The sequence below is a fragment of the Rhinoderma darwinii genome, chromosome 8 (assembly GCF_050947455.1).
Source record: "Rhinoderma darwinii isolate aRhiDar2 chromosome 8, aRhiDar2.hap1, whole genome shotgun sequence".
Classification (NCBI taxonomy): domain Eukaryota; kingdom Metazoa; phylum Chordata; class Amphibia; order Anura; family Rhinodermatidae; genus Rhinoderma; species Rhinoderma darwinii.
Window position 1 is genome coordinate 115,238,465 of NC_134694.1, and position 251,845 is coordinate 115,490,309.

Below are 251,845 nucleotides of genomic sequence, written 5' to 3' on the forward strand. Positions count from 1 at the left end.
ACATTTACATAACAACAGTACAAAGATCCAAAGGAAAGACATAGTAGTAACAACGTAAGGCTCTGTTCGCATCTGCGTTGGGGTCCCGTTCTGACTTTCCACCGGAGCTTTCCGTCAGAACAGGACCCTGAACAGACACAGACGGAAACGTTTCCATCACCATTGATTTCAATGGTGACGGATCCGGTGCCCATGGTTTCCGATTGTCTCTGTCGTGCACCGGACCCTTCGTTTTGCCGGAAGCAATAGCTTAGTTGACTACGCTATTGCTTCTGGCAAAACGACAGGTCCGGTGCACAACAGAGACAATCGGAAACCATGGGCACCGGATCCGTCACCATTGAAATCAATGGTGATGGAAACAGTTCAGGGTCCCGTTCTGACGGAGAGCACCAACGGAACATCAGAACGGGACCCCAACGCAGATGTGCACAGAGCCTAAAATATCTACATGAAGAGTAAACATATAAAAAAAGAATCATATCATTACAAATATAAATAAAACACTGCACTGGTCCAGGCATAAATTAGGATGCAGAAAAAGAATATTATGGAATCAATCTGCATGACTATATCTGAAACTTTGTAACATTCGAACATTTGCATATATTTTAGACATAGTCTGAACCCTTTAAAGGTAATGGGAAGAGATCAGAAAGAACCAGAAATGTGGAAGAGTTAGGCCCTGTTCACACAGAATCTTTTGGCGCTGATTTTGATGCAGAAACCGTGTTGGAATCAGCGCCAAAAAGCGTCCGAAAACACCCCCATTGATTTCAATGGGAGGCAGAGGCGTTTTTTTGGCCGCTTAGAGGGAAAAAAAGCTGCACGTTCCGCCTCTGATCTCCCATTGAAATCAATGGGAGGCAGAAAAAAACAGCGGCAAGCGTTTTTGGCAGCGTTTTTTGCCCGCGGTCCTTGCATTAAAAAACCGTGAGTGGCTGGTATATACAGGGATGATGGTGGTTATATACGGGGATGATGGGGGTTATATACATGGATGATGCCTGGTCCAGCCATCATCACTGTATATAACCCCCATAATCCCGTATATATCTCCCATCATCCCTGTATATACCAGCCATTATTTCTGTATATACCAGCCATCATCCCTGTATATGGCCTGGGGCCATCGCCACTGCCCCCCACTAGCTATGCCACTGTACCTGACACCGCACAGTTCTACAGATCCCCATAGGGGTTCGATAGAGATCTATAGGGTTTTATAGTGATCCCTATAGTACTACACTAAGATATTTGTACTGTATGGGTGTGCTAATCGCTCAATTTATATGACTGCTGGCTGTTAGGGCATGCTGGGAGTTGTAGTTTCACGACAGCTGGAGAGCCGCCGGTTGGTAACTTCTGATGTAGATCTTGTATATTAAGAGGTTACACGTCTGCAGTACAAAAATCTTCGTGAAGTTCTGAAGGAATGATGAAATGTGGCGTCGTGCAGCAACCACTGTGGGACAGAGGGTAAGATGACTCAGTGTCAGAAGTCAGAAACGAGAAGGAAGAGTTTTGTTTGTTTAGAAAAACGAGTTTGGCAACAAGAATCTTGTGTCACGGAGAAGGAAGTTAAAATGAGAAGAATTCTGCTGCCTAAGATGGATTGTTCATCGCTACACGATAGTTTGGGGCACTAAATACATTTTTTCGGTTATTTTTAGAGTAGCAATTGCGTTAGCACGTCCTCCACGTTTATGAAGTTCTAAGCCGCCATTTTTTAAAGTTTTCACATGCTGGTCCTCATTTGAGTATAAGTGTACACTCATTTGTAAGTACAGGGGTGCAGTATAATCACCAAATTCAGACTCATCCGTGCAACAATTGAATAAATGTTCATGTCAAAAATAAATTGCAGCATTTTTGCTGATAAAAAATCTCTCTCTCTCTTTAAAGAGGATCGGTCACTAGTTTAGTAAGGTCCAATCTCCTGGCTAATCTGATTGGCGCTGTGATAATACTACTGAAAAATTGCGTCCCAAAAGGTTTATTATTTTAAGTTATGAGCTTTTTTTCTTAATATGAAAAAAAGTCTATACTTGACAAGTGGGCGTCAACAGCAGTGATTCCCCGGAGGTGGAGCCTCCTCCCAGCCTCTGACGCTGTCCTATCAGCATGAAGCTGCTTCACACAGTGTGGGAGGCTGAGGCTGGAGGGAAGGGGGGGATCATTTCAAAACAGCCATATCTCGAGCTGTGGACCACCTAGAACAGCGGTTCTTGCGGCATATGAAAGAGGCGATTCTAAGATCGCAGTTCTAGCTGTAAAACAACCGGAGATATGACCTGTTGAAAACACAGTCAGGAATGGCAGCTGTATACTATATGATCATGCTGTGTTGCTGGAGGAGAAGCTGTATGCCGATTGGACAGTGTCATACAGAAAACATTACACCACCCAGAGTGAAAAGAAAGAGTCGCTACCTATTTGGCTATTATAGCCAAATTAGCATATTTAGAAAAATGCTCATAACTTTGCAAATAATAAAAGTTTTTTGAAAAAAAAATTACACTGTAGTCATCAGCATCATAGCGCCTATTAGATTAGTTAGGAGATAGGGAATTAATAAACTAGTGACAAATCCTCTTTAAGTCACATTTAATTTCCAGAGACCACAATGGATGCCTAGTGCCAACTGGAGAGTGTGCTGGAGCAGGAGTAGTGGTCTGGGGCTGTTACTCACGGTCTTGCCTGGTCTTCTTAGTTAGAGTGATGGGTGATGGGAAATCCTAATATTCAAGGATAAAATAACATTCTAGAGCAGTGGGAGGCAGCTGGGTGGGCACCGCATGTGGCACTCAGTGCTTCCCCTGTGGCCCCCAGCTTCTCTCACCAAGTCTGTGTAGCAAACTGTATCTTCTTCACACCCTAGACTTCCAAACTCCAGAGGGTAAACTTTGTAATGATTCTGCTCTAGCTGTCCTTTGGAGTGTGTGGGGACAGTGTCAGCACTATTACATGAGATTTTCCACGACATACATTTATGGAATATATTTTTCTGGTAGAAATATATTTTTAAAAGATGACAATGGTTATTTGATAAAACTGTAATGAGAAATATTAACCCAAAGCCACGAAGAATATGAACTATTCAAATGCGTGTGAAGCAGCGCCATCTGGAGGCCACGATGAGGAAGTCTTCACTCAGAGTAGATGAATGACACGACGGTACAGCTAATTATCATGTCAATGGGACTGACTCATTAATGAACTAATTGTTTTGTCTGTTAAAATGCGATTATGTCACAACTTCCATGGGGTTATCTTGTTCATCAGGGAATTTTGGGAGATTTCAGCTCTAAAGCCAACAGAATTCTGAATGCAGCTCTGCACTCCAATATTACACAACTAATAAAGGATGAGGAGGATTTCATGTCCTTGGAATAGTTTCCCTTTCATTGCGGAGCAGGATTTGTATGGACGGAGACAATCTGAACACAATGATGCCACGAAAAAGAGGAAAAATTAACTTGACATTTTATTTTTGTAAAACCGATTACAAGACACTACAATATATCTAAAAGCACAGAACAAAAAGTGAACAACTTTTATTTTTCCTGACACTGGGGTCATTTACAAATGTAGGGATATAATGGTGTACAGCACATAGGAGTGATTTATATGTAGCCGTGTATGTATGTATATATAGCACATGTATTACCGCACATTCCCGCCTCACACTGCCGCTGTTCAGACTGCTTACATCTGATTTAGTGCATTGTTTTAATTCGTCTAATACAGCATAATACAGTATAATATACACTATCCAGATTAGACCGCCGTATATTAAACTTCTCCACTGTATAACACCATCTTGAAAAGCGCCATCTCCACCTTCATCCTCAACATAATGTGTGGGTCTGTAAAGTATAATTGTAATGTTCGTACCTGTGGGTATTCACCGCAAAGTCTATGGGGGTCATTTACAAAAAAAGGAAGAGAAGATGGTATTTCGGAGAAGTGGTGTAGAAAATGGTGAACAGCGGCGCTCCATCCGTCAGTACAGATGTCAGGCTTTTATACCTGGATGCAGAAGTCAGTTTTGTAGACCAAATAAACTACCTAGTGCTGCTCTGCTGTACATAGTGAAGTGGTATTTTTAAGGGGTGTTGTAGGAAGTAACATTTATTATGCACTAAATAAGTGAACTCCGCATAGGACTGGTCTGTGTGAATAAAACGCACTTGTCATACTCGGAGCAATAACAAAAAGGCGAGATCCTGTGCTGGCAGAGTAGGAGAGTCAAGTGGCCGGAGGTATCAGTGGTTTTATTGTAGATAGTTAAGACAACCCCAAAACGCATTGTGTGGCATATTGTCTAAAATAAAAACCATTGGCCGCCTCTAAAATTTGTTGTGTTCCATTTCATCTATAGTTAAAACCACTGATGCCTTCATTCACTACACTATTCTTTGGCTGACCCCGAAACGCAAATCCATTGCTGCCTCCAGCCACTCGAGTATTCTTTGGGTGACTCCGAAACGCGTTGTATGCAATTTAATCTACAAAAAAACAAAACATTCATGCCTCCAGCCACTTAAAGTGTAACTAAACGTTCGACAAACTTCTGACATGTCATAGCGACATGTCAGAAGTTTTGATTGGTGGGGGTCATAGCACTGAGACCCCCACCAATCGCTAGAACGAAGTGGCAGAAGCACTCGTGTGAGCGCTCAGACGCTTTGTTTCTGTTCGGGTTTGTCCGGAAATCAATGTAGTGGTGTACGGGCTCAATAGAAAGTCTATGAGCCCGTACTTCGAATTTCCTGAAAAAGCTGAACAGAAACAAAGCGTCTGATCGCTCACACGAACACTTCTGTCGCTTCGTTCTAGTGATTGGTGGGGGTCTCAGTGCTCGGACCCCCACCAATCAAAACTTCTGACATGTCACTATGACATGTCAGAAGTTTGTCGAACGTTTAGTTACCCGTTAACTATTCTTTTGCCAACCCTGAAATCCATTTTGTTTCATTTCATCTACAATAAAATCCATTGACCTTTTTTTTCTCTCTTTCCTCTCCTCCTCTCTTTTCTGTCTTTTTCTCTCTTTCCCTCTTTTCTTGGATCTTTCCACCTTTCTTGATGTACTTATTTTGGTTACATTTTTTTGACTTTACAACTGTTACACTGTATGGAATAGCACATCTGTTGTTACTCATTTAGCCAACGTTTAATCTCCGTTACTTCTTTTTTTTCATTGTTTTTACAATGCAAAAGCTTCTGTTCTGGCTCTTGCCCGTATGTTCACTTATTGTGAAAATGCAATAAAAATTTTTGACAGTAATAGCCGTTGATGCCTCCATCTAATTGACTAGGATTTGGCCAACTTTAAAGAGGTTTTCCCACGAGGGACATTTAGGACATATCCACAGGATATGTTGTAAATGTAAGACAGATGCGGGTCCCACCTCTGGGACCTGCACCTATCTCTAGAATGGGGCCCCCTAAACCCTGTTCTAGCTTTTTGTGCTCACGCTGACACCTGGCCACCTCCTGATTACTTGGTGGTTTCCGTAACTCCCATAGTGGTGAATGGCGGTTACGGAAGAAGTGTAGCAGGCGAGCTATGCTGTTTCCGTAACTACCATTCATTTCTATGGGACTTACGGAAACAGCGTAGCTCAGCAAGTTACGCGGTTTTCTTTTTCATGGTCGGAAATCAGCAGGAACACAAAGAGGTAAAATGGGGTTTAGAGGGCTCCGTTCTAGAGATAGGTGCCGGACCCAGAGGTGGGACTCACATCTATCTGACATTTATGACATATCCTGTGGATATGTCATAAATATCCCTCGTGGGAAATCCCGTTTAAATCACATTGCATGCCATTTAATCTACAATAAAAACCATGGATGTCCTCATTCACTCGACTATCCCTATGGCAGACCCTGCAGTGCAGCGTATGCCGCTTTATCTACGATAAAAAACTCTGGTGCCTCTGGACTAACCTTTGATAGATCCCGAAAACACATTACCATTTCACTGGACTATCCGTCGCCAGCATTGTCGGACAGGATCTCACCTTTTGGTTCTTGTTTTACTATAATTTTCTATATGGATTCTGAGCGGAGTTCTGTTACGGAGATGGATGTCCTGATCGTACGGCTCTTCTAAAACAACTTTTCATTTTTGATAATTGGGCCCCATTATCACCACCCTGGATTATAGAATGGTGGAGCAGCACAGTGAGAAACGCCAGAATCGTCCGGTGCTTCTGAAAAGGGGTGACCTCTCCGCACTCGGTACAGAATCACAAAAAATAGCAGTGAGGCAAAACTCAAAAATAAAGCGATTTATTCACCAGACACGATCTGCAGAACAAGTCTGGTGCTTATTTTTGAGTGCTACTTGGCTGCTATTTTTGTGATTCCGCACCCTGGATTATATATGTAAGTCCTTAATTATTTAATGGGAACCCTTGCTTATCTGTCAGTCAGTATCACGGAGCCGTACAACGCCGGGTACATGTGCAATATCAGCAGGCGGATGAATAAATACATAGGATTATGTTGTTTTCTGTGCCGTTCTAACAGGTTTCGACGGTTGTAAACGGCCCCAAGTATCCTCGTAACAAAACTAAACTGAACACTTAAGACGCTGAGCTCATTTAGTCACTGAATAGAAAGAAAAAAAAAAAAAAGAGAGAACATCTTGACTACATTAAAGATATTACGGGAAGAGGAGGGAAAACGTAAAACTCTACCTCGTTACAGTTCACATTGGTAGAAATGATATTTCGGCAGCAAATTACAATAAAGCAATGTTAACAAAAGAATATTTGAGGCTGCCCAGTCCGGCTTCACACAACTTAAAGAAAAAACATCACTACACATCAAAATGTACATCCTTATACTGCCCTGTCACTACAAAAGACATCGCCCGCCGCTCTCTTCTAATGTCACGCTGCTGTGTCCTGGTCACCAAAATGTTTTCCTACAGAAAAAGAAGGAGGTTTATTACGTGAATAGCATCAAGCGCAGAAGACGGTGATGATAAAGAGAATGATTCAAGGATTTGTACACTCAAATTAAAGGAGACTTTACATAGCAAAATAAAAAAATGAAAATATATTTTATTCCGAGATCTGATCACTAAAAGTTATAGGCCGAAAGCCTGAGGCTGCACTACTAAGAGATTCTGATGACACATGTCCTGGTCCGATTTATGTCAGGTGCAGTGTTCCCGTCCCCCCCTCATATACAGACATAGCTGCCACTCTTCAGGCCAGATAGTATGGAGATATTGATGTATTTGGTTATTTCAATACATGCTAGGTGTCCATAAAACAGCACCTGAAAGAGCAGCCTCAGGCTTTTGGCCTGTAATGTCACTTACAGGCTTGGTGAAAATCAAAAATAAAACATCTTTGTAAATCATCTTAAAAAAAAATATCCTACTGTTCTGTGTTTACAGGAACTATGCAGATGTATACATCTCCATGGTAACAGACAACAAACTGACCCGGTGTAGTCTGATGCAGAAGTCATACTTAGTCTATCGAAACCCTTCTTCTTGCCTAATTATTTTGGTTTGTCTTCTTTAAAAAGAATGAGTCACGGCAGGAAAGTTTATTTAAAAATAAAACACTGTCTCTTGGTCACAATAAAGGCAGGACATGAAGCTCTTTATGTGCACTATATTATAGTATACAATATATACCCGTCACTGCGCACTGTACAGGAAAATTATCAACATCTTACACAAATGGCATAGAAAGGACGTCATCTGCCTATAGCGAGATTAAAGGTTATGAGATCGGAATCCCCAATCTACATTCTTTAGCAGTCCTTGGACCTATAAGCCCCCATGTTACAGTGGGGGGGGGGGGTATATGATTTTTAATTGTAGTTCCTGCCTCGATGGATCCACCTTTTCGCACACGTTAATTAACTGTCTTCATTGTGACTAAAGGCATCTGTCCATAGTCTTCAGAATGGCTGGCTATGGTTACAAATACACAGGTGGCTGCTCTAACATGGGAAAGAACGCAGCTTTCTCCTGTGGTGAATTTATTGGTGTTCATGTATTAAGGAAAGATTTTGTAGATTTAGAGATCAGCACTTTATGAAAGAATAATACGCTGCAAAAACACAAAAAAAGATGATTCAGATGAGGACATGTAGAGAACACTCAGAGTGAAGCAGGTGAGTCACAGACAGGAGGTCCACAGAGGAGTATGCCGTGGTGCGGGCAGGTAGCGTCTCAAAACTAAGGAGTGCAAGAGGGAAATCTGCATTTCTACCGTCTTGGTTCGAAACCTTAAACATGTTGTAATTTTCTAGCTGCTCGCTTCTACCTGATCTCATACCTAATCGTAGGCGTTTACGTGCCGGGGTCACCCCAACTTGTCTCGTCAGGAAGAAGTAGGAACGGACAGGTTGGATCTTTCGCCACAAAGAGATAAGTGGCACCGGAGGTGTCTGACAGCCGCTTATACCCTCTTGAAATAAATATGCAGACACAGGCCAAGCCTAGCATGCGTGCTTATGGGGAGAGTCAGACAATATAGCTGTCAGTCTAGCTATTAAATGTGTATGAGCAGCTTTAGGCGCCACGCACAAGACTGTGGAATAAAGAAAATTACTGTTACCAGTTCTTTGAAAAATTAATCCCACAGCTGCTGTTTTATTCATCAGAGTCGTTGTCCTCATCATCATCCTCCTCCTCATCATCATCATCCTCATCATCCCCCTCAACTTGTGCGCAGTATTCTAAACGTTTCAGCTGCAAAAGACGGACACAACAATAGAGTCAGAAAACGCCTCATCCTCTACATCTATAACCCAATCCCCAGGTCATTATTCAGTTATCATAGACGCCATGCTGATTACATTATCGCCTGTCCTTTTGATCTTCTTTACCTCCCCTCCGTCAGTTCCTCTATTGGCATACGTTTTTTCAGAAATTGTGCCTTTCTTGTCTATAGGCTATGTCTGGTATTCACTTGGAATGGGCCAAAGCTGCAATACCTGACACGGCCTATAGACAAGAGTGGTGCTGTTTCCGGGGAAAAAAGGCGAGGGGAGAAAGTAGTGAGCAGTGCAGGACATGATAGCACTCATCAGCCACATCACCAGCGCTAAATTAAACCACTTATGCTTTGGATTTGTAGGGGGCTAACTTTAAAAAGGACCTGTTACCTCTCCTGACATGTCTGTTTTTGTAAATGCTTGTATTTTCCATGAAGCAACAATTCTGAAGCAACTTTTATTATAACTCTGTGTTGTGCCGTTCCTCTGTTGCTCCTCCTTGAAATGCATGAATAAATTGACAACTGGGTATTACCATTCTCCTTGTCAAAGGGGTGTGTCTCTACATAGTCTGGCACTGTGAGCACTGATTGGACAGTGTCAGTCAGTGTAGAGACCCAGCCCTAATTGGTAACACCCAGTTGTCAATTTATTCATACATTTCTAGGAGGAATAACAGAGTAGCAGTATAACGTAGAGTTCTAAGAAAAGATGCTCCAGAAATGTTATTTCATGTGAAATACAATTATATACTAAAACAGAAGTGTCAGGAGAGGTGACAGCTCCTCTCTAAGATATTTTTTAATAATAAGGCCCTGTTCACACAGGATTTTTTGAAGGCTGAAAAATCTGCCTGCACTCTCTTTGTTGCATTTTTTGCGGCGTTTTTTTGGCCGTGGCCATTGAGCACTGCAGGCAAAAAACACCACGAATACTGCTTTCTCTGCCTCTCATTGATGTCAATGGGAGGTCAGAGACGGGAACGGCCAAAGTAAGGGCATGTCAATTCTTTTTCCCGCAAGCGCAAATCAATGGGAGGCGATTTCAGGCGTTTTTAATGCTGTTTCCGACACGGTTTCTGCTTAAAAAAAAGGCGCCAAAATACTCTGTGTGAACAGGGCTTAACACTGAGCCATTGAACTTGAAATAATAGTTTTCTAGTGTCATATAAAATGAAGACATGTTTGCAGCAATGAAGAATATATAACTGCTATGAATGTAAGATATATTCTAACCAGTAGAATTCCCCCTGCTGCAATCAGGTACTATCACAGCTTTTTGTGACAGTGTGTCGTCTGAGTCACAGGCAAATTATTGATCGCCTTCATAATAGTCTCTTACCAAATTGCTCGGTACCGGTACATGGCCGCCAGCACTCTTTGGTCTTCCTCTTGGACGCTTTGGGGTCAGGGGTGAAACAGCGGTATGGTGCAAAACCATCTTCTTAGGACGCCCCGGTTTCTTTTTTTCATGGGTCCCGGATATAACAGTTAGCTGAAAAAGAATGCTGGAACCAGTGAGAATTTGTGAGATTTCATGGTTTAAGATTCTTCATCTAATCATGGAAAACCATCCCACACTAGACCCTGCGGCTTGTTTCACGTGTAATTCATGTTCTCATGTGGACCGGACTCTATAGAGATGTGTCGCTCCCAGTCATTACACGGGGAAGGTACAAATAAAGAACTATACAAAGATGGCTGAAAAGAAGAGCAGAGACAATATGTGGAAGGTAGAGGGGGATTCTTTTTAGTTCAGCTGCTGTGATCCCCACAAACCCCGAGAACAAGTGATCATAGGTCACTCTCCAAAGAAGTGAGATACATGGGACCCCTCGTTCTCAGATTTGGTGAGGGTTCCCACTGTTGGACCCCTACTAATCATTTTTATTGCATCTCTAATTGATTCATCAGAAAACCACTTTAATAATTAGGAGGAAATAAGAAGTTATTATGGAGGGGCAGAAGACGTGGAGAGCGAGGACTTGGAGTAACACACTGTATGAGCACCCTCACCTTTTTGGCAGAAGTACTTTTATTCAAACTTCCCTTTGGTCGCCCCCTTCCTCTTTTTGGGGTCTCTCCTTCATTTGATGGCAGTTTACGTGGTCTCCCTCTTCCCACCTTTTGGGGTCCAGGTATTATTTTCTGTGATCAATATGACATGGGGAAAGTATGAGAATAAAGACACTCGGAGCAATGCTATGGAGAGAGAATCCTCGCATCAGGGTAAAGAGAGGCTTCCTGACAGAGGATAGATCCGGCATTACGTTATATTACAACGCTGATCTCACCAGCAGAGCAGCCTTGGATGGCTTTTTGTTTTTGCTTCCTTTTGGCCTTCCCCTTGATCTCTTTGGGATATCCTGCCCACTGGATCTTACCTATAGAAAAAGACACAATACTACAGTAGTGGACTTACATTATGCAGATGTATAGTGAGGCTGAGTTCATGCTAAGCGGATTTTCATTGTGGATTTAAATCTTTGCAATGCAAACAGGTGAGATCTGCATCAAATCCGTGACGTGTGAACTCAGCCTAAATTTCCATCATCTACCAAAAAATTGTAAGACTCAAATTTTTAAGTTCCGGAAATTCAAGTAGCAAAATTGTCTATTTGAACCAGTGTGTATATGACATATTCCTTACACTGACTCACCTTTGTGCTTCCCTTTGGTCTCCCTCTACCTCTGTGTGGGGTCTCTGCATCATCTTGATGCTTCATATCACCCTCTTTTTTTAGTGAATATATTGGTGATTTTCCCTCACGGACTGAGTAGACCTATGAAGGAACAAGGGACTTTATTAGGAAATTCAGATCACAAAGGCAACATTAGGACATGTCCGGCCAGACAAGATGATAGATAGATAGATAGATAGATAGATAGATAGATAGATAGATAGATAGATAGATAGATAGATAGATAGATAGATAGATAGATAGATAGATAGATATGAGATAGATAGATAGATAGATAGATATGAGATAGATAGATAGATAGATATGAGATAGATAGATAGATAGAACATCGGTGCCAACCTCCGCCATAATGTGGTTGCAGCAACCTAGAAATGTAGATGTAATGACGGAGGAACGTGTAGAAATATCTCACCCTAGTCGCGGATACAGGGAAGGTCTTGTTTTTGCTTCCTTTCGGTCGCCCTCTTCCCCTGTGTGCCGTCGCTGAGACGCTGGAATATTTTCCAGGCATGTTTTCTTTGTTCTGTGGTTTTTCAGTCAGGCTTTCCTTCTTTGACGGCGTTTGATGGAGGGATTTCGGCACGTTTTCTCGGTTGTGCAGAGTTTCGGGAAATTGTGACAGGCACAGTTGGCTGTCCTGATTTTCTCCATCTCTTGCCTTGGAGAAGTGAGGTGACTGCGGATAATAAGGAAAAGACAAACACAAAAATAACTGAGCTGCGGTGCTTTGCCGCTTATCTTTTTAACTTATTTAATTACTAACGGTCAGCAATCAAATTGTATATTAATAACCTGTTCAGTGGAGAAACAATGCGATTGTATGCTGGATTCATCTAAAATGCATGGACCTATGATTAGAACAGGAACTGTAATGATAGTTGTATAATCATCACATTTTGGTGTCAGAACCTGAGGATTATATAGAGATCAGCGGTGCTATAGAGACACCGCTTATCTCCTGTCTGTCACAGGTCACTTTGCAAGAAGTTCCTTCTGCTGTGCCAACAACTGACGAAAATCAACACACGCCACAACTGCTGCAGAACATCACAATATACACCACAGCTGCTGCAATACCTTATAGTACACACCTCAGTTGCTGCAGAACATCATAATACATACCTCAGCTGCTGCAGCACCCCATAACACACCTCAGCTGCTGCAGAACATCATAATACACACCTCAGTTGCTGCAGAACATCATAATACATACCTCAGCTGCTGCGGCACCCCATTATACACACCTCAGCTTCTGCAGAACATCATAATACACACCTCAGCTGCTGCAGAACATCATAATACAGACCTCAGCTGCTGCAGAACATCATAATACAGACCTCAGCTGCTGCAGAACATCATAATGCAGACCTCAGCTGCTGCGGCACCCCATAATACAGACCTCAGCTGCTACGGCACCCCATTATACACACCTCAGCTGCTGCAGAACATCATAATACAGACCTCAGCTGCTGTGGCACCCCATTATACACACCTCAGCTGCTGCAGAACATCATAATACATACCTCAGCTGCTGCAGCACCCCATAATACACACCTCAGCGGCACCCCATTATACACACATTGTAAACCCCACTAGGGGCCGTGAGTGATAACTTCTGTCCAGCGCTACGATAACTTATGTTGGCGCTACATAGGCAAAAAAATAAATGAAAGGTGGACAGAAATCTCCCTTTTACTCCTCAAAAAAAAAAGGTTCTGCAGCAGCTGAGGTGCATAATAAAAAATAAAAAAACCTGTACCCTCTGCTGTAACCTAATGAGAATAATGGATGTTACCTTGGGGTTCTGTGACCTGTATAAATCCGCTCGTCCTGCAGCTTTGTGCTTTTATATAGTTACTTATAAATGGTTTTGAGCTCCTGTAAGTGTGCGCTGTATACGCTGTATACTCTACCTCTATTAAGTCATTTTCAGAGACAGCAAAGAGTTTTCTGTTTTTCAGCTTTTGTGGTGTTGTCCTCTTCCGCTTAGAACTTGTGTCCGATCTGCGAGCGCTCATAATTACCTGCAGGGAAAAAAAACACGATCCCATAATTATACAGGGAAATACATTCACATGGAGGGTGAGATCACCAGCAAATTACAAGTAAACCCTGGACTAAAACAGCGCATTGTTCCTCCAGGGCAGGACGGCAGACGCCTTATTGCACATTCATGAAATATTACCAGGTTTTAAAAAAGACGTTACTCCATGTTGAGTACTTAGGCCGGTTTCAGACGGTGGTAATGTGGCCATGTTTTAGCTTCCAACCAATCCGGTTGCTGCTTTCATTATCCAAAGGACCTTTGAAAAATGAAAGGTTGAATCTGATTGGTTGCTATGGGCAACTGCTTTACTTTTGCCTTGCACTAGCTCTGAGGAATCTACTTGCTGTCAGTGAATAGGAGCATTCATATTTCCTTACAGAGACTGAACTTGTCTTGATCATGTACAGCCGACGCAGGTACAGGGCACGTTACAAGAGAGAGCGCTAAACGCAAGCAGAGGTCTTAAAAATGAAGAGAAATTGAAACGGAGTATAATAAAAAGTTGCAGAACTTTTCATTATTCAGTGAATATTTTTATGTATAGCTTTAAACGTTTCTCTAGCGTCCTAGATATCAATATGGGATCGTCTTGATGTAACGCAGGAGAACAAATTCCCACTAGGTACCTGTATAGAAAAAAATGTGACAAAAACAAACCACTTATGTATTAATATTTCCCATCTGTGTCTGTCAGGTTGTCCGGCCGCAGCTAGATAAGACTGTGGCGCAGCAGATTCCGTTTCTTCGTAGGGTCATGGAGATGCTGCCACTAAACACGGAGCTATGGATAATATAATCTACTTATTTACCCATTCACATCGCATATACTTTTTTTTAATATAAACGTAGACCATTGAAAACGTATACCATTTTCTGTTTACGTCTGTGTTTTTTATAGCGTGTACGATTAGCGTATACTCATACGTCGGTATACGTTTCTGTCCGTTTTTTACCTAAAAAAAAGTATACTTTTTTTTAAAGTGAACAATGATACAAAAAAAATACGGATAGATTTATCGTATGTAAACAGATACAAACATATAGCATTACGTTTGCATACGTCGTCCATTGAGATCAATGCTAAAAAAACAACATTACGTCACGTATACCTTTTTTTGAAGTACAGATTAGCGCAGCAGACTACGCTTTTCAGTACTTTCAAAAAAATAGTATCCCAACGTAAACCATGACAAACATAGACCAAACGGATGATATTTTGGTCTACATTTGACCCATTATAGTCTGTGAATACGCTGAGCTATACGACTCAATACTTTTTTAGTGTTTAAAAAAGTATACGCTCGGCGGATAGCACAAACGCCATGTGAACGGGGCCTTACACTGTAAAACTCTGATCAGTATTAACCATGTTCCTGAGGTGTGAGGCCTCCCGTGCCTCATCCCACATTTATTACACAGTATATTAGTAAACTGCTTATAGGTTTGGCTCATGAAGCCGCTTCCTCTGCTGTGACCGGGTGACACATATCTTTCTTTTTTATAGGCTAGAAAATAACATTCGGGGTAATCATGAGTCTACGGTAATGAACTCAGCAGCCGATCATGTCAAACTTTATGACTAATTGCTGAACCTCCATCTTCCAGGCCACCTACTACCGATAAACCGCATCATCCGCCGAATCTGCACCGTAAATGCAAACATGCACATCTTTCATATTGTAACGCTTATCACGCCTCTTATCTTTTCAGCATTAATCAGCAGTCTGGCAAGAATAGAAAACATCACATTCAACTCCTGCGACCAACACAAAGTAGGATGCTACAGATGGAAGTTATTGGAAGAGATGCTCAGTATAATCGGGGTATAAAGGAGTCCGCCTGCTGTCTATGGGAACCCTAAGATTCTGCAAACATCTATCTGCGCTGCGTCCATCTACTCACTCCCTCCTGCTGGAGCTGTCACTCAGAGGAAGCGTCAGTGTAGCTGGGATCTGCTGGACCGTTTCTCAGAGCTGGGCACAAAGCTTGTGAGCCTCTGCCCGCCTCGTCCTGTCTCCTCCTCGTCACTTCCTCCTTCCACCCTCTTCCTCCCCCTGCAGCAGTCTGCACACCCCATACAGGAGGGGAGGGGTTGGCAAGTCACACTGGAGTAACCAAAGGACAAAGATTGCGACCATAAGTAGTCACTTCTGGGGGGTATAATCCCCAAATAATATCCTTTAATCAAACCAAGTAATGGGATGCTATACTGATTAACCCCTTAAGGACCGAGCCATTTTCATCTTTTTAGTTTTTCGTTCCAAGAGCCATAACTTTAAAAAAAAAATTGTCAATAGTGCGGGGCTTATTGTTTGCGGGAGGAGTTTCTAACGCCACCATTTAAAGTAGCATATAATCTACTGCGAAACGGAAAAATAATTATTTGCGGGCTGAAATTGGAAAAAGAAAATGCGATTCCTACATAGTTTTTTGGTTTTCGTTTTTACGGCTTTCCCCGTACAGTGAAAATGACGACTTAACTTTATTCTGCGGCTCAATACGATCACGGTGATAGCAAATTTATATCGTTTTTTTTTTATATTTGATTACTTTTACAAAAAACAAAAACCTTTGTTAAAAAGGAAATTTTTTGTTTCGCCACATTCTGAGAGCCATAATATTTTTTCCGTGGATTGAGCGGTGTGGGGCCTTCTTTTTTGCAGGACGAGCTGTAGTTTTCCTTGGTACCATTTTTTGCTATATACAACTTTTTGATCACTTTTTATTAAAAAATTTTTGCGAGCTAAGATGACCAAAAAACCTGCGATTTTGGCGTATTCATTTTTTCGTTTTTTACGGCGTTCACCGTGCAAGTTAAATAATGGTATATTGTAATAGTACAGACTTTTACAGATGCAGCGATACCAATTTTGTTTATTTTTTACATTACTTTAGAGGAAAAGTGGGAAAAGGTTTTTTTTTAATTTTTTTATATTTTCTTTTATTTCTTTTTTCACTACTAATAACTTTATTAAACTTTTTTTTTACACATTTTAGTAGTCCCCCTAGGGGTCTTGTCGCTGGTACAATATACTGTACTGCAATACTAATGTATTGCAGTATAGTGTCATTTTCACAGGCTTCAGTTAAGCCATGCCAGAGAGACGGCATATGTTCACACGTGCACGTCCGTTACGGCTGAAATTACGGAGCTGTTTTCAGGCAAAAACAGCTCCTGAATTTCAGACGTAATGGCACGTGCAGGCGTTTTTCGGACGTAATTGGAGCTGTTTTTCTATGGAGTCAATGGAAAACGGCTCCAATTACGTCCCAAGAAGTGACAGGCACTTCTTTGACACGGGCATCTTTTTTACGCGCCGTCTTTTGACAGCAGCGCGTAAAAAAAATGACCGTCTGCACAGTACATCGTAAAACCCATTCAAATGAATGGGCAGATGTTTGCCAACGCTTTCAAGCAGTATTTTCGGCCGTAAGTCCAGGCGTAAAACGGCTGAATTACGTCCGTAAATAGTGCGTGTGAACATACCCTTACAGATGCAGACCTGGGGGCCTTCATTAGGCCCCTAGTCTGCCATGACAACCACCGGCACCCCCCAATCATGGTGTGGGGGCGCCGATGAGCTGTCGTAGGGGGTTGCACACCTCTTTTCAACGTTTCAGATGCTGCGGTCGCGATTGACTGCAGCATTTAAAGAGTCTCTGTCACCACATTATAAGTGGTCTATCTCGTACATGATGTGATCGGCGCTGTAATGTAGATTACAGCAGTGTTTTTTATTTAGAAAAACACTTATTTTTCACGGAGTTATGACCTATTTTAGCTTTATGCTAATGACTTTCTTAATAGACAACTGGGCGTGTTTTACTTTTTGACCAAGTGGGCGTTGTACAGAGGAGTGTATGACGCTGACCAATCAGTGACCAATCAGCGTCATACACTTCTCTCCATTCATTTACACATCACATAGTGATCTTACTAGATCATGATGTGCAGCCACATACACACACACTAACGTTACTCAAGTGTCCTGACAGTGAATAGACATTACCTCCAGCCAGGACGCGATGTCTATTCACAATCCCGATACTTCAGTAACGTTTGTGTGTGACTTACAGCACATCGAGATCACGCTGGGCTGTCATTTACAGCGCAATCTCGCGAGATTACGCTTGCTGTGCTGTAAATCAGTAGATTCACTGAAGTGATATATAAGTAAAATATAACTTTATTTTATAGCTCTCTAAAAACAGGGATACAATCACCACTGTGAAAAAGCCCCACCGTGTGTATTAAAAATCAGAGAGTGCAAAGGCTGCCATACCCAGATGTAATGTACTATCTAATGAACTGTAAATCACACACAAACGTTACAGGATTGTGAATAGACATCGCGTCCTGGCTGGAGGTGATGTCTATTCACTGTCAGGACACTTGAGTAACGTTAGTGTATGTGGCTACACATAGTGATCTAGTAAGATCACTATGTGCTGTGTAAATAAATGGAGAGAAGTGTATGACTCCGATTGGTCACTGATTGGTCAGCGTCATACACTCCTCTGTACAACGCCCACTTGATCAAAAAGTAAAAAAAAGTAAAACATGCCCAGTTGTCTATTAAGAAAGTCATTAGTATAAAGCTAAAATAGGTCATAACTCCGTAAAAAATGATGGTTTTTCTAAATAAAAAACACTGCTGTAATCTACATTACAGCGCCGATCACATTATGGTGGTGACAGAGTCTCTTTAAGGGGTTAAACTGCCAGCAACAGCACGATCACTGTTCTTGACACCCACAGCGTATGGAGTGCGCTCAGATCGTGAGCACGCTCCATACTTCCCTATGACGATTATCACGTACATGTACGTGATAATGCGTCAAGGGGTTAAATGTGCCGTACACCAGTCTCGCCTGTTACCATATTCTAGTAGACTGTAGTAGTCGAGCGTTGTACTGTGTTAACCATCAATGAAAGTAGAAAGTTTGTAAAGGAAAAAAAAAAGTCATACCTTTAAATGACCAACTAAATAGTTTATAAATCGTCAGAAACATCTAACATAGTATATAAAATAAAGACTACCATGGATACACACCTATATCAGGTGTCCTAATAACTCTAAGATGGTGGATGCCATGGCACCCACTGAACAGTCTCCCAAAAATCGCCAGGCAATTCATCCATCTAGTCCGATTAGCCGAAGGCGGCGCTGCCGTGCATATGCTGGCCAGATCTTATATATGCGGACAGCTTAAAACTAGACCAGGCCGGCAGAAGATGCGCTGAATTTATCACAGTGGGGCGTGTTGTATAATGAAGTTGGTGCATCCGGCTAGATATGGTAGGCTACTAGATTTGTGACGGAAAAAAGAAACAGCATCATGTTTTACACGCGGATTTTAACGCACATTAGTCAAGGATTTCACCCTATGTCTAGAACACATAATAAATCTGACGCAAGGAATGTAGGTCGGTTTTTTGGCACAAATTGAGACAGAATTCTATATATATAAAAAAAAGGTCCATTAGTGTGATTGATGCAACTTTATAATTTTTTTATTAAAAATTTTACTTTTTGAGATACAGCTGCTTTGTATCTTGTATACAGAGCAGCTGTATTGTTCGCTAAATCCCGTTTCTGTCAGGTCTGCGGGACCGACGAGTTCAGTGAAAGCGGGTCCTGTGTGTCTCCGACATGCAGAATCCGCCGGCTATTCATCACGCCTAAGTTCATTAAAAAAAATTGTACATAGCCTTTAACTTTCTATCTATCCGTCTCATATTTATCTATACTCCTCAACATTGAAATTGCCACACCAAGAAGGAAAAGTCTTGGAAGTGTGAAAATCAAAGTATCGATAGACATGCTAATGATATGCAAATTATAAAAAAATGAAAACAAAATATTGCAAACATCTTAATTTATTTAGTATCGAGCATGAGCGCCACGCATAGAAATACACGCACTTACATGTCTTGGCATGCTATAATGAGGTTATTAATGGTTGCCTGAGGAATGTTCTGCCACGCTGAATGCACTTGGGCACGCAAATCATCAAGATTGGCTGCTGGCAGCTCCCTTTGCAATTGCCAACCAATGATGTCCCAGATGTGCTCGATGGGATACAAGTCCGGAGACGCTGCAGGCCATAGTAGCATGTTTAGGCCCTGCAGGCTGCTCACAGTAGCACGAGCAACATGCCGATCATTGTCCTGTTAACAAACGGCTTCTGGGACACTTTGGAGAAATGGCCGTACCACTGGCTCCACGACCAAATCAATGTAATACCGAGCGGTTAGTGTACCTGAAATGAAGAATAGAGGGGTCCGGCTACCGTACATTATGCCACCCCACACCATAATACCAGTAGTAGGACCGGTGTGACGTTCTCTTGTGAAGGTCTGTTCTTGGTGTTGCCCACGTGGTCTCTAGATCAATCTCCGGTTATCATTGCATCCGAGACAAAAGTGGGACTCATCGCTGAAGAGGATAGACCTCCATTTCAGCCTCCATTGCTCTCTTGCTGTGCGCCATGATAGCCTTTGAGAGCGGTGGCGTGCAGGCACTGGAACACCTGTGGCTGGACGTCTGGCTCGTAGCCCAATGCCGTGCAAAAGCCTTCTGATGGTTTGTGTTGACACTGGGCTGCCTCGGCGTGTTACGTTTTAATTACACACTGTTTTTAAAAATCTAGTTTGTGAGTAGAAATAAATACCTTATGCTTTAAGTTACTGGCGGTGCTACTCTACTCGTCGTCTCTTTTGTAGTCGGCTTATTTGAAACATCAGAAGTCAGGAACAGCGGTAGAACTTCAAAGCCCAGCCATTACTGACACGTGCTGCACCAGTACCGTTGTAGTTTTATCTTTCCTCAAGGTGGATTATAGAAAAAAGAGGACACCTTTAGTATTATTGGACTCCGTTTTATGGATTCATTGGGTCTTTAGCGCGACTCAGTATTTATTTATTTGTGTCCACACCGTTTGCCGCCCTAGGCTCGTGATGTGACGTCAAATTTCACTTGCAGTGCAGAATAGATCACCACACAACATTTATTGGACAATAGGATTATTTAAACACACAAGCCGAAAGTCTTTACTTCCACTAGCTGTGTGGCAAAAAAATTCTATAAAAATAAGAAATAAACTTTATTAATGTCACTAATATCATAATATATTTAATGTATTAACCACATTAAAAAAACAGACAATTATGTTCCATGGACTACCATTAATTGACAACAGTCTTGATAAGGGTAAGAGAGGATAGTTATTTGGAGTCGACCCCCTTTCTATTATTGAAAAATAATTTTTTGATGTTTTCACTTTTCTGAAGGGTTTGTTGAGCTACCTGGTGGAGGCATTCCTCGTATTCCTCCCAAATGTACCAGAGAATAATACCAATACTGACGGACAAATGTTTGGATATTGCTCTATAATTATGATCGCTGAAATTGTCACTAAGTCAAAAGGATTTGATTCCTAAATAATTCCAGAGACTAATACTGATATAGCACCATCCGTTAATTGATTGCTAAATAGCAAACGGAGGCATTCCTCCCGATGGCACTATACGCTAACACAGAGCGGCAAGTTCTTTGATGTTACTTTATAATTGTCAATGTTGAAATTTTCACTAAGAAAAATGTGCTACCTAAAAATGGCGGCATTCCCCTCCATGCCAATGAGTAATCAAAAATAATTGTCCTACAATTGTGGATTTACAGACTCTCAGGATAGGTGAATTTCTAACTAGGGAGTTATTCCACTCATTCATACAGCGAGCTCAGCTCAATGCTCGCTTCTGCCTTTGCCCTAAGTACCTATAGATTGTCTGGCTAGTTTACATGGATGTGCCCCCTAATCAGCCTTCCTATATGTTTCACCAGCTATAGTGGCGTCTTCAGGAAAGATGGCTGTTTGTATCATTCCCGTTCGTCGTTGTTCTCCCAACCTCAGGGACACGCAACGTTGAATAGTGCCGACATCTCGGCCAAGGCGCGTAGCGATCTGCCGGAGTGATTCTGTCCCTCTTAGTTTGCTACAAGTGGCGATATCTGTTACCTCGACGAACAGGAGACATCGCACAATCATCGCACACCACTTGATCAGATTTTTCAGGTTTGATGTGGCTAAAAAACGTTGCCTTCAATCCGGCGTTTTTGGCCCTTCGCATGCCACAGATTGGAGCTCGGTGCTTGAAAATTTGATCATTTGCAGATCTCAGCGACACCGGCTACTTCCTCGATTTGCATCACGTTACGGCTCATCCTTCTTGGCGTTGCAATTTCAATGTTGATGAATGTGTCTATCACATTCTTTTTATTTATCTCATTTCTATTTATCTATCTAGATTTGATTCAAAATGGTCGTAAAGGAATTGAAGGTGATTTTTTTCTTTTTATTAAATTTACCACATAAAACAATCCTCTAATTCTCCTGCGTATAATAACACCTAATATATACCCGTTACTTGTCGCAGCTTATCTGGGCCCTTACAGCCCGAAACAAAGGTCCCTATAAGTGAATGTTTACACACGGCAGATTTGTTGCAGAAATGTCTTTGTTCACATCTAAAGTAATTAGAGAACAATGGATTACAGATAGATTTATTTCACAATATTAGAATGAAATGGTTTATATACAGGGTGAAGTTTCCATAATGTAGAAGATGCCTGTTTATAAGAGGGGTTATAACAGCGACAAACTATCATTTTTTAGCTCATCCTAAAAGATTTGATCAATGACAAACGAGTAATTAAGGCTGTGTTCACACCTGCGTCTCCATCAGAGGAGCAGAACAAGGGAAAACCAGAAGCGATGGTTCCGTTCCACCACAGATGGCTGACGAAACCCTTTGACTTTAATGTGTGCCGTCGGAGTGTCCGTGGTTTTACCGGAAACAGTAGCGCAGTATGCCGTAATCTCGGCCGGATCTGCAAAGGAGGCCCTTAACGGAGCCTCCAACGCAGATGTAGTCAAGGCTTTATCACTGATCGTGCAATCACTGAGCATTTATACACTGGTCAATGAGTGCAAACTTTTAGTCGATATTACAAAACTTTACACAATAATCACCCCGTGTAAAGGGCCCCTAAATTTAGTCGGGTTAGTGGCCTTCTTGCTTAGACACACTTTTTCTATAGGATTCAGGTCAGGGCTTTGTGACGGCCACTCCAATACTTTCCCTTAGGCCCCATGCACACGACCGTGCCCGCAATCACGGCCCGTGATTGCGGGCACGGCCGGCCGCCGTCTGACAGCCGCATTTTCGGGCCGTGCTCCCATACAAAGTATGGGAGCACGGCCCGCAAAATGCAAAAGAACGGACATGTTCCATAATTCCCGGAACATTTCCACAGCACGGACACCCTTCCGTAGTGCTACGGAAAGGTGTCCGCGTTCAATGAAAGTGAATGGGTCTGTTTTTGCGGACCGCAAATGCAGTCCGCAAAAACTGAGGTTTTTTTTACGGTCGTGTGCATGGGGCCTTAGTTGTCCATTTTGCTACAGCTTCAGAGGAATGTTTAGGATCATTGTTCTGCTGAAAGAAGGCCCCATGCACACAAACGTGCTTTTGCGGCTGCGATTCCCCCGAAAATCCACGGGAGAATTGCGGCCCCATTCATTTCTATGGGCCCATGCACACGACCGTGGTTTTCACGGTCCGTGCATGGCCCAGGAGCCCGGACCGCAGAAAGAACGGGCATGTCTTATTACGGCCGTGTTCTGCGGTCCAGGTTCATTTTCGGGCGGCTCATGGGTGACACTCCGCCCCCGGCCGACCCGAAAATCACGGCCGTGCACATGAGGCTTAACAGATGTCTTGACATGTTGCTTCAGTATTTTTTTCCCAATAATCCTCCTTTCTCATGATCCTGTTTTCTGTAGTTCACCTGTCCTTTTTCCAGCAAAACACCCCCAGAACATGACACTAGCCCCCCCCCCATGCTTCACAATTGGATTGGGGTCTCTACGTCAGCCCATCAGCGCTCCCCTGATGCTATTGTGGGGTGCCTATGGGTTATAATGGCAGCCCCAGTCTCCCATAGGTATCTACCTATAAAAACATGCCAGGGTAAGGCCGGGTTCACATCTGCGTTCGGGTTTCTGTTGCTCATCTCCATCAATGGAGAACAACAAAAAATACCTTAAAGAGGCTCTGTCACCAGATTTTGCAACCCCTATCTGCTATTGCAGCAGATCGGCGCTGCAATGTAGATTACAGTAACGTTTTTATTTTTAAAAAACTAGCATTTTTGTATTTATGCAAATGAGGCTTGCAAAAGTCCAACTGGGCGTGTATTATGTGCGTACATCGGGGCGTGTTTACTACTTTTACTAGCTGGGCGTTGTGTATAGAAGTATCATCCACTTCTCTTCAGAACGCCCAGCTTCTGGCAGTGCAGACAGTGTGTTCTCGAGAGATCACGCTGTGACGTCACTCACAGGTCCTGCATCGTGTCAGACGAGCGAGGACACCGGCACCAGAGGTTACATTTGATTCTGCAGCAGCATCGGCGTTTGCAGGTAAGTCGATGTAGCTACTTACCTGCAAACGCCGATCCTGCTGCAGAATCAACTGTAGCCTCTGGTGCCGATGTGTCCTCGCTCGTCTGACACGATGCAGGAACTGGGGCAGGAAGTGAGTGACGACACAGCGTGATCTCTCGAGAACACGCTGTGTCTGCACTGCCAGAAGCTGGGCGTTCTGAAGAGAAGTGGATGATACTTCTCATCAGAACGCCCAGCTAGTAAAAGAAGTAAAAACGCCCCGATGTACGCACATAATACACGCCCAGTTGGACTTTTGCAAGCCTCATTTGCATAAATACGAAAATGGCCATAACTTGGCCAAAAATGCTCGTTTTTTTAAAATAAAAACGTTACTGTAATCTACATTGCAGCGCCGATCTGCTGCAATAGCAGATAGGGGTTGCAAAATCTGGTGACAGAGCCTCTTTAAGCTCTGGATTGGTTGCACGGCAATAAACATCGGCATTGACTTTAAAGGGTTCCATCCGGTCGCCGACGTGGTTCCAGCATTTTATCGTACATAATAGAACAGCATAATAAAGTCGTGCCATAATTTGTACCACATGACGTAAGATTAAATTACAAAACTATGGAATTTGCTGTTTTTTCCACAATTTCGCAAAAAAATAAAAAAAAGCCTTAATAAACCTAAGTTGATAAAAAAAAAAAAATACTCTCATATATTGTATATACTGTCATCTTGTGCAGTTTTCTTTTGCAGCATGGAGATGCCGAAGGGTAAGTTCTGCAACAAATCTGCGCCGTGTGAATATACCCTAATAGCAGTAATACAGCCGGGTGCACGCAGCTTACACAGTGATAACGCGTTTTCAAATGTATAAATTAAATTGCGGCTGAATTGAAGTCAATCCGTAAAAGCGGTAGCACAAATCAGACCACGCGGATGGGATGCAGCTTTATGTGTGTCTATCCCTTGCTCTGGCTGAACCTGGAGTGCGGCCTACCTTATGCCACCATAAGATGTCTGTCAGACTAGCAGTGATCTAGCCCCTGTCTTGCAGTGTAGGTTATGTGGCAGAATATATTCAAACCACAATGTATAATTATTGCCCTCACTCCCCACAGCCCCCATGTCATGTGATCAATTCCGTATACGAAAGCGGACCACTGTATTGAAAATTGGCCACCATTTTCCGGAAGACCACTTCCCCTTAACTTCTGAAGCATTCACAAAAACCAAAATGTCTCCTTTATCGGAGACCGAACGCTAGAGCGTCCCCGATTATCCCGCCCAACTTGTCGTTCTTCGCTCTCATTGGGTACCAGGTGAGGTCTTTCTAATCTTGTTTTGGAGACACGTCCAATCGCGTCTCGTCTGCCTTCGGGGCTGAGGTTTCATTGGTCGTTCACACTACGCGGGACATTTAGGTACTAACTGCCGCCCTGTTTGAATTTGAATAGTAGGAATTTTGAATGGTGACGAGAGGAGCGGATTTCTGCAGGTACGTGCTGGCGGAGATCGTGGTTTATCCATGGAGGAGCTATAATTGCGGCGTCTCCGTTATTGGGTGCAGGTCGGAGCAGGTAGCTGCTAGTCGATATGTAATCCTGGTTATCGTCGCCCTCCGGTCTTCTCATTGCCCCGCTGGGTATTTTGAATTATTGGGTTATGTCACTGACCGGTGTTTTGCATGTGGAGGCCGCTGTCTGCAACATGAGATTTTCCTACTGTGGTGAAACTAATCTTCCAGGGCATGCTGGGATTTGTAGTTTCACCACAGGGTGCAGAGGCCATTCCAAACATCTACCATTCGCTGTGCAGTTGATTTCTATCTGTTATCTGCCATTTCGGAGGTGACAGGAAGTCCCAGAAACACAACACACACTAGTTTTCCATATCTCCGGTCCTGAGCGCCTCCAGGAACATTTACATCATTTATAAAAATATATATATATTTAAAGGGTGTTCCGGTTGCCATGAGTTATCACATCCGCTGGAAGGTTTATTGGAAAATTGTATAACTTTTATTTATTAAAAAAAAATAACCATAAAAGGACAGTGACATCGAGCGCTCCGACCACGCGATTCTGCTCCGTCAGGGAGCTACAGCGGCGCTATGTGTAGGATGGGGGGCGCCTTCTACGGTGGGGCTGGTGCGGTGCTGCCTGCGGTTGGGGGGGCTGGTGCGGCGCTGCCTGCGGTTGGGGGGGCTGGTGCGGCGCTGCCTGCGGTTGGGGGGGCTGGTGCGGCGCTGCCTGCGGTTGGTGGGGCTGGTGCGGCACACAGCCCCCTTGTAGGTGGCACCCCCTTTCTTATACATGGCGCCACTGTAGCTCCCTGTGAGGAGCAGAATCTTGCACTACCTACCTGTGTGGCATCTGTGAGTGAGTGGGGGGGGGGGTTGATGGTCCTCAAGTGGTTTTCACCTCTTATTTTCAATTGAAATTAATAGGCACAAAAACCTGCGGCGCTCGTTTGGAGTCCAAAAACACTGTCAATTCAAAATCTGCCTCAAAATTCCTGAAGAAATTGAGACAGATTATTCTGCCTTACAAAAAAACGCTGTGTGAACATTACCCTAAGGCTACATTCATGCGTGTGAATCTGGTCCGTGTGCGTCGCGTTACGCATCAGTGTGCTTTGCGAGTGGCCTGTTATTCACGCACTCGCAAAGTACATAGTTTTTTTTTTCAATCGAATTGCATCGCAACGCACACGGATGTGCCTCTGTGTGGTTTTCACGCACCCATTAACTTCAATGGACTCTCGCTGCGTGAAAACTCACGAATGTGTTCACGGCCCCACTGAAATCAATGGGTCCGCGTGCTGCCCGTCATTTCCATGCTCAGCGCACGGACGTCTTTATCTAAACAATTTTTGATAGGTGTGCCCCGAGGGAATTTTTTCTTCCAGGGGGGCCTAGAGTCCGAAAAGGGTGGGGAAACTGACCTATCTAGTGGACAGGTGATACCTTGTAATATGCTAAAGGTAGGGCTGGGCAATTAATCAAAACCGAAATTCAGCGCAATTAATCTACGTCCTGTTGCGATTTTCAGTTTTGTCAATTATTTTTTTCTTGTTTAAACTGTATCTGCGTCTTCAGGAGGCAGATACAATTGAATCCAATGCTAGAGCAGTGGACCGTAAGGTCCCTGCTCTACCTTTCACTCTGTATCGCTGGACGTCATCGCACCGGTCTGCGCCATGCCGAACGGAGCAGAGGGATCTCCTCCACTCGTCATTGGAGCGGGGTTAGGGCAGTATGTATGTATTTATCAGGCACTATTTGGGGCAGCTGGGGGGCATTATACAGCATAGGGGCAGCAACGGGGGACTATATACTGTGTGGGGGCAGTGTAAGGGGGGTATATATTATATACAGCAGGCTCGGGGGATAAATATTAATTCAATGGCATAGCATGCAAATAGGGGGTGTGGCCTAAATAATCGTAAACTAGGTTACATGTTCAATTAATTGTGATTTTGATTTAGATCATAATTGCCCAGCCCTACTTGAAGGGGTATTCTGGTTGCAACAACATTGTCCTTTTCCGTACAGGGGCCCTTCAAGATAGTGAGAAATAAAATACAACATTTCATAGTCCTGTAGGAAGTTGGTGTCGCTGGAGGTGGGGCTGCTGCATGGCACGTTTTATCAGACAGGTGCATTTTAAATAGTGATGTTGCTGCCAGGGATTTCGCTAGAAGGGGCAAAGCGCCAGTGCTGCGGCCTGTACAGCTGGGGGGTCCGTGCCTATTGGTTTAACCCATCAGGAGGTAACCCTTCTCACCCCCTGTTGATAATGCACCCGTTTCATAACTTGCATTATAATCCCACAGTGAGGTTTTTTTTTTCCTATCAATAGGATATACTGTACATTTTGTTTTATTGGTTAATGGGGACCCTGATCAAATGTCAGCTGTTCTTAAAGGGGTTTTCCAGCCAATAAAAATTTATGGCCTATCCTCTGTTCTTGTCTATCCTCAGGATAGGCCATCTATAGCTGATGGGTCGGGGTCCGACTTCCGGGACCCCTGCCAATCTGCTGTTTTGAAGGGGGTGCATCGTTAGAATTCAGCGGGCGCAGCGCGCCTTTTTTCCCATTGATGTGAATAAGAGAAGGCTGCAATACCTATGTATCGCCGCCAAATGTATTGAAGGTTCACAGTGAGCGTGAAGAAATGAAGAGGAAGCAGCGCTCGTACAAGTGCTGCGGCCCCTTCAAAACTGATCGTCAGGGGTCCCAGGGCTCGGACCCATAAGCTATTGATGGCCTATACTGAGGATAGGCCATCAATTTTTATTGGCTGGAAAACCCCTTTAACTTGACTCACACTAGGTCAGGTCATGCCATTACAATATAGAAAAAATGACAGCCGCTGATCAGGGTCTTGTGGTCGGACCTCCACCAATGCAGCTACTGGAGCTGCTGCCAGACGGTCTTTGGCCAATGTTTCCTTCTCTGCATAGACGCTGGTGACAGATGATCAGGCGCCCCCCATATCCAGTCTCTGTAGTCATCTACATGTCACTGATCAGAATGTGTAATCATCTGATTTTATTCTGTCTCTCTCTCTTTTCAGTGTCTGATTATGGAGGACCCCATAGAAAAGAAGTCTCTGCCGCCATTGAAGACGTCCCGTCTACCTGTCCCTCCAAGCAGAAAGAGGACTCTAAGTGACGATAACAAGCAGCAGTCATCCAGGGTAAAGGCAGAGCTGGTGGTGTGTTACATTACATGTTTGTTTTCTTATTTTCTCTTCTTTTGTATGTCGTCTTCCCCCTGATTTGCGTAGCTTCAGGTCAAGGTGCTGATCCGTCTTCTGTCCTATTTTTTCAGAAACGTCTGAAGTCTTCTCCAGGGGATGACAGACCAAAGATGCGTGTTGCAGCGAGTATTGCCACTTCCAGACCCCGGGTCACCCCGGCTGTTGCACTTCCTAAGCCCCAAGTGATTGGTAAGTAACCTCAGCGTAAGAATGGGATTTACTGTTTCTGTGATACTCCGTAAAAAAAAAAGCTGAGATGTCCAAACTTAGGCTCTGTTAACGCTGGAGCTGGGTTCTGTTTCTTCAGGTATCCGTATCTTCTTAATGGCAATAATAGAGTATGTAACACTAACCTTGCTGTAATAAAAACAAACACTGGAACCTGCCCCACATAACTTCCCTCCACACCGTAAAATGGCCCACATAGCTGCCCTCCACACAGTAAAATGCCAGGTGCGGTGAGGTCACTGCCTCGTGTCCAGCAACACATAGTGAATGGTAGAGCAGGGACTTTACGGCTCCCTGCTCTACCATTTGGCTTCAACTGTATCTGTGTCCTGAAGATGCAGATACCGTTTAAACCGGGGGGGAAAAACCTAATAAAACTGAAATTCGCAAGATGTCTATTAATTGCGCTGAATTTAGAGTTCGATTATTTTTCCATTAATTGCCCAGTCCTACCTGATATTAGAACCCTGTTACATGTTGGTTGATGTGTTTAATTGTTAAGGACCAAGGAAAAATTAAAGGGATTGTCACATAAAGGCAACATCTTTTTAAATTGAATCCGTCCTGGCAATCGGATCGCTGTGGATCTGGCTTCAGAATTACGTGGTGATCAGCCGTTATCACTTGGGCAGCTGCAGCCAGCCATGCTCTTCCCCTGTAGCTACCACTGAAGTAGTGTTACATGTCGAACATTGAAATATAAGGGGCTTTTGAGCTGTGGACCCTTCTCTATGATCTCCATAAGGTCTTATAGGGCAAATGGAGAGTTGCTGTGGTGGGTCCACAATCTACTACGACTAGTGAAACACCGCTCCATCGCTCGGTAACACACAAGTAATAATCGTTGCTGATCATCTCTCAACAAGGACATTTTCTGCTTGTGTTTTGTCAGCCGCAGGAGCCTTGATATTGTCAAGGTATAATAAGTTATTCTCTGATTTGCAGGTCGACAGTCTCTTCAAGTCCTACAATCGAGGAACAGGGTGAACACCACAGGTATACTCTTACTATGTCACACCTGACATTTTTATGATTTACAGTGTTTTCTGTTCAAATTAGGAAAATATTCTAAAATCTATTTTTAATTCCTATTTTTTTCTGCAGTTTCTGCTAAACCCAAAGGCACAGCACCAGGTAAGCTTGCATAAGGGTGGGCACCATCCAATTAAAGAGGCTGTCACCACATTATAAGTGGCCTATATTGTACATGATGTGATCGGCGCTGTAATGTAGATTACAGCAGTGGTTTTTATTTAGAAAAACTATCATTTTTGACGGAGTTATGACCTATATTAGCTTTATGCTAATGAGTTTCTCAATGGACAACTGGGCATGTTTTTTACTTTTTGGCGAAGTCGGCGTTGTGGAGAGAAGTGTATGACGCTGACCAATCAGCATCATACACTTCTCCCCATTCATTTATACTGCAGATAGCGATATAGCTATATCACTATGTGCAACCACATAAACACACTATAACATTACTGTAGTGTCCTGACAGTGAATATACATTACCTTCAGCCCGGATGGGATGTGTATTCAGAATCCTGACCACTTCTATAGCGTCTCTGTGAGTTACAGCACAGCAGGCGTAGTCTCGCGAGATCTCAGGAGACTTCCCTTTTCAGCCTGCAGTCCATGTCATACAGGGTGGTAACGGCAGCATGGCAATGATAAGACTAACGAGGGTAGGGGTGAATTTAATTAGAAATGCAGCACCTTTCTATAATGCTGAATATTTATGTTTGTGTGTATAGATTATGAGATATATATTGTATCAATGTTTTTTGATCCTCATCAAGACCCTGCTCAACCGTCTGCTTCTGCCGCCGGCAAGAAACGTGCTGCCTGGGATCTGAAGGGCCAGGTTAATGACATGAAGGACAAAGTCACAAACTACAAAGGCAAAGTGCAGTCATTGTCTGGGGAAAATGCGCGTCTCCAGACCACCAAGGAGCAGATCTACAAGCAAGCGGAGCTTCTGACCAGTCAGAACTCTGGTCTCCGCCAACAGCTATGGTGAGTGGAGACCTATATCTTGGCTTTTATCTTACTTTTATAGCAACATTCCTATGTGTTCTTGTGTCCGCAAGGTTCCTTTCATATAATATACGTAGATGGCTTTTCTGTTTTGACCCCATATTCTACAACACTATATGCTGTATTTAGTTCAGTGGAATCTAAACTGCAGTCTGAGCAGAAGAAGTTGTCAGACTCTGAGAAAGAGGTGCAGCGTCTTGCTGAGCTTTGCCACAGGCAGGAATCTGAACTGGCTAACGAGAAATGCGCAGTACAGGAGCTGAGGACAACCAATCAGAGCATGACACAGCAGCTGAAAGACCAGGAGGTAAGCGGAAATACTGATGACCATAAGTGAATTATCATTACACATCTCCCTCTAGGATCATTTACTGCAGGTTGTCATGATGTGCACTTTCTATCTGTTTGCCACTAACCATCTAACTAAAAATTTATTTTTTTGTTTAACCCTTTTGTAGGGGCGGTTGATTTGCCTGGACAGCGAGAGCTCCAGATTGAAGACCTTGGTTAAAGAGCAAAGTGAGGAGATAAATGATTTAAAATGTCGTTTGGCAGAAAATGACACGCAAATATACACGCTGGAAACTGAGCGCAGACAGTTACATAACACCGTGCAGGAGTTGAAGGTAAGTCGTCCTGAACGGTCTGTGGGCCGTGGTACTTGTTATAGGTGATCTGTGATGACCTTATCTCATTTTTCCGCTTTTTATGGTTTTGTGTTCTTTCCGCACTAGGGAAACATTCGTGTCTTCTGCAGAGTCCGTCCATCGCTACCATCTGAGAAGGCTTTACCTGTTGGGCATATTATCTTTCCTCCTAATGATGAGAAGGCTATAGTTCTAACTAAACTGGAGGAAGTAAGCCTATTTTCCACGTCCGTCAAAAATACATGGCTTAACCGTCAGTTTGATTTAAAAAAGAAAAAAAAATTAAAAAAAATATATATAAAATTGTAAGTATTTCATTTTTTTGTAATATTTTTTTTTTTTTTTTTTTACCTTCAGTCTCATATTGGTCGAGATAAGAGTCAGTCTGTCAAATATGACTTTAATTTCGACTGCACATTTCCTCCCACCACTAGTCAGGCCGCTATATTTGAAGAGATCTCATTGCTTGTTCAGGTAAGTCACAGCCATATTTTTTACCTGTGGTTTTGGTTCAATGGTTCCACTGCTTACACTGCATTTTCCAATTTAGTCAGCCCTGGATGGGTATCCTGTTTGTATATTTGCATATGGTCAGACAGGCAGCGGTAAGACTTATACCATGGAGGGCCCAGAGAACATCTCGTTGGACACCATGGGAATGATACCCAGAGCTATCCATCAGATCTTTAGCAGTGCGGATGAGCTAAAGTCTAAAGGCTGGCAGGTAAATGTGATATTGTGTGTTCATGTTTTACAGGGTTTTCTTTACCTAATTTGGTGGTGGCCTCGGAGGTTGGATCCCTAGCATCGACTAAAACTAAAAAGCTACTGTGCCTTTTAAAGGCTATGTACACCTTTTGAAAGGCAAGTTTTTTGTTTTTTTATTTTAATAAGGTGCAACTTTACAAATACTTTTTATTAAAAATTATTTTTACTTTTTTAGATGCAGCTGCTCTGTTTTCTCTATACAGTGCAGCTGTATCTAGCGCTATTCACTGAATCAGTCAGTTCCGTGGACCTGACTGGTTCAGTGACAGTGGATCCTGTGTCTCTGACACGCAGGATCCACCAGTGATCTATCACATCTAAGTTATCAACTTAGATGTGATGGTTTACAGGTGGATCCTGCGTGTCACACTCTTAACCTGTCAGGTCCGTGGGACTAAAGGATTCAGTGAATATCACTAGATACAGCTGCTCTGTGTAGAGAGCACAGAGCAGCTGTATCTAAAAAAAAAAAAAAAAAAGTATAAAAAAAATTAAGTATTTGTAAAGTTGCACTAATCACACTGATACACCTTTTTTTTTTATTCAAATAAAACAACTTGCCTTTCAAATATTTACATAGCCTTTAATCATTTTTTTTTATTTTTTTTTTTAATGTATGTATTTCTGAAACTCCACCAGATAGGCGGTGTAAAGATTTGCTAGCCAGTGCAGCTCCTCAGGAGTGGCATTTTATTTTGAGAAAAAACTGAAGGGGCTCCTGTACCTGACCTAATTCTACCAATCACACATTGATATCACGTCCTAGCAATATGCTTATTTTATTTACATTTTTAAAAAAATATATATTATGTTTCCTTTTTTTTATACAGTATAAGTTCACTGCTAGTTTCCTTGAGATTTATAATGAGACCCTGAGAGATCTGCTGGTAAATCGACCAGACAAGAAACAAGAGTATGACATTCGTAAAGTCAGTTCATCCAGTAACGAAGTATATGTCACCAATCTGCGGTATGAAGAAGTTTCCAGTGTTGAAGAGGTAAGGTGGATATCTAACGTAACTCCTGGTAACAAGTCTGCTAGTTGTAGAATTCATTATTTAAACTGAATCTGTTAGGGCCTGTTCACATCACCGTTCGCTTCCGTTCCAGGGTTCCGTCGGAGGTTTCCGTCGGGTGAACCCCGCAACGGAAAGTGACAGCACAGCATCAGTTTGTCACCATTGATCTCAATGGTGACGGAAACATCGCTAAAATGGCTTCCGTTCGTCACCATTCCGGCTGGTTTCCGGTTTTCTGACGGTATCAATAGCGGAGTCGACTACGCTATTGTTTCCGTTGGAAAACTGGAAACCTGCCAGAATGGTGACAAACGGAAGCTGTGCTGTCACTTTCCGTTGCGGGGTTCACCTGACGGAAACCTCAGACAGAACCCCGGAACGGAAGCGAACGGTGATGTGAACAGGCCCTTAGCTCCTTTTTGTCTACTAAACCCGGCAACGGGAATTAAAGTGCTCCCCTAATTATACTGACATTCTTTAGAAAAACAATTCTAGTGCAGGGAAGTGCACAATAATCTCTTTACTAAATTACTTCTATTAGCTTTTTGTTGTTTTCTTCTAACTACAGCAAGGACTGTTTTCTATGTAATGTCCGTATAACTGGAGGTACGCTTTAAACATGTGCAAACTTAGATTTGTTGCCTTTTCACTTCTGGCTCTTTTGTGTAAACCTGGCCTTGATTGACAGGGAGAGCAGCACATATGCGCTGGACAGGGAATGGGCAACGCTTGTGCAAGATTTTACTGCTGAAGCTAGTCACATCGGGAAAGCTGGAGCTGTCCGTTAAGGCGAGGGGGGAAGATTTACACATGACACAGAGCTTGGCACCGCCCTTGGGGTAGTTGTGACCTCGCTCGTATATGATAAAAAGGAAGTAAAAAGTCAATCATGTGTACACACACCTTTTGTTGCTGATAAATTCACCTCCCACACCGTTATTAGTTTAGTAGACAAAAAAAGAACTAACAGACTCCCATCAATGGTTGTTTTCTTTGCGGTTTTGTAGGTGCACGAGCTTCTCAGGACGGCAAAAACAAACCGCTCTGTGGCGAAAACGGTGCTCAACGACCGGTCGTCTCGTAGCCACAGTGTGTTTCAACTGAAAATAGAGGGGGAAAACGGTATCCGAGATGTACGGACATCATGTAAGTCGGTCTTCTGGCCCTTATTTGTTAGTTTTGACTGGTGGACGGGTATTTGGAAGGCTCATCACCCGGACAACAAATCTCCAGTTTCTCCGTAAAGTCCTGCACTTTATGTGGAAAATAAGCAAACCTAAGTTCTTCTTTGTTTATGTACCATAATTGGTCATCAGTATCTCTTATGACTGTAGCCACTTTTTCTATTTTTTATTTTTTTAATTTATAAATGGAAACTCTGGTGCAGTTTCCCATTGTTAATATTGATTAGGGTCTTTTTCAGAAGCCCTAATGAACGCATCCATCCTACAGCGCAGAATTTCTGGTTGTTGCGATTTCTCTCCTAAGCTATTCTGGAAAAAACATTGGCTGAAGCAGTGAGAAGCGTCCGTTTACAGCAAGCAGTTTGGTCAAATCTTGCTTTAGTGTTTGTATTTGGGATGACTTTTACTCTGGTTTAATATAGTTCATTAACTTTGCTGTCTCTTTTTTTTGTTTTCTGCCATCAGCTGTTCTAAGCCTGATTGACCTTGCTGGGAGCGAGCGTCTGGACCGATCTCTGTCCTCAGGAGATCGACTAAAAGAAACGCAGAGCATAAATACTTCACTTTCCACACTGGGCATGGTTATAACGTCATTATGCAACAAGGTAATAACTTGTCTATTTAATGGATAGATTTTAAAAGTTACCTGTATGTTCACTAAGGAGGTTGAAATGTCACAATCTGATGTGAAACATTTGTTCTGTTGGCAGGATGCACATATACCATATCGAAATAGTAAGCTGACGTACCTCCTGCAAAACAGCTTGGGGGGGAACTCCAAAGTGTAAGTCCTATATTATTCATACAGTCCTATATCTAAGGGTATGTGCACACACACTAATTACGTCCGTAATTGACGGACGTATTTCGGCCGCAAGTCCCGGACCGAACACAGTGCATGGAGCCGGGCTCCTAGCATCATAGTTATGTACGATGCTAGGAGTCCCTGCCTCTCCGTGGAACTACTGTCCCGTACTGAAAACATGATTACAGTACGGGACAGTTGTCCGGCAGCGAGGCAGAGACTCCTAGCATCGTACATAAGTATGATGCTAGGAGCCCGGCTCCCTGCACTGTGTTCGGTCCGGGACTTGCGGCCGAAATACGTCCGTCAATTACAGACGTAATTAGTGTGTGTGCACATACCCTTACACTCCTGGTCTCTGCCTTAACTGAATGGCTCCCTGGTGCTCAAGTGTATACAATATGTCAGAATGACTTTTGGACGCCATTGGGGGGGGACCCATTTCTGTTATTCAGAGATGAGACTATTCTACATCCATATTTGAAGTTGTTAGTTCTGGCTGCTTTCCCCAGCTGATCACTCAGGGGGACCCCCCTAAATGGAGGAAACCTTTAAAGTCAAATTTCCCACCCGATTTGACATTGACAGGGAGAGACAGGCGATAGTTTCCAAGGCAACCATACAGTGCCCGGAGAGCATCATGCATATGTCCTATTAGAATATGACCAGTGCACAATACTCCTCTCAAAAGTAAACCAGTACATACCCAGTCCTGCTCTGTGCCGAGCAGTGGATACAATTTTATCCAGTTCAGGCAATGCTCAAACAATCCGCTGCAGCTGTACAAATATATCTGGTGGTTTGCAACAATGTATCAGTTTGCAGAGTTAGGCTATTTAGCTGACAGATAATTGCCTAGACTGGATACAATTGCATGCAGGACTAGCTATGTACAGGATTGTAGCCTCTGAATGTAAACATGTTTTAATTTACTAATGGGAAAATAAAGTTCTTAAAAATGGTGAGGAAGGGCTACACGGTATTGAGCCCCTTAATGACCGGCCACGTACATGTATTTGACTGCCGCTAAGGGGGGGGGGGGAAGTATGGAACGGGCTAAGCTCGCGCCATACTTAGCTGGTGATGGCTGTGTAATACAGCAATCACCTCGCTGCAACTGGCAGAATAAAAGATAACATTGTTTTCACCCGTTTAACCCCATAGTTACAAGAGTGGCATTTAGTTTGAATCCGAGGGGCCATCTTTGTACGCCTTTGAAGCCCTACTTTTCTTTATTTAAAAAAAAAATAAATAAAAAAAACACCACCTTTTTCTTTCCCTAAAACAATGTTAAAAAATAAAATAAAATATATAAGTTAACATAACTGGTATCGCTGTGTCTGTAAAAGTCCAAACTATTATAATATAGCGTTATTTAACCCGCTTGGTGAACTCTGTAAAATATATCTCCAGACTACAGTTTTTTTGGTCAACTTTGCTCTAAAAAAAAAAAATTGAATAAAAAGTCACATGTACCCCAAAATCGTATCCGTAAAAAATTTCGGCTCGCCCTGCAAAAAAAATATATAAAAAAAAATGATGGCTCTTAATATGGCAACACACAATTATTTATTTCTTTTTTTTAAATAAAAGTAGTAAAGCATAAAAAAAATAATTAAAATTTGGTATTGCATCAACCCGTAGAAAAAGGTGAACATGTAATATTTACCGCCTGATGGAAGGCGTAAAAACAAAACCTCCCAAAAAATGGTGTTATCGCAGTTGTTTTTTTTTGCCTGTTTCACACCACAAATAATTTTACAATAAATGGTGCTATTAAAAACGACAACTTGTCCTCCAAAAAAAACAAGGCTATCTAGGTGAAAAAATAAAGTTTATGGCTTGTAAAAATGAAAAACCGCACGATTGGCCGTGTCCTTAAGGGATTAAGAAAGCTGTAGAGATTTTCATTTTATATAGTGATTTAAGCTTTATGTATATAAAAAACTTATTTAACCCCTGAAGGCCCAGCCTATTTTGGGCATTAGAAATGTTATGTACTCTTTAGTGGACTGTAAGACTTTTAATCTGGTCATCCTCGCCTTCTTTTTTAGGTTGATGTTTGTTAACATTTCCCCCTTAGAAGAAAACTTTGCAGAGTCTGTGAATTCCTTACGGTTTGCCAGCAAGGTAAGATATTGATGACGGCACGTTTGCTTTTATGCGATTTACCCTCGCTAACACCCCCCCCCCCCCTCCCATTAGCCAAACATGTCCCCTTAAGGTTTTAAATAAAAAACTACATTTTTAATTAAACTAAATCAAACATTTGCATATCAAAATATAGTTTAACATTTATTAACTAAAATCTACCATGTCATAGTGTTTGATTTATTGTTATTGCTCTTATTCATTTAGTATTCTGTTTTAGGTTAATGAATGTGTGATCGGCACCGCACGTGCAAACCGGAAATGAGCAGCTCTTCAGAAGCAAGTTACATTTCGATGGTTTTATTGATTTTTTTTTTTTTATATATATATATTTTTTTTTTATGAAGCTATCGGTTATAGCATAAACATGCATGTAAACCAGGTGTAGTTAAAGGGCAACTACACTCCATAAATATAAAGAGGTCTAGTCAGACATGAATTTTAAGTGTTAGGGTCTCGTTTAGCGTGCACTTGCGCTGTCGCTTCAGTTATCGATAATTCTAGGCTTGAAAAAGCTCCTTGTATATTACCATTAAGAAAGCAAAAGAAGTCCGAAACCTGTTCTCCGAAATATTTTAGTGTGTGATGACTGAATAATGTACTTCATGTATTCTAAACTTTTATCTAGTGCTGTTTTGAATAATTATCTTTTTTTTTAGAGGTGTCTGTACATATGTAAAAAATCCTGATGTGTTTCTTACTGTAAATAAATTTGCTGTTCTTTGTTTCTGTGGCCTATTAACTTTTACATATCATTGTGACCGCACACCCCGCTAGCTTTCCTACTTGTTGTGGACTTTGCATTGTACAAGTGTCTGTTATATGTGTACACTAGGGGGCAGCCTTATTAATAATGGTTTAAAGATAGAAAACCTAGGGGTTCAAGGCTGAAGATGTGGCAAATTTTTCAATCACTCGAGTGCTGTTTGATAGTTTCGGCACATACTAGACTTTTTATTACTTTCTTTACACCGCCTGATGGGTGGCATATTTGGAAGCAGTATTTTGCACCACAAAAATGGTTAACACCAGTGATTAATCTGGTACATTTCACAACTCTACAAAGCCATGGCCATATCCTAAGTATGAGACCGGATGTGACGAGCATGTCGCTAATCAATGTTCTGGCCAAAATTTAAGGCGCACCTATATTGATAAATCTGCCCCTATGTCCCTTACATTGAATCTGTGTATTGTATATTTCTCGCTTGCAGTAAAACCTTATACATTTCTCAGTGATTAAACATGATTTCACAAACGTGCGTGTGTGTGGGGCCCTATGCTTAATGAGCCATTTTCAGTGGGAAGGCTGCAGCCTGCCTCGGCAGAGCAAGAGTTCCTACCTTGTGCCCGCCTCCTAGTGACACAGGCTGGTCTATGGTGCGTTGTCCCCGAATTATTTCAATAAAAGAGACTTTACGGTGAGTACAATCAACCTATTTTGAGTAAATAAAGCTCGGCACGTCCCCACCACCAAATTTCTATTAAGATCGTCCCTCCCTGTCCGATCAACAATTATTGGAGTATAATTGTCACTTTTTTTTTTTTAAACTCGTTTTATTAAGAACTGTTACAATATACAAGTATAAAATCAATCATACATCTCTAATTACAAAACATGGCACATTGGATCAAGAAAATTTACATACAGCAAATCAAGTAATGATTATACATAGAGCATTCCAATATGATGATATGTCATAAACAATAGCGAGTAGACTGGTTTGCTTGGACATATGTATGACAATGGTAATAGAGAGACAAACCAGAACAGATATAAAAGTACACAAAACAGCCTAGGACCCATGTCACCCATGAGCATCTGATAAGTCCAGCACAGCAAGTTCTTGGAGATACGTACTAAAATTTGGGCCACCTATATTCCTATCTCACATTATCTGGTGAACCAATGGAGGGGTTGACTGTCAGAGGGGAGTTATTCCAAATATCCCAGACCTTAGCAAATTTAGTACTACAACCACGATTCATAAATACAACTTTCTCGAAAGATATGACTGAATTTACCAATCCCTTCCAATGACCAATTGATGGAAGTCGGTATAATTGTCACTTGTTGAACAAATTGTCCACAGATCACTATGATGTGATTTGTATCAGCAAAAAGAGAGAGCAATGTGCAGTGGACTGGAGGTATAGATTAAATATCTTCCCTTTTTATACGGTTCTGTAGATTTTTAATGGGGCTTCTCATGGTTAAGTGTCCATTTTTCTCCGTTTTACAAATTTAAGTACAGATCTGTGTTTCCATGCAATGCAAGTCTATGGCAGCCACATGCCATGGGATAGGCACCCTGTACGACTTGTCTTTTTTTGGTTATTTTTTCCATGATAAAAATAAAAAGACAGTATAACACGCTGCTAAAATGTGGTGTGAACCTGGCCTCAAGCAAGCCGCTAAGTGAGTGTCGGAGCTTGGGAGTCTGCATTAATCTCAACCTGCCCAATCCTTTCGTTGGTTATTAGAGAAGCTATTGTCAACAGCTGAGTACATATCTGTTCAGTATTTTCTGTGTTTTTGTTTTTTCAGATCATAGCAAGTCTATTTCTTTTTAGATATGTATCTATTTATATTATGTTTTCCATAGAGTTTAAACCTATAAAGTGTGTTTTAGTAATATATTGTGGGTCACATTGTTAAAACGTGTGAACATCTTGTTTATTACATAGGTAACTAGTGCCAGTAAACAAGACCTGGGAATATTGGTGGACTGCGAACTTAACTTTCCATTTGGTCCTTCCGCCACACACACGCACACACATGCACACACACGCACACACACACACACACACACCCCCAAAGGGTTAACACACTTTTCCTACCAGGAAATAAGAAAACACGCACATTGATTAACCAATTAACATGCCGATAGCTCCATAAAACACCCCTAGAGACCATAACAAACGCTTTGTCTTTGCTGGGAAGAAGGTTGTTGCGCCTTTCCCTTCTGGTGTACCGAGACTCTGCTCAGTCGTTCCCCTTTCTCTCCCGGGTACATGGCGTTCTGGGTGATCCTGTACTGACACTTCCAATGGGGATGCGTTGTTGTCTGGCTCAGCCTTTAGGTGTCCAAGGCATCCAGTGCCGGCATCATCTTTGGTGTGTGGGTGTGCGCGTGCGTATGCCGTTGGAGGTTGGGCCATGCAAACGAGTGGTAAGTTTGTGTGTGCGCGCGCATGCGTGGGAGCCTGTCTGTATCATGGCACCTGGTAATTTTAAGTGTTTCTATGCAGTCTGCCGGGCAGCAGCTTCTGTTATTGGCGCAGGGTAAATTTGTTGCTCAAGGCAGCGGTCTGAGTTTGTGACATCCGTGTTTATAAGTATCTGTCATTTTTCTCATTTCTGCAGCTGTCCAGTCATAGAGAATCTGGTAAATGGAAGCATAAGAATAATCCTAGAATGTGTTTGTAGTGTGGTCAGCCCCAGCAGGATAATCATACTTCTGATGTAGGGCACGGTGGTGCCCCCTTCCTGAGGACTCTGGGTTCACGAGAGAAGCTCAGGAATTCTTTGGATGGTTCAAAACTCTGCTTACTGAAGCCTTTCAATAGGTCGAATCCTCTCATAAAGGCACCAGGAAACTTAGTTTCCAGGTAGATTCAGAACTGCTGAATCTATTCTTTAGTGGCACCGTGCCGCAGGAGGAAGCGCCGCCTGCCAGCTCCTCCCATGTCTGAGAGGCTGCGTCCCATTTTGTCCGCATCTGCTGCCTGTTCTCGTCCTGCTACCCCACGGCACTGCTGTACTGAACAAAATGATACAGTATGGAACGGCAGTTTCTTGGGGAAGCAGGGAACTACTATATACTATATACTCTTTTCTATGAGATTTCCAGCAAGGGAAACTAAATCTCGTTTACCTCCGTAATCTCGCGAGATTACGTGTGGCTTGCTGGAATCTCACAGAAAAGATTCAGAAGTGTCAGGATTCTGAATACACATGACGTCCAGGCTGGATGATCATGTGTAATCATTATCCGGACACTAGATTAACGTTAATCTCTGTTTATGTGGCTGCACATCGCTGCTGTGTAAATGAATGGAGATGAGTGTATGACGCTGACTGGTCACTGATTCGTCAGCGTCATACATGTAAACACGCCCAGTTAAAAACACAATACACGGCCAGTTGTCCATTTCAAAGCTCATTTGCGCATATATATATATATATATATATATATATATATATATATATATATATATAAAAATAGCTCATAACTTGGCCAAAAATTAACGTTTTAAAAAAAAAAAAAAAAAAAAAGCGTTACTGTTCTCTACATTGCAGCGCCGATCACATGCAATAGGAGATAGGGATTTGAGAATCTGGTGGCAGAGCCTCTTTAAAGTAAACCAAGACTTGCTCACGCTTTGAACGGGCCCTGGTTTCTTGCCTAAAGTTCCTTCCAGCGAAACACATTAACCAGGAGATTATTCTTCCTAGTTTTTTTTTCCCCCCAACCCTGAAGAGGAATATCAGGAAATTACACCTACTGGATGTCAGAAAATCTGTCATAATTAATTTAGGAAGGTCGCCGCAGTTCAAAAAGTCTGATTCACTCTTCCTTCAGTTTTAAGGCCCTAACAAACGGAAGATAGCCTCAAAAGCGTCCCTATCCAGATGGATTAAAAACTTAGTTACAGGGTGTTATACTGGCCAAGGTCTTGTGCCTCCTACTGGAATTAAATCTCATTCCACTCGTTCTACTGGGAAGAGTTGGCCCAGGTCTCATTTGATCGAATATGCAGATCCGGCGACTTGGTCTTCACCTGGTACGTTTGTGAAACACTACAAACTGGACATTTCTGCCAGCCAAGTGGCGGCCTTTGGCAGAATAGTGCTTGAAATGGTGTCTTTGTGATTCCCTCCCCTGTTTGTTTCACAATGCTATCTATATCCCTTGGGTGTGTGCTGCCGAAGGATGAAATTTAAAGTGCCAATTTATTTACCAAAATTAACCTTTCCAGCACAGGCAGCACAACATCCCTCCCTATAGAAAAAATTGCTACATACTTACATGGTTTGTAATGGTCTCTAGGGGTGTGTTATGGAGCTACCGGCATGTTAATTGATGTGTGTGTTTTCTTCTGTCCTAGTAGGAAAAGTGTGTTAAAGAGGCTCTGTCACCAGATTTTGCAACCCCTATCTGCTATTGCAGCAGATAGGCGCTGCAATGTAGATTACAGTAACGTTTTTATTTTTAAAAAACGAGCATTTTTGGCCAAGTTATGACCATTTTTGTAGTTATGCAAATGAGGCTTGCAAAAGTCCAAGTGGGTGTGTTTAAAAGTAAAAGTCCAAGTGGGCGTGTATTATGTGCGTACATCGGGGCGTTTTTAATACTTTTACTAGCTGGGCGCTCTGATGAGAAGTATCATCCACTTATCTTCAGAACGCCCAGCATCTGACAGTGCAGATCTGTGACGTCACTCACATGTCCTGCATCGTGACGGCCACATCGGCACCAGATGCTACAGTTGATTCTGCAGCAGCATCAGCGTTTGCAGGTAAGATCGACTTACCTGCAAACGCTGATGCTGCTGCAGAATCAACTGTAGCCTCTGGTGCCGATGTGGCCGTCACGATGCAGGACCTGTGAGTGACGTCACAGGTCTGCACTGTCAGATGCTGGGCGTTCTGAAGAGAAGAGGATGTTACTTCTCTTCAGAGCGCCCAGCTAGTAAAAGTATTAAAAACGCCCCGATGTACGCACATAATACACGCCCACTTGGACTTTTACTTTTAAACACACCCACTTGGACTTTTGCAAGCCTCATTTGCATAACTACAAAAATGGTCATAACTTGGCCAAAAATGCTCGTTTTTTAAAAATAAAAACGTTACTGTAATCTACATTGCAGCGCCTATCTGCTGCAATAGCAGATAGGGGTTGCAAAATCTGGTGACAGAGCCTCTTTAACCCTTTGGTGTGTGATGCCTCAGGACTCATGGAAAGTAAAATTTTGGTAAGTAAATTTGAACATTAGCAACCAGTGTCAGGAAGCTGCTGCCAAGGCAAAAAAAATTATGGGACGCATCAAAAGAGGCATAATTGCTTATGAAAAGAACAAAGTTTTACCTCTATACTAGGTCGACTGATAAAGTCCACTCTTGGAATGTGGACCGCTAATAGGGCTGGAACTCGACCCAACTGTGAATTCAGAAGGATTTCCACATTGCTGCGAAGCTTCAAGTGCCCACAGGGTGGTTCAGATAGGCAACCGTTATTGAACTCTGTCTAAAACCTGACTGCATGGCCCTTAGGGAGGGAAGTCTGACAACAGAGGGCTTGGAAAATGGCCCTCATCTCCAGGAAATTGATATATGAGGAGGCTTCTTTCCTTGACCACAGGCCCTGATCCGTCCCAAGACTGAAGATCGGCCACCAGCCTGGGAGGCTGGCATTTGTCAAGTTCACCAGCCACTGCATGGACCATCCCTGAAGAGTTGTAGGAGCATTATTGGATCCAAGTGATCCTAAAGCTGGGGAGATTGTCTTGCCTGGAGAAAGCTTTCACCAAAAGTTTGTCCGGGTAAGGGATTACAGTAATGGCACGGAAAACATCATGAGAGCTGCCATGACCCTATTGAAGACTCTGGGGGCAGTGGCGAGCCTAAAAGGAAGGGCGACCTACCGGAAATGTTTAGAGCCTACAGTGAATCAAAGGAAACACTAGTGGTACCTGGGAATAGAATGTGAAAGTAGGCTTCTCGTATGTCGAAGGAGGACAGGATTTCACCCTGTTGAATTGATGCGACCACCGACTGAAAGGGCTCCATATGGTATGTGCGAGCATGCACAAAACAGTTCAGTTTCTTTAGTTCCAGGGTAGGTCTGACTGAACCGGCATTTTAGGAAATTTAGAAGAAATTAGATTATAACACCTGAAAAACATACAGTCTCTGAAACTAAGTCGACCACTTCTTGGAATGAGAAGAAAATGAATTAATTGGAAAAAACGGATCGTGCATGTAGGGGACCAAGAAGATGTAGACAGAAAAAAAACTAACTGCTGAGGAGACTTTGATTGCATCTAAAGAGAAGGACATCCCCTAGAGAGATGCACGCACATGACAGCAAGAGGCTAACAGAAAAGCCCACCACCTGAGGCTGCTATACAGAGAAGAGCACCATGCCCACGCGATAAAGTGGGTGGGATCAAAGTTGCGGCCTAGGCCTTAGTGAAGGCGTGGCCTAAATATATGAGCCCATCCACGGACATGATGCGACGATCGCTGAGGAACCTTGCTGGTGGGGAAAAGAAACAGGAGAGTGTGAGGAGGATAAGGAGAACTGGTGGTAAGCTGAAAAACTAAGTAGGCTGCTCCCATGATATAATTTACCCAGGCTGTCAGTAGCTGGACGGGGAGCCAGCAACACCGCCAGAGAGAAAAGAACCAGTTCGTAAGGGACGGAAGAGGAACCTTTCCAGTAATAGTATGAGGAGACCAGTTATATTCTTGTATATAGGGGGCAGTATTATAGTGGTTATATTCTTGTGTATATAGGAGCAGTATAATGAAAATGTACTCACCGAAATTTTTATTTCCTGGAGTCCGTAGGCAGCACAACACATATGGGTTTTAGTCCCCTAGGTACAATCAAGCAGAGACAGGTTAATTAGCAATAAGCATTAAGCAATTAAGGAATTCCCCTAGAAGTATGTACCGGAAATCGGGCCCCAGCGTATTTTTACGAAGCAACAGTCATAAGTCCTGCCAGGGGGGAAGCTTGTGCTGCCTACGGACTCCAGGGAAGATTCTAGGGGATTTATACAATGGTTTAAGCAACAGCTGTCTGTAGTTTTTGAATATGTAAAATCATCACACCATTCTAGGGACCAGGCGCTCTCCCTCTCCACCTCCTCAATACCAGGAGGATTCCTCCTCTGCAGGGGGTTCAGATTCAGAGGTGGTCTCTGACGACCCCGAGGAATGTTACATCCTGAATAAGGATAAGCTCCATGATCTCCTCAGAGCGGTGAAGGATAAATTGGAGACGGGGAAGGAGGTTGAGCATAAGCCTAAAAAGGACAGACTGTTTTATTTACCCATTACCAAGTGGAAAAATTTTCCCAGCCATCCTGTCCTAATGGAATGGATAAAACAGGATTGGGATAGGCCTGAGAGGAAAAAAACCTCGGTTCAAAAACCTCCACAGACTGGCTAAAACTGGCTCCAAAGATTGGGAGAATATTCCAAAACTGGACTTGCCAGTTGTTAAATTGGCAAAGAAAGCCGTTTTTCGACCCGATGAACCAGCCCTGCTGAAAGACCCCATGGATTGCAAGGCAGATTCCCTTCTGAAGAAGGTGTATACTTCAGCAGTGGGCTCATGCAAAGCCTCCTTGTCTTCAGTACTGGTGGCTAGAGCTCTCCGGGTCTGGCTAAGCCACCTGTCAAGGGATCTAGAAGATGGAGTCTCAAGGGCAGAAATTCTCCAGTCCCTCCCAGTAATGAAGTCAGCTTCGGAGTTCCTCTGTGACTCCCAGCTGGATAACATCAAGTATGCATCCAGGGCCTTGTCCCTATCGAATGCGGCAAGAAGGGCTCATTGGCTTAAGTTATGGCCTGGGGATAATCTCTCCAAAAATAATTTTTGTAGCCTCCCTTTTCAGCCAGAATCTGTTTTGTCCCCAATTAACGGATATTTTGAATTCCTTAGGGGAAGGCAAAGGGGATTGGTTTCCTGAATCTAAAAGTAAGGATACCAGGCGTTACTTTCGGGATCAGAGAAGAAAATCCCCGAAGTTCAAAAGAAGGTTTCCAGACCGTCAGTGCAATTTTAAAACGAAGCGGGAAAACCCTTCCTCCTTTCGGAAGAAAAACCCTGCTCAAAATCCAAACAGTTTATGACGCCCAGCCAATCCTACAAGTAGGAGCAAGGCTTCAAAGATTCTCCTCTCTGTGGTGGGTGACATCATCCGACGACTGGGTGACGGCAACCATCAGGAGAGGATACTCTTTGGAGTTCAGAACTCTCCCCCCAGACCACTTTTTCCTCAACAGGCATCACAACCCGATAGTCAATCAGCTTCTGCAGGTCTTTCTCCAGAAAGCAGCCCTAGAAGATGTCCCAGTCTCAGAAAAAGGGCAAGGAGTTTACTCCAGAGTGTTCCCTGTGCCCAAATCAGACGGCAGTTGGAGGCTGGTAATAGACCTGACTTTCCGCAGTCAATATCTGGTGAGGAAAACCTTCAAGAAGGAGACTATCCGGTCAGTGATGAACCTTCTGGAAAGGAACGACGTGCTGGCTACAATCGACCTCACGGACGCATACTTGCATGTCCAGATTCTGGCCACGCACAAAAGGTTCCTCCGATTGGCGGTCCAGATGCAAGGCGGAGTAGAGCACTTCCAATTTACCTGCCTACCCTTCGGGATTTAATTGGCACCCCATGTGTTCACGAAAATCATGGTGGTCCTAACAGCAGTACTGAGGTTGAAAGGGATATGTGTGGTCCCTTACTTGGACGACTGGCTAATAAAAGCATCATCAGAGTCCCTTCTACAAGAACATCTCCAAACCACATTGGAGTTTCTTCACTTTCACGGGTTCCTGGTGAACTTCAGAAAGTCACAGCTCTCACCATCACAGAATCTGAAATTTTTAGGGTTCATGGTGAATTCCCAGTTGATGACAGTCAAATTGTCTCCAGAGAGGAGTGCTGCAATCCGGGGTTCAATAGAACGCCTTATTTGCTATCAGAATATATTGGTTCGAGGAGCTATGAAAATCCTAGGTCTAATGACCTCATCCATAGATGCGGTCCCCTGGGCCAAAGCCCACATGAGATCATTAGAGCTCGACATCCTCAGAGCCTGGGACAAAAATGTCAGATATCTGGACGCCCTCTTCAAAGTCTCCAACTTGACCCTTCAAGACCTCATTTATGACCAGGGTTTTTAACTCCGTATCTTCCTTGACCCCGTTCATTCCACAAACTCTTGATGGCAACTATCATTGTTATTCCAAAGCCGGGGAAATATCATTCTATTCGAACTTCAATTTCATTGATAAATGTGGATGTTAAATGTTATTCAAAAGCTATAGCTAATAGGTTAGCTCCTCTCGTTTACGCGGGTTATACACTCTGATCAGGCAGGATTTGTTCTACGTAGAGAGGCCCGAGACAACACTAATAAGACCATCTTATTATTATCTTATGTCAGGAAAATGTCGATCTCCACGTGTTTGGTATCAGTAGACGCAGAGAAGGCTTTTGATCGTGTTCACTGGGAGTTCTTGCGGTCTGCCCTTTGTCAGTTAGGGATTGGCCCCAAAATGTTAGAACGAATACTTTCTCTATATCAGAAGCCTACGGCTAGGGTAAGGGTTAATGGTGTGCTCTCTCCCTCCTTATCAATAGCAAACGGTACCAGACAGGGTTGTCCCCCATCTCCGCTGCTTTATGTTATTACGATGGAACATCTAGCAACAGCTATACGTAATTCTTCAGATGTTTCTGGGACTAGAATGGGACAGACACATCATAAACTGGCTCTATACGCTGATGACCTCTTACTCTTTGTTACAAACCCTTCTATTTCCTTTTCGGTTCTCATACGGGAGTTCGAGACGTTTGGTCAAGTGAGCAATTTTAAAGTAAATTATTGAAAAACAGAAGCCCTAAACATCTCTTTACCTATGGCGCTACTAGACAGCCTAAAATCTTCCTTTTCATTTAAATGGCAATCACGATCTATCAAATATTTAGGGGCCCAGATCCCGGGAGACTTGGCGGATTTATATTCCCTAAATTTCCCCCCACTACTTCAACGTACCCTTAAGAACCTACACTCCTATGACCGCAGCCATCTTTCCTGGTTCGGTCGCATGAATGTCATCAAAATGGATATAGTACCACGCTTCTTATTCCTGTACCAGGCGGTTCCTGTACTTATTCCAGGGACATTCTTTAAAGGGAATGTGTTGCCAGAAAAACATGTTGTTTTTTTTTTAATTAAACATTTAGTGTGTAGGTGATTAAACATTGTTCAAATTTTTTTTTTTTTTCACGAGTCAGGAAATATTATAAATTAATTCTAATTTATAATATTTCCCATTGCTGGTCACTAGATGGAGCTATTCCCAAAATTGCAGCATTGCATGTGGTAAAGCAACCACATTGCTTTATGCTGCAAAATTGGGTAAAAAGCCCTCGCTCTAGTGAGCTCTCAGCATCCCCCCCCCTCCTTTATCCTGGCTAGTGCCGGGATAAACGAGGGGTTTGAACGGTCTAACCCCCTACACTGTGTGTCGCCATTTTTTGAGCTAACACACAGTGTAGTAGGTTTACATACAGTAGTAAACGTACACAAACACGAACATACATAGAAATCTCTTACCTGCTCCTGCCGCCGCGGCTCCCTCCGGCCTGTCCGCTCCGTCTGCTGCCGCTGGTCCAAGTGCACAAGTCCGGAAGCCGCGACCGGAAGTAGTAATCTTACTGTCCGGCCGCGACTTCCGGTCCATAGGAAAATGGCGCCGGACGGCGCGCATTTCAAATTGGACTGTGTGGTAGCGGCGCATGCGCAGTTCCCACACAGACGGCGTACATGTTAGTGGATGGAACGGGCCCCGTTCGCAGTCCCTATGGGACTGGAGCTGCCGTATTCCATGTCTGTATGTGTCGTTAATCGACACATACAGAAATGGAAAAAAAAATGGCAGCCCCCATAGGGAAGAAAAAGTGTAAAAATAAGAAAAAGTAAAACACAAACACACAAATAAATAAAAACGTTTTTAATAAAGCACTAACATCTTTAACATATTAAAAAAAAAATTGTGATGACACTGTTCCTTTAAGAGTGTTCAAGGGGCCTTAAGTAAAAACTTTTGGGGCAATATGAGGCCACGCGTCAACAAGAAAGTTTTGTCTCGTCCAAAGTTGAAGGGGGGAGCGGGATTTCCTGATCTCCTTTTATACCATCAGGCCACTATTCTTATGCGAATTGTAGATTGGTTTCACAATAGCTCCAACAAATTGGTCTCGATTGAACGGACCATTACCGCAATTTCTCTTAGGTCCTTACCTTGGATTCTTACCTAACATGTCCTCATTCTTTGGGATAGACTTTTAGCTTGAAAGGGCCTATCGCATAGACCTGGGCTTTTTAGCCCACTCTTCGACAGTCGATTAGGCCAGGTCTTATCGGATGATGGACGTCTACCCTTCTTTTCTGAGATGCGGGGGATCTGCCCTGGGAGGACTCTTTCATGGTTTGAATATGCTCAGTTATCAGCATTCCTCCAATCTGCCCTACCAGGGGGGCTTCAACTGTCCACAAATACCACCTTTGAATCCATATTGCTACAATCGACGGCTCCAGGTCGCGTCATATCTACAATATACTCCCTCCTATTGGAGGCCTCGGCGGATCAAACTCCTGCATATATTAGTGCCTGGGAACGTGAACTAGGGGTTAGTTTGACGACTGCTGACTGGGATCGTATTTTTTTGTTGACACATAAAATGCCTATGGCATGTCATGCTCAGGAAAAGAGTTTCAAGATTCTGACTAGGTGGTATCGATGCCCTCTGATCCTACACAAAATGTATCTTGATGTGTCTGATATTTGCTGGCGTTGTGGCATGGAGACCGGAACGATTCTACATATCCAGTGGTCATGCAAGGTCCTTCAGACTTTCCGGAAAGCTGTATTTGATATTTATGCCTTGGTTGAGAGATCTCCCATGGTGCCCATTCCACAGACTGCACTCTTATCCCTGATTCCTGGTCCCTTACTGGGGATAAAAACGGGATTACTCCGACACTTCTGACGGCAACTCTCATCCCCAGGCATTGGAAGTCCACTGAGCCCCCCACAATCAAAGAATGGGTTGTGGAGATGGATCTTCTACAGAGAATGTAAACATTGATGGTGGAAGATGGAGATCACTCCGCTCTAATTATGCTCCTATTGCAGGCATGGTCTTCCTTTAAATCGGGCCCACATTTAAGAGGATGAAGGAGGACACGACGTTTCCGATCACAGTTCTGATTTACGACTCATCTGTTTTACTAGTAAGCTGGCATCAAAGTGGGCAAATTGTAAATTTTTACAGAAGTAACTGATGTTTTTGTTGGGTTAAATTACTTTAGGCCACCGGTTACTTATTCAAATCTGTAAAAACTTGACAATTTGCCCACTTTGATGCCAGCTTTCATGCCCAGAACCTGTTCGGAGCAAGGCTTCAAAGATTCTCCTCTCTGTGGTGGGTGACATCATCCGACGACTGGGTGACGGCAACCATCAGGAGAGGATACTCTTTGGAGTTCAGAACTCTCCCCCCAGACCACTTTTTCCTCAACAGGCATCACAACCCGATAGTCAATCAGCTTCTGCAGGTCTTTCTCCAGAAAGCAGCCCTAGAAGATGTCCCAGTCTCAGAAAAAGGGCAAGGAGTTTACTCCAGAGTGTTCCCTGTGCCCAAATCAGACGGCAGTTGGAGGCTGGTAATAGACCTGACTTTCCGCAGTCAATATCTGGTGAGGAAAACCTTCAAGAAGGAGACTATCCGGTCAGTGATGAACCTTCTGGAAAGGAACGACGTGCTGGCTACAATCGACCTCACGGACGCATACTTGCATGTCCAGATTCTGGCCACGCACAAAAGGTTCCTCCGATTGGCGGTCCAGATGCAAGGCGGAGTAGAGCACTTCCAATTTACCTGCCTACCCTTCGGGATTTAATTGGCACCCCATGTGTTCACGAAAATCATGGTGGTCCTAACAGCAGTACTGAGGTTGAAAGGGATATGTGTGGTCCCTTACTTGGACGACTGGCTAATAAAAGCATCATCAGAGTCCCTTCTACAAGAACATCTCCAAACCACATTGGAGTTTCTTCACTTTCACGGGTTCCTGGTGAACTTCAGAAAGTCACAGCTCTCACCATCACAGAATCTGAAATTTTTAGGGTTCATGGTGAATTCCCAGTTGATGACAGTCAAATTGTCTCCAGAGAGGAGTGCTGCAATCCGGGGTTCAATAGAACGCCTTATTTGCTATCAGAATATATTGGTTCGAGGAGCTATGAAAATCCTAGGTCTAATGACCTCATCCATAGATGCGGTCCCCTGGGCCAAAGCCCACATGAGATCATTAGAGCTCGACATCCTCAGAGCCTGGGACAAAAATGTCAGATATCTGGACGCCCTCTTCAAAGTCTCCAACTTGACCCTTCAAGACCTCATTTATGACCAGGGTTTTTAACTCCGTATCTTCCTTGACCCCGTTCATTCCACAAACTCTTGATGGCAACTATCATTGTTATTCCAAAGCCGGGGAAATATCATTCTATTCGAACTTCAATTTCATTGATAAATGTGGATGTTAAATGTTATTCAAAAGCTATAGCTAATAGGTTAGCTCCTCTCGTTTACGCGGGTTATACACTCTGATCAGGCAGGATTTGTTCTACGTAGAGAGGCCCGAGACAACACTAATAAGACCATCTTATTATTATCTTATGTCAGGAAAATGTCGATCTCCACGTGTTTGGTATCAGTAGACGCAGAGAAGGCTTTTGATCGTGTTCACTGGGAGTTCTTGCGGTCTGCCCTTTGTCAGTTAGGGATTGGCCCCAAAATGTTAGAACAAATACTTTCTCTATATCAGAAGCCTACGGCTAGGGTAAGGGTTAATGGTGTGCTCTCTCCCTCCTTATCAATAGCAAACGGTACCAGACAGGGTTGTCCCCCATCTCCGCTGCTTTATGTTATTACGATGGAACATCTAGCAACAGCTATACGTAATTCTTCAGATGTTTCTGGGACTAGAATGGGACAGACACATCATAAACTGGCTCTATACGCTGATGACCTCTTACTCTTTGTTACAAACCCTTCTATTTCCTTTTCGGTTCTCATACGGGAGTTCGAGACGTTTGGTCAAGTGAGCAATTTTAAAGTAAATTATTGAAAAACAGAAGCCCTAAACATCTCTTTACCTATGGCGCTACTAGACAGCCTAAAATCTTCCTTTTCATTTAAATGGCAATCACGATCTATCAAATATTTAGGGGCCCAGATCCCGGGAGACTTGGCGGATTTATATTCCCTAAATTTCCCCCCACTACTTCAACGTACCCTTAAGAACCTACACTCCTATGACCGCAGCCATCTTTCCTGGTTCGGTCGCATGAATGTCATCAAAATGGATATAGTACCACGCTTCTTATTCCTGTACCAGGCGGTTCCTGTACTTATTCCAGGGACATTCTTTAAAGGGAATGTGTTGCCAGAAAAACATGTTGTTTTTTTTTTAATTAAACATTTAGTGTGTAGGTGATTAAACATTGTTCAAATTTTTTTATTTTTTTTCACGAGTCAGGAAATATTATAAATTAATTCTAATTTATAATATTTCCCATTGCTGGTCACTAGATGGAGCTATTCCCAAAATTGCAGCATTGCATGTGGTAAAGCAACCACATTGCTTTATGCTGCAAAATTGGGTAAAAAGCCCTCGCTCTAGTGAGCTCTCAGCATCCCCCCCCCTCCTTTATCCTGGCTAGTGCCGGGATAAACGAGGGGTTTGAACGGTCTAACCCCCTACACTGTGTGTCGCCATTTTTTGAGCTAACACACAGTGTAGTAGGTTTACATACAGTAGTAAACGTACACAAACACGAACATACATAGAAATCTCTTACCTGCTCCTGCCGCCGCGGCTCCCTCCGGCCTGTCCGCTCCGTCTGCTGCCGCTGGTCCAAGTGCACAAGTCCGGAAGCCGCGACCGGAAGTAGTAATCTTACTGTCCGGCCGCGACTTCCGGTCCATAGGAAAATGGCGCCGGACGGCGCGCATTTCAAATTGGACTGTGTGGTAGCGGCGCATGCGCAGTTCCCACACAGACGGCGTACATGTTAGTGGATGGAACGGGCCCCGTTCGCAGTCCCTATGGGACTGGAGCTGCCGTATTCCATGTCTGTATGTGTCGTTAATCGACACATACAGAAATGGAAAAAAAAATGGCAGCCCCCATAGGGAAGAAAAAGTGTAAAAATAAGAAAAAGTAAAACACAAACACACAAATAAATAAAAACGTTTTTAATAAAGCACTAACATCTTTAACATATTAAAAAAAAAATTGTGATGACACTGTTCCTTTAAGAGTGTTCAAGGGGCCTTAAGTAAAAACTTTTGGGGCAATATGAGGCCACGCGTCAACAAGAAAGTTTTGTCTCGTCCAAAGTTGAAGGGGGGAGCGGGATTTCCTGATCTCCTTTTATACCATCAGGCCACTATTCTTATGCGAATTGTAGATTGGTTTCACAATAGCTCCAACAAATTGGTCTCGATTGAACGGACCATTACCGCAATTTCTCTTAGGTCCTTACCTTGGATTCTTACCTAACATGTCCTCATTCTTTGGGATAGACTTTTAGCTTGAAAGGGCCTATCGCATAGACCTGGGCTTTTTAGCCCACTCTTCGACAACCCGGAATTTCCACCAGCTGTACACAAAACTAATTTCTTGGTATGGTCCTCCTCTGACGACAGTCGATTAGGCCAGGTCTTATCGGATGATGGACGTCTACCCTTCTTTTCTGAGATGCGGGGGATCTGCCCTGGGAGGACTCTTTCATGGTTTGAATATGCTCAGTTATCAGCATTCCTCCAATCTGCCCTACCAGGGGGGCTTCAACTGTCCACAAATACCACCTTTGAATCCATATTGCTACAATCGACGGCTCCAGGTCGCGTCATATCTACAATATACTCCCTCCTATTGGAGGCCTCGGCGGATCAAACTCCTGCATATATTAGTGCCTGGGAACGTGAACTAGGGGTTAGTTTGACGACTGCTGACTGGGATCGTATTTTTTTGTTGACACATAAAATGCCTATGGCATGTCATGCTCAGGAAAAGAGTTTCAAGATTCTGACTAGGTAGTATCGATGCCCTCTGATCCTACACAAAATGTATCTTGATGTGTCTGATATTTGCTGGCGTTGTGGCATGGAGACCGGAACGATTCTACATATCCAGTGGTCATGCAAGGTCCTTCAGACTTTCCGGAAAGCTGTATTTGATATTTATGCCTTGGTTGAGAGATCTCCCATGGTGCCCATTCCACAGACTGCACTCTTATCCCTGATTCCTGGTCCCTTACTGGGGATAAAAACGGGATTACTCCGACACTTCTGACGGCAACTCTCATCCCCAGGCATTGGAAGTCCACTGAGCCCCCCACAATCAAAGAATGGGTTGTGGAGATGGATCTTCTACAGAGAATGTAAACATTGATGGTGGAAGATGGAGATCACTCCGCTCTAATTATGCTCCTATTGCAGGCATGGTCTTCCTTTAAATCGGGCCCACATTTAAGAGGATGAAGGAGGACACGACGTTTCCGATCACAGTTCTGATTTACGACTCATCTGTTTTACTAGTAAGCTGGCATCAAAGTGGGCAAATTGTAAATTTTTACAGAAGTAACTGATGTTTTTGTTGGGTTAAATTACTTTAGGCCACCAGTTACTTATTCAAATCTGTAAAAACTTGACAATTTGCCCACTTTGATGCCAGCTTTCATGCCCAGAACCTGTTCGGGCCAGGCTAATCTTGACTGATTTTGATGTGGGACATTCCTCTCTGTATGTTGGCAGTGTGAGATAAGTGGCCTAAAGTCATTTAACCCTTCAAAAACACCAGTTACTTATTCAAATCTGGAAAAAGTGTCCGTCTACCAGCTTTAATGCCAGCTTTCTTGCCCAGAACCTGTTCAGGCCAGGCTGAACTCTACTGATTTCGATGCGGGCATTCCCCTCTGTATGTTGGCAGTGTGAGATCAGTGGCCCAAAGTAATTGAACCCTTTAAATCACATTTTGTAGTGCCCACTTTGATGCCCATTTTTGTGTCAGCTCTTTCTGTTTTTAGGTTGTTTTAAAGTGTTTTCACCTCTGGCAGCTCTGTGCAACATATTTTATTATTAATATAAGTTTTCACTTTAACCCCTTTCCCGCAAAATGACGAGTCTGGTACGTCGGTATTGCAAGTAACTTAGTGCAATCCGACGTACTAGGCAGGTCCTGAATATGGAGCGGGCACAGGAGCTGTGCTCGCTTCATCTTCAGCGAGTGTCAGCTGTAATATACAGCTGACATCCCACTGCAATGGCGGCGATCGCAGTTACCGCTGATCGCCGCCGTTTAACCCCTTAAATGCGTCAGTCAATAGCGACTGCCGCATTTAAGTGGTTGACAGAGGGAAGGAGCTCCCTCTGTACCCCCCGCCCCACGAGGGATCGTGGGTGCTGATGGCAACCAGGAAACCTAGCAGCGGCTTCCTGGTCTGCCGGGTATGGACGCCTATTAGTTCCTGCTCAATGCAGGACCTAATAAGCTAACTGTCAGTTGAAGAATGACAGTTACAATACACTGCACTATATGCGTACATACATAAGTAGTGTAGTGTATTTTATCGGGGATCAGAAGATCAGATCTCCAAGTCCCCAGGTAAGTATAAAAAAAAAGAACACATTTTTTAAGAAAAATAAATAAATAAAAAGTTTTAACCCGTTAGTGACCGGCCCATCGTGTTTCTACGTCGGTCACTAACGGGCCTTATTCCGATGCCATAGACTTTTTACGTCGCGGCATCGGAATAAGTTTACAGAGCAGGGAGCTGTCAAATCTCCCTGCTCTCAGCTGCTAGAGGCACCCGTTTAACCCCTCAGATGCGGTGCGCAATAGCGAGCACCGCATCTGAGTGGTTTTGGAGAGAGGGAGGGAGCTCCCTCTCTCTCCCACCGACACCCGGCGATACGATCGCCGAGTGTCTGTGTCTCCAATGGCAGCCGGGGGCCTAATAAAGGCCTCCAGGTCTGCCTGGAGTGAATGCCTGCTAGATCATGCCGCAGGCATGACCTAGCAGATGCCTGTCCGTGTTAAACGGATAGGCAGTAATACACTGCAATACAAAAGTATTGCAGTGTATTATAAATGCGATCGCAGAATCACATATTATAGTCCCCTAATGGGATTAGTAAAAAAGTGAAAAAAAAGTTTAATAAAGTTAATTTAAAAAAAAATGGGAAAAAAAATTAAAAACCCAGCTTTTCCCCTCACAAAATGCTTTACTATTAAAAAAACAAAATAAAGTTAAAAAGTTACACATATTTGGTATCGCCGCGTCCGTAACGACCCCGACTCTAAATCTATTACATTATTTAACCCGCACGGTGAACGCCGTAAAAAATGTAATAAAAAACTATGGAAAAATTGCTGTTTTCTGTGAATACTGACTTTAAAAAAATGTGATAAAAAGTGATCAAAAAGTCGCATCTACTCCAAAATGGTACCAATAAAAACTACAAGTCTTCCCGCAAAAAAAAAGCCCTCATACAACCGCATCGGCGAAAAAATGAAAACGTTACGGCTCTTCAAATATGGAGACACAAAAACAAATAATTTTGAAAAAAAAGCGTTTTTACTGTGTAAAAGTAGTAAAACATACAAAAACGATACAAATTTGGTATCGTTGCAATCGTAACAACCCGCTGAATAAACTTATTGTGTTATTTATATCACAAGGTAAACGGCGTAGATTTAAGACGCAAAAAAGAGTGGCGAAATTTCAGGTTTTTTTCTATTTCCCCCCAAATAAAAGTTAATCAATAAATAATATGTCCCCCAAAATGGTGCTATTGAAAAGTACAACTTGTCCCGCAAAAAACAAGACCTTATACAGCTATGTCGACGCAAAAATAAAAACGTTATAGCTCTTGGAATGCGACGATGGAAAAACGTAAAAAATGGCCTGGTCATTAAGGTCCAAAATAGGCTGGTCATTAAGGGGTTAAGTGATAAAAACAATCATCGCACTGTTTCCCTGATCAAGTCCGTCATAATTGTTTTTTTTTTAAAACTATACATAATATGTGTCGCCTCGTTCGGAACGGCCTGAACTATAAAAATATGTTATTTTTACCGCATAGTGAACACTGTAAAAAAAAATAATAAACAACAATGTCAGTATTTATTTTTTTGTTCACTTTGTCTAAAAAAAAATGTAATAAAAAGTGATCAAAAAAGTCGCAAGTACCCCAAAATGGTACCCAGAAAAACGACAGTGTGTTACGCAAAATAAAAGCCCTCCCATGTCGATATGAACTGAAAAATCTAAAAGTTATGGCTGTCAGAAAACTATAACATAATTATTTTTTTTTGTATGAAAGTAGTAAAATGTAAAAAAGAAACAAAATAAATTTGGTATCGCTGTAATCATATGGACCCGCAGAATGAAGTTGACACTTTGTTTATACTGCACTGTGAACACTGTCAAAAAAGAAGAAACAAAACAGTGCTAGAGTAGCTAATTTTTCGTTTTCTTGTATCCCAAAAAATTGTTTTTAAAAAAAATAACTTGTACTCCAAAATGAAACCAATAAAACGTACAGCTCATTCCACAAAAAAACGCGCCCTCACACAGCTCTGTCAAGGGAAAAATAACACGTTATGACTTTCAGAACTCAATGATGGTAAATGACGGCACAGACTAATTTTTGAGGTCCAGTAGTTTTTCACTAAAAACCCCACATCATCAGGTGGACCCCTCAGGTGGACCCCGTAGATGCAGCAGCGATGAGGACACTTTAGGGGCCTTGTGCTGCTTATAGGGCTAGTGAAGAAGTCAAAGATTAGGCAATACTGGAGCGCAGATATTTTGTATAACACCAAACACCAACGGCCTGTGCATAAAGGATTAATTCCTAGCGTACCCCACCAATCCATGGATTATTAATTTTATTATTTATTCACCCCATTATTACATTATCCTATTATGCCCTGATGTACTCCGCCCAGCTTACATATACCCTGATGTACTCCACTAATGCAAATTTTATTGAACACATCTCCTAATGATAACAGATTTTTTTTAGAAGTAAAAAACTCAAAATGCTTCACATTTTTCTGCACAACAGAGATCAAAACATTTTAAAGGTTGTAAAGAGAAGTAAAATGGTCATTTGTTGAATTTGCAGCATCAGGAGGTCATATTTACAGAAGTCAAAAGCTCTTTCAATAAAAAAAAACTTAGCAGTCCAAGTTACATGTTAACATCGGACCCCTTCTCTGATATCACCTTCACAATTCTTGCATCCATTGAATTTGTGAGTATTTGGACAGTTTCTGCTTGAATATCTTTGCAGGATGTCAGAATAACCTCCCAGAACTTCTGTTTTGATGTGAACTGCCTCCCACCCTCATAGATATTTTGCTTGAGGATGCTCCAAAGGTTCTCAATAGGGTTGAGGTCAGGGGAACATGGGGGCCACACCATGAGTTTCTCTCCTTTTTGCCCATAGCAGCCAATGACACAAAGGTATTCTTTGCAGCATGAGATGGTGCATTGTCATGCATGAAGATAATTTTGCTACGGAAGGCACGATTCTTCTTTTTTGTACCACGGAAGGGTCAGTCATAAACTCTACGTACTTTGCAGTGGTCATTTTCACACAGTCGGGCCCTAAAGGGGCCTACCAGCTCTCTTCCCATGATTCCAGCCCAAAACATGACTCCGCCACCTCCTTGCTGACGTCGCAGCCTTGTTGGGACATGGTGGCCATTCACGAACCATCCACTACTCCATCCATCTGGACCATCCAGGGTTGCACGTCACTCATCAGTAAACAACACGGTGTGAGCATTGGTAAGGGGTGGCCGAATAATAGCTTTATGCAAACTTGCAAACCTCTGGAGGATCCTACACCTTGAGGTTCGCGGGACTCCAGAGGCACCAGCGGCTTCAAATACCTGTTTGCTGCTTTGCAATGGCATTTTAGCAGCTGCTCTCCTAATCCTTTTAGATTGTCTGGCAGAAACCTTCCTCATTATGCCTTTATCTGAACGAACCCATTTGTGCTCTGAATCAGCCACAAATCTTTTCACAGTACGATGATCACGCTTAAGTTTTCTTGAAATATCCAATGTTTTCATACCTTTTCCAGGGTATTGCACTATTTTATGCTTTTCGGCAGCAGAAAGATCCTTTATCTTTCCCATATTGCTTGAAACCTGTGGCCTGCTTAATAATGTGGAACGTCCTTCTTAAGTAGTTTTCCTTTGATTGGGCACACCTGGCAAACTAATTATCACAGGTGTCTGAGATTGATTACAATGATCCAAAGAGCCCTTAGACACAATACCATCCATGAGTTTAATTGAAAAACTAATAATTAAATGTTTATGACACTTAAATCCAATGTGCATAATAATTTGGAACACGGTGTATACCCTGATGTACTCCGCACAGATTACATATACCTTGATATACTCGGCCCAGATTATATATGTCCCACATTATAAGCTGAAATACCAGTAAAACCCCAAACAAAACTGCTACCAAGCAAAATGTACGCTCCAAAAGCAAAATGGCGGTTCTTCTGAGCCTGGCAATGTGCCCAAACAGCAGTTTATGACCACATATGGGGTATTACTGTACTCTGGAGAACCCACATAACAATTTATGGTGTGTGTGTCTCCAGTGGTACAAGCTGGGCACAACACATTGGGCACTAAAATGGCATATCTGTGGAAAAATTGCAATTTTCAATCTGCAACATCCACTGTGCACTAATTTCTGCAAAACACTTGTGGGGTCAAAATGCTCATTACACTTTACTGGTACCTTCGCTCAATGCAACAAGGTGTCAGAAAACTAATCTTGTAAAATCTCCACTCCAAAAACCAAATGGCGCTCCTTCCCTGTGGAGCCCTGCAATGTGTCCAAATAGCAGTTTATGACCACATATGGGGTAATGTCTTACTCGGGAGAAATTGCGTGACAAATTTTGGCGTGTCTTTACTCCTGTAGTCCTTGTAAAAAATGAAAAATGTTGAGCTAAAACGACATATTATTGGAAAAAATGTAGATTTAAATTTTCATGGCCCAAATCTAATAAAAGACCTGTGGGGTGAAAATATTCACTTCAACCCCAATTGAAATCCTTGAGGGGTAAATTATCGAAAATGGGGTCACATCTGGGGTATTTCTACTGTACTTGTACCTCAGGAAGCTTTGCATATGCGACATGGCACCCAGAACCAAATTCAGCAAAATATGTGCTCAAAAAGCCAAACAGCGCTCCTTCCCCTCTGAGTCCTGCCGTGTGTCCAAACAGCAGTAGTGCCATCGCATATGGGATATTGCTGTACTCGGGAGAAAATGCTTTACAAACGATGAGGTGCTTTTCTCCTATAGTCCTTATGAAAATGCAAAATTATTGGAAAAAAATTTATTATTTTATTTCACATCCCAATTCTAATAAATTCAGCAAAAACCTGTGGGGTCAAAATGCTCACTACACCCCTAGATCAGTGGCGTAACTACCGCCGTAGCAGCAGTAGCGGCTGCTACGGGGCCCGCGGCATGAGGGGGCTCGAGTCGCCCGCCGGCACGGGCCCCCACCATGGCCGGAGGCTCCGCTAGCAGCCGCTATGGCTGCTACAGCGGGACGCCACTGAACAGTACGGCAGAGGAGGGAGGTATCTCCCCGCTCTGCCATTAACTGGTTCCTGATCGCTGACTGTATTTTTACGGCCAGTGGTCAGGGTCCTTAAAACCCGAGCCATAGACTTTTTACGGCTCGGGTTTTAACTTGCTGCCCGCGCGATCGGGCAGCTGAATGTCGGGTCTCCGGCTGTCAGTGACTGCCGGGGACCCTGAGGAGAAGATAGGAGCAGCTTTCGCTGCTTCTGTCTTCTCTGATCTCTTTTACACAGCGCTGAATGCGCGCTGTGTACAGGAATAGAGACAGCAGCAGCGCCGCTGTCTCTATTCCTCCCGGTGATCATGTGACTGGTCACATGATCGCCGGGTGCCGTTAGTGGCAGACTGTTGCTGGGTCTTACTAGACCCAGCACAGCCCTATTAGTGACAATCGTCACTATGAGAGGGCTGATTTCCCCCGTAACTGGGGCTGCTGTGCAGCTCCAGTTACAGTGGAAAAACATGGTGTAAAAGAAAGAAAAAATATATATAAAGTTCCCCAAAGGTCTTCTTTGACCTTTGGGGGACAGACCATAGTAATAAAAAAATAATAAAGTAAAGTGCAAAAAAAATGTAAATAATAAATACACATAAAATAGCCACCCCAAAAAAACAGTTCCCCCCCGCCAATCATTGTTGTAACGCTAGCGCTGACCCAATTACCCTAATATAGACATGTAATATATAAAAATTTACGGTAGACAATGACGATCACAAATAAAAGGTCTATTTTAGGGTAAAACTATGTTATTACCAACAAAAAAAATAGCTGAAATGTAAAAAAGCTTATTTTTTTACTATTATTTTCAAACTTTATGAATAAAAATTCTAAAATAGCAAAAAAGGTGTGTATAAAAACGATAAAAAATGAAACCTGCATGGTCTACGGAAAAAACGTCGCAAAAATCACGTCGTTAGCCCAACAAATAAAAAAGTTCTCCACAGGATAGGGGATACATGTGTAATCGCTGGCATTGATAGGGAGAACGGGGGACTGAAAGTCCCCTGAAGTTCTCCATCACAAACCTCGGACTTCCGGGGTCTGTGTCGGCAGCTCCGTAGAAATGAATGGAGCGCCGGTCGTGCTTGTGCGCATGTGTGACCAACGCTCCTTTCATTTTTATTGAGCTGCGCAGACGCCGGAAGTCAGAGGTTAGTCATGGAGAACTTCAGGGGACTTTCAGTCCCCCGTTCTCCCTATCGCTGCCAGCGATCACTCATGTATCCCCTATCCTGTGGAGATCCTGTGGAGAGGGGATACATGTATTTTGTAGGACACACTGTAGGTCGCATTTTTTTGGGAGGGGGGACGCTGTATGGCGTTCCCTACAGGGGGGGGGGGAACGCTGTATGGTGTTCCCTACAGGGGGGTGGCTGTATGGCGTTCCCTACAGGGGGGGTGGCTGTATGGCGTTCCCTGCAGGGGGGGGAGCTGTATGGCGTTCCCTACAGGGGGGGGAGCTGTATGGCGTTCCCTACAGGGGGGGGCTGTATGGCGTTCTCTACAGGGGGGGGGCTGTATGGCGTTCTCTACAGGGGGGGGCTGTATGGCGTTCTCTACAGGGGGGGCTGTATGGCGTTCTCTACAGGGGGGGCTGTATGGCGTTCTCTACAGGGGGGGCTGTATGGCGTTCTCTGCAGGGGGCTGTATGGCGTTATCTACAGGGGGGCTGTATGGCGTTCTCTACAGGGGGGCTGTATGGCGTTATCTACAGGGGGGCTGTATGGCGTTATCTACAGGGGGGCTGTATGGCGTTATCTACAGGGGGCTGTATGCCGTTATCTACAGGGGGGGCTGTATGGCGTTATCTACAGGGGGGTCTGTATGGCGTTATCTACAGGGGGCTGTATGGCGTTATCTACAGGGGGGCTGTATGGCGTTATCTACAGGGGCTGTATGGCGTTATCTACAGGGGGGGTCTGTATGGCGTTATCTACAGGGGGGCTGTATGGCGTTATCTACAGGGGGCTGTATGGCGTTATCTACAGGGGGGCTGTATGGCGTTATCTACAGGGGGCTGTATGGCGTTCTCTACAGGGGGGGGGGCTGTAAAAAAGGCACTATCTAAAAGGGGGGGGTTGTGTGACACCCAGGGGAGGGGGGGGCCCCAGTCAAAAGTTTGCTATGGGGCCCAGTCTTTCCTAGTTACGCCCCTGCCCTAGATTAATTCCTCAAGGGGTGTAGCTTACCAAATCGAGTCACTTTTCAGGGATTTTTACTGTACTGGTACTTCAAGGGCTCTGTAAATGCAACATGGCGCCCAGGAATCAATCCAGAAAAATCTGCTCTCCAAATGCCATATGGCGCTCCTTCCCTTCTGAGTCCTGCCGTGTGCCCAGACAGCAGTTTATGACCACGTGTGGGGTATTTCCCTACTCCAGAGAAGTTGCTTTACAAATGTAGGAGTTCTTTTTCTCCTTTATTTGTTGAGAAAATGAAAAATGTTCACTGCTCATTTCTAATAAAATCTATAAGACACCTCTGGGGTCAAAATGCTCACTACACCCCTAGATGAATTCCTTGTGGGGTGTAGTTTCTAAAATGGGGTCTTTTTTTTTAGGTGTTTCCTTTGTTTTGGCACAAGACCTCTTCCACCCTGACATGGTGCCTAAAATATAATCGAATAAAAAGGAGGCCCTAAAATCCTCTAGGTTCTCCGTTGCTTTTGAGGCCGGTGTTTCAGTCCATTACCTCACTAAGGCCACATATGGGATATTTCTAAAAACTGCAGAATCCGGGCAATAAATATTGAGTTGCGTCTCTCTGGTAAAACTTTCTGTGTTTCAGATTTTTTTTTTATTAAAATAGAATTTCTGCAAGAAAAGAAAGAAAAAGAAACATTTCACCTCTACTTTGCTTCTATTCCTGTGAAACGCCTGAGCGTATGTTGACACGGCTTATTTTCAACCGTTTTTCGGGCTATAAACGCCCCGGAAAGCGGCTGAAAAAAACGGAAGCTGAACACCTCCAAACATCTGCCCATTGATTTCAATGGGAAAAACGGCGTTTCGTTGCAACCAGCGTTTTTCTATGTGGTCGTTTGAAAAGACAGTGCGTAAAAAAAAGCCCCGTAAAAAGAAGCGCATGTCACTTCCTGAGCCGTTTTTCATTGTGTCAATAGAAAAACAGCAAAAAAAAATGGCCGCAAAAAACGCCTGTTTAAAAAAACAGTTGAAAATCAGAGGCTGTTTCCCCTTGAAAACAGCTCCGTGTGTTACAGCCGGGTTTAGTTTTGCGTGTGAACATACCCTAAAGGGTTAAGAAACTTTCTAAGTGCTGTTTTGAATACTTTGAGGGGTGCAGTCAGTTCTTAAAATGGGGTGACTTATGGGGGTTTCCCAAAATATAGGCCCCCCAAAGCTACTTCAGAACTGAACTGGACCCTGGAAATTTTCTTGAAACTGTGAGAAATTGCTGCTAAATTCATAAGGCTTGTAACGTCCTAGAAAAATAAAAAGATGTTCAAAAAACGATGCCAACATAAAGTAGACATATGGGAGATGTAAACTAGTAACTATTTTGTGTGGTATTACGATCTGTATTATAAGCAGATACATTACAATTTAGAAAAATTATAATTTTTGCAATTTTTCTCAAAATTGTGGCGTTTTTCACAAATAAGCAATGTATTTATCGACCAAATTTTACCACTAACGTAAAGTACAATGTGTCACGAGAAAACAGTCTCAGAATCGCATGGCTAGGTGAAAGCATTCCAAAGTTATTACCACATAACGTAACACATGTCAGATTTTAAAAATGGGGCTCTGTCATTTAGTCCAAAAGTGGCTGCGACGGGAAGGGGTTAATATGTTTGTAAAAAAAACAAACTGAAAATGCTAATAAGAAACCAACTTCATCATCATATCTCCCACTGTATTGTCCCCTAGGTGTACTGTTTTCTGTTTCAGATACAGTACCCAAAACGGACAACTCCCGTATGTGTTACGATTCTGCAAGGTGTGAATAAGACCTCAGTCAGAACCACAATTATCACTTAAACCACGCCCACGGTGGGCGTGATATTTACATGTCAATCTAGCAACAGCTACGCCCTCCCGCGCGCTTTTATAGATTCAAGATACATCGGCTCCGCCCCCTGCTGAGTTGCGCGTCATGGCGTCTCTGTCTCTTACCGGAAACGGAAACGAAGCTCATGTCGTCACTGACATTACAGGAGGCCGGAAGTGGTGAAAGAAAGCGCCGAGCGGTAATATGTTGAGCGGAGATATTTCTTTGTTATATTGGCCGGGGTTTGTGTGTTTCGTCGCCGCAGCCGTCATGGACGCGTTATCTACATATTCATGAGGCAGTGCGTGAGGAGCCCGGGGTGTAGCGGAGTCCTGCCTGCTCTCGTTAAACGGCAGTTTGCTGTGCTGAAGCCTCTGTCATAATTCGCCACATAATCCATATACTCGGTGTCTTATTATGAGCGGTTGAAGCCTGCTGCCCGTCCACTGGGGGCGCTGCTGTGTTGTGAGCGTTTCCAGTGGCTTTTACTTCTAATGGGGGAGGTTTTCTACTGCACTGACGAGATTTCTCTCCCGAAATATTTATAAGTCGTCCCGTTACTTAATAACAAAAAAAAATCTCGCCTTTTCGTTCCATTTTTCTTGTTTCTCATTTTTCCAAAAATGACAACCAATATGGCCTCCATCCCTGCTGGCATAGAGGTTGTCACCCAGTTTTGTATAGATTTCTGTATGGAAAACACGATGGGAAAGCGTAGCCTATTTTTATGCCACGGGTTTGATCGCAGTGAATCCGCTGAAAAGATCGACATGTTTTAAGTTTGAATTTATGCGCATTTACTTTGGACTGCTGTGGATTTCATCCTTTGCCGTGTAACGAGTGAAATCCACATACATTTTTTTCTCGTATAACACGCAGATTTTGTGGCAAATTTTCAGCTGCTAAATAGTTGCAAAAGATGGCAAACGTGACTCCTTAAATAGGCTGATCTGCTATTGTGTACGGTATTTTTGGCCGGATCTGTGACCGAGGCTTCGCAGGTGTGAACAGCTCCTTCTCTTAGGGCTCACGTTCTTAGGCCTCATTCACACGAGCGTTAATCACGTCCGTGTGACGGCCGTTAAAACAGCCGTTGTACGGACTCATGCTTTTCAATGATGCCGTTCACACGACCGTTGTCTCAACTGAGTGAACGCTCCGTTGAGAAATAGGACGTCCTATTTTACTGCGTATCACGCATCCCTCCGTGCACTGTAGTCTGTGGGGGATCCGTGACAACGCGTTCCGCACGGGTCCACCTCGGATGTGGAGAACGGCAGTTTTTCACATCCGAGGTGGGCTACGTTCGTGTGAATGAGCCCTTTGTTCACATCTTGTCTTTACACTAGGCTCCGTGTAAACGATGAACGTAGAACCTGCACGTATGTAACTGTATACATTTTATTGTTGGACAATATTACTGAACAGCGTAGTCCGCAATACAGTGGGAAAAAACATGATAAAGGGGTTTTCCGAGACCGTTGTTTACTAGAATGTGGGGTACTTTTCAATGCATTCTGATTTGGCCTCTGAGCCCGGATTCGTAGCTCAGTCACGTAATATTGCTGTCTACTCTTATTAGTGACTGACATTGCGTACATTGGTCACATGGCCATACTCTCGTAATGAGCGCACAGTCATCAATCACGTGGCGTATGTGCGGGAGGGCTATTTTTCAGAGCTACTGCGCTTGTTCAGGAGACTCGTAAAAGAAACAAAACGGTGATGTTGCTGTAAGACCATGTTCACGTCTCGTTTTTTTTTGTTTACGTTTAGCGTATACGGCTGGAAAGCTCCCGACATACATACAAAAAGTGTCCGTAGGCTCGAAATGTATGGAATGGCGTAATAGACTCCCATGTATAGACGACCACGCAATTCCATCCCACAGAATCCAGTAAGAAATGAAATATTTTTTTTTTATAAGTTTGACTTATAATGTGACTGATGCCACTGTATAGCGTTAAACGGATACATCAATAGCTTTTCATGACATATCTGTTAAATGGATGACATTGTAGCCTATGGGTGACAGATGCGTTAAATGGATATTTAACAGTGGCCTCCGCCACTCATAGACTATAATAGTATCTACTTAAATGAGTTGTCCACTATTGAACAACTGATTAGTATACCATCGGTGCGGGTCCGACGCCCGGACCCCGCACTGTTAAAGAGGCTCTGTCACCAGATTTTGCAACCCCTATCTGCTTTTGCAGCAGATCGGCGCTGCAATGTAGATTACAGTAACGTTTTTATTTTTAAAAAACGAGCATTTTTGGCCAAGTTATGACCATTTTTGTGTTTATGCAAATGAGGCTTGCAAAAGTACAACTGGGCGTGTTGAAAAGTAAAAGTACAACTGGGCGTGTATTATGTGCGTACATCGGGGCGTGTTTACTACTTTTACTAGCTGGGCGTTCTGATGAGAAGTATCATCCACTTCTCTTCAGAACGCCCAGCTTCTGGCAGATCACGCTGTGACGTCACTCACAGGTCCTGCATCGTGTCAGACGAGCGAGGACACATCGGCACCAGAGGCTAAAGTTGATTCTGCAGCAGCATCAGCGTTTGCAGGTAAGTCGATGTAGCTACTTACCTGCAAACGCTGATGCTGCTGCAGAATCAACTGTAGCCTCTGGTGCCGATGTGTCCTCGCTCGTCTGACACGATGCAGGACCTGTGAGTGACGTCACAGCGTGATCTGGCAGAAGCTGGGCGTTCTGAAGAGAAGTGGATGATACTTCTCATCAGAACGCCCAGCTAGTAAAAGTAGTAAACACGCCCCGATGTACGCACATAATACACGCCCAGTTGTACTTTTGCAAGCCTCATTTGCATAAATACAAAAATGGTCATAACTTGGCCAAAAATGCTCGTTTTTTAAAAATAACGTTACTGTAATCTACAATGCAGCGCCTATCTGCTGCAATAGCAGATAGGGGTTGCAAAATCTGGTGACAAAGCCTCTTTAAGCTGCTCCCGGCACCGGATGTTATGGCACATTATGCGATGTACGGAGCCGGAAGCAGTTTGCTCTGTACGTAGCATAGCGGCCGTTCTGCTGAACTGCAGCTCTGCTCCTATTCAGTGGCCGGAGCCAACTGCTTCCGACATGTACGTCCAGTGCTCGGAGGCAGCAGGAGTGGCATAACGGTGCGGGGTCCGAGTGTCGGACCCCCACAGGTCAGTGGATAGGTCATCAGTTGTCCAGTAGTGGATAACCCCTTTAACAGATATGTCATGTAAAGCGTCATGAGAGTTCATGACGTATTGATGAAACATACAACATTATAGCCCATGGGTGATGGTTGTCGCTTTTAGGCATCCGTCACAGCCTATGTATACCTGGAGCGCTTTTCCCTGCGTGTATGTCAAACGTACGCAAATAAACGTGATGTGAATGGGACCTAACGTATAGAAACACTGAGCGGAAAATCTATTTCTGGATCTTGGACAACCCCTTTAAAGTTAAGGCTATGTTCACACGCTTAACCAAAAACGTCTGACAATACAGAGCTCTTTTCAAGGGAAAACAGCTCCTGATTTCAGACGTTTTTTAAACCACTTGCGTTTTTTATGGATGTTTTTGGAGCTGTTTTCAATAGTCTATGAAAAACGGCTCCAAAGACGTCTCAAGAAGTGTCCTGCACTTCTTTTTCGCGGACGTTTTTTTACACGGCCGCGTAAAAACAAACAGGCTGTTGGAACAGAACGCAGTTTATCCCATTGCAATCAATGCGCAGATATTTGGAAGCGTTCTGCTCCAGATTTTTCGTCCGTTTACGGCCCGAAAAACGCCCGAAAATAAGCCGTGTGAACATACACCTAAAACTCTGTTGCTAAGGATCTTTACAAACTAAGATGGAGGAGGAGAAAGGGCTAAAAATGTATTGTTCGTTACATTGGGGGACACAGACCCTGAGACTCCACTAGGAGACTTGACACTATGGAATAAAAAGTGATTCCTCCTACAGGATATATCCTGCCCACAGACACTTAGCTATTCAGTCTTTGCTTAGTGTCATAGGAGTCTCTACCATTCTCTTTTTATTTTATTTTATTATTTTCATCGTGAAGAACTAGGATCACAGGGTCTCCCTGTGTTCCCATTTGGCGGGCGGACTGTATCATATGCAAATCCACTGCTGTCCAACCTGCCTATGAATTCAAGTGGGACTAAAGCGCCAGCTCCTCTGTCACCCACCAGCCAGAGGAGCAACTCTAACATCTCTCCCACCAGCGTGTAAAGGTGGTAACACTGAGGGGGTGCGTTTACTGCTGATCAGTACATCTGGGAGATGGAGAGTTGGGTGAGTGTACTAGATCAGTCCCAAAACCGTGCCACCGTTTCTGCACTGTGGCGGTCCGCTGGACCAGCCTATTCGCTGGGTCTTTCCCTTAGCCCTCTCTGTGCTCCCTGACACTTTTGGGCCGATAGCGCTAATTTTTACTGTATGGCCGGTTCTATTATGCCGTCGACGCTTCACTGCACAGGGGGGGGGGGTAGGACCTACTCTATAGTATGTGCCAATAGCGCTCGAGCACACTTTATTCCCCCTATGTCCTTATGGGGAATCATGTGTGTCTCCTGTTTGGCCAGTCTACGCACATGATCGCCAGCAGACAATCATGACGCTCTTGTGTGTGGGGCTTCAGTGTTCCCCTCTGCTCTTCTCCACGTGGGCATCAAGGACTTATATCTACACGTCCCGATCTGTGCTACCCTCAAACGCTTCCTGCTCTTTGCGGCCCTGTCTCGTCATTACCAATTCGTGGTCATTCCGATCTGCCCCGAGAGTGTTTATGAAGGTATTCTCTTGGCACCAGGGGGTATTCGTCACCACGTACCTGGACAACATCCTAATCAACTCCCTCCAAGGAGAACAACTTCATGGCTCTACAGATCACTCTGGACACTGAGTCGGTTTGGTTGGATCATCAACTGGTCCAATTCTTGCCTATCTCCTTCTCGACAGATTGTCTTTTTGGGAGTCGCCTTCGACACTCGCTTGCGGAAGGTTTTCCTTTCTCCGCAATGTCTCTCGATTCTTCAGGAAGGGATTAGTTCCTTACAGACTGCTGTGCCAACTTCACTCCGCCTCTGCATGCGGGTTCTAGGGACCATGGTGGCCTCAATCGAGACCATTCCATTTGGGCAGTTCCACATGCGCCCTCTACAGCAGTTGATACACTCCCAGAGGGATCGACCCTTGCAATCACTAGATCTGAAGTTCATCCTTTCCCGCTCGGTTTGCCACTCGCTTGCTTCGGTGGTGGATCACTTCTCTGGCTGTTTCCCGGGGTTGCCTGTTCCTCCCACTGAACTGGCTGATCCTCTTCACAGATGCCAGCCTCAGGGGCTGGGGGAGCACCTGTCGGAACCTCAATTCTCAGGGACTGTGGTCTGCACAGGAGTCTTCTCTTCCTATCAATCTTCTGAAATTGTGAGCCATTTTTCTGTGTCTCCTGCACTGAACAGTCTCTGTCCGGACACCCGGTGAGGGTTCGGATGGACAATGCCACGGCCATGGCTTATCCATATAACCACTCACAGCACCGCAGTGATAGCAGAGGCTTCCAGTATCCTGGTCTGGACGGTAGCTTATGTTTCGGCTCTAACATAGGTTCACATTCCTGGGGTTGACAATTGGATCGTGGACTTTCTCATTCGCTAAACGGTGGATCCCGGGGAGTGGTCTCTTCATCACGTCTTTGACAAAATTTGTCTCAGGCGGGGTCGTCTCGATGTGGATTTGAAGGCCTCCAGGTTCAATCGACAGGTCCCATGCTTAAAGAGGCTCTATCACCACATTATAAGTGCCCTGTCTCCTACATAAGAAGATGGGCGCTATAATGTAGGTGACAGTAATGCTTTTTATTTAAAAAAATGATCTGTTTTCACCACTTTATTAGCGATTTTAGATTTATGCTAATGAGTTGCTTAATGCCCAAGTGGGCGTGTTTTTACTTTAGACCAAGTGGGCGTTGTACATGGGAGTGTATGACGCTGACCAATCAGTGACCAATCAGCGTTATGCACTCCTCTCCATTCATTTAGGCAGCGCATAGGGATCCTGCTAGATCCTTATGTGCTGTTTTATACTAACATATTAACGATACTGAAGTGCTTAGACAGTGAATAGACATCCCACGGCATGTCTATTCACAACCTCTGCACTTCGTTACTCTGGTAGTTACAGCAGAGGAAGCGTAATCTCGCGAGATTACGCTGTAGATGACAGGTTACAATGAGGTTATGCGTCCTCTGCTGTAACTACCACAGACAGAGTAACGAAGTGCAGAGATTGTGAATAGACATCCCGTAGAATGTATATTCACTGTCTAAACACTTCAGTATTGTTAATGTGTTAGTATAAGACAGCACATAGCGATCTAAAAGGATCCCTGTGCGCTGCCTAAATGAATGGAGGAGTGCATAACGCTGATTGGTCACTGATTGGTCAGCGTCATACACTCCTCTACAACGCCCACTTGGTCTAAAGTAAAAACACGCCCACTTGGGCATTAAGCAACTCATTAGCATAAATCTAAAATCGCTAATAAAGTGGTGAAAACAGATTGTTTTTTTTAAATAATAAGCATTACTGTCACCTACATTACAGCGCCGATCTCCTTATGTAGGAGACAGGGCACTTATAATGTGGTGACAGAGCCTCCTTAATCTCTCGAGCTCGGGTATCCAGAGGCTTGTGCCATGGACGCTGTCGTGGTGTCATGGTTGAACTACAGTCTCCTGTACGTCTTGCCTTTCCTGCAGCGGCTCCTCTGACTGATTCCTGCCATTCTGGTAGCCTCGGATTGGCCGCGCCACTGTGGGTATGCGGACCTTGTGTCCCTGTTGCCCAACGTCCTGTGGCCCTCACCTCTCTGTCACGATGTTCTCTCCCTGGGACCTTTCTTCCACCAGAATTTCAGGTCGCCACGTTTAACGTATGGCTGGTGAAGCCGCCATTCTGAGGGCTCGTGTTTTTTCGGAGAATGTTATCCTCACTATGCTTAAGGCTTCAGCCCCCATTTCCCACGCAAGAGATCGCAAGCTTCCCTCTTTAGTTTTTTCCTTGTACAGGATTCTATTCTCTTTAAAGGGTTTATATCACAGTTTAGCCCTTAGCTCCCTGAAGGGGCAGGTGTCTGTCCCATCCATCTTATTTGGAGGCCCGTTGGCATCTAAAGCTGACATTTAAGGATTTTTTGCAAGGGGTGGGTCTTGTGGCCCCCCCTTTATCGTCCTTCGATCCCCTCGTGGGATCTGAATTTGGTCTTGGATGTCTTACAGTCGACTCCATTTGAACCCTTGAGAGAAGTCCTCTTTGCTTTCTGTCCTGGAAGGTGTTTTTTCTGGTTGCGGTGACCTTCATCCGGAGGGTCTCTTGTCGTACTCTGTTTTTGACTCTACGCTAAGATAGTGCAGTGCTCCGCACTGTGCCTTCTTTTTTGCCTCAAGTGGTTTCAGCCTTCCACATGAATGCGGATATTGATTTGTTGTATTTTTTGTCCTTCCAGTCACCGGAGGGAGAGTTTCCTCCACAACCTGGATGTTTGTCCGTGCTCTGCGGATTCGCCTTTTTATCACCGCTTCCTTCCAGCGGTCGGATTTGCTCTTTATCCTCCCAGAGGGTCCCAGCAAGGGTTTGGTGGCCTCTAAGGATGGATGGATTTGAATGCTTGTTCGTGAGGCTTATTGCGTACAGGGACAGGTTCCCTCTTTCTGGGTCGCGGCTCATTCTACCAGAGCATTTGGGGCTTCCTGGGCTGTGCGTCATCGGCCTCTACCCTTCAATTGTGCAAGGCGGCCGTGTGGTCTTCATTGCACACCTTTGTCAAGTTCTACCAGGTGCATATCTTCACCTCTGCAGACACTTCTCTGGGTCGCAAGGTATTGCAGGCATCTGTGAAAAAACTGACCATGTCCTGTGTTCTGTTCCTGCCCCTGGGGACTGCTCTAGGACGTCCCACGGTCCGTGTCCACCAATGTAACGAACAAGAAAACAGGATTTTTTTGAGTACTCACTGTAAAAATCCTATTCTTGTCCAGTTCATTGGGAGACGCAGCTCCCACCCAATTGTCTTCAAGGTTTTTTTGCATTTATGGTTGTCAGTTTGAGGGATCTTACCTTGTGTCTGCTTCTACTACTGCTTGTGGACAGACTGCGTAGGTTCAGTGTCTGTGGGCAGGTATATCCTGTAGAAGTCACTTTTTTTTATTTCAGTGTCAAGCCTCCTAGTGGCAACAGCGAATACCTACGGTCTGTCCCCCAATAAACTAAATAAGGAAAGGATTTTACTGTGCGCTCCAAAAAAATTAGTTTTCATGTACTTGACGTCCCACCAAATCTTTAGTATTTCCACTATGTGGTGGATAGTCACCGATTGTAATGATCTGTAGGAAGAGTTCTCTTCCCTGCTTATTATATCTTTATATTTATGACAGGTCGCCGTTGGTTCTCACTTGATCAGTCCTGCCATGTTTACCCCGTCCCAACCTTGAGTTCCTGAAAGAGAAAAATGTCACATGTGAATGAAATCATTGTGCTAGGTGACGATGACGACTATGATCAAGAACAACCAAGTCCCACAAAAGCCAAGTCAAGTCTCTGTAATTCACCTAAGCAAACAAATGGAAAGGAGGAAAAAAGCAGCAGCCAACAGCGTAAGGCTGTCACGATAAGTGCCGAAAATAAGACGCTCTTTAAAGAGGTGAGAACATGTTCTATTTTTTCGCTAATACGTCCTCTACCCCTATATTATATTTATTCGTGGTTTTGTTTTTTAATTTTTACTGTTTCACTCCTGTCGTTTTTGATTTTATAATACCATGTTGCAATTTAGAGTCTGAGAGCAGGTCCAGTATTCAGTTCTGAATGATTCTTCCGTCCCCTGCTGCTGCTCTTCATGCATCCTGCAGCTCCGTTGTTACAATAGTAACCGGACAGCAATAGTGTTGTCAGGTCATACAATATCTGTGACCATTTGGTGGCACAGGACGTTTTGTTGCTATTAATAAGGTCATGGTTGGCTTTATAACACCGGAGTGGTGGGACGCATGGAAACGATCACGGGAGACTGAAGAGAGATTGTAAAGATGAGTACATTGCGACATTTATGGGCTTTATGGGGTTATATTTCAGACAATCCCTTTAATGTCTTGTCCCTTATTTTCCTTTATATTCCCTACTTGTTTTCTAGTGTCTCTAGTTCTCCTATTTCTTCCTCCTTTAAACTGATTGTTATGACATTTTCTACATTCGTCTTAAACTGAGATACATCTTTTTGTTTCAGTTTATTGAATACTGCTCAAAATTTACTTCGGAGCACCCAGAGGTTATCTCGTTTCTTCAGGGAAGATACAGCAAGGCCAATCCCTCCTATCTCTCCTCGGTGGAGTTTCGAAACACCCTGGGTCGTTGTCTCACTCGGGTGCAAACCAAGCGTTCGAAAATCTTTGTTTACATAAATGAACTGTGCACCGCCCTTAAAGCAAATTCGCAGAAACGTAAGGTCATCCTGCAATCACAAGCTATCCAGCAGCCTGCCGCAGAAAGAGCTGAAAAGCTAACCGAAAATGATGGGGAAGCAGAGGAAGTGCCAGTAAAGAAAACGGGCTCCAAGCGTCAGATTCGATACTTGGAGAATCTCCTAAGGATCTACTCTGTGGAGATCAAGAAGCTGCAAGAGAAAGAGCTGAGCCTGGATGAGCTTGAAGATGAGGACTCCAGCTACATCCAGGAGTCTAAGCTCAAGCGCAAATTGCTGCGCATCTTTGAGAAACTTTGTGAGATTAAGGACTGCTCTAGCCTTACCGGCCGAGTTATAGAGCAGAGAATACTCTACAGGGGTACCCGTTACCCAGAAGTTAACCGGCGCCTGGAAAAGTTTATTAATAGCACCCGAGACCTCTTCCCTGATTATGGAGACGTCCTTCGGGTGGTGGAGCGAGCAAATGATAAGCATGACTTAGGACTGTCACGCAAGCAGATGCAAAGCATGGCCCAAGATGCCTTCAGAGAACTTGGTAACAAGCTCCAGGACAGGAGACATTTGGATATGATTTATAACTTTGGCTGCCACCTGACGGACTCCTACAAAAGTGGTGAGTGGAAAGTTACAGCTTCGTGTTCAGGCAATATATGGTTGCTTCCTCTAAGGACTGTTTGGCTTAGCTGATTTTATATTTCACATCATTTGTTAACTTGTATGTTATTTAAAAAAAAATATGCAGGACACCTCACCCTTGGTGTGATAATGCTCTAGCTGACATTTAGAAGGGCATCAACTAGGGGTAGGGAGCGTTCAGTGTTAATTTAGTGGGTCCTTTTTTCTGGCGGACACTGTGCGTCTATGCTTTACTGGGGTGGCCTATTGATTTTGATGTGCCCCATGTAAAACGTAAATGTCAGAAATGGAACCTTTTAAACGTTTTCTGACCTGTCCTAAGAGATCTGTCCCCTGTAAATCCCCCAGCGATTGCTAGACAGAAAATGACAACGGTCTGGAGGGTTTGTGCTCTTTATGAGGGTTTTAGGACCGGTTGAGTGGCTGTTACACATGATGACTTTGCTTTAAAAGTATTTAATTTCTAAGACACTTTTTTTTGTTTTTTATAAGTCCACCTTAGCAGCCAGAGAAGATTGAAACCTGCTGTAAAACCCAGTATAATGGAAGATTTGTACCTCTTTATGTTTTGGTCCCACTCCTGGTTTTGTCTTACAAACACTGATGCAATATACTGCTGTGCGAAAGAGGCCTTAAAGCGGGTTGTGCCAAGAAAGACCTATATCCCCTATCCACAGGATAGATCTGTCTGATCGCTGGGGTCCCCACCATTGGGACTCCACCAATCACTAGAACCGGGTTCTAGAGCTCCTTGTTCCTCTTCACTGCATGACTGCAGTGAGAAGGAGCTTCAAAGGAGCTGCTCCATTCAAAGTCTATAGGGCTGATGGAAACAGCAGAGCGCTGTACTTGGCTGTCTCCGTCCGTTCCATAGACTTTAATTGGTGCAGCAATGTGTATGCTCAACCACCTGTGGATAGATGATAAATGTCTGTCTTGGATACAACCCCATTAAAGGCTATGTGCACCTTTTTGAGGCTTTTTTTTTTAGTTTTTTTTTTTAATCAGTGTAACTTTTTCATTAGTTTTTTATTAAAAATTTGTTTTACTTTTGGAGATACAGCTGTCTGTATTCTCTATTCAGAACAGCTGTATCGTTCGATATTCACTGAATTCGTCAGTCCTGTGAACCTGCTGCGTTCAGTGTCGGCGGGTCCGGGGCGTCACACGCAGGATCCACCTGTAATCTGTCACATCTAAGTTCATAACTTTTTCAGTGAAAAACCAACGATACAGCTGTTCTGTATAGAGAATACAGAACAGCTGTATCTCCAAAAGTAAAACAAATTTTTAATAAAAACGAATTAAGAAGTTACACTAATCACACTGATCTATTTATTTAAAAAAAACAAAAAACCCTCAAAGGTGTACATAGCCTTTAAGTCTTCAATTGTTTATAAATGTATGTTAAGGGTGGATTGTGTATTTCAGAATTAACTTTATATTCGTTTTCATCTGGTTCATATTGTTCAGGTTTGAATATGGTGAATGTCTCATTAACTTGTACATTTAAACGTTTTTCAGTTAGTGATCCTGCTCAGCAGGACACAGGTTTGGCGCGATGTCTGCGTGAAAATCGTAATACGGCAGTGTCTCACCTTAACGACATCATCAGAAAGTATGCAGATTTGCAGGATGACGGAGAGGAGGATTATAGAAAGAAAATGAGAAGGGTATGTGTGCCAAACAACTCCATGGACAGGAGGCTCCGTCTTTTACCTCCAGCTTTTTCTGATTATTTGGTATTTGAATCCTTGCATTGTTTGTCTCCGGCAGGAAGAAGGGCTCGGGCGTGTTGAAATCCGACATGTCCAGTCCTTCTGTCCACTGTCATCTGCATCGGGGGGAAGGTCAGGACAACCCAATACACATCGGCCCCAGTTACAGGACAAAGCAATCCTGTATAATGACGTTTATCACAATCAGAGAAGTGACCCAGCAGCTTTATATAGTAAAGGACGCCCGGTGATCACGTGATCAATTGCATAGCCACTGGGAGTAATAGAGGAAACTGCACTATGAATTTATACGTTGTCCACATTTAATGCTGTGTTATAGCATTGAAGAAAGAGGAAGGAAACTTGTATCTCCCTTCTCTCTCTGTTCTGATGTGAAAAGCATCCAACCCTGTAGCTGAATGATCGTTCATGCAGCTGCATTTTGGGTAGTCATTAAAGGGGTTAATATTGTTTACCCTAGTGTGTAAGTTGATGGATTCATTTATGACCCACTTCATGGCTGGCTCATAGACAGCAGACACAGTGCAGCTCCATACCCCTCCTCCCTGTCTTCTATTTACTGTTTCACACTAGACTGCATTTTTTGGGAGACTGAGTAGATTTCTGAACATGCTGCTGGAAGGTGAGGAAGATGCCACTTTCCTGTAATAAGACCGATTACAAAGTAGGATATAGTACAACTACTGATTAAAGTTCTATTTTCTATTAAAGACTTTCCTACTAACTTTCACAATGCTACCTCGCCATTATCCTGTCCAGAGAACAGGATTGATGATATAAGTTAATGCTGTTAGAGAGACTGCTTTGCAGCCAAGTAAAGGTGTGATATAATGAGTTATATATACTGTTTGCACCAATGACTGGGCATTTTGACTCCTATTACTAACTTCTGCAAAACCATAAAAAAAACTGTCCAACTACACTATAAACTGCATATAAAAATAACATGGGGAATTTGTGTGTGATCAGTGTAGACACTTAGGCTATGTTCACACGGGGTATTTTGCCGAGTTTTTTGATGCGGAAACCGCGTCGCAAAACTCGGCAAAAACGGCCCGAAAATGCCTCCCATTGATTTCAATGGGAGGCGTCGGCGTCTTTTTCCCGCGAGCAGTAAAACTGCCTCGCGGGAAAAAGAAGCGACATGCCCTATCTTCGGGCGCTTCCGCCTCTGACCTCCCATTGACTTCAATGGGAGGCAGAGAAAGCGTATTTCGCGCTGTTTTATGCCCGCGGCGCTCAATGGCCGCGGGCGAAAATCGGCGTGCAGGGAGAGGAATATCTGCCTCAAAGTTCCAAACGGAATTTTGAGGCAGATATTCCTCCCCAAAAATACTCCGTGTGAACATAGCCTTACATTGAGTCATATTCTACTTGTAATATTGAAAGTACTTTGCTTATTTTTTATCTTATACTGATCTTGAGTTGCATCATATCTTTTAGTTTCACCCAGAGCGGTCTCTGAATTCGTGAGCACGTCTGGATCAACCCCTTGCTGGTTACTTGTCTATACATTGTAGAGTAAGGCTTCGTTGACATCTGCGTCGGGATTCCGTTCATGGGTTCCGTCGAAGCTTTCCATCAGGGGAACCCATGAACAGAATCTATACTGAAACAAACGGAAACTATAGGTTTCAGTTTGTCACCGTTGTGTAAGGGTTCCGTCGTTTTGACTGAATCAATACTGCGCTATTCATTCGGAACCCTTACACAACGGGGACAAACGGAAACCATTTGCACCTGATCCTTCACCATTGAAATCAGTGGGGATGCAAACTGATTCCGTTCATGGGCTCCGACAGAACCCATGAACGGAGTCCTGACACAGATATGAACGAAACCTAACAGTGCGTGTAGGCAGTGCAAGCAGTGAGAATTGCATCACATTCCTCAGCTAATCTCTCAGGGATGCATCTGTTAGCACAATGGTGACGGATTCTATACGAGAGGTGGTTATATCTAGTGAACCTATCCTTCAAAAGGAAGTTTGCCGTTTGGAGCGATTTAATTAGGTTTAGACATTTGGCGTATCCTCATTTTAGCTAAAAATATAAGAATTTAGGGCTATAGAATATGATTTTGCAAACCATCCATTTCTCAGAGTAACATCTCCCTTTTCACAATTAAAGGTATCTGAAAGGAATAAACCGTTGTCATCTGAGGAATCAGAAGAGGAAGAAGAGTCAGAAGATTCTGAAACTGATATTGAGGAGGAGCTGGAGCACAGTAAAGAAATGCCAGAAAGTGAGGAGGGAGAGCATGAGGAAGGTGAGATGTGTGGATATTAATGTAAAACACGTCCAATCCAAAGTGTTAGAATAAGGCAAACTAAGAAAACCCAAAACCTTGGCATTTCAGAGCCGACATGAGACTCTCTTCACACCTGCCTCATGGCCTCTGCCTTGTAAAGGATCCCATTGACTTATAATGAATCTGTTGAGTTTTTGCTCTGGGTGAAATAGTGCAACAGGCTGGTCTGCCCATCAAGAGCCACAAAAACCTGATGGAACAGAACTGTGAAGAAAGCCTAATGTTTGTAAGGAACAATAAATAAACACAACCGAGTATGACTTTGAAAGGGATTGTCTCTTGAAAACAACCCCTTTTCATTTGTCCTATTAGGGCATATGGATGTCATAGAGGGTAGTCTCCCACTCGGGACCCCCCTTTATTAGCCATAGCAGAGAACCTTTAACAGTGGCTCTGGCACAACCCATCTGTCCATACATTAAATAATTGGCCTTTCTTCTGAATGACTGGCATGTAATACTAATTCACGTATGAGCAGCCACAACTGTGCCACTGCAATAGCCGCATATCGCTTAGGCTTTCTACAGCCAAGCCCTCAGTGATCAGCAAATAAAGGCCTTCTTACATTTAAAACTGGTTGTCATGGTAAGACATCCCCTTTAAGGCTTTGTTCATATCAAATATGAATAATGTGGTCATAAGAACCTAAATGCATATCGTTAAAACAGTTCCCGGATTTTTAATTTATTATACTATAATCGGAAAGTCTTTTTAAAAAATGTTTGATTCGTTATGTAATATATTTTGTATTCCTCTCTTTTTTTTATTTAGAAGAAGTTCCTGCTGACCAAGAAAATGAGGCTGACCAAAAGATGGATATGGCAGCTGGTGCTGAGGACAGGGAAAAAGAAAAGGAAGACGGTGATGACGAAAATGACCATGTAATGGAAGAACAGGACGAAGCAACAGAACAAGAATCGTCTCCAGCATCTACATCTTCATCACATGATAAGGACTCTCCAAATACTACCCTGGAGTCAGAGGTGGAAGCACAACTCTCTGGTTCCCCTGACCTTCCAACAGGAAGTAATGACACCCCTGCTGAAGCCAAGTCTGATGATGAGCACAATGACGAGCAGGAGGCCTGCGAGACCACCACAAACAATGGAGATCAAATGGAAGAGACTCAAGAACACAGTGAATTGCTACAAAGTTCTGTGGAGGAAGAATGGAAGGAAGATAAGGAAACTGCGAATGTGATTTTGAGTTGTAAACTGCCTGTAGATACTGAGAAGCATAAGAACACGGAAAAATTTGTATTGCCTGATATGAGGGTGTCATTGATGGAAAAAGACAAGGAGGACTCTGAGCAGAGTGATGAAGACGTCCCAGAACCTACAGAAGATCCTTTAAGTGAGGAAAGTGATTCAGGTACTGGAGATGAGCTGCCAAAATTTGCTATGGTCAAGGAAGAAAGTTGCTCAAATACAGAAGAACCGTGCGTGAAAAGAAGCCTGAGTATAGACAGTGAGGCTGCGAGTATGGAAGGGGAGCCAGTCTGTACAGATACCATTGAAAATGATGACAATGATCCTGTAGTTGACACTGCAGCCTGTGGAAATCAGAAGAGACCTTTAGATAGTCCTGTGATGGAGCACGAGGCTGCTGCTACCAACGTCGACACAGAGGCAGCTGACTTGGATAGTTGTGATAATAAGACTGGTCGTGACTTGTCACCCTTGGATAGCAGTAATGGAGTAGACATGGCCACGCAAGTGCAAAAAACTTCTTCATATAAACGTCTAAAACTTAACAAGGTCAAGGCGACCCGCAGAGACTTTTGCAAACCTAGAAAAACAGAGGAAGACAGTCCCCCGCCTTACAGGAAAAGGAAAAACATGTCCTCAGAGAACTGGACTAAGAATAATGGGCTAAAAAGACACAATGGAAAAAAATACACTGAAGACCATATAGATCGAAAATGCAAAAGAGCAAAGCTAAACTGGTGAGAAGTGGGAAGGGGTCCAATCATGCAAAAGGGAGCTGTGGTTAGGATAGAGATGTATAAAGACTGAATCATGGGGAAGATGAGCGTTTAAAGAGGATCTGTCACTAGTTTAGTAACGCCCTATCTCCTGGCTGATCTGATAGGCGCTGTAACCCTTATGGTAGTGAAAATTGTGTCCCAAAACAATTATTATTTTAAAAGTTAGGAGATTTTTTCTAAATATGAAAATGAGCCTATACTAGTCAAGTGAGTGTCAACAGCAGCGATTCTCCGGAGGTGGAGCCTCCTCCCAGCCTCTGACACCGTCCTATCAGCATAAAAAACTGCTTCACACAGTGTGAGAGACTGGGACTAGATGGAAGGGGGATTATTTCAAACAGCCATATCTCGGGCTGTGGACCACCTAGAACAGCGGTTCGGGTGGCATATAAAATATGAGCTTCTATTCCTTTCATATGACATTGAAGTTCTAGCTGTAAAACTTCCAGAGATATCACCAGTTGAATACACAGTCAGGAATGGAAGCTGTATACTATATGATCACGCTGTGTTGCTGGGCAGGGAAGGGGGAGACGTATGCTGATTGGACAGCATCATACAGAAAACATTAGGCCGCCCAGAGTGAAAAGAGTCACCTCCCATTTGGCAAGTATAGCCAAATTAGCATATTAGAGAAATGCTCATAACTGCAAATAATAAACGCTTTTGAAACAAATTGTACTGTAGTTATCAGCATCATAGCGCCTATTAGATTAGTTAGGAGATGGGGAATTAATAAACCAGTGACAGATCCTCCTTAAATGTGACCACAGCTTGTAACAGACAGATCGTGTATATGGAAAGTTTTCTGTGTCTCAGCAGCACGCGACACTTATAGATTCATCAGTCATTCCAAGAGAGGTGGTAATTTATACATTTCATATAAGAGACATTAGTCTAGATTACACGCATCCTCCAGGGATATATGTCAGAAATAATGGGTTTATATCTGACATCTATGTCATGTCTCATTGTTTACAGTTTATAGTGTTCCTGCTGTGAAAGTGCGTCTTCGGACTGTGTAGTTAATTATTACACGGCTGATTTTGCAAATGTAGAATGATTCAGAACGTTACATATACCTTGAAAGCCTTTTCAGGCAATCTATATAAAAATGACACTGACCATTTAATAAAGTGTAGGCTTACATATTATAAATAGAATTAAGAAAAACCATCAGATAATGAGATGCGGGGCTGCTGAGGAAATTCAGTTACTTCTAGTATCATCCATGTCTGTTTTATAAGCTTGAAAAATGGCCACAGATGACAGAGAAGAAAATTACTAGTCCATGCATTTTGCTCATTTGAGTCTTGAATTTTGCTGAAAAGGACAGTGATAATTGGGGAATGGTGGCCATTTTTTTTCTACTTAGGACAGATGTGTGACTATTGTCACCTGATACCTGTAACGACTGTTGCAAATTCTCAGCCCAAACCTCTTCAGGCTGCTGCATACCAAACCGTAGGGTCACATTATTAGGAAATCTGGAGGATTCTGTAAATATTAAAGCGGTTGTCTAGGACATATAAAAGACAGGCTGCAGGCAGCGGACGTGATAAAATAAGTAATACCTAGATAATGCCCTCCGGTTTGATTACTTTTAGAGGAAGTGATGACGTCCCGTTTCATCCATGTGACTGCTGCAGCCAATCACTGGCATAAGTGGCGACCCTTTTTGTTTCTTTTTGCCAGCATCCCTGCTGAGGCCAGTGATTGGTTTCAGCGGTCACATGGATAAATAGGGATGTCATCACTTCATGTAAAAGTAAACAGACTGCAGGGACCTCCAGAGCTAGAGCGGTGGGGATTTAAATTGTTTGATCACATCCCTTGCCGGCAGCCACCCTTTTAAATGTCCCGCACAACCCCTTTGAAAATGGGTTCTCTGAACCAGACAACCCCTTTAAACACCCTATTAGGCAGTTCTGATTTCATAGTGGAGAATTGTGACAAAGAGCGTTTCTTTGGAGAATTCAAAATATCCGTGCACATTGTAAAACTTCATTTCTGCTGTGGCGGCGTTCTATAGGAGAATTGAACATTTTCTAAGTTTCCTTGTGTAGAGAGATCCGAACATCCTGGAAAATCCCGGTGTGGGATAAAGATTGCCATTGTTGGCCAGAATTGCTGATCTTCCTCTGGGAAAGCCATTCAATTTTAGGACTGATCGTTCCATCAGTTTAAATGATTGGGTCATGTGTGGCCTACTCAGGAGTTTAGCATAGTAAACATGAAGCACAGTTCCTATGACAGTTTAGGTTAATTCATTGGCGTCTACAACGAGAAGAAAGCGTGACCGCGCGGCTTCTGTCAGGTGTTTGCCTTCATTTCGTAAGTGATAACTGATTGAATAATGAACTCTGATTGTGATTTTGGATAACTCATCCATTCTGCATTGATAACTTGTTCGCCATTTATACAGAAGTGTCTCCCAGTGCGTCTCATCCCATTATGTCAGGACATTCGTTATGCCTCTAAAGGTAATCTAGAGACAAAATGAGGGGAGATGGCGGGGGGGGGGGGGGGGGGTAATGGATCTTACAAAAATAGCAGATGGAAATGCCCCAGTGAATGACTGGTTTGTCTCACTATTGCCTGGTGAATAGATTCGCTATTATCCGTATTCATTAATCAATGAGGCAATGTCAACTTTTTTCCCTGTAAAAGGATAACCATTCCCCCCCCCCCCCCTCCGCGCGCACACAGAATAGACATGGTCCACGTTCAAATTGATTATATTTCAGAGACAATTTAAGAAGGATGATGGGGTTCTTTCTGCTGGAAGCGCACCGCAATCATCTTCTGTACTCCACATAATTCTTGGAATTAGCTTTTATAGCTGGTTTCATATATTTGGTAGCACCTACAGAGTTTAACGGAGGGGGAAAGAGTTTGCGCTATCACTCCGTCGGTGCCCCCGCATCACGATTGACGGGTGCCGATGGTTTGTCTTCACAGGCCCCCAGCTCTGCCATGTGACTGTGCCTATTAGGCGTTTTTCCAGTAAAAATCTTTTTCTAAATTGCGCAGAATACAACATAAAATAAATGGCTATTTTTTTTTTTATCCTCTTTTAAATGTTAATGAAAGTTGAGTTATTTGTACCCCAAAATGGTGCAATTGAAAAATATAATTTGTCCTGGAAAGAAGCGAGACCTCCATACAGGTACGTCGATAGAAGGGGAAAAAAAGCTACGGTTCATGCAATGCGGTGGTGCATTTTTCGATGAGAATTGAGTTTCTTGTTTCAAAGTAGTAAAATATTAAAATGTTATGTATATATATGTGGTATTGGCGTAAACGTAATAGAATAAAGATAAAATGTTTACATACTGTACGATACACAGCGTGAAAAACAAAACAAAAAACACAATGGTGGAATCCCCACACCCCCAAAATAATTAGTTAACGAATGCGTTCCAGTTTATGTTCACCTACATGGTACCTTTAAAAAATACATCCGATAAAGGAGAGAGAAAAATCTGGACCGAACAGCCACTTGTTATATGTTAATCTATTGCAGCTAAGTAGAGCCAAGGTGGCCTATCCTGGCAGCGGGGGCTGTTGGGCCATTGGGTTGCTGTTGAGACAGAATTGGTTGGAATGCGATACTGCAGCTAATAATGTAGGGACCCACTTAAAAAAGGTCACAAGTAAAGTGGCAAGAGGGCTTATAAAGCTGGATCAGAATGTGTACTGAGAACCTAATGTTCATATTTATCAATGTTGCTTAGTCACGATCGCTCAATGTATAACTAGTAGATGTGCGGGCCAGGATTTTTTTTCTCCTTTATTTGACCATTAAATAAAAACTTGTCTCGCAAAACAAGCCGTCATATGGCTGCGTAGACGGAAAAATACAAAAGGTTCGGCTCTCGGAATGCGGTAATGAAAAAATAAATAATGCTATGACCTGAAGGCCAAAATACCAAAATAGTGCACGTCCTTAAAGGGGTTGTCCGGTTCCTGCAAACTGTTATTTTTTTGTATAATTAAAGGTTGTACAATTTTACAATTTAATTTCTGACGTTTTAAAGATCTCTGCTGCGCACACACTGTAAGGTCTTATTCAGACGAACAAGTGTAAACTCTGGCATTAAAAACCAGCAGTTGTTCATGTCTGAGTCGCAACACCGTGGGGGACCTGTTTTCATGATGATCTTGAGTCTATTGAGGGATCTGCGAAAACTGACAAAAGTAGGACGTGTCCTATTTTTTCCCACGGTCCGTTAAAACAACGGCCGCGTGAACAGCCGCATTGAAATACATGCAGCCGTGACGGCCGTTAGAAAAACCCCTATACTTAGGTTCGTCTGTATAAGCCCCAGCTGTAATGAGTCGTGCCTCTGTGTGTGCATCGCATGACCGTGGACAAAAACCATGAATGTTCCTACTGAATAGCAGCAAGCAGAGATCTTTAAATCATGAGAAATTAATACAGAAAGTATATTGGAAAATTGTAGAACCTGTATACAAAAAAAGAACATCACATTAATTTGCTAAAACCAGACAGCTCCTTTAAAGGGGTTATCTGGAGAAGAAACACTTTAGTAGTAAGCCTGTAATAAGATTTAAAATAGCTTACCAATATATTGATATTGTCGTTTTTTCCTAAAACGCCAACCGAAACGACTCACATTTTCACCTACATGACGCGCCGACACAGCCCCACGTGACTTCTTGATGCTTCTTACTGCCATTGGTGTGGGCGCGTTTCCAAACATGTGATCAAAAGGGGCTAGCACTGGGACTCATCTCTTCCTAAACCAGCCCCCTTCTAAGTCCCAGCTCTCCTATTCGAGAGGCCGTACAAGGGCAAGTTGGGGGCGACGAATAGACTGCCGAGAGGCCAGCAATGTATAATGGGATATGTAGTAAAGCAGCACCAGTCCCATCCTGCCTACAAATCGGAGATTTGAGCGTATTGGCTGTGATATCGGGGGTAGGTGACGGCACAAAAATATACTTTTTCTTTAGATAATGAGCTCTTAACATTAGTTAGGCATTTTGTATGTTTGGGAAGTTTTGGTGGTTTGGGGGGGGGGGGGTCGGCAACCCCTTTAAGGATTTAAAGGGATTTTATTTGATTTTTTATTTTTTTTTTTCCCTGATTTGCACCAAGTTGTGATACGAATATATGAATATTTACCTTGTTTTTGTCCCCAGCAGTTCTTACACAACTCTCTCTACCTCCTCTGATAGTGATGATGATGAGGAGGACAACACTCCGGGCCTCATGATGACTTGTAGCCCTCGGGAAACCCCAACTAAGCCAACCAAGTCGTCCAAGAAGGTGAGGAATAGGGGAGCAGCAGAGCAAGCTCTCTGCGCCGGTGAATGATGATTATTACCATTAGGTTTCTGATACATTTTTGCTAATATTCCTTTTTTTTCTCTCCTCCCCTTTCCTATATTTTGTCCCATCTTCGTTTTGTGCTTCTGCTTTTCCTTTTCCTTCTAGTCTCATGTCTACACGCAGTGTGACCCGGATGAAGTGATTGTCCTCTCTGATTGACTCCTTTGTACAGTGAATTGGAGGAGAAGGTGTCTGGGACCATGGGGGACTATGTGGTGTGTTGTGTCTGGTTATTAGGAGAATAGCAACAGCCGAATGTCAATAACATGGAGGTCGGACGTTTTGGGATTTAGGTGTGATTGGCTGGGGTGTACACATCTCCCCATTGTAGGTAGTCATTAGGATTGGGAGTTCAGGGTATGTCCTGTGGAGTCATCCGTATGAGTGTTAGCAGAAGGCTCTCGGGGTAAGATTGTATGAAATCTTTGCTTGTGTTTGAGTCGATACTACACTTGAAAATTTTAATTATCTCCCTGGGGAATTTTGGATTTCTTATCCCATATATACCTTGTTTATTTTTGTTTTGTCAAAACAACTTTGAGAATAAATCTTTGTTTTATTACATGTCTCCTGTGTTTTTCTGCCCGTGGTTTGTCATATCCTTGCCAGACCCCTCTAACCAGCAATGTTCTGCACAAACCCTCACCTACATGTGAACCTATTCCAAAAATGTGCAATATCTAAGGCTATGTTCACACCACGTTTGTGCCCTATATCAGACATATACAGTACATTTGGTTTTTTTTTTTTCTAAAAAAGGAAGATGAAGGGTTTCGGGTTTTTTCTGCCTTCAGACAGATCAAAGTGTACTCTGCAAACATATGCCCATACTATGTTAGAGGGTACAGAAAATCAGACCACATTGTGCAGGAAAGGGGAGAAGCAGTATGACGCTGATTGGACAGCGTCATACAGACAACAAAGACACCGCCCACAGAGAGCAGAGTTACCGCCCCTTTGGCTAGTATAGCCTAATTTCATACTAAGATAGACGTCTAACGTTAAATATAAAAACGTTTTAGGAAACTATTTATACTTACTCCATCAGCATGACCGCGCCTATGAGATTAGGTAGGAGAGTGGCCATTACACATTGCTAGTGAGAGATCCTCTTTAAAGTCTAAAAGGAGTGAGGGCCCTGATCACAAGAGCTTACAATCCTACAAATGGGGGGACGGGGGGACGGGACACAAGGTAAAAGTGCATGCTCTGTACAATGATCCAGCCATCTTTTATACAAAATAGGGTTGTGCAAACAAAGCTACATGAGCCGGTGACCAGCCAGTATCGATCTATATCACTTAGCCGGTATACTATTGGCTTCCGTATAAAGTGTTTTTCTACATGTTGTGCGATTCTGAAAAACTTGGCAGCCTAAAGTATTCAGTACCCTAAATAAAAATCTATGCTAAAAGGACACGCATATGTCTGCACAATAGAACACAATGGGGGGAATTTATTACTGGTTCGGCAACAGTGGTTGGAGTCAAGTGGAAGGGGACCACCTGGGTCCCTACAAATTTACTATAAATGACATCAGAAACTGGCAGAAATGATAGCACAAATCTACGCCAGCCCCTAGCTGCCATACAGCTGACTTTCTGGCGCACAGATGGGCAGAGATGCACTTAATTCATAATGAGGCATGCGCGTCCTAATAAAAAAATGTGTATCTTACGCCAGCGTTTTTTATATAAAGACTAGCGTGCTAAACGCCGGTGTCTTAATTAATTCTTCCCTATAAGTTCTGTACAGTAGATGTATGAAGAAGGCAAAAAAATGGTCAGAATCTTTATTAGTGCAAAAGTTGAATTCCTGGGAAGAAACTGAAAATTGAGAATAATATAGAACTGAACTTGACCCCGGAGTTTGACTTTCCTGAGCAGCGTTGTTCTGGAGATTCCCCCGCTGATGCTTGAACTGGTCATGATAATGGAGTGGCTGTCATGGGAGTCAGCACAGGAAATACTACAACTGTCTACGGCATGGCACAAAGATGAGCTGAGCTTGTCAGTAGCCCCCCAGAAAGTTGTGTAGGGAAAACGCCAACTACTGGTGACCACAGCGGCTATTATATGTATAGACCGTGTGGTCACTGATCTAGGAAGTCATTCACAATTTGAGGGAAGAACATACGAGGGGATCATACAATGTGTTATACATGTTATAACGTGCAGCTGGGTATTTTTTCTTTGATTGGTAAGCGACTAGGATTAGGCCCTCTCCGGCTGAGGTAGTACAATTGTGACGTCCGAGATGCCTCATGAAACATCACTTCATATTTGTATCTCCCTCTCGCCCGTCCTCGAGGTCAGACGATTTAATGCTATTGACAGCTACACCACATAGTACACGGCGTTCTGAACAAACTTTCTTCTGTAGATTGAATGTATCAGAAATACCGCAGAGAAATAACGTACAGAATTTGTTATGGCGGACACTATATACCCAAAGTGCTGGTGTCCTGTAAGTTTACATTTGATGAATGTATTGGAGCTCTGCTCTTCCTTAATGAACGTTAAGAATATAAGTGGAGTAACCTGTCCGGCCGGTCTCTGCGGAGTGATGCGCCCTGAACGCAGGATAACATGGCGGTCACTGGTGAGTCTTCATCTATGTTGTCCCACATTTCATAGTAAAGTCTGAATTGTCTTCTCCATTTACTCACTGTGAGATAAATGATTCCCATATATGCAGGTTCTAGAGGAGGTCGCTGTAAACTGCAGGAACATTACCTGGCAATGAATATATCACAAAGGTTTGTACTCTGCTAAATCCATGTACTTCGCGGTGGCATCACAGGGCGGGGATGGGGTGTAGCTTGTCCGTCGCAGCTGAGCAACACCTTTATAGGAGGGTTCAGAGTGGATGTAGAGTTTGTACCGGTTTCAGAATAGTACTGTAGTGTGAGGCCGGTGTCACAGCCATAAAATGTGCACAATTCAGTTTCCACGTTATTTCTGCTACCCTATGGTAATCGAAGTTTGGCTCCATTTTCTTTTTATCACAATATATTGGTTGATCAGGATTCAGATAGAAAGCCATTAACCCCTTAACGCACCATGACGTAACTGTACGTCAAGGTGAGCAGTAAGTTCGCGCACCTTGACGTACAGTTACGTCAGTGCTTTGACAGTTAACCGCAGCGGCGGTTAACTGCAGGGTGTCAGCCCTGCTCTCCCCGTTGCCGATCAGCGGCCTGTCGCCGCTGATATCGGCAGTTAACCCCTTAATTGCGGCGCTCGATTTTGAACGCCACAATTAAGGTCTTTAGCGCCGATCGGCAGCCCCCATGTGAAATCACGGGGGCTGGCGATGGTACCCATGGCAACCGGACGCCAGACAATGGCTTCCGGGTTGCCATGTACAGAAGCCTATGAGGACCACCCCGAGAGTGGTCGTCGTAGGCTTCCTGTCAGTGTGACTGTCACGTCACAATGACAGTTGGAGTACATTACACTACGTGTGTAGTGTAATGTATTCCAGCAGCGATCAGAGCTGCAAGTCTAAGTGTCCCCTAGTGGGACAAGTGAAAAAAGTACAAAAAAGAATAAAAATGTTTTAAAAAAAGTGTAAAAATAAAAGTTATAAGTGATATAAACAAGAACTGCTTTTTTTCCTATAATAAGTCTTTCATTATAGGAAAAAAAATGAACACGTAAAAAAAAAGTACACATATTTGGTATCACCGCGTTCGTAACGACCCCAACTATAAAACTCTAATATTATTTTTCCCGCACAGTGAACCACGCAAAAAAAATAAACGAAAAACAATGCCAGAATCACTATTTTTTGGTCACCACCCCTCACAAAATATGTAATAAAAAGTGATCAAAAAGTCGCATGTACGCCAAAATAGTACCGATAAAAACTACAACCCGTCCCGCAAAAAACAAGCCCTTACACAGCTTTTTTGACTGAAAAATAAAAAAGTTACGGCTCTCAGAATATGGTGACACAGAAAATACATTATTTTCTAAATAAGTTATTTTATTGCGCAAACGCTGCAAAACATAAAAAAACGTATATACATATGGTATCGCCGTAATCGTACCGACCCGCAGAATAAAGTATAATAGTCATTTATAGCCCAGGGTAAACGCCGTCAAAAATAAATAAAAATCATTGTAAGAATTGATGGTTTTTGGTCACCTGGCTTGCCGAAAAATTGAATAAAAAGTGATCAACAAAATCTCATGTACCCCAAAATGGTACCAATAAAAACTACAGCTCGTGCCGCAAAAAATATGCCCTCACACCACTCTATTGACAGAAAAATAAAAAAGTGGTGGCTCTCGGAAAGCGGGGAGGAAAAACGAAAAAGCAAAACATGAATCAGTTCGTAAAGGGTTAATTACTTTCGAATGAAAAAACTTTTATGACCACACGTGGGGTATAGCCGTACTTGGGAGAAATTGCTTTACAAATGTTGGGGTGTATTTTCTCCTTTATCCTTTGTGAAATTGAAAAAAATCAACATTTTAGTGGAAATAATGTTGATATTAATTTTCACGCCCTAATTCTAATAAATTCTGCAAAAGACGTGTGGGGCCTAAATGCTCACTATACCCCTAGATAGATTCCTTAAGTGGTGTAGTTTCCCAAATGGGGTTACTTTTGGGGGGCTTCCACTGTTTCGGTCTCTCAGGGGCTTTGCAAATTCGACATGACACCCAAAAACTATTCCAGCTAAATTTGAGCTCCAAAAGCCAAATAGCGCTCCTTCCCTTCTAAGCCCCGGTGTGGGTCCAAACAGCAGTTTATTACCACATATGGAGTATTTACGTAATCAGGAGAAATTGTTTTACAAATGTTGGGGTGCTTTTTCTCCTTTATTCCTTGTAAAAATTAAAAATGGCTACCTTTTTTCAGAAAAAAAGTAGATTTTTACCTTTACAGACTAATTCCAATGAATTCATCAAAACAACTGTGGGGTCAAAATGCTAACTTTACCCCCTAGAAAAATGCCCTCAGGGGTGTAGCTTCCAAAATGGGGTCACTATTGGGGGGTTTCCATGGTTTTCATCCCTCCAGTGCATTGCAAACGCGACATGGCACTGAAAACTATTCCAGCAAAATCAGAAATCCAAAATCCAAATGGTGCTCCTTCTCTTCTGAGGCCTGCTGTGGGTCCAAACAGCAGTTTATTACCACATATGGGGTATTGCTATAATCGGAAGAAATTGCTTTACATATGTTGGAGTGTTTTTTCTACTTTATTCCTTGTAAAAATTTAAAATTTCTACGTTTTTTCACAAAAAAAGTAGATTTTCACCTTCACATACTAATTCAAATAAATTTAGCAAAAAAACTGTGGGTTCAAAATGCTAACTATACCCATAGATAAATTAATTGAGGGGTATAGTTTCCAAAATGGGATCACTTTTGGGGGGTTTCCACTGTTTTGGCAGCACAAGACCTCCTCAAACCTGACATGGTGCCTAAAATATATTCTAAAAAAAGGAGGCCCAAAATCCACTAGGTGCTCCTTTGCTTCTGAGGCCTGTGTTTCAGTCCATTAGCATACTAGGGCCACATGTGGGATATTTCTAAAAACTGCAGAATCTGGGCAATAAATATTGAGTTGCATTTCTTGGGTAAAACCTTCTGCGGTACATAAAAAATGTATTAGAAATGAATTTTTGAAGAAAAAAATGAAATTTGTAAATTTCACCTCTACTTTGCTTTAATTCCTGTGAAACGCCTAAAGGGCTAAAACACTTTGTGAATGCTGTTTTGAATACTTTGATGGGTGCAGTTTTCAAAATGGGGTGACTTCTGGGGACTTTCTAATATATAAGGCCCTCAAAGCCATTTCAGAACTGAACTGGTCCCTGAAAAAATAGCCTTTTGAAATTTTCTTAAAAATATGAGAAATTGCTGCTAAAGTTCTAAGCCTCGTAACGTCCTAGAAAAATAAAAGAGTGTTCAAAAAACGATGCAAACATAAAGTAGACATATGGGAAATATAAACTAGTAAGTATTTTGTGTGGTATTACTATCTGTTTTACAAGTAAATACATTAAAATTTAGAAAAATGCTAATTTTTGCTAATTTTCTCTAAATCTTGGCGTTTCTTACAAATAAATATTGAATTTAACGACGAAATTTTTTCAGTATCATAAAGTACAATATGTCACGAGAAAACAATCACAGAATCGCTTGGATAGGTAAAAGCATTCTGGAGTTATTACCACATAAAGTGACACATGTCAGATTTGCAAAAATGGGGCTGGTCCTGAAGGCCAAAACAGGCTTAGACACTAAGGGGTTAATAATATAAATAAATATTGTTAGTAAACACCATGTCCCGTCCCTATCTGACCGGAGTCCGGACTATGCCTCAGTGGCAATGCATCCTTAGTATTGTCACGTTACATGGCCGTATTGACTTATTACTGCGGACTACAGTGATGTTTCATCCTTCGCCATTGGACAGCACAACCATGGCCTCCAGTATACGCAGGGATCTGGTACAAAATTGGTGATAACCAAGGAAGCAATACTCCGAAGGTCCAAAACAATGTCACATTATTTCACCCAACATTACAACATTTCTGCTCAGGTTTTTTTTCCCTGAGAGGATGAAATGTCACAACGTTGGGTAAGGCCTCATGCACACGACCGTGTTCGGTCCGTGATATACGGTCCGCATGTCGGCCGCTTGTCCCGGACCGTACAAAGTACAGGGAGCCGGGCTCCTAGCATCATACTTATCTATGACGCTAGGTGTCACTGCCTATCCACGTAACTACTGTCACACACTAAAACATGATTACAGTACGGGACAGTAGTTCCGCGGACAGGCAGTGACCCCTATCGTCATAGATAAGTGTGATGCTAGGAGCCCGACTCCCTGCACTGTGTTCGGTCCGGGACATGCAGCCGACATGCGGACCGTATATCACGGACCGAACACGGTCGTGTGCATGGGGCCTAAGGGTTTGGAGTTCAGCTACTTTCAGAAATCTGCTGGTCACCCTTGGAGACTGACAGCGGTGTAGCTCCACCCCTGTCAGCTATGTGACCTAACCGCTCAGCGCTAACCCTCTATTCACAAATTTTTTCGCCACACGCTTCCCTCTGTAGATAATGCCACACTACTGTTAAGGGGTTGGGGGGCACAGCCCTTGTCTCAGCTGAGAGATGTGACCAGCGCCAAGAGAAGGTGGTGAAGATGCCGGTCATTCATCCTTCCCTGTATTCAGACACATAGAGAAGAAGCGTCCAGGAGATCATCGGCGGTGTCTGCTCACGTTAGGTGCAGAGAGAACCTCTCTTCTGGCTGATTTGTACATGATTGTGGTGGTGTGCATGACTCGTGATTTGCAGCTTGGACGGCCCGCAGTGTGTCATCCGCTGATCGCCCGCAAATCGTTGGCCGTGCACAGGGCTGTGTGCATTAATTTCAATGGACCTGGACCGCACAATACGGACATAATAAGATGTCCTAACTTTTTGCGGTCCAGGCTCACGGGCAATGCACGGACCGTGGAAACCACGGTCGTGTGAATGGACCCATAGAAATGAATGAGACCGTAATTCACCCATAGATTTGCGGGCGAATTGCGCCTGCAAAAACACGTTCATGTGCATGGGGCCTAATATATTTACTATAATGAAACTGTCAATAGATTGTTGTGATAACTAAGGCATCATTTACACGAGCGTAATATACGTGCGTGCTTTTCACGCGTGTCGTACGCACCTATATTAGGCTATGGGGCAGTGCAGACAGTCCGTTCTTTCAGCGTTTTTCGCGCATCACGCACCCATTGAAGTCAATGGGTGCGTGAAAACCACGCAGGTCGCACGGAAGCACTTCCGTGCAAACTGCGTGGTTCGCGCAACAGCTGTCAAACACTGAATGTAAACAGAAAAGCACCACGTGCTTTTCGGTTTACAAATATTGAAACGGAGTGTCATAATGATGGCGGCTGCGTGAAAATCACGCAGCCGCGCATCATACACTGATGACACACGAAGCTGGTAAGTGCCTTTTGCGCACGCAAAACGCAGCGTTTTTTGCATGCGCTAAACGCACACGCTCGTGTAAATCAGGCCTAAGGAAGTGGTGGGCAATGAGAAGGTGGTCGGGGGTAGCACAGGAGCCCTAAGAAGAGGGAAATGGCCAGAAGATCAAGCTGCCCTTCTCTCCTGCATGGGCTGTTAAGGGGAGAAGGGTGGCATGAGCCAGATGGGGGGGCGGCATTTTAATTTTGGTTATGGGGCCTGCTGTTTATGCCATTTCTGATAATGTTTGCAAATAATCTTAAAGATCTGCTCTAACCTACAAAAAAAATGGCTCACATCCAATCACCTGATGGTAACATGCGCCATATCCAAGTCTGGGGCTGCGGCGGCACTCCTGGTAGTTGTTTACATGCAGGTAGCATGTAATCACTGCAGCCAATCAGAGGGCTCAGCGGTCATGTGTTGTATTTCTGGCATTATGCCGGAAGTACACTTCGTCACCACTGGGCACCGCAGATCCCGCCATGCTACATCCATGTAAACAATCACCAGGAGTGCCGCTGGATCGCTGGCAGTGAGAATAGGTAAGTATTGCTTTTTTGGTTCAGTCATTTCATTTGCAGCCCCAAATAAATTAAAAATGAAGGGGCCGCATCATTCCAGCGAGCGTCACACCCCTTTATTTGTTACCAGGTACAGTGCTGTACATACGGATGTGGCTGCGCTGGGTACTGCAGATTGGTCCTATTTACTTGATGATCCCCACCATCTGATGAAAATGTCCATCTGATATTCGGCCACAATTTTTAAAACCATGTTCACTGATCAGTGTTTGAATGATCATGGTTTGTAAACTTACCTTAGGCCTTTGACACGTTTTTTTCCGCGCAAACCATGGCAAAACCCACACCATAAAACGGCCGAAATTGCCTCCCATTGATCTCAATGGTAGGGGAGGTGTTTTTTTACCGCAAGCGGCAAAAACGCTGGCGTGAAAGAAGCGACATGCCCTATCTACAGGCATTTCCCGCCTCAAAAACCCCATTGAAATCAATGGGAGATGGAAGAAACGCTGCCGTGTTTTTTGACCCGTTTTATGACAAATGCTCGCAGGTTTTTTCTTTGCCTGTTGAAGAAAGGGGTAGAAAAAACGCCTGTGGTGCAAAACCACTTAAAAAAAACGGAGATTTATACAAGCAGAATTTTTCTGCCTGCAAAAAACTCTGTGTGAATATAAAGGGGTTTTCCAGTCCCTAAAACTTGATGGCCTATCATTTTTTAGGGACTGGAAAACCCCTTTAACGGGAATGTCGCTAGAATTTTCTTCTTTTTTTTTTTTAGTTAAACAATTAGTATTTGAGTGATTACACATTGTTTTAATTTGTTTAATTTTTTCACAAGTCAGGAAATATTATAAATTAGATTCTAATTTATAACATTTCCATGTGCTGGCCACTAGGGGGAGCAGTTCTAAAAATTGCAGCATGGTCAATGTGGTAAAGCAACCTCATTGCTTTATGCGGCAAATTTGGGGTGGACACACAAACGCTCTAGTGTCCTCACACAATGCCCCCTCCCTTCTTCTGGCTAGTGCCAGGAGAAGGAGGGGCTTGAATCTTCAAACCTTCTACACTGTGTGCCGCCATTTTCTTAGCGACTGCACAGTATAGGAGGATTAGATACAGTGGTAATCAGACCGTATAACACGAACATAATATACACATCACATACACGAACATAATATACACATCACATATACGAACATAATATACACATCACATACACAAACATAAATTACCTGCTCCTGCTGCCGCCTCCGCTCCTACTCTTTCCGCCTTCGCTTCCTTGAACATATGGATGGAAGCCATGGCCCGAAGTCGTCATCTTACTGACCTGCAGCGGCTTTCGGTCCACATGAAAATGGCGCCGGATTTCGCTCTGCGAACAAGGTTCCTTTTGGTCTGTGTGGGAGCGGCGCATGCGCCGTTCCCACACAGACGGCGTACGCTGCAGAGAATGGAACGGCTCCCGTTCGCATTCTCTATGGGGCTGTATGTGCCGTATTCCATCTCTGTATGTGTCGTTAATCGACACATACAGAGATGAAAAAAAATGGCAGCCTCCATAGAGAAGTAAAAGTAAGAAAAACGTAGAACATGAGAACACAAATAAATAAAATTTATGTTAATATCATATTAAAAACAATTGATAAAAAAATAAAAATTTCAGGACACCTTCCCTTTAAGTTAGTTTAGTTGTAAAAATCGTCAAACTTTATTTTTTTATAGATTGATACAGAACGAGGGAACAAAAAAAATATACGGACAGTCTACCAAAAATTACTACCTGACCTCCATGTGGCGATCAGGACGGATCAATATTCACATAAGGATTTGATGTATTTACATAAAGCGTTGATGTTGGTTTCAGCTACAACCATTTCTTGAGGTGACTATTTCACCGCTCTTACAGTAAAGAATCCTTGTCAATGTTTTTTTTTATTGTAATGATAAAGGATCGGGTGCAGTACATAGGTGGTCATGTGACTATTGTGTACCACACTGATCCCGAGAACAGGATCGGTTTAGTCCCGTTTTTAATATAATCGCAGTTTTTCCACCGCAAAAAAATGCAGCATCTGCTATTTGTTGCGGGTTTTACCTCCCCATTGAGTGCAATAGGGAAAACCCGCAACAAATAAGCAGCGTTTACGTAAATACGCTTGACATGCTGCGGACTAAATAAACGCGCCGCAGGTCAATTTCTGAGCGTCTTTTCTGCTCAGCATTTACGCAGCGTGTGGGTAAGTTGTGTTCAAATCTCATCCGCTTTGCTGCTACTGTATTATGTTGCGATTTTTCGCAACGAATTCCGCAGTATTTAAGCTACGTATGAACTTACCCTTAAAATAAATGTTAGTCATGGAGATCTTAGTATTCAGACCCCTCCAAATCAATCCTTGTTATGGAAAAATCTTTAACATGTCTGTGTGTAAAGAACGCTTCCAACGAAAAATGGCCGTATATTAGTCAAACGTTTTTGGTAATTGATTGTTTTGCGTAGAGATGTTAATATGTTTCTTTCTTGTGGCGTAGACATTGAATACGATTCTCACATGTTACAATTGTCATTTTGTTATTGATACTGAAGAAACGGATGTCGAATATTTCCTTTCTGAAAAGATAATTCAGTGGTGACAACCGATATGGCTGACGCAAAAATGGCGGCTGCTAATACATAGAACAAAGCCAATATGTAAAAGAAATATATATATATATATATTTACTAAACTTTGGCTGTAACTTGATATACTAATACCACACCAATTCTAAGATTTGGATGGAAATGCCCTTTAATTATTTTTGGTACTGCTGGCCTTTTAATTGACATAATGTATTAATGTATTTTTTTTGTTTTTTTTAAATGTTTTATTCTGTGGCCCTTATTACTCGGCTGTAATATATATATATATATATATATATATATATATATATATATATATATATATATATATATATATATATATATATATGTGTGTGTTATAGTGGGGGAGGTGTTGTGTACTGTGACTTTTCCTATTGACCACTCCACGTCTGTGCTATAAAGAGCCTCGTTATTAGAGCGCGGTCGCAGCGAGACATCCATCCACTATACACCTATATTATATGTCTGTAGTCACACAAAGCGCTCTATTTAGCTCTTCAGCCAATCACCATCCAGGATAGACGCCCTGTTCATGACGGACAGACCAACCCACCAATCACGAAGATCTCAATAGCCCCGCAGACAAGGTGGCCTGAAACAAAAAGGGGCGCGTCATACGGCGCCTAGCGACCAATCCGAGGTGAAATTTGTTGTGATTTAGGCATTAAAGGCAAAATAATTTTTGTCGGACAAATACGATAATCCTTTGCGATGGATTATGCGCCTGCGCGCCTTTAACGAAGGGGCGGAGCCTAAGGAGGCCTGAGACACAGAGGGTGTTAAAGAGACAGCAAGACACAATCCTGGGGTGAGATAAACTGTCGTGTGCGATTATTATCGTTGTGTGTGCGCTGGATGTGTCGCTGTGTGGAGGCAGGAAGGTGGCGGAGCTGAGTGGCTACCGCTGTGTGTGAATGTGGTATAGATGACATGGAAGCATCCTCATCCCTTATAGACAGTGCATCTTCTGGACCCTGTGTCTATTGATTACATTGTGGGGGTAGAAGGCTGCTCCCCATCTATAGCTCTACCCGATGATATTACCCCCGTATGCAGATATGCACATATACTATTAATCATATATAAATGTATTCATTGCCGGACAATACATTCTGTACATTTACTTAAATTGCGTTTCGAGTCACATGATACGTTATTAATATCACCGACCCCCCCATAGAAGTCAATGGAAATGTTATGACGTTCGATTACGTAGACTTGTGGGCTATGGCAAGACGGCGACTAAAAGGGAATTTCCATTTTTGAGTAAAGTTTAAAGGGATTGTCATAATTGGAGATCCCCTGTCTATATACCCTATTAGGATATATATAAATGTCATGGGGGGGGGGGGGCCTTGCCTAGTTAAGTGAGACATTGCAAAGTGTGGCGGCTCGGATTATCCTCATGTAGAAGAAGGTTGCCCTTTTATTAGAAGGTTGCCCTTTTATTTGAATGGAGCCATGTAATACTACAAATAGGAATGTTTCCATCCAGTGACAGCAAACTGAGATCTTGAAAATGGTGAGAAACTGAAATTCAAAGGCCCGAATTTATCAAAAGTGGCGTCATTTTAGCTAATTTCTAAGTGAAAGTATTTAAATATGTTACGACAAATTTATGAGTGATTCGCCACTTTCTTTAATCTATCGCAATTTACAACACTGCCGTTAACTTTCACACATGCTGACGTGATGGCATTTTTTTCTAGCCAGGGTCTGTGTGCGGGTGGAGATGCAACTTTTTTCTCATTTTGTAAACGTGGCGTAAATCTGCCACAAAGGCCACTCCTATTCTAAATAGAAATTTTCAAAGTGCGGTACTAGGCGCAAAATGCCTAAAAATGCCAAAATACGCCAAATAAATAGCACAAATAGTGATAAAATAACGACACAAAAACAATGATAAACGTCCCCTATAGTATATTAGAAAGCTGCAGAACTTTTCATTGTATGTAGAAAACTAATTATTTACGTTAACCACCGGCCACTGCGTCCAGGCACAGAATCAATGGAGAGGTGGCCGGGAATAACGGAAACAGCCAAGCTCGCTATGCTCGGCTGTTTCTGTAAATCCCATTTACTTCCATGGGGGTTAAGGAAACATCGCCCTTCTTCGTGCAGTGAATAAACATGCTTATTCTTCGCGCAGATATATATATTTTTTTTTTTGCTCTGGTCAAGAATCTACATGGATATTGTCCAGTGAATGTCAACAGAGTTAGCCTTCGATCACATCTGCGTCAGGGCTTCGTTCTGTCTGAGCTTTCCGTCAGAACGGAAGCAATACCGTAGTCAAGTGCGCTATTCATTTCATCAAAACGATGGAAACCTTTCACAATGGAGACAAACGGAAATAATTTGCACTGGATCCGTCACCATTAAAATCACCATTATAACCTATGGTTTCCGTTTGCTTCAGTCAGGGCTCCGACGGAACTTCAGAACGGAACCCTGACGCAGATGTGAACAAAGCCTTACAGAATCCCCATTCACAGACATTGGATACGTAATGTTGGCGGATTTGCTAAGGATATCCATTTAATCCAGTGTAGGGAGCAGCCTGACCCAACCTTGCAGCAGACCGCTATTGAAATAGAATAATATGTGCAAATAACTGCAATACACCTAGATATTAACCATGACACAATCAGGTGACTTTTTATCAGTCCTTTAATGTTTGCTTTTCACATTCTGTATTCTTTCTGTTATGTTATTATTGTCTATGTCTTTTGTCAGGTGCCCCCCCACTCTTCTTGTTCTATCATGGACACCGCTGGTCCTCTCATCCATGTGGACTTCCCAGATGTGGCCAGCTCTCTCCTAGAGAGTCTCAACCAGCAGAGAGTGGAAGGGAAGCTGTGTGATGTATCCATCCATGCACAAGGCCGCGTATTCCGTGCCCATCGTGCCGTTCTGGCTGCCTCTTCCCCGTACTTCCACGACCAGGTGCTACTCAAAGGCATGAGCTGTGTGGCTTTGCCAGGTGTCGTCGACCCAGGGGCATTTGAAGCCGTTTTATGTGCTGCCTACACGGGCCGCTTGACTATGCTGGCAGATGAGATTGTTAATTACCTGACCGTGGGCAGTGTGCTTCAGATGTGGCACGTTGTGGATAAGTGCTCTGAACTGCTAAAGGAGTCTCGTGCCAACAGCAGCGTCGGAAGCATAGAGGGGGCCGGGAGCAGCAGAGGTCCAACCCCACAGAGACCTCACTCCGGCAGAGCCAGTGAAAACCAGTCCCCCAGCAGCAGCAACTACTTTAGTCCACGCGAGGCACCTCCAGAACCGTGTGCAGAGAGGAGTAGAAGAAGGAGTGATGTCACGAGTGAAGCAGCAGAAGAAGCCGGCGGAGAAGAAGAACCATCTGGAGAAGAAGCATCCGTCGCTAGCTGCTCCAGTTACCGAAGGCCCAGCATTGTTCCTCAGAGACACTGGGTGTATGTAAAAAAGGAACGGCCTCACCAGGGTCTGTTGCTGACCTGTGAAGGTGAGGAGGAAGAGGACGAGGAAGAGCTTGAGGAAGATGAAGAAGAGGAACAACTCAGTATTAGTGATGTCCGCACTCTCAATGCTCCAGAAGAACAGGTGAATTTCTGTGAACCTTCAGATGGAATGCCCTATGAAGAAGCATCTGGCAATGGTCCTGGTTACCCACAGGGACCTCCTCTTCTGCCTCTGGATATGCAAGGAAATCCGTTGCTGGTGTTACCTTCAGGACATGGTGCAGCTGGACAAGGTGGGACAGGGACAAGTCAAGGAGAAGGTGGCAAAATATTCTTATGCCATTGTGGAAAAGCATTCTCCCACAAGAGTATGCGTGATCGCCACGTCAATATGCATCTCAACCTACGCCCATTTGACTGCCCCGTCTGTGGAAAAAAGTTCAAGATGAAGCACCACCTAACTGAACACATGAAGACGCACACCGGGGTCAAACCTTATGAGTGCGAAGTATGTGCCAAGAAGTTTATGTGGAGAGACAGCTTCATGAGACATCGTGGGCACTGCGAGAGGCGGCACCGGGCAGGGGTGGGGGGAGGAGGAGGAGCAGGGCAAGGGATTAGTGAGACGCCATCTGTGTAACACTGGTGGGGGGCAGAGAGTGGTGGTAGAGTGGCTAAATAAGGCAAATACTTTTTTTTTTCTAAAGGGCAAGAACTAATGGAGACCTCAGTAGGATGAATCGTAATACAGACTTAAAATCCCACTGCGAGAAGTGTGGAAACCGTGCCGAAGGCCAGGACTCGTAATCTTCAGAGCCTTCAAAAAGAGAAGATTTACCCAAGGGTCAATGGTAGAGAGTTTAGACCCAATACGGGCCCTGTTTGACTTGAGGACAGAATAACAGACCTATCATGACTTGTCTCCTGCACTTCTATCCAATGTCCCACCCTTCGTCATGGAATCAGCAATATAATCTCCTACCTGCACTACCTGTTGAGTCTTCTTTAGTCCCTCTTACCTACTCAAGCACAAACTGCCCCTTCTCCACAATGACTTTAACCATTGAATGGTGCATCACGCCACAAATAACTGCACGTGGTGAACGCTGGGTCTGTCTGTATTGTTCTACATGACGATAGACACTTCGTCACCTACCTTGTATTTACATGGGAATAGGCATCGGCCCCACGTCCCTTCTCATTTACTCGGAAGGGAGTGTGGTACGTGCCGTATGTTGTGAAGGAATCTTGACAGTTGTACAGTATTTTCAGTTTTTAAGCAAAATGACTGCGATGAGTTACGACTCTCCCTCAGTCCCAAGCGTCTTTTCCAACTGCACATTATTAATAGGGGGATGTTCAGAAAGTGAGCGCCAGGTAAAAGTTGGTAAACCAGTGAACAACCTGTTAATCCATATCACGAAGAACAAGGGTCATATTTACATGTACACTATCTGGCCAAAAGTATGTGGACCCCTGACTATCACACCTATATGAGCTTGCTGGAACAGCAAAGTGCCTTTCCCAAACTGTTACCACAAAGTTGTAATCTACAATTGTGTAAAATGTCTTTGTATGCTGCAGTATTAATATTACCCTTAACTGGAAATAAGGGGTTGAACCCTGAAAAACATCCCCAGACCATTTCCCCTCCTCCACCTAATGTTATAGTAGCACTGTGTATTCCGGTAGGTAGCGTTCTCCTGGCATCCATCAGACTGCCAGATAGTGAACCGTTGTTCATCACTCCACAGAACACACTGCTCCAGTCCAGTGGTAATGGGCTTTACACTAATCCAGCCGCCACTTGGCATTGTGTATGGTGATCTCAGTGCAGCTGCCATGGAAACCCATTACATGAAGCTCCGGACGTATAGTTCTTGTGTTGATGTCCCTTCCAGAGGCAGTTTTGAACAGGCGTCGGTTCTGTGAATTTGGGTGGTCGTCTTCTTCGGGGCTGAGCTGTTGCTACTCCGAGACGCTTCCACTACACAATGATAGCACTTTTAGGTGACGGGCAGATATAGCAGATCATAAATTTATATTAAAAGTCACTGTGCTCTATAGTACTACTAGCACCAATACTACCACCAATAACACCTATTGCACACGACCGAGTTCGGGCCGTGAAAAACGGTTCGAGAGTCGGATGCATTTCTATACCCGACCATGGTACAGGTGAACAGGACTCCTGGCATCATAGACATTTTATAATTAGGAGTCCCTGCCTCCCTACAGAACTGCTGTTCCATACTGAACAAAATGATACAGCACGGAACAGCAGTTCTGTGGGGAGGCAGGGACTCCTAGCATCATAAATGTCTATAATGCCAGGTGTGGCCGAGCCAGGAAATGCGACCGACGCTTGTACGGCTTTTCACGGCCCGAACTCGGTCGTGTGCAATTGCACTAAAGATTGTATGGCTGTGTGCTTGATTTTATGCGCCTGTTTGCAATGGGTGTGGCTGGAACGCCTGAACTCAATAAATAGGAGGAGGGTTCACATACTTTGCCAAATAGTGTAAAATCTATAATCACCACAAAGATAAGAATGACTTGTAACACCTTCTCTATGGTCATATTAATTTCAAATGATATCATCGGATGTTGACCCAGGAAGGGATTGACCGTTGTGTGAGGGAACTGATGGTTGAAGCATCTGGAGATACTCGGGAACATTTTTGTTTTAGGGTTTCTCGTCTTCTCCAGTTAACCTTGAGTGGGAGAAACCCCGTCTTCGTGCTCTTATGGGTTGTTGCTCAGAAAATGTTGGGTAAAGAAGGGGGAACACTACAGTATTTGACACTGACCAATCACCTGATTACATCGGAAACAACCATATTGTGGGCTTAGTTCTTTCGAATTACAACGGCCCAGGGTGGTCACCGAGGGGCATTGTTTGACTGTCCTTCGTGAGGTCCGATATATATTTGTCATGCTGGTTCCTAGTAAATTCATAGTACAACCCCCAACATGGCTGGTTCCTTTGTGTTCAGGTGTCTGGTCTACTTTAAAGTGCACAAGTCTCCTATAGCTGAAGCAGCCACGGAGTCCTTAAAATGCAATGGTCATCGAAGAGGCAGACGGGCCTTCCTCGGGAACTCTGATGTTACCCATTGATTAAAATGGATGTACCTGCAACGTATCCAGTGCATTGAACTGATGTAAAATGTCATAATGTCTGCGGAAAGGCAAAAACACGTACATTGTCGAAATGTATCTAAGTCTAGTGCTGTTGTTGCAGGGATAACCTGCTTTTTTTTGCTAAGGCTTCGTTCACATCTGCGTCAGGGTCCTGTTCTGACGTTCCATTGGAGTATCCCACCAGAACGGGACCCTGACGCAGGTGTGAACGAAGCCTAATAAGGTTGTGTTAATTAACAAAACAGATGGATACATCTACAGATATTGAAACAGGGGAAACTCGCCTTCACTTACTATGTTTCTCTATACATATATTTGTGCAATAAGACTACATTGTGGTTCTAAAATAGTAGCCAGATACTAATATGTATTCTCTCCTCGTATATTATGTATACCATTAGGTACACATTGTTTCTACGTATATTATGTGCGCAATGTAAGCGTAACAGATTGTCATGTATGGAGGTGGTACGCGACTGGTGTCATTTTCAGAAAACTATGTTTAAGGGTATGCATACTTTTGCAACCACTTTTTATTGTTATTTCAATGTATCTAAAATAATAAATGAAGCAACGTTGGCAAATAGTCTTCATTAAAAATGTTTTGTGTATACAGCTCCTATGCAGACGTATGCGTTTCCATGGTTACAGACAAACTTTGTGTGTAGTCTGATCCAGCAGGGAGCAATAGGAGTGAATTAACACATGACTGCAGGATCTGACTACACCAGGTTTGTTTGTAGTCTGTAACCATGAAGACACATACTGTACATCTGCATAGGAGCTGTATACACAAAATGTAATTTTTTTTTTTAATCAAGGCTATTTGCAGAATTGCTTTATTTTGTATTTGAGATGCATTAGAGCGATAAAATATAGTTCCAAAAGTATTCATATCCTTGCAGTATTATATACATAGACATGTAAAGTACATTTGTCTGGATTTGTGAAATCATTTTAAATTAGTTAGTACAGATTATTGGATAGAGATTGAAGGGATTAGGGGTTTTTTTCTGCCACCGGTCCCCAAAATTTTAAATGTTTTATAAATTACACCGAGTACTAAAGTTGTGATCAGGGTGCACTCACAGATAACGGTAGGTTAAATATACTTGGTTTACATCCAGGAGTTTTTTACTGCCACGTTGTTTGTCTAACTTTAATAGCTAATAGGGCACGCTAGTATTAAGAATAGTGCAGCGTCATTTTTGGCAATATCAATGTCAGCAGAATTTTTTTTAAAGTCGTGTTGGCTATAACGTATCAAAAAAAAATAAAAAAATGTGGAAGAAATTTGCAAATGTGAAAGAGGGAATTTGCCAATGGTTAAAACCGTAAAGAGAATCTCCAAGCTGCGCCCTCATTGAAGCCCATTGCCCTCCGTTGGCTTTCAGACTACCTGAAACTCCAGCAGACAATGCAGCTAAGCTACAGTCACAGCTCATAACTGACGTAATAGAGTAAAGCTAAAAAACGCCAACGTTAATATTAAATATCCGATTTTAGACCTCAACTAGAATTCCACTTTTAATGGGAACTGTCCATTTTTATTGAATGAATGAATTTCTTCTAATCCAATAACTGTTTTTGTGAAAGTCATACTTAGGACACATCTTACTTTGTGGATGATTCCTTACACCAGTCGTCCCCAACCTGTGACACTCCAACTGTTGAGGGGGCGACACTGCCTTGTACAGGGGACGGCCTCTGAAATGTCTGGTGAGCGTGTTGTGTATTATTCACCAGGGAGAAGGTTTCTTGAACGTGACACCAGTGCGGTTACACATCTCCTTAATAAACACGTTAGTTACAATACACACAATGTCCTCAATACTAGAGGGCCGGTATATATGTGTACGATGATGGCGCTAAACGTCTCCCTGTACCTTCAGATTGCGAACGTGTTTTATAATTGCACCAAAACCGGGTGGTGTTGTACCTACCTCTGCTGCTTTCTTTGACGGGTAAACCTAATGAGATTGCTGATCACTGTGGAGCATCGAATGAAACAGTAGATCAATGTAAGGGTATGTTCACACGCCCTATTTACGGACGTAATTCAGGCGTTTTTCGCCTGGAATTACGGCCGAAAAAACGGCTCCAAACCGTCGGCAAACATCTGCCCATTGACTTCAATGGGTCTTACGGTGTTCTGTGCAGACGAGCCGCCTCAAAGAAGTGCATGTCACTTCTTGGGACGTAATTGGAGCCGTTTTTCATTGACTCCATTGAAAAACAGCTCCAATTACGTCCGTAATTGACGCCGCGAAAAACTCCTGCACTTGCAAAAACGTCTGAAATTCAGGAGCTGTTTTCGCCTGAAAACAGCTCCGTAATTTCAGACGTATTTTACGTTTGCGTGTGAACATACCCTTAGAGGGAAATGGAGGAAAGTTGGATGTACCCAACCTTCCTAAACCCTTCCCTGACATCCGCCTTCATGTGGACTGTCTTTTCTCTGTATACATTAGTGATCTGCCATCTGGTAGAGATATTTCTTGCAACCCATGATCCTCTTTAGGTGTAAATATTGTGAAGGGCAAAAATAGTGAATGATTGCAACAAACCGCAACGTCTTATAATGAATATATCTCACGACTCTTGCAACGCCATCGAATAGCAGAAGTCTCCATTTACAGACCTAAAAATCCAGAGAGACCTCCACTCCATCATCAATCACATATATTCCAACCTCTCTGTGTGTATCAGTATACACGGCATCCGCACAATGACCGTGTATACACAATACTACAGCTGTATATGATTATAGTATGCGGAGTTCTAGAAGTAGATGTGTGTGACTCTGTATATAGGTTCTCCGTCACACACATATGTGTATATATATAATACTGTGCCTCCCAGAGACACTAAGCTATTTATAAGTGTAAGTAGACCGACATACGGTACACAAAATTCAGAAGTATACGCTGGTTGATTGGAACGTGTGCTGACATCAGATATGCCATATATGTGTTTGTATCCACACATACATGTGCGTGTATAAAATGTCACATGTAGCCCCCACTCATTTGCACAGCACGTAATATGTATACGGAAGTATGACTATAGATGACGTGTATATAGACCGGTCCCACAGTACTAGCCGGAAGTCCATAACACTACTGTGTATACATAATTGTATGAGTGCGCGTGCCTATGCTATATGTACACAAGCACTCTTCCCATCTTTTCTATGCCATAATTTATTGTAGTGGGGGTCATCACCCTCATTTAAGGTGACTAATTACTGTTGGCTTGTAGAATAAAGTGCGTTTACCGGAAATTTGTGTTGTGTTTTCTTGTGACCTGTTTGTCCTGAGTTTCAAAAGCACAAATTTATTTAAAAGGAAACTTCACTTTTGTGACAGAAACGGTATGTACACACGGCTTATTTTTGACCATTTTTGGTCCGTAAACGGTTTAAAAATGGCTGAAATATCGGAACAGAACGCCTCCAAACATCTACCCATTGATTTCAATGGGAAAAACAGTGTTCTGTTCCGACAGGCTGTTTATTTTACGCGGCCGTTTTTTAAAACAGTCGTGTAAAAAAACGCCCCCGAAAAAGAAGTGCAGGTCACTGCTTGAGCAATTTTTCGAGCCGTTTTCCATTGACTCTATAGAAAAACAGCTCCAAAAACGGCCTTAAAAAAAGCTGCGAAAAACGCGTGTTGCTAAATAAAACGTCTGAAAATCAGGAGCTGTTTTCCCTTCAAAACAGCTCCGTATTTTCAGACGTTTTTGTTAAGCGTGTGCACATACCCTGATAAAGGATTAACACAACTATTTTTAAATAAAAGTCAAACATAAAAAAAAAAAACTAAGTTATATTTCCTTAATCGTTACAATCTATACAATAAATTTCAAACACAAGTTAAGGTGTTCAGAGAAAGAAGGGGAAATAAAACAAACAAAATATTTTTTTCGTCTCGGTCCGCTTTAGAAAAAAAATTATATATGAATTCAACGCGTAACTTTATATACCAAAAAATTAGATAAGAAAAAAATAACCCCCCCCCCCCTTGGATAAGAAAAAAATAACCCCCCTCCCCCCAAAAAAAAAATGCACAAGGAAGATCTTATACAGCAACGTCAGATAGAAAAAGTTGTGTTAGGGCTGCAGTGAGGCAAAAATAGTAAAATAAGCTGCACCCTGAGGGGGTTAAATGAACAAAACTTTATGATTGCTTTATTTATATCATTATAGTCTATAGGAGGAATGCAAAAAAAAACAAGTGATCTGTTTCCATATCAAAGTATATAAAGAAATGAACGTTCTGACAGTAATAAAAATATAAGACGCAGACACCCCGTCATTTTTATACATATATTTGTACTAACCCCTTCCCCCCCCCCCCGTTAGTAACTGTATGGCGAAAACAAAAATATGGAGCAGGATAATATGGCCCAGCAGTTAGAGGGTTAATCTGCGTGCTGCTGATGAATCTGATCTACAAGAATACTGGCCGTTTCTGAAAAGTGAAAGTGAAAGAATGAATTAGATATAAAAAGATCAGTGCGCCGAGGTAGAAGAGAACAAGGACGATAACAGAGGGAAGAGTTACACTCGGGGTAACCAGGCAGAGGGGCGTACAGTGCCGTAACAGGTGGTCAGTGATCTCCGCTCTACCCACTTACAGGACGTCCGCCGCCATGATGCCATCCACAATCTACAAGCTGAGCCTAATTCTTTTTGTACACAGTGAGTATCATCAAAGTGTCATTTTGAACCCAGGCCCATATCCCTCCTTACCCCCAACTTCTCTGTACCCCCCCCCCCCTTACTCTCATATTTAACCCTTCAAATTCTCACAATTTATGGTCGTTTCATCATTGAAATTGTCTCGTCGCCCCTCGCCCCATCTTTATTTACTGTGGAACTTTGCACTTTAAAATTCTTGGGGCTTTCCACCCGCCATACTTTTATTTTGCTTTGCATTTTTACGCGCGGCTGTGTGCTGGCTTGTATAGTCAGCTAATGATTAGTATACGTGGTTTGGCACTATACCGAGTTCTTCATCTGACTGAAGGAGCATGACTTTACATACATACGGAGACGCTGTGTACATTAAAGTTTTTGCACCCTGTGTGTCCGATGACTGTGCTGGATGGACGTGTATAAACAAAAATACCCCGAAATCTGCCCTAAAGAATAAATGACCCCTGACTCTACCTAACACTTAATATTGCCTTTTTAATGCGTTTTTAGGTGTTGAAACAGGTTCAGATTTTATGCTGCACATTTATGGAACTTTTTCTTTTTTTTATATATAAACATGTCAGATACAATTCTGAGAAAGAAACTATTAAAGATAGATTGTCATGCTCCAGATTTTAAAATCCGCACTGCAGGTCAATTTACATGGAACATTTCTGCAACGTGAAGATGAGATTACTTGCCACGCAGGAAATCCATGTGGCAAATCCACACGTGATACTCATACGGCCACAAACCTCTGCTCATTCTGGGCTCAGGCGTTCAGTAGGTATCTGGTCCTAATCTCTGATTGACAACGATCTCTGTATTCACACTCATACAGGCCAGGCTGTCAATCCTGGAGTAGGACTGGACTGAAAAAAGTGAGCAGAGGCTTAAATCAATAAATTACAAGTTATACAGAATTTTTTGCTACAAAAATATACATCAACCTACTCATCTCATGCTCTTTACTATGCTGCCCGCACATTTTACTGCATTTTCAATGCGACAGGTTCTCTTTAAGGCCCCATGCACACGACGTAAAAATCATCGGTAATTGCGGACTGCAATTATGGACCCATCCACTTCTATTGACGGCGGACACCTTCCCGTATATTTACGGGAAGGTGTCCGGGCTGTAGAAGTGTACCGCAAAAGATAGGACATGTCCGTTCTTTTGCTTTTTACGGGCCGTGCTCCCACACTTTGTATGGGAACACAACCCGCAAATGCAGGTGGCTGGCCGCGGCCGGCTGTGCCCGCTATCGCAGGCAGTGATTACGGGCACGGCCGTATACATGAGGCCTAAGTGTGAAACGCACTATTATTATTTTCATGACCTAATAAGTTATATTTTAATAAATAATTACTTATAGGTAGCATTAGGGCTCATTTGTCCCAAGGGACATTTTTTGGTGTGTTATAGTTTCATATTTTCTCACATCTTTTAAAAGGGGAATTTTTTGTCTGTGTGTAAATAAACCTTCACCGTCCATACAACCACAAAACCTGAGCACGCCGCTCTGAAACCTGTTATGCACCTTCGTCCCTTTAGGTGTTGACTGAAAGGGGTTCTCTGGGACGATATCAGTAATGGTCTATCCATACACCATCAATGTTTGACTGGTGGGGTCCGACCTCCAGTACCCCCACCGCAGTACAATGAAGGGGTCTTCAATGGGACGAGCTGCAGGACCAGGCACAGCTGCTCGTACGTGCCCATGTAAACAAAGGGGATGCAGCACTCGCAGCAGTGTCACAGCCCGTCCATTATCCTGGTTGGGGCGGTTCTGGAGATCTGACCCAACTGATTAAACATTGACAGCCTCTTAAAAGGATAGACAGTCATTGTTACAGTCCCGGAGAACTCCTATAAATGAGATTTATTAAAAAGAAACCCACCAGAAGAAATTTTACGAGGGCTCCTTAGTGTACATTACAAATGTGAACAATTTTACTTTTATGTCAAGATCTGATCACTTGAAGCTACAGGCCCAAAGCCTGAAGAGATACGGAAGACAACATGTCCCCCTCTGGCTCCTGTCAGGAGTTGTATTGTCATGGAGATCTTGTGTGGATTCAGATCACCATCTACATCAATATATATCGGAATAGTGGCAGTAATGTGTGTAGATGTGGAAACATCCATGTTTCTGATGATTTGGATCCACATAACATCTCCATGACAACACAAATCAGAACAGGAAATGTCCTCCGAACCTGCCACTTCTATGACAGGCTTTGGGCCTGTAACTTCTAGTGATCATATCTCCGCATAGACAGAAGATATTTCAATGTGTATATAAACACAGATCTATGTACATAATGTCAATATTTTATGCACATTATATCTTCTTCTGTTAGGTTCTCTGGGACCGCATTTAGCGCTTCATAAATGAACATATATAAGTCATCCAAAATGATTATGCTCATAGCAACCGATTGCAGTGTAGCCTCCATTTTTTTCCAGCGCAGTTTAGGAAAAGGAAGCTGCACTATGATTGGTTGCTATGGGAAACCAGGCCGGTCCTCCTGGTAGACATCTTTGATAAATAACTGTGTTGATAACGATATTATACAGTGTTGTTTTCGTATATTCTTCATTGCTCTGCTTGATAACGGTTTCTTACAGCTGCTGCGCTCGTGGCAGTGCACCCTGCTCTCGGGACCCAGTCTCTGTCCTGCTGGCTGGTGGAAGAGGTAGCTGCAACAAGTTCTAAACCGCGCTCCATCCTGCAGACGCCGGTATTGGTCCAGTTCACAGACGCCACTGGATTGACGTACAGCCCTCCAGTAACCGCTGACCCTGACACCTTGCTCTTCTATGTTTTTGGTGAGGAAAAAAGATTGTGGTAGAGATTTATAAGACAAGAATAAAGAGAACATCACTGATGTGAGCAGGTATAAAGGAAAAGTGGAATAGGTCCCCATGGGACCTCTGAAAACTAAAGAAGGAATCTGATTGGTTGCTATGAGCATCTACTCTACTTTTTTATTGGACTATTTTTAAAAAATGTTGCCCCATTTGGTGATATTAACTAATAACGGCACACAGTGCGCCAATATCTCTCCTCATCATGTTGATTGTTCTGCCATACTATTACAATAACACCAGTTCGGTCTTAACATTGTCATCTGACTGAAGGCCAACACGCTTTTTACTGACACAATCACATGGAGGGTGGTGCAGGGGCCAATTTTGAGTGGGTTTACATAAGAAAACTGGCATAAATACATTGATAGATCTACAGCACCTCATTATTTCTTAAAATCAAGCTGAACAATTTAGCCCAAAATTGTCTGGATTATGCTTTTCTGTTTAACCCTTTCAGGACCTAATTTTAGTTTTTATGCTTTTGTTTTTTCCTCCCCTTCAAAAAGTCATAACTTTTATTTTTTCGTTAATACAGCCATATGAGGGCTTAATTTTTACAGGACAAGTTGTACTTTCTAATGGAACAGCTGTTCGGCCATTTTCTTATGGGTTTCTTTTTTACGGTGCTCAATGTACGGTGAAAATGACACAACATCTTTATTCTGCGGCTCAGTACTATCACGGTGATACCAAATTTATATAGTTTTTGTTATGTTTTAGTACCTGTAAAAAAATGTCAATGTTTGAAAGAAACTAAAATTAGTTTGCATCGCCATGTTGTGACCACCGTAACTTTTTTTTATATTTCTGTGTACAGAGCTGTGTAAGGCATCTTTTTGTACGTGGAAAGATGTAGTTTTTATTAATACAATTTTGGGTAATGTCGGGCATTTCAATCACTTTTTATTCCATTTTTTGCGGGGTTGAAGTGACAAAAAAAGTGATTTGGCCATATTTACCTTTTTTTCCCCGCTACGACGTTCACCGTATTGGATAAATATTTGTATAGTTCGGGGCATTTTTGGACGTGGGTATACCAAATGTGTTTGTTTATTTTTATATGTGATCTAGGGAAAGGGAGGTGATTTAGATTTTTTTATATTTTTTTTATTTTTGAAGAAACTTTTTTAAAAAAATTGAACTTTTATTTAGCCCCCTAGGGGGCTTGAACCTGCGATCATTAGATCACTTATGCCATAGACTGCAATATCACAATATTGCAGTCTATGGCAAAATTAGTGCATTTCTATTGAGACCTGCCACGGGCAGGTCTCAATAGCAATCTTCCTATAGCAGGGCTGGGAGTGTTCACAAGGCTCCCAGCTGCTAGAAGAGTACACTGGCTAGCCGGTGACCGGCCCGAAGCATAAGGGGCAGAAAAAAACCCACAGATGCCGATGGTCACATCTGACACCAGCATCTGAGGGGATGAATGCTTGCGATCAGAAATTTTTGTGATCGCATGCATTGCCACTGGGTTCCTCTTGTGCAACACAGCGGAGACCCGACGGCTATGATGTCCGATATGCTTTTGAGCGGGCGCCATATTTAAAGACCCTTTCTTGACATGGATCTACAGATCAGCGACGTGAAAAGGTTAACTAAATATGCACAGAGCATTTGCCACTTTGCTGCTGCAAAGCTTTATCGTCCCAAAGGATCGTTTAAAAAAAAAAAAATGTCCTGAAATGCTATACTTATACATTGGTGCGAATTGTATCTATATGTAATAGATCTCTATTTATTCCTCCTGATCTGGTTTTCTCCCCTATATCTAGATCCATCTGGGAAACTTTCTCCTGAGTTTACCTCCTGTGAGCTAACTCATCATTTGACACAAGAAGTCTCTTTGAACTGGGCACGCTCCCTCACAGAGGAGAAATTCAGTCCGTCAGCTCTCGGCAAGGCCTGGTACACCCTGGCGGCCAGCAATCGTAAGGATGGAAGGGCAGTGAGCCTCGTGCTAGGACCCCTGGGTGACAAAAAAGATCATTTGTCAGGTGCGTGCTCCTTGGAGGTAAAATCCCGTCCAACGTAATAGGAGATTCATCTGCAAATGTTCACGTCTTCCAGTTTAATGTGTGCAGGGAGCAGCAGGTTCACCATATTGTATAGCTTTATCATCCCGGTATAACTAGTTTTCAGGGCCACTGCTCTTATTTTACAGCCACTGACATGGGCAGAGTTAATGCTGCTGAAGCCCACGAGCAGAAAACAATTACAATCTACACCCTAATCTCTTTCATTGGTCTCACATTTTGTAGCAGACTTTACTGCAACGTCTTAAAGAGACACAAAACCTGAATATTGCTGAACAATTCTGTAATGCATGGTTCTCTGTTATCTGTCATTTCAGGTTTTGTAGGGGCTGACCCTCCCTGCCCCCATTTATGACACATATCTCCAGTGCTGGACTTTTAGGCCTTATTCACACGAACGTGTTATAGGTCCGTGTGACGGCCGTTAAAACAACGGCCGTCAGACGAACCTATGTATTTCACGCATCCCTCCATAGACTCTAGTGTATGGGGGATGCGTTATAACCACGGATGCACCTCTGACGTGAAAAACTGCACTTTGCGTTGCGCTCGTGTGAATTCGGCCTTATACGTAGGTGTCAATGATGTTGGCTGCTCGTACATTTGTTTAGTCATTTTGGTTTTGTGCAATTTTAAAGAGTTTTGCCATCAGAGACATTTATGGCATTTATGGCCACTGGCAGAGAGGGAGCCGTCCATCCATGGTCAGTGTGAGCAGCCTCAGATGTCCATGATGGAAAAACCTGATGATAAATCTGGCCATGTCTTCAGCTAATATTCTCTTTTCCTTTAGTCTCTCTAGCTGTATATTCTGACTCTTCTATCCAGCATGCCCAGTTGGGTAAGCCTCTGTCTGTACCTTGCGGCATGTGGCGAGGACATCAGCCACGCTTTTCTGTAGAGTGGCGCCATCGTGCTCTGGGGGATGGGAGTCTCCTGTATGCATATGATGGATGGAAGGACAGGGTCGAGGAGCAAGCCCCAAATTGTCACTTGAACTTTTCGGCCTTGCACAATGAAGGGGACGCTTCCTTAATGATTGAAAATGTCGACGTTTCACTCCAGGGCATCTTGTTATGTATAATCTATCTACCCTACCTGAGGGCACAGAGAGAAATCCAGCTGTTGGTCACAGGTAAGAGAACAGAGCAGAGAGCGGGATAAGAGGGTATAGTTACAACAAGCGTTTAAAAAAAAATTGCATATTTAGGATTGGTTTTAAATTTTGGAACTTTTTTTTTTTTTTTTTAAAGGGAACATGGCTGTAGGACAGATCCTGTCACATTAGGGTATTAGATACATCTAGATACTGAAATAGATGACGTAACTGTATTTACTAAAATGTCTCCTAGTGTGCTGACCATAGCTTGTCATATATGCCCCCCTGGCTCTGTGAACCCATTCAGCAGAGCCAAAAGAGGTCACAAGCCTTAAAACAGAAGGTGCCCTGTTTCTAAGCCATGGGGGATGGGGCTCACATCTTCTAGCACATTGGCACTTTAAGGGATGGACCATTTTGTGGATGCAATTGTACATACTAGTGTATATTTTCACTTTTGTTGCCAGACCCCTGGAAATATGGCAAAATGATGCAATCTTTGTCACACAGTGGGTGAAAAAAATTTGTGGGCAACACTCCAACGTTCTATGTTTGATATAAGAACCCCATAAAATAATATAGGGAGACATGCGACTTCTTCGTTTTAAAGAGGGGGCACTTTCTTTAGATCTTTAGTGGAATGAAATGAAATCTATATATTTGATTATCTATATTCTGTTTTTGTTGTTCGTTGTCCTTCCAGCCAAACCGCAGGTTATTCTCCAGCCAGCCCCTCTGTTTGCTCAGCCTGGTGAGGAGGTGACGCTCTCCTGTGACATTTCTCACTTTCACCCTATGGAAATATCTGTTGACTTCTTAGTTCAGCTTCCAGGAGAATCACATCCCTCCCTGCTGACTGGCAATTACCTGTCTGCTCACACCCACCATAAAGATGGCACCTATAGTATCAGCGCATACCAGCGCATTGTTGCCAGCAACGACCTCCATGGAGCACGCTACTTTTGCAGAGTGGGACATGTTAGTGCTACAAGGAGCATCTCAAGTTCCCAGACCCTCAAGGTTGCAGGTAATGTAATTTAAATGATATGACGACATAATATAGCGACCAGTCTGATTCTTGATGCTATTTTGCAGCTTAAAGTTTGATTGTTTGACGCTTTGTTGTGGTAAAAAAAACAGTGACGCAATATGGGACTATATGTAGCTCATCCTCTCTCTCTATATATACAGGAGTATCAGGTCCGTCTCTTGAGGATATAATGTATCTCTTTCTGACTGCGCTGTTTCTCTATGGGACTCTAAGCTACCTACGCAGGAAAGGTACGATTACTAACAGACAAAAGAGACAAAACATTGGTAAACCCAAGAGCATCATGGGAGTGGGTCCTGACATAAGGTCTGGAGGTTCAGTATACGGGATTTTTGCCATAAGAGGGTACACAGTTAGCAGTCCCTACTCCTGAAAGTATCAAATACTCCCCAATACTGTGGAGGCACCATGAGGAATTTACCATTTGACTGTCCTGGAATAGAGTGTTATTATAGTAACGAGTTCACCATATAGTTTTCCAAAATTGAAGTGACCAATGAATAGGACTTTATTAAAAATATTACACTGGGGCTCCTGCCACTCTCATTCCCAAAACCCCCTGAGATCACAATTGGGTGACTAGGTCACATGGCTGCTGAAGGTGACCACATTGGGCTACATATTACCCCTGGACTTGGTCATTTTATACCTTGACTTCAAAAAGTTGTACATCCCATAGAGGCAGCACATGCAGCTTTTTTTTATGGGAAGGAGGAACCCAACTCAGGCCAATCCTATCTCCCTTCCTTACGGCGGTGTACCTGTAGGGGGCTCCTACCAATATACAATCAAAACGACATTACCAAACGGCCAGAGGTAATGCCCCTCCTAACCCCTCTCTAGTCCCTCGTAGGAGAGAATAGTGGCAAGAAGGGTCAGACAATCCTGTCCCGGAAAAGTGGAGAGTGGTAGCAACTTTATAGCCAGTGCTTGATGTCCTCTATAAAGAAAATGATATCTTGAGACTTTAGTAATGGTAACACTCAGCATTATATAATGACTCTTCCTTCTTGCATTATCTATTACAGCTGTGTCTCTCTTTGGAGGTCCTGAGGAGTTGAATGTCCAGAAGGTAAAGGGCACCTGTTCACAGTAAAATATAAGATTAGGGGGCGTAGAAATGTATGTGCTGGGGATTATCCCTTCTGTATGTGGTTGTGATGTTGTTTGGAGACATTTTGCTTTGTAAATTGACAAAACTAGAAGACCCGTCAGTGCTTCAAAATGGTTTATGAGGAGCTTGGATAAAAGCAACACCAGGCATAGAAGATGAATTGACTTTTCACATATGCACTGTCCTATTCTGGGGCAGTTTTGTTTTTTATATATGTGTTATAGGTAATGTAGGGATGCACAAGGGTTGTCTTAAGATAAAATATGACTAAATGTTGTTGTTTTTTTCTTACAGAATAAATCTGAATAAACAAAGATGGAATAACCGAATGCCTGATCTCTAAAAGATGTTTAGGTGTTTCTAGTGCAGCTTTACCTTATCCTTTGTTCCCCTGAGAGAAGAACTGCTACCAGAAGAGTCTGATGCCACCAACCGCCCTCTCCCTCTTGTTGTGTGGGTAGCTGTATTATGCGTTTGGCCGGCTTTCGGACACTTTCACATGGCAGATCTTGCTTCAGTATTTGTAAACCAAAACCATAAAAATAAAAACCTTTTATTGCACTTTTTCTGTGAAGTTTCAACTACTAGTTTTGTCTTTCAAATACTGAAGCAAAATACTGACCAAAATACTGCTGCGCTAGAGTGGCCTTAGGCTACATGCACACGTTGCGTATTTTGCTGCAAATTACGCACCAAAACGGCTGCAAATATCTCAACACACTACACTTTGTTGCGGGTTTAAGCACCCCATTGAATTCAATGGGAAAACCCGCAACAGAAGAGCTGCGATTCCGCATCATTAATTGGCATGCTGCGATTGAAGAAACCGCACCGCAGGTCAATTTATGTGCGTTTTTTTCGGCAGCGTTTTTCCGCAACGTGTGGATGAGATTTGTTGAAATCCCACCCACACTGCTGCTACTGTAATGCGCTGCGGATTTTCCGCAATGAATCTGTTGCGGAAAATACGCCGTGTTTACGCCGTGTGTGTTCATACCCTTTCTGTAGCAATTTCTGCAACAAGTGCACTTACCCTCGGGTGGATTCACACACGGCAGGTTTTGTTGCAGAAATGTCAGCGACCGAAAATCAGTTCCATACATGTGAATGTTTTTTTTTCTGTAGAATGCATGTTTTTCTGCAAACTCCATTCAGATGAATGGGACAGTTGCAGAAATGTCTGCAACAAATATTGTGTGTGTGTGTGTGTGTGTGTGTGTGTGTGTGTGTGTGTGTGTGTGTGCCCAGAAAAACTTGTATAAGGCCTTGGACCACTTCTTTTAATTGCACTATTTTTTAAATACTTGGCACCTGCTATGTTTAGATATATGTTGGTGGAAACCTGTATGACTAGTTGGATATAATTAGCAGGTCCCTTGAGGTCAACAAACGGCTGCATACACTTTTAGGTTCTAAAATGGTCTGACTCAAAGTATAAAACATTTATTTCTGTTCTACTATTTATAATTAAACAAATCAACTCGAAGTATTGCAGTTTTCACACGGGAGTCTGAGTCCTCACAATAGGCTGACGTTCCCTGTCACTTTTCAATTCATGTTGTGTAAACTGGGTAAGTAGTCAATTCATTGTTATCACAGACAGGATTACAATAAAAGGTACAACGTCAATAATAAAGCTGGAGGCAGATAACACAGGATCACACCAGTGACATTGAGTGACGTCACAGCTCACCCCTCCTTCCTGCATAGTGACCCCTGCACATGTCACAGAGCATGCCCACAACACTCTCCCATAGAAGTCATGAAGTTATTTTCTGACTTAGCTTTTTTTTTATGTCTATGTGACTACTATTGCAGCAACCATGATTATAGGGGCAAGGCAAGATGGCTGCCCCATAACTATGTAACGAAAACAGAATAAATATACAATCAAATTATAAGAACAGATTAGACAAAGTATATTTCAGTATAAATTTATAATGAATAAAACAAAAATAAATCAGGTGATACATTTAAATACAATTAGTCTCGATATCTTCTACTCCTGCACTCACACGCGTCTGGGAAACATGAGGAGCCATCAGCTGGATTCACACATGGCGTATATTTTTCCATAACGAATCTACCGCAAATTTCATGTTACATTCGGATTTGGATGCGGAAACGGACAAACAACAAAGTTGTTGTGAATTTCACCCTGAAATTAACTAAAATGTATAAGTATAAAAAAGGATAAAAAAAAAAAACCGTGACCGATGTAAAATAAATAACTTGTAGGTACAGCTCATATGAGGTTTATGGGATATGTTTTGCCTCCACCTGATCTTTCATTCCTTCCCTTTTGGCTTTTTATATTTTTATTTCTGTAATCAGGTTTTGTGTTTTGCTGGTTTTTATTTAGCGCTTCTGAAAATTTTTTCTTTATAAGAAATTTATTGACAGGGCTCCATGGTCTTAACATTCAATGAGATAGATGGAGCCATATTAGCGTCAGTTCACACGTAGATTGAGCTGGACGCTTCTTTTTCCTGCTAAAATGAATGGTAGGCGGAATTTTGCGGCGGAATCCGCAGCGGGTTCTGTTGCAAAAATTTCCATCCTGTGAACAGGGCCTTAGGACTTCTATAGTTGTACATGAAACCTCTACTGTTCGTACGTATGCTTCCGAATTTATACAGAGGTTTTTTTCTTCAGAGTGGATTCATAAAAAATTAAATACAAAAAAAGCCCACAAAAAAACGTAGCGTGCTGTATTGACGCCGTATGTATAGCGGTATAAGGAATCACTGCCTCAAGGGGAGAATATCTCTGAATATACGGAGTCTAATGGAGGCTGTATGACGGTGTACGTAGACTGTGCGGCTCTGTACTCAAGCTCTGTCGTGTGCATATGCCCTAAGCTGTATGGCTGACTTCAGTGTGTATAATAAACATGTTCCCCATGCAGCGCCGATCCCCAAAACCGCAGGTTTTTTTAAAATATGTAAATTGTAAGCCAATAGAAAAACTGTTACCCATAACAACCAATCACAGTGCAGCTTATATTTGAGGAGTTGAAAGTGGAGCTCAGAGTGGTTGCTATTAGCAACAAGGCCAGTAATTCTGTTAAAGAGTGTGAATAAGGCCAAGGCTCCAAGGTGATTAAATGCACACGATAATCGCACATTCACGGGAAAACGCATTGTGATATTGCGTGTAATGTATTCCTATGGGATCGCATGCATGTTTCCTGCATACGTTTAAATGCAGTGGATCTCATGATTGAAAACAGACCCACAATGTTGGATTTTTTGCGATAATTACATAAAACCGCTTAAATATCTTCCCCCACTTACTATAATTAATTGCTGGCAGTTTGCGCTAGATTTCGCATGAGATCACAAGGCAACACATTGCGTGCGATATGCGGACGTGAAGGCTCCAGTCCTAATGAGGCCCTTAGTGTTATTTAACATAAACATTCAATGTTAAGACCGTAGAATACAATTAGTTTATGATTGATTTTCATTAAGAGGTTCTTTATCAGCGTATGTAGTTCGGGTTTATAGATTGTACAGGTTAGGAGGGGGTCCTATATTTAAAAAGGAGAAAGAGTGTGATGTTTTTGTTGTGCTGTGATATCATTGGATGACCAGGATGATGAAGTTTCTTGTCAGTAAATGCGACATAAGAAATCTGTGTTAATAAAATGAATTATGAACCAATGTGAGGCCGGTCTTCATTATTCTTCCGCCATTCGGCCGGTGCTCCCCCGCATCCAACGACTCCTTTTTTGGCCCCTCTCGGCCACCGTAACTCTGCGGTTGCCATGACACCAGGGACGCCACTGCGAGCGCTGTCCGTAGATCGCTACGCACAGTGGGTTTTTGACCACTACGTATGTGGTGAGTTTTTGAATGATTATATCAGCATATTCACTTTTCATGCATATATGTCTTTTGTACACTACCGTAATGAATGTTTTTAACAATTGTGATCGCTGTTCAATTTCTATGAATTTTTTTTAATAATCTTCTTTCACATTTATACTTTAAATTATATTCTGTTTCATTATTTATGTTCTTTATTTAGAATATATATTTTTTTCAACCATCACCCCTTTTTTTGCCCCCCAGTGTAATCCCATTGTCTTTGGGCAGTTGTTGTGTGTCACCTAACCTTTGATCTTTCACCCGCCTTTTTGGTGGTTGTTTTGCCCTCGTTTTTGAAAAAATGGAGTTGTATCATGCTGTGTGTATATATACCCCTGTAATTAGCCTGTTTTTTATTAGCCTGATATAGACGCCGGTCCGGCGTTGAAACGCGTAGCTTGTCTATTTATTTATTTTCACATTAAATCTTGAACATTGTTCATTTTAATTTACATTAACAGCAGCGCCATTGTGGTCCTTTTTTCTACTCTTTTTTTTTCCAACTGTTCCACCAGAGCAACAGAAAGAAAAACGGAAACTAACCGTTTCCAATACCATTGATTGCAATGGTATTATTTTTTTTGTTCAGTTGGCGTCCGTTCCCCTAGTTTTCCGTTTTTCCAACAGGAACAATAGCGTAGTGTACAGCCTAAAAGTGGCATCCATCACCTATAGACTATTATGGGATCTGTTTAACATATACATCATGAACTTTCATGACCTTTCATGATGTATACGCTGAACGGATGCCATTATAGTCTATGTGTGACGGATGCCACTTTTAGGCATCCAACATAGGTATCCGTCACCCAGAAACTATTAGGGTATGTTCACACGACCTGTTTTCAGATGTAATGGAGGCGTTTTACGCCTCAAATTACCCCTGAAAGGACGGCTCCAATACGTCGGCAAACATCTGCCCATTACTTGCAATGGGTCTTACGATGTTCTGTGCAGACGAGCTGTCATTTTACGCGTTGCTGTCAAAATACGGCACGTAAAATGACGGCTCGTCAAAAGAAGTGCAGGACACTTCTTGGGACGTTTTTGGAGCCATTTTCTCATAGACTCTATTGAAAACAGCTCCAAAAACGGCCATGGAAAACGCGAGTTGCTCAAAAAACGTCTGAAAATCAGGAGCTGTTTTCCCTTGAAAACAGGTCTGTATTTTCAGACGTATTTTGTTAATCGTGTGAACATACCCTAAGGGCGGGTTCACACATGGCGGAATTGCACTTAAATTCCGCTGCGGACACTCCGCAGCGTTAATCCGCAGCGGAGCCGTTTCTACATTGACTTTCACTTTAATTTAGCAGTGTTCGTTTACACGATGCGTACAATTCCGCTGCGGAGCATAGGCTGCGGAGCGGAATTTGGTGTCCGCAGCATGCTCTGTCTGTTGCGGAGCAGTGGCGGACTCATGGCGGAATTTCTCCATTGACTTCAATGGAGATTCAAAGTTCCGCAATGAAGTCCGCAGCTGTCATGCACATGTCATGTGTGCTGCGGATGCGTCTTGCTTTTTTTACTTGACATTTCTTCATTCTGGCTGGACCTATGTATTTCTAGGTCTACAGCCAGACTGAGGAAGTCAATGGGGCTCCCGTAATGACGGGAGCGTTGCTAGGAGACGTCAGTAAATAGTCACTGTCCAGGGTGCTGAAAGAGTTAAGCGATCGGCAGTAACTGTTTCTGCACCCGGGACAGTGACTACCGATCCCAATATACATGTATCTGTAAAAAAAAATGAAGTTCGTACTTACCGAGAACTCCCTGTTTCTGTCTCCAGTCCGGCCTCCCAGGATGACGTTTCAGTGTAAGTGACGGCTGCAGCCAATCACAGGCCAAGCACAGGCTGCAGCGGTCACATGGACTGGCGCGTCATCCAGGGAGGTCGGGCTGGATGCCGAAGGAGGGACGCGTCATAAAGACAACGGGCGGTAAGTATGAATTTCTTTTACTTTCACTAGGGAAAGTGCTGTCCCTTCTCTCTATCCTGCACTGATAGGGAGAAGGGAAGCACTTTTCCCGCAGTCCGCAGCAGCTAGTCCGCATCAATTTTCTGCACATTTTGTGCAGATCCGCAGCCGTAATCCGCAACCCGGATTAGGTGCGGCATTGATGCGGACAGTTGCGGAGGAATTCCGCCATGTGTGGTCATGCCCTTATGGTATCAGAATGAGGTATCTTATGTCCTGGTCGCTGCTGCAAGGCTAATGAATTGCTTTTTCACAAGGTTCATCATGATGTACTGCAGCTGATTAACAAGCAAATCTCTGGATTATCTAGGCCCTGATGAAACATGTAATTCAGTTTGTCCCTGATACAATCGATAGCGGTAACATGAAGAGCCTACAGTGCAACAGAACCGGCATCACAGCGTAAAGAGCCATTCAAATGACATATGAAAATTGTGAGGTTATATTCTTGTACATAGGGGGCAGTATTATAGTAGTTATATTCTTGTACATAGGGGGCAGTATTAATAGTAGTTATATTCTTGTACATAGGGGGCAGTATTAATAGTAGTTATATTCTTGTCTATAGGGGGCAGTATTATAGTAGTTATATTCTTGTATATAGGGGGCAGTATTATAGTAGTTATATTCTTGTACATAGGGGGCAGTATTATAGTAGTTATATTCTTGTATATAGGGGCAGTATTATAGTAGTTATATTCTTGTATATATTGGGCAGTATTACAGTAGTTATATTCTTGTCTATAGGGGGCAGTATTATAGTAGTTATATTCTTGTAAATAGGGGGCAGTATTATAGTGGTTATATTCTTGTATATAGTGGGCAGTATTATAGTAGTTATATTCTTGTATATAGGGGGCAGTATAATAGTAGTTATATTCTTGTATATAGGAGCAGTATTATAGTAGTTATATTGTTGTATACAGGGGGCAGTATTATAGTAGTTATATTCTTGTACATAGGGGCAAGTATTATAGTAGTTATATTCTTGTATATAGGAGCAGTATTATAGTAGTTATATTCTTGTATATAGGGGGTAGTATTATAGTAGTTATATTCTTGTATATAGGAGCAGTATTATAGTAGTTATATTCTTGTATATAGGAGCAGTATTATAGTAGTTATATTCTTGTACATAGGAGCAGTATTATAGTAGTTATATTCTTGTACATAGGGGCAGTATTATAGTAGTTATATTCTTGTATATAGGGGGCAGTATTATAGTAGTTATATTCTTGTATATAGGGGGCCGTATAAATAGTAGTTATATTCTTGTACATAGGGGGCAGTATTATAGTAGTTATATTCTTGTATATAGGGGCAGTACTATAGTAGTTATATTCTTGTATATAGGGGACAGTATTATAGTAGTTATACTCTTGTATATAGGAGCAGTATTATAGTAGTTATATTCTTGAACATAGGGGGCAGTATTATAGTAGTTATATTCTTATACATAGGGGCAGTATTATAGTAGTTATATTCTTGTATATAGGAGGCAGTATTATAGTAGATATATTCTTGTATATAGAGGGCAGTATTATAGTCGTTATATTCTTGTATATAGGGAGTAGTATTATAGTAGCTATATTCTGGTATATAGATGGCAGTATTATAGTAGTTATATTCTTGTATATAGATGGCAGTATTATAGTAGTTATATTCTTGTATATAGGGGGCAGTATTATAGTAGTTATATTCTTGTATATAGGGGCAGTATTATAGTAGTTATATTCTTGTATATAGGAGGCAGTATTATAGTAGTTATATTCTTGTATATAGGGGGCAGTATTATAGTAGTTATATTCTTGTAGATAGGGGGCAGGATTATACTGGTTATATTCTTGTATATAGGAGGCAGTATTATAGTAGTTATATTCTTGTATATGGGGGCAGTATTATAGTAGTTATATTCTTGTATATAGGAGGCAGTATTATAGTAGATATATTCTTGTATATAGGGGCAGTATTATAGTCGTTATATTCTTGTATATAGGGAGTAGTATTATAGTAGATATATTCTTGTATATAGAGGGCAGTATTAGGGTATGTGCATACACACTAATTACGTCCGTACTTGACGGACGTATTTCGGCCGCAAGTACCGGACCGAACACAGTGCAGGGAGCCGGGCTCCTAGCATCATACTTATGTACGATGCTAGGAGTCCCTGCCTCGCTGCAGGACAACTGTCCCGTACTGAAAACATGATTACAGTACGGGACAGTTGTCCTGCAGCGAGGCAGGGACTCCTAGCATCGTACATAAGTATGATGCTAGGAGCCCGGCTCCCTGCACTGTGTTCGGTCCGGTACTTGCGGCCGAAATACGTCCGTCAATTACGGACGTAATTAGTGTGTGTGCACATACCCTTATAGTAGTTATATTCTTGTATATAGATGGCAGTATTATAGTAGTTATATTCTTGTATATAGGGGGCAGTATTATAGTAGTTATATTCTTGTATATAGGGAGCAGTATTATAGTAGTTATATTCTTGTATATAGGGGCAGTATTATAGTAGTTATATTCTTGTATATAGGGGGCAGTATTATAGTAGTTATATTCTTGTATATAGGAGGCAGTATTATAGTAGTTATATTCTTGTATATAGGGGCAGTATTATAGTAGTTATATTCTTGTATATAGGGGCAGTATTATAGTAGTTATAGTCTTGTATATAGGGGGCAGTATTATAGTAGTTATATTCTTGTATATAGGGGGCAGTATTATAGTAGTTATATTCTTGTATATAGGGGGCAGGATTATACTGGTTATATTCTTGTATATAGGAGGCAGTATTATAGTAGTTATATTGTATATGGGGGCAGTATTATAGTAGTTATATTCTTGTATATAGCGGCAGTATTATAGTAGTTATATTCTTGTATATAGGAGCAGTATTATAGTAGTTATATTCTTGTATATAGGAGCAGTATTATAGTAGTTATATTCTTGTATATAGGGGGCAGTATTATATTATAGTAGTTATATTCTTGTATATAGGAGCAGTATTATAGTGGTTATATTCTTGTATATAGGGGGCAGTATTATAGTAGTTATATTCTTGTATATAGGAGCAGTATTATAGTAGTTATATTCTTGTATATAGAGGGCAGTATTATAGTAGTTATATTCTTGTATATAGGAGCAGTATTATAGTAGTTATATTCTTGTATATAGGGGGCAGTATTATAGTAGTTATATTCTTGTATATAGAGGGCAGTATTATAGTAGTTATATTCTTGTATATAGAGGGCAGTATTATAGTAGTTATATTCTTGTATATAGAGGGCAGTATTACAGTAGTTATATTCTTGTATATAGGAGCAGTATTATAGTAGTTATATTCTTGTATATAGGAGCAGTATTATAGTAGTTATATTCTTGTATATAGGAGGCAGTATTATAGTAGTTATATTCTTGTATATAGGGGGCAGTATTATAGTAGTTATATTCTTGTAGATAGGGGGCAGGATTAAACTGGTTATATTCTTGTATATAGGAGGTAGTATTATAGTAGATATATTCTTGTATATAGGGAGTAGTATTATAGTAGATATATTCTTGTATATAGAGGGCAGTATTAGGGTATGTGCACACACACTAATTACGTCCGTACTTGACGGACGTATTTCGGCCGCAAGTACCGGACCGAACACAGTGCAGGGAGCCGGGCTCCTAGCATCATACTTATGTACGATGCTAGGAGTCCCTGCCTCGCTGCAGGACAACTGTCCCGTACTGAAAACATGATTACAGTACGGGACAGTTGTCCTGCAGCGAGGCAGGGACTCCTAGCATCGTACATAAGTATGATGCTAGGAGCCGGCTCCCTGCACTGTGTTCGGTCCGGTACTTGCGGCCGAAATACGTCCGTCAATTACGGACGTAATTAGTGTGTGTGCACATACCCTTATAGTAGTTATATTCTTGTATATAGATGGCAGTATTATAGTAGTTATATTCTTGTATATAGGGGGCAGTATTATAGTAGTTATATTCTTGTATATAGGGAGCAGTATTATAGTAGTTATATTCTTGTATATAGGGGCAGTATTATAGTAGTTATATTCTTGTATATAGGGGCAGTATTATAGTAGTTATGTTCTTGTATATAGGGGGCAGTATTATAGTAGTTATATTCTTGTATATAGGGGGCAGTATTATAGTAGTTATATTCTTGTATATAGGGGCAGGATTATACTGTTTATATTCTTGTATATAGGAGGCAGTATTAGGGCGGGTTCACATGTGGCGGAATTTCACTAAAATTCCGCTGCGGACACTCCGCAGCGTTAATCCGCAGCGGTGCCGTTTGTCCATTGACTTACACTTTAATTTAGCAGTGTTCGTTTAGACGAGGCGTAAAATTCCGCTGCGGAGCATAGGCTGCGGAGCGGAATTTGGTGTCCGCAGCATGCTCTGTCTGTTGCGGAGCAGTGGCGGACTCATGGCGGAATTTCTCCATTGACTTCAATGGAGAGTCAAAATTCCGCAATGAAGTCCGCAGATCTTATGTGTGCTGCGGAGCGTATTGATTTTACTACCATGACATTTCTTCATTCTGGCTGGACCTATGTATTTCTAGGTCTACAGCCAGACTGAGGAAGTCAATGGGGCTCCCGTAATGACGGGAGCGTTGCTAGGAGACGTCTGTAAATAGTCACTGTCCAGGGTGCTGAAAGAGTTAAGCGATCGGCAGTAACTGTTTCTGCACCCGGGACAGTGACTACCGATCTCAATATACAGCAACCTGTAAAAAAACATATAAGTTCATACTTACCGAGAACTCCCTGCGTCTGTCTCCAGTCCGGCCTCCCAGGATGACGTTTCAGTGTAAGTGACGGCTGCAGCCAATTACAGGCCAAGCACAGGCTGCAGCGGTCACATGGACTGGCGCGTCATCCAGGGAGGTCGGGCTGGATGCCGAAAGAGGGACGCGTCACCAAGACAACGGCCGGTAAGTATGAAAATCGTTTACTTTCACTAGGGAAAGTGCTGTCCCTTCTCTCTATCCTGCACTGATAGAGAGAAGGGAAGCACTTTTCCCGCAGTCCGCAGCAGCTAGTCCGCATCAATGTACTGCACATTTTGTGCAGATCCGCAGCAGAATCTGCAACGCAGATTCTGTGCGGCATTGATGCGGACAGTTGCGGAGGAAATCCGCCACGTGTGGTCATGCCCTTATAGTAGTTATATTGTATATGGGGGCAGTATTATAGTAGTTATATTCTTGTATATAGCGGCAGTATTATAGTAGTTATATTCTTGTATATAGGAGCAGTATTATAGTAGTTATATTCTTGTATATAGGAGCAGTATTATAGTAGTTATATTCTTGTATATAGGGGGCAGTATTATAGTAGTTATATTCTTGTATATAGGAGCAGTATTATAGTGGTTATATTCTTGTATATAGGGGGCAGTATTATAGTAGTTATATTCTTGTATATAGGAGCAGTATTATAGTAGTTATATTCTTGTATATAGAGGGCAGTATTATAGTACTTATATTCTTGTATATAGGAGCAGTATTATAGTAGTTATATTCTTGTATATAGGGGGCAGTATTATAGTAGTTATATTCTTGTATATAGAGGGCAGTATTATAGTAGTTATATTCTTGTATATAGAGGACAGTATTATAGTAGTTATATTCTTGTATATAGAGGGCAGTATTACAGTAGTTATATTCTTGTATATAGGAGCAGTATTATAGTAGTTATATTCTTGTATATAGGAGCAGTATTATAGTAGTTATATTCTTGTATATAGGGGGCAGTATTATAGTAGTTATATTCTTGTATATAGGGGATAGTATTATAGTAGTTATATTCTTGTATATAGGGGGCAGTATTATAGTAGTTATATTCTTGTATATAGGAGCTGTATTATAGTAGTTATATTCTTGTATATAGGAGCTGTATTATAGTAGTTATATTCTTGTATATAGGAGCTGTATTATAGTAGTTATATTCTTGTATATAGGAGGCAGTATTATAGTAGTTATATTCTTATATATAGGGGCAGTATTATAGTAGTTATATTCTTGTATATAGGAGGCAGTATTATAGTAGTTATATTCTTATATATAGGGGCAGTATTATAGTAGTTATATTCTTGTATATAGGGGCAGTATTATAGTAGTTATATTCTTGTATATAGAGGGCAGTATTATAGTAGTTATATTCTTGTATATAGGGGGCAGTATTATAGTAGTTATATTCTTGTATATACGGGCAGTATTATAGTAGTTATATTCTTGTATATAGGGGGCAGTATTATAGTAGTTATATTCTTGTATATAGGAGCAGTATTATAGTAGTTATATTCTTGTATATAGGGGGCAGTATTATAGTAGTTATATTCTTGTATATAGGAGCAGTATTATAGTAGTTATATTCTTGTATATAGGGGGCAGTATTATAGTAGTTATATTCTTGTATATAGGAGCAGTATTATAGTAGTTATATTCTTGTATATAGGAGAAGTATTATAGTAGTTATATTCTAGTATATAGGAATCAGTATTATAGTAGTTATATTCTTGTTGTTATTTTTCTTGTAAATAAGAGGCAGAAAAGAGGCAAAGATTTTCTTAGAGCAGTTGTCAGTCTTACTTAAAAACCAACACCACTAGATTTAGAATTTATTTAAAATAAAATGACATGAAACAAAAATTCTTGCTGTATCACAATAGAAAAGATAGCATTTCATATTTCTTGAAACCACTTTTATCTTGATCATTCGCCCTCATATCTGTTCAGCCTTCAATGTTACTCTGGTCTCTTGTAAAATTTGCACATCAAAGTTCTCATCAGATAGTCGCTGGTAAATTGGCTCCTGATTTTTATTCTGTCCACATTAGAGGAACAAATCCTTAGGCTCAAGCAGGTCACCTCAATATTGTAAGTTCCTTCCATTTAGTACTGCAGTGTCTCTTGTGCCCCATCTTTTGGAGGACACCAGCACTTCAATGTCTCTTTCCTCATCCTCAGCCTGCTCTTTGAGGTTTGACTCGCACATGTCATCATCGTCATTTCCTAGGACACTGAACCTTTCAGCAGAGATCTCCACCACAGATCATTCTACTGTCTTGATGGTTGTGTTTAGGAGACTCCTGTTCAAATGACACATTTTTCCATTGTACAACTTGGAATCCCTCATCATCGACAGACCCCATAGTTTCTATGATCGTACTGGAGCCTTGATGTTTAGAAGAGGCCTCTTCATCTTCTCCAGATGTCTTATTGGATATCTCTATACTGACAGTAGGTATTTGCTGCGCATTTATTTCCGGATGGTCACTTCTAATATCCACTTGTTGCACAATTTAGACTGTATCTGATCCAGTTGTATCTTGACTCGCAGCACTGTGGTCACCGACTGGATCAGCTCTTGCAGCGACGTCATGGACTTCTTGCACTTCAGTCTCTTCAAATGGCTTTGCACTGGTTTTATCATGCTGGGCTACTGGGAGTTCACGCAAAGTATGTCCATATCATGTACTCAAGTTACAAATAGCAAGTCCAGTGCCAGTGTCTTTTACATGACACTAAGGGCGGGTTCACACGTGGCGGAATTTCACTTAAATTCCGCTGCGGACACTCCGCAGCGTTAATCCGCAGCGGAGCCGTTTCTCCATTGACTTTCACTTTAATTTAGCAGTGTTCGTTTAGACGAGGCGTAAAATTCCGCTGCGGAGCATAGGCTGCGGAGCGGAATTTGGTGTCCGCAGCATGCTCTGTCTGTTGCGGAGCAGTGGCGGACTCATGGCGGAATTTCTCCATTGACTTCAATGGAGAGTCAAAATTCCGCAATGAAGTCCGCAGATCTTATGTGTGCTGCGGAGCGTATTGGTTTTACTACCATGACATTTCTTCATTCTGGCTGGACCTATGTATTTCTAGGTCTACAGCCAGACTGAGGAAGTCAATGGGGCTCCCGTAATGACGGGAGCGTTGCTAGGAGACGTCTGTAAATAGTCACTGTCCAGGGTGCTGAAAGAGTTAAGCGATCGGCAGTAACTGTTTCTGCACCCGGGACAGTGACTACCGATCTCAATATACATGTATCTGTAAAAAAACATATAAGTTCATACTTACCGAGAACTCCCTGCGTCTGTCTCCAGTCCGGCCTCCCAGGATGACGTTTCAGTGTAAGTGACGGCTGCAGCCAATCACAGGCCAAGCACAGGCTGCAGCGGTCACATGGACTGGCGCGTCATCCAGGGAGGTCGGGCTGGATGCCGAAAGAGGGACGCGTCACCAAGACAACGGCCGGTAAGTATGAAATTCTTTTACTTTCACTAGGGAAAGTGCTGTCCCTTCTCTCTATCCTGCACTGATAGGGAGAAGGGAAGCACTTTTCCCGCAGTCCGCAGCAGCTAGTCCGCATCAATTTTCTGCACATTTTGTGCAGATCCGCAGCAGAATCTGCGACGCAGATTCTGTGCGGCATTGATGCGGACAGTTGCGGAGGAAATCCGCCACGTGTGGTCATGCCCTAAGACTCCACACATTGAGCATTTTTACATGTGGGCAAATATACGCCGTGCGTAACCTCCATTCATATCCTTCTTCATCATAGATCTTGGCAGGTGGGTTGAGAACCATACAGTGGGTGAGATTTATTAATACTGGCGTCTCGTACTCCAGTATTAATGCTATGTGCTCTGGAGTCTTAATACTCTTAATAAATTTACTGCATCTTGGGCTGTCCTAACGACAGAAATTGAAACCGTCGCCTGCTATGAGTAGGTCGAAGATTTGTGCTATAAATTTCGCTAATTTCTGTCTTTAGTAATCATAGATCTGGCAGTCCGATGCTGGCCTTACGTTCTCTTGCTTCATGAAGGGCATTGATGCCGTTCTTGAAAAATATAACATTACAAGTTATGAGGACTAGATTCTGGAGATGGGACGTTGATCCAGGGATTAATTCTGATTACAATATTTGGAGTCGGGAGGAATTTTTCCCCTAATGAGGCAATTGGCATCAACCGGATTGGGGTTTTGCTTTCCTTTAGATTAACACAGTCGGATTATAGGTTGGACTTGATGGACCTGTGTCTTTTTTCCACCGCATCAACTATGTAACCTCGCTTACTCTTCTCGCCACTTTTCAAAAATTCTCCCCTATACTCCTACAGGCCGGGTAAAAGAGAACAGTCTCTGTGGTCTCTAAGTATTTCGGTTAATTTTAGGCCTTATTCACACAGTGCAGTTTTGTGATTCAGTTTTTAAAAGCTACAACCAGGAATGGATCGTAAAGTGAGGGTAAGTATATAGGACAGATTATACGTCTTTTTTAATACACTCCTGGTTGTGACTTCAAAAACTGCACCAAAAAAACTGCACTGTGTATATCCACCCTAACAGGTATTACAAGTGTCATGGTTAGGTTGTTACTTACTGTCATTTCTGCACTGGCCTGAGCATCAACCTCAATGACAGCATGTTCACAGGTATCAGATGTGGGGACAATTAACCTTTTCCTCTCTGGATTTGGAAAATATGCAGCATTTTTAGATTTAGGCTGGGGATACGCAGCGATTTTGGCCACGGCACAGGTCGCACAGCCACTGTTTTATCACAGTCATGCTGGCTGCATTTGCTGTAATGAAGGTGAATCTGGCCACGTTGCGACGCGCAGGTTGCTGCGGCTGTGTCACAACAGTCGCAACAAATCCAAACTTGAAGGATTTCTTGCGACTGTAGTGTTCGAGGGTGCGGCAACCTGCGGGTCGCAACCCGGCCACATTCACTTTCATTGCTGCCATTCACGCAGTGCGACACATCAATTTTATGCCCTATAATCTGCGTCGTGGCCAAATTCACAGTGTACCGCTAGCTTTACTTTCATAAGAAGTACCTTCATCAATATTACAATATAGGCGCAACTCCAGACCTTGGGCTTGCCTGGAAGATGCCGCCCAGCTCTTCTCCTGCATATGAATCCATGCCCCCTCCCTAGTAGGAGCTCAGGAACACACAACCTCTCCTCTCGGTAAATCACACCGGACCGATCAGAGCAGTTACTTCCCATCCTCCACTATTATTTGCAGTTTATACAATGGGTATTACTTAGCGGAGGGGCGACAATGCGCACAGAAGAACACTCCTCCTGCATAAAGCAATATGGGACCTGCGCTCCATTCTGAGGCCTGATGAGGGGCACATTCAGAATGAAAAAAAAAAAGTATGCAGTGAAATTTTTTAGAATGTATTTAGAAATGGTAAGTGTATCACTGATGTCCGTAGCAGTTGGGACTGACATTTGCCTTTAAATAAAACAAGTACAAACTTTATGGGTTATTGCTTAAAAGGGCGAAGATTTTTATGTATAAATTGTGGAAATTTACAAAGCTTTAGTTCATCCAAGAAAAGGGAAGTCATAGATTTATATAGAGATATTTACACAATTCTCTACTCAAAAAGCAGAAGAGGAGCTTATAATCACACATCATGTCCAGTCTGGAAACACAATGGTGACCGGGATCACAGCTCTAATATAATCTTATACAGAGACAATGCTTTGTATACACCAGGGCACTTGGCATTTTCTCGATGCAGGAAGCGCTCTCTTGCAGACTTCCTGATTCTCTTCCTGCACCCCAGGAAGTGACGCAAGTCAAAGGACAAGGTGAGGCTGAGCAGAGGATACCCATATCAGCTTTCAGACGTCCCCACCACCATCCAGTGTTGTGAAGACAAGTATCGCCATTCGGATGTCAGAGAGACAACTATAGCAGAGACTGTTCACTTTTCTTTTTTGCAATTAGACATCTCCATGTTAAAGTGACAATCTCGACACCAGAACAGGATCTGCTTCCCAGATGTGTTGTGTATGTAACCCCTGCTAACCCTACGAGTGTGATATGTTCAGTCTGTGTGACACGGTGACGTTGGCTTCCTGAGCAGTGGTAAGTACCATTCCATCACAAAAAAATTCTCACCAAATGCAACAGATGTTGGTGCAGCCTCTTCACCATTTTCTAAGCAGTCATCTGTGTACCAGATTTATCCTGCTGTCTCCTGCAGTCACATTGTTGTCCCCTTTTTTACGTTCAGTCTGTGGTTACACACATGATCCTGCGCACATTGAAGACGACGCTGGAGGAGGAAAGACGAGGACTCCGACCAAGGCAAGAGTCCAAAGATGACCAGGGCGAGGTAAGAAAATTAAACAAATGTGTCTTTTTCTGTTTTACAACATATAAAACTCTGATGAGGCTAAATGTGGCCCTCCAGTGCTGCAAATATGAAGTAGCTTTATGACAGTGACCATTGGCAGACATATTATATCTTATGGGGCTAACTTCTCTGTCACCTGGTCACCCAAACACTCCTCCTCTTCCTTCTCTTAGCTCTCTCTGACAGTCAATCAAAAATCTTTCCACTACCATCCCTCTCACAGATTAGAGACATAGTTGACTGGATCTATGGCTGTAGGATGTGAAACATGATCTGGTCTTAGTGACCAAATGTTTCATTTTACAGCAGTGGATGTGTCAGACAAATCAGAGCCTTTAGGGTATGTTCACACAGCTTATTTTCCGGCCGTAAACGGACGAAATATCACGAGGCAGAACGCCTCCAAACATCTGCCCATTGATTTCAATGGGAAAAATGGCGTTCTGTTCCGACGGGGCCCAGGAAAAAGAAGTGCATGTCACTTCTTCAGCCGTTTTTGGAGCCGTTTTTCATTGACTCTATAGAAAAACAACTCCAAACACGGGCGTAAAAAAACGCTGCGAAAAACATGAGTTGCTAAAAAAAATGGCTGAAAATCAGGAGCTGTTTTCCCTTGAAAACAGCTCCGTATTTTCAGACGTATTTTAATAAGCGTGTGAACATACACTTAGGGTATGTTCCCACACATAGGATACGCTTCAGATTTTCTGCAACAGAAAATTTGCAGTGGAATCTCAAAAAAAACACAGATAAATTGGTCACAGAAATCCACAGAAAATTGTTGCTGTGAAATTGCTGCGAACCAACGCTGAGATTTTTCCCGCATCGGTTTTACCTGCGGATTTAGTGTTAAACATTGATTGTAACAAAGTATATGCGCTTCTATTTGCGCTAATACTTGAGCCTTTTGGCTATAAAACTGTGTAGTTCGACTGAATTTAGGGGTTTTAAATATGGGGGGCAGGAAGAAAAACTATCGCTATATACAGACAATATACTTCTATGTCTCTCAGACAACAAGCTCCATTCCTGAAATATTTCATATGATTAATGAATTTGGGGATTTCTCCGGCTTGAGAATAAATTGGGCAAAATAGTTTCTGATGTCCCTGCACAACTCAACTTACACATTTGTAAGAATTTTTTTAAAAATTTTAGACCCTTTTGATTGTTTTAAATATCTCGGCCTTTATACAAATCGAGATATGAAGGCATTTTATTCCTTAAACTGTGTAGCATTTTTAGAGAATATGAATGAGAACCTTGGCATGGAATTAGCTTCCCTCGTCCATGGCGGATAGGCTAGCTCTTATTAGGATGGTGCTTCTGCCCAAAATTTGCTTTGTTATATCTAACGTGCCGATTTGGATAAAAAAAAATTATAATTTTAATAGCATAAATACCATTTTCTAAAATTTCATTTGGAGGGGCAAACTGTCAAGTATTGCAATTAAAAAACTGCATATGAGCATTTCTGAGGGGGGTCTAGCGGTTCCAAATATTACATTATTCTACCTTGCTGCAAAACAGATCAGAGATTGGGAGGAGGTGCTGGTAAATAGATCTCTTTTGGTTACGTTAGCAAAATTGGGTTACAATTCTATCTATCATATATTGGAGTCGGGGGCATTTGGAGGTTACCCTGATAAAGCTGGTAAAGTATATTTTTATTTTTATAAAGTCTGGAATGACATTAAGAAATTGTTATCCATCCATGAATACTTGGACTTTACCCCTTTATGGCATTCCTCACGCTTTAAGGGGATGCGAAACATTGATAGTAATTTCTGGGTAACTAAAGGAATTAAACAAATTTCTCATATTTTGGGTAATGGAGATATGAGAGACTTTTCTAGTTTTAAAATTAAATATGAGCAAATGGAGATTTTCTTCAATATTTACAATTATGATCTACCCATGACCATTCACAGCGGAGAAGGAGAATCTCTATTGAAAAAAAGGACACATTGCATTTAAATCTAAATATGGTTATTAAGGAAGGAGTAATCGCGAGATTATATAAAATACTGATGAATCATTTTGCCTATCCTAATCCTAATAGCTTTAAGTCACGAAAAAGATGGGACATAGATATAGGCGAACAGCCTGATACCTTTTGGTCCAGTGTATACCAACAAACCCCTAGGGTCTCCTCCAATAGCAATCATAGAATTTACCAATTTATGATCGTTCATAGACTTTATTAAAAAATAGGCTCAAGACAATCTGATGTATGCCCTAAATGTTTGGGCCCTGAAGCGGATTGGATACATCTCACATGGCGGTGTCCAAAATTGGTTAAATATTGGATTGAGGTGATTGCCTATCTGGAGAATATTTTTTATAGTATCATCCCTCTGGATCCTAGAGTTAGTATTTTAGGAGATTTATCTTTGATACGGCAAATAGGAGGTAATTCCCTTCCGATCTGTCAGACATTATGTATGGGTAGGTTAGAACTTGCAGCAAGATTGCTTTCGCCGACTTCCCCGTCTGTAAAGACTTGGGGAACAAAAGTAAATAAATTTATTCTTAATTAAATCAAATTGTCTTGCTCAAGGGGGATAAATATTTATATTTTTTTATTAATTGGGACCTCTGGATTTCGAGGATCCCAATGAAGCTTTAGTACAAATCTATGCCCCCCTTTTAGCAATTAAATATATATATATATTATTATTTTTTTAAATTACGGTAATTTAAATTTTTTTTTATTTATTTCGTGTGGCTCGCAGGGAATTGGGTGGGGAAGGGGGAAAAGAGTGGGAAGGAGGGGAAATGAAAAAGAAGGCAGGAGAAAAGGAGTAATATTAGAGATTTAACTATAAATGACAATAAGATCCTTAGTGGATCTCTGTCAGGTTATGTCTGATAAAGATTATTTGTTTTCTTCTCTTGCCAGTACTGCAAATGTAATATAATTTCACTGTTCTTTGAGCTGTAAATTTCTATTGAAATAAAACCTGACATTTTTTAAAAAGAAAACAAAAACAAAGTGTACGTGCACCTGCGGATTTCCAGCGCTTTTTACTGCAATAACGCATTACAAACCGCAACAAAACAAATCTGTTGCTAAGTTAATTCATTGAAGTCTATGGGCCAAATACGCAGCAACTCCGCACAGAATCGGCTGCATAAATTGACAAGATAAAAAGTTGCACCCCAGAACAATTTCCTCACAACTTTTCTGCTTTTTTGTCCTCAGCGGGTGGCTGAGAATTGCTGGGTCTCATTCACTTTGCTGCTACTGTAATTGTTGCCGGAATTTCTGCACAGATTTCTGTTGCGGAAATTCCACAGTGTTTTACACTATGTGGAAACCTGGCCTTAACCTTGTTATAACAAGAAATTGTAGTGAGTGCGGTTTAATGTTTAGTGAAGTAGAAAGTAGCTTGCTTCTCCTTTTTCCTGAGTTTCAATAGGAGCTTGAGACAAAGCTGCATGAAAGGAGTACGGCTATGTTCACACGCAGTGAGCAAAAACGTCTGAAAATACAGAGCTGTTTTCAGGCGAAAACAGCTCCTGATTTTCAGATGTTTTTTTAACAACTCACGTTTTTCGCTGCATTTTTTACGGCCGTTTTTGGAGCTGTTTTTCGATGGACTCAATTTAAAAACGCCTCCAGAAAAAGTCCCAAGAAGTGTCCTGCACTTCTTTTGACGAGCTGTCATTTTACGCGCCGTATTTTGACAGCGGCGCGTAAAATAAAGGCTCATGGGAACAGAACATCGTAATTCCCATTGAAACATAGGGTATGTTCACACTCTGTGTTTTCACTCATATTTCGGGGCGTAAACGCCTCAAAATACGCCTGAAAAAAACGCCAGTTAAATGCCTACAAGCATCTGCCTATTGAATTCAAAGGGAAAAACTGTGTTTCGTTCAGACGGTTTTTTTATGGTGCCGTATTAAAAAAACGCCCCGTAAAAAGGAGCATGTCACTTCTTGAGCCGTTTTTGAAGCTGCTTTTCATTGTGTCAATGGAAAAACAGCTCCAAAAACACCTAAAAAAAACTTTTTCAGCTTACAAAACGGGTGAAAATGAGAGGCTGTTTCTCTGAAAACAGTTCTGTAATTTTCAGCAGTTTTTGACTCTGCGTGTGAACAAACCCTATGACCTGAAACAAACGTATTTTTCAATGTTTTCCCTGAGATGTTCAAATATCTGGAAATATGTTTTAATATTCCATTTTGTATCTTTACAGTGTGTATACGTGTGTGTGTGTGTATATATATATATGATAGAAAAAAAAGTCTAATAGCTTAAATAGGATAGAAAGAGGTTGGATTGTGTTAGAAGAATGGGGCTAGTCCTCAGGGAGTGTGTGCTCTATTCTAAGGCTCCTTCCGCTCTGCAGTGACTCCGTGAATGACGAATAGTGTCAGCAAGTGTGAGAGGAAGTAACAAGGACAATGCCTGTATAAACACTGAGGGTTGGTTGAATAGTAAACGTCTAGTGCAACACTTGGTCTGAAATCTTCATTTTTATTATTTCTCCAATCTAAACTTCTGAATCGTCTAGTCCAGGGGTTTTTCAATCCTTCTCTACTGGGACCTCACCAGCCTGAACATGGTCCAGCTTGAGCTTTATCATTGGAGACCACACCAAAATTATTCAGAACGACCTCAAGTTTTCTTAAAATTTGCCTCCTAAACCGAGGAGAACATTAAAATAAGCCTAAGAGGATTTAGTTATGTTGCCAAACCTGATATTGAAAAAGACCTTTGTAGCATATAATTATATAATTACTGCGGACAATCACTTTACGCCATTCGATTCCAGTAAATATTTCCCAGAAGTTAGTTCTGTTAATGTAATAATCGGATGCGCTGAAACCTGTGTATGAGCAGGAGTAGAATTCATATGTTTTTTAGGTGGCGAGGACTAATACGTTATAAGCAGGTCGAATATGGAAAGTAAATGACTAAGGCTCTGTTCACATCTGCATTGCAGATTCCATTGCATTTGATGGGAAGAATAGTGCTGCATGGAAACACCATGACGGAACCTGATGAACCACAATAGGGTCTGTCAGGGTTTGGGGGTGCACATTGTATGACGGATCCGGCACTGCGTCGAAGTTTCCGTTATAGATGGAAACCACAACGCAGATGTGAACAAAGCCTTATAATGGTGCGCTATTCATGACCCAAAATTTTTTTTTCAAATCTGAACAGCGTGCTAGCCCAGTTTGGTCCGAATTTGTATACGTAACTCCCCAGTGTTCTGCAATTGGATGATTGTGTGTCATATGTTCAGCTCACAATTATTAGCATTGACGACCACCATGCCGCCCTCTTGTCCTCCGTAGGTCAAGGATTTGTTAAAGGAAATCTCCACTTTGGAGATCTAAATAGAATATTGTCTCAAAAAAGAATAGGCAGCACGCCCAAAAATTTCAAAAGTGAAAATAGGTTTTATTCTCCCATATGCGAATGCGACGTTTCAGCCCCCATGATGCTTGAGAAAGGCCCTAGTATTTTTTGAGCTATTATTGTAGGTCCTGAGGCTCGTGTGCACAGTTGAATCTTTTTCCGTACTTTTGTGCTGCTCTTCTTTACGTTTGTTTTTTACATAGAATATTGAATATCTTTGCACATACATTGATTTCCATTTTTTGTATTATATGATGTTTATAATCTGGATTCCTGAGAGCAGTACATGGGGCCGCACTATAGGAGGCGCAGACATCACAGTCGCGTGCTGGCCTTGGAGCCTGATGTAGTCCTATGACCCCTCTACTACATAGGGGGACATTATTACCTTAAATGCAGTATGATTGTTGTGGGGGGGGGGGGGGGGTTCTCTGATACAAATTTTGCACCTAGACCCAAAAGCATTAAGTTACTACCCTGGAGCAGTGCATTGTGGGAGCTCAGTGGTGACAGACCACATACAAACCCTGTGTAGTCTGATCTCGCAGTCATATGACTACAGGATTTGTTTGTTGTTGTAACCACGGAGACATAGGTTTGCATAGGAGCTGTATACACAAAACGATAGAAGGTTTGTAATCAAGACTATTTACAAAGTTGCTTCATTTTTAATGTCGATGCTTTGGAGCAATAAATAAAATTGTTTGCAATATTGAATATACACCTAGAAGTATTTAAGCAAGATGTGAAAAATTTATTTTAATGGGAAAATCGCTATGTAAAAACACATAACAAACTTTACAATGTATTTTTATTGCTAAAAAAATCGTAGCAGGTAAAGCCAGCCTTAAGCCGTGTTCACACACTGAGGATTCGGTCTGGAATTAGGCGCTGATTACGTGCCTCGGTTCTGTCAGAATCCGCTAGCGTTCGTCCAGAAATGTGTGTGAATGAGGTATTCTATAATCCCATTCACACTCTCGGGAAATATTCCCACGTAATAATGAACTAATGAAAGCTGCGAATTGGGGCCATTGAATTACAATGGAGCTAATCCGTGTTCAGATCCGCTAGCCAATTCCCGACAGAAATCCGAGTTTCAGCATGTGGCAAATCTGTGCTGTGTGAACTTGGCCTTATAGAGCCCGGCTGTTCGGTCACATGACCTGCGGAGGCCGATAAATCACATACCAGCAGATTTCTACTATCATTTCGGGTGTGTAAAGCAAATAAAGCGTCAAAGTTAGAACAAGATCAGGAAAGGAAAGTCATTACAGAGTTACTCAACTTTCTATGTGGATTTCAACAATGGAATGTTATTCGAAGGCGGAGAGTTCCTTTAATATCCACCACTATGGGCGGAGGGTGGACATAGTGACAGTAGTATGAGGTGAATAATGTTACCAGAGTAAATGAAGGATCATTCTATAATACTGTAAAAAGGAGATTTAGCAAAAGTAGCGCAAAGGAAAAGTGCAGTAGTTACCCATAGCAACCAATCAGATGCCAGCTCTCAGAACTCAGAGTTCCTTTTTTTAAACGAGAGCTGAAATTTGATTGGTTGCTATGGGCAGCTGATCCAATTTTCCTTTTGCACCAATTTTGATAAATCTACTGTTAAAAAGGGGTGTGGCTTAATGGGAAATGGGTGTGGTGTAGTAAAAGGGGCGTGGTTTAATATGACACCATGAGCCAAAAATAACCCAAAATGGCATAAACTTAGCCAACTAATAGGTGGTATTAGCAAGAGGAAAGTGTCTAGCAAGATGCGCCAATTTTATCATACAGCGTGCACCACTGTGATAAATTTGGTGCATCTTCGGACGGCCTTGTTTACACTGTCTATAGTCTATAACATAGATAGTATTAGTACATCTGCGCCATTGATTTTTTGTGCCGGTTTAGCTAATAGGAGAGTGGATCTGACCCCATACTATGTGGCCATTACCGAGGTTGTCGGTACAGATGATGATATTTCTGAGTATATAAGGGGTTAACCACCAAATCCTGATATAAGACTTGATTTCAATCCTGTTTTATACAGTATTATTTTAATTACGATGTATTTTTCTGGTATTTTTAGATTTGTGACTTGTTTTATTTTAAAATATTTAAATCATCAGACATTTCCGGACTAATCCTGAACCTCCGCTGCCGCTGATCACATTTATGTCTCGCATTAACAATTTTTTTTTTATTACCAAAATAAATAAAACATTGCGGTATTTGCAGTCTGCAGTGTGCCCCATGCCCATGCCCTGGGCCTGGCGTTGTACAGTATATGCTTTATAAATATTCACAGCAGGAACCGGTTTGGTAGGGCGTTGCTGGCCGCACACTATATTTACCTGTATGAACACGCGTCTTATTCCGGAAGTGAATAACCCGAGACACCTGGGATACAGATGTTATTTTTGCAGCCGTTCTCCAGCCAGCATTAACCCTTTGCATTCCTTTCCTCTTGAATTAATTTGTAATTGACTTTTTATCTGTATCTTTTATCCTCTTGGCTTCTACCTCCTTGTGTGCGTCCCTCCAGCCTCCTCCCGGCACTTGTTCCTATCTCTGATCTGTACCCGGCCTTCCTGGTCTGTGCATTGCTTGTCCTCCCTCATCAGCTGGTCTACTTTCTATGAATGTGGCCCTGAACTGTCTGTCACGGGGAGGTCCCTGTGTCACCTCCAGAACGACGACGTGGTACTTTCTGCCTGGCAAGGTGAGGCGTGCCACATCTGCATGGTGGTAAATGATGAGATGGCTGCAGGTTTGTGCATTTGGGTTCCTCATGTCGAGCTCGCTACCGTCCGAGCAGCTTTGTGTGATAACATTGTATGTATTTCTTCCAGGTCTTGCAGTATGAGGGAGAGGAGGAGCGGGACGGTGTTATATACAGTGTGTATCTACGCAACACAAACTCCCAGCAGGTAATGCATTGTCTACTGTATACATTGCATGTGTACATAACCTGTATCTTGCCAGCTGTCTGGTGCCAGTGTGCTATGCCAGCTTCAGTGTTCATAAAAAGCTGATATACCTGTTAACAAGCATTCTTATAGATAATGGGGCGCTGGCTTATCAATGGTGAACATTCTTAGCACATTAGCATTCCGGTACCCGTGGCCTCCAGAAACTACAACTCCCAGCATGCCCTGACAGCCGCTGGCAGATAGCCTTTATCAAGCACTAACGTCATGCCAGAAACTAATATAGGGAAGTTATACGCTGAGGAAGCAAAATTAAAATCAGACCCAAGGTACAGACCCACAACTGCCCAACTGTGGATACGGAAGAGAGGAGACATATCAGTCTTTCCTTTACTCTGGATTTTTCCTTCTTTTTGGATCCCCTTCTGTGTTTGGCCCCTAAAACTGCCACAAAAAGTACATGCGTGATTTAGAATTACTGTTTTTAAAACGGCGAAAACCTAACATCATTATCAGAAGACGGAAACCTGTTTGCTTGAATGCAAAATGTTTGTGCCATTGTTGTGGCTGCCGTTGGCAGGTACAGGGGCTATTTATGTCTTGTGCCGCCTGGAAACAAAGTATAAGGTGTCACTAACACTGTCAGGATGATGGTGATTCATTGCTATATGTTAATATATTATATGTTGCCGGTGTGAATTACATATGATGTCATCTGTATCCTTCATTCTCCTCAGCCGCCTGTTAGAGTGTTAGCTCTGCGTGCAGGCACTCCTCCCAGACTTGTCCTCCATCTTCTTGAAGCCCGGATTCTGGGGGACACCACCTACATCCCAGCCTTCCTTGCCACGTATCGCACCTTCACCAGTACTAGTGACGTGCTCAGGACGCTTCTGGACAGGTTGTGAGCCTGACTGTCTATATGAGGCCGCTCTGTAATCTGTGGATGTGTTAATGTTCTTGGGGATTCCCACACATTGAACCTTTATGTGGGGCCCCTCTTATTACTCCAGGAATTACAACTTGTCACTCGGCTCTCATGAATTATCAGGAAATATCAGAGCAACTCGTAATTGTTTCAAAACTAATATTTGCCTTTTAGTTCAGTCGATGTCATTGGCTTATATTATATTATATTGTATTACTGATCATGACTATATTACATCATTTTATAGGTTATGACTATATTCACACAGTGCAGATTTGCATCCTAACCACCGAGAAAGTATAATGGAAACATTTATATTATATTACAGGTCATGACTATATTTTATTTATTAGTTGGCTCTATATAAATACAGGCTATTGTTGTATTAATACAGGTCTTGACTGACAAAATATTACAGGTCATGACTATATTACAGGCTATTACTATATGACAATATATTCTAGGTCATGGTGACTATATTACAATATATAACAGGTCTAATATATTACACGATCTGAATGTATAGTAATATGTTACAGGTCATGCCTAAATTAAAATAGGCAGTGAAAAAGCCTTTAGAACGACATCTGATAATCCAGAAAGTCTGATAATCTGGCACTTATTTCCAGCACAGAGTTGCGCTCTAATGTGGATTTTTACAAGACCAAATTCAGAAGGATAAGCAGAGAGAAGTCTGATTAAAAAATAAAAGAAGTTCCACATTTGATGGCAAAAATAGTGCATGTTGCAGTGCTATACATGCGGTCAAAATGATGGAAACCATGATAGAACCGCAATGCACGCCATTATATGTCAATGGGCTCCGTTGTACACCAAATCCAGCACGGTGTAGTAGCCTCTATTATTAACAGAAGCCACGATGCAGATGTGAACAGAGCCTTAGAGCTCACAGGTTATGACTATATTATTATATGTCATGATTACATTATAATACAACACATTTCCAATTCCTGAGGTGTCTCCCTCTTCAGCCATTACCCCCCATCCTCCTCAATGTTGGACTTTTCTTTGGTTGTTGCAGGTTGGAAGACGATGATTACACAAAGGCAACACGTAACTCCTATGGAGGAAAGGATGATGAGTGAGTAGTACATGTATTTTAAACTAATTCCTTAGGCCTCATGCACATGACCGTAGCCATTTGCACAGCCGTGATTTTCAGGTCGGTCGGGGGCGGTCACCCGCAAATCACGGGCCATGCACATGGGCCATTATTTGCTATGAGCCTGGACCGCAGAACACGGCTGTAATAAGACTTGCCCGTTCTTTCTGTGGTCCGGGCTCCTGGGCCATACATGGACCACCATAGGAATAAATGGGGCCGCAATTCTCCCGTGGAATTTCAGGGGAATTGCGGCCGCAAAAACACGTTCGTGTGCATGGGGCCTTAGTGTTTATCAGTCTTAACGCTGTCAGTGGACGGTCATCTTTAAGGGGAATCTTACTTCTGTGCTTTTCAGTCTCACGTTTATATAATCTGTGCTTTACCAAATAGACCAGGGATTCACCAACTTTCTATAGTGTAATGTTCACATAGTCAGACTGTATCACTTAGAGATATGATACTAAAATACATATCCATCAGCCTAGGCGTTTATATCGTAGCGTAAATCCACACACAGTGTCCCCTGTAGATAGTGCCATGTGTAGATAGTGCCCATGTAGATGGTGCTCCTTGTAGATAGTACCACACACTGCCTCCTTAGTGCCACAGTGCCCCTGCAGATGTCACAGATGTAGATAGCGCCACACTCACCTGTCTCTGTTCCCACGTCGCCACCTGCGTTGATGTCATCGCACTACCTGCATCACAATAAAAGTGCTAAATGGCAGGGAAGGGAACTGATAGTTGCCTCGCCAGCGTTGTCAATTGTATCCGCGTCTTAAGAACGTGGCTACAATTAATTCCAATTGTAGGTGAGGGCTTCCCATCCCTGGTCACTGGGGGTTTCTGGGCAACTGGAGACCTCCCTCCGTGCGCCATTAGGTACGGTTTTGACTGCTACTTCTGCACCCCTATAACTACACCGGCAAATATTAATCAAAAACCTTGTACTATTTTTCAGTTAACATGTTCCAACTTTTGTCATCGCTGTATTCAACATGCCATCACTGTGACGCTCTCTCCCCAGTATCAGCAGTCTCTTCTGCGGCTGGATGTCTCAGTATCCTAAGGACTTTATATCACTTGACCCTGGAATGAGGGAACAACTGTCTCGCTGCTTCATAAGACTGAGGAAAACAAATCTGGTAACAAAACTACAGGAGGTCGATTCCGGGGAGACGACCGTGCCAGATGATCGCCCTTCGGTGGGAGAGGATAATGACAACTACGACCCTTTAGATATCTTGACATTTCAAGCCGGATATGTGGCGGAGCAACTGACCTGCCTGGAGGCTGTGAGGACACAACTCTTTCTACTCTGACTTTCTATATTAGAAATGTATAAATCATTTACGATCAGTGTTCCCTATGCAGGGATCCTGAGTTTAGTTAGTTATGTGGGCGGGGCTTTGACAACTGCTTACTCTGGTTGTCAAAGCCCTGCCCACATGGTTGCTTTTTAGCAACCTCATGCCCAATTAGGTTTCCATTAAAATAAAATTAGAGCTGCATTTACAGTGCAATTCTTCCAGTGATAGCAGCTACTCAGGGGAGCAGGAACTTTTGAACAGAAAGCCCCAAAACTGTTAACATGAAATCTGATGTTATCCCTGTGTTTTCTAAGCAGAGGAATTTCCTGATTGGTTTCCTCCGATCAGTCTTCTACAATTCCACATTATACTCCAGTTCAGTGTTGGAAACAGGTGCCGGATTATCAGACGTTAATCTAGCATTCAATAATCTGATAATCAAAGTAATTTCCATGTTATAGGAGAATTGCGCATTCGGTGGGGTTCTTATAACATTATCTCACTCCAGATCGTACATTGTGCTGTCTTTTCCCGTTTTTACAGTATTAATTCTCATACATTTTCTTGTAACTCTCGTCTCTCACAGTCTCTCTTCTTAAAAGTCGTCCCATACCAGTGCCTGGGGTCTGTGTGGTCTCGAAGAGACAGGGGAGGAGAGCACTGTGACCGATGTCACTCTGTCAGAGAGACTGTTCGCCACTTTAACCGGCTGTCGGGGGCTGTGACATCATCATGCGTTCAAGACCCACAACTGAAGCCACAACAGAGGGCTCGGGTCCTCGAGAAGTGGGTGAGAGTGGCTGAGGTGAGAGGAAATATATATAATATACAGTAAAATGCCTGCAATCTAGCATCAATGGGACCTGGTAGGTTCTGAATGATCAAGTAATCTGGATTATCGGATGGTCATAGAGAAGTATATAAAAGTCACATGTTAGGATTGAGAACATTCAGGAAGAAAGCCCATAATTAAATGGTAACATAAAATCTGCTGCTACCACGTTGGCCCTGGCTCTTTACTTACAATGTTGTGTTGTGTTGTGCGCTTTATTGCCCCTTCATTCCAGATATAGAGTCCCCTAGTGTGATCCCGTGACACATACCTATGACAAGTCCTAAAACATTTTTGGTTGGATCTCTTCTCCTCTTAGTGACCCAATTTGATTTCTTTAGGAATGCTGGAACCTTAGGAACTTCTCATCTGTCTACGCTATTCTCTCGGCCTTACAAAGTACGTCTGTGCACCGTCTAAAGAGAGTTTGGGCAGAAACATCCAGGTAAAGGGACATTATTCAATATTCATCTAAAAAATTGTTCTGTGTGCGTCCAACTCTTATGGTCACATCATGTTATAGATGGACATGTATGTGTGTATGTATGTATGTATGTGTGTATGTGTGTGTATGTATGTATGTGTGTATGTATGTATGTGTGTGTGTGTATGTATGTGTGTATGTGTGTGTATGTATGTATGTGTGTGTGTATGTATGTATGTGTATGTATGTGTGTGTGTATGTATGTGTGTATGTATGTATGTATGTATGTGTGTGTGTGTGTGTGTATGTATGTATGTATGTATGTATGTGTGTGTGTATATATATATATATATATATATATATATATATATATATATATATTTACTGAGATAGTTATTAGTGCTGATGTCATTCAGGGAAATCCAGCGCAGTTACCAGGAAATGAGCGAGGTGTTCTCGGAGAAGGACAATTACGCCCGGATGAGGGAGCTGCTTTTCCAGGTGAGTGGTGGACCTCCTGTCCTTGCATCATCTGCTGTTATATATATTTTTTTTATTTTTCAAACGTTACAAAAAAGCAAACAAAAGAAGGACAAGATGTCCCATGGCAAAAGCATCTCTGAACATTATACCGATATTATATACATTGCACAGTATACATCAAATGATCAATGATAAAGTTATAATTGAAGAGATTTTGCTCCCCCCAAAAAAAGTCATTGAATCATAGGACATAAAGCCTATTAAATAAAACATAAGAGGGGAAGGGAGGAGGAGAGGATAAGGGGAAGAAGATGGACACGTGTATCTCCCATTGTCATCTTGATGTATTCCGGGGAGTAAGGAATGATATTGTGATGGGGGCCGCACCAGTCAGATGATGTTCCCGATACCAAGTTGTGGAGCCAAAGCATGCCATTAGTTCTTGTTTTATATGAAGTGGTAAGAGAGGTATAAAGTTCTCCCATAACTTAAAAAAAAGCTTCAGTTTTGTGCTCTTTACGAAGGGAGGTTTCCACCCAATCCATTCTGAAGAGATATCATTTTTCTAGAAAAGTACGACGTGTGGGGGGTGTATTATTTATCACAAGCCATGATGAAGGACGCTGCGGCCGTCTGAAACGCGTCGGCAGCGTGCATACTTTTCTATCCACCTTTGCACTTGAATATGTGTCTTCAATCTTAAAGATTTTTTCAAATAAAATTGGAACCCACTTTCCTTTTTAAAACTTTACTCCTCAATTTTTTTTTGGCGCTAGATCCTTCCTTGTATTTCAGTTCATTTTAATAGATAACAGTATCTCGTGGTGGGTTATTTGGTCTAAGTGGTCAACCCAGATACGCCTGATCTCGATTTAGAGTAGTCAAACGATTGTCTGAAAGTGTTATAATGTATAGTAATGAGTCGTCTTCGGCATTGATGAGATGGGGTTAAGTGACAGAAGACGTCATCCCAGTCTTGGTCCTGTAAGTGTCGCATTGCCTCGTGAGCGCAGCCACAGACCTGCATCTGCTGTAATACTTCATCATCTAACTTTACCTCTTGTTTAGTCTCCGGACACTTCTGATGTAACCTCCAAAAAACAATCCCCGCGCCCCAGAGACCCGCGAGCCACGGTAAGTCGCTTCTATACTGTAGAGATGGAAGATCTGGAAGAGCAGCCACATGGACAATTCCAGACCTCACCGGGCCATACACTGTGCGATATATCATTGAATAATCCAATAATCAGAAGCCGCCAGATCCTCGCGCAAAGTTTTTCCAAAATTCTCTTTAGGATTATGAGATCCTACTGTTATTTTTTTCCTGAAGAATCAGACCTGTGTCTGAGAGTGGAAGAGGTAGCACTGACCATTGGTGGACTATCACTGTATACGGCCAGTGTATGGTCTTTCAGCGTATACAATGTGTATTACCACAACCGGCCATTGATGAAACAAAATCATTCAAAGTAAACGACATTTTTGGGGCCTACATAATAGTGCCATACAGTCAACACATAATGGTGCCATTTATAATGCTAACATACTGTAATCATGCTTTCAGTACGGGACAGTTGTCCGGCAGCGAGGCAGGGACTCCTAGCATCGTACATAACTATGATGCTAGGAGCCCGGCTCCCTGCACTGTGTTCGGTCCGGGACTTCCGGCCGAAATACGTTCCGTCCATTACGGACGTAACATGGTCGTGTGAACCCAGCCTAACTGTTCATTCCTTGTGACCTTGTTTTTTTCCTCTGTCTCAGGGGGTCATCCCGTACCTCGGAGTCTTCCTCACTGACCTTGTTATGCTTGATGCCGCCATCCGAGATCAGCTGGAGGTGAGAATCTTGACTCTTTTCTTGAATTGTAGGTTAAGAAATAAAGGGTAATATCCCATATATTATATGATCTGTAAAGCCTTGTTCACACCGCGTGTACTCTACGTGTTTTAAGCGCCGAAAAATTTGTCAAAAACGCTTGCTTTAAGCCTCCCATTGACATCAACGAGAAAACGCATTGTAGTGCATAAAAAAAACGTTGTCTAAAAGAAGAAGCCTCAGGTCAATTCTTGGTCCGTAAAACGCGCCGAAAACACGGCTAATTCCCATAGCCAATGAGAGTCCTAATTACGTGACCAAAAACGCATAAAAAATGCCCGTACTTTAAAAAGCGCTTTTTACTTGTCGTTTTTTGTTTTTTAGCGCCGTGTTAACAAGGCCTTAGGGTTCCTGGTTTGCTACAGATTACTCTGGATAAGATGTGATGAAGATTTATGGCACACAATGTTTTTAATGCTAATTCTGTTGTTTCCAGAATGGATACCTGAACTTTGAGAAGCGCAGGAAGGTGAGTGCATAGACTTATACTGCGGAGACTTATATATACAACTAATACCCCATGTTTCATGGATATTTCTTACTACGTATACTACACTTTTTTTCAGGACGCAGCCGGGTCTTATATGCTGGGAGGGCATGATGTGCTGGCGTTTGGTTTGGAATGCAGAGCAGCCCGCTTTAGCTAACAGTAGCGGCGTTACAAATAGGCTGTTATTCGGCAAGATACGCCATGCCTGACGACCAGCACATTATCCCTCCACGTATTACACATAGTACTGACACCCCATGTACTATTCACAGCACTGACCCCTATTCATCACATTTATTTATTTATTTATTTTTATTACATTATTACACAGTTCTGACACTTTCATACATACATATTTATTTTTTACCATCCATTCACACCCTAGCACTACACTGACACACATTTATCGCACACCTTTGAGCACTTAGTTCGCCACTCCCCTCAAGACTAGTGGGAGGGGCTATCACTACTTAATGCACACTCCTTCTGCAGCATTCTTTGACCCGTCTGCGTCCTGATGGGAACGGGTTTTCACCCACCCACCTACCTAGTGAGTATGGCCTTTTTTGTGGTTTTGATGATATTTATGTCCCATTTTTTCTGTTTGGAGACTTATATATAGTATTATTATCCCTAGTGCAGGGCCTGAGCATCTGTGTCCTGCTCCACCCCTTAGGCCCTGCACCAGGGATAACATAAATGACCTGCACCTACAATGTAGAATAGGGTGGTGATAATCCCGCATCCCTTTCCTGCTGCAGTCTGTAGTCCAGGTTCTGATTTCAGACTATTGGCTGCCGCTCTCTAGATTTCTAATGGATTTACATAAAAAACAGAAACTACAGATTAAGGCCTCATGCACACGGCCATGCCGGTAATCACGGCCCATGATTGTGGTCACGGCCGGCCGCGGGCCGCATTTTCGTGCCGTGCTCCCATACAAAGTATGGGAGCACGGCCCGTAAAAATCAAAAAATAGGACATGCTCCATAATTCCCGGCACGGTTCTACAGCACGCACACCCTTTCGTAGCAATACGGAAAGGTGTCCGTGGCCAACAGAACCGGGAGGGTCCGTAAATGCAGAGTTTTTTTTACGGTCATGTGCAAATCGTCAGATTTTGTATAAAAAACATGTACAAATCCGGAACATTAGCGCAGCCTGTAGCAGCCAATCTGATTTCAGCGCTGATTATGTGAGGGAAGAGAAGACAATGCAAGGAAGATGGCTTCTATGACAACTTTGATGCTCGTGTTGTGTTTCGCCCCCGTGTTCCCCAGGAATATTTAGCTCAGGAATAATTACTTGTTTCTGGTTTTTTCTTCCTCCTCTGGATTTTTGCGCCCAATCTGTTCAGGAGTTTGAGTCCCTTTCTCCGATCCGCATTCTGCAAACTGTGTGTCTGGGATATCGCTTAACTTCAGATCCGCACTTTGTTGGCTGGTTCCAGAGACTGCGTCTGATCAGCGAGGATGAGAGGTGAATAAAGTAACCTGGTACCCGTGTATAATGGAGGCAGACATTCTGTCAGCTGAGCCAATATATATTCCGTCAATATATACCCGGGACAGCGCGATATACCCTGCATTGTACCCGGTTATGATTATGGGGACACCTAGTGGTAGAAGGGAGGTAATGTCGGATAATGACGGCATTGTTGTCTTTTGCAGTTACCGATTATCATGTGACATCGAGTCAAACCACGATACAACTGTAACAGCACCAGTGAAGCCTACAGTGATCATCACACACTGCACCGAGTGAGTAGAAATCCAGCGTATAAGTAGCGGCATATGATCAAAATGTTCACTGACGGATTTCCATCATTGTCAGAGGCAAGAATTAAAGGGGTTGTCTGAAATAAAACTTAGTCATTGGAAATAATAAAAATGTCAGCAACTTTCTTATATACGGTCCATATCAAGTCATCAACATTTTCAAGATCTCGGCTTGCTGTCAGTGAAAAGGGATATTCACATTTACCTCTAAAAACCTCTGCAGACCTAGCACTTCTCACGGCGGAGGGTTTGTTACAGTTTTATCCAGTCTAGGCGATCTTCTGCAAGCTAAACAGACTGAACTAAATTTTACCTACACTGACACATTGTAGCAAACTGGTTAGACATTTGTGCTGCTGATGTGTTTTGACAATCCTCTGGGACTTAGACAGGATACAATTGTAACAAACCCTCAACTGTGAGAAGTATTAGGTCTTTTGGTTTTCAGCTTCTGGATGTACGCATGTTTCCATTTACTGACACCAAGCAGAGATCTTGAACAATGTATATTAGAGAGTTGCAGAACTTGACATCATATAGCAATGGAACCTTATTCATGCTTCCTGCGGTGGTGAGACTTCTCATGACACGCTGACCATGTTCTGGTTTTCTCTATTCAGTCTCTTGGCCTCCATTGCTGCACCTTTTGGACCCGGCCTGCACCTGGTGTCCTGGGATACACCCTGTGAGCGGCTGCGGACGCCAGGCCTGACCGCGGTATGGACACGTTCCATTATGTGCGCGCCACTTTCTGTTCTATAACCGCTGTGCAAATGTTTTTTTATTTCCCTATAGAATCGTCTCAGAGATTGTAAAGTGGGGGAATTATAATTCTTCCACTACAGCCCGAGCCTATGGTTGGGGACCAGCAGATCACTGTATGTTCTCTATAAAGGGGGTAAACTGAACGCTACGGTGTAAGTATCCTCATATTTCATGCCGCATGTAAAGGGTTTCTTTGAAAGAATCCCCAAAAGTGAAGCATTTGCCCAAATCAACCAATCGGATTGCAGCTCGTGTTTGTCAGGGGTAAATGAGAACAACAACCTGATTGATCCCAACAGATTCTGACCCCCCCAGTAAAACTATGCCGCGTAACCAACCTAGAACCCGCAGCCCATTCCGTCCGAAAAAACGCACTACATGGTGGTCGTTTTTCAGAGGGAATTTCTGCTGCAGAAGGCAGCGCTAGAAAAAATTAAAAAAAGTCCATACATATCACCTGGTCCTAGTCATGGCGACGCGTCCCTCCATTGGCGTGCAGTCCGGCCTCCCACTATGATGCTGCAGCCTGTGATTGGCTGCAGGTCACATGGGATGAAACATCATCCCAGTAGGCCGGCCTGGAAGAACAGAAGAAATCGTCGCTATGACAACGCCCGGGTTGTACGTATAAGTTGCTTTTTTGAGTCGCAACACTTGCCTATTTGTTGCGGGTTTTACATCCCTATTGAATTTCATGGGGAAAATCTGCAACAGAAACGCAGAATAAATTGTCATGCTGCGGATCTAAAATCTGCACCACGGGTCAATTTATGAACGTTTTCGCTGAATTTTTTTGCGCAGCGCGGGCATGAGATTTTCTAGATCTCATTCACTTTGCTGCTACTGTAAATGTTGTGAAATTTCCACACAGAATTCTGTTGCTGTAAATGCTGCTTTTGCGCTATGTGGGAACCCGGCCTCACACTTGTGTTTTATTAAATAGACCTTTGTGAATTATTACGTTCTTCATCTCTCTCTCTCTCTCTAGCAACAGAAAAGCCCTTCAGTTCCAGCACTCGACATACAAAGCTCCCCCAAACCAGCGCACAAAGGCTTCCTGACCACAGCGGTCAAGGGGCCGACACACCGACGTTCTGCATCTTGTGGCAGTCCTTTAAATACGACAGTGCAGCAAAGCGCGTCTTCTGAGAGCATCACCGATCAGGGAAAATTTCCTGACCGAGACGCAGACTTCCGTATCATTCGTGCACGCGTGGAGCCGGCGGAGGAGAACAGTGTGTACAAGAGTGTGCGGGTGAGGAGACACTATCAAAGTACGGGGTCTTATATAACAAAGTCATCACAAGGTGCAGGGCCTTCTATAACAAAATCATCACAAGGTGCAGGGTCTTCTATAACAAAATCATCACAAGGTGCAGGGCCTTCTATAACAAAATCGTCACATGGTGCACGGCCTTCTATAACAAAATCGTCACAAGGTGCAGGGTCTTCTATAACAAAATCATCACAAGGTGCAGGGTCTTCTATAACAAAATCGTCACAAGGTGCAGGGTCTTCTATAACAAAATCATCACAAGGTGCAGGGCCTTCTATAACAAAATCGTCACAAGGTGCAGGGCCTTCTATAACAAAGTCATCACAGGGTGCAGGGTCTTCTATAACAAAATCGTCACAAGGTGCAGGGTCTTCTATAACAAAATCATCACAAGGTGCAGGGCCTTCTAAAACAAAGTCGTCACAGGGTGCAGGGTCTTCTATAACAAAGTCATCACAGGGTGCAGGGTCTTCTATAACAAAGTCATCACAGGGTGCAGGGTCTTCTATAACAAAATCATCACAAGGTGCAGGGCCTTCTATAACAAAATCATCACAAGGTGCAGGGCCTTCTATAACAAAATCATCACAAGGTGCAGGGTCTTCTATAACAAAGTCATCACAAGGTGCAGGGTCTTCTATAACAAAATCATCACAAGGTGCAGGGTCTTCTATAACAAAATCATCACAAGGTGCAGGGTCTTCTATAACAAAGTCATCACAAGGTGCAGGGTCTTCTATAACAAAATCGTCACAAGGTGCAGGGTCTTCTATAACAAAATCATCACAAGGTGCAGGGTCTTATATAACAAAGTCGTCACAGGGTGCAGGGTCTTCTATAACAAAATCGTCACAAGGTGCAGGGCCTTCTATAACAAAATCGTCACAAGGTGCAGGGTCTTCTATAACAAAGTCGTCACAAGGTGCAGGGTCTTCTATAACAAAGTCGTCACAGGGTGCAGGGTCTTCTATAACAAAGTCATCACAAGGTGCAGGGGCTTCTATAACAAAATCGTCACAAGGTGCAGGGCCTTCTATAACAAAATCGTCACAGGGTGCAGGGTCTTCTATAACATCTTCATTACTGGGTTTTCTAGAACGGTTTCTTAATGTTCCTAAGCGACGTACCTCTTATCGAAATAACCTACACCATTACACCTCCAAGGCTGCGATCATACGCTGTGCAAGTGCGAGGACCCTCCAGAGACACATTGTGTACCACTGGTGGAGAACCTAGAACACCAGTATCACCGGGGGAGGGGTTCTTCTAGAACACAATATATAAACCATGTCATTTTGTATCTCAGATCAGTAGTCAGGAAAAAACTCCCACAGTGATTGACAGGATCATCCGTAAACATCACATGAGTCTGCAGGGGCCACAGGAACTTGTACAGTTGCTGCTCGGGAATAAAGGTGAGATCGCGCAAATGTTTGATGCGAATGAAAACAACGGTAAGATTATATTCTAAAACAAAGGTTTGACATCTGGGAAGAACCCTAAGGCTGGGTTCACACGAGCATGTTTGGTCCGTAAAAGACGGAACGTATTTCGGCCGCAAGTCCCGGACCGAACTCAGTGCAGGGAGCCGGGCTCCTAGCATCATAGTTATGTACGACGCTGGGAGTCCCTGCCTCTCCGTGGAACTACTGTCCCGTACTGAAAACATGATTACAGTACGGGACAGTTGTCCTGCAGCGAGGCAGGGACTCCTAGCGTCGTACATAACTATGATGCTAGGAGCCCGGCTCCCTGCACTGAGTTCGGTCCGGGACTTGCAGCCGAAATACTTTCCGTCCATTAAGGACGTAACCTGCTCGTGTGAACCCAGCCTTACAAATATAGAAAGATAACACAAGGGTCAGATTAAGCTGCTCTTAAAACAGCGAGGAGTAACCCCTGTCCATATGTCCTATTAAGGCATTTGGTCATCAAATAGAGGGTTCCCTGGCTCAAGACCCCCATCTATCAGCCACAGCGGGGGCTACAGGAAAGATCATTTGTTTGAATGGGCAGCCTGTACTACAATATCACCAGGGAGGATTTTCTAATCCCTTTAGCCAAGATTTTTATTATGCGCTGCCACCATAAACTTCAGGCTATGTTCACACGCAAACTCAAAAACGCCTGAAAATACGGAGCTATTTTCAAGGGAAAACCGCTCCTGATTTTCAGACATCTTTTAAGCCACTCGCGATTTTCGCTGCGTTTACGGACGTTTTTGGAGCTGTTTTCAATAGTCTATGAAAAACTGCTCCAAAAAAGTCCCAAGAAGCGACCTGCACTTCTTTTTCGCGGCCATTTTTTTACACGGCCATTTTCCAAAACGGCCGCGCAAAAAAAGGCCCGTTGGAACAGAACGCCGTTTTTCCCATTGAAATCAATGGGCAGATGTTTGGAGGCATTCTGCTTCTGATTTTTCGGCCCGAAAAACAGGCCGTGTGAACATACCCTTACTGTATGTATAACATTGTTCTCCTGAGGTTACATTGCTCATAAAACACCGTAGTGAAGAAAAAATAACCACAATAATCTATAATCTCCAGAGTTGGTTATCCCGGGAACAGCCAACGTCTTCTACGCCATGAGCTCAGCCAGCTTGGATTTCCTGGTGCGTCCACATCTACCCACTGCGGCTCCTCAACCTGAAGCGCGGCACCATCTGAAGGCACAAATCCATGCCACCTACCCCAAAATCAAAGCCAAAGCTGGAGACTTTGCAAAGTCCCTCTTCTAGGATCTACTTGTAGGACTGACGCTACAGAAGGACATTTCCCGCCATACTGGGGGCTCCATGAACCTCTGGACATGATGCTTTTCCTTGCTCTGCATTGACATTAAATGTTCCCCGTTATGTGGGGCGATTGCACATGATCTAATTCCGGTGTTACAACATCAATAACATTCCTTGGCTGACGAGAAATGACGCTGCAGGAACTGAAGCAATCCAGCAGTTACGTGGTGTCTCCGCTGCACGCGATGGCCCAGGATATGACGCCGCTCTGCATGTAAAGTGCTGCTCAACCTTCCAAACACTATCACGAAACACTATGTACTGTTATTCCTAGGTTGGAACTGTATGTATTTCTATGTTATGTCTTATCTATATTATATTTAAAAAAAAAAAAAGACGTGTGTAGAACTACATGTCCCAGCATGCTCTACCAGCCAAGCCAGGCTGCAATGTTCATAGCTTCCATGGGGTGGCAGACACAGACACAACACGCCATCCTGTGAATACTTTTAATAACTCATCTGCGTGATACAGCGGCCCAACCCCTGCCCTGTGATCGGTGGCAAGAGACCAGGGGTGGAGAGCTTGACACGGTGTGTCCAGGAGAACGTTGCGAGCCATGTCCCTCCAGTGTATAAATAGATGGGGAATATCGATCTCTCAAGCCTTCGCTGCCCCCTTGCCCTGCGCCCGCTGGTATTCTTGCTGCAGTTTCGTAAGGGAAGTGCGTTGTTGATCCGATCGCTGCTCCAAGTCCTTCAGCAAAGTTTCATATCTCTTTCTGTGACAAAGAAATAATGCGGGAAAATGATGATTGACACGTGCATCACAAATAAGCGCTGCGAGAGGGGGGAGGGGGGAGCACGTTATGTGGTATTCACAGGAATCCCAATCACTCCATGCAGAAAACCACCTAAAAATGGCAGTTGTCTCCTTAGTGGAGGATGACCTCATGTCACTGTATACAGTTGACCGCAGACGTGAGATCGTGGCCTATGTCCAGCGGATCCCTCAGACTATGACCGGTTCCCTTAACAATCCAATGTCGGAGATGGCAATGGCAGGAAGAGCTGCCCCCGAGGAGGAAATCCAGTGGCATTTTTTTTTCATACCCCTTTACCACGTAGCTGAATAGTTTGGGCTTTTTCTGCATTTTATCTATTCACAGCCTCTACTCACATCTCTCCATTGATATACTGCAGCCGCTTGACCACCGTGGACTTCGCTTCTTCTAAATCTTGTTTTACCAGGACCGGCCCGATGAGTTTATACACTGTGTTACTGTCATCCAGCAGAGCCAGCTCCTGAAATAGTACAATATAATATAAGAGAATACAAGCAGTTCATCACAATCCCCCTCCCATCTCCAAAGCTGCTGTAATGCTAAAATGGAGAGAACAATGAATATTTCTGATTACAATATGAGAAGACACGGGCACAGGGGCAGTTCAGTGACGGGCCCTGGGAATGTACCCACAATACAATCTAATAATTCACTTATGGGGAAAGTCTGGCAGACATTTCAGTTTTTGTACCACAGCTGCCTCGTGAAGGGACAAATCTGCTTTCCTATCCCCCCAATGGAGACCACCCAACTTGCCATTCCTGCACCCCCTACATATAATGGGGACAACTCAACTTGTATTCCCAAGAATTGCATTTCCAATAGGATCATTTATTTGCTTTTCCACATTTAACAAAGACCATTTAGTTAAAAAGAATCTGTCGCCAAATTTAACAACCACTAATATAATGACTATATAAGTGAAAAGACCCGGATTCAGAATGCGTTATTTGGCTGATGCCCCACAATTGTCCCATGCGCTGAAGCACCGAGGAGTCTTCTCAATGATTTAGCACAGTTTAGAAGTACTATGTATGTCAATTGGCAGAGCCAAACCCTGCCCATCCTCTATGATTGGTAGAAGCACGGCCGCCGTTACCCGCCGTCCTTCAGGTAATCCCACCCATGCGCGGTATTGGTTTTGATCAGAACTCCCCTTAATTAGCCCTGGCCCTGTGATTCCCCCAGCAGGTGCTCTGTAGTCTCCTGGTACAATGTGGCGAGCTGAGCAGCGTGTGCCGCGGGCCAACAGAATAAATATATCAATAGTCAAGAAGCAGGGCAGAGAAGAGCGGCATAGTGGGTGGGTAATTTCTTAAAGCGCATAAAGCACTGGCACACTTTGCGGGATTATTGCGGGGGGGGGGGGGGGGGGGCCGGGAGTTGCAATATAAAAATCCGGACACATCCGAAATCAGCGTCTTTTAACCAATGCGGTTTGTGGGGGGTAAAACTTGCGGACAGATTATTTTTGAAGAGGTTGTATGAGATTGTGTGAGCCCCTCTGACTCCCAGGAAACAACACCCATGGACCGAGCCTTCCTTCTGATCTCATACAAACCCTTTGAATAGAGGATAAGGCCCCGTGCACACGACCGTAAAAATCGCCAGTAATTGCGGACCCATTCACTTCTATTGTCCACGGACACCTTCCCGTTTATTTACAGGTAGGTGTCCGGGCCGTAGCAGTGCACCGCAAATATATTACATGTCCTCTCTTCTGCTTTTTACAGACCGTTGGAAGAGAATATGGACACCACATAAATAAGACTCCTCCTGTCTCCACCTTACAGTAAATGTGTCACTGCGGAGCTGCACAAAGTCCATGGAGGAAATGACTGAAACACAACAAACTCCCCACACAGGAATATCCAACAAAAACAGGAAACCCAGCAAGGGAAAGACCTGAGTGCGGGATTGTTCTGCATCCGCCAACTCAGTGTGTTTAGACAGTAAATAAATTATAAAAACCTCATTATAGAAAGATAAACCCTATGGGGGGAGTTTATTAAGCCTGTCGTTTCATACACCAGCCTTAATAGAAAGAAAAAGCAAACTCCGACACATTTATGAAGAGCCGAAATTGTCACACGCGGGGCAAATGTGGCACCACGACCGTCGGCGTTTGTCACTCGTTCCCCCACTTCATCCATAAAAAACAAACAAAAACACACATACGCTCCTCATCACTCCAGCGCGGCTCTTACAAGGTCCTGGTGCGGAGCAGCGTCAGTACCTTATATGTGATACAGCACAGCAACGTCACCAGTGCTGCGTGGCATACAACGTCGCTGCCAATCCTCAGTACATTGTATGAGCCATGTCATACTGAGGGGACCCGGAGGGGAAAAGAGGAGCGGTGAGTATAATATATTTTTTGGGCATCTGGGTATGTGCCTTTCTATAATTACAACCATCGTAAGCTGTTTTTGGAAGACCGTCATCTTAAAGGGGATGTCTGGATTAGAAAACCAATTTTCAGATACCCTACTAAAGAGTTCTCATTCCTCCATTCAAGAGCATCATCTATTAGCCAGAGCGGCGACAAAGAGCGTCTCTCACTCTGGGGAACCGACTCTTATGTGCCTAACGCGGACAGCTCATTGATTTCTATGTGAAGTCTGTAATGCCTCATTTCCCCTGTGGTGGCGCTGTAGAGAAATTGAACACTAGCTGACAAGTTTCCCCACAGATCACAGCTGATCGCTGGGGCCCAGCAGCAGGACACCCTGTAATCAGCTTATTGTGTTCTTACAAAAAGGTATTGTCCAAAGCGGACATTGATGGCAGGCACAAAGTGATTACATGAGGTTTGCACGTCACCACAGTTATTACATTTAGTTCCCTAATACAGATATAGTAAGAGATAGGTGGCCAGAAAAAAAACTATATTCCCAGAAGCCCTCTGGGACCATGCTGGCCACTATATTTAATGCAGCTTATGCGATGTAGACTGGCCATGGATCTCCGCTAATGGTCCCTAGATTACACCATCGGCATCTTCTGGTTTACTTATCATGTGTATGGACAAATAACAAGTAGAGTCTGGTGCTTGAGCATCCTGGCCACATACCCCTTACCAGGATGCATAATAATGTATAATTTTCCCCATTTTGTATTCACTGACTGTCAGCAGAGATCTTGAAAACAGGGAGGAGATAAAAGACAAAGTATATTAGAAAGTTTCAGAACTTTCCTCATTGTGGATCACAAGGCCGTGGGATCATTTCACTCACCTCCTTCACAATGTTGTTCTCGGTGAGCTGAGCTTCCAGTTTCTGTCGGGCAGACATGCCGCTGCTGATATCTGGAGATAGAGAATGTTAAATAGTTAATTACGTTCTCTAGGATAAGGCCCCATATGCACACGAACGTGCTTTTGCGGCCGCAATTCCCCCGAAAATCCACTAGAGAATTGCGGCCCCATTCATTTCTATAGGCCCATGCACACGACCATGGTTTCCACGGTCCGTGCATGGCCCAGGAGCCCGGACCGCAGAAAGAACGGGCCTGTCTTATTATGGCCGTGTTCAGGGTCATAGAAAATATTGGAAGGTCCACGATTTATGGGCGGCTCGCGGGTGATACTCCGCAGCCGGCCAACTCGAAAATCACGGCCATGCACATGGCTACGGTTGTGTGCATGAGGCCTTAAAGGATATGTCTACCTTTCCAACCATGTTTTCAAAGCTCATATGCACGAAAAGAAACAAAAAAAACATATTGCAACTTTGCAAACTCTCGGTTGAAAATCTCCTACACTTCGTGTATACAGCTCCTATGCAGACCTATGTGTGTACACGGTTACAGGCTATAAACAAACCTTGTGTGCAGTCAAATCCTACAGTTATTCGTTACGCCACTCCCTGGTCTACTGTCTGTATGTTTGCAATACATAGGGGACAAGTAAAAGGGAGTGTAACATCTCCATGGTTACAGACTACAAACAAACCCTGTGTAGTCTGATCCTGCAGCCATGCTCCTTCCATCTGCCACTTTGTTCTTGCTAACCTACATACAATAAGGGAGAGAGGGAGTGGAGTAACACAGGACTGGAGGACCAAACTACACAGGATCTGTTTGTAGTCTGTTGCTATGGAGACACATAGGTTTACATGGAAGCTGTATACAAAAAAAATAAATAATTGAAAACTATTTGCAAAGTTGCTTCCTTTTTTTTTTCCCAATTCACTGATTAAAAACATTGGTTGCAAAGAATACATGCCATTTAAATTATTATTTTTTATAAGCCATCAGCTGCAGTAAAAAAATGAGAATGTGCTTTATGCTTAAAAGGGTTTATCCCAGTGGTTTACATGCACGTAGCAGGTAACCCCTGCGGCCAAATCAGAGGGCTCAGCGGGGCTCACTGAAGACTAATCTTACTTCTGGCATAATGTCAAAAATACATCATGTGACCGCTAAGCCCTCTGATTGGCTGCAGCTGTCACATGCATGTAAACAACCACCAGGTGTGTCGCTGGATCACCAGGGGAAAGGATAGGTAAGTTTTTTGGTTTATTTATTTAATTTCCAGCACCTAATGAAAAATGTTCACATCCCGGAGAACCCCTTTAATGTCTCTGTTTTGTCATTCATCCCGTTATTATTGGTATCACCACTGGTTGTATTGTCAATTTTCCCAACTGATCTTAAGACTCTATTCACACGACAGGGTCCGAGTGTCAGCCAATAAAAACGGCGGTTTTGGTTAGTTTTTCTCTGCCATTTTGCTTCCGTTCCGGGCCGTGTTTTAGTTTTTAATGGCCGATTTTGACCCGTTTTGCATCAGTTTTTTTTTTCCTCTCCGTTTAGAAAACAGATAAATTTACTGCTGTTCTCGAGATAATAGCAGGGACCGCGCATGCGCGTTACAACAGAACAGCACATACACAGCACGTCAGAAGTGACGTGTCGTATACCCGGAAAAGAATTGAGTGACGTCACCCGTCAAGTACCCCACGGCAGGATCTGGAAACGGGGCCACTTTGGAAAATGTAAGTATATTACAGATGTATTTATATTAATATATTACAATCATTAACACAAAGTCATTTTATCTCGGACACCCCCTTTAATGGAGCTAAAAGTGAAGACGAAGGCGTTACCATATTAGTGATTACCATTCCTGCATCTCTTCTCCCCATAAGATATAAGGCCTTGTTCACAAGGCGTGTATTCAACGCATTTTTTCCGCGTTTTAAGCGCCGAAAAACGCGTAAAAAAACATATGCTTTTAGCTTCCCATTGACAATGGGAAAACACATTGTAGTGCATATGACGGTTTGTTTTTTTTTTTTTATGCGCGACCGTTTAAAGACCTCGTCGTGTAGAAAAAGAAGCATCGGGTCAATTCCTGGTGCGTAAAACGCACCAAAAACGCGCCCAATTCCCATAGTCAATGGCAGTCCTAATTACGCGTTAAAAAACACACTGAAAACGCGTCAAAAACCGCATAAAAAACGCCTGTGCTTTCAAAAGCGCTTTGCAAAAACGTTAGCATTTTTTATGAGTTTACACGTCGGGTTTTTTTTAGCGCCGTGCGAACAAGGCCTTACAGTGAACGCCATGTAATAGATGTCACATCGACAAACACACGTGTGGCCCCCCTCCACGTGGCGGGGATATGACTGGTTTTACCTTTCTGCACCTGCTGGTATTTGGTGACCTCGCTCTGCAGCTTCTCCTGTAACTGGGACGCCATCTCTGTGCAAAATAAAGGAAAAATGGAACCGAATTACATTGTATAGAAATATAGCACAATTTTAAGAATCCGGCAACCAAAATCCTGCTGGACCATCGGGTCGGAGTTGATTATATTCTACATTGTGATGTTCAGTGCAGATTCCACAACAATTTACAGTACAATGCAGGTGGGTGGGGATTTTGAAAACCCATCTACATGTAACGGAGAGAATCTCTGCAGATTTTGTTGCAGAAATCATTCGCCCCGTCAGAGTTTACCTAATGGGAAAATATAACATTTCTTGACGACTGATAAATTCTCCAGCAAACTGTGCAGATTGTATTGTCTGGATACAGGCGCTGTGTTACTCTGAAGATTTAGTGGATATGGCCTGCCCTGCCCATCATATCCATACCCCCCTACCATCCCCTGGCAGGGGCCACACTGATCATGTCTAATCTACATTCACACGAACATAGCCCACCAAGGATTTGAGAAACTGCCATTTTCCATGTCCGAGGTGGACGCGTTGTCACAGATCCCCCACAGACTCGTGTCTATAGAGGGATGCGTCACACGCAGGAAAATAGGACATGTCCTATTTTTCAGCAGACTGTTCACACGCTCCGTTGAGACAACGGTCATGTGAACGGCCCCATTGAAATACATGGGTCCGTGTGACGGCCGTTGTTTAAACGAGATTGGCGTCCGTGTGAATGGGCCCTTAGCCCCAGAATAGACGTGGTGGAAAAACTTTGCAGCAAATCTGTTGCGGATTTTAAAATTTTCAATGCAAAATCCACAATAAAATCTGCAGCACAACCCCGACATCCACACAGACCTTCTGTCAGCTATGGAAGCAGTTACCGGGGCCGGCGCTGACATGGGGCGGCTGTGTGTGTGGGGGGGGGGGGGACACTGACATGTGGGCGGTTGTGTGTGTGTGTGTGTGAGGGGGGGGTGACGCTGACATGGGGGCGGTTGTGTGTGTGTGAGGGGGGGGTGACGCTGACATGTGGGCGGTTGTGTGTGTGTGAGGGGGGGGTGACGCTGACATGGGGGCGGTTGTGTGTGGGGGGGGACGCTGACATGTGGGCGGTTGTGTGTGTGTGAGGGGGGGGGGTGACGCTGACATGGGGGCGGTTGTGTGTGGGGGGGGGGGACGCTGACATGTGGGCGGTTGTGTGTGTGTGAGGGGGGGGTGACGCTGACATGGGGGCGGTTGTGTGTGGGGGGGGACGCTGACATGTGGGCGGTTGTGTGTGTGTGAGGGGGGGGGGTGACGCTGACATGGGGGCGGTTGTGTGTGGGGGGGGGGGGACGCTGACATGTGGGCGGTTGTGTGTGTGTGTGAGGGGGGGGTGACGCTGACATGTGGGCGGTTGTGTGTGTGTGAGGGGGGGGGGTGACGCTGACATGGGGGCGGTCGTGTGTGGGGGGCCGATGCTGACATGTGGGCGGTTAAGGGGGGCTGACGCTGTCATGGGGGAAGCTGCCGGGGCATCACTGTCATGGGGTCCCTAATTCAGTGAACAGAACAGAACTGCGCTGGATTCGGTACTTCTAGGGGAGAGCTCAGTCTGATATACTGTATGTGATGGGGCACTGTATTAATCCTCCTGGGGGGTCACGTGGCCGTCACTGTCGCGGTGGGTAAGGGGACACATGTAGTAAATCTGTCATTGGCGTTCTCTGGACCTGTTCCTATTTTTATTTTGGAAATTAAGAATAAGGAGCTGCTGCAGGAAGTTGTGGCTCTGTCCCTACATGTAATACTGTAATATATATATATATATCGTGGAGTATTTCTAAGAGAAGATCGTTTTGTGTGGCATGCTGGGATATGTAGTTCCACAGCTCTGTATTACTGCACCCTACCGCTTATCTCCCCCTGAACTGTAGCTTTAGACCTGACCGCACATTACAAACATCTGCACCCGGTGACTACGATGCGTTATATTACCGTGACTCTGTACAGAAGCGTGCCGTCCTTAACCCGGAAACAGTTTCCTATTTCCGCCTTCAGTGGTTACCATGGCGATATGTTAACCCCACCCGAGTGTCAGGATGGCTTCGCGCAACTTTATTGTACAGAAGCATGTGAACAAGGGACAGAGTGCGGTATATGGGCACTGATCTCGAGGACAGGTGAGCCAACCGCGACCCCGCTCCCCCCCTCATGTCTGCACCCCACACAGCTCCACCGTCACCCCGTTACCGCCTGTCTCCTCCATTCTTCTCATTTATCCTTCCACTTCCTCCTTATGTCTCCCCCGCCTTCTCCTCACATTCTCTCATTACGGTTTCTATTCTATTTATTATCGTCCATTATTTTTATGACATTCTGTTATTTCTATTATACGTTGGTCGTATTAAAAATTGCCCATCATTTATATTATTTTATTTAATTCTGGTTTGGGTCAATAATGAAAATGACAAAACGCCAAAATAGTCCAGTAAATCCTGCGTTTCCTATATAATACGTCATTTTATAGTGTCCGTCCAGTTCGTTTCTCGCGTCCGATCTTGGAGCGGGATGTTGCTTAGTAACAGAAGTCGCAGCCGATGGGTGACACCTCGCGAGCTCCGTGCTCTTGTGGAGATCCAGAGTTGTCACTCACATCCAGTAGACGGGTTGGTGCCACGTGTTCATTCATTCCACCAGACCTTGCGCCGGATTCTCAATTTTTTTATTTTTTTTAAGGTACACCCTTGGGAAAACTGATATACTGTGTTATGCCTATTGCAGGACTTGAAGGGGCGGAGCCTGACACAGGGATTCTCTAGTGCAGGGGTCTCAAGCACGCGGCCCCTGGGGCTGTCATCTGCGGCCCGCGGGACACAGAGCCGCTAGTATCGGCTCTGCTCCGAGACTCTGAAATTCCCTGACATCGCTGCCCATATATGGACAGTGAGTCAGGGTCTTCCCCAGAGCGGAGTCCCGGGCAGAGCTCTATTATCGGCTCTGCTCCGGGACTCTGGGGAAGCCGCTGACATCGCTGTCCATACATCGCCAGAGCAGGAGTCCCAGTGATGTCAGGAGAACAGCTGGAGTCACAGGAAGAGCCTACTAGCGCTATGCCTGGGACTCCAGCTCTGGGCAAGCCCCTGACATCACTGCGGCAGCACCCACAGAGGGCACTGCGGCACTATCTAAAAAGGGGCTGCCCAATCTTGACGTGTGCTAACTGAGCCGCCGGACTGCATTTAGCCACACTTAAACTGGAAAGCTGGATTGTTGAAATAAGCACATGGAGAAATCTCTCAAATTTTAAACCTAGCGCTATTATTATATTAATGTAGTATTATTATTATAGTAATGTAGTGTTATAGTAGTTCAAATAACTAATTGATTAACAATAATTTTGTATTGTATCAAATTTGAAAGTAATGCGGCCCGTCAACTTCCCATTTTTTCTATATGCGGCCCACTTACCCGGCCGAGTTTGAGACCCCTGCTCTAATGGATCAGTTTTCCCCTGGAGTATTCCTTTAATGGCGCGGTATTGGTGAGAGCTGGTGATTCCGGTTTGGATTGCAGTTTAATTTAAAGGACATTTTCTAAAATGAAAACCAAAATGGACACTGTTTTTGAACCTGCGTAACGATGTCTCATCCTCATGTGAATGGCGGGCAATAGACACGGGACCCCGAGACTGGTGGCTCGGCATATTACAGTTTATTTTTTTAGTACTACTTTAACTAGGCCTGAGGGGTGAGGTAGTGGATGCGCCCACTGAGAGGCCCCTAAAATGAATGGGGGAGAGATAGCAAAACTGGTGCAAATGAAAAGTGGAGTAGTTACCCATGGCAACCAATCAGGTTGCTGCTTTAATTTTCCAAAAGGCCTCTGAAAAATGAGGTGGAGTCTGATTGGTTGCCAAGGGCAACTACTCCACTTTCCCTTTGCACCAGTTTTGATCTATCTCCTCCACGGAGTCCTCCTATAACCTGGAGTGGTCTCAGCTTTTACAAAACTACAGCTCCGAGAATGCCTTAACAGCCTGCATGCTGGGAGTTGTAGTTTCGCAACAGCTGGAAAGCCAGAAGCTGGAGACTACAGTTTTATAGTGTGCGGAGGAAAGCAGAATGTCATGGAAGGAACCCGGGGCCACATACGAGGTGCATGGATTTTTTTATGTTATTTATGCCCCCTCCCCCAATACTTCATTGCAGCAGCCCCCCTAATTTCACCGCTTGCTGTGTCTGCTGAATTACACCCTGTTGTTCTTGGCGGGTCTGATGGAGGATTCCAGAACTATTTGTGAACCTTCTTCTGCATCAGAACCTTGAATTACTATATTCTGCTGTGAGAGTCATTACAGGGCGTTGTCCCAGAGCAATGAGTCCATGCAGCACATTCCAGCCTTAGGCCCTGTTCACACAGTTTTTTTGCAGGCAGAAAAAATAAAATAAATCAGCCTCCGAATTTTGAGGTATTTTGAGACAGATTGTGAACTGCCTGCACGTATCTTTGCGCTGCGTTTTTCGCCTGCGGCCATTGAAGCTAATGTAAGAACAGACTTTTTTTCGTCCAAAAGCCGTCCGGGGAAAAAAACGCCTCTACCTCCCTTTGAAATCAATGAGGGGCTATTTCGGCCGGTTTTTGACACCGATTGCGATTTGGTTTCCTTGTCAAAATCAGCGCCATCAAACTCTGTGTGGACTGACCCTCGGAGGTTTCTGGTTTTATGTAAATAAAGTTTATTGTATATTCTGTAAAATATAATAAGTACAAGAAAAATGTATCTGCCTGCAGCCCAGATGGTTTTATTACAGAGGATTCTCGAGACTGGATACAAGTGTAACAAACCCTCAGCTGTGAGGAGTATTAGGCCTTGTTCACATGGTGTGTATTCGACGCGTTTTATGTGCCGAAAAACGCGTCAAAAACGCATGCTTTAAGCTTTCCATTGACAAACGAAAATGCATTGTAGCGCATACAACGCAGGGTTTTTTATTCTCGCGTGTTTAAAAAGTGTGTCGTGTAAAAAAAGAAGCATCAGGTCAATTCTTGGTGCCGAAAACGCGCCTAATTCCCGTAGTCAATGGGAGTCCTAATTACGCACCCAAAAAATGCGTCAAAACACCTTCACACCGTGTTTTTTTTAGCGTTGTGTGAACAAGACCTTTGATACTTACAGGGTTTCGGCTTGGTTCCTATGGACTGACAGCAAGCAGAGATTGATGAGGATTTGACACACACAAGTCTACATATACTAAGACGGACATTTCATACACCAGTCCTTCCCAGTGGGACGCTAGATTAAGATTCAATATTTTATTAAGAGTTGCACGTCTCTTAATAAATTAGTAGCGTCTTCTGATGTCCGCGCAACTGACTTTGAAGCCTACGACAGCTCCGAGCTGTGTAAAATTCACGCCACTTTCTTGCGTAATAGTTGAAAAATCTGTCAGGCTTCGGTGGTCCTACCTCCTTTTTAAGCCGTGCCCCTTTATAAAAATGGCGGACACAGTGCAAAAGTCGCAAAGTTTATCGCAAAACAGCCGTGCGCCTAAAATTGGCTCTTATTTTCCGGCACAATAGCAGCGAAAAACCTAATAAATAAGGGCCAAAGTACGTTAGAAAGTAGTAGAACTTATAAAATAATTAAGTTTAATTAACATAAAACCAGACAATTTGTAAAAACTCTGTCCCTAATGGAGAAGAAGGGGGGACAACATCTTATTTTCTTATAATTTAATACTTTGATGTGAGCAAAACTGCTGTTCCCTGGTGCACAATGCACGGAGATCATATATAGATGGGGCGTTCCTCAGCAGCACAGATTATTTCAGGAGAGGAATGTGCTGATCGGGAGGGGGGGGGGTGGACTGACCTCTTGTGAGGTCAGCGAGGACGGACCTGCTCGTATCTTCTATCACACTGGTGCAGACTAAAGTGTTTGCGCCTTCTCCATCCTGGTTTCTAAGATGCCGTGACTTACTACTTATTCCTGTTTTTCAGCGATGTGTAACAGAATCCTCATCGTATGGCTGCGTCATCACAGGACGGCCGCGTGAGACCCCAGGACGGCCGCGTGAGACCCCAGGACGGCCGCGTGAGACCCCAGGACTGTGATAGCATGAGGCAGAGGAGTCTGGATGTATCTTGGGGCTATGCGATCACTGGATGGTAGTTTTTTGTACCCAGAACTGATGAAGGCTTCTTAGTTGGAGGATTTGATCTTCTACCTCAACCGCACTTGGGGGGCAGTAATATTTTTTTTTTGCGGTCATCATGCTCCCATTTGCTGCCGCGCGCCTCCGTTTTCTCCTCATCCACCGCCGCCGCTGGCCACTTATACTCCTTCTAGTCTCTCTGTTATTTTTTTTCAGTATTTCGGGGTACCTTGAAGAATTTCTTTCTGGGTTTCTTTCCATCTTTTCCTCCACACCTTCTCACGTGTCTTCCCCGCGAGTCTTGAACGTTCCCATCCCCCCTTTCCTGCTATCTCCTGTGAACGCCTGCTCCACTCCCCCATTTCTGCTCATCTTAGTGACCAGCGCACCTTCCCACAGAGACCGGAGGGATGCGATCCGTCAGACATGGGGGAGTCTCGCTTCTTCCACTGACTCGGCTTCGCTCACCCTCTTTGTCCTGGCTGTACCGAAGTCGTCAGAAGAAAAGGCGGCTTTGATGCACGAGGCGGTGACTCACCGGGACATCATTCAAGCCAACTTCACCGACTCTTACCGAAATCTGACACTGAAAACGATCACAGGGCTGACGTGGGCATTGGAAAAATGCAGAGGGGCCCAGTACCTGCTCAAGACCGATGATGATGTTTTTGTCAACACAATGTTTTTGACACAGTTCTTAAGGAAGGCAAATGGTCCCCAGTACATGGGGCGGCTGCACTGGCACGTGAGCCCGTCCAGGGAGCCAGACAACCGTCACTACGTACCGCAGGAAATATATGGGGGTAACTATTTTCCACCCTATTGCAGTGGCACCGGCTATATATTGTCTCGTGAAGCTGCTGGACACATCTTGGAGCAGGTCCGGAGTGGCCCATGGCTGGCAGTGGAGGATGTGTATGTTGGTATCTTGGCCCAGGCAGCTGGCATCGCTCCACGACACGTTGCAAGAATAGCAGGATCCATGGCAGTGCCGCACAGCACCTGCTGCTATCGCACCATGTTCACCTCTCATGGACTGACCCCAAAGGGCATGCAGGAGGCTTGGAAAATGCTGAAGGAGGCAGCGAATCACTGGTGCCCCTCAGTGGTTTTGCTCTATTGTAAATTATTTGGGCAATTGTTGGAAAAGGGAGAAGATGGGGTACACTGAGGAGTAATACTTCCATTGTAATGAGTAGAAGAGTCCCGAGGTCCAGCACCAGCAGTCGTTTCTCGGCACATTGCAGTAGCCAGTGCTCTGCAGTAAGAGGACCTGTACTCTGCTTGTAATGATATCGATAGTGAATCCGCTCCACACTACATTTTATTTGCTCACATTTCAGAAATACTTCCATAAATTGGGGTTTTATAATCCTACAGTGTTTGCTGTTGATGCAGGAATAGCTGCGGGCGCTCGTAATGATGCACCAGAATTTACACATGCAATTAAAGGAACACGCAGCATAAATTATGCCTCAGCTATGTCGGATTCAAACGGCAGGTAAAATAAAATAAAAAAATCAGGACATGCTGCATTGGAGCTCCCCGGCTCAGGTCAGGTTGCTTTATGTACATAGTTATTTTCCCCTTGAAGCAATGCCGCCTTATACCTCCATACATATGACACACCGCACCGTGTATAGAATCCACAGGAGAGACTCTGAAATCTGAGGTATATGGAGGTACAGTAGAGGCAGCGATTTGGGGAATAAATGTATAGAAGGGAATTGCTTACAACACAAATCGTAACATGCTGAAGTGATGAATGGTAATAGTGCAGCGCCCCCATGTGGCGTAAAGACTTATTACAGAACAATATAGCTGGGAGGATAAGAGCAAAATATAAGACCAGACATGTAAATCTTTCCCCAGGAGAAGACATTTAAAGGGAGACTCCTGTAGAATTATTAAAATGTGTAGCCACCCTGGATGAATGGTATTATTCATTTATAAGACTACAGTTGACTAGAAATATACCCAACCCTGATCCTCCGAGCAGAAGCCGCTGCTTCACGTGTCACTTTGTAATTAAACATGAGCCACTTATTATTGGGGGTGTGGGGAGAAGTTGTCTCTTATCTGTGTATTGTAACTACTGATAATGGGGATTGTACGGACCTTTTATACGGTTTGTGACGTCGTTCTATTATCCTGGTAATATTCGTGTTGTGTGACTTTGATGTACAGAGTATTTGTTAGTCTTAACAATAAAAAAAGTCCACATTTTATTTGTTCCCAAGTTTTTTTTTTGTTTTTTTTTTTTAAAACCGAGGCTGATGAATGATAACTATGAAACATATATACAGTCAGGGTAGTAGGGGGGTGTGACGTGGAGCGCGCCCCTCTATCAGATCTCCCGACATAAAGGACACAATTCCTTTTGGAGATTAATGGCCTAAGATAACCTCTTTCCCACTTTGTCCATACACAGTAACACTTATACGGCGCGGTCACTTCTTGAATCTGTCCAGGGTTGACCTCTGGCCCTGTTGGACATTCGTTGCGTCGCTTTCGTTCTTCGCCTTCGCCTTCTCCTTCTCTCTTTCTTGCAAATGTTGCCATCTCTCCACCTGTCAGAGGAGAATGACAGCAAAGTTATATAGAAGTAGAAAGTTACCACCAGAGGGGTGCACGCCTCCACAGAACCTGGTCCACGGTCCCCAATATCAGGCAAACAAAAATGGACAAGGAGGCAGCACGTCCAAAAATGTAACAGCCTTTAATACCCGTGCAACGTTTCAGTCCACCAGGACCTTTCTCAAGCATAGAAAAAAACACATCAAAATCCAAATATTTAAGGACTCGCAGAATCAATTAACAATAAAGCAGTGACCAAGTAAAAAACATTAAATACGTCAAATATTACAAATAGTTCATTTACAAGTTACAGGCATGAATGCGGGCAAAAACTGTGTGTATATATATATATATATATATATATATACACACACACACACACACACACACACACACACACACACACACACACACACACACACACACAGTGAAGGAAATAAGTATTTGATCCCTTGCTGATTTTGTAAGTTTGCCCACTGTCAAAGTCATGAATAGTCTAGAATTTTTAGGCTAGGTTAATTTTACTAGTGAGAGATAGATTATATATAAAAAACAAAACAGAAAATCACATTGTCAAAATGATATATATTTATTTGCATTGTGCACAGAGAAATAAGTATGTGACCCCCGACCAACCATTAAGAGTTCAGCCTCCTCCAGACCAGTTACACTCTCCAAATCAACTTGGTGCCTGCATTATAGACAGCTCTTACATGGTCACCTGTATAAAAGACTCCTGTCCACAGACTCAATGATCAGTCTGACTCTAACCTCTACAACATGGGCAAGACCAAAGAGCTTTCTAAGGATGTCAGGGACAAGATCATAGACCTGCACAAGGCTGGAATGGGCTACAAAACCATAAGTAAGACGCTGGGTGAGAAGGAGACAACTGTTGGTGCAATAGTAAGAAAATGGAAGACATACAAAATGACGGTCAATCGACATCGATCTGGGGCTCCATGCAAAATCTCACCTCGTGGGGTATCCTTGATCCTGAGGAAGGTGAGAGCTCAGCCGAAAACTACACAGGGGGGACTTGTTAATGATCTCAAGGCAGCTGGGACCACAGTCACCAAGAAAACCATTGGTAACACATTACGCCGTAATGGATTAAAATCCTGCAGTGCCCGCAAGGTCCCCCTGCTCAAGAAGGCACATGAACAGGCCCGTCTGAAGTTTGCAAATGAACATCTGGATGATTCTGAGAGTGATTGGGAGAAGGTGCTGTGGTCCGATGAGACTAAAATTGAGCTCTTTGGCATTAACTCAACTCGCCGTGTTTGGAGGAAGAGAAATGCTGCCTATGACCCAAAGAACACCGTCCCCACTGTCAAGCATGGAGGTGGAAACATTATGTTTTGGGGGTGTTTCTCTGCTAAGGGCACAGGACTACTTCACCGCATCAATGGGAGAATGGATGGAGCCATGTACCGTCAAATCCTGAGTGACAACCTCCTTCCCTCCACCAGGACATTAAAAATGGCTCGTGGCTGGGTCTTCCAGCACGACAATGACCCGAAACATACAGCCAAGGCAACAAAGGAGTGGCTCAAAAAGAAGCACATTAAGGTCATGGAGTGGCCTAGCCAGTCTCCAGACCTTAATCCCATCGAAAACTTATGGAGGGAACTGAAGATCCGAGTTGCCAAGCGACAGCCTCGAAATCGTAATGATTTACAGATGATCTGCAAAGAGGAGTGGGCCAAAATTCCATCTAACATGTGTGCAAACCTCATCATCAACTACAAAAAACGTCTTACTGCTGTGCTTGCCAACAAGGGTTTTGCCACCAAGTATTAAGTCTTGTTTGCCAAAGGGATCAAATACTTATTTCTCTGTGCACAATGCAAATAAATATATATAATTTTGACAATGTGATTTTCTGTTTTTTTTTAAATATAATCTATCTCTCACTGGTAAAATTAACCTAGCCTAAAAATTGTAGGCTGTTCATGTCTTTGACAGTGGGCAAACTTACAAAATCAGCAAGGGATTAAATACTTATTTCCTTCACTGTATATACACAATTTAATCAGGGACTGGCACAGACAATAAGCAGTCCAGATATAAACCGTGAATTAATTGTTATTAGATCACCCAGGTGTATATATTAAAAAAGGAATTACGTACGGTCATTTGTAGAGGGTGGAAGGACGTACTCCTCGTGTGTTTTTTGGCGTCCCTGTATATCAGCTGCGCGTGTCCCACATGTGAGTGAGAGACATGTCTAATCAGTGAGTGTGTGCCGTAAGCCCGCGAGATTACGCTAAGTAATTTTCGCGCATGCGTGGCCAATCAATGACACTCGCGGCGGCCATTTTGAAAGATGGCAAGAGGATCATCCAAGTGTTGGCAAACTCATTATCCCAGATTGGCTGCAAAGCCACACCAAGGAAAATCACACTACAGGATCAATTTCACATCATAGAATAGAAGAGGAGGGGAATACAGGGAAGGAAAGAACAATGGGAACTTAAATGAATCCCACTACTCTGCATGCCTATAGGTCAAGGGATGCTGCATATAGACTGATGTATAAACATCCAGATAGGATGTTGATATAGAAATTTGATCATATCCTTATGTATAAAAATCTATATAGTTATCCCCAAATACTCCTTTATAGCAATATAATTCCTGTAGTGTGATTTTCCTTGGTGTGGCTTTGCAGCCAATCAGGGATAACAAGTTTGCCAACACTTGGATGATCCTATTGCCATCTTTCAAGATGGCCGCCGCAAGAGTCATTGATTGGCCGCGCATGCGCGAGAATTACTTAGCGTAATCTCGCGGGATTTCGGCACACACTCACTGATTAGAAAGGTCTCTCACTCACATGTGGGACAAGCGCAGCTGATATACAGGGACGCCGAAAACACACGAGGAGTACGTCCTTCCACCCTCTACAAATGACAGTACGTAATTCCTTTTTTAATATATACACCTGGGTGATCTAATAACAATTAATTCACCGTTTATATCTGGACTGCTCATTGTCTGTGCCAGTCCCTGATTAAATTCTATATATACACAGTTTTCACCCGCATTCATGCCTGTAACTTGTAAATGAACTATTTGATGCACGTATTTAATGTTTTTTACTTGATCACTGCTTTGTTAATTGACTCTGCGAGTCCTTAAATATTTGGATTTTGATGTGTTTTACTATGCGCGAGAAAGGTCCTGGTGGACTGAAACGTTGCACGGGTGATTAAAGGCGGTTACATTTTTGGAAGTGCTGCCACCTTGTCCATTTTTGTTAGCAAAGTTATATAGACACGAAATACAACTCAACAGTAGCGGTCATGTGGGAATACCTAAAATATGACATACTAAAGAGGGTTCTGCGGCCAGGACACCTTTTAGGGTAGTCCCGAAGGAGCTGCCCTACTATCACTGGGGTCCCAGCTGTCGGAAGCCCCCGGCATTCAGCTGTTACCGCTACCGGACGCGGCAGTCCCTTACACATTTATAATAGGGGGCCAAGCCAAATCCCCCAGAGTAGGAGCTTCTCTTTCCAGCGGTTCTCTGCTCTGGCTAATAGAAAGGGGTGAAAAGCAAGGACACCCTTTTACTTCCATCTGCCCTAATAGGACATATGGACCGTGATTGTCCTGATGGTAAAACCACAAGTGCAGTAAATAGGGAAAAACAAAAATGGATGTCATCTGTGGCCGATAATGCAATATCGCTGCTACATCACACTCACCCTCTTCTCTACATCAGCCACTTTACTCTTGCGTTTCAGCACATTCCCAGTGGAACTCCGTCCTTTTTGTTTATGTCGAGGAACAAAGAGAGTCTTCGCATAAGGATCAAAACCCTGAGGAAAAAGAGACAATGTAAGAGATGGCTGAAGGAAGTGTCTAGTTTACTGCGGCCACCAAGAAGTGGGAGAAAAAAACAAAAGTTCTATAACAGGGACTCTCAAGGATATTAGTGGCCGTGTGTCATCATCTGGACAGTCCGGAGGGAGAATGCGCCTTTAAAAAAAACAATTCTACCATAACTACTCAAACACAATTGGCATGTATTTAGAAGTATTGTAGAGGTACGTACGAATACAAGGCCCCGAGAGCATGGAGACTTGGTGTAGTCACCCGTGGGCGGCCTCGTCCGTTACTATGCAGCAGCACAACCCAGTATCAGAACGTACAGTATATATATAATAGGCAACTCCCTGCGCCGTGAGGAAGATAAAACAAGGTCTTCTTACCATCCGTTCCGCTAGTTCCTTGCGCTTCTGTTCCAGAGTGATGACATCGACCTCTCCAAGCTGAGTGGGATCCAAAGTGATGAGCTCAGGCTGAATCTGAAGGACAAGGAGGGACGTCATGATCAGTCAGCCAAGCCCGAAACCCCCGGTATACAAACTTTCCAACGCAATTATGACCCCAAAAAACAAAATCACCACAGAACACAGGTCTTCTCCCTGTCCCCAGACGTTACCTTTTCCAGTAGAGCTTTGACCTCCCATTCTTGTCGCTGCTTCTTGGTCTCATATGGGTTACATTCCAGACCATCGAAGTTCGCTTCACCCGCACCTGTCGGAAGATTGATGAGGATTCTTAGGATGGAAGGGACAGAATGTGGGGAGGGAAGACAAAGCCACGTGATAAAGACGAAAGAAAATCATAGAGGTGACTGACCTGGCACAATCATACTGGTGAATCCACCGCCATGGCCAATACCCAGCACGTCTTCATAGGGGCAGAACTGCAGCCCATGGATCGGCGCTTTCACAGACACACACATGTACGGAGACCGTGGAGCAGTGAGGTGCGCGTCCTTATAAACCTGAGTAAATAACCACATTCCAGAATTATAGCTCAAAAGCAGACGAGATCTGGACTGAGCCCGACAAGGCACAACCAACAGGTTCATAATCATCGCAACAAGGACAAATCTTAGACAAGATCTTCAGTTGCAATGACGGGACTCAAAAAAAACAAACAAGGAAGGATCGTCCAGTTTGTGGTTTGTTCTGTGCCGTGTTATGGAGGTGCAATCTGGACAATAAAGTAGCAAGATGGGAAACGCATTGATTTCTTAGAATTTTGGTGTTGGAGAAGACGACAGATAAGAAGAACGAACGGGTCAATCCTTGACCAGGTCAAGACCAACATTCCTCTTAAAGAGTCTCTGTCACCACATTATAAGTGTCCTATCTTCTACATATGGAGATGGGCGCTGTAATGTAGGTGACAGCAGTGTTTTTTATTTTTTTAGAAAAATTATCTGTTTTCACATTAGAAGCGATTTTAGCTTTATGCTAATTAGTTTCTTAATGCCCAACTGGACGTGTTTTTACTTTAGACCAAGTGGGCGTTGTGGAGAGGAGTGTACGACGCTGACCAATCAGTGACCAATCAGCGTCATACACTTCTCTCCATTCATTTAGTCAGCGCATAGTGACACTGCGTTGTTCGCTGTCTTATACTGACATATTAATGTTACTTAAGTGTTTAGACCATGAATAGACATTCCTTCCAGTCAGGACGCGATGTTTATTCACAATCCCGGCACTTCGTTAACAGAGCAAAGCGTAATCTCGCGAGATCTCGCTGTAAATGACAGGTTACAGCGAGATTACGCATTGCTCTGCTGTAAGTACCAAACAAACATTAACGAAGTGCCGGGATTGTGAATAGACATCGCGTCCTGACTGGAAGGAATGTCTATTCATGGTCTAAACCAGGGGTGGGCAAACTTTTTGACTCGCGGGCCACAATGGGTTCTAAAATTTGACAGAGGGGCCGGGCCAGGAGCATTTGGAGGGAGTGTTTGGGCCGGATATACTAAAGCATTAAATGTAGTGTGTGCAAACCTCATAGCACAGTAAGAACACTACAACCCAATTTATTAACTGTCTTTCAAATGTGAAAAATAGCCCTTATCAGTTAATAAATTTGTCTCAAGGAATATGCAAGATATGGCATTTACATACTATTTCGCAGATACTGGGAGAAGGAAATGTAAATAGATTAAAATAACATACGCACTGTGATTTATCAAGAAAAAAGTTCTGTTGACTCTGTAAATTAGCTGCCAACCTCTGAGCAGTAGCCGCCCGTTCTTGTGTTGACTGCTTGCTAGCATAGTTTGCATGCTTCGTGGCAAAGTGACGGCTGATATTGTACTCTTTGAAAACCGAAGGGCTTAATGGTGACGTGAAACGAAGTGAAAATTAAAGTGAAATAAAGAGAAATACGCGCCACATGAACAACGGTCAATGTGTTTTGAGTGCGCCATCTATTGGGAAAACGTGGGCATTGCAGGGAAAGGGGAAAAAAAAGGAGGTTTTTACTATTATTTGGACAAGTTCGGCGGGCCGGATTAAAAAGCCTAACGGGCCGTATGTGGCCCGCGGGCCGTAGTTTGCCCATGTCTGGTCTAAACACTTCAGTAACGTTAATGTGTCAGTATAAGACAGCGAACAACGCAGTGTCACTATGCGCTGACTAAATGAATGGAGAGGAGTGCATGATGCTGATTGGTCAGTATCATACACTCCTCTGTACAACGCCCACTTGGTCTAAAGTAAAAATATGCCCACTTGGTCTAAAGTAAAAACACGCCCACTTGGGCATTAAGAAACTAATTAGCATAAAGCTAAAATCGCTCCTAACGTGGTGAAAACAGATCGTTTTTCTAAATAAAAAGCATTACGGTCACCTACATTACAGCGCTGATCTCCTTATGTAGAAGACAGGACACTTATAATGTGGTGACCGAGACTCTTTAAAACTTCAGCCCTGACATTTGTGCTTCATCTTATTCTGGGAAGTCCCGGCTCATTGGAAAAGACAATTCTGCTCATAAAAGGTAAAAGCAGAAGAGGAAGCCCGGCAACAAGGCAAAACAGAGAATTTCAAAAATCATGAACACATCATTGAGGAATTTGAAGACAAAACACAAGAAAAGACATGAGAAGTAGAATTCATATGGGCAGTGACGGCACTTATATGGGTATTCCTTACTCAGACATTTATGGCATATCCAGAAGATATAAACGTCTTATAGCGTTCTGCCGATAGGGACAACCTAGGCCAGGTGGACATCTGCTGATCCAGCCACTTATTTAATGGTGAAGTGCACAGATCTCTCCATTCAAGTCTATGGGAGTTACAGAAAGAGCCAAACAAGCTCCTGTGGATATGACAAATATCTAAGATAGGAGATCCCCTCTTATAGCAGTGATCACTGTACCTGCACTATATTGCCAGTTCCTGCCGCCAGCAGCCCTCTATGACTATGGCACAGTGACCCCGCACCAAGAGGTAGAAGACATGTCGTCAGAGGACGGTAATTGCGAAGGTCATAGATGGTCAACTTCCTGTCTGTGCCTGAAGACGCCATGTACCTGTCCACGGAATACAGAAATATATGTCAGGAGCCGGAGTAAGGGGAGAGGGTTATCAGGAAAACAAGCCGCCGCCGCCGCCACCTACATGCCGGTCTTGTCAATGCTCAGGGCCCGGACTGCCCCATTGTGACACAACATCTTAACTAGAGGCTCCTTCATTGTAGGACTCCAGAGAGAGACGGTCCCTGTGAAAAGAAAAGACCATAATGACGTCCAGGGCATCGCAGATCAGCGACCATCATCAGATCGACGCGATGTGAATATTAGGAGCGTCTGAGACAATGATGGGTAATTGTGGATAAGGGGCACATAAGGAGATCATCTGCAACTCTAACCCTTTCGCTGCCATGCAAAATTTCACACATTAAACTAGAATTAAAAAAAAATAAAAAATCATATTCCCCATACCCGTACGTTTTCTAAAAGTAAAAACCTGGCACATTGTGAAAATGCCACCCAGCACTTCACTCATGGGTGCGTTCATGCAATTTGGCATCAAAGTGTAAGATTGTGGCTAATAGTCTGAGGCAACACCTTCTAGATATATATATATATATATATATATATAAACTCTGCACATCCCAAACTTTTATATGTCACATCTCACAGCGCCACTTCTGCCCATTGGTTGCGTCCGGTATTGTAGTTCAGTTTTACCGTAGCGAATGAGATTGAGCTTCCATACCACACACAACCTGTGGACAGGGGTGGCGCTGTTTGTGACGTAAATACCATTGTGATGACCCAGGTGGATGACGGCATTATGAGGGTTTTGACACATCACATTCAGTCTCCCGGCTTTCACGCAAGTAGCTGCAATCTCCTTTCCGACAGACACGTCCAAGTACTGCAGGAAGCCTTTGGAGCTCTGGAAAGAAAGAGGGGTGCAGCAATAAGATAAACTAGAAAGCAGGAATGAAATACTGCAGAAACTGGGGGAGACCGCTGCTCTGACTACTATGGTCACCCCAGCCCTGCACACAATACAAGATGGCCTCATAAAAAAGTGAATATTTCTTCATTTCAATGAGTCGAACTACAGTTTTTCCGGAAGTAGTGATGACGACGACGACATTCTAATTCATGTAGAGGGACTTGGGCGTTCTTCTCCAAGGTCATGAAATCAAAAAAGGTTTTACGTACATAGAGTGAATTCCAAAATGTTACCTACTTTGAGTACCAATTTCTTACCATTATTTATTTATTTTTTTAAAGGGGTTGTCCACTGGGTAAGTCATCAGTGTATGATCAGTCCGACACCCGCGCTGATCAGATGGCTCCGGTCAGGGAATAGCGGCCGAGCGAATAGGAACAGAGCTGCAGCACGGCCGCTATGCAGTGTACGGAGCCAACTGCTTCCGGCTCCGTACACTGCATACTGTGCAATGGCATCCGGCGCCCGCAGGCAGCCGGAGCACCCGATCATGCGGGGTCCGAGTGTCCGACCCGCAGCGATCATACACTGCCTGGATAATACACAGTTTTTCGGTAGTGGAAAACCCCTTTTAGGATCTCTGATTACTGTAAGTGAATGGATACATTGTTTACATCTAGCGTCTGCAAAGCTTTCCTAATCATATCCAGCGGACACAGGTGCAAGACTCGTTACAGTGTATCAGAGCTCTCGTAATGAGAGAAGCACCTATGTAAACAGCACATGGTCCGGGCCATATCTCAGCCTCTGATTGCAAAAGGATAAATGTTTCCATGCACTGACAGCAAGCAAATATCTTGAAAATAGTGGGGGGTAATGAAACAAAGTATATTAGAAAGCTGCAGAGCATTTCATTATACAGGGATTACACTTTATTTCCATCAATCTGCATGAAGTCTCAAGAAAACCCAAGTTGGGACAATAAGGACGTCCTGAATGCTCGTGACACTTACACACGTGGCCAGCAGGAAGTGATACGGTAGGAACTCCATCCGCAAGACATCATTAAACTTCTTAATACAATGCAGCTCCACCCCAAGATTGTCATAGATATACAGCCACTTCTTCTGAGCCACAGCGAACATAGAATGAGTGTGCAGCCACCTCCAGGAGAAGAAAAGACAGCACTAAGGGAGAGAAACTACTGAGCAGAAGCTAGAGGTCACAGTTCAAGCTACGAGAACGGCATTTAAAGGGGTATACCCCAGAAACATATATCATATATAATACCTACACGTCCTATTCTTATCTTATAACCATACAACGCACCATTTTGTATCAGGTCCAACAAATATTTATCAATCAATAAAGATTTGTTGAAATCACAATTCACAACCACGTTTTTTACCGCCATTTACGCTCTGCTTCATGTCGTGTGCAGCCTCAGCTTAATGGTAAAAATACTTTAAAAGGTTTCATGATCTGGAGAAAGTTACCGGACATCATTGACGGTTTCCATCACATTCATCTCACTGTGAAGTTTCTTAGTATGCCAATCCATGGAGGCAACGTGACCCCGCTGCCCTGCCAGGAGGAGGTGCCTGAGGGAGGGAGACGGGGAGTTATTACGATCACTTCTTTATTGTAACAAGACAACAGCTCCAGTCAGAACATACAGACAAGGAGAATGAGAGTTGAAGTCCGCGCCCGCTCACCTTCCATTCCGAGAGTAGTGGGCTCTGTAAGGACCAAACTGGTTGAGGACGAGGTTAAAATGCTGCAAATTAAACAGATGAAGATGTAAGAAAGTGATTGCTGCCTCCTCCGGATTAGTTGAGACTTCGGACTGGTTCTTCACCTTTGACGCGCTGGTAATGTCCACCACCTCGGCTATGTCCTGCTGGGTTATAGTGCTCGTGTCCTCCCCTTCATCGCCAACCAGAAACCTGCAAACAGATAACAGTACAAGAAGAGGCGGCACGGGATACATAACCCGGATTTTACCTCCACGGATGTGTTCAGCGGCTTATCTCCCCCTCTAAGGAAAAAACACGCGCGTTCCCCCAGAATCAACTTCTCTGTGCGTGTCCTGACATTATCCCATCTTACCGTGGGATTCCATACTTGCATCTCGATACGTTTCAAATACAAAGTGCTATTAGTTTCTAACATCTGCCTCGTTTTGTTTTTCCCTCGCCCGGATCTCACTGCTGCAGTAACGCATAGATCGCGCTTGCTCTGAGGTTTCAATGGCAGCACCGAAAGACTAATGGGGCATGGACTTTCTGTAATGCGACCTCCCCTCATAAGAACACATTTATAAGAGTGAGGGTCATAGGTCAGGAAGTCCATGCACAGAAAAGTGGGCAACTATGACAACTCCAGAGCCAGCGCAATATTCCTGTGCGGCAAAGAGATCGAGAGAAAGTGAGAACAGCAAAACAGGGTGGAGATCTTCAATTGAAAAGAGGATCTGTCACTAGTTTAGTAATTCCCTATCTCCTATCACACTGATAATGATGGGGAAGATTGTGTCCCAAAAAGTTTATTATTTGAAAAGTTATGCGCTTTTTTGTTAAATATGTAAATGAGCCTATACTAGACAAGGGGGAGGTAACAGCAGCGATTCTCCGGAGGTGGAGCCTCCTCACAGCCTCTGACACTGTCCTATCAGCATGAAGCTGCTTCACACAGTGTGAGAGGCTGAGGCTGGAGGGAAGGGGGATCACTGCAAAACAGCCATATCTCGGGCTGCGGACCACCTAGAACAGATCCTAATCTTTCATATGCCAACAGCAGTTCTATCTGTGACACGACCGGAGATATCACCAGTTGAATACACAGTCAGGAATGGACGCTGTATACTATATGATCACGCTGTGTTGCTGGGCTGGGAAGAGGAGAACTGTATGATGATTGGGCAGTGTCAAACAGAAAACATTACACCAGGGAAAGGAAAGAGTAACGTCTTATTTGGCAAGTATAGCCACATTAGCATATTTAGAAACATGCTCATAACTTTGCAAATAATAAAAGTTTTTTTGAGAAAAAACTAAAAAAAACTGAAGTTATCAGCATCATAGCGCCTGTTAGTTAGGAGATAGGGAATTAATAAACCAGTGACATGTGCTCGTTAACTTACTAGGTGTCGTTACATAACCGCTGAAGACATAACCTGGTCTGTATCCAGCTCACTGCTATATGTAATGACGTTTCTGCTGTTCCTCACCCTTCCTCCTCCGGCAGTAACAGATCGTGACTCGCCGCCTGCCCCAGCGCACTCTGCACATTGCTCTCCTCCCGCCTGTAACGCTTCTGGCCACGTAACATTGTCATACCCTGAAACACACAGGATTATATGTGAGAATGGACGGACTACGTACACTACATCATGCCCAAAACCGCATCTCATCAGCATAGACAAAGTTCACTGACAAAGCTTAAAGAGGCTGTCACCAGTTTATTAGTGCCCTATCTCCTACCTAAGGCGACAGGCGCTGTATTGTAGATCACACCAGGCTGGAGGTGATGACTTTTCATTCTCCCCACACTCCAGTAAAGTTACTGTGAGAGTGACAGCACAGCGTGATCTCGTGAGACCACGTTGTGCTGTGAGTACAGCTGAACATGAATGGAGAGAAGTGTATGACGCTGATTGGTCACTGATTGGTCAGCGTCATACACTTCTCTTTACCACGCCCACTTGCTCTAAAGTAAAAAAAAACGCCCATTTGGGCATTTAGAAGAAACTAGCATAAAACGAAAAATAGTCAAAAATAAACGTAAAAAAAAAAAAAGGAAACAAAAAAAAACAAACCACAACTGCATCTACAATACAGCGCCTGTCGCCTTAGGAAGGAGATCGTGCACTAATAAACTGGCGACAGCCTATAACACATTTTTGCTCAGTTTCTCAAATAGATTTTTCCAGCCGTTGCGATCGCCTAGACAATTTTTTTCTGCTTTGCGATTTGTTTTTGGTGAATTTAAAGGAACCCATTCACTCATCTCTACTCATGTACGGACCTGATGAGCTTTCCGTGCTCTCTCGTATTTTGATAACTGGTCTTCTGGCACGGAGGGGAGACCGGGAAAGGGATCCGTTGCCTAAAATAATAAAAAAAACAAAAGAGGATATGAGAACTGGAGCAAGAAAGTGTTTTAAGATACCGAGCAATTCCAGCGGTCTGCAGCTCCCCTTTCTCTGCCTGCAGGTTCTTTGTAAAACGTCAGTAAAAATCCCCACACAGAGGAGGAGGAGAGGAGGGGGGGAGAGGAGGAGAGGAGGGGGAGAGGGGATGCTGCTGCAGTCTCTCCCCCTAATTTTCTGTGAGAGGGGAAAGAGCGCACTTATCCAGCTGTACACTAGGAGGAGCCCCACCTCAGCACAGTTACATACAAGAAATGTACATAAACAGAAATGAGATGTATATGGGGAATATAGGAGTTTTAGAGCCTCTGCTTATGGACACTCAGCTTCCTATTGTCTGGAATTTCTGTACTAAAAAAGGTAAAATGTTCCAGAAACTTTAATACAGTGAAATGTCAGCTCTTGGGGCCGCCACTCTAATGCATAGGGTTTATGTGTGAAAATGAAGGCACTGGAAGTGTATGGAGCCATCAGTCACCTATATGGTGGAGCTCAGTGTGGCATTTTTCCTCTCGGACACCAGATACGGCTCCGTTATGGCGCCACCTATTGCTCAGTGTGTGCTGCCGACATTCGCTAGCCACAGTTCACATTATTTCCAGGTTACATCCAACAGTTTTCTATAATTACTGTAAATAAATATTTAATTCAGAAAACAATAATCTAGGAAGTTTGACAATGCGAGGTGTGGGGTGAGAATGTAATAACAGCTCCACAAAACTTCTCCGTCAAGGACAAAGCGTAAACACTGCAGATTTTTAGCAACGGATTTCATTGCGGAAAACCGGCAGCATAATACAGCGGCAGCAGAGAGGATCTCATCCGCACACAGTGAGGAAAAATAAAATACAAATCGGCCGAGAAGCTGTTGATAAATTGACCCGCGGTGTTGTTTTTTTAAACCGCATCATGTCAATTTATCCTGCGAAAGCGCGGCTCTTCTGTTGCGGGTTTTCCCCATTAAATTCCACGGGAGGTAAAATCCGCAATAAATAGGCAAATGTTGCGATTTTTGGAGAGGAAAAGCTGCAAATTCACCTCAAAAATCTCAACTAAAAAAAAAAAAAGAAAGATTTTCTTGTTTACAAATAATAATAAAAAAAAAAAAAAGTTTCATACTTAAACCCGGCCATTGTTATAGCGACACGATCCTCGATTCTTAACGCGCAGCTCGGCCTCCTGGGATGACGTTTCATCCCGTGTGACCGCTGCAGCCAATCACAGGCCGCAGTGGTCACATGGATTGCAGCATCATCCCAGGCGGCCGAGCTGCGCGCTCAGAGCAGAGGGACACGTCACTATGACAACGGGATAAGTGGGAACTTTTTTTTTTTCTAGCAGCATTTCTGCAGCAGAGATTCTGTTTGACAAACTGCAGCACATTTTGGTGCGGTTTTTCTGGCAGGATTCCCTGCAGCTTCCACAACAGATAGTCTGTGTACTTATCCACAGCATATCCACCCTGTGTGTCCTTACCCTTTCTTTTATGCTTTTCAATAACTATTAAATAATCTAAAAAAAAAAAAATCCAATAATCCGGCACGAACGGGTCCTATTGGTGCTGGATTAATGGAATTTAACCATATATATCTGTCCTGGACACTCACTCCTGACATGACCTGTTTCCTGTAGTTCTCTGTTCTCCATTGTCCTGGATCGGTTCTTTTTCTCGGCACAAACTCACGCCTCTTCGTCTGTCCACCTTGTGCCGGCTCCTTCTCGCCTCCCTCCTCGTAATACCTCGGTGCTTTCTGTAAAATGGCGGATAAACCATACACTTATACAATACACACACATATATATATATTATAGATCACACATAGAGACGTCTCAAAAAAATGACACTTTTTATAAGTAAAACAAGCTTTTTTTTTTCGTCTTTCCTGTGGTTTTCTATTACTCCATTCAGTGTTTGGTATTTTGTTTTGAGAAATTAAAGTAAAAAGTATTGTGTGGTTTTTTTTATACTCCACTTATGATAACTGGGTGTTGTAAATTTCTACATACATTTCCAGGAGGAATAACAGAGGAACGGCAGTCCAATGTTCCAGAATTGTTATTTATTTGGGAATACAATAACACGGACCTATCAGGAGAGTGAATGTCAATAATTGGAGAAATACTAAAGTCTAGTCTCAAAACTTATTATTAGGGGATATTGAAATTATAGAAGGGTTAATTGAGGGGGTCTTTGCTTGGGACGCCCCTTTATTGACCAGAGCAGGAGGGCATTGCAGAGGACTCTGCAAACCAAGTATAACATGATCAACTATTCACGTTACCCTGTGGCCACCCGCAGCTGCCATCACAGGGGTAGAAGCAGTCAGACCCATGGCAATCAATTGATCACTGGGGCGCCTTGCTTGAAGGGTCGTGCAGCTGCGATGTCCTTATTAAAGGGATATTCTGGTTTATGCAAATAACACCAATTCACTGCATGATGAAAAGTTGGACAATATACACCTCACAGTTTTTTAGACCTCTGCTTGTTGTCATTCAATTGGAATCATTGTTTACTTCCGGCGAATAATAATCTGTCCTGGTCATGTGATGACACAGGTGCACAGCTCGTTACAACACGGCTCTGATACACCTACTGTAACGAGCCGTGCACCCGTGTGACCATCACATGACCAGGTCTGATTATTATTCAACAATGAAGATTCCTATTGAATGACAACAAGCAGAGGTCTTAAAAGTCATGCGGAATTGATACATGAAGCATATTCGAAAATTATATACGTTTTTATTATACCTTTATTTTCTGAAACCGGAATATCCCTTTAACAAATGGATCGCTGACAGGGGATCCAATGGATTCATATCAAAGGGGTTTTCGCACAAAGGACACAAATGTATGATTGCTGGGGGGCCCCACTGATCACAGTGGTCCTGAGTAGCGCTGGGGGCCGCACTGATCACAGTGGTCCTGAGTAGCGTGGGGGGCCCCAATGATCACAGTGGTCCTGAGTAGCGCTGGGGGGCCCCACTGATCACAGTGGTCCTGAGTAGCGTGGGTGGCCCCACTGATCACAGTGGTCCTGAGTAGCGCTGGGGACCCCACTGATCACAGTGGTCCTGAGTAGCGCTGGGGGCCCCACTGATCACAGTGGTCCTGAGTAGCGTGGGTGGCCCCACTGATCACAGTGGTCCTGAGTAGCGCTGGGGGCCCACTGATCACAAAGGTCCTGAGTAGTGCTGGGGGCCCCACTGATCACAAAGGTCCTGAGTAATGCTGGGGGCCCCACTGATCACAAAGGTCCTGAGTAGTGCTGGGGGCCCACTGATCACAAAGGTCCTGAGTAGTGCTGGGGGCCCCACTGATCATGCGAGTCCTGAGTAAAGCTGGGGGCCCCACTGATCCCACGAGTCCTGAGTAAAGCTGGGGGCCCCACTGACCACAGAGGTCCGGAGTAGCGCTAGGGGCCCCACTGATCACAGGAGTCCTGGGTCTCCCCTCACTTCACAAGATCATTCCTACACATGTGACCCCATTCAGATTATATACTGTACATACATGTAGTAAATCAGCCAAAAATCTTTGATGCTGCAGCCTGTGTATACAATGTACTCTCCATATTGTAATATAGTAGATCTTCAGCTGCTGCACAACTACAGGCCCTAACATTATAGGGGATGCCGGGACTTGTAGTTCGGTTACAACTGGAGACACAGGTTTAGCACCATTGGTGTACTGTATATCAGGGTTGTGGCATCTATAGGATACCAGGCTATGTAATGTCCAGGAATATGCCACACAACGTTATGTCATTGTGTACACTTGTAAGTTTAGCCGTGGAGAAACTACAAGTCCCAGCATACCCGCCTGCCTGCCGCTCCGTATAACTTGTACACACACAGCAGCTGAGCACCACAAGGCGCCGGAGCGTCACGGTAAAATAAGTACGTAAGGTATCAGTGTAACATATCTACACGTGGGTCTCACCCGCTTCGGCTGCTTGGCAGTCGCCATGCTGGAATTTTGCTTGTTACAGGAAGCGAAAAATAAAGTTACAACAAAAAAAAAACCCACTGCCTCCTGACCAGTTTGTTACGGAACAATAAAGTTTTCTTTTACGCTTACGTTAACTAAGGGCAGCATTGAGTCGGCGCCATCTTTACTATGGGTGACCATGAGGCGGGCTCACATAGGTTGTGGTTTCTAGATGTCACTTTTATACATCCGTAATGTGTCATGAGTAATAGATGATTTTATTTTTTGCCATTATTATTTCTGGAACTGAAAAGAATTTAATATTAATAAAAATGATACAAAGTATCTATTATGTATGTAAATTGTCAAACATAATATGAGCGATGACTCAGTTCACACCAAATAATATATTCAATTTTGTCTACCTTCTCGTTTTATCACATCTCATTATCTCAGTAACTTGTTCGGGCTCTGTTCACACGTGTGTTGTGAATTACGTTTTTCTGTCCTGTCACAGATAAGGAAAAACAGAAATTGATCTGTCACGTGATGAATACCAATGTCATCCAACGGACCCTATTGACTTATAACGGTGTCTGTCATTTTGCCAGCAAAAATATCGATGCATGCTGCGGTATTTTTTATGTCAAATGAGACGGAATCCGTGATGGAGGCTCGAACGCGAATGTCAACAGAGCCGGCCAATGCAGTTTGGGGCACAGTTTCACATTGCGGCTATATTGTCTAGGGCAAAGTGACTCTCAGTCTGTTCGGACACATTTACTAATACTGGAGAAGTTCTGTGTAATAAGCCAGCGTGCGATAATACCAGTGTAACATCTGATGAGGGATACGTCGCAGTTACGGAACATTCAGTCCAACATCAGGGTTCTGTTCAACTCACGTTAGAGCCATACCTTGGAGGTAAACATGGACAGGATCTCGGTATACAGCGGGAAGCGTCACGAATAGGCTCCTATTATTAAAACGAATACCACCTAATCCAGACAATATCGCTCAATGTATGCAGCTCCCTGTCCAATCCAATTGGTGCTCAATAAATATCTTCTTTATAGCAATTTACTCCTGGTGGTCATTACGGTAGCCGCATAGAATCCTCCAGGTGTAAGGGTTGATACCATTGGCGTATGGATATTACGTTTATGTTCCTTGTTGCATAAGGCTGGCTTGCCACACTGCGGAATTTCCACGACATAATTCTGTGCTGTTATACTGCAGCATTTACAATAGCGGCAAAGTGGATGAGATTTTGCAAATCTCACGCTCACACTGCGGAAATAAATCCAAGAAAAGTAGTGCAGCCGGTCAATTTATTGCAAAGGGTTCCAGATTATTTCCCAATGGCAACACTTTAAAGTGGTTCCCCAGCAATCTTCACACATCAATCATCAGAATGAAGAGGCCCCTTCAGTGTTCATCTTGGCATATCAATCAGGTTTGCTGTCACGGGTCCTGCGTACCAGACACGCAGGATCCACCTGTAATCGATCACATTTTTATGAACTTAGATGTAATCTGTAACAGCTCGATCCTGCATATCATACACTGAACCCATCAGTCTGGCGGTCCTGACCGATACAGGACTTGAATGAATTTTTAATAAAATGTATTAAGGAAGTTGAACCAAACACACCAAGATACCATTTTATAAAAAAAACACTTATATCGAAGGTGTATATAGCCTTTAAGGTTAAATCATTGACACTGGTAATATTTCAACCAATATACTCCCCATTCCATATAAGAGTTGAGACAGTATCCCCATTTTATTTGTGGGACCCTACAAATCATTCTGTCAGACTATGCACAGATTTGTTATTCGATAAAAATTTGCATTTAAAGGGAACTGGTCAGTAGGATTGAGGCCACTAAAGGGGGTTTTACACTGGGCGATTATTGTGCAGACGAGCGTTAACAGAACGCTTGTTGCCGATAATTGTCCTGTGTAAACAGGGCAGCGATCAGCAGATGAACGAGCAAACGCTCGATTATCTGCTGGTCATATTTCTTTGAAAAAAAACTAAAAAATAGTTTTAGGCAGCCAGTGTAAACAGGGAGATGACGCCCTAACTACATAATATTGTATAGGGACAAGCGATCGGAGTAACGACCGCTCGTCCCCATCCACAGCTCCGTGTGACAGGAGCAAACGAGCGCCGATCAACGATGTCTGGACTATCGGCCGGTGTAAAAAGGCCTTAAACCACCACAACAAAACAGTTTGTAAAATAACTTACAAGAGGAGTCCGGGGCATCAGATACATTGCTCGCAAAGCCAAGGGCCGTACGTCTCACTCCACTGCATTGTCCTCTGCTTCACATGCCGCTCCCAGACTCATCTCGCTAACTTGTACGTTTTTATTAACTTTTGCCGCAGTGGATGTTTTTGATGTGGGCATGTTCGGACCAGCAGTATTCAACATGGTGGTTTAGTGGCTCCAAATCTAGTGACAGGTTCTCTTTAACGGTATGTATACACACACACTATCAAAATCCGTCTGAAAAGGACAGCGCTGCTTAAGGGAAACCAGCCTCTGCTTAGCCATTTTTGTAGCCAAAAAAGTTTGAGTTTTTGTAAGCATTTTTCCATTGACACAATAAAAAAAACCTCTCCAAAAACAGCTGAAGTAGTGACAAGCGCTGTAATTACTGACAATAGGACAGGTTCTATAATTTTCTTCAGCATAGACACCCATCAGTAAAAAATACTAAAAGGCGCCCGTGGCCAATAGAAACGAATGGGTTTGTAATGGAGGAAAAATAGGGTCGTGTGCATGGAGCCCAAGATCCAGACAGAAGACATTTTGACAGTGACAAATGGTTAATAAAAACAGTTTTAATTTACTTTGAGGCTTTCCTCATAGTTAGGCCTTGGCAAACTGCACTATTATATACTTATACCATTACGCCCATAGAAATCTATGAGTTCACTGATTGTTTTTTTTTTTTACTACAGAATCTGTATGGTACCGATGAAATGCATCACCTCCGTACTCAGAATCTGTATTTAAAGGAAGGTCGTGTGCATGAGGCCTCAGTCTGCTATTATATCCCAGTACTCGCCACGGACACTTGTTTTATCAAATGCGTAAGCAGCCGGCTACTAACCCTAGGACGGCAGGAACTCAAATTCTCAGGCGCAGTAAAGAGTAAGTGACAGGTATATTGCTCGCCTGCCCCCACCATCCGCCCAGAGACTGACGGCTTATCCGAGTGAAGGACGGAAGAGTGGTCAGTGTGTAGCCCGGGAAGCAGAATCACAGGCTCTTAATCCTGGCAGCTGCACAAAAATACTGAATCAAATCATAGACCACTCTATATCCCTCACCATTGACCCCTCTACCCCCAGAGGGGATACCTGAGATCTGCTTTAAAGGCGTTATCCAAAGTTAAACTTGTCTATGGTCTATATCTAGGCCCCTCCCCCACAAGCACCGTTTCTCCAGCCTTACGGCACATCCCGTGACCCACTCCCTCTAGTGACGTGGAGACCATAATACCAGCCTAGTTCATTTCTGGGGCTTTTTCACGTGGAAGAGTCCAGGCACGGTCCTGCTAGATTCTCAATATGCACCAGTGCTTCACCTGCCATCTAATACCAATTGCTCAGTGCATGTGTCCGGCCTTATTCAGTGTCCATTTTGCGTCCGCAAAAAAAACGTTTGTCATGCGCTGCAGTCCTGCAGAGCACCCGTGTGTTCCCTGTGGCAGCAGTTGTGGGTCTGTTTACGTACACATTTAATTTTTTTTCCCCTTTTAATTTATGAACTTGTGCGTGAATCACGGACAGACGGATGTGTCTGCTTTTCACACATCCATTGTCTTCAGAGGGTCCATGATGCGCAAAAAGCACAATAGGACATGCAGTGAGAGTCACGCAACAGGAACACTGCATGTCTGAATGGCCCCATTGAACTGCATAGGTTGTATGAATGAAGCCTTAAACTTTGCAGTCAGGCAGCCAACTCCTTCCTTTCACCAATGACAATCCAAATGCAGTTCTTGCAAGGAATCATGGGAAATGAAGGCTAACCAGGAGGCAGAAGTAAACAAGCACCCCCCTCCCCCACCAGATCATTAGCAAACGGCACTCAAGAATTTTTTTTTACTGGATAAGGATCTAGAAGTGGCAAGCAGTAAGGGAACATGTGGAATCCATTTCATAGCGGTAAAAACCTTTCCTGCAGCGCCGTATTACAGCTTCTCCTTGTGGGCCTTATTTTTAAATGTTTTCCTATTTAAACCATTGGACTCCCACACATAAATGGAGTTGTGTCTGTACAAAAGAGCAGCCAATCCAGGCCAGCATTATCCCAATTGAAGATTCTACCTTAGATCGCACTCTTATTACTCTTCCCTGATCATATCCTGCAGATTTATCCAGTAATCCCAGATAACCCGTCACATTACAACACAGCATCTGTCTCCGCAGGTAAACTATCAGGCGGCCTGGATAAATCACGCAGACACGGAATACAATGCAGCAATCTCCTGGAAGAGCGAGGACACCAAGCTCCATAGACAAGTCTCAGGCACCTCCAGATAGAAGTGCCCAGGAGTCCTCATGATGGCAACATTCAGGACCAATAATGACAGCTCAGATCTTTGTTTTATACAGAACTTTATTGACAAATAACACGAGTAGTCCGGTTACTTCTTCTTGGACACACCCACTGTGCGTCCACGGCGGCCGGTGGTCTTTGTGTGCTGTCCTCTCACACGCAGACTATAAGGAGAGAATAAATAGCAAATATTAGAGGGACAATAAGACAAGAACATTCAATACAAGCTCTGAAATAAGTCATCTGGTATGTGGAGGCGGCGATCACATCCGTTTCTCAAAGATTCTATCATTTGGAAACCAGAAACCTTCCCATTTAGGCCGTGTTCAGACCTGCGCTGGAGGCTTCGGTAGGAGCAGGAGTTAGATTCCACAAAAATCTTGGACAAGATAAACACCTGATACAATCCATTAAAAAGTTAACGGGTTCTGCTGGGCATAGTTTGTGTTCATGTGAAGGATCTGGCACGGCCATCATTTTCATTTATATAAAAAGTAACAGAAGAGACAAAATCTTCCAATAACCTAAACACGATTTGTAGGTCAGAAGTGATCAGCTGGGATCTGTGGGTCAGAAGTGATCAGCTGGGATCTGTGGGTCAGAAGTGATCAGCTGGGATCTGTGGGTCAGAAGTGATCAGCTGGGATCTGTGGGTCAGAAGTGATCAGCTGGGATCTGTGGGTCAGAAGTGATCAGCTGGGATCTGTGGGTCAGAAGTGATCAGCTGGGATCTGTGGGTCAGAAGTGATCAGCTGGGATCTGTGGGTCAGAAGTGATCAGCTGGGATCTGTGGGTCAGAAGTGATCAGCTGGGATCTGTGGATCAGAAGTGATCAGCTGGGATCTGTGGGTCAGATCACACTGTAGACAGCAGATACAGGCAGCACGGCTGACAGCACCAGCCATGGAGCAGCCGCAGGCCAGAATGCAGCAACAAGTTCTGCTCCTCAGACACCACTGGCTTTACTATATGCCAACAAGAGATACAACCCAACAGTAAGGAGCCACGTGACCTATAGACTAACCAGCAATGCAGCAGGGTATGGTGGTATTGGACAGTGATTAACATTATATATGCCAGTAGGACTGGGCAAATAATTGAATAAGCAAAGTTCAGCGCAACTAAAAATCGATGTCACCGTGTGAATTTAGGTTCTACCAACTATATTTTTTTTACTGTTTAAACTGCATCTGCGTTTTCAGGACACAGATACAGTTGAATCCAATGGTAGAGCAGGGAGCCATAACGTCCCTGCTATACCATTCACCATGTATCGCCGGGTGCGAAGCAGTGACGTCTTCTTGCCCGCCTGCGCCGCACAGACCGGAGGAGCAGAGGGATCTCCTTTACTAGTTAATGAAAATTGGTTAGGCAAGCATGTATATTAAGATTTTTTTATCAGGCACTTTTGGGGGCATTATACTGTGGGGAGCAGCTATGTGGTATTATATGGTGCAGGGAGCACTATGGGGCAATATACTGTGAGGGGGTATATAGTGTACAGTAGGCTCATGTGATAATTAATTCAATGGCCTAGCATGCAATTAGGGGTGTGGCCTAAATATTCGTAATCAAAGTTACATGTTCAATTAGTGATTATGATTTAGGTCATAATTGCCCAGCCCTATACGCCAGGCAAATTTGGGTATATAAACCAAGATGCACTTTCTGCATTTCAAGCTGCAGAAGCATTAAAAGGGGGTTATCCGGGGGCCAAAAATATATTCTTGCAATGCAGTTTATGTGAAACCAAGTAACTTACTAATATACTTTAAGAAAAAAAATTCTGTACTAAATGGTGCAGTTCAAACTTTATGAATTTAGGAAGCGCTGGAGCTTTTCTAATATTGATGACGCTCCAACATGGCCCCACGTGACTGAGCTCTTGCTTCATGTGCTGTTGGTGAACACGACCGCCAGGGGCTTTCACATTGCCTATTGCTGGAGTCCTGAGCCAAGCGTCAGCTAGCGCTTTTTCATCGGGACTCCAGCTCTGCTCCCGACATCCATATTTGGTCAATTCAAGGGTTTCCTATCACTGGAGTTCCCAAGCAGATCATCAGCTGATTCTCTGCCTGGTGACTCCACAACATCTGCCCACGTCACAGTCCATATATGGACAATGCGGGCAGCAGTACTTGACACCCTCAGCAGAGCATCAGCTGATGCTCCAGGACTGCTGCAGACAATGTCCATATATGGACAGTGACGTGGGCAGAAGTTGTGGAGTCACGAATCAGCTGATGTTCTGCTTGGGGACTCCACCGATAAGAAACCCCTGAATTGACCAAATCTGGATGTCGGGAGCAGAGCTGGAGTCCTGACGAAAAAGCGCTAGCTGATGCTCTGCTCGGGACTCCAGCAATAGGCAATGTGACAGCCCCTGCGGTCGTGTTCACGAACAGCACATAAAACAAGAGCTCAGTCATGTGGTGCTGTGTCGGAGAGTCATTAGAAAAGCTCCAGCACCTCCTGAATAATTCATGAGGATTGAACTGCACCATTTAGTACAGAATTTTCAATTTAAGTATATAAGTTATAGTTTCACATAAATTTATGCAACACAATTTTGGGTACCTGGATAACCACTTTAAGCGGTGGCTCTCCAGCTGCTTGAATAGAGCATGACAGATCCAGCTGGATCCAGTGTACAAATCACACGCAAGACCTTGGAACCAACTCCAGATCCCAGCACATGTTCCATTAGGTGCAAAATAAGATCAATCCTACAATTCTAAGGGACAGGGTCACAGGAGAACACGATTAGCAATATAGATTCATTATATCCAGCAGCGCTACCCAACTAGAGGCCGCACGCTGAACTAGGCGTCCATGACAACACTTCCTGTTCACTTTTCTGCTGGTTCACCAATATAACCCAACTGCATGGAGCAAAGTGGTCATCTGGCTCCATGTACAAAATAAGTAGGATCACAATAATTTGAAGGAGTTTGAAACCCACATATCCCTATGACAAAGCCCTGGAGAGACAGGAAGTGTTGTCATTACTTTAGAGCACAGTAGCTTCAGGCCTGTAACGTCATTTACCAAAAACGGCAGACCTACAAGCGGATAAGTTCACAATACTGCAGATTTCACACAACGGATTTCCCTGCATAGAATCCGCAGCACAATAAAGCAGCAGCCGAGCGGACTAGATCTGAACAAGTCTCATCCACGCGCTGCCGGGAAAACAACGTAAAATTGTTCTGCGGTGCGGTCGTTTTTTTAATTCACAGCACGTTAATTTAAACTGAAATCGCTGCTCTTATTTTTTTTTTCCTAGCCGTGTTTACACCTGATATTCTGCATCACAATTGAGTGCAGTTTTTTGGGCCGAATACCCTGCGGGTTCCAGGACGGTTACGCTGTGTATCTGCCCTGTGTGATTATAGCCAAACATTTACTTTTTCTTTAATCCCATTTGGCTTTTGGAACGGGTAAAGCTGAGCTGACAAAGAGCATTTCAGAGTGGATTTACATTGTACCAAACAAGTGTATTAGGCCCCATGCACACAACCACGGTCCAGGATTACAGGCTCGGCCAGCCACGGACAGTCCCCTGCATTTGCAGGCTGTGCTCCCACATTATTAATGAGGCTCTGTCACCAGATTATAAGTGCCCCATCTCCTACATAATGAGATCGGCGCTGGAATTTAGGTGACCGTAGGGTTTCTTTATTTAGAAAAACGATCTATTTCACCTGCGTTGTTTACTATGTGCAAATGTGAGAAAAAGGCAGCACTCCAAGGTTCAAAAAATAAAATAGGAAGTTTATTCACCCATCAGTGACAAAGGCTGCATTGAGCAGCTGAAACGTTGCACCTTTTTCACTGATGGCTGAATAAACTTCCTATTTTTTATTTATTTTTGAACCTTGGAGTAGTGCTGCCTCTTTCTCCTTACATTTGTATGCCATTGGGGATTTACAAGTCGGATCCCTGGAGGCCGGCACCCTTATGCCCTGGAGGTTTTTGTTCTACTGTGCTGCCCATACACCATGTCTAGTTCACTATGTGCAATCACATACTCACACACTAATGTTACTCAAGTGTCTTGACAGTGAATAGACATCACCTCCAGCCAGGACGGGATGTCTATTCATAATCCCAACACTTGGTCAAAAGTAAAAACACGCCCATTTGGGCATTAAGAAAGTAATTAGCATAAATCTAAACTCACCCATAACTTGGTGAAAAGAGATAGTTTTCTACATAAAAAGCACTGCTGTCACCTACAATTCAGAACCCCCCCCACATTATATAGGAGACAGGGCACTTGTAATGTGGTGACAGCCTCTTTGTATGGGAGCACGGTCCGTAAAATAAAGCAGGACAAGTCCTATTTTTTTGCGGATGCTTTCTACAGGCCAGACACCTACTGTAAATATACGGGAAAGTGTCCACGCACCATAGAAATGAATTGGACTGTATCTTTATCCAGGATTACGGTCGTGTGCATGGGGCCTTAGTCGGCCAATCCTCTCACCCATTAAAGGTGCCACCATCGCACACCAAGAAGCCAAATTAACAGAATGATCTGCAATCACCAGCCTTGAAGAACCGCTTCACATAGATGCAAGATTAGCCCCGGAACTCTGAGACAGTGAGACAATGGCAGAGAACGCAGACGAGGACTAGAAAGACTTGACGGCCGCCAGAGATCTAGAGACAAATGTTAGAATCTGTATAGAGAGCCCTGCGGGCAGGCATGGTAAGAGCAGCAGTGGAGACGCCAGCCAATACTTCACCCGTTATCCATGTTCATACTGTCCCAAACATCTACAGCCCTCAGACACTCACCCCCAGAAGTGACGCAGGCCCCTGTGCGCCTTGATCTTCTTTAGCCTCTCCAGATCTTCACGGAGTTTGTTATCGAGACCGTTAGCCAGAACCTAAATATCAGAAAAGAGATGAAACCCACAAAAAAGATCTACAGTAATAAGTGCCTCAGATCACCGCTACGTGTCACTGTACAGAGCGCGTGGGTGCCCCAGAGGAGTGGTCATCGGACAGTTCTTTGGGCATGTACTTTATTGGTGTGCGTTGGGGTTACTGCAAGCTGTGAACGGCCCCCTAATTTCCTGACCGTTAAAGAGCACACGCTACAGGCCAAGCACTTCCATTTTATAAGAATTGTGCATGGCTAGAATATAGACTTCTACATGGAGTCATTCTGACAGCAAGCAGAGGGGACAGTCCTTCCGATCAGCTCCACAGAGGAGTTTGTGGGCTGTTCAGTGGGTGCAGCAACAGCAGATGTGCTAGAAGTCGGCCATAGACAAGATATCGGTCACCCATCACCCCAGACAATTTCGACTGAAAGGGAAAGCCATTCCAAAGAAGAGCTGTCCAGGGTGGGTGCTGCTGATGAACCATTCACAGGATAGATCGGTAGATGCACCCACCGATCAGCTGTCTCCCGGCAGTATAGTGGCCACGCTGAGGCTCCGATCCTATTCAAGTGACCCCCACCGACCATATGTAACAGGGATGTCACGATACCAGAATTTGGACTTAGATTCCGATACTTCGTGTAGTATTGCGATTTTGATACCAAAACGACACATCAATAGGCCCTGGGCTGTCTGCCCATATATGGTATGTCCCTCAATCGCATCACAGGAATTCCCTGTGATGCAATCCAAGGCGCATCCCCCCTTCTCATTTTCCCCTGAATGCTGCAGTCAGCTGTGATCGCAGCATTCAGGGGAATAGCAACGGAGATCAGAAATTTCTCTGATCTCCGCTATTATAGAGCGGGGCTGCGTAATACAGCCATTGCCCCGCTCCTGACAGTAAGTGCGCGCGTTCAGCATGAGGTGATGCGGCCGGCGCGGCACTAAAGAGCGAAGGCACTGAAGACAGAACATGGGGGTGTTTTGCAGTGCGCCCGCCATGTTCTGTCTTCAGTGCCGCGCCGGCCGCATCGCATCATCCTGCCGGCAGGCACTTGTCAGGACTCAGGAGCGCGGCAATGGCTATTACACAGCTGCAGCTCCGCTCTCATACATCCATGTGTTACTATACTTAGCTGCGCGGCCGCACAGCTTAGTATCGAAACACATGAAATAACGGTATCAAAACAGTACCGACGTTTCGATGCATCCCTAATCAGTAGAAGGTAATTAAAATAAAAAAAAAGCCCCCAACCGGGACAACCCCTTTAAGGCTACAGCGTGATAAGCAGCTACTAGACCTCTGGGGCCGCTTATCATAGGAGGAGGAACTAGAAGTCAAACTGTCCAAACAAGTCCGTCAAAGACGGGAGATGTTCAGAGAACGGTTTGCTGTTTACCGCAGACAACAGATTGTAAACAGAACCAACCAGAATCCAAGGGATCCACTGACCAGACTCCTGTCTATGGGCAGCATCACAGATCACCCTCCCCCACAGCTACGCACCTGGCTGTACTTTCCATCCTTGATGTCTTTTTGTCTGTTCAGGAACCAGTCCGGGATCTTGTACTGACGAGGATTTTGCATAATGGTCACCACGCGCTCAACCTGAGAGGAGTGTAACAGGTTAACTCCGAACAAGAACTTTACCCAGACTTCAGAGCCCAGAACCAGCACCCACCTCATCCTCCGTCAGTTCTCCTGCACGCTTTGAGAGGTCAATGTCAGCTTTACGTAGAACTACATGAGCGTAACGGCGTCCGACACCCTGCGAGACACAACGTCACCACTAAGCATTATGTAAATCACTGACCATACAACCTGTGCTGGAACTACAACTCCCAGCCTAGGGCAGTCAGGAAACGCTGGGAGATCGCGCATCTGCCAGTTGTAGTTAAGATTAAAGCCCAATCTTCACCTTAATGGCGGTGATGGCGAAGGCGATCTTCCTACGTCCATCAATGTTGGTGTTCAGGACACGCAGAATGTGCTGAAACTTCTCAGGTATTACGAGCGACTGGTGGAAGAAAAAAATAAATAAAATAAAAGTGTAGTTAGAGAGATAGGACAGGAACATTCTTGTTTATATCCATCCAAAGGCTGCAAGCCTGCACAGACCTGCTCACGGCTGAAATAGTTCTGTACAGGTTGGCTATAAACAAATGTTTCCATTCAGTGACCGCAAGCAGAGATCTTGAAAATGGCACTGAAACCGTATGTTAGAAAGTTGCAGAAGTTGACTGGACAAGCTCTTACTAGAAGACACAGTACCCAAATTATTGCCTGGAGTATCTGCCCCCACAACAACCCTGCCATGGGAGGTACACTGTGCCCAGGTATGGGTGAGACCTCCAGTGTAGGGAGCGACCAGTGTACACACACAGGGAGAGAGATCCATCACTACACACCAGAGCTGCATACACAATACATATCCCCACACACAGGCGGCTCACAGGGACCTGTCACGTCTAGTCTATAGGGGTGCCACCTCAAAAATACCCCCACAGGAGCCTCCCTGAGAGGCCCACAAACCTAGATCACCCCTCGCCACAGCCCGCCGTGCTTCCCCTGGCCCAGATGGCACCGGATTGCGGGTAACCCCATTCTCTGCCCCGCTGTAACACTCACCATGGTGGCAGCTTCAGGGAAAGAGAGGAAAAGGAAGTGACGCGCATCTTCTTTTATGCAAAGCCAGCCCCTCTACGTCACTTCCTGTAATGGGCGGCGTTCTTTGAGGGATTTATGGGGATTGTAGTTTCAAACCCGGAAGAAAAAACAGGAAGTAGGGAGTGTGCTTTGTTTTTGGAGTGTCCTGAGCTCTCAGAGATGGTTGAGGTGAGAGGATGGGGTGTCTGTGCTGTATGTCTTCTCTGACGTGGGGCTATTCCTTTCTTTCTTGTATTCAGCGTCTGGTTTCGGTATTTCTCTCGTTTTCAGGAGCTGTACATTATTAATTGGCTGCACCAGGTACTGCCCTGCTGCTAAGGATGATGAGTCCTTGTCCATGAATAGGCTAATACTAGAGACAGGTGCAATGGGAACTACAAGTCCCATCATACCTTGCAGTTCCGAAGATATAAAGGGGGTTTTAAGAAAATAAAGCGAAGAAGTGTTGTGTCAGATTCAGGCATTTTACAGACTATAAGAAAATATCAACAATCCCGTCCTGCGCTCCAGTGCAAGATTTTGCGTTTCATTTCCACACCAAGATCTCTGCTTGCTGTCAGTGAACGGTAAAATTGTTTACATCCAGGGCCTGAAAACTACAGTCCTGATACTACTCACGGCTAGAGTTCGCCACAATTGTATCCAGTCTAGACAATCCTCTGCGGACTCCAGGCTGACACATTTGCCTGCACTGATACATTGTAGCAAACTGTCAGGTAAGGAGAGATTTATGCTGGTGATGTGTCTTATCTTACACAAAATTGTCTAGACTGGATATAATTGTAACAAGTCCTCAGCTGTGAGAAATATCAGGTTTGGATGTAAACAATAATATTCAGTTTCAGTGACAGCAAGCAGAGATCTCCTGTGAGAAATTAAAACACAAAATATCTTGTATAACTAGTCATTAAACGGCGATTGCGATTTATTTACTGAGAAATCCTTTTAATGAGTTTTTCCAACGCTTCTAGTAAGTGCGTTAAATCTATTAAAGACGGGCGCCGGTTTCTGGTGCATATTTTTGGTTTACATGTTCATTAGAGATGAGGTGGCGTAAGAAAAATAAGTGTCTAACATGTCTATGGAGTTGTAGCAAATCTATTTTGTCATGTGCGCCATTCTGATACATTTGGCGTCATTTAGGATATTTTCGTCATGCCCCCGACACTATTAATAAATCCCCCCTCCCCCATTGAGTCCCTTACATTGTGAAGTCTATAGGCCACACATCTTCTGTATCCGCCTGCCGCGGTCATTGTACGCCACGTTGTGAACTCTACACCTCTCCTTCCAGATGGAGGAATTAGCCCTGAACCTCGGAGACCTGGACTTGACCTCTGATGACCTCACGCTGGACACGGTGAGCAGTGAGTATCTGACCATTACCCCCATCATCCCGCTATCCTGTCTCTGCTGGCTCCATATTCCTCTACACCCCTGCGGTCCTGATGCCCAGTGCCCCTCTGAAGTTCTATAAATGGGGGGTATAGACTTTGCAATGGGCGTTTCTTCTCAGAGGAGGCTCTTGGGCCGCAGTGTAATTGTTGTACCTGGTGATGGCGTTGTGCGCCACCATGTTTGAAGAATTTTCGCTTTGTTGAATCTATAAACTCCCAAAACAATCCTCCTTATAGTGAAGAACGCCATTATTAGCATGATACCTCGTTGTGTCTCCTCACTTCTGTTCGGTCATCGGGGGGGATGGTGTGGGGGCCCGGTGGGGGCTGCGGTCTCTTCACCTCACATGTCCATTCACATCTATTTCTCACCCATTGACTTCTCTGTTCAGTCCACATTCAGGAGAACCTGGAGGATGCGCTTGTCCAGGAAGCCTTGAAGACGGTGAGTAGGACACAGATGAGACGCAGAGGACGATGATGATGATGATGTTTTGCTGTATAATATAAAGCTGGGCATAGACGGAAAGATTTACCCTCTACCCAACCAGCGTTACGCCATTTTCCACTATCGTGGAAAAAATCTGTGAAAGTTGCCTATTTGCTGCATATACGACAGCGGAGGCAGAAATCCAGATCCATATTACAGAATTTCAGCCTCTATTGACTTATATGTGGCAAATACGGCTTCGAAAAAGAAAATTCTCCACTTAGCGAAACACCAACGAGCTGACTCTTCCCATCTAGTGATAGAATAATTTCCACAGTTTACATAGACATGGCGGGACTTCACGTACAGTCAGATCATTCATATTTATGACCTTTCTACATTGTCCTAGAGATGAGATCCTGTGATCACAGATTTCGGTCGCGTAAAAATGGGGGTGGGGGGATAAATATAGAAATATTCGTCACGTATGAGATAACAGATCTTGTCTGATGACATCACAGCTCACCACTTCTACCCATTGGTTGCTGGTTTTATGTGAATGAAGCTTTATCCAATGATCTGCAACTTTCTAATGTACATTGTATTTCAATCCCTTGCCGTTTTTAAGATCTCTGCTTGCTTGCCAGAGAATGGAAATATGTGACAATGTGCGGATTGATACAGCGTATTCACAAAGTACGGAATAGTATGGCATTACCACAGCCAAATGTGACTTTGCTGCGTGGAACTACATGTGCCACTCTGGGAGTTGTAGTTTCACAGCTGGAGGGCCGCAGGTTGGGCACCACATTGTAACAAAACGCAGCTGCGTAGGTCAGGCTTGTCTCTAGACTTTGAATGTGAGCCATGAATGTTTCCATTCACTGTCAGCAAGCAGGGATCTTGAAAAGGTAAGGAATTAACGCTGAAAGTGTATTATTTTATGTGATTTGTTATCCAATTTATTGTTTTGTAAGTAATTAATTTCTCTTTCTCTGTCCCCCTCTTTTCATCCCTGCGGATCCGCCCTCCACCGCAATTTTGCTCGCTTTCAGGGTGTCGACCTCCGACAATACTCCAAACAAGTGGAGATGGAGCTGCAGCAGATAGAACATGTGTCCATCAAAGACTGTATCCTTTCAATCCTCGCAGGGATAAGCCCGATCCTCCCGCCCTCCCGTGACGTCTTCATTTTTTGTCCGTTTTCCTCAGCTTTTTTGTAGATATTGAGCAAAGTCAGAACATCGCCTCCCTCCATAACCAGATCATCGCCTGTGACGCCATTCTAGAGGTCAGATTCCCCTACAATCACTGCTCTAACTTATGTTTAACTCTTACGAGACAGACAAGAAAAATAATGTCCCTTTAGTCTTCATTATACAAGTAAAACTAATATCTGATAGCTTGAAGTGACAGGCCCAAAGCCTGAGGCTGCACTGCTGAGATAGTCCTATAACAGGTCTCCTGGTTTCTGTCAAATGCTGTGTTGTCATGGAGACCTTGTGTGGATCCAAATCACCAAATCCATAAATATCTACGTCCTTCCTGTCTGAATAGCGGCAGTTATGTGTGTATTTGTGAGGACAATGATGTATGTGGCAATTTGGATCCACACAAGGTCTCCATGACAACGCTGCACCTGACAGAAATCAGAAGTGGACACGCTGTTGTAGGAATCTCTCAGTAGTGCAGCCGGAATCTCTCAGTAGTGCAGCCTCAGGCTTCGGGCCTGTAACTTCAGGTGATCAGATCTCATCAGAGAAGTAAGATATTAAAAAAACAGTTTCCTGGGCAATAGTAAGTTATACGAAACTGAGCTGAATGTTTATTATCCGGTGGAGCCGATCATTCGTGTCAATGTGTCTGCAGCCTCTTTATGGGGCGGTTTCTGCCATGACGTCTCCTTCTTCCTCTGATAATTTGGGTTTTTCACTGACTACATTTGTTGATTTCACAGAGGATGGGCCTCATGCTCGGCGGCTTCCAGTCCGACCTCAGCTCAATCAGCTCAGAGATCCAGTCGCTACAGGAGATGTCACTGGCCATGAACATAAAGCTGAAAAACCGCCAGACGGTCAGGAGTGAGCTGAGTGAGCTGGTCGATGAGCTGATCATTCCCAACACCATGATCAGGTAAGAGCACCCTGCAGAGGAGTGAAGGAATGAGGGGTGACAGCATGGACACACAGAGACAGCCGGTGACAGCGCAGACACCTAGTGGCAGCACAACAGACACCAAGTGACAACACAGAGACCTGGTCATAGTATAGAACAGACATCCAAAGACACCAAGTGACAACACAGACAACCCCAGGCAACCGGTGATAGCACAGAACAGACGCCAAGTGACAATGCAGACAACCCCAGGCACCCGGTGATAGCACAGAACAGACGCCAAGTGACAACACAGACACCCGCGCTTCTCTGTTGCAGTGTAATCCTGGACTTCCCGGTCACAGATCAGCAGTTTGTGGAGCAGTTACAGGAACTGAATAATAAAATTAATTATGTGAAGGAACAAGCGTTCAGGGACACACAGGCCTGCGGAGACGTACAGGACACTCTGCACAAGCTCAAGATAAAGGTTGGTATCCGTGACGACCACTTCTCTGGGCGTGAATATGCCATTAGGTGTGGTTACTGTATTGGGGGCATATTGGGACCCCAAAGAGCATGTCTGGCGGACAGCTGACCTCCCACCGATACCGGCTACAAGAAGTCACTGCAGTAGGTGACGCACATTCAGCTAGTCTCCTACATGGGGGAAAGGACTCATCCAAAATGAACAACCCGAAAATCTTTTCTTCCACAAAGCAGTGGTCCTGAATTTTGGGACTTGCATAATGCTGCTTTAATACATAGATATTGACGGCATCAGTTTATAAATATATTTTTTGTGAAATTGCCATTATAGAAACCCCCTCTATGTATAGATAAGGGGTTCACTATAAAGCTTATTCATCGCTGTCTTTCTTCTACTCTATCTCTCTGTGTAATCCTGCAATTCATGGCTTTACTATCATTCTGTGTTCTGGATTTTAGGCCGTAGCTAAAGTTCGTGAGTTCATTCTGCAAAAGATCTACTCCTTCCGAAAACCTATGACTAATTACCAAATCCCCCAAAATGCACTGCTCAAATACAGGTGAGTTTCAGACCGCACTCAGAAGTGTGATATACAGCTCTCCTTTCCCAGGTTACAACTCTCCCTGGCATTTCATGTGTTTTTAAGAAAAATGCCGCAAAAAAGCTCATCCAAATATGAAAAATTCTCTGTTCTCCTGACTCTTCTGTGTTCAGTTTCTTGCACATGAAGTAGCTATCTGACGTTTATCACTGTCAGCCATAAAAGCTCTCATAGGACTGAATTCTCTGTCACAAAGGGGCTCCGCCTATCCCTCTCTCAGCTCTCCATGGCAGTCAATCACACAAAGGGGCTCCGCCTATCCCTCTCTCAGTTCTCCCTGGCAGTCAATCACACTGAGAGACCCTCCCTCCCCTTCCTCTCACTGTTCAGAGACACGCTAGATTAATCCTGTGCATGTGAATGTTTGTTGGTCCATCGGGGATGTTTCAGACAGAGCAGAGTTTTTACTCTAATTTATAGCGTATCAGGTTATTAGACATCATTTATTTATATATTTTTAAACAAGTTTAAAAGCAAGGCATGCTGGGAAGTGTAGTTCAATGAGGGAGGAAGTAGCTAACTTCTCCTTCTTCTTGGGGTTCAATAGAAATGAATCTAGCTGGAGCCTGGGACATAAATTCATGAAAAGAAAGGTAAAACGGGGGAGTTTTAGAAAACCAATGCAGCAGTTTTATTCTCTATCCTGACACAAAAACTAAAAATTTCCTGAAATTCTTGTCCCGTCTCGCAGCATTTACTGGTCCCTTCCAGGCCGCCCATCACATCTCCCAGTACAGTAGAGTAACGTTCACCAGTCACAGTCACCTCATCTCCCATACAACACGACGCCGTCCTCTACATGGAGGATCAGTCCTTATATACAGATTCTATCTCCCCTGTCCGCAGGTTCTTCTATCAGTTCCTCCTGGGGAACGAGAGGGCTGTCGCTCAGGAAATCCAGGACGAGTATGTGGAGACCATGAGCAAAGTCTATTTATCCTACTTTAAATCTTATACCAGCCGCCTGATGAAAGTGCAGGTGAGGAAGAAATGGGGGAAATGACCCTGGCAGAAAAAAAAATCAAAAAAGAAAACTTTTATAAAATAAGTGTGACAAAATAATTAGTTCTTACTCGTAGCTTTAGGTGGAGTAGACCCCTGTCTCGGCACAGGCGAGTGGTGTTGTCCTGTGTAGTGCGCCTATGGGCTGACTGAAAATGGCTAAACATGGCGTCGGTCACGTGACACATCCCCCACCCCACACACGCGTCATGTGACTAAGTTAGCAGTAGGGTTATATGACATAGGACACATTGATGGGCTTACTGCAGAGGAGGAAACCTGGCGCTGGTCACGTGATCCGTCCTATGTCATGTAACCCTGTTATTAACTGAATACTGGAGGTCACAGGACACATGACAGGGTTAACGTGACCGACGCCATGTTTCGCACTTTTCTGTTAACCCATGGGATGCTCTACACAGGACGGATCCATGGCCGGTGCAGGGACAGGAGTGTTCTGATATATAGTCCAATACAAAATGCTGCCTTGGGAGTATGTGAGTGATTTCGACGTGTTCCCCACCTCCCTCTTTTGGTGCCTCCTTCATTTTGTGGGTTTTATTTCAGTACGAGGAAGTTGCAGAGAAAGACGACTTGATGGGCATTGAAGACACAGCCAAAAAAGATATCCTGCTCCGCGTCCCCTCCAGTCACCCCTGACGCTCAGCCGGCTGCTGCCTTTTTATATATATTTTATATTTATATACTGCACCTCCTCCATGTTGGCTGCTTACCTCCTGTTTATCGTTTTTTTTTCTCTTACGTTTCCATTGTTTCCGGTCGTCTTTTTGTTATTTTATGTTCCTTAACCTTTGACACACGCTTCTTCTCAAAGCCGGCGCTACGGAATAAGAACACTGTGTTTACAGTCGGGAACAGAGCGGCCATTATCAATCCGACTGAGCTAGAGGGTCCGATCATCGTGCCGCACACAGCGCAGAGGGGCGATGTCAGAGTAAGTGGCCCCTGGTTGTCATTATGGGAGATAATGAGGCAGCGGTGACAACCTGGTCGTAGACACTCCATTCTTGTTGGTGGAGCCGCTGTTTGTGCGTGGATATCATTACAATCTGATGGCTATGGGGAGAGGTTCATGGTCCTCCAATGTCTCCCATGGGAGAAACCAGAATTGGACACATTGGGTTTCCATCTGCCCCATCCTATTGATTTACACGAGATAAGCGGTGCCAGAAGTAGCTGGTGGCCTCTTATCTTCCGATTTGAAATGGAATTTCATGAAATGAAATTGAAAAGTCTGATGTTACGAGTCCATAAACAGCATGAGAGAGGCTTGTGAGCAAAACTTAACCTGACATACACGGATAAACTCAGGGGTGGGGAGGTTCCGGATTACTGGACTTTTAATGTTGGATATTTCAATAGCACTTCCCCAAGTTGTCTCCAGTCCCAACAACTGTGTTTGTGACACTTCCCACTGCCAACCCAGTGCTCCAACCATTAACCCCTCGTTCAGACCCTCAGATGCCAGATTAGCAGAAATTCTGGACTATCCGGTATAAATTTACGATATACTGACGGAGGACGGGAGTATGGACAGGAATGTTTTTGAACTTTTCTGGGGGGAGGGGTGTTAGTTTGCTGAGTGTTCCTTCACCCCGTCCTCTCTCTTCAGTACCCGTTTGAGTCTCTGTTTCGCAGTCAGCACTACGCCCTCCTGGATAACAGCTGCCGGGAATTCATCTTCTTGTCTGAGTTCTTCTTGTTGAACGGAATGGCGGCTCAGGATTTGTTCAATATGGTGATGGGCCGGAGTTTATCAATGTTCCTGGTGAGTTCATGCTGATCTTCGGACCTAATAATATTAACCCAATGGGGACCAAATGTTCATAGCAGCCAATCAGGTCTCTGCTTTCATAATCCAAAGGGTCCTAGGAAAATGAGAGCTAGAGTCTGATTGGTTGCGCCACTTTAGATGTCCCCCAATGTTCGTGTTGTTTTTAGTGTCTGATTTGAGTCGATTTGTATGGTATTTAGGCTGATGATTGAGCGGCTGCAATGTGATCTGTGATCTAGAAATGTCTCGTTCTCCATCTCTAGAAACACATCGACTCCTATGTGTCCGACTGCTACGACAGCATCGCCATCTTCCTGTGTATACACATTGTGCTACGATTCAAGGGCATCGCCCAGAGGAGAGACATCCCTGCCATAGACAAGTGAGACATTCACACCTTATTTCAGAGTTCCTATATGATTTAGATATAATGTGTTCTCTTATTTATAGGATGTGTCGTTAAAGGCAATGTCCAACTTTCCAACTTTTTGTGGCCCCAATGCATCTAAAATCAAAAAAAATTAGGTATTGATTTAAAAACATGTCCTACCGTTTTGTGTATGCAGCTCCCCTGCAGACTTGTGTGTTTATGTTTACAAATGACAAACTCTGTGTAGTCTGATCCTGCAGACGTCTCACTCCTGCCCCTCGTCTGGCAGAGAGAAAGGAGTACTAGAGATTCTGTATTATGAATGGAGCCGGACCGGCTGCCGCCAATAATTACTGACGTACTCCTGTGTGACAGGTACTGGGACGCTCTGCTGGACATGTTGTGGCCCCGCTTCCAGTATATCTTGGAGCTGAATATACAGAGTATCCGGAACACGGACCCTCAGAGACTGGGAACACTGGACACAAGGCCGCACTATGTAAGATACTGTGATTGTTATATATTGTGTATTACATCATACGCTATACAAATGTTTTCATTCAGTTTATATTTACTAGGCAGTTTTATAAAATATATTTTCTATCAGTAAGTAATAAGATCACAACGCAAGATTAGTTTAGTCCTGTGTGACCAGAGCTGTCAGCCGCATTCACAATTCTGCAGGCTGTAAAACATTTCCTGCTGGTTCAGTGTCTGCAGAAGCTTGTTCTGATGATTTGCACTCAAAGGCCCTGTTCACACTGAGTTTTTTTGCAGGCAGATTTTCCTCAAAATTCCTTCAGGTCTTTCCTGCCTGTTCTTTTATTTCCGCGTTTTCGCTGCATTTTGTGCCCACGGCCATTAAATCTAATGCAAAAAATGCTCAGAAACGAGCGCCACAGTTTTTTTCTGATTTCAATTGGAGATCGGAGTCGGAAACAACATGATGCTTTTTTTCCACAAGTGGCCGAAACCCACCGGGGAAAAAAAAATTCCTCTGCCTCCCATTGAAATGATTTTTAGTGCTGATTCTGACACTGTTTTTGCATCAAAATCAGCGCCAAAAAACTTTGTGAGAACTGACCCTTAGAAGTGTAATCCTTTTGCTGGATCTGTACATTGATTTGATGTAGAAAAAAATAACTGACCCCCCCTGCATTCTAGGAGCTCAGCTAAGCTGTGTGATTGATAACAAGCTTCTTAACTATTCTCAATAACAATCAGCAGAATAGTGAGTACAGCTCTGGAGTATAGTAAAGGTTGTAACTCAGGATCAGTACAGGATAAGTAATGTAATGTATGTACACAATGACTCCACTAGCAGAATAGTGAGTGCAGCTCCGGAGTATAATACAGGATGTAACTCAGGATCAGTACAGGATAAGTGATGTAATGTATGTACACTGGAGTATAATACAGGATGTAACTCAGGATCAGTACAGGATAAGTAATGTAATGTATGTACACAGTGACTCCACCAGCAGAATAGTGAGTGCAGCTCCGGAGTATAATACAGGATGTAACTCAGGATCAGTACAGGATAAGTGATGTAATGTATGTACACAGTGACCACATCAGCAGAATAGTGAGTGCAGCTCTGGAGTATAATACAGGATATAACATAGGAGCAGTACAGGATAAGTAATGTAATGTATGTACACAGTGACTCCACTAGCAGAATAGTGAGTGCAGCTCTGGAGTATAATACAGGATATAACTCAGGATAAGTACAGGATAAGTAATATAATGTATGTACACAGTGACTCCACCAGCATAATAGTGAGTGCAGCTCTGGAGTATAATACAGGATGTAACTCAGGATCAGTACAGGATAAGTAATGTAATGTATGTACACAGTGACTCCACCAGCAGAATAGTGAGTGCAGCTCCGGAGTATAATACAGGATGTAACTCAGGATCAGTACAGGATAAGTGATGTAATGTATGTACACAGTGACCACATCAGCAGAATAGTGAGTGCAGCTCTGGAGTATAATACAGGATATAACATAGGAGCAGTACAGGATAAGTAATGTAATGTATGTACACAGTGACTCCACTAGCAGAATAGTGAGTGCAGCTCTGGAGTATAATACAGGATATAACTCAGGATAAGTACAGGATAAGTAATATAATGTATGTACACAGTGACTCCACCAGCAGAATAGTGAGTGCAGCTCTGGAGTATAATACAGGATGTAACTCAGGATCAGTAATGTATTTATAAAATGAACATCATTTTACAGTTTATATAGAGGCATAATCTACATAAAACGTTGTCAAGGGTGAACACGTGGTTTAAAGTTCTATGTATCTAAAATATTTTTTCTCTGCCACCCCTTATAGATAACCCGACGTTATGCAGAGTTCTCATCGGCTATTGTTAGTATAAACCAGACGTTTCCAAACGAGAAGACAAACATCCTCTTGGGTCAGCTGCAGGTACCTTCATATAGGGCAGTCTGGATGATGTGACTGTTGTAATAAGGATATAGCAGAACACTTATTTTCTGTGAGACTCATATAGAATATATAGGTGTGGACTGCAGTTATCCTGGTATACAGAAGCTGACAATGAGCACTCCGTGTCCTGACAGAAGGCCGGCATGAGTTAAAGGGGTACTCCCATCCTGGATATTTCCTGTGGATATGCCATAAACGTCCAAGGTGGGAGTAACCCTTTAAAGGCATGGTGTCGCCCCAAAAACATGTTTTTTTTTTAAAATTTAAACATTTAGTGTGTGGGTGATTAAACATTGTTCAAATTTTTTTTATTTTTTTCGCGAGTCAGGAAATATTATAAATTTTTTCAAATTTATAATACTACCCATTTTTGGTCACTAGATGGAGCTGTTTGGAGCTAGTTCCCAAAATTGCAGCATTGCAACATTGGGTTAAAAGCTATCGCTCTAGTGAGCTCTCAGCAATCCCCCCTCCTTTATCCTGGCTAGTGCCGGGATAAACGAGGGGTTTGAAAGGTTTAACCTCCTACACTGTGTGTCGCCATTTTTTGAGGTAACCCACAGTGTAGTAGGTTTACATGCAGTAGTAAACACACACAAACACTAACATACATTGAAATCTCTTACCTGCTCCTGCCGCCGCGGCCCGTCCGCTCCCTTTGCTGCCGCTGTTCCATGTGCACTTGTCCGGAAGCCGCGACCGGAAGTAGTAATATTACTGTCCAGCCGCGACTTCCGGTCCACGGGAAAATGGCGCCGGACGGCGCCAATTTCGAATAGGACTGTGTGGGAGCGGCGCATGCGCAGTTCCCACACAGACGCCGTACACGGCAGTCAATGGGACGGGAGCCGTTCGCAGCCCCTATGGGACTGTGGCTGCCGTATTCCATGTCTGTGTGTGTCGTTAATCGACACACACAGAAATGGAACAAAAAATGGCAGCCCCCATAGGGAAGAAAAAGTGTGAAAATAAGAAACAGTAAAACACAAACACACAAATGAAAATAAACGTTTATATTAAGGCACTAACATCTTTAACATATAAACAAATTATTTGTGATGACACTGTTCCTTTAAGAGAAACGTGAATTCTGGGTCCATAAGAAAAATCTTTTAGGGCAGTATTATCAATTGCATATTATGTTCGGTATTCAGGTAAAGGCTCTAGTGCGGTGGTCTCCAACCTGTGGCTCTCCAGTTCTTGCAAGACTACTACTCCCAGCATCAGCCCTATTAGTCTCAGACTTCAGTTTACTTTTGCGTTATTTCAGGTGGAGGTGGAGAATTTTGTCCTTCGAATGGCAGCTGAATTTTCATCTAGGAAGGAGCAGCTCATCTTCCTGATAAATAATTATGACATGCTGCTCAGTGTCCTCATGGTGAGTGGCGGACTCCGTTACTACACAAGGTTTTAGGACCCCCCCCCCCCCTCATTGCTTTTTTTTTTTCATTGTTTAAAGGAACGAGCGTCTTCAGACAGTAAAGAGGTGGAAAGTTTCCAGCAGCTTCTGACCGCGCGGACTCAGGTCAGTGACTGCACCAGTTCTTTCTGATATTTTACTTTATGGCAATAGGCTGATGTAGCATTTCTACATTAGGAGATTATAGAAGAGCTCCTCTCTCCATCCTTTGGGGGAATGATTTCCTTTGTAAAAGAATCTGAAGCTCTTATTGAGAAGGGGCAGCAGGACAGGCTCCGGAGCGAAGAAGGTGGGTGACGCCACAATACCAACCATGTTTTATTAAGAGATCGACTTCACTGTTGATCGATTTGCTGTCTCCCTCTAGCACGTGTGGCTCTGCTGGTCCGAGGTTTCTCTTCTACGTGGAAACAGGCGGTGGAGACGCTGAGTCAGGATGTCATGAGATCATTCACCAACTTCAAAAATGGCACCAGCATTATACAGGTAAACTTTATACCTGATGAGAGCAGCTGAATGTGCACCTTTTCATTTAAATAAGTACAACATTTTCTACTGAATAATTTTCATAATATATCCTTATAGATGGCTTCACACAGCTATAGCATTAAATTATAAAATTCTTGCTGTCTGCAGCCACCACCAGGGGGAGCTCACCATCAAGATTTATACAGCTTCTTTAGAACTCAATGCATATGTAGTGGGCTCCCCCTACTGGAAGCTGCAAGCAGCCAGAATTTTTACCATGTTACTCTACGGCTGAGTGATGAGAAGCAGGAGATTTGGTGCTCTGACCCGTATAACAATCCGCAGAGCATTTTGAACCTAAAAATTAAATAGGGTTAATAGTTGGATATTCACTTTAGATTTGTTGACCCAGGAATAATGAATTTTGATAGCAATGGTCATCTGGGTTCTTGACATTGATTTATATGGATACAGTGACATTTTTCTCCATTCTCACACCATGATACGGACCCTGCACTCGCACAGCTGTATAGTCCGTCTCTGTGCGGTCTGTTAATTTCTATTGTAAACAATGCATGCGGATCCCCGAGAAATGCTCGTCATGCGGCCGCCCTGCAGCAGCTAAAATGCAGCTATATTACAGCTGACTGAAACTGGTCTAAAGGGTGCGCTCCCAAATGGCGTATTTGCATTTTATTTCCGCAGCATAAACGTACGTTGCGGATTTTTTTTTTCAATGTATGCCTATGGGAGAAAATATTCTGCAACGCAGAAACTAGAGAAATCCGTGTAGAATGTTTTCCCAATAGCACACATTGTAGTACACCACGTGTGAGCGCATTCGCAGGGTACAGTCACATGCAGCAGATTTTATTGCAGAGATTTTCTGAGACTGAAAATTATTTCCATTCATCTGAATGGGGTTATTTCTGCAACAAAACCTGCAGAGTGTGATTGCACCCTAAGAGCACGTTCACACGGCCTTTTCTCAGTAAACGCCCCGAAAAATGGCTAAAAATACGGAGGCTGAATGCCTCCAAACATCTGCCCATTGATGGGAAAAACTGCGTTTCGTTCCCACGGAGCATTTTTTTACGCGGCCGTTTGTAAAAACGGCGTGTAAAAAAAAAACGCCCCGTAAAAAGGAAGTGCATGCCACTTCTTGAGCCATTTTTGATCATAATAGAAAAACAGCTCCAAAAATGGCCTTAAAAAATCGCATAAAAAAACGGCTGAAAATCAGAGGCTGTTTTCCCATGAAAATAGCTCCGTATTTTACAGCCGTTTGCCGTGTGAACTTACCCTAACAGTACATATGGACTGGATCTGCATATACATATTTGAAATGTTCCGTGCTGTAGTGAATACTTAGATGCCAGGTTGTTTATCACGGGCATAAGGGGGGGGGGGGGATCTTATTAACCCTTTAATGACCGCCCACTGTCTCTTGACGGCAGACAGCGCTGGTCCGGAGTCTACGACATCCTTTGGCGTTACTGACGAAGAGGCTGATGAGCGCTGCAGCTCCTGTTCTTAGAGAAGCCTCCTAAGTACGGCCCTTTGATTGCAGCGGTCTGTGACTGCATCATATATAAAGGGGACTCCTCTCTTCGATCGTGTCACCAGGTATCCCTCTGGTGTGATTCGAGAACCTCTCTGCTAGCTGCAGCCCTGAAGCCTAGAAAGGACCCCAGGGCTGTCTGTTCAGTAAGCGTGTGGCTAGGATACACTAATGTTGTCCTAACAGCAGCACGTGTCATAGTAACACAGAAGATAATGTGTAATAAGGAATATGCAAATACATTCTAAATATAAAAAAGTTGTAAAATGGTAATTCCCCTTATGGGATAAAAAAAATTTATAAAATGATTTAGTATAAAATGTATTTTATTGTGAATACCATACATAACAAAAAACTCCACATATCCGGTATCCACACAACTGTAATAACCTGAGGAATTGATTTACCAGGTTATATCGTGTAAAAAAGAAACCAAAATACAATGCCGAAAAATCGCTTTTTTTTTTTTTCTATTCACATCGTACAAAAGAATATCAATTACACAGCAATTTATTTGTTCCTCCAAACTGCGCCAGAAAAAAAACCAACAGTTTCTCCTGCATAAAACAAAGCCTCGTACAGCCGTGTCAATGGAAAAAATCCAGTTCTGGTTGCTTAAATGCAGAGGGGCAAAAAGGAAAAAATGTTGCAGGTCATTAAGGCTCTTTCAGGCCTGGTCATTAAGGGGTTAAAGACTACTAATAAAACATCTCTTCATAGAATGGTCTTCTCCTGTGAGAGGGAGCAGTAGATCGGAGCTTCGCTTCTGATACCAATAGAGCCGCTCACGTTTGAAAATCCAAGTACAGGTTTTAATTTTACTGATTTGTTTCTATCCCACAGGGGGCGCTCACACAGCTGATCCAGTATTATCACCGTTTCCATAAGATTCTATCCCAGCCCCCGCTCAGAAATCTGCCGGTTTGTTCAGAACTAATTAATCTCCACCATCTTATGGTTGAGCTCAAAAAACACAAACCAAACTTCTGAGGTGTCGGCGGTTCATAATAATGTATCATAGGCTCTGCGCTCGTGTGTCGTTGCTGCTCTGTCTCCTGCCGCACAGGATTGGTGCAGAATGTCGTGTAATGTTCTTAAATTAATGTAAAAATATAAATTTGTCCCTAATAAAGTAAAACAATTCCATTTTCAGTCACTTTCATTCTTTACTTTAGGTCAAAAATGGTTTTATGAGACTTTAAAAATCCCTTTATGTAAGTAAAAGGATCTTTAAAGTCCCATCTGTCTTTACGTTTCGGCCATAGTAACGGTGGCCAATCACTGCTACAATTGACAAACGATAACGGGCAGATTTGTGTTCTGTTCTATATGGATTACCCCTGGACACTCTGCGTTCATCACCTCTTATAAGAGGGGGGGGGGGGGGGGAATCTGTCATCTGTTCAAGAAAATCATACACAACAACATTTAGACTCGGTAGAGAAAGTATATATTGCTGCCGCTGCTGCCGCTGTCATCTTTTTCCTAAACACAAAAAAAGCAAAGAAAATTCTAAAAAGTAAATGTTCTAGTATAAAATCTATTACAATCTTAGGAAAATACCAGCAGAATATAGTATATGTCATATAAATAAATGGGATCCCACACAACAAACAAGGAGCACAATGGATGATGATGATGACGACTCATGCCGCTGAGGAAATACAAGTGTAATGTGTGGTGGATGATCAGGCGGATCGCTGTATTGACACTTATAATGCAGATTTGGGGAAGCAAAGCTGTCGCAGGGTAGAATCCTACCGATGGCACAGCGTGGCGGGTCCGTCACGTGGCTCTGCTTCTTTGTGCTCCTTCACCAGGGTTGGCTGTAATGGGGTCAGTCACGCCCTCCTCTGTGCAGCGTCACGGTGCTGGGGTGGCCTCCTTTTTACCCTAGGTCTCTTACCCAGTATGTTGCACACTCCCAGAAACACTAGTCTTATTTTTTTCCAGTCCATCTCCCAACACTGCCTGGGAGTCACCCGTTACTTCTGCTCCTTGGTTGGTGCATAATATAACTCCAGGGGTTTGCTCACCTTCCAATACTTCTCATTAACCAGCTCAAGTGTTAACGAACCATTCAGAGTCTGAGGATGAGAGGGGAAAATAAAAAGTGAAGGTTTACCTTTAAAGGGTTATTCCCATATCGCACATTTATGGGATATCTACCAGATATGCCATAAGTGTGAGAGGGGCGAGACCCAGCTCTGGGACCCGCCCCTATGTGGAGAATAAAGGCTGGGTTCACACACCCTATTTACGGACATAATTTGGGCGTTTTAGCCTCGAATTACGTCCGAGAAGACGGCTCCAAAGCGTCGGCAAACATCTGCCCATTCATATGAATGGGTTTTACGATGTTCTGTGCCGACGGTCATTTTTTTTACGCACCGCTGTCAAAAGACGGCGCGTCAAAGAAGTACCTGTTACTTCCTGAGACGTAATTGGAGCCGGTTTCCATTGACACCATGGAAAAACCGCTCCAATTACGTCCGCGGGACGCAGCGAAAAAGCGCCTCAACATGCCATTACGTCTGAAATTTCTGAGAAGTTTTCTCCTGAAAACTGCTCCGTAATTTCAGCCGTAACGGAGGCTGCCGTGTGAACATACCCTGAGGGTTCCCCGACCCACATGCGGAGGTGGCTGCTGCCCACTGGATCCAGGCAGAGGAGGAATGTTGAGGAGGCCACGCATGTGCACAACTCCCTCCAATCTGTTCTATAGGAGTTAAAGAAATAGCCAAGCAAGTACTGCTGGGCTGTTTCAGTAACTCCCATAAAACAGAATTTAAAGAGACACGTGCATGCGTGACCACCTCACCAGGTGGGAAGGGGGTTGGGTGACCCCTTTTATCGATATAGGTGTGAAATGTCCGAGATGGGAATAACCCTTTAACCTCTTGCTGACCTGAGCAGTAGAATACCACCAGCAGCAATGCACCCCCGCTCTGGGATAAACGATTATCTTAAATCTCAACTTTAAACATCTCGTCAGAGGATACATCTTCATAGACTGTTGCACATAGTTTCCTTAGCTTGACTTTTATATTTCATTCACATCCAAAGCTGCGTTTACATTTCTACTCTCTCCGATTTTATACAGAGGGACACATAATATGGTTTGGGATGTTCAATCGCATGTCGTATTACTGAGGATTTTTCCCATAGGAGTATTGATCAGCTGCGCTACGAGTCAGTGCTCTACAGAACTGCAATGTGCACAAGACTGAAAAATTACCAGACAAATTTGTTCTTTTGCTGTGGCGGAAAATGGAGAAGAAGCCATCATGATAAGTAAAGCACGGGTACCCAACGTTATGTGTCGATTTTTGCCTCATCCAGATGGGCGCATTGTACACGTGTTTACCAGTCGGTGTTCTGGATTTTACATACTACAAGTTCTAGGCGTTACATCCAGCGGACTGTTAAACACGGGTACAATACGCCAGTCTGAATGAGACTTTAGTCTGTTTACGTCTTTGAAGAATTTGTACATTTCAGTACGATGCTATTTGCAGTTGCGACGCTTCTTGTGATTACTGGACCTGCACATCCTCCCTATACAGAATATGAATGATCCGCACTGTATGTACTCACGGTGTACTGTCCTCCTGCAGCCCCTGCACAGATATATATTGTATACTGCTTCTCGCTGACTTCCCCCAGAGTTACTCCATCTGCTCCACCTCTCTGAGCTTGTTCCTCCAGAGCGATGCGAAGTGCCAGATATTTGGAAAGATGATCCACTGTGGCATTCGCTGTGGTCTTCACAAACCTGAAAGAAGGAAAAGTGGTCAAAACTTGCAAATCTGAGCCACGTCCTCCTCTCAGGACCCTGAAATCTCAATAGGAAAAGAGCTGCATCATTCAGAGCATCAATGAACCTCAAGTTTCGGCTGAATGTGCGCTGGAATTACCACAAAAAAATTATATAGTCTCATGTACAGCACTTAATGGCCTTTTATCTTTATTAAAAAGATGGGGTCACCAGAATGACCCCCCTATATATAATGGCATCTGCGAACATTAGCACATGTGTCATGTTTATTACTGGGCCTGGCACTGCAAGGGAACTGTTTAATAGAAACAAATGCAAACCCCATAACATACTGATCAGAGCAAAGGAAAGTTTATTACCATATTTTTTACTTTAAAACCAGAGCCTTTTTCCCCCCATGTCCTACAACCCTTATAACTATACTCCAAGCTCGGAGGCGTCACCTGGTTTGGCTGTAGCCATCCTTCTCCACCAGTAGAGGATGGGCCCTGAATACCAGCTCAATCTCACTGCCAGGTTCGCCTACTCCTTGTGGATCCGGACTCCTCACCCCGCCCTCGTGTGACATGTCTGGCTCTGCCCCAGAATCCTCCGAGGCTCGGGATCTCTTTCGGCTTGGCCCTGCTGCTTGGTTGCTGTGCACAGACGGATTGCTGACATGTGAGCGGCTGTCACAATTGTCTTCTCCACCGCTGAACGTTGTGTTGTCCGATTCTTGATGGTTTTTCCGGACTCGCTGCGCCCTAATAATGGAAAGGGAGAACGTTCTAAATGTATAGATATATCTCATGGCCTCCTCTGTGCTCTCCTGGTCAGGTCATTATGGTTCTACCTGTTCATTGCTTGCATTTTAAGGCCCTCCTCGATGCTGCTGCTCAGTGCCTGCTGGTTGTGAAGCCGGCTCAGCTTTGCCAGGACTCGGTCCTGATGTGCCTCATACTCGTCTCTGCTGGGGTAGATCTTGGAAATTAAAGCATCAAAATTTGGGTCCGGGCGGAGAGAACGTTTAGAAACCAGCTTCTTCCTGCATGTGGGGCATTCTTTATTCCTAGAAAGAAAAAAAAAAGTCAAAATGATCATAGGTTTTGTTCCTGACATTGTACATTCCTAAAAGGTCCATAAAATGCACATTACAGCCCCATTCAAGCCTATGGATGCACCATTAACATTCAGAGATCTTTAGAGATTTCCCAAGTAAAAGCTGAACCGGAGGGGCCACCACTAATGTGATTATCGGATTAGTCTGTCATGCTAGAAATTTTGGAATATTAAAGAGGTTGTCCACTACCGGAGAACTGATGACCCATCCACAGGAAAGGTCATCAGTATATCATCGGTGCGGGTCTGACACCCGGACCCCGCACCGATCAGCTACTCCAGTGGCCTGCGAGCACTGGATGTCATTGCACAGTATGCGATGTACAGAGCTGGAAGCAGTTGGCTCTGTACATTGCAAAGCGGCCGTGAAGCAGAACTGCAGCTCTGCTCCTATTCACTTGAACATTGTAGCTCGTCCACTATTCTGTGACCGGAGCCAACTGCTTCCGCCATGTACGTTCGGTGCCCGGAAGCAGCTGGAGTGGCTGATCGGTGCGGGATCCAGGCGGATAACCGGTGGATAGGTTATCAGTTGTCCGGTAGTGGAAAACCCCTTGAGAGAAAGGACATTTATGGCACGTTCCTTGGGGCATGCCATAAATGTCTGATAGACGGGACCTCTGCCCATCAGGGTTCATGTCTTCGGTGCACTTTTAAGACCAGCAGATCCTGGCTACAAAGGAGAAGAAGCACCAGAACCACCACCTATCAGACATTTATTGCATATCCAAGGGATGATGTCAGAAGGGGCGCCTCTTAGCGTTGATCTCGGGTGGTTACAGCCACCTTTACTAGTTTCTATAAGGTACAGCCAGGAATAATGAAAACATAATACACAATCTAACCTAATAATAGCAAACAAAGGAGCTGTGCAGCCTTCACCCCAGGAATACTAAGATGCTGCTAGTACAATGGCGTCTATAAGCTACACAGCAGAACGCTCCTCTACAGCGTCTGTGGTCCAGTCATACTGACCCGCTGCGCAGCGCAGTGACGATACAGTCCGAGCAAAATCGATGCAGACATTCTTTGGTTGTCATTGTGTTCTTCAGCATGTCCAGGCAGATGGGGCACATGAGCTCACTGTGGAGGCTCCGAGGGGACACTGCAATCTCTGTACCGTCCATGATGGCTTCCTACAGACACAGCGGTGACCATTAACAGACATCCAGAAAATGAGAACCTACAACTCTCTACCCGCCAGTGCCATACCTGCGGGATACGGTGCAGCTCGTACAGACTGAGCTCCCACGTCTTGCTGGAGCACTGCGCACTCACTGGAGTCGCCATCGTGTCGCCGGCCTATGAGAGGAGAAAAGAAAATGTATAACGGAAGGGTCCAAATATTAAGCTAATAAGGAGCAGCAGTAATAAGTGGATACAGAAGAGGAAATCCACAATATGGTGGAGATATCAGCAGCGGAAACGAGGGGGCAAACTAACTCAGTCGTCTATGTTCTTCTAAGAAGGACCGCTTTAGATTTCCAGTCCCTAAAAATTGTTGGCCTATCCTCAGTATAAGCCATCATTAGATGATCGGTCGGGGTCCCGAGACCACTGTCAATCAGCTGTTTTGAAGGGGGTGCGGCGCTCGTACGGGGTCCCGTGACATCTGTTGTGTCAAGCAAAGTGACAGCAGTCAGCCAGCGCTCTCAGCAGTTCCAGTAACTCAGATAGAATTTAATAGGGAGCAGTGTGCACAATGGGGGTCACGGACCACCCACCTTTTGGAGCCCCAAAAATGTATGCTGAAAATTGCTATAACTTCCTAAAATACCTTGTGTTTCAATTCCTCCTCATTTTCAACATCCCTACTTGCTGTCATTGAATGTGTACATGATTGTTTACATCCGGAGGCCGTAGTGATCGAATACAGAACACACAGCTTTGTTACAATTGTATCCAGACCAGATGAGCAGCACACATCTGTCTCTGGCCTGTTTATTACAATGTATCAGTTTGGAGATCGGACTGTTTGGGGATTGGATACATTGTATCAATCCCTCAGCTGTCGGTGCACCTACATATAATATACAACTCACGGACTTAGAGGAAATTCCCAGACAATTGTGGTTAAATACAAAACCTGAAGCTTAGGGGCCCCACTGCTCAATCTGTACAGGGGGCCCCAACCTTCATCGTTTATATATAGTCCTGCTCTATTATGCAGCAGAGACGGTCTGGTGGTTTTTGTATGTGACAGAACTACAACTCTCAGCAAACTCCTCCACCTGGCCGAGAGTTTCCGTTTGATGTTGTACTACAAATCCCAGCATGCACCGTTTTGGATACACTAAACTGTTCTCCAGTCAAGAGACAATGTTACAGGCTGGAGCTCCACAGTTTTTTTTACAAGTCCTCCAGAGGACAAAACACCTGGAGATTATAGTCCGACAACAGCCTCCTCTGTCATATTCATTCAGGCTGTAATTAGCACCGCCCAGTCCCATCCCGGTTACTTACGTCACCTAAACCCCGGTGCTCGGAAAAAAAAAAAAAAGAAAAAAAAGACAGAAAAACAGGAAACGTTACCTGCTTCCGGTCATACATCACTTCCGGTGAGCGGTGGTAGGTTTTTACCGAGACCTGGCAGCGGTGGACCTAGAAACCCCGCCTACCGGACGAGATGAGCCAATCAGCGCTTCGGCAAGGCCAGCCTCATAGTTCCCGCCTACTACACGCTGTTCTCTATGACTGTCCAATCAGAAGATTCCATCACTGCGTGAAAGCCCCGCCCCTCATATAAAAGGAAAACAATGAGGAGAACGTCTTCGTTCTTGTTGTGGATTTGGTCCCTGTGTGCTTCATCTTGATAATCCACCCGCGATAATATCCACTGTTCTCTCCACACAATATTCTGACAAAATAAAGATTGAAGTAAAGTGTGAAAAAAAAAATAGAGGTCCTGTATCAGTTGTCGTTTGCTTTGTGACGCAACCGAACAAGGCGGACTGTTCAACGTATTTTTAACGAGTTCCGTGTCGCTTTATAAATTTGTCCCACGGACCGTAAAGAAGCCGTTATCAAAGGACGAGCAGTTGCCCATAGCAACCAATAAGATTGCAGCTCTCATTTTCCAAAGACCTTTCGGAAAATGAAAGCTGCAGCCTAATTGGTTGCCTTGGCAACTCCACTAGTTTTAATAAATATCCGCCACGTGGGTGATACATACGCTTAGGGTCAGTTCACACCTGTACAATGTTCAGTTCCCTCCGAATTTTTAGTGTAGACCGATGGCTAAACAGATCCCATTGTTTTAGCTTTAATCCTAAATTGACCAAAATGGTCAGTTTGCGCTCGCCATAAACGATGTGTTGGCTTTATTGTACCTATTTTTTTAATTTCATGATGTATTCGTATGTTAAAATGTACCCCAAACATTGGGTGACGCGTGTACCCCCTACAAGCCTCCACAACAGGCGTATAAAACAGACATCTTTATTAATAACTTCTGGGCTCTGAAGGGTTTTGACGCGTGATTATCACATGTGCGCACTAAATTGCATTGTGATTTCACAATCGCAAAAAAAAAAACAACATTGGGGGCCGACCTACGTGTCCGGAAGGTCAGATACTGATAAGAGGAGATTGAGTGCATCTTCTTCATCCTTCCAAACCGGGACGGTAACTATACTGGGAAATTGTGACACTTTACCAATAAATACTGTGGTTTTCCTCTATAATAACCACCTATATAGCTCCACCAAAATATATCCATTACATAAAACAGGAAAATTCCTTTATAGTCTCTCCCAAATATACGCTATGAAGAAGTAGGGGACAGATGAAAGACATTACGAGGGCAGGATCAATAACGCAAAATTCCAGGTGAAGATGAATAGAAAATATACGTAATGTTTAATAAATGTTAATATCAGATCAGTTCATTGTCACTCCTGTGATTATTTACAATTAACGCTACAATTAACAGCTGCGGTGGCCATGACGGGACTCTTGTATATCAGTGGGACATGGGCTCAAATGCTTCAGACACTTCATGCATCCAGATGGCACAAGCAGCATCGGGTACGTCGGACTGGCAAACGTAATCATAAATACAGGCCACCTGGGGAGAAAAGAACAGATATCGTGTGATATATTTATAATAAAGGCATCTTGAGAGGCGGAGCTTTATACTTTTCAGGCTCCACCCCCAATCCCCTCATCCTATGTGTGGTAGTCTTTCTCACTGGCGGGTTAGTTGCTTGTAGTTTATAATTATTCTGTCCTTGCTGTAATGGAAATCAGCTGTCCATGTACGGATTTCCTCTCGAGGTTGTGTTTATACACAGCAGTCGCTAATCTGTTCAAGCAAAGCTGCAGTGTAAAGCATAGGAGGCTGAGCAGAAGTCTGAGTCACTGTTGAGACCGGAGGTGTACATGGAGAGCTGATTTTTTTTACAGTCGTTCTACTACGTGTCCCTCCCGTCCTAATATTTACCTGTCACTTCTATACTTGCTCCTGTGATATATTTGCTGTCGCCTGAAGCCAGGAAAGCGCAAACATCTGCAACATCTGAAATATTAATAATATTAGTTTTATAATTCTAGTTGTAATCTGCGGTTACAGTTTTGGAAGTGTTTTGTGTTTGCCCTAATGGCTTTTAGTGATGTTTTATAGGAACAGGTGATTAAAGTTTCTTAAAGACATCTTCTAGTCCTCTCAGCACTGTCCTGGTCTCCTCATGTGTTTCTGGTCCTCCTGGTGCTCTGTTTCTGGTCCCTCTGGTGCTCCCCGTGTGTTTCTGGTCCCCCTGGTGCTCTCCGTGTGTTTCTGGTTCCCCTGGTGCTCTCCGTGTGTTTCTGGTCCCCCTGGTGCTCTCCGTGTGTTTCTGGTCCCCCTGGTGCTCTCCGTGTGTTTCTGGTCCCCCTGGTGCTCCCCGTGTGTTTCTGGTCCCCCTGGTGCTCCCCGTGTGTTTCTGGTCCCCCTGGTGCTCTCTGTGTGTTTCTGGTCCCTCTGGTTCTCTCCGTGTGTTTCTGGTCCCCCTGGTGCTCCCCATGTGTTTCTGGTCCCCCTGGTGCTCCCCATGTGTTTCTGGTCCCCCTGGTGCTCTCCATGTGTTTCTGGTCCCCCTGGTGCTCTCCATGTGTTTCTGGTCCCCCTGGTGCTCCCCATGTGTTTCTGGTCCCCCTGGTGCTCTCCATGTGTTTCTGGTCCCCCTGGTGCTCTCCATGTGTTTTTGGTCCCCCTGGTGCTCTCCATGGGTTTCTGGTCCCCCTGGTGCTCTCCATGGGTTTCTGGTCCCCCTGGTGCTCTCCATGGGTTTCTGGTCCCCCTGGTGCTCTCCATGGGTTTCTGGTCCCCCTGGTGCTCTCCATGGGTTTCTGGTCCTCCTGGTGCTCTCCATGGGTTTCTGGTCCTCCTGGTGCTCTCCATGGGTTTCTGGTCCTCTCCATGGGTTTCTGGTCCTCCTGGTGCTCTCCATGGGTTTCTGGTCCTCCTGGTGCTCTCCATGGGTTTCTGGTCCTCTCCATGGGTTTCTGGTCCTCTCCATAGGTTTCTGGTCCTCTCCATGTGTTTCTGGTCCCCCTGGTGCTCTCCATGTGTTTCTGGTCCCCCTGGTGCTCTCCATGTGTTTCTGGTCCCCCTGGTGTTCCCCATGTGTTTCTGGTCCCCCTGGTGCTCTCCATGTGTTTCTGGTCCCCCTGGTGCTCTCCATGTGTTTTTGGTCCCCCTGGTGCTCTCCATGGGTTTCTGGTCCCCCTGGTGCTCTCCATGTGTTTCTGGTCCCCCTGGTGCTCTCCATGGGTTTCTGGTCCCCCTGGTGCTCTCCATGGGTTTCTGGTCCCCCTGGTGCTCTCCATGAGTTTCTGGTCCTCCTGGTGCTCTCCATGGGTTTCTGGTCCTCCTGGTGCTCTCCATGGGTTTCTGGTCCTCCTGGTGCTCTCCATGGGTTTCTGGTCCTCCTGGTGCTCTCCATGGGTTTCTGGTCCTCTCCATGGGTTTCTGGTCCTCCTGGTGCTCTCCATGGGTTTCTGGTCCTCCTGGTGCTCTCCATGGGTTTCTGGTCCTCCTGGTGCTCTCCATGGGTTTCTGGTCCTCCTGGTGCTCTCCATGGGTTTCTGGTCCTCCTGGTGCTCTCCATGGGTTTCTGGTCCTCTCCATGGGTTTCTGGTCCTCCTGGTGCTCTCCATGGGTTTCTGGTCCTCCTGGTGCTCTCCATGGGTTTCTGGTCCTCTCCATGGGTTTCTGGTCCTCTCCATGGGTTTCTGGTCCTCCTGGTGCTCTCCATGGGTTTCTGGTCCTCTTGGTGCTCTCCATTTTGGTCCTCCTGGTGTTCTCCATGTGTTTCTGGTCCCCCTGGTGTTCTCCATGTGTTTCTGGTCCTCCCGGTGTTCTCCATGTGTTTCTGGTCCTGATGTCACTTCATGTAACATCATGATGCACCGTCACATGACATCACAACTAAGCCAGAAGAGAACCAGGAGGACAGGGGTGGTGCGGGAAGGATGGGGAGATCCGCACCACTGTCTATGGTGAATCTGCAGGAATTCTGTGTAAGTAACACGTAGATGTGGGAACAGGTCACAAAGAATGGAAGCGATCAGGTTCTGATGAAGGATTTACCTTCAGGCTGGCCGAGTCTCCCCAGAGGTATCATACTCGCAAACTGTGGAAAATAAGAGAAAATTATTACATTATTTAATCATGATGCAGGTGAGTTGTGGACTGAACCTCTCCAGTCATCACAAAATGATACACGGATAACTCCATGTAAGACATTAAATGGGTTCTCTGCTTTGGACAATCCCCACTTGTTAGATAATAAGCTGATTACAAATTGTCACCCTGCTGGGACTCCCAGTGATCAGCTGTGATCTGTGGAGAAACCTGGCAGTAAGTGTTCAGTTTTCCTGCAGTGCCACCACAGGAGAAACTAAGCATTACACAGGTGTCCATTCATATCAATGTGTAATCTGTAAAATGCAGGACAGGAAAGGACAGGTCCTCCAGAGCAACAGATGCTCTTTGTAACCGCTCTTCACTCTGCCAAAGAGATGGGGGATCCTGAACAGAGGACCCCCACTATTAACTCAGAATTCCCTAATAGGGTGTTTTGAAATGTGTTCTCTAAAGTGGACCATCCCATAAATGATGTTTGGGATTTAATTATGTATAAGGATTATGGAATCATTTTTTTTCTTTTTTAACTGAGTTCCACAATTTCCAATGTAGAAACCATAACTGGGAATACAGAGAGAACCGTGTCTTAAAATGTGCAGGTACCGAGCACAGACAGACACTATGTAAGAGATCATTTTCCATTTTTAACTAAAATCATAGGGCCCCAAAGAAAAATTCACAATGGGCCCCACTCTTTACTGAGAATTGTGTAAAAAGGAACTTTGCCATAATTAAGGTCTATATCCACCATTCCATTTTTGGTCCAAAATATAAATATATATATCTGTATAGTGTTCTGATTTTCTGACTTGATAAATGATGTAATTTGGGCTGCACGCAGCCACCACTAACACATCTGATACAGTGAGCTCCCCCTAGTGGTGGGTGCACAGAGCAGTTCAGTGCCAGTTATCCTCCTACCACGAGGATCACTGCTATGATAGCTGTGCCACTGTATGTAAGAGTTCTCTGTTGTATCTGATGACACGAGGAGTGGGATACAAGATCTTAGACAAGGAGAAGAGTAAAGAAAGTTCTACTAGACACAGTCACTGTCCACATCAGCTCACTTTATCCAGCACTTTTTGTGGGACTTTATCAGTCATAGGGGTGGCAATAAATCCAGGCAATACTGTGTTACAACGGATGCCAAACCTGTGAGGGGAGAAAGTGAAGGAGAATCAGAAGATGGAAACACTTATTATTTACATTCTGAGGCTAATCCAGATTATGTCCTGCTCACACAGCTGCGGGGCTCATTACAAGCTTTGATACACTGAAACAAGCCCTGCAGCTGTGTTAGTTGGACATGGTCAGGACAGATAATGGATGTAAACAATGTTTCCATTTGTGATCAATTTCCACTGACTTGGCAAGTTCCTTGGCCGCAGTCCTTGTAAGACCTTCAACTCCGGCTTTAGAGGCAGCGTAGTTTCCCTGACCAAGATTACCCACCTGCAGTAGATAAAATAAATATATTATTGTCCTACTGCCCGTCATTCAGTCAATGACTGCAACTCTGAAGCTGGGCCGACCGCCATAGTGTGATCTAGTGGACATGATGGTGTAAAAAGATCCTCCAATGTATATCAAAGTCCTCTACTTATCTCATTGATCATATATTTGCAGTCATGTGACATATAATAACGGTTTTGTCATCTCACCTTTCCTATGATGCTTCCAATGTTGATGATGGAGCCACCATTTTGTCCACTGGCTACAATAGATCGGGCCACGGCTTGTGTGATAAGAAACGGACCCTTCAGGGAACAAAGAGAAATATAACAGTGATGGCTACTAGAGGGAGTCCTAACCAGGGGAACACCCCCTCCCCATATTATCTCCATTTATCCTAAGAGTATAACCCTTTAAGACTATAGGACTCTATTACATGGGCTGTTACAAGAAGAATCCAATTGTTGATCGATGCACCAAGTTTATCTTGGTTACTACCTAGGACTTAACACAGTAGATTCTATATAGTTCAGCAACGTTGCTTTACATTGAACATTACTCTGTGTTGGTATCCTTTCTGTTGGTATCTTATCGGTATATACAGTGAAGGAAATAAGTATTTGACCCCTTGCTGATTTTGTAAGTTTGCCCACTGTCAAAGACATGAACAGTCTAGAATTTTTAGGCTAGGTTAATTTTACCAGTGAGAGATAGATTATATAAAAAAAGAAAAAAAAAGAAAATCACATTGTCAAAACTATATATATTTATTTGCATTGTGCACAGAGAAATAAGTATTTGATCCCTTTGGCAAACAAGACTTAATACTTGGTGGCAAAACCCTTGTTGGCAAGCACAGCAGTCAGACGTTTTTTGTAGTTGATGATGAGGTTTGCACACATGTTAGATGGAATTTTGGCCCACTCCTCTTTGCAGATCATCTGTAAATCACTAACATTTCGAGGCTGTCGCTTGGCAACTCGGATCTCCAGCTCCCTCCATAAGTTTTCGATGGGATTAAGGTCTGCAGACTGGCTAGGCCACTCCATGCCCTTAATGTGCTTCTTTTTGAGCCACTCCTTTGTTGCCTTGGCTGTATGTTTCGGGTTATTGTCGTGCTGGAAGACCCAGCCACGAGCCATTTTCAATGTCCTGGTGGAGGGAAGGAAGTTGTCACTCAGGATTTGACGGTACATGGCTCCATCCATTCTCCCATTGATGCGGTGAAGTAGTCCTGTGCCCTTAGCAGAGAAACACCCCCAAAACATAATGTTTCCACCTCCATGCTTGACAGTGGGGACGGTGTTCTTTTGGTCATAAGTAGCATTTCTCTTCCTCCAAACACGGCGAGTTGAGTTAATGCCAAAGAGCTCAATTTTAGTCTCATCTGACCACAGCACCTTCTCCCAATCACTCTCAGAATCATCCAGATGTTCATTTGCAAACTTCAGACGGGCCTGTACATGTGCCTTCTTGAGCAGGGGGACCTTGCGGGCACTGCATGATTTTAATCCATTACGGCGTAATGTGTTACCAATGGTTTTCTTGGTGACTGTGGTCCCAGCTGCCTTGAGATCATTAACAAGTTCCCCCCGTGTAGTTTACGGCTGAGCTCTCACCTTCCTCAGGATCAAGGATACCCCACGAGGTGAGATTTTGCATGGAGGACCCAGATCGATGTCGATTGACAGTCATTTTGTATGTCTTCCATTTTCTTACTATTGCACCAACAGTTGTCTCCTTCTCACCCAGCGTCTTACTTATGGTTTTGTAGCCCATTCCAGCCTTGTGCAGGTCTATGATCTTGTCCCTGACATCCTTAGAAAGCTCTTTGGTCTTGCCCATGTTGTAGAGGTTAGAGTCAGACTGATTAATTGAGTCTGTGGACAGGAGTCTTACATGGTCACCTGTATAAAAGAGCTGTCTATAATGCAGGCACCAAGTTGATTTGGAGCGTGTAACTGGTCTGGAGGAGGCTGAACTCTTAATGGTTGGTAGGGGATCAAATACTTATTTCTCTGTGCACAATGCAAATAAATATATATCATTTTCACTATGTGATTTCCTTTTTTTTTTTATATATAATCTATCTCTCACTGGTAAAATTAACCTAGTCTAAAAATTCTAGACTGTTCATGACTTTGACAGTGGGCAAACTTACAAAATCAGCAAGGGATCAAATACTTATTTCCTTCACTGTATACATGGGCTGTTACTATGGTATGACACTGCATAGCAACAGTCCAGTCTATGTATGCATCAGGTGTCAACAGCAGTTCCCTATCATTCTGTCTTCCACACTTCCTGTCCGCTATAGATAACCTGCGCCCTTGTCATCCATCTCCGGCCCTGTAGATGAGCTCGCCTCTCTAAAAGCTGCGGTTAGAAAATTGACATAAACAGGTTAGATTTTGTTTTGAGAGAAAAATAACTAAGAGCAGCATTACAATGGCCGTGGTACAGGGGGCAAAATCGAATCGTGCTGTTGGAGGCTCTGTTAAACATTATAAAACCAATGCTCATCTAGGGGATAGATAGATCGATCGATCGATAGATACCTTGAGGTTGACATTCAGCACAGAATCAAAGGATTCCTCTGAGAGGCGAAGCAGAAATTCGTCCCTGGTGATTCCTGCACTATTGACTGCCACACGAGGAGGATCAGAGAAGCGAGACTGGAGGGAGAAGACAAGGACCAGTCACTGACCAGTACACTGCTGTGTGCGCTATGAGAGTCTGTGCTGGATGATCGGCAGCGCCTCAGGATCAGGTCTACCTGTATCTGTTCCATTAGGGCACTGACACTTTCAGATCGGGAGACGTCGGCTGTGATGGCCACATGGTCCTGTCCTGGGACGCCACGTGACAGGCTCTTTAGGGTTTCATTAGCTGAGTCAATGTTGAGATCAACGACAGCGACTGAAGCCCCTTCCTGTGACAGTCGCTGGCAGATAGCTCGACCGATCCCGCTGCCACCACCTGTGGAGTCACATCACACGGAGAGTTACTGCGGGCAGCTACTATATCCACTAAAGAGATCTATATAAATCCTGTATAATGCTAATGAAAATTTGGCCACAATCAATAAATATTCGGATACATACCGTAAATAATCCATAACATGAAGAATATTTGCTGTAGGATGAAGTTATATTACTTTAGTGAATGGAAGCAATCCTGTCTACATTCAAAGGCCGTAAACTCGTCCTGACCTAGTCCTGCTCACATAGCTTCTGATTTCTTATAAAATAAGGGTATGTTCACAAAGTTGGGATATGCAGTGGAATAGTACCAGACCCCAAATCCACAGGGAAATTCGGCCAAATATTGCACCAAATTGTTATATTCGGCCAGATTAACTGATTTGGAAAACGGCCGATCAGAAAAAATAAAAATGTGTTATCACGTGACGGCTGCAGGGTTCACATGTAACGAAACGTCATCACAGGAGGCCGGCTGTACACGGAGAAGCCGGAGAGAAGGGACGCGTTGCTATGGGAATGCTGTTAGAGAGTAAAGTTTCATTTTTCTCCAACTTAAAAGCTTATTTTTTATTTATTTTTTAACCTGTGGAATTTGCTGGGAATACGCAACGTAATCACAGTAGTTTCCGATACAATTGCCATTTGTTGCGGAATTTGACTTCTAACTGAAGTAAACATGGCAGAAAACAATAGATGAGAGATTCTGCAATAATGACTGCTACCTGCGGCCGCGCTGTAACGTGCCGTGAATAGAAAGCAGTAAGAAGAGTTTATTGAAAAACTTGGGGGGGGGGGGGGTACCAGAAGTAACTCAAACAACACGCAGCCAATGTATACAGGCTCCATTTATTTTTATATCCATATCTTTGAGCAAAGATTGCCTGCTTGGTGTTTGCTGCTTTCATCTCTGCTCCATTGGGAAACAGCTATACGAAGTGTCTCCAGATTACAACCTGCATTGTCTATAATCTGTCCACTGTGCTTTACACTGAAGATCTGATTATTTACACTGGCTGCGGTGTACAAACACAATCCCACCAGGGGGTTGATGGACAGAGTGCTGGTTCTATTACAGCTAGGATAGAATATATATATGAATATATATATATATATATATATATATATATACACACACACACACACACACACACACACACACACACACACACACGTACGTTTGTGTACAAGCAGCTAAGGAGCTAGTGTATTGTCCTCGTATACATTCTTCTTTGACCCAAAAAAAGGGGGCTATAAGGGGAGCCCTAACTTGGTGCTCCATAGGATCCTCCTCGCTATTACTGGGGCCTCTGGTATTATGTTCTTCATCTCCCCCATTACAGACATGTTATTTCTTTGGAGGAGGGAGATAAGCAGCTGGAGTCGCTTCTAATCTAACCTGTCCCATCCCTGTTCCTGTAGACAGTTGTCAGGCAGAGCCAATAGCAGATCCTATAGAAATTTATGTCTATGATCACCTATAGAATATAACTGCCTATTAAAGGGGAAGTCCATTTTGAGCAGCCCTGTCTCATTGTACCAGAACCCCTCCTAGGAGAGACAATACAAAGAATAAATCAGATATAGACGCTGATATTCCTGTAGAGACAGTCACAGGGAGGTGACAATCAGAGAGCTGTGACATATAAGTAAATACTGATCCTGGGTGTCGGTCCGGTGGTGGAAAAAAAAACGGTTATAGGTTAGTGGGATTATACTACACGCTTCATAGAATGACCTGTCACAAGAGCCAACATGGACTTCAACCTGATGGGCGCCGCCATGATACCTCCAGAGCGAGTGTCATAGAGACGACGGGACCGGAAGTGTTCGACCATAGAGAGGACGCAGGGAGAGAGCGTCTACTGCTGTTGCTCTCCTCAGCGTCCGTGCTTTGTTCTCCACGGAGCTGATTTATAATCGGGCTATGGGCAGTAGTTTGCAAACTGTGGTCCTCCAGGATGGTGGGAGTTGTAGTTTTACAGCTTGTAGTCTCACAGGTGGCAGATAACTAGGTTGGACATGAGAAAAGAGTCTGGATACCTTTGTAGTGCAAAAATAAGAATATAATGTGTACTGAATATATTACTGATCCAAAGTTCAGGACCCTCAGCTCTGGGGCAGAGTGGAATATTCTACAAAGAGCGTCTCCTGTCTTGCATTACACAGACAACCCATTGAGTTGAATGGGAATTGCAATCCTTAGTTTCTCCTGTGGTGGCGCTGCAGGGAAGTTGTACACTTGCCAGGTTTCCCCACAGATCACAGCATGGGGACATTTTATGATCAGCTTATTGTCAAGGGACCTGCCTAAGAAGTAGGGATTGTCCAAAGCGGAGGAGAACCCCTTTAAGAACCATGGGAATGGGACACACACCTGCTAAACCCTAGGAACTTCCCCCCAAAACACTAACCTTCAGAAGAAAAACCACGTTACACAAATTCTGGGTAAATATTCTGTAGCTTACGCCACCTTGGTTTAACCAAACTTATAAATTGATTTGATTTATCCAAATTTAAGACACAGCAAAGGGTGTGTACCCCAAGAGCGAGGTCCCCTGCCTTGTAGCTAGTGGGACACTCGATGTAGCCACAGTGTACAGCCAGCAATTAGTGCAATGCGAGGGCCTAACAATTCACTGCATAAGATCCTGGTCACCACATTAACAAACAATTGTACATTAAAAAAACAAAAAAAACAGGTCTGGGTGGGGTCTACTAAATTTCACCTCTCCTTAAAGAGTCTCTGTCACCACATTATAAGTGCTCTATCTTGTACATAATATGATCGGCGCTGTAATGTAGATCACAGCAGTGGTTTTTATTTAGAAAAACAATCATTTTTTTACGGAGTTATGACCTATATTAGCTTTATGCTAATGAGTTTCCCAATGGACAACTGGGCGTGTTTTTCTATATGGCCAAGTGGGCGTTGTGGAGAGGAGTGTATGATGCTGACCAATCAGTGACCAATCAGCGTCATACACTTCTCCCCATTCATATAGCTATATCACTATGTGTAGCCTCATAAACACACTATAACGTTACTGCAGTGTCAGGACAATGAATATACATTACCTCCAGCCGGGACCTGATGTGTATTCAGAATCCTAACACTTCACTAATACAATCCCGACACTACAGCACAGGCTTTTTTTTTTTTTTTTTTAAAAAGGTGCCCAAGTGGTTTTTTGTTGCACACTGTAAAATGGTGCTCAAGGGTGGACATACCCCTCAAATTCTATTTTTCAGTGCCAATTTTGCTGTTTTTTTATTAGATTCGCTCATTTACTACATAATCTTGGACTTCCAGCAATGTAGCGATTACAAAATCATTCCATTAACTCTCTCATTCAGATTATTATCCGCAAAACAAAGCACAGAATGATCAGAAATATAATTTAATTATTTTATTTCCATTTTGTTTTCTTTCTGTTGCTTAAAAAAATAATATGGAGAAAAGTCTCCCAGGACCCCACAACAAAGATTCCGACAGCCCAAAGAAAGCACTTGGATATAGAGTCAGAGCAGGCAGGAGTTCGCAGCTGCATCTATACTGCCTACACACCAGATGGCGCTGCCACTTTGCATGATGTTTAGATTGAAAAGAACAATGTCCCTGCAAAATAATAGATGGAGCAGGGTTGTAGTGATGACAGCAGACATTTTTTATAATACAGACTCCCAATATACTGCCTAATTATAGACAAAGAGCAATATAATCATCCCATCACCGCTTCTCCTCTAATTCCTCATAGCCCACGTTGGATTGATCAGCGGTGCAATCGTCTTAGCTACGCAATTCCACCCTCAAATATGTAATTATAAGAAACAAAAAGGAATTATTAAAGACTCCTTTAAGGAGCAGACAGGGATTCTGACCTATTGTGTTATTACTCAATCTACTGGTATAAAATAATGCACAACATGGGGAGTCAATAGCAAAATTTACAGGACACGCCAGTGCTGACAGGGGGAGGGGAGACTCATGATTACATTGCAGTTTGGTCCAGAAAAAAAAAAAAAAAAAAGTCCAACGTAAAAAATGTAAATGAAGAGGAGTGGACCATGATTTCACGTTGTAGCATCACCGTGTTTAGGGTGAGAGAAGGCGGTTATGTCTCTGTAGTCACATAACGCCACCGTCGCCCAGGAACGACACTAGTATACCCTTCCGCTCACGGAAGACTCAAATCTTAGCACAGGCTCCTACTTCAAGAAACGAGAGACCTTCTATTCAAACTGTGCGATCAGAACCATCATGGCGACTCCTAGGAGCAGGCCGAATGTCTCCATGATGGACTGGACAGGGCGAGAGTCCTTCAGGAGCTCGGGGATGACCGAAACTGTTGCAATGTAGATAAAACCACCGGCAGTGAATGGAAGGATCCACAAGGTGGCAGCTTCACCAATCCCCTCAGCCAGGAGAGAGCAGGCAGTGCCGGCGAGAGCGCCAAGAGCTGTGCTGAGTTGTAGCATCATAGCCTGAAATAGAGAAGGACCATTAATGGATTCGCACGAAGAACCAATTACTTTGCTTGCTTACTCTTAGGGCTAGTTCACACAAAGTTTTTTGGCGCAGCTTGTTACGCTGTAACCACCTTGGAAACCGTGCTAAAAACCATCCGAAATCACCTCCTATTAATTTCAATGTTCTTTCTACCCATGTTTCCGTCTCGGACATCAACGGGAGGCAGAGAAAGTGATTTTCGCAGCGTTTTTTGCCCACGGCGCTCAATGGCCACAGCCAAAGAACGCTGCAAAAAAAATGCGACAAAAAGTGCAGGCAGGTCAAAACCTGCCTCAAAATTCCTGAATTCACTGTGTGAACATACCCTTAGCATGGGCGATGCTACATAAACAACATCTTCAGGCATCTGCGGGCAGTGTATTCAGATTATAGAGGATTTTTTGGATAGCACTGGTTGTGAAGGGTTTAAAAACAAAAAACAAGGCTGCTTTTTCAGGGGTGTCCCTATTTATGGAAAAAAGCAGCCATGTTTTTTCAACCTTGAACTACCCCTTTGTCTTAGGCCGGATTCACACGAGCACATTACGTCCGTAATGGACGGAACGTATTTCGGCCGCTAATCCCGGACCGAACCCAGCGCAGGGAGCCGGGCTCCTAGCATCATACTTATGTACGACGCTGGGAGTCCCTGCCTCTCCGTGGAACTACTGTCCCGTACTGAGAACATGATTATAGTACGGGACAGTTGTCCTGCAGCGAGGCAGGGACTCCTAGCGTCGTACATAACTATGATGCTAGGAGCCCGGCTCCCTGCAGTGTGTTCGGTCCGGGATTAGCGGCCGAAATACGTTCCGTCCATTACGGACGTAACATGCTCGTGTGAACCCAGCCACAGCCTTCCTTTATATATTTCTTGTATTTGGCTTCCGTTCCTGGTTTTTGCTGAAAAACTACATGCAAAATCTGCACATGGGGGTACCAAATACACCCATATAGGTGGCCAGACCAAGTGAGGCGCGCTGGTGCTTCCCGGGCTTCATGGATCATGTGTCACTCCAATCGGCTCTACAGTATGGCTGACAGGCTACATCCTGTTTCTTTCGTCTTTATGCTCCCTAATTTGGTAAGTTACATACCTGTCTAAACTGTCCCCTATAAATTTCGATGTTCTAATTTAAATAAGGTCTCTACTCTTTGTCGAGCCTTTCCATGCAAAAAGCGTATGTTCCGAAATGTTAGTGGTATACCGGATTTCTGTATAAACAGCACAGCCTCTCTATCAAAAAACATTTTACACAAGTTAAACAACTTTGCAGATAGACCTGAAATGGTAGAGTAAACTTTAATCTCCATTCACACCCAAAGCAGCTTCTTTTTTTTTTTTTTTTATAAAAATATGATGCTTGCCCTTGGAAACAGACAGCAGCTTCTGTCCCCCCTGCTGTCATCCAGGCTCTCACAAGAACAGAAAACCAGCAGAATTTTGAATTTAGCTTTAGATGCAATTGGAGGAGAAGAAACCGTATGTAGCTCATGATGGGTACAATATAAGGAACAAAGCTACTGAACATTTTACGAAGGTTTCAGCAGAAGTGGAGTTGTCTTTTGATGCTTTAGACTTACAGACCTTTTTCTTAGTACAACCACTCTGCACCAGAATAGCGAAGTCTCCAATCTCGTGAGGCACCTCATGGAGCAGGATGGTGATTGTGGTGATGATTCCAACATTGCTGCTAACCAAGAACGAGGCTCCGATTGCCAAACCGTCCGTGAAATTGTGTGTGAAATCAGCGGCGAGGTTCAGGTACCCAGAAACAGTCATATCTGCAGGGGGAGGGGAAGGAAATGGTTAAGAGATGGAGAATCAGTAGAAGTGCGTGCTGACTATTCCTGCTATGCTGTAACCTGTGCGCGGCTTCTCTTTTCCGGACTTGCTGCTCTTCGTATTCGCCTCCTTGGTCCTCTGTCTCACGCCTTCTTTTCCATCTTGCTTGTCGTCCTTTTCCTTTGTGGCACTTGCCGAGCTTGGTTTGGAATCTATAGGGAACGGTACAATGAGATACATGAAGTCCTTCCTGTCATACACACAGTGACATTTCAGACAAGAGCCACCATTGATTATTGGGAACATGACATACCATGACCGTGGCTGTGCCCGTGACCGGCTTCCGCCTTCAGATGTCGCACAAATTTCTCAACCACAAGGAAAGCAATGATTCCCGCCAGAACCCATAAACCGACAGACATCATATGAGAGTGACTATGGTCTGAAATAGGGAAATGTGAACTATGAATAAGAGCGATACATCTCACAGACCGTCAGACCGGCAATATTCTCCAGAGCTGCACTCACTATTATGCTGCGGTGTACATACATTACTTATCCTGTACTGATCCTGAGTTACATCCTGTATTATACTCCAGAGCTGCACTCACTATTCTGCTGGTGGAGTCACTGTCTACTTACACTACTTATTACAATTCTGCAGGTTGCTACTGGAAACAGACAAGCTTGTCGTCAGACACACCCTTAACAGATTAGTAACAGATAATGCTTGGCGTATTGTAAGGAGCGTGTGTGATGGCCCCTTTCTGGGGTCTAGAGGTTCATGTGTCAACCTTCCCTATCTATTATTTAAAAAATAAATAAAATTAAATACAAAAAGAGTCAGGGAATGAACAGGAAACCACGACTTGATTCTTCAGACAGAGCAGACCTTAAAAGGAGATTTCCATAAATAAAGCTTAATCCATTATACAATTTCTGCTTGCTGTCACTGAAGGGGAACATTCTTATTTAAATCTTAAATTCAGAGGATGAAAACCCATCCTAAACATGTCCTGGTCACAGAGCTGTCCGGCTCGCTACAGCGAAGAGCTTTGGTACACTGCAACAAGCCATGCTGCTGTGCCAGCTAGACATTATTGGTACAGATTTTAAGCTTCTGGATGCAAACATGAATATTTTCCTTCACACACAGCAAGTAGAGATCTGCCAATGGTGGGAATTGAAGCAAAGTAGATTAGAAAGTTTCAGAACTTTTTGGTACACAATGAAGAAGCTTCATTTATAGAAAACCGGAAAACACCACTTTAAAGGGGTATTCCCAGAATGGACAATGATCACCTATCCACAGGATAGGTGATAAGTGTCTGATTTCTGGGGGTCTCATCAGTGGGGACTGAGCCCCCCATTCCTCCTCACCGCACCACCAGCAGTGGGGATGAACTTAAATGGAGCAGTGGTTGAGCATGCACCCTGCTGTTATATTCAATACCTATGGGACTGACGGAATAGCCGAGCGCTGTACTGGGCCATCTCAGTCATTTCCATAGACCTTGGAAGGAGTGGCAGCGCGCACGCTCGTCCTCTGATGCTTTCAAAGTTCTCCACGCTGCAGTTGTGGAGTGAGGAGGAACGGGGGAAGGATTGAGGCCCAGTTCTAGTGATCGACGGGGGGCCCCAATAGTGGATAGGTGATAATTGACCATTTCGGGAATAGCCTTTTAGTCTATTATAGAAAATCCAGAATAGAAAATATGCTAAATGAATGAATGAATTCTCACCGTGAGAGTGTCCATGCCCATGAGCCTCTTCTTCTGACTGGTGGTGAGAGTGCGGCTCTATAGAAAGATACAATTGTGAGTATATCAACAATGATCTGAAAACTACGGCTCACCAGCAGTGGTGAAACTACAACTATTAGCATGGAAGGATCATGTTTGGCGTAGTTGCAGCACAGCTGGAGAACCACAGGTTGCAGACCACGGATTTAACACAAAGCAATGCTATGAGGAGACGCAACTACGAGGAACGACGGCTTCATACCCAGAGCATGGGGAATAAGATGTAAAAAGGCATCTCCCAGCAGCCCCCCGGAGGCGAAGCTCAGCAGCAGCTTGAGCAGGGATTGGTGCTGGCTGCTGTTGGACTGCACAGGGATCAGGAAGAGGATGAAGAAAGGAGCAGCGGAGATCAGCAGTGTGGCACATATCGCCTGCAAGAAAGAGAGAGAGCGTTACAGAACAGCCGTGTCAACTGGGAGCAAAAAGAAAACAAGACGTGAGAAGAGGGCAGGTGTCCGAAACATCAAACACAATCTGCAGAGCAGCGTGAAAATACCAGAGGGAAAAAAACCATATGTGAGATCAAAACCAGATGTACATTGGGAGGAAAGATCACACGTTATATAAAGTCAAGGACTCCGAGCACAAAAGTGGAATCACTGTGTACATACATGACATTAGTTATCCTGTACTGATCCTGAGTTACATCCTGTATTATACTCCAGAGCTGCACTCGCTATTCTGCTGGTGGAGTCACTGTGTACATACATGACATTAGTTATCCTGTACTGATCCTGAGTTACTTCCTGTATTATACTCCAGAGCTGCACTTACTATTCTGCTGGTGGAGTGACTGTGTGCATACATTACATTACTTATCCTGTACTGATCCGGAGTTACTTCCTGTATTATACTCCAGAGCTGCACTCACTATTCTGCTGGTGGAGTGACTGTGTGCATACATTACATTACTTATCTTGTACTGATCCTGAGTTACATCCTGTATTATACTCCGGAGCTGCACTCACTATTCTGCTGGTGGAGTCACTGTGTACATACATGACATTACTTATCCTGAGTTACGGCCTGTATTATACTCCAGAGCTGCACTCACTATTCTGCTGGTGGAGTCACAGTGTACAGACATTACATTACTTATCCTGTACTGATCCTGAGTTACAGCCTGTATTATACTCCAGAGCTGCACTCACTATTCTGCTGGTGGAGTACAATACAGGATGTAATTCAGGATAAGAAATGTAATGTACACAGTGACTCCACCAGCAGAATAGTGAGTGCAGCTCCGGAGTATAAGGCCTCATGCACACGACCGTATTTTTTCCCACCCGTAAATACGGGTCCGGTGTCACACGTATTCCACCCGTATTTACGGGCACGTTTTTGGCGGCAAAATAGCACTGCACTAATCGGCAGCCCCTTCTCTCTATCAGTGCAGGATAGAGAGAAGGGACAGCCTTTTCTGTAATAAAAGTTAAAGAATTTCATACTTACCCGGCCGTTGTCTTGGTGACGCGTCCCTCTCTTCACATCCAGCCCGACATCCCTGGATGACGCGGCAGTCCATGTGACCGCTGCAGCCTGTGATTGACCTGTGATTGGCTGCAGCGGTCACATGGCCTGAAACGTCATCCAGGACGTCGGCCCGGATGTCGAGAGGGACGCGTCACCAAGGCAACGGGCGGGAGACCGGACTGGAGGAAGCAGGAAGTTGTCGGTAAGTATGAAAGTCTTTTATTTTTATTTTTTACAGGTTTATACTGATCGGTAGTCACTGTCCAGGGTGCTGAAAGAGTTACTGCCGATCAGTTAACTCTTTCAGCTCCCTGGACAGTGACTATTTACGGACGTCGCTTAGCAACGCTGCCGTAATGACGGGTGCACACATGTAGCCACCCGTCATTACGAGAGCTCCATAGACTTCTATGGACTGTCCGTGCCGTTATTACGGCCTGAAATAGGACATGTTCTATCTTTTTCAACGGCACGGGCACCTTCCCGTGAGAAAACGGGAAGGCACCCGTCGCCAATAGAAGTCTATGAGCCCGTTATTACGGGTCGTAATTACGACCCGTAATAACGGGAGTTTTTACGGTCGTGTGCATGAGGCCTAATACAGGATGTAACTCAGGATCATATAGGATAAGTAATGTAATGTACACAGTGACTCCACCAGCAGAATAGTGAGTGCAGCTCTGGAGTATAACACAGAACGTAACTCAGGATCAGTACAAGATAAGTAATGTTAAGTATCGACAAAGTGATCTACTAATAGACTGACGCCTATGTGAACAGCCAAAAAGACCTGACATCTGCTATCAGTGGAAGAAAGATTTAACATTCTGTTTTTTGACCCTTCTGATCAGTTATTTCCTCCAGAGGTAAGCCGTCCCCTTCTTCCAGTGGATATGCCATAAATATAATTGGATTTTCAGCTTATGTCTGTACGACTACCTATATCCTGGGCTCTTTCCCAATCAGCAGTGCATAGAAAGTATTATTCATTGTCATGGAGCCTGCCCCCTGCTGGAAGATCATCACTCAACCATAGCAGATCAGACTAGGCAGGCAGACACGGGAGGTGGCAGTGCTGACATCTCTGCTTACCTGTAAGGATTGAGCAATTTTTTTTTGGCAGCAAAAAAAGAGACAATGCAAGTTCTACTGACTCAAGAAGGAAAAGTCAGAAGCTTAAATGGGTTTTTCGGTTTTAAAGAGGCTCTGTCACCAGATTTTGCAACCCCTATCTGCTATTGCAGCAGATCGGCGCTGCAATGTAGATTACAGTAACGTTTTTATTTTTAAAAAACGAGCATTTTTGGACAAGTTATGACCATTTTTGTAGTTATGCAAATGAGGCTTGCAAAAGTCCAAGTGGGTGTGTTTAAAATTAAAAGTCCAAGTGGGCGTGTATTATGTGCGTACATCGGGGCGTTTTTAATACTTTTACTAGCTGGGCGCTCTGAAGAGAAGTATCATCCACTTCTCTTCAGAACGCCCAGCTTCTGACAGTGCAGATCTGTGACGTCACTCACAGGTCCTGCATCGTGACGGCCACATCGGCACCAGAGGCTACAGTTGATTCTGCAGCAGCATCAGCGTTTGCAGGTAAGATCGACTTACCTGCAAACGCTGATGCTGCTGCAGAATCAACTGTAGCCTCTGGTGCCGATGTGGCCGACACGATGCAGGACCTGTGAGTGACGTCACAGATCTGCACTGCCAGAAGCTGGGCGTTCTGAAGAGAAGAGGATGATACTTCTCGTCAGAACGCCCAGCTAGTAAAAGTATTAAAAACGCCCCGATGTACGCACATAATACACGCCCACTTGGACTTTTAATTTTAAACACGCCCACTTGGACTTTTGCAAGCCTCATTTGCATAACTACAAAAATGGTCATAACTTGGCCAAAAATGCTCGTTTTTTAAAAATAAAAACGTTACTGTAATCTACATTGCAGCGCCGATCACATGCTATAGCAGATAGGGGCTGCAAAATCTGGTGACAGAGCCTCTTTAAGTAAATAAAGTTTACTCACTGTATAATGAGTAGTTCTGCAACTTTCTAAAATACTTTGGATATGAATTCATTATTTCCAAGACTACTGCTTGCTGTCGGTGAATGGACAATCAATCTCCAGAGGATTAAAACCTGCACAGGTAAGATACTCCTCACAGTTGAGGGTTTGTCACAGTTGTATCCAGTGTAGACAATCCTCTGGGAGCTAAATATATCAGCAGCACAAAAATCTCTCTCCTGATAGTTTGCTACAGTGTATCTGTGCAGATAAAATTACTGTTAGGAAAAGAGTGTTCTTATTCACAGACAGTAAGCAGAGATTGCCTCTTATTTTTCAGAACTCTCTTGGAAAATTAAAGCTGCAACCTGATTTTTTTGCCATTAGTAACGATTCTGGTTTTGCACCAGTTTTGATAAATCTCATCCGGAGAACATTGTAAAGTGGCAGAACTTCTCATTACACAGCGATCGAGTTACTTACAACACGCACCGCAGACACGCTCAGCGATCACACATCATGTATGTACGGAGCAGCGCTCACTTACATAGGTCCATAGTGTAACAGGCTCCATCTTTTCTCTGGAGTCATGAGGAGGTGGGGGTGGGGAATCCTTCACTGCCTCTCTCTTGACACGTTCCTCCTCAGCTCCACGGGATGGTGCATCTCCCAGAGTCCAACGGTTCTTAAAATCTGCAAGATCATCATGACCGTGCTCGTGACCATGCTGGAGATCTTCATGGCTGTGGCCATGGTGGTCCTCGTGACGGTGACCGTGCCCATGGTGGTCCTCGTGACTGTGGCCATGGTGGCCCTCGTGACTGTGCCCATGGTGGTCCTCGTGACTGTGCCCATGGTGGCCCTCGTGACTGTGCCCATGGTGGCCCTCGTGACTGTGCCCATGGTGGTCCTCGTGACTGTGGCCATGGTGGCCCTCGTGACTGTGGCCATGGTGCACATTCTGAGCAAATGCAGCAGTTATAAGGACACTGACCACGGCCAAAGCCACACATCTCTTCTGCCAATGAACATCCATCCTACCTGAAAGGCAAAACAGCGACTATGAGGTCACCAGTGACAACCGTATGTGAAGCCAGAACAAGGGGCATGTGGGCAAGAACTGCCAGGACAATCCCTCTAATACACCCCTCCCCCCTTTCACTATTATACAGGTAGTCTCCATCCCTCCCCCCTCCTCACTATTAGACCGGCAGCCTCCATCCATCCATCCATCCATCCATCCATCCATCCATCCCTCCCCCCTTTTACACAGGCAGGTGACTCAGTCCGCCTCACTATTATGAAGGCAGTCTCCATCCATCCTGTTACATCGGCAACCTCCTCACTGTTATACAGTCAGTCTCCAGCCATCCATCCCCCCTGTTACACCGGCAGCCTCGTTCCTCACCTCCGGACGTTGCTTTGTATGGACCCGGCACGGTTCAGACGTGGCACAATACAATCCGGGTTCAAATCTCGCGAGAAATAATAAGGGCGGAAGTGCGGGGAAGACAGGACAGGACAGGACAGCAGCTGTCAGGACTTACGGGCCGCAAGATGGGACAAACTAGTGGCGCTGTCGATACCTGCAGAGAGGAGATACAGCGTATATGGATACAATTGTATCTTGTGTGAACCCACGTGTACAGTAGTTCCCTCCAATGATACTCATTCCTCCCTGAGACTTGCAGTTCCTCGTGGTGCATGACATGCTGTGACTTGGCTCCTGTCTCTGTGCAGTTTATGCTGGGACTTGTAGTTCTGTCTGTTCTGTGCTCAGCCATTCAGATACTGTTAGGTTGTGTTTTCACCTGTTTACATATGTTGCCTTGTTGACCTGCACTTAACGTGAAACGTATGGATACTGTGATTCGGGGAGACAAGTGGATATTTCAAATAATTAAAAATTGTTGTGAGAGGTCCAAACTGCGGCTCCTTTAAGGATAGGTTTCCATGGTGACACAATGTCGCCTTAGAGTCGCGGTAAGGTCACAATACGGCAACCGCAAGACTTCAATGTTTCATCGAAAAAAGTCACAAGGGACCACTGCGGAAACCCGGCTGGGTCATTGCAACTTATTCCCCCGTAGATAAACATTGAGGTCACAGCACAGTCACCGTTATCCCGGGATATCGCAACTCACAGGCGATATGTGGAGGCAGTTTAAACGCCACCGTTTTCCTTATAAGGCTATGTTCACACGCTTATCAAAAAACGGCTATAAAATACTCGGCTGTTTTCAAGGCGGCCTCTGATTTTCAGCTGCTTTTTAAGCATCAAGCATTTTTTTTTTTTTCCTTATCGACATTTATTAGACTTTCAAGAAAAATATACAATAGAAATACAATTGCATATAAAACAAATGACCGTTTAACCGAAACACATCAGTATAATACAGTTGAATACAATACATCAAGCATTTTTTGATGCGTTTTTACGGCCGTTTTTGGAGCTGTTTTTCTATTGAGACATTGAAAAACGACATGTGATTCTTTTTAACCCCTTCAGGACTGAGCCTGTTTTGGCCTTCAGGACGAAGCCGATTTTTAAAATCTGACATGTGTCACTTTATGTGGTAATAACTCCGGAATGCTTTTACCTATCCAAGCGATTCTGAGATTGTTTTCTCGTGACACATTGGACTTTATGTTACTGGCAAAATTTGCCCGATAGATTCAGTATTTAATTGTGAAAAACGCCAAAATGTAGCGAAAAATTGCAAAAATTAGCATTTTTCTAAATTTAAATGTATCTGCTTGTAAAACCGATAGTAATACCACACAAAATAGTTACTAGTTACCATCCCCCACATGTCTACTTTAGTTTGGCATCGTTTTTTGAACATTATTTTATTTTTCTAGGACGTTACAAGGCTTAGAACTTTAGCAGCAATTTCTCATATTTTCAAGAAAATTTCAAAAGGCGATTTTTACAAGGACAAGTTCAGTTCTGAAGTGGATTTGAGAGTCTTATATATTAGAAAGTCCCCATAAATCACCCCATTTTGAAAACTGCACCCCTCAAAGTATTCAAAACAGCATTCATAAAGTGTATTAACCCTTTAGGCGTTTCACAGGAATTAAAGCAACGTAGAGGTGAAAGTTACAAAGTTCATTTTTTTTATACAAAATTCATTTGTAATACATTTTTTTCTATACCACAGAAGGTTTTTCCCAAAAAATGTAACTTATTATTTATTGCCCAGATTCTGCAGTTTTTAGAAATACCCCACATGTGGCCCTAGTTCGGTCATGGACTGAAACACAGGCCTCAGAAGCAAAGGAGCACCTAGTGGATTTTGGGGCCTTCTTTTTTTACCATATATTTTAGGTACCATGTCAGGTTTGAAGAGGTCTTGTGGGGCCAAAACAATAAAGACCCCCAAAAGTGACCTCATTTTGGAAACTACACCCCTCAGGGAATTTATCTAGGGGTATAGTTAGCATTTTGAACCCACAGTTTTTTTGCTAAATTTATTTGAATTAGTTTGTGAAGATGAAAATCTACTTTTTTCTGAAAAAACTTAGAAATTTTTAATTTTTTCAAGGTATAAAAGAGAAAAAACACCCCAACATATGTAAAGCAATTTCTCCTGATTATAGCAATACCCCATATGTGGTAATAAACTGCTGTTTGGACCCACGGCAGGGCTCAGAAGGAAAGGAGCACCATTTGGATTTTGAAATTCAGATTTTGCTGGAATGGTTTTCAGTGCCATGTCGCGTTTGAAATGCACTGGAGGGAACAAAATAGTGGAAACCCCCGGAAAGTGACCCCATTTTGGAAACTACACCCCTCAAGGAATTTTTCTAGGGGTAAAGTTAGCATTTTGACCCCACGGTTGTTTTGCTGAATTCATTGGAATTATTCTGTAAAGGTAAAAATCGACTTTTTTTCTGAAAAAAGGTAGCCATTTTTTATTTTTACAAGGAATAAAGGAGAAAAAGCACCCCAACATTTGTAAAACAATTTCTCCCGATTACGGAAATATGCCATATGTAGTAATAAACTGCTGTTTGGACCCACAGTAAGGCTTAGAAGGGAAGGAGCGCTATTTGGCTTTTGGAGCTCAAATTTAGCTGAAATGGTTTTTGGGTGCCATGTCGAATTTGCAAAGCCCCTGAGAGGCCAAAACAGGGGAAACCCCCCAAAAGTGGAAATTACACCACTTAAAGAATCTATCTAGGGATATAGTGGGCATTTAGACCCCACACGTCTTTTGCAGGATTTATTAGAATTAGGCCGTGAAAATGAATATCGACATTTCTTCCACTAAAATGTTGCATTTTTTTCAATTTCACAAAGGATAAAGGGGGTAAAAGCACCCCAACATTTGTAAAGCAATTTCTCCCGAGTACGGCAATACCCCACGTGTGGTCATAAATGGTTTTTCATTAGAAAGTAATTAACCCTTTCTGGAGTGATCCATTTTTTTCTTTTCCTTCTTAGTTTTTTCCTCCCCGCGTTCCAAGAGCCACAATTTTTTTATTTTTCAGTCAATAGAGCGGTATGAGGGCTTATTTATTGAGGGACGAGCGGTCGTTTTTATTGGTGCAACTTTTTGGTACATACAACTTTTTGAGCACTTTTTATTAAATTTTTAGGTAGAGCCAAGGTGACCAAAAAAACAGCGATTTTGCCGTTCTAAATTCTTTATTTTTTACGTGAGACGCTCCATACATCACCCCCCACACTACGACATGCTATGTCATGGTGCGCGCAGGGGTTAATGCGCAGCGCATGGTGCGGAGTGAAAATTACAATTTTCCACTCATATGCCATTTTAGTGCACTATATGTTATGCCCAGTTTGTGCCACTGAAGACAAATAACTCAAAATAATAACCGGGTTCTCCCGGGTATGGCGATGCCATATCTGTGGACGTAAATTGGTGTTTAGGCACGCTGCAGGGCTCAGAAGGGAGGGACGCCATTTGGCTTTTGGGGCGCAGAGTTTGCTTGGTAGTTGTTCTGTTTGGGGTTTTACTGGTGTTTCAGTTTATAATGTGGGGGCATATGTAAGCTGTGCGGGGTACATCAGGGTACATGTTATCTGTGCGGAGTACATCAGGGTATAATAAGAGGGTATAATAATGCAGTAAATAAATAATATTTCATAGATGTGTGGCCGGTGTCGCACTGATAAATGGCACCCGATCTTATCCGCTTTTGGAACACTGCACATTTTGCATCGCCATATTCTGAGAGCCAGAACTGTTTTATTTTTTCTCCACCGGAGCCGTGTGAGGGTTTATTCTTTGCGGGACAATCTGTAGTTTTCATTGGTACCATTTTGGGGTACCAGAAATTTTTTTGATCACGTTTTATTCCATTTTTTGGCAAGCAAGGTGACCAAAAACCATCAATTCTGACAATGTTTTTTATTTGTTTTTTTTATGGCCTTCACCATGGGCTATAAATGACCATTATACTTTATTCTGCGGGTTGATACGATTACAGCGATACCATATGTACATAATTTTTTTATGTTTTGCAGCGTTTGTGCAATAAAATCACTTATTTATAAAATAAATACATTTTTGTGTCACCATATTCTGAGAGCCATAGCGTTTTTATTTTTCAGTCAAAAAAGCGGTGTAAGGGCTTGTTTTTTGCGGGACGGGTTGTAGTTTGTATCGGTACAATTTTGGCGTACATGCGACTTTTTGATCACTTTTTATTGTATATTTTGGGAGGGTTGGTAACCAAAAAATTGTGATTCGGGCACTGTTTTTCGTTAATTTTTTTCGCGGTGTTCACCGTGCGGGAAAAATAATATTACAGTTTTATAGTTGGGGTCGTTACGAACGCGGCGATACCAAATATGTGTACTTTTTTTAACGTGTTAATTTTTTTCCTATAATAAAAGTCTTATTATAGGAAAAAAAGCATTCTTTGTTTATGTCACTTATAACTTTTATTTTTACACTTTTTCAAAACATTTTTATTATCTTTTTTTAACTTTTTTTACTTGTCCCACTAGGGGACACTTAGACTTGCAGCTTTGATCGCTGCTGGAACACATTACACTTCACACGTAGTGTAATGTGTTCTAACTGTCATTGTGACGTAACTGTCACACTGACAGGAAGCAGAGGAGGAACGGCCGGAGGCTGATCCTCCGAGGCTTCCGTACATGGCAACCCGGAGGTCATTGTCTGGCCTCTGGTTGCCATGATAAGGATCGCCAGCCCCCGCAAATACATGTGGGGGGCTGCCGATCCGCTGTAAACCTCTTCGATGTGGTGATCGCAATCGACCACCGCATCGAAGGGGTTAATTGCCGATTTCAGCGGCGACAGGCCGCTGATCGACAACGGGGAGAGCAGGGCAGACACCCTGCACAGTTAACCGCCGCTGCGGTGTAGCGCCGCGCGGCGGTTAACTTTTAAAGCGCGGACGTAACTGTACGCCCAGGTGCGCGAAGTTACTGCTTATCTGGACGTACAGTTACGCCAAGGTGCGGGAAGGGGTTAACCAGGGCGTTATTTGTATGTGCCGTGTTTACAAACAGTCGTGTAAAAAAACGCTCTGTAGGAACGAAACGCCTTTTTTCCCATTGAAATCAATGGACAGATGTTTGGAGGCGTTCAGCCCCCGTATTTTACAGCCGTTTTTTGTTTGCCGTGTGAACATATTATTCTGACATCACTTACATGGCAAAGTCACTGACTGTTTCCCCATAAGAAACATTAAAGCTGCAGCGTCGTTCTTGGTAACCCAACGATATTTACTGCGACTTGTCGGATGATGCCATGGAGCCCAAACAGCTATTCCAGGAGGACACACAGATTGGAGCCGCTGATGCTGAATTTCCTACCGATGAACATATTTCACACGTCCATCTTCAGTACTGTGCATGGTAATACTCTCTTTTGTGGAAGGGGCCTATATCATTCTTTATCTTTATGACTATAATTCGAGAGCTACGGTGCGGACTGACAACCAAATGGCCAGAGTAGTAGAATTGTGTGTGTTTATGTGGGGGAGGGGAGGAAGCTGCATAGCACTCTAGATTTATATAGTCAATGGAAACTGGATGGTAGCCCCATATGGGCACTGTAACGGCCCCCCAGCATCTGTTATTTATGTATGAGACCAAGGTAATGCTTTATGCCAGGCCCAAGTATAGATTAAAGCTCTTGGGCCCAGTGTAAAGCCCATAATGTCACCTAATGGGTGACATCATTGCGTTCTGCCGTATCTGATGACGTCACCCTGTATGAGATCCATATACATATATAGAATATAAAACTCAATTATTTCTTGGTCTGGTTGTACTTTACTGCTACCAGGTCATTACTGAATGAGGGACACATGCTCTAGATACCATATACATCAAAATATAGCCTGTTAACCCTCAACATGCCAGCACTTTGTGTTTCTGCTTCAGGTAGTCCCTTGTGGACAAACACACCAACAAGAACGACAACATTTTAATTTTGCTTCCATTTACTGCATGTTACAATTACAAGTTTACCTACAAGAGAGTATGATCCCGCCAGGTCAGTGGCGTAACTACCGCGGTAGCAGCCGTAGCGGGTCTATATGTGTGCCACTATATACAGGGGGGGTCTATATGTGGGGATGTGGGCCACGATATACAGGGGGTCTATATGTGGGCCACTATCTACAGGGGGGGTCTATATGTGGGGATGTGGGCCACTATATACAGGGGGGTCTATATGTGGGCCACTATCTACAGGGGGGGTCTATATGTGGGCCACTATCTACAGGGGGGTCTATATGTGGGGCACTATCTACAGGGTGGTCTATATGTGGGGCACTATATACAGGGGGAGCTATATGTGAGACACTATACAAGGGTGGGCTATATGTAGATCACTATCTATAGGGGAGCTATTTTTTTAGGGCACTTTCTATAGGGGTGGGCTATACATGAGCACTACCTATAGGGGAAGCTATATGTAGGGCAGCACAGTGGCTATGGGGGCACTATCTACAGGGGGCACGGAGTGTCTGAGTGTGTGTGTGTGTGTGTGACAGTGTAGGGGTACTATTATAATCAGGGACACAGTGTATGGCGCTATTATAGTTAGAGGTGCAAAAGGTGTTAAGAATTTTAGCTTTGTTTATAGGTGCAGAAATGTTTTAAAAGTGAGAAGCTGAAGACATCTGAGGGGAAAACTGCAGAAATGGGTCTTGGCCGGGAGAAATCCATCATAGAGGTCTGGACCGGAGGGAGAAGAAAAGTACTAGAATCTGAGACGTCACCGGTGAGTCACTTAATGTAAATGTTTATTCTGCCTCTAATCAGTAATGTAGTCACTGTATGATCTGTAGCGAGATGATTATGATATGATTTATTTTTTGTGAAACCGCATCTCCCAGCATATCCTCACCATTGTTCGGGCCATGCTGGGAGCTGTAGGGGTTGCACTAAATTGAGCTGTATTTGTCCTGGTGTTGTATATATGTATTCATCTGGGTTCTGGTGCTGTATATACGTATGAGATTGGTTTTGGTTCTGTGTATATATGTACTGAGGTTGGTTCTATAGCGGGGCTGTATGGCACATTCTACAGCGGGCACTATTAATAAGGGGAGCTGGTTGTGGCACGTGGGGGGGCCCGGTCAAGAGTTTGCTATGGGGCCCAGTGTTTCCTAGTTACGCCCCTGCGCCAGGTACAGGTAGGATCAGGCCTGCAGCGCCCCCTGAAGCTTCCTGTGACATCATCACACTGCAGGAAACTGACAGCTGTCAGCACATCAGCTCGGAATGATCTCATCCGTTTAGTAGAAGATACAGTGATAAATAATTTATATCTTATAAAAGCAATAAAAATTAATGATATTCTCCACTTTATTAAAGGGTTAAGTGGGCCTAATGGGGTTTTACCATGATTAACATTTATGGCATATCAATTTGATCAGTGGGAATTCAGCCGTCTGGAACCTTCACCGATCCTGAGAACAGCGGTGCCTGCTCCTCCATTCTGGGACCCCCTGACCGCATGTGCGGGGTCACTTTCCATTGAAATTGTGGGATTCTCTGCTTTGGACTATAGCTACTTGTTAGAAGGTCCCTTGACAATAAGCTGATCACTACGTCAACTAAGCTTCACCCATGGTGGAAAAAACATGAAAACTGCAGAAGGAATGAACACGTCATCATTTATCGTCCTCGGTAAGATTCATGTAAAGATGTCTGGTGCTCGGAGTTTATCATGTAATATTCAGTCCTGGAGATGGAGTGGTCGGAAAATCAGGCCGTGTGCAGCTTCTGTCCCTGTATCTCCGGAGGGACTTTTTCCGGGACGTTTCCTGTAGACAGATATAACGGGTTACTAAGATCTCCAGCAATGTAACGTTCATGATTGGGATCTATAATAGTATAAGGAAATAAAACTGTCTTCTGATATTTTTCAGTACCGGGGCGCTGGTCATCAGGGCTTCTTTATAAGAACGTTAAACACGTCCGTGTGACGGCCGTTAAAACAATGGCCGTCACATAGACGCATGTATTTCAATGGGGTCGTTACACGGCCGTTGTTTCAATGGAGCGTGTGAAAGGTCCATTGAAAAATAGAACATGTCATATTTTCTTCAATTTTCACGGATCTCTCCATAGACTCAAGTCTATAGGGATCTGTGAAAACTGGTCCCGCACGGGTGAAACTCGGATGTAAAAATCTTCGGTTTTTCTCGTCCGAGTTTCCCCACGTTCGTGTGAATAAGCCCTATACACTACAAGATATCTGGAATGATCGTTGCATTAATTGTAGCCTCCCCAACCGGTTACAACCAATCAAACAGTTTCAATTAAATAGAACCGATCCTTGTAGTTTCAGATATACAATAATAATTATGTTCCTTGAACTGCTTGTATGGAAAACCGCACTGCGGAGAGGCCCAGGACTT

General features: G+C 43.6%; 14 protein-coding genes across 29 annotated transcripts; 7 read left to right on the forward strand and 7 right to left on the reverse strand.

Moving 5' to 3' along the window:
• Window positions 1-6,283: 6,283 nt before the first annotated feature.
• LOC142659928 (uncharacterized) lies at window positions 6,284-25,081 on the reverse strand. 5 transcript variants are annotated; one of them, XM_075836502.1, is made up of 9 exons: window positions 24,965-25,081; window positions 13,372-13,482; window positions 11,871-12,134; window positions 11,417-11,539; window positions 11,051-11,140; window positions 10,773-10,904; window positions 10,099-10,251; window positions 8,598-8,731; window positions 6,284-6,940 (listed from the first exon to the last, which is right to left on the reverse strand). In XM_075836502.1, exons 2-8 carry the CDS (start codon window positions 13,474-13,476, stop codon window positions 8,633-8,635), a joined length of 966 nt encoding a protein of 321 aa, XP_075692617.1. In that variant the 5' UTR covers window positions 13,477-13,482; window positions 24,965-25,081; the 3' UTR covers window positions 6,284-6,940; window positions 8,598-8,632. The 5 variants fall into 5 exon arrangements, with proteins under 5 accessions (XP_075692617.1, XP_075692616.1, XP_075692619.1 ...); XM_075836501.1 differs by lacking the exon at window positions 24,965-25,081 and adding an exon at window positions 15,408-15,496; XM_075836504.1 differs by lacking the exon at window positions 24,965-25,081 and adding an exon at window positions 13,644-13,719.
• A 282-nt stretch (window positions 25,082-25,363) lies between these two features.
• On the forward strand, window positions 25,364-38,300 carry KIFC1 (kinesin family member C1). 3 transcript variants are annotated; one of them, XM_075836488.1, is made up of 17 exons: window positions 25,364-25,462; window positions 28,546-28,686; window positions 28,803-28,920; window positions 29,905-29,955; window positions 30,064-30,093; window positions 30,762-30,978; window positions 31,129-31,306; window positions 31,458-31,625; window positions 31,734-31,856; window positions 32,004-32,120; window positions 32,197-32,370; window positions 33,245-33,412; window positions 34,441-34,579; window positions 35,083-35,222; window positions 35,328-35,401; window positions 37,477-37,552; window positions 37,794-38,300. In XM_075836488.1, exons 2-17 carry the CDS (start codon window positions 28,555-28,557, stop codon window positions 37,836-37,838), a joined length of 1,950 nt encoding a protein of 649 aa, XP_075692603.1. In that variant the 5' UTR covers window positions 25,364-25,462; window positions 28,546-28,554; the 3' UTR covers window positions 37,839-38,300. The 3 variants fall into 3 exon arrangements, with proteins under 3 accessions (XP_075692603.1, XP_075692605.1, XP_075692604.1); XM_075836490.1 differs by having other exon boundaries at window positions 28,546-28,668; XM_075836489.1 differs by lacking the exon at window positions 25,364-25,462 and adding an exon at window positions 25,465-25,544.
• A 26,899-nt stretch (window positions 38,301-65,199) lies between these two features.
• On the forward strand, window positions 65,200-87,198 carry DAXX (death domain associated protein). 5 transcript variants are annotated; one of them, XM_075836477.1, is made up of 9 exons: window positions 65,200-65,306; window positions 66,884-67,004; window positions 73,563-73,828; window positions 74,411-75,221; window positions 76,769-76,917; window positions 79,113-79,251; window positions 80,065-81,238; window positions 86,450-86,576; window positions 86,745-87,198. In XM_075836477.1, the coding sequence occupies exons 3-9, from the start codon at window positions 73,637-73,639 to the stop codon at window positions 86,796-86,798; spliced, it is 2,646 nt and encodes an 881-aa protein (XP_075692592.1). In that variant the 5' UTR covers window positions 65,200-65,306; window positions 66,884-67,004; window positions 73,563-73,636; the 3' UTR covers window positions 86,799-87,198. The 5 variants fall into 5 exon arrangements, with proteins under 5 accessions (XP_075692592.1, XP_075692595.1, XP_075692596.1 ...); XM_075836480.1 differs by having other exon boundaries at window positions 86,453-86,576; XM_075836481.1 differs by having other exon boundaries at window positions 80,068-81,238.
• An 11,203-nt stretch (window positions 87,199-98,401) lies between these two features.
• ZBTB22 (zinc finger and BTB domain containing 22) lies at window positions 98,402-103,526 on the forward strand. 2 transcript variants are annotated; one of them, XM_075836496.1, is made up of 2 exons: window positions 98,402-98,457; window positions 100,554-103,526. In XM_075836496.1, exon 2 carries the CDS (start codon window positions 100,581-100,583, stop codon window positions 101,898-101,900), a length of 1,320 nt encoding a protein of 439 aa, XP_075692611.1. In that variant the 5' UTR covers window positions 98,402-98,457; window positions 100,554-100,580; the 3' UTR covers window positions 101,901-103,526. The 2 variants fall into 2 exon arrangements, with proteins under 2 accessions (XP_075692611.1, XP_075692610.1); XM_075836495.1 differs by lacking the exon at window positions 98,402-98,457 and adding an exon at window positions 98,506-98,625.
• A 5,368-nt stretch (window positions 103,527-108,894) lies between these two features.
• TAPBP (TAP binding protein) lies at window positions 108,895-120,946 on the forward strand. The gene is made up of 8 exons (XM_075836497.1): window positions 108,895-109,106; window positions 111,736-111,936; window positions 113,757-113,978; window positions 114,811-115,152; window positions 115,820-116,143; window positions 116,308-116,397; window positions 117,196-117,239; window positions 117,576-120,946. Exons 1-8 carry the CDS (start codon window positions 109,058-109,060, stop codon window positions 117,588-117,590), a joined length of 1,287 nt encoding a protein of 428 aa, XP_075692612.1. The 5' UTR covers window positions 108,895-109,057; the 3' UTR covers window positions 117,591-120,946.
• A 12,720-nt stretch (window positions 120,947-133,666) lies between these two features.
• RGL2 (ral guanine nucleotide dissociation stimulator like 2) lies at window positions 133,667-157,022 on the forward strand. Its single transcript, XM_075836487.1, has 18 exons — window positions 133,667-134,058; window positions 134,207-134,308; window positions 142,553-142,630; window positions 143,368-143,531; window positions 144,601-144,660; window positions 145,712-145,979; window positions 146,581-146,799; window positions 147,168-147,271; window positions 147,667-147,751; window positions 148,802-148,867; window positions 149,498-149,572; window positions 150,048-150,080; window positions 151,459-151,580; window positions 151,772-151,861; window positions 152,500-152,596; window positions 153,633-153,899; window positions 155,227-155,335; window positions 156,467-157,022. The coding sequence occupies exons 2-18, from the start codon at window positions 134,222-134,224 to the stop codon at window positions 156,655-156,657; spliced, it is 2,115 nt and encodes a 704-aa protein (XP_075692602.1). The 5' UTR covers window positions 133,667-134,058; window positions 134,207-134,221; the 3' UTR covers window positions 156,658-157,022.
• A 127-nt stretch (window positions 157,023-157,149) lies between these two features.
• Window positions 157,150-165,252, reverse strand: PFDN6 (prefoldin subunit 6). 2 transcript variants are annotated; one of them, XM_075836509.1, is made up of 5 exons: window positions 165,148-165,252; window positions 163,139-163,204; window positions 160,735-160,805; window positions 157,834-157,958; window positions 157,150-157,435 (listed from the first exon to the last, which is right to left on the reverse strand). In XM_075836509.1, exons 2-5 carry the CDS (start codon window positions 163,200-163,202, stop codon window positions 157,315-157,317), a joined length of 381 nt encoding a protein of 126 aa, XP_075692624.1. In that variant the 5' UTR covers window positions 163,203-163,204; window positions 165,148-165,252; the 3' UTR covers window positions 157,150-157,314. The 2 variants fall into 2 exon arrangements, with proteins under 2 accessions (XP_075692624.1, XP_075692625.1); XM_075836510.1 differs by lacking the exon at window positions 165,148-165,252 and adding an exon at window positions 165,063-165,133.
• Window positions 165,209-171,535, forward strand: B3GALT4 (beta-1,3-galactosyltransferase 4). The gene is made up of 2 exons (XM_075836500.1): window positions 165,209-165,332; window positions 169,153-171,535. The coding sequence occupies exon 2, from the start codon at window positions 169,426-169,428 to the stop codon at window positions 170,476-170,478; it is 1,053 nt and encodes a 350-aa protein (XP_075692615.1). The 5' UTR covers window positions 165,209-165,332; window positions 169,153-169,425; the 3' UTR covers window positions 170,479-171,535.
• WDR46 (WD repeat domain 46) lies at window positions 170,635-188,292 on the reverse strand. Its single transcript, XM_075836492.1, has 16 exons — window positions 188,224-188,292; window positions 185,885-186,028; window positions 184,154-184,234; window positions 183,357-183,466; window positions 181,986-182,073; window positions 181,843-181,904; window positions 181,624-181,728; window positions 181,141-181,291; window positions 179,986-180,121; window positions 179,339-179,438; window positions 179,097-179,250; window positions 176,537-176,684; window positions 176,337-176,431; window positions 176,104-176,199; window positions 175,597-175,710; window positions 170,635-171,877 (listed from the first exon to the last, which is right to left on the reverse strand). Exons 1-16 carry the CDS (start codon window positions 188,248-188,250, stop codon window positions 171,758-171,760), a joined length of 1,731 nt encoding a protein of 576 aa, XP_075692607.1. The 5' UTR covers window positions 188,251-188,292; the 3' UTR covers window positions 170,635-171,757.
• Window positions 188,293-192,836: 4,544 nt separating this feature from the next.
• RPS18 (ribosomal protein S18) lies at window positions 192,837-200,412 on the reverse strand. Its single transcript, XM_075836508.1, has 6 exons — window positions 200,322-200,412; window positions 199,612-199,710; window positions 199,375-199,461; window positions 199,200-199,301; window positions 197,598-197,689; window positions 192,837-192,958 (listed from the first exon to the last, which is right to left on the reverse strand). Exons 1-6 carry the CDS (start codon window positions 200,322-200,324, stop codon window positions 192,883-192,885), a joined length of 459 nt encoding a protein of 152 aa, XP_075692623.1. The 5' UTR covers window positions 200,325-200,412; the 3' UTR covers window positions 192,837-192,882.
• A 25-nt stretch (window positions 200,413-200,437) lies between these two features.
• On the forward strand, window positions 200,438-215,603 carry VPS52 (VPS52 subunit of GARP complex). Its single transcript, XM_075836486.1, has 20 exons — window positions 200,438-200,528; window positions 201,655-201,727; window positions 202,150-202,202; window positions 203,243-203,318; window positions 203,411-203,478; window positions 204,145-204,320; window positions 204,621-204,771; window positions 205,230-205,330; window positions 206,219-206,351; window positions 206,942-206,999; window positions 207,196-207,329; window positions 208,008-208,163; window positions 208,433-208,551; window positions 208,915-209,038; window positions 210,886-210,981; window positions 212,273-212,380; window positions 212,462-212,527; window positions 212,600-212,711; window positions 212,790-212,908; window positions 215,295-215,603. Exons 1-20 carry the CDS (start codon window positions 200,520-200,522, stop codon window positions 215,439-215,441), a joined length of 2,079 nt encoding a protein of 692 aa, XP_075692601.1. The 5' UTR covers window positions 200,438-200,519; the 3' UTR covers window positions 215,442-215,603.
• Window positions 214,760-221,955, reverse strand: RING1 (ring finger protein 1). 2 transcript variants are annotated; one of them, XM_075836498.1, is made up of 7 exons: window positions 221,860-221,955; window positions 220,540-220,629; window positions 220,303-220,463; window positions 219,062-219,277; window positions 218,673-218,972; window positions 218,049-218,226; window positions 214,760-216,538 (listed from the first exon to the last, which is right to left on the reverse strand). In XM_075836498.1, exons 1-7 carry the CDS (start codon window positions 221,875-221,877, stop codon window positions 216,437-216,439), a joined length of 1,065 nt encoding a protein of 354 aa, XP_075692613.1. In that variant the 5' UTR covers window positions 221,878-221,955; the 3' UTR covers window positions 214,760-216,436. The 2 variants fall into 2 exon arrangements, with proteins under 2 accessions (XP_075692613.1, XP_075692614.1); XM_075836499.1 differs by lacking the exon at window positions 221,860-221,955 and adding an exon at window positions 221,791-221,849.
• Window positions 221,956-223,156: 1,201 nt separating this feature from the next.
• HSD17B8 (hydroxysteroid 17-beta dehydrogenase 8) lies at window positions 223,157-232,214 on the reverse strand. 2 transcript variants are annotated; one of them, XM_075836513.1, is made up of 9 exons: window positions 232,127-232,214; window positions 230,184-230,386; window positions 229,966-230,082; window positions 227,617-227,712; window positions 227,322-227,407; window positions 227,023-227,107; window positions 225,896-225,938; window positions 223,769-223,843; window positions 223,157-223,393 (listed from the first exon to the last, which is right to left on the reverse strand). In XM_075836513.1, exons 1-9 carry the CDS (start codon window positions 232,170-232,172, stop codon window positions 223,377-223,379), a joined length of 768 nt encoding a protein of 255 aa, XP_075692628.1. In that variant the 5' UTR covers window positions 232,173-232,214; the 3' UTR covers window positions 223,157-223,376. The 2 variants fall into 2 exon arrangements, with proteins under 2 accessions (XP_075692628.1, XP_075692629.1); XM_075836514.1 differs by lacking the exon at window positions 232,127-232,214 and adding an exon at window positions 230,512-230,632.
• A 1,569-nt stretch (window positions 232,215-233,783) lies between these two features.
• On the reverse strand, window positions 233,784-243,484 carry SLC39A7 (solute carrier family 39 member 7). Of its 2 annotated transcripts, none has more exons than XM_075836516.1 (8): window positions 243,372-243,484; window positions 242,511-243,004; window positions 238,689-238,857; window positions 238,427-238,483; window positions 236,998-237,126; window positions 236,765-236,896; window positions 236,487-236,683; window positions 233,784-234,873 (listed from the first exon to the last, which is right to left on the reverse strand). In XM_075836516.1, exons 2-8 carry the CDS (start codon window positions 242,997-242,999, stop codon window positions 234,622-234,624), a joined length of 1,425 nt encoding a protein of 474 aa, XP_075692631.1. In that variant the 5' UTR covers window positions 243,000-243,004; window positions 243,372-243,484; the 3' UTR covers window positions 233,784-234,621. The 2 variants fall into 2 exon arrangements, with proteins under 2 accessions (XP_075692631.1, XP_075692630.1); XM_075836515.1 differs by lacking the exon at window positions 243,372-243,484 and adding an exon at window positions 243,260-243,327.
• Window positions 243,485-251,845: the final 8,361 nt, after the last annotated feature.

Excerpts from the sequence above, each read along its gene's own strand:
- RGL2 (XM_075836487.1), top strand. The coding sequence starts at position 134,222 with ATGATCCTGCGCACATTGAAGACGACGCTGGAGGAGGAAAGACGAGGA. Across the intron at positions 149,573-150,047 it reads CCATCCGAGATCAGCTGGAG|AATGGATACCTGAACTTTGA; the intron begins GTGAGAATCTTG and ends TGTTGTTTCCAG. Across the intron at positions 151,581-151,771 it reads CTGATCAGCGAGGATGAGAG|TTACCGATTATCATGTGACA; the intron begins GTGAATAAAGTA and ends TGTCTTTTGCAG.
- RING1 (XM_075836498.1), bottom strand. Across the intron at positions 218,973-219,061 it reads AAAATGCAAGCAATGAACAG|GGCGCAGCGAGTCCGGAAAA; the intron begins GTAGAACCATAA and ends TTCCATTATTAG. Across the intron at positions 218,227-218,672 it reads GATGGCTACAGCCAAACCAG|GTTTGTGAAGACCACAGCGA; the intron begins GTGACGCCTCCG and ends TCCTTCTTTCAG.
- ZBTB22 (XM_075836496.1), top strand. The coding sequence starts at position 100,581 with ATGGACACCGCTGGTCCTCTCATCCATGTGGACTTCCCAGATGTGGCC.
- VPS52 (XM_075836486.1), top strand. Across the intron at positions 201,728-202,149 it reads CACGCTGGACACGGTGAGCA|TCCACATTCAGGAGAACCTG; the intron begins GTGAGTATCTGA and ends TTCTCTGTTCAG. Across the intron at positions 207,000-207,195 it reads TGAAGACACAGCCAAAAAAG|GCTTCTTCTCAAAGCCGGCG; the intron begins ATATCCTGCTCC and ends CCTTTGACACAC.
- HSD17B8 (XM_075836513.1), bottom strand. The coding sequence starts at position 232,172 with ATGGCGGCGCCCATCAGGTTGAAGTCCATGTTGGCTCTTGTGACAG. Across the intron at positions 230,387-232,126 it reads CATGTTGGCTCTTGTGACAG|GTGGTGGCAGCGGGATCGGT; the intron begins GTCATTCTATGA and ends GTGACTCCACAG. Across the intron at positions 225,939-227,022 it reads CACAAAAAGTGCTGGATAAA|TTTGCGAGTATGATACCTCT; the intron begins GTGAGCTGATGT and ends TATTTTCCACAG.
- B3GALT4 (XM_075836500.1), top strand. The coding sequence starts at position 169,426 with ATGCTCCCATTTGCTGCCGCGCGCCTCCGTTTTCTCCTCATCCACCGC.
- PFDN6 (XM_075836509.1), bottom strand. The coding sequence starts at position 163,202 with ATGGCGTCCCAGTTACAGGAGAAGCTGCAGAGCGAGGTCACCAAATAC. Across the intron at positions 160,806-163,138 it reads ATACCAGCAGGTGCAGAAAG|ATATCAGCAGCGGCATGTCT; the intron begins GTAAAACCAGTC and ends CTCTATCTCCAG. Across the intron at positions 157,959-160,734 it reads AGAACAACATTGTGAAGGAG|GAGCTGGCTCTGCTGGATGA; the intron begins GTGAGTGAAATG and ends GTACTATTTCAG.
- SLC39A7 (XM_075836515.1), bottom strand. The coding sequence starts at position 243,284 with ATGGATGGAGACTGCCTTCATAATA. Across the intron at positions 236,897-236,997 it reads CGGGCACAGCCACGGTCATG|ATTCCAAACCAAGCTCGGCA; the intron begins GTATGTCATGTT and ends CGTTCCCTATAG. Across the intron at positions 236,684-236,764 it reads AAAAGAGAAGCCGCGCACAG|ATATGACTGTTTCTGGGTAC; the intron begins GTTACAGCATAG and ends CTCCCCCTGCAG.
- TAPBP (XM_075836497.1), top strand. The coding sequence starts at position 109,058 with ATGATGCCATCCACAATCTACAAGCTGAGCCTAATTCTTTTTGTACAC. Across the intron at positions 115,153-115,819 it reads AATCCAGCTGTTGGTCACAG|CCAAACCGCAGGTTATTCTC; the intron begins GTAAGAGAACAG and ends TTGTCCTTCCAG. Across the intron at positions 116,144-116,307 it reads CCAGACCCTCAAGGTTGCAG|GAGTATCAGGTCCGTCTCTT; the intron begins GTAATGTAATTT and ends CTATATATACAG.
- KIFC1 (XM_075836488.1), top strand. The coding sequence starts at position 28,555 with ATGGAGGACCCCATAGAAAAGAAGTCTCTGCCGCCATTGAAGACGTCC. Across the intron at positions 30,094-30,761 it reads ACCCAAAGGCACAGCACCAG|ACCCTGCTCAACCGTCTGCT; the intron begins GTAAGCTTGCAT and ends ATCCTCATCAAG. Across the intron at positions 31,626-31,733 it reads ACACCGTGCAGGAGTTGAAG|GGAAACATTCGTGTCTTCTG; the intron begins GTAAGTCGTCCT and ends TTTCCGCACTAG.
- WDR46 (XM_075836492.1), bottom strand. The coding sequence starts at position 188,250 with ATGGCGACTGCCAAGCAGCCGAAGCGG. Across the intron at positions 184,235-185,884 it reads GGAAACAGGTCATGTCAGGA|GCAACGGATCCCTTTCCCGG; the intron begins GTGAGTGTCCAG and ends TTATTATTTTAG. Across the intron at positions 181,292-181,623 it reads GAAACCGTCAATGATGTCCG|GTGGCTGCACACTCATTCTA; the intron begins GTAACTTTCTCC and ends CTTCTCCTGGAG.
- DAXX (XM_075836477.1), top strand. The coding sequence starts at position 73,637 with ATGTCACATGTGAATGAAATCATTGTGCTAGGTGACGATGACGACTAT. Across the intron at positions 73,829-74,410 it reads ATAAGACGCTCTTTAAAGAG|TTTATTGAATACTGCTCAAA; the intron begins GTGAGAACATGT and ends TTTTTGTTTCAG. Across the intron at positions 75,222-76,768 it reads GACGGACTCCTACAAAAGTG|TTAGTGATCCTGCTCAGCAG; the intron begins GTGAGTGGAAAG and ends AACGTTTTTCAG.
- RPS18 (XM_075836508.1), bottom strand. Across the intron at positions 199,462-199,611 it reads TCGCCATCACCGCCATTAAG|GGTGTCGGACGCCGTTACGC; the intron begins GTGAAGATTGGG and ends TGTGTCTCGCAG. Across the intron at positions 197,690-199,199 it reads AGGATGGAAAGTACAGCCAG|GTTCTGGCTAACGGTCTCGA; the intron begins GTGCGTAGCTGT and ends TCTGATATTTAG.
- LOC142659928 (XM_075836502.1), bottom strand. The coding sequence starts at position 13,476 with ATGAGCGCTCGCAGATCGGACACAAGTTCTAAGCGGAAGAGGACAACA. Across the intron at positions 11,141-11,416 it reads GACCAAAGGGAAGCACAAAG|GTAAGATCCAGTGGGCAGGA; the intron begins GTGAGTCAGTGT and ends CTTTTTCTATAG. Across the intron at positions 10,252-10,772 it reads AAAGTACTTCTGCCAAAAAG|CTAACTGTTATATCCGGGAC; the intron begins GTGAGGGTGCTC and ends ATTCTTTTTCAG.